The 288,358-nt window shown below is 36.1% G+C and overlaps 4 protein-coding genes and 3 pseudogenes across 7 annotated transcripts; 2 read left to right on the top strand and 5 right to left on the bottom strand.

The window, feature by feature from the left end:
* Positions 1–12,397: 12,397 nt before the first annotated feature.
* CFHR5 (complement factor H related 5) lies at positions 12,398–48,334 on the top strand. Of its 2 annotated transcripts, XM_003264498.2 has the most exons (10): positions 12,398–12,583; positions 18,053–18,247; positions 19,140–19,316; positions 32,699–32,875; positions 34,341–34,523; positions 34,646–34,825; positions 36,716–36,892; positions 41,156–41,338; positions 43,336–43,518; positions 47,169–48,334. In XM_003264498.2, exons 1-10 carry the CDS (start codon positions 12,454–12,456, stop codon positions 47,363–47,365), a joined length of 1,782 nt encoding a protein of 593 aa, XP_003264546.2. In that variant the 5' UTR covers positions 12,398–12,453; the 3' UTR covers positions 47,366–48,334. The 2 variants fall into 2 exon arrangements, with proteins under 2 accessions (XP_003264546.2, XP_030674564.1); XM_030818704.1 differs by lacking the exons at positions 32,699–32,875; positions 34,341–34,523; positions 34,646–34,825; positions 36,716–36,892; positions 41,156–41,338 and having other exon boundaries at positions 12,526–12,583; positions 47,169–47,365.
* A 27,946-nt stretch (positions 48,335–76,280) lies between these two features.
* On the bottom strand, positions 76,281–108,703 carry F13B (coagulation factor XIII B chain). Its single transcript, XM_003264503.1, has 12 exons — positions 108,595–108,703; positions 104,314–104,514; positions 103,265–103,450; positions 102,380–102,556; positions 101,847–102,023; positions 98,803–98,982; positions 98,530–98,715; positions 97,230–97,412; positions 94,170–94,370; positions 91,759–91,941; positions 77,621–77,834; positions 76,281–76,504 (listed from the first exon to the last, which is right to left on the bottom strand). The coding sequence occupies exons 1-12, from the start codon at positions 108,656–108,658 to the stop codon at positions 76,471–76,473; spliced, it is 1,986 nt and encodes a 661-aa protein (XP_003264551.1). The 5' UTR covers positions 108,659–108,703; the 3' UTR covers positions 76,281–76,470.
* Positions 108,704–125,503: 16,800 nt separating this feature from the next.
* On the bottom strand, positions 125,504–189,061 carry ASPM (abnormal spindle microtubule assembly). Of its 2 annotated transcripts, XM_030818703.1 has the most exons (28): positions 188,508–189,061; positions 186,412–186,555; positions 184,789–186,265; positions 182,249–182,353; positions 176,852–176,998; positions 175,105–175,350; positions 174,057–174,124; positions 171,672–171,813; positions 170,944–171,074; positions 170,247–170,422; positions 166,818–166,963; positions 166,642–166,727; positions 165,893–166,114; positions 163,812–164,019; positions 163,583–163,725; positions 163,338–163,466; positions 159,224–159,418; positions 141,819–146,573; positions 137,362–137,528; positions 135,467–135,563; positions 134,436–134,645; positions 133,290–133,439; positions 132,246–132,437; positions 131,592–131,784; positions 131,330–131,484; positions 129,652–129,828; positions 128,191–128,360; positions 125,504–125,800 (listed from the first exon to the last, which is right to left on the bottom strand). In XM_030818703.1, exons 1-28 carry the CDS (start codon positions 188,802–188,804, stop codon positions 125,698–125,700), a joined length of 10,431 nt encoding a protein of 3,476 aa, XP_030674563.1. In that variant the 5' UTR covers positions 188,805–189,061; the 3' UTR covers positions 125,504–125,697. The 2 variants fall into 2 exon arrangements, with proteins under 2 accessions (XP_030674563.1, XP_003264552.1); XM_003264504.2 differs by lacking the exon at positions 141,819–146,573.
* LOC115836746 lies at positions 180,902–181,783 on the bottom strand (annotated as a pseudogene).
* A 6,966-nt stretch (positions 189,062–196,027) lies between the features above and the next one.
* Positions 196,028–253,884, bottom strand: ZBTB41 (zinc finger and BTB domain containing 41). Its single transcript, XM_030818702.1, has 11 exons — positions 253,797–253,884; positions 251,928–253,164; positions 244,180–244,387; positions 243,196–243,265; positions 240,724–240,871; positions 233,167–233,296; positions 228,203–228,298; positions 226,347–226,453; positions 224,763–224,868; positions 219,638–219,726; positions 196,028–202,341 (listed from the first exon to the last, which is right to left on the bottom strand). The coding sequence occupies exons 2-11, from the start codon at positions 253,045–253,047 to the stop codon at positions 201,689–201,691; spliced, it is 2,727 nt and encodes a 908-aa protein (XP_030674562.1). The 5' UTR covers positions 253,048–253,164; positions 253,797–253,884; the 3' UTR covers positions 196,028–201,688.
* Positions 253,885–257,768: 3,884 nt separating this feature from the next.
* On the bottom strand, positions 257,769–259,448 carry LOC115836686 (annotated as a pseudogene). Its single transcript, XR_004031688.1, has one exon. The product of XR_004031688.1 is annotated as a TAR DNA-binding protein 43 pseudogene (transcript).
* Positions 259,449–268,433: 8,985 nt separating this feature from the next.
* LOC100602625 lies at positions 268,434–269,537 on the top strand (annotated as a pseudogene).
* The last annotated feature ends 18,821 nt before the right edge of the window (positions 269,538–288,358 follow it).

The raw sequence follows: 288,358 nt of genomic DNA, 5'->3' as shown, positions 1-288,358 counted from the left end.
TTGGTAGGGTTTTTCACCATTGGTCTGTACAGAGATTCAATCTAACTGCCCATCAATGGTAGACTGGACTTTAAAGATGTGGTACACATACACCATGGAATACTATGTAGCCACAAAAAAGAATGAGATTTTGTCCTTTGAAGGAACATGGATGGACCTGGAGGCCATTATCTAAGCAAACTAACACAGGAACAGAAAACCAAAAACCCCGTGTTCTCACTTATAAGTGGAAGCTAAACATCAAATACATATGGACACAAAGAAGAGAACAACAAATATTGGGGCTTTCCTGAGGGTGGAGGATGGGAGGGTGAAGACGGAAAAACCATCTATCAGGTGCTATGCTTATTACCTGGGTGACAAAATAATTTGTACATCAAACCCCCGCATGACATGCAATTTACCTACATAGCAAACCCGCACATATACTCCTGAATCTAAAACAAAAGTAAAACATAAAAATAAAATTAAAAAGGTAAACATGAGATAAATCAGATGGTTTACTATTAGATAAATTTCCTAGATACAGTGGTAGAGGAAACAACGATCTGGGGATGAAACCAGCACTTATCTACAAGTCTTTCCAAACACATCACAATTTCCTTCTTCTTTGCCTTATGCTATAACTTCTGAGTCCAGTTTAAAATGAACAGTTCTTGAAGCATCACTCATATTTAAACAGGAGTTACTGTCTATAGTTTTTAATTTAACTGAATTCAGAAGGGGTTGCTGGGCCAGATGAAGGACTGGCAAATGACAGTCATGGGGAACTGTGGCCTGCTGCCTATTTTTCTAGGGCTCTGACTACAATGGTTTTTACATTTTGACATCTTTTTAAATTTAAAATAAGAATAATATTTTTATAATTAAAATTATATTCATAAAATTTATATGAAATTCACATTTGTGTCCATAAAGTTTTATTGGAACACAACCATGTTCACTAGTTTACATATTCCCCATGGCTGTTTTCACACTATCAGGGCACAACAGAGTAGTTGCAACAGAGACCACAGAAGCTAGAATGTCCCGTCCTCTCACCTGGCCTAACTGGGCCTTCAGGGACAAATGCTTTGTTACCAAGTAGTAGTAGCAGGCCAATAAGTGTGTACATTTCTAATCCTACCCCATATGAATGAAAACAAATCATGAGAGAGGCACTGGCATGATTCTTATTTCCAGTGAAGGATTAGCTCGATGGTCAAGCCTGATGTTTCTTTTTGGAGAGGAAAGTTTGGGTTAAAATAAGTGATAGATAAAAAGAAAGTGGCATAATTACCTAAATAAGATATCTAACAAATATACTATTAAAAGGGAATATACTATTAAAATGGAATAGTTATGTAACCATTAAAAGGGAAAATCAAACATAGCTTTGTTTACCTCTAGACAGCCTTAGAGGAAGAAAATAATTTTCTCTGTTACCTTTTATTCAGACACCTGTAAGAGTGAAATACGTTGTCTCTCTAAGACCCTACCATTTCTAGAACAAAATGCCATGGATCTGGGAAGCAGCAGGCTTGAGCTACATCATTACTGGACTGGTGTACAGCGTATGCTTCAGTGAAACAAAGGAAATATAGGTTTCACACACACACATGCTGATGTGGTTTGTATCTGGAGATAAAATGCATCCTGTATGACCCAGTGGTGGTAGGACAAAGAAGTCTGTGTGTGAGTTCTACGGATGGATCTCTCAATGAACAACCCTCTCCTACTGTTGCTGGGCCCTTTGCCTGTGATACAGCCTTTTTATGAGCATAAGCTATTTGAGTCCTGTGAATTTCTTCAGCAGTCCAACACCTACATTCTTACCACCTGGTAAGACTAAAGAACTTAATATAAAAGCAAATAAAATACTTTTACGTGAAAACTATCTCCACAAATGTCTATGTCTTTCATTAAATACTGCTTCACTGATTAAATAATGTATAGGTGTAGGAAGCATGTTCCTATCTCTGAGTTTCATCTGCAAAATGGAGATAACATTTTTGAAATCAGATTTTAATTCATAAATGTATGTAAATAGTTTTCAGTGTAGTGAGTATTCAACAATATCTATAACCATATAGTAAGTATGCAATAAATCAATGAAGCTATTATTATCATTAATATTACTCAAAGGAAAAAAAACATGATTAGTAGAAACCTGCTTCTTCATTTTGTATCGGTCTGTGTAACAAAAATCTTTTCTCCAGCACATTGATCAACACAGGTAAGCAGCAGTGAGATGAAGGAACTTATAGGTATAGCAGATACAAAACCCCACAGGGTAGACATATAAAAATTATAGCAATATAATAAGCACATTAATAGTAAAAGATGGAAGACACTATACTAATGTAGAGAAGAAATAAACACTTTCTTGGAGGCCCGGAAATAGATCTGAAAGGAAATGACATTTCATGTGAGATTCGAACTTGAATATAACTTTGGTAGGTAGACATGGACAAAATCAACACTTAGGAGAAACAGAATGTGAAAGACCAACAAGAAAAAGAAAAAGCACAACTGCGAAGCTTCAAAAAATCAGCATGACTAGAACTCAGAAAATTCATTGTGATGGGTGATGTGAGGTAGGGAGGAATCAGAAAAGATTTTATAGACCTGACAAGGAGACTGGACTTTACTCAGAGAGTGATCAGGGAGCCACTGATAGATTTTAAGCAAGTGAGATGCATAGACAGATGGACCATGGTTTCATGAGTGTGGATCCTGGATTACAGTTGGGAGTTAACAATATATAATATTCAGGTAGAAGAGCTATTTCAGACATCAGTTTCTACTGTGTTTAATTTGTAATATCTAGTACAATAGCCATATGAAATGAATTTCACATTTATCAACACATAAGAACTACTTAAAGTATCAGGTTTGTTACTTCACAAATGTGAAATACTAAAATATTTGAGAATACAAAAATGGACATTTGTAGCCCAAATAAACATCAAATTCAAGAAAAATATTATCTGAAAATTTCATGCAAACCATGTACGATAGAAAAATTATAATGTTAAAAACTGATTAAATTATTGAGAAAAGCAATGATGTTCCAGTAGAAAAGTACAAGCATAAATAACTCACACAGTTAAAGCAAAATAGTCAACAAGTAAATGGAAAGTGTTCAAATAAATTTAAATAATTTTGAAAAGAACTGTAGAATGTTTAATTATACAATTAGTAAGATTAAATATTTAAGCCTATACAGTTATGGTAAAATCAGTTTACATATACATAGTTTGAGTCAGCATAAACAGAGACGTATAGATTTATAAACAAAATGCTAGGATTTAGCCAGAACCCTAAAAATGCACTAATATTTTGTCATTTCCTTTTTACTACTTAAAATTTATGTAATAAGTTTTTAAAATATCATGTACAATTAATTTTCCTGCAACTTCATTACAACCAGAAAAACTGAGAGAAGTTTCACTATCCAAAAAGATAATAAATTATATTATAGAAGTTATAAGTAATTAAGCATACATTAAAATAATCAAAATAATATTAATGATTTCAAATATAATATGAAATGTAAAATCTTCTATACAGTTCTTAAATGATTTTTAAAACTATCCACAAATATTCAAGAAAATAGAAAACTATTGAAAGTGATTGAGAGACAAAGAAAGAGAAAGTGTAAAGCTGGACTGTTTTGGAAACAAAAAGTTATCCTGATTGAGTTGAAAAAAGGCTGAAGAAGGAAATGAAAGTGTTTTCCATTAGCAACCATTCATAAATTAGTTTCAGGGCACAAAACGTGATATAAAACATCTGAGAGCATTTTTAGTAAACTTGCACAATTCTGCTATGAGACATATATTTCTAAAATGGTTTGGTCCTGAGCATTGGTAGGAAGAATATGTTCTGTAAGTAAAGATGGGATGTATAGCAGGGACTTTATGGAGTACAGCTGGAGAACGCTGGAGCTCGCAGCAAGGGAGGAGGCTATGGATTAGGTAAACTCTTACGTGATCATCTTACGTGATCCCTGGAGGAAAATAGTGTGAGTAGGGCATCACAACCTGTTCTTATTTCTTTGCTCAGTTAGGAGATAAAAGTCAAATAATTATCCATTAAAACTTATCACCTGCGATGGCTCAAATCTCTAAACCCAGCACTTTCGGAGGCCGAGGCAGGCAGATCATGAGGTCAGGAGATCAAGACCATCCTGGCCAACATGGTGAAGCCGTGTCTCTACTAAAAATACAAAAATTAGCTGGGCGTGGTGGTGCGTGCCTGTAGTCCCAGCTACTCAGGAGGTTGAGGCAGGAGAATCACTTGAACCTTGGAGGCAGAGGCTGCAGTGAGCCAAAAGCCCACCACTACTGCACTCCAGCTTGGGCAACAGAGCGAGACTCTGCCTCAAAAAAAACAAAACAAAACAAAACAAAAACCTTATTAACTGATGAAACACAGTGGGCACCAAAAACAGAGAACACAAAACAAACAAAAAAGATGAAAATAAAATGTGTTGTAGTTAGTAACATTGTATAGAATTTTAGAAATAATTTAATGTTTGTACTTAATATGTGCATAAATACATTAATTAAAAGATTCTGAAGGTTTTTTTTTAGACAGGGCCTCATTCTGTTGCCCAGGCTGGAGTGCAGTGGCACGATCTTGGTTCACTGCAGCCTCCACCTCCTGGGTCCAAGAGATTCTCGTGCCTCAGCATCCTAAGTAGATGGGATTACAGGAGTGTGCTACCAGTCCCGGCTAATTTTTTTATATTTTTAGTAGAGACAGGGATTCGTCATGTTGACCAAGCTGGTCTCAAACTCCTGGCCTCAAGTATTCTGCCCACCTTGGCCTCCCAAAGTATTGAGATTACAGGTGTGAGCCACTGCAACTGGCCTAATTAAAAGTTTAATAGGATTTAGCTTCCGGTCTTTGAAGATTGGTTTTTCTCTTTACTTAAGTAAATATTTCAGATTTGGTCTCTTTATTAGAAAACTTGTTGAAAAAATTTTCATCCTATCGAATGGTATCTTAAAACTGTGATAAACATTAATTGTGGAGTAATGTACGTAAACTATGTGTTTACATACAAATTATTTATAGTTCTTTACCATATATTACATTTTTCTTTATATATTAATATTTATTTATATGTTGCTTATATGATGTGTTATATCCACACAGATGATTCTGTTTCTCTAGAGACAATGCCAATTCTAAATTATTTTCATATTTTGCCACCACAATTTATGCAAATGTATACATATGTACATACCTATTTTCTATTCATAATCCGGTTGTAATTATATCTCGGATTTTTTGTTTGGGGTGAGCTTTTGCTTCTTTGTTTTATGATTCTTTGTTCATTCTAAATTTTCTTCACTGAAAGTATATTATGTTTACAGTCAGAAAAATAATAGCATAAAAAACTTATCCAGGTAGTATCTTAGCTGAACTAGCAGGGGACAGACACGGCTCGGCTTTCTGCTAAAAGATTTCATGACAGGCAAAGAAAAGAAAGGAGAATGGAATTGAATAGAGATTTAAAATCTGTACTCTTATCCCAAACAACGTAAATCTTAGGCATGAGAGGACTGCAGTATAAAGCTGCTCAGATCCTTTACCTTGATTTTTGTGTTGTTCTGTATTGTTATCTTCTTGGAGATACTTCAAAAGAGTTTACACTTGATTTGACTCCAAAAATGTTATAGTGTCTTCTTTAACGATGATGTTATTAAATGCTTTTGCATTCTGGGTTACATATAGTTCTCTGTTTCTTAATCACTAATGACAAGTGGTAATGACTTAAATGAATAAAATGCATCACTGACATCATTGAAATGTAAGTTGTGTATTCTTTAATGCAGGATATTTATTTGTTTTTTCTCCCAAGAGAAATTTGTAGATATGCAGAAATAAAACAAGGACGATTATATGAACAAGATAAATATAAACCAACTTTACTAGTTCACAAGAAAATAAAAACTATTCTATTACTCCTGTGAATATAGCTTTGTATCTCCTTCAAATCCCCTATAGACTCATCTAACATGCACAGAGAAAGAATGGGTATCAACAGTGAAGTGTCTTAGTAAGTAAATGCCCTGATCATTATCTCCATAAATCATTCGGTGAGTAGAGAGAGATGCCTCAAAAGGGATCTGTGTCTTGACAGGCGCAAGGTCTAAAAGAGCCAGAAGAGATGACAGATGTAGCCCTTATATTATTTGGGAGCGTTTTACAAAAATCAAGTGAGAAGGAAAGACATAAAGCTTTGAGGACTATCTATTCCCCAAATATAATATTTCTTTTCATAGAAATATTTGAATTATTTCTAAAATGGACAAAAACCTTAATAGTTGATACCTACTTTCTAAAATGTATTTTTGCCAACACGAAAAGAAGTATTCCCTAGGAAAATCAAGGAAGAATTAAATAGACAGCAACACCGTGTTCTTGGGCTAGAATACTCAACAGGATAAATAAATAAATTTTTCTCAAATTGTACTATAGGCTTAACATAATTCCTTATTAAAATTTCAACAGAATTCTTTGTAAATATAGATCATTTCATACTAAATTTATATTAAAATGCGCGGGAGTTAGAATGGCTGAAACATTTTTTTAAAATAATAAAGTTGAAAGGATCACACAAATCAAATTTGAGGCCTCAAAATATAGCTACCATATTAAAAACAGTATAGTATTGATGGAGGGATAGATATAAATCAATAGAACAGATACAGAATCCAGAAATAGACCCACACAAATATGCTCAACTAACTTTTAACAAAGATGCACAAATAATTCAATAGAGAAAAGATCCTTTTTTTTTTTTTTTTTTGTTAGTTCAGGGCTGCATGTGCAGGTTTGTTACATAGGTAAACTTGTTTCATGGGAGTTAGTTGTACAGGGTATTCTGTCACCCAGGTATTCAACCTAGCAGCCATTAGTTATTTTTCCTGATCCTTTCTCTCCTCCCACCCTTCACCCTCCATTAGGCCCCAGTGTGTGTTGTTCCCCTCTATGTGTTCATGTTTTCTCATGATTGAGCTCACACTTAGAAGTGAGAACGTGTGGTATGTGGTTGAGAAAAGTTTCTTTTCAACAAATTGTGTTGGGCACTAGCACTTTCTTAGCCAAAAAATTAATTTTGATTTAATCTCACATATTTTACAAAACGTAACTCCACATGGTTCCTATATCTAAATGTATAATGTAAAACAATCAAACTTGTAGAGGAAGAGAAAATCTTTGTGACCTGGGGTTTGATGGAAATGTTCTTAAACAGGACACCTAAAGGATGACCCATAAAAGAGTGAAATAATAATAATACTTTATCAACATTAAACACTTTTTCTCCATGAAAGACATTCTACGAGAGTGAAAAGATAAGCTACTTATTAGGAAAAAATATTTGCAAATAACATATCTGACAGAGGACTTATACACCGAATATATAAAGAATGCTCTAAACACAGGTAAAACAATCCAGTCAATAAAGGTGCAAAAGCCTTGAACAGATCTAACAAAAAAGATATTCAGATGGAAAATAAACATGTGAAAAGTTATTCAATGTCATTAACCATTAGGGAATACAAATTAAAACCACAATGAGATTTACTATGTATCTAATAAAATGCTTTAAAAAAATTAAATGAAACACATTGGTAATAGTAAGTGCAAGTGAAAATGCAATACAATGGATCTCTCATACATTGCTCATGGAAACGTAAAATGTCGTAGCCACTACGGAAAACAGATAATTTCTTATAGATTTCAATAGCACTTTTCATAAAACCCAGTAATCTCACCCCTGACTATTTACCATAGGGCAGGAGATGGCAAACTATATCTTAGGGACTAGCTATCTATTTTCTTAATAAAGATTTATTGGATGTGAGCCACACTTTTTTATTTATATATTGTCTATCATTATTTTGGCTCTATAACTACAAAGTTAGGTAGTTGTGGTAGGGGCCATATGGCTCTCAACCTTAAAATACTAAACATATGACCCTTTGAGAACAAGTTTGCTGTTCAAGTAAAACATTGCACAAAATTGTCCGTCATAGGTTTATGTGTAGTAGCCAAAAAGTAGAAGCAACTCAAAAGTCCTCAGAAGAGTGAAAGAATAAACAAACATGTTACATTACATCCATACAATGGAGTACTTCACAGCAATTAAAAGAAATGAATTATTTACAATGCAACAGCTTGGCTACACGTCAAGGACGTTACCCTGTGTGAAAAATATCCAAATCAAAAAGTTGACTTACTGTATAATCCAATTTCTATAACACTCAAAATGACTAAATTACAGTTATGTAGAACATACTAGCAATGGCTAGCAATGAGGGGTGGGGGAATGTGGGGACCATAAAATGACAGCATACGGGAGTTTTCTGGAGGTGATAGAATAGTTCTGTATACGACTGAGTAGTTCTACATATGACTGATTGTGGTGATGGTTACATGAGTGCATACATGTTGTAAAATTAATATACCACACACACACACATACACAAACTCAAAGGCAAGTTCATGGGAAAGATCATGAAATTCAGTACGGTTGGTAGTTGAGTTAGTAGTAGAGTACTAATGTCAATTTCCTGGTCTCAATTATTGTACTATAGATATAAGAGATGGACGAAGTTATAGTTATTGCAGGAAGCTGGGTAAAGGGTACATGGGCATTCTCTGTACTATTTTTGTAACTTATTATATGAATCTAAGATTATTTCAAAACAAAAATTATTTGGATTATATAGGCTGGGATGTTTTATTTTTATAGCACTTTTGGGGATGAGAATTTTCAATATTCAAGAGTTATAACCAATTTCAGTAATTTTTCTTTGAGATACTTATATCTATCTCAAATTTTATCAGTAATAACTTCTACAAGCCAGTTTCAAATGTATATGAATGCTGTAATTTGCCTTTTAACCCTTTCGTATTTTTGGTAACAACAAACAGTTTGACACTTAATTTACTTTCCCTGCACTAAACCTGGAATCCACAAAAAAAAGAGGTCCCAGTTTCCTAGATTTATAATGCTGTGTAAGAAACTTATTGGCATAAAACAGCAATCATTTTATTATACTTAAGGATACTGTTAGGAATTGACGCAGGGCACTGAGGTGATGACTTATAACCGTTCCACAATATTTGAGGCTCAGGTGAAAAGATTTAAATGGGTTAGGACTCAAATGTCACTCACATGTATGACACCTGGGCCGATTGTCTGGGCTAACTGGGACTATCAACCAGAAGACCTACATATGGCTTCTGCATACAGATTGAACTTCTTGCTGAGTGGTAAAAGGCTTCCAAGATACTGTCAGAGAGATAGTCTTCCAAAATATAAACCCATAACTCTCTAATATCTAGCAGAGTCACTAGCGCTGTATTGTATTGACAAAAGCATGCCACTAAAAGCTACAGATTTTCAAAATGAGGGAAATGTGATTCTAAATCTTGATAGGATCATGGCAAAATCACATGGCAGAAGAACAAGTGAGATGAGACACAGTGGAGTGAGCATCTTTCAAAATAAAATTGGCCACAAAATTGAAGACAAAGTTATTTTCTAACCTGCCTTTTTATTTCTTATCAAGTATAGTTTCCTTCTCCTTTTGTTTGTTGCTAATGTTTCCAAGAGGGCATAATCTCCTGAAATTACTCAGAACAAGAAACAAACAAAAAAGGGTAATCTAAGTTTCTAAATTAGAAGAAATATTCCGCAAATAAAAAGGACAATAATTGCTGAATACTGGGCTTCAAAAAAAAATAGACAAGAGAAGATAGTGTTAATTCAACTAAAAATCGGCACTAGCTCTGTGAAAATTAACTCTGTGCTTGCAAATAAATAACATCCCCTGGATTCAGACAAACCAATATTTAAAGGTCAGGGAGATTAGAAGAAGCCAATAAAAGACTGAGATGGTGAAGCCTTTGAGACAGAAGAGAAACCAGGAGAATGTGGTGTTCCATAGACCATGTGAAGCAGGTATTTCCGAATGGAAGGGGAAAGTCATGAAATTTTTCTGAGTATTCAGTTTTGACCAATGGATTTGATTAGATTGAAGAAGACATTGGTGACTGTTACAAGAGGGGTTTAAGTGTAGTGGTGGGAATGAAAAAATGAATTAAAGTAGAGATTGTAGATAACATATTGGAGTCATTGTATTGTAAAATGAGAAGTGAAGTAGATTACTAGAAAGAGATTTGGGTTCTATGAACAATTTTTTGAGCTTTTGTTGTTGCTCTTCATGATGAAAGATGTTTGGTATGTTTGCATATTGGTGGAAATAATTTGGAAAATGGAGAAATTAATGATACAGGTGATAAGGAATAATTGAAAGAGCAAAATCCTTGCATAGAAAAGATGGGATCAAATCTGGTAGAGACCATAACAGGATAGGAGTAAGGATCAACATCCAGTGAAGCAGGAGACAATGCAGAAAAGGATGTGTGTGAACAGCAGGTAGTTTTCTTCTGATTGATTCTATATCTAGATGAAAAAGTAAATGAAGTCATTAGCAAAGCACAAGATGAGGATTGGTGGTTAAGGAGGGAGATAATGAAAATAGGGGAGGGGAAAAGCAGTGTCAAAATTATTTAGGACCGTGATCATTAATTTAAAGCAAGGCAAGTCAGCACAGTTGCATTTGTTTTTCTTGTAGACACACTCTGCTGCTTCAATTCAGGGACAGAGCAGGAAGAGAATTTATTTGCAAAGGACTGAGGTTTTCTAAGACTTGGATTACAGATAGAAAGGAAGGAATGGGCAGGAGAGTGTATGCAAGGGACTGACTGACAGTGACGAGCCATGGAATCTAATTTAGATGTGGTGGGAAGAGAGAAAATGAAGGGAAGAGAATAGTGAAAGAGTGTCAGGGCCTTTGAATGTTTGGAACAAATTTAGTAGAGTAAGTGAGGTAAAAAGATTGTTGAAATGGTCTAGAGTGTGATGCTTAATATTTAGATATTTTAGGTAGTGTAGTAATTGGAAATGACAAGGTTTAGATAGACTAGAATCAATAGTGGAGAGTACTAATAGCTCACAGGGACTTCTCTGGTTTCTTAATTGGACGTAGCTATGTGCATTCCCATTGACTTCTGAACCACCGTCAGTAAGTTTCCTCTTAGTGAGATCATTAGGCTGTCTATTTCTCTAAATTTCCCCATTAAATGTTAAATTTCTCACAGGCTGGGCACTTTGTTGCTTGCTTTAGCTAGTATCCTCTAGACATACTAGTCTTCTCTGATTGTTTCCCACTGTAATCTTTTTGTATTCAATAGGATTCTCGGGCATGGACCTTTCCAAGCTATAAAGTCACTCTTCTCCAGCAGGGGAGCAGAGCTTCCAGTCCACATAGCCTGCCTGCCCATCCAGGGTTCAACTTCTGGGCCACGGAATTGGGCTGCGAGACAGAGGTGGATGAAAGCATCCACTCTCTTTTACTGAATTGTATGGAGACTTTCTGGAATAAATATTTCCCAACATTATGCTGTTTGGCCAATTTCCAGAGACAACCAATGGTTACTTTTAAAATTTTATCCAGTTTTATTGCTGCCTTTTGGTGGAGAGTGAATATAGCAAGACCCTCACATAGCCATTCTCAAAGTCCCACCTGAACAAAATGATTTTGAATTATAATTCTGTTCCTTCAAACATTTCAGGAAACGTTACTTGGCAAAAATTATTCTTTTTTTTGGAGACGGAGTCTCGCTCTGTTACCCAGGCTGGAGTGCAGTGGTGCGATCTCCACTTACTGCAAGCTCCGCCTCCCGGATTTACGCCATTCTCCTGCCTCAGCCTCCTGAGTAGCTGGGACTACAGGCGCCCGCCACCACGCCTGGCTAAAGTATTTTTGTATTTTTTAGTAGAGACGGGGTTTCACCGTGTTAGCCAGGATGGTCTCGATCTCCTGACCTTGTGATCCGCTCGCCTCGGCCTCCCAAAGTGCTGGGATTACAGGCGTGAGCCACGGCACCCGGCCGGCAAAAATAATTCTTGATTAGACCTTTTATAGTTTATGAAATATTAAAACTGTTAAGAAGGTACCTAATTCTTAGTGCCAGTTTTAAAAGGAATTTACAACTACAAAAGTGATATTGTTGTATTAAGATGAGGACTGATGACTTGCACTTGCTTGCCTTTTGAAACAGCTGAACCCTTGGCTAGAAAAAAAAAAAAAAAACCCGGGGGGGCAGCGGTGGGGAGCTTCCTCTCTCCTCTAAACAGTCCATTTCTGATTATGTCAAACTCAGAGACCCGGTGACTACAACAAGGAAATTGAACAGCAGTTATTTTGCTCAAATAAATATTACATAATGAGCTGAGAATATTATTGTGAAGACACTGATTAGACAGTATTTGCTTATTTCACACAACCCTCCATGAACTTTGATGTTTGCCACAAAGGGCTTTACTAAACTAGTTTCCCGTTAGCACACTGAAATTCAAAGTCATGCTCGTAACTGTTAATGAAAGCAGATTTAAAGCAACACCACCATCACTGGAGTATTTTTAGTTATATACGATTGAGACTACCAAGCATGTTGCTCTTATTCAGCGTAATCCTAATCTCATGGGTATCCACTGTTGGGGGAGAAGGTAAGTTGAAAACAGATCCGAATATTTTAGTTCCTTTTCAAATGTATTTATTGATTGTGTGTGTGTATGCATAAGAATATTTTTAAATGAATAAATAGCTGAGGATAATTTGAAGGGGTGTAATAATATTCATCTATTTTCTGGAAATATTTTCCAACATGCAATTAGCAGGAAAATAGAATGAAATTAATTCTCTCCGTTCTCTAGTTTGCAAAGGGTAAATGGTCACCAAATAGATAATGTAAAGAGAAATCAAAGGAGAGAAAATCTGCTATAATAAAGGTGACAAGGTGAAGTATTAGTGTAATTCCGCATAAACTCTGCAATGCCACTGACTAGAAAAATCAGCCCCAAAAAGATTTGGCCGCCTTCAATATGTTTTTAGAATTTTATTTTCATAGATTTGATAATTTAAATTTTAAATGTTATTAAAATGAAGGAATTCTCGTTTCAGTCTAATTATCATTCAACAGGGAAATATATTTTAATGAAACAATAGAAAATACTATTTTTATATGTAAATGAGTGAACTGCCAAAAAATTGTTTCTTCTGAGCTCTTCCACAAATTTCAAAAGTGAAATAATATATCACTTCTTTATTAATACTATAAACTGATTCTTATAACATTATAAACTATCCCATTTTATTTCATGTGGAAATTAAAGCCACCAAATCAAAAGAATTGCAAACAAAATCTCTAACAAGGTCTAGGATACTGATTAAACTATGTGTGTACATGGAGTTTCAATCATTGTGCTATACTCTTTGATTTCCAGAAACTTTTTATTTTACTGCTTTACTGCTTTCTAATGTTTACAGATCTTTAAATTTTTCGAACACTTTCTTCTCAGTCCTGACATAAGAGAAAAATATGAACAATAAAATGCTTTCTTTTTAAGATATGCCCTTACAAATGTTGCAAAACATTATTTCTGTGGGCCTAAAATTCATTTTATTTTGTTTTCACTTTTAGTACTGAGCTGTAATCACAAGAGTGCGATTGCATGAGTGTATTTGAATTTTCTTAAGTCTGTGTTTATGGTATTTATTAAGTGGCTTAAACATCTGTTACAAATGGCATTACACAAGGATTTCTAAATGGGGGTGGAAGCAGAGGAAGATAAGTGAAAATTATGAGAATAATATGTAGAATTTTGACAATTCCTAACCCCACAAAACTTTCAAGCTTCAGTCCAGTCCCAGGATAAACTTTAGTGAAATTCTATCTAAAAGTTGTCTAGGTGTTAAATGACCTGTAAGTGTGCGTTACACTTTTGGTGTCTACTTAGAAACTGGCCAAACAGCAGAAATAACACAAGAAAGCAACACTTTTGTACAAATAGAAAACTGCATGCTTCCAGTAGCAAAACGTTAATCAAGCAATATATTGTGCTTCATGCTGTAGCAAAGAAGCTGGAAAGAATATGACAACCCCACCCTCGCCTCACTACTACTTAGAGTGTCCTAAAAGAAAAGCAAAATGTAAATAGGCAAATAAATTGCAAGGTTTTATATATAGGTGTTTGTCTCTGTGTGTGTGTGTGTCTGTGTACACTCATGCATCACTTAATGATAGGAAAACGTTCTGAGAAGTGTGTCTTTAGGCAATTTCATCCTCCTGCAAACATAGAGTGTACTTACACAAACCTATATTGTATAGCCTACTACCTAACTAGGCTATATGGCCTGTCACTCCTAGACTGAAAACCTGCACAGCATGTTACTGTACTGAATACTGTGGGCAATTGTAGCACAAATGTAAGAATGTGTTTCTCTAAACATAGAAAATGTACAATAAAAACACAATATAAAATATTAAGAATGGCAGACTTGTATAGGGCTCTTACCATCAATAGGGTTTGCAGGACTGAAAGTTGTTCTGGGTAAGTCACTGAGTGAGTGGTGTGCAAATATGAAGGCTTAGCACATTACTATATACTACTGTAAACTTCATAAACACTGAATACTTGAGCTAGAGTAAATTTATTTTATTTATATATTTATTTCAATATTTTGGGGGGAGCAGGTGGTTTTTGGTTACATGGATAAGTTTTTTAGTACTAATTACTGAGCTTTTGGTGCACTCAGGATAGACTAAATTTATTTTTAAAACTTTTCTTCAATAATAAATTAATTTATGGTAAGCTTTTTACTTTATCAACTGAAAATTTTTTAACTTGTAACTCTTTTGTTTTAGCTTAAAACACACCTTGTATAGATGTACAAAATATTTTTTCTTTCTATCCTTATTCTGTAAGATTTTATCTTTTAAATATTTTATTTATTTATTGACCTTCTACACCTTTTTGTTAAAAACAGACACAAACACACACATTAACCTCGGCCTACAGAGGGTCAGGATCATCAGTATCACTGTCTTCCTCCTCCGCTCTTGTCCCACTAGAAGGTCTTCAGGGCAGTAACATGCACGAAGCTGTCCTCTCCCATGATAACAAAGGCTTCTTCTGGAATAGTTCCTGAAGGACCTGCCTGAGGATGTTTCACAGTTATTCTTTTTAAATGAGTAGAAGAAGTGGACTATAAAATAATGATAACAACGATAGTACATTAAATACGTTAACCAGTACCATGGTCATTTATTATCATTATCAAGTATTATGTACTATACATAATTGTGTGTGCTGTTGTTTATATGACTGGCAATGCTGTAGGTTTGTTTATACCAGCGTTGCCACAAACATGTGAGTAATACATTGGACTATGATGTTGTGGCGGTCATCAGTTGATAGGAATTTTTCAGCTACATTATAATCTTATGGGACCACTGTGATATAAGTGATCAGCCATTGACCAAAACGTCATTATGTGGTAAATGACTGTGTGTCTGTATATATGTGTGTGTGTGTGTGTGTGTGTGTGTGTGTGTGTGTGTTGTATATATATCCCAGAAGAAATATATTCACAGTATTCTATCAGAATGTTGAGACAAGGAAAATTATTTTCTGCTTTTGGAGTGGGTGGTTGTGTAATGGCAGGCTTGCAAAAGGACGGTAACACTCCTAGCACCACTGCGGATGTGCACAATGGTTATACGATGAATGTTGTAGAGCAAGTTCTGAAGAATAGGTAGAATACAACTGGGTGATGAGAACAAAGTTATTCTGGATAGCGAAGAATATAAAAGGAAATATGTATGAAAATCAAGTACTATAATTTTGCAATTTTCGAGGTACAAAGGATATTTAAAAGGAGTTATGATAGGTTAATACTATCAAGACACCAGGGAGTCTTTCCCTCAATATCTTCTCCAAAACTAACTAATGTCAATTTTTAAACAGTTAGATAATAAATTTAAGGTTTCACAAGGTTAAATACCACAGGAATTGTTTCAAATATTGTGCAACATGAAATATTACTTCTAGGTAGATAAAAAAGAGAAATTTCCCTTGATTTGTCAGCTGAATTTCTGCATGCTTTTTCTAAATAAGGTGAAAAACAAAACAATTTCTTATGCAGCAACGCTATATTGAGAAAATGCCTCGAGCTAAAAAGTGAGCACGTTATATTGAGGAAGTATCTAGAGCTAAAAAAGCATTCAAAGATAAATTACATCAAATCCATAGAATGTACAATATCAAGAGTAAACCCTAATGTAAACTATGGACTTTGAATGACAATAATATTGATGGCGAAGGGGGCTATTCATGTGGCAGGGAAGAGGAAGTGGTATATAGGAAATCTCTGTACCTTCCATTCAATTTTACTGTGAAAAAAACTGTAAATAAAAAATTAAGTCTAATAAAAAATACACATATATATGTATATAAAATATATATACACAAGAAAAAATAGAGTCAAAGTACGAAGATTTCACCCATTTTCTACATTGTTTTAATATATCTTGTACCATAGTGCGTATGGATGTATGTGTAAGTGTCTATGTACATATATCCAGCAGTATCCTCAGTATCCTTAGTATCCTCAAGGAATTGTTCCAGGACTCTTTTCACCCCCAGCAGATACCAAAATCCACAGATGCTCAAGTCTCTAAGAGAGAATGGTGTAGTATTTGCATATAACATATGCACATCCTCTCATATAATTTAAATTATCTCTAGATTATTTATAATATCTAATATATATAAATAATTGTTATATTGTATTTTTAATTGCATTATTTTTATTGTTTTATTATCTTTTTATTGCTTTTTTATTTTTCAGATGTTTTGGATCTGCAGTATAATAAACATTTATATATACAGCATTTACCAGAATTTAGCTCTAATTTTATCTTGGTTGAGTTGCTCTTAGTGATTTTCCTATACTCTCTAAATTCTTTCCACTGAAACTATATAAACTTTGTAACCAGAAAGTAATCAGAATATTAATAAACAAAAAATCAAATTACCTACCCAACATTTTTACTGCACCAGAAAAAAAAATAGAACAGATTTGTCTGGTGGAAATACCTATGACAGTTGATGAGAATAGAAAAAGAAAGAAATCTGAGAGCTGAGAACAATCCTATCACTCCTCTACTGTACACTACATAGATCAGGGAGATTTGCCACTTTTACAGTCTGCCTTCATTCTTAAGTTGTTGTGTGAGGATATTGTTCTTGAAGACGTTGCAGAAGAGTTCATATTTCATATCACTCCAAAATATACATTTTATATTCATTAACAATGACCTCCTCGGTCTGGCGTGGTGGCTTACGACTGTAATCCCAGAAGTTTGGGAGGCGGAGGCGCATGGATCACCTGAGGTCAGGAGTTCGAGACCAGCCTGGCCAAAATGGTGAAACCTTGTCTCTACTAAAAATACAAAAAATTAGTCAGGTGTGGTGGCAGGCACCTGTAATCTCAGGTACACAGGAGGCTGAGGTAGAAGAATCACTTGAACCCAGGAACTGGAGGCTGCAGTGAGCCAAGATTTGCGTGATTGCACTTCAGCCTGGGCAACAAGAGTAAAACCTGAAACTCCCTCTCAAAAAAACAAAAAAGACCTCCTCAAATACTCTTGTATTCTTATTTTTTTTTTTTGAGACGGAGTCTCACTCTGTTGCCCAGGCTGGAGTGCAGTGGCGGGATCTCAGCTCACTGCAAGCTCCGCTTCCTGGGTTCACGCCATTCTCCTGCCTCAGCCTCCCAAGTAGCTGGGACTACAGGCGCCCGCCACCAGGCCCGGCTAATTTTTTTTGTATTTTTGGTAGAGATGGGGTTTCACTGTGTTAGTCAGGATGGTCTCGATCTCCTGACCTCGTGATCTGCCCGCCTCGGCCTCCCAAAGTGCTGGGATTACAGGCGTGAGCCACCGCACCCGGCCTCTTGTATTCTTATTTAGTGATCTTTCTTCATTCCAAATTAGTACACTGGAAAGCATTTAAGCTAAAGGCATTTAAGCTGAAGGAAAAACAAAACTATAAATCAGATGATTAAAATATAATCTAGTGATTCAGTGATGTAGCTTTTTATTTAATTCTTCAGTTTTGTGTTATTTTTCCCAGCAACATTTTGTGATTTTCCAAAAATACACCATGGATTTCTGTATGATGAAGAAAATTATAAGCCATTTTCCCAAGTTCCTACAGGGGAAGTTTTCTATTACTCCTGTGAATATAATTTTGTGTCTCCTTCAAAATCCTTTTGGACTCGCATAACATGCACAGAAGAAGGATGGTCACCAACACCAAAGTGTCTCAGTGAGTAAATACCCTGTTCACTAAATGGATGTCATTCAGTGAATAGAGAAGGATATGCCAGACAAGATCATAAGGTCTTGATAATTACAGGGGCAGTGACCAGAGGAGCTGGAAAGATGGGAGATGTAGTCCTCCTATTGTGAGATGCCTCCTATGAGAATCAGTGAAGAATAAATATATCAACTGTCTTGCATTACCTGGAAATGCTCTACATGTTGAAATATATTAATTTTTTTAAACTGATGATTAATATATTTGACTGCTAATATTTCTTTACAGATATTCATTTGGCAGCAGCCTGATCATAGTTTTCCTTTAAAATAAGTCATTTTGTATAGATACTCTGTTTTGAATTTACCATTCTCTTGCATATTGCAAGGCAACATTTGGTATTTTAACTTTTATATTTTCAATAAATCATTTGTTTGGTCCTTCAAAGTGTAGCTATATTAATCCTTCAAAAAATGTGGAGGCCAGACTCCAATGACAACAGGTGTATTAAAAGAGAAAAACAATGGGAGAGAGAATAGATGAGGCAACAAAGGAGATAGTAATCATCTTTCTCCTTTTGTAAGAAACATTTATGAGAATTGGGAGAAATATTTATATGAAGATATTGTTTTTTCCTAGAAGAGTTTATAAACACAAGATATTTTATTATAAAAACCATACAGCAACAACATGAAATATTAACTTTCTTTTATATATATATATATATAGGAATAAAAATATATTTCATCATTTATACAGTAGCATGACCCAAATATTTTCTTTAGAAAGTATTTAGACATGATGTCAGTTTTCAAAGTTTTCCTTTCTTAATGAAATATTTTAAAATGCACTTTTTTTTTGCTACTTCCATCTTGTACATTAATCAATTTTTGTTCCTTAGGACAGTGTTTCTTTCCTTTTGTGGAAAATGGTCATTCTGAATCTTCAGGACGAATACATCTGGAAGGTGATACTGTACAAATTATTTGCAACACAGGATACAGCCTTCAAAACAATGAGAAAAACATTTCATGTGTAGAACGGGGCTGGTCCACTCCTCCCAAATGCAGCTTCACTAGTAAGCAAAATACTGCTCTCTCAGTTTTGCTAATTATTTAAAGAAATAAATCCATGGTTTATAGTTTAAATATAGGTTAAATATAGGTTTCACCACTAGTGGCTTCTATCATTATTTATTTGATTTTCAGTTCCAATTTTGTTTAAGTAGATGTGCAATAACATAGTTTGCCTACCTATATAAATCAAATGTATGTAATAAGAAATATTAGAGAATAATACACTTTGAAGATAATCCATTAATGTAACACCTGTTTGTTGTTTATATTATCAGGTTAGTTGACAATAAATGGTTACAAAACTGAGGTATTAAAGTGCAAATAAATCCAATTACAGTTAAAATGTCTTATAAGGAAGTTTTTAATATTTATCTTTATTTAAATTAATATGCTTGAGTCAATAAATCATTTTCTAAGTTGTAAAAAGTCCATACTTCTGAAAGGTATGTGTATTTGTGAGCGGCTTAGAATTTGGAAAACGATTCTTTCGGAAGCCTGTGGTATAAATCATGGCACTCACAGTCTGTGTGAACTCTTGTAATTCTTCATCTTTATACCTCTTCAGTAATTGTTCTTTTCCTAGCCCAATGCAATCCCATTCTATGCTTACACAGCTCAGTATTCAACCAAAAACTCAAGGAAACTTCCATAGTCTTTCTCTTCATAATACTTTCTCTCTGCTACTATGTCCAGTAACTTCTGGCCACCATAGTCACCAAGACTGACTTTTCTAGTCTCAACTAAAGAAGACCACTGAGTTCTTCCTGGGTTCTCCCTCCTTGCACAGTCTAGAAAAGGCTTCCCAACAAACAGCTGGGCTGTCATTGACTTTGTTTTATTATTTTGAAGTGTTGAGGGTCTTTTCCTTTTTTCAGTCATCACAGTCCTGTACTGGGTGATTTCCAGCATTCTGAAAATAAATTTTGTAAAATTTTCTAAATTTTTTTTCAGTGGGATGATATGTTGATAGCAGCTACTCCATCCTATCAAGAAATAGAATCTGCTTACTGGTTTAGTCTTGGGAGGGTGTATTTGTAGAGGAATTTATCCATTTCTTCTAGATTTTCTAGTTTATTTGCGTAGAGGTGTTTGTAGTATTCTCTGATGGTAGATTGTATTTCTGTGGGATCGGTGGTGATATCCCCTTTTTCATTTTTTATTGCATCTATTTGATTTTTCTCTCTTTTCTTCTTTATTAGTCTTGCTAGTGGTCTATCAATTTTGTTGATCTTTTCAAAAAACCAGCTCCTGGATTCATTAATTTTTTGAAGGGTTTTTTGTGTCTGTATTTCCTTCAGTTCTGCTCTGATTTTAGTTATTTCTAGCCTTCTGCTAGCTTTTGAATGTGCTTGCTCTTGCTTTTCTAGTTCTTTTAATTGTGATGTTAGGGTGTCAATTTTGGATCTTTCCTGCTTTCTCTTGTGGGCATTTAGTGCTATAAATTTCCCTCTACACACTGCTTTGAATGTGTCCCAGAGATTCTGGTATGTTGTGTCTTTGTTCTCGTTGGTTTCAAAGAACATCTTTATTTCTGCCTTCATTTCATTATGTACCCAGTAGTCATTCAGGAGCAGGTTGTTCAGTTTCCATGTAGTTGAGCGGTTTTGAGTGAGTTTCTTAATCCTGAGTTCTAGTTTGATTGCACTGTGGTCTGAGAGAGAGTTTGTTATAATTTCTGTTCTTTTACATTTGCTGAGGAGAGCTTTACTTCCAATTATGTGGTCAATTTTGGAATAGGTGTGGTGTGGTGCTGAAAAAAATGTATATTCTGTTGATTTGGGGTGAAGAGTTCTGTAGATGTCTATTAGGTCCACTTTGTGCAGAGCTGAGTTCAATTCCTGGATATCGTTGTTAACTTTCTGTCTCGTTGATCTGTCTAACGTTGACAGTGGGCTGTTAAAATCTCCCATTATTATTGTGTGGGAGTTTAAGTCCCTTTGTAAGTCACTCAGGACTTGCTTTATGAATCTGGGTGCTCCTGTGTTGGGTGCATAGAGGTACAAGGAGGAACTGGTACCATTCCTTCTGAAACTATTCCAATTGATAGAAAAAGAGGGAATCCTCCCTAACACATTTTATGAGGCCAGCATCGTCCTGATACCAAAGCCTGGTAGAGACATAACCAAAAAAGAGAATTTCAGACCAATATCCTTGATGAACATTGATGCAAAAATCCTCAATAAACTACTGGCAAACCGAATCCAGCAGCACGTCAAAAAGCTTATACACCATGATCAAGTGGGCTTCATCCCTGGGATGCAAGGCTGGTTCAACATATGCAAATCAATAAATGTAATCCAGCATATAAACAGAACCAAAGACAAAAACCACATGATTATCTCAATAGATGCAGAAAAGGCCTTTGACAAAATTCAACAACCCTTCATGCTAAAAACTCTCAATAAATTTAGGTATTGATGGGACATATCTTGAAATGATAAGAGCTATCTATGACAAACCCACAGCCAATATCATACTGAATGGGCAAAAACTGGAAGCATTCCCTTTGAAAACTGGCACAAGACAGGGATGCCCTCTCTCACCACTCCTATTCAACATAGTGCTGGAAGTTCTGGCCAGGGCAATCAGGCAGGAGAAGGAAATAAAGGGTATTCAATTAGGAAAAGAGGAAGGCAAATTGTCCCCGTTTGCAGATGACATGATTGTATATCTAGAAAACCCCATTGTCTCAGCCCAAAATCTCCTTAAGCTGATTAGCAACTTCAGCAAAGTCTCAGGATACAAAATCAATGTACAAAAATCACAAGCATTCTTGTACACCAATCACAGACAAACAGAGAGCCAAATCATGAGTGAACTCCCATTCACAATTGCTTCAAAGAGAATAAAATACCTAGGAATCCAACTTACAAGGGATGTGAAGGACCTCTTCAAGGAGAACTACAAACCACTGCTCAATGAAATAAAAGAAGATACAAACAAATGGGAGAACATTCCATGCTCATGGGTTGGAAAAATCAATATCGTGAAAATGGCCATACTGCCCAAGGTAATTTGTAGATTCAATGCCATCCCCTCAAGCTACCAATGACTTTCTTCACAGAATTGGAAAAAACTACTTTAAAGTTCATATGGAACCAAAAAAGAGCCCGCATCGCCAAGTCAATCCTAAGCCAAAAGAACAAAGCTGGAGGCATCATGCTACCTGACTTCAAACTATACTACAAGGCTACAGTAATCAAAACAGCATGGTACTGGTACCACAACAGAGACATAGATCAATGGAACAGAACAGAGCCCTCAGAAATAATGCCGCATATCTACAACTATCTGATCTTTGACAAACCTGATAAAAACAAGCAATGGGGAAAGGATTCCCTATTTAATAAATGGTGCTGGGAAAACTGGCTAGCCATATGTAGAAAGCTGAAACTGGATCCCTTCCTTATACCTTATACAAAAATTAATTCAAGATGGATTAAAGACTTACATGTTAGACCTAAAACCATAAGAACCCTAGAAGAAAGCCTAGGCAATACCATTCAGGACATAGGCATGGGCAAGGGCTTCATGTCTCAAATACCAAAAGCAATGGCAACAAAAGCCAAAATTGACAAATGGGATCTAATTAAATTAAAGAGCTTCCACACAGCAAAAGAAACTACCATCAGAGTGAACAGGCAACCTACAGAATGGGAGAAAATTTTTGCAACCTACTCACCTGACAAAGGGCTAATATCCAGAATCTACAATGAACTCAAACAAATTTACAAGAACAAAGCAACCCCATCAAAAAGTGGGCGAAGGACATGAACAGACACTTCTCAAAAGAAGACATTTATGCAGCCAAAAAACACATGAAAAAATGCTCATCATCACTGGCCATCAGAGAAATGCAAATCAAAACCACAGTGAGATACCATCTCACACCAGTTAGAATGGCGATCATTAAAAAGTCAGGAAACAACAGGTGCTGGAGAGGATGTGGAGAAATAGGAACACTTTTACACTGTTGGTGGGACTGTAAACTAGTTCAACCATTGTGGAAGTCAGTGTGGCGATTCCTCAGGGATCTAGAACTAGAAATACCATTTGACCCAGCCATCCCATTACTGGGTATATACCCAAAGGACTATAAATCATGTTGCTATAAAGACACATGCACACGTATGTTTACTGCGGCACTATTCACAGTAGCAAAGACTTGGGACCAACCCAAATGTCCAACAACGATAGACTGGATTAAGAAAATGTGGCACATATACACCATGGAATACTATGCAGCCATAAAAAATGATGAGTTCATGTCTTTTGTAGGGACATGTCTGAAACTGGAAAATATCATTCTCAGTAAACTATCACAAGGACAAAAAACCAAACACCACATGTTCTCACTCATAGGTGGGAATTGAACAACGAGAACTCATGGACACAGGAAGGGGAACATCACACTCTGGGGACTGTTGTGGGTTGGGGGGAGGGGGGAGGGACAGCATTAGGAGATATACCTAATGCTAAATGACGAGTTAATGGGTGCAGCAAACCAACATGGCACATGGATACATATGTAACAAACCTGCTCATTGTGCACATGTACCCTAAAACCTAAAGTATAATAATAAAATAAAAGAAAAAAAAAGAAATAGAATCTGTGGTATGTTTTTCAAAAGATGTTATGTTATCAAATATTATTCCACATCTTCAACTCTTAAATTTAAACCTCTAGAGCCAGGCACAGTGATGTGCACCTGTAGTCCCCACCACTGGCAAGGCTGAAACAGGAGTTCAACACTGCAGTGTGTTATGACTGTACCAGTGCACTCCAACCTGGGCAACAAAGTGAGACCCTTCCCCACTAGAAAAACAAAACAAAGTAAAACAAAATGAAATTTAAACCTCTAGAAACGGAGTCTTTTTTAAACAGCTGGAACTGCGATAGTTTTTCAGTAAGCAGTTACGTCATGGTCTCTTTCAATTACAAGGGGTTAAAACATTATTAACACTTGCAAAAAAAAAAATAAAATAACAGATGTTACTAACACTAGAAAATTCCAGTGATTGAAAACGGTTCAAAATTTATAGGCTTCAATTATAGTATAAATATTTCCATGCTTTCTCTTATCCATACCTGTTCATGTCATGAACAAGCTCTCTTCATTTTGAGAGATGATGGCTAATGTCAGCCCAACAATTATATTTTAGAAGCTTGACAAATTAAGTTTGGCCAGCTGTAACCCATACAAGCTAGCTCTGTGTACAGTCTGTAACATTTTGTTAGTCTTTGAACAATTTGGTTGCTTTCTGACACAAAAAATGTCCCAGGCTTAACTCATGTTTCCACTGCCCTGGAACTGGAATCAGCCATACCTCCAATAAGCCCTGGTTCCATTTAGTGGGCAATGACATTTAGAAACTAAGTTGTCAAAATAAACTTGTTTCAAAATTTAGCACATTTTATTTAATCAGAAAAAGCACATATCTTATTGTTCAAGTTCTCAGAATATTGCTACCTTTCCCTTTTTGCCTGTTGCTTATTCCAAAAGCAGAAGACAACGTATTGAGGTTATCAGAGTAGATGGATGAAGTCAGAGTCTCCAAAGTGGAAGAATTCAGCAGAACACTCTATGTCCAAGGTTGAATGGTAGCTCACGAACACTGTGGAAAGTTAATAAAGTTTCAGGGCAACTAGACTCCTAATGATAGCTGCACAGTCTGTTTTTTCATGTAATGTAACATCTTGCAAGTTATGGTAATCCATGTTGCAGGGATTAGTACAGCGCCATCTCTGGGGGCCGTTATTCCATTTACAACACCATGCAATAACCGTATATGAATAAAGCAGCTGGAAAACCCTACATTGGCCAAGATCAATTTTTTTTTTTAATATATATATAAACTTTAAGTTCTAGGGTACATGTGCACAACGTGCAGGTTTGTTACCTAGGTATACATGTGCCATATTGGTTTGCTGCACCCATTAACTCATGATTTACATTAGGTATTTTGCCTAATGCTACCCCTCCCTTACCTCCCACCCTAACAGGTCCCAGTGTGTGATGTTCCTCACCCTATGTCCAAGTGTTCCCATTGATTAATTCCCACCTGTGAGTGAGAACATGCAGTGTTTGGTTTTCTGTCCTTGTGATAGTTTGCTCAGAATGATGGTTTCCAGGTTCATCCATGATGCTGCAAAGGACAAGAACTCATTCTTTTTTATGGTTGCATAGTATTCCATGGTGTCTATGTGCCACATTTTCTTAATCTAGTCTACAACTGATGGACATTTGGGCTAGTTCCAAGTCTTTGCTATTGTGAATACTGCTGCAATAAACATATGTGTGCATGTGTCTTTATAACAGCATGATTTATAATCTTATGGGTATATACCCAGTAATGAGATCACTGGGTCAAATGGTATTTCTAGTTCTAGATCCTTGAGGAAATGCCACACTGTCTACCACAATGGTTGAACTAGTTTACACTCCCAGTGACAGTGTAAAAGCATTCCTATTTCTCCACATCCTCTCTAGCATTTGTTGTTACCTGACTTTTTAATGATCACCATTCTAACTGGTGTGAGATGGTATCTCATTGTGGTTTCGATTTGCATTTCTCTGATGACAGTGATGATGAACATTTTTTCATGTGTCTGTTGGCTGAATAAATGTCTTCTTTTAAGAAGTGTCTATTCATATCCTTTGCCCACTTTTTGATGGGTTTGTTTTTTTCTTGTAGATTTGTTCAAGTTCTTTGTAGATTCTGGCTATTAGTCCTTTGTCAGATTGGTAGATTGCAAAAATTTTCTTCCATTCTATAGGATGCTTGTTCACTCTGATGGTAGTTTCTTTTGCTGTGCAGAAGCTCTTTAGTTTAATTAGATCCCATTTGTCAATTTTGGCTTTTGTTGCCATTGCTTTTGGTGTTTTAGACATGAAGTCCTTGCCCACGCCTATGTCCTGAATGGTGTTGCCTAGGTTTTCTTCTAGGGTTTTTATGGTTTTTACGTCTAACATTTAAGTCTTTAATCCATCTTGAATTAATTTTTGTATAAGGTATAAGGAAGGGATCCAGTTTCAGCTTTCTACATATGGCTAGCCAGTTTTCTCAGCACCATTTATTAAATAGGGAATTGTTTCCCCATTTCTTGTTTTTGTCAGATTTGTCAAAGATCAGATGGTTGTAGATGTGTGGTATTATTTCTGAGGCCTCTGTTCTGTTCCATTGATCTATATCTCTGTTTTGGTACCAGTACCATGCTGTTTTGGTTACTGTAGCCTTGTAGTGTAGTTTGAAGTCAGGTAGCCTGATGCCTCCAGCTTTGTTCTTTTTGCTTAGGATTGTCTTGGAAATGTAGGCTCTTTTTTGATTCCATATGAACTTTAACGTTCATATGAAGAAAGTTAGTGGTAACTTGATGGGGGTGACATTGAATCTATAAATTACCTTGAGCAGTATGGCCATTTTCATATTGATTCTTCCTATCCATGAGCATGGAATGTTCTTCCATTTGTTTGTGTTCTCTTTCATTTCGTTGAGCAGTGGTTTGTAGTTCTCCTTGAAGAGATTCTTCACATCCCTTGTAAGTTGGATTCCTAGGTATTTTATTCACTTTGAAGTAATTCAGAAGGGGAGTTCACTCATGATTTGGCTCTCTGTGTGTTATTTGTGTATAGGAATGCTTGTGATTTTTGCACATTGATTTTGTATCCTGAGACTTTGCTGAAGTTGCTTATCAGCTTAAGGAGATTTTGGGCTGAGACGATGGGGTTTTCTAAATATAAAATCATGTCATCTGCAAACAGGGACAATTTCACTTCCTCTTTTCCTAATTGAATACCCTTTATTTCTTTCTCTTGATGGATTGCCCTGGCCAGAACTTCCAACACTATGTTGAATAGGAGTGGTGAGAGAGGGCATCCCTGTCTTGTGCTGATTTTCAAAGGGATTGCTTCCAGGTTTACCCATTCAGTATGATATTGGCTGTGGGTTTGTCATGAATAGCTCTTACTATTTTGAGATATGTTCCATCAGTACCTAGTTTACTGAGAGTTTTTAGCATGAAGGGCTGTTGAATTTTGTTGAAGGCCTTTTCTGCATCTATTGAGATAATTTTGTGGTTTTTGTCTTTGGTTCTGTTTATATGATGGATTATGTTTATTGATTTGCATTTGTTGAACCAGCCTTGCATCCCCGGGATGAAGCCCACTTGATCATGGTGGATAAGCTTTTTGATGTGCTGCTGGATTCGGTTTGCCAGTATTTTATTGAGGATTTTTGCATCAATGTTCATCAGGGATATTGGTCTAAAATTCTCTTTTTTTGTTGTGTCTCTGCCAGGCTTTGGTATCAGGATGATGCTGCCCTCATAAAATGAGTTAGGGAGGAGTCCCTCTTTTTCTATCAATTGGAATAGTTTCAGAAGGAATGGTACCAGCTCCTCTTTGTACCTCTGGAAAAATTCGGCTGTGAATCCACCTGGTCCTGGACTTTTTTGGGTGGTAGGCAATTAATTATTGCCTCAACTTCAGAGCCTGTTATTGGTTTATTCAGATATTCAACTTCTTCTTGGTTTAGTCTTGGGAGGGTGTATGTGTCCAGGAATTTATCCATTTCTTCTAGATTTTCTAGTTTATTTGCATAGAGGTGATTATAGTATTCTCTGATGGTAGTTTGTATTTCTGTGGGATCAGTTGCGATATCCCCTTTATCATTTTTTATTGCGTCTATTTGATTCATCTCTCTTTTCTTCTTTATTAGTCTTGCTAGCGGTCTGTCTATTTTGTTAATCTTTTCAACAAACCAGCTCCTGTATTCACTGATTTTCTGAAGGGTTTTTTATGTCTCTATCTCCTTCAGTTCTGCTCTGATCTTAGTTATTTCTTGCCTTCTGCTAGCTTTTGAATATGTTTGCTCTTGCTTCTTTAGTTCTTTTGTGATTGTAGAGTGTTGATTTTAGATCTTTCCTTCTTTCTCTTGTGGGCATTTAGTGCAATAAATTTCCCTCTACACACTGCTGTAAATGTGTCCCAGAGAGTCTGGTAAGTTGTGTCTTTGTTCTCATTGGTTTCAAAGAACATATTTATTTCTGCCTTCATTTCGTTATTTACCCAGTAGTCATTCAGGAGCAGGTTGTTCAGTTTCCACGAAGTTGTGCAGTTTTGAGTGAGTTTCTTAATCCTGGATTCTAACTTGATTGCACTGTGGTCTGAGAGACAGTTTGTTGTGATTTCTGTTCTTTTACATTTGCTGAGGAGTGCTTTACTTCCAACTATGTGGTCAATTTTGGAATAAGTGTGATGTGATGCTGAGAAGAATGTATATTCTGTTGATTTGAGGTAGAGAGTTCTGTAGATGTCTATTAGGTCTGCTTGGTGCACAGCTGATTTCAAATCCTGGATATCCTGGTTAACCTTTTGTCTCATTGATCTGTCTAATATTGGCAGTGGGGTGTTAAAGTCTCCCATTATTATTATGTGGGAGTCTAAGTATCTTTGTAGATCTCTAAGGACTTGCTTTATGAATCTGGGTGCTCCTGTATTGGGTGCATATATATTTAGGATAGTTAGCTCTTCTTGTTGAATTGATCCCTTTACCATTATGTAATGGCCTTCTTTGTCTCTTTTCATCCTTGTTGGTATAAAGTCTGTTTTATCAGAGACTAGGATTACAACCACTGCTTTTTTTTGCTTTCCATTTGCTTGGTAGATCTTCCTCCATCCCTTTATTTTGAGCCTAGTGTGTCTCCACACGTGAGATGGGTCTCCTGAATACGGCACACTGATGGGTCTCGACTATCCAATTTGCCAGTTTGTGTCTTTTAATTGGGGCATTTAGCCCATTTACACTTAAGATTAATATTATTATGTGTGAATTTGATCCTGTTATTGTGATGTTAGCTGGTTATTTTGCCCATTAGTTGATGCAGTTTCTACCTAGCATAGATGGTCTTTACAATTTGGCATGTTTTTGCAGTGGTTGGTACTGGTTGTTCCTTTCCATTTTTAATGCTTCTTTCAGGAGCTCTTTTAAGGCAGGCCTGATGGTGACAAAATCTCTCAGCATTTGCTTGTCTGTAAAGGATTTTATTTCTCCTTCACTTATGAAGCTTAGGTTGGCTGGATATGAGATTCTGGGTTGAAAATTCTTTTCTTTAGGAATGCTGAATATTGGCCCCCACTCTCTTCTGGCTTGTAGAGTTTCTGCCGAGAGATCTACTGTTAGTCTGATGGGCTTCCCTTTGTGGGTAACCCAACCTTTCTCTCTGGCTGCCATTAACATTTTTTCCTTCATTTCAACCTTGGTGAGTCTGACAATTATATGTCTTGCTCTTCTCAAGGAGTATTTTTGTGGTGTTCTCTGCATTTCTTGAATTTGAATGTTGGCCTGCCTTGCTAGGTTAAGGAAATTCTCCTGGATAATATCCTGAAGATTGTTTCCCAACTTGATTCCATTATCCCCCTCACTTTCAGGTACACCAATCAAACATAGATTTGGTCTTTCACATAGTCCCATATTTCTTGGAGGCTTTGTTCATTTCTTTTTACTCTTTTTTCTCTAAACTTCTCTTCTCTCTTTATTTCATTAATTTGATTTTCAATCACTGATACCCTTTCTTCCACCTGATCAAATCAGCTATTGAAGCTTGTACATGCATCACGTAGTTCTTGTGCCATGGTTTTCAGCTCCATCAGGTCACTTAAGGTCTTCTCTACACTGTTTATTCTAGTTAGCCATTCATCTAATCTTTTTTCAAGGTTTTTAGCTTCCTTGCAATGGTTTCAAGCATCCTCCTTTAGCTCAGAGAATTTTGTTACTACCAATCTTCTGCAGCCTACTTCTGTCAGCTCATCAAAGTCATTCTCTGTCCAGCTTTCTTCTATTGCTGGTGAGGGGCTATGATCCTTTGGAGGAGAAGAAGCACTCTGGTTTTTAGAATTTTCAGTTTTTCTGCTCTGGTTTCTCCCCATCTTTGTGGTTTTATCTACCTTTGGTCTTTGATGTTGGTGACATACAGATGGGGTTTTGTTGTGGATTTCCTTTTTGTGGATGTTGATGCTATTTCTTTCTGTTTGTTAGTTTTCCTTCTAACAATCAGGTCACTCAGCTGCACATCTGTTGGATTTTGCTGGAGGTCTACTCCATATGCTGTTTTCCTGGGTATCACCAGCAGAGGCTGCAGAATAGCAAATATTGCAGAACAGCAAATATTGCTGCCTGATCCTTCCTCTGGAAGCTTCATCCCAGCGGGGCAACCACCTGTATGAGGTTTCAGTTGGTCCCTGCTGGGAGGTGTCTGCCAGTTAGGCTACACTTGGGACAGGAACCCACTTGAGGAGGCAGTGTGTCCATTCTCAGAGCTCAAACACCGTGCTGGGAGAACCACTGCTCTCTTCAGAGCTGTCAGACAGAGACATTTAAGCCTGCAGAAGTTTCTGCTGCCTTTTGTTCAGCTATGCCCTGCCCCCAGAAGTGGAGTTTACAGAAGCAACAGGCCTTGCTGAGCTGCAGTGGTCTCCACCCAGTTCGAGCTTCCCCAGCTGCTTTGTTTACCTACTCAAGCCTCAGCAATGGCGGATGCCCCTCACCCTGCCAGGCTGCTGCCTCACAGGTCAATCTTAGACTGCTACGCTAGCAGTGAGCAAGGCTCTGTGGGTGTGGTAACTGCCAAGCCAGGCACAGGATACAGTCTCCTGGTGTGCCATTTGCTAAGACCACTGGAAAAGCACAGTATTTGTTTGTGAGTGTCCCGATTTTCCAGATACAGTTGGTCATGGCCTCCCTTGGCTAGGAAAGGGAAATCTCTGGACCCCTTGCACTTTCCAGGGAGGCTATGCCCCGCTCTGCTTTGGCTCCCCCTCCATGGACTGCACCCACTGTCCAACCAGTCCCAGTGAGATGAACCAGGTACCTCAGTTGGAAATGTAGAAATCACCCATCTTCTGCATTATCACGCTGGGAGCTGCAGACTGGATCTGTTCCTATTCGGCCATCTTGGAATGGAATCAAGATCAATTATTTTCAATGGCATTTTGTTTTTAACAATTAGATAATAAAAGACTATAAACAACCAATAAAGAACTGTGGTGCAAAATACTGGAATACAAAACAGAGATTTAGGGATGCACATTTTATTTTAGTGAAATAAGGCACATTCTCTTGGGATTTGCTCAAGTAAACTGTGATCAATACATTAAAGTGCCAATAACAGTACATAAAACTTGCTAGTTTGAAAATATTTATGAGATTATTAGTTAGAACATATTTCAATTTTATTTTTGTGTATGCTTGATATATTCAGATTATTTCTTTTGTCTTGAATGTCAATTATTTATTTTACATAAGAATTAATATATAATTTTATAAACTAACCATTAATGAAAGATTATTAAATGAGAAAACTACACACATATTCATAAACATATCTATTTCTAATTGAATCAGAATATATTCATAATGAGTTAGTTTTTACAAACATATTAGTGATAGAGTTGAGTATAAGGGAAAGATTCAAAAAACCTAGATGGGTTTTTTAAAAGTCTTTGATATTTAGTTACCCTTTTGTAGAATTGGGAATAATCTGCTTTTTAATATTCCCTTCAACTTAACATTTATTAGTTGTATCCTGTTTGGGTGTTTCACATATCTACTTTTTCTTGAGACAGGGTCTCACTCTGTCACCCAGGCTGGAGTGTAGTGGTGCAATCTCGGCTCATTGCAACCTCCACCTCCTGGGTTCAAGTGATTCTCCTGCCTCAGCCTCCCTAGTAGTTGGGACTATAGGCGCCCACCACCGTGCCTGGCTAATTTTTGTGTTTTCAGTAAAGGCAGGGTTTCACCATGTTGGCCAGGCTAGTCTCCAACTCCTGACCTCAGGTGATCCACCCACGTTGGCTTCCCAAAATGCTGGGATTACAGACATGACCCACCACATCAGGCCCACATATCTACTTTTTATACATCATTTTTTTTTATTTTATAAAAAGTAATTAAATATGTTGCAATTTTATTTTGTTACTTAAAGGAACTTTTTGTGATTTAAGTGTGAAAAAAAACTTCCTATTCTGTATTATAAACAAATAATGTTATTAAACGTATTTATTAAACAACAAAATTAAAACTCATATTGCTAATTAAACAAGTTAAATAATTTACTGTATGAAAAACTTCACAGGACTTTCCTATTACAATCCTGAAGAGATTCTCGTAGAAAATGTTACCTTGCTGCACAGTTTCCCAATTTGCCTGAGGGGTCTTAGATATACTTGTTGGGTATAAATAATTAGTTTATATGTTTTCTCATAGGCAAGAATATATTTTATACTCCTCTGTATATGAAGCCCCTTGCATCTTATTTTTATATAGCACACATTAAATTTGTTTCTGCAGTGAAAATTCACATATGTTCATTTAACTTTATTTTTAGAAAAAGAATGTCATGTTCCAATTTTAGAAGCAAATGTAGATGTTCAGCCAAAAAAAGAAAGCTACGAAGTTGGAGATGTGTTGAAATTCTCCTGCAAAAAAAAAAATACAAGAGTTGGACCAGATTCAGTTCAATGTTACCAATTTGGGTGGTCACCTAACTTTCCAACGTGCAAAGGTCAGTATTTATTTTAGAAGTGATGAAACAAGAATTTGATTTTTATAATAATGCCTATATATTTTTATTGGAGCTTATATTACATCTATAATCTGACAAAGTGGTAAAATGGCAAAGGAGAAAGGGTGCAGTTCCATAGTAACTGAGTTGCATAGATTATTTAGGTGTTCTTAATCAAGGAGTAATTCTACTTCTGTGTTTTAAAATACACAATGGGATTTTGTAGGTCATAATATAGTAGTTGGAATTGAGACATCTTAGGATTTTTCCATCTAGCTCAATAAAAAATTTATACTTTTTAAAAATATTGTATGAACAATGTTATATTTTAGTAAGTAATTATTAAGTCACTGCATATATGAATTATTTATTAGAAAACAATGATGATTTGTACCTGCTTCAGATGGCACTATTTTTATCAAAAATGGCTTATCACATTACTTTAAGTATGTATTAGTCCATTGTCACAATGCTGATAAAGACATTCTTACCTAAGACTGGGCAATTTACAAAAGAAAGAGTTTTAATGGACTCACAGTTTCACGTGGCTGGAGAGACCTCACAATCATGGCAGAAGGTGAAAGGCACATCTCGAATGATGGCAAAGAAGAGAAGAGAGCTTGTGCAGGGAAACCTCCCTTTAAAAAACCATCAGATCTCGTGAGACTTATTCACTATCACGAGAATAGCACAGGAAAGATCCACGCCCATAATTCAATTACCTCCCACCAGGTTCTTCCCACAACACATAGGAATTGTGGGAGCTATAATTCAAGATGAGATTTGGGTGAGGACACAGCCAAACCATATCAAAGTATTTATAGATATTAATAAAAGTTATAACTACACATTGCATATGTATATTATATCACATATTTGATAACTATTTACTTTTATATAACATTCAGATTATTGACCTACTTAAAAATCTTCAAGGGTACAGCTTAATATCCTGATTGTAATAAACAGCTTACAAAATATTGGGAAAAGTGGACAATCAGGATGTTTAAATATAGAGAGGATATAAGGCTGTACTAAGAAAGTATTATTTATTAATTTGGTGAAATGTAATAAGATATTTTGTATATGTAGGCAGATGTCTTTATGAGATAGCATTCTGAAGAATTTAGGACTAAAATCTCACCATCATTTACTTTCAATTACTTCACAAAAAATAAGTAAATAGGGCAAAGTGTAACATTTTTATATCTAGGTAATCAGTTTATAAATGTTCATTATGCATTCTTTCTCCTTTCATTTGCTCAAAATTGTTCATCATGAAAAGTGTCAATATTTGAGGAAATGAATGCAGTCAATACACTATGTACACTGCAAAAAACACACATCCCCAAAAATAGAAGTGCAGTATAAAGGAAATTAATTTCTAAGTCAAAAATATAGTAACTCCACATTTTGCTATACTTCTAAGACCATTTAAGCATTATTTATGGTTTCTTTATAATAGGACAAGTACGATCATGTGGTCCACCTCCTCATCTCTCCAATGGTGAAGTTAAGGAGATAAGAAAAGAGGAATATGGACACAATGAAGTAGTGGAATATGATTGCAATCCTAATTTTATAATAAACGGGCCTAAGAAAATACAATGTGTGGATGGAGAATGGACAACTTTACCCACTTGTGTTGGTAAATAAATATTAACATTTAAACAGAACAGTTACCATTACTTTGCACTTATATATAAATACACATGTAAATAGATTTAAAATATTTTCAGAGTAAGCACTCATTTTATTACATTTTCTTAGAACAAGTGAAAACGTGTGGATATATACCTGAACTCGAGTATGGTTATGTTCAGCCGTCTGTCCCTCCCTATCAACATGGAGTTTCAGTGGAGGTGAATTGCAGAAATGAATATACAATGATTGGAAATAACATGATTACCTGTATTAATGGAATATGGACAGAGCTTCCTGTGTGCGTTGGTGAGAAAACATTCCTAAACTTTATATTTGATTATTTATAATTTTGATTTGGATTGTATAAAGTGTATAAATCTGGCTAGAATTACAATTTTATTGATACTGACTCTTCCTTTCACAAGTAAAATATGTCAATCCATTTATTCAGGTCTTACATTAAACTTTGCCATATGGTTTTATGAATTTCTTGTTATTACTGCACAGATTTCTTCACCAGTTTATTTGGGATTTTTCTGGTATGATGAATGGAAACTTTTATTAACTTATATGCTTGAATAGTTATACTTTCTATATGCAAGAATGTGATTTAATCGCGTACATTAATTTTGTTTCCAGTAACCTTGTTGAATTTCTGTATTAGTTCTAATATTTAATTTGGATATTGTATTTCTACAAATGATGGCAATTTGATTTCTTTTATTTCATTGCTTTAACTCAGTCTTTACCTCAGCATGTTCCAGATAGAACAACCTAAAAAATAACAATGTAGCTTGAGTTCTACTAAATTCCAGAGTGTTTGGAGTCCCTCCATAGAAGAAGAGTAAGGAAATAGGACCCAGGAACTAGGCATGATCGTTGCTCTTTCTGTCCCCATAATTCTCTTATTTCTATTCCTAATTTTCTGGTTAGTTTGTCAGTTTCCTCCACAGAAGTAGTAAGTAGTCTATCAGCCTGTGTGCTCTACTCTTACCTTGCAGCCTCAGGACTTCCAGCCTTGACACTTAAGTACTTGCGGGTTTTTTTTCCCGACACCCTCAGATCCTGGCCTCTTTTGTCCTATCTCTAGCAACCTCGATACATTAAAGCCTCTAAATTTGAACTTTAAAGACAAGCAGACTTTCTGCTGCTGTTCTCCTCCTTACAGAAACTGAAACAGAACCATCTCTCTTTCCATCTCCTGGACTTTTGGATTATCAATTGGCCCACTCATTGCCGGGAAAAGTTACTGTAGGTGTTGCCACCCGTTGTCCCAGGCAAATACTTGGTCAGTGGCCATCCGTGTTGACCTATTGTGAGGGAATATTTTCCACTACCAGGAGCGAGAACGCTGTTATGGGAAGATGTAGATCGTATGTCTTCATGGTCATCAACTTTTATGCAAGGAGTACACAAATATCAACCTCTAGCCCCATGTGGGGTGAATTAAAAATAGAAACTATTGCAGAAAAACACCTGTAAGCATAGAAGTAGCAGAGCACACTCCATGTCTCATTATCCCATCCTTTTACACACTAAGGAAAAGGCTCCATAACTATCTACATGTTTATGGGAAACGGGAAAGAAATGTAACAATGAGAACTACTTAGGCAAGCAAGAGGCTTATTAGGAATGCATGTTCTGAAGCTCAGTTGTGTTATTATCAGTGAGTTCTTCCCCTGAGAATACTCTGACTTACTGAGTCAGAGTTTTTGCTGAGCTTTTGAAATGTGAGAGTCATTGAACCTCAAGGGGGACCCAGATCTATCTCTTACTGATGCTTTGCTTCCTACAGACTTACCCATGTATTGCCTCTTTTTATTATTTAAATGTTTTGAAGATATTTAAGATAGTTTAGTGCAAAACAATCGTACATGTGTACATTTTCGGAGCCTCTAACAATTCATTTGTAGCTTCCTAAGAACTAGCCTTCAGTCAAAACTCCCACCAGGAAAACTCATCTTGCACTTTCATTTCCCAGAAAACTTTCTGACCTACTTTCCTGTCATTCAAAGGTGGGATACAGTTTTTTGTTTTATTTTTTCTTTTTCCAACAGCATTGTCTATTTTATGCAATGAGATCAAGAATAAGTTTCGTGATGTTGCTTAAAAGCATCAAACATAGTTATGCTATTAATATTGCAGATATTTTATTGACATAATTGTTTAGTTTCTATTAAATATTATTTTTTATAGCAACACACCAACTTCAGAGGTGCAAAATAGCAGGAATTAATATAAAAACATTATTCAAGCCATCTGGGAATGAATTTAATCATAATGCTAGAATACGTTACAGATGTTTAGACATCTTCAGATACAGGCACTCAGTCTGCATAAACGGGAAATGGAATCCTAAACTAGACTGCACAGGTAAGATTTGTTTAAAGCATTTTGTTGATCCTGTTGCTTCTTTACAAGAGAACTTATTTTGAAATTAGAATGTTTTTAAATTAAATATTTATTGTGGCATATGATTTCTATGCTAATAGTAAAGTTAGAAACTAGTTATAATACTCTTTCCAGACAAATGTTGTTCTTTAAAAGCCTTGGCTTTCTGGTAAAGATGAGAGAGTAAAGCTGTTTTTACTCTGTTACAGTCTCACAAAATCTTGAAAGAAAAAAAGAAATAAAGAACTGTAAAAAAAGAACAAAGCTTAATCTTCAATGACATTAAGAAACAATTAAAACCCCAATTATGCACTGTGAAACAAAACTAACAGATATTGCCAATTCTGGACCAGATAGTAGGCTGAGTAAAAAGTAGGCTGAGAAAGAAAATATATTTGAGTAATCAATTATTTCCCTAAGAATAAGTCTCACATTCCTCAAAGGCTTATATTCAAATCATTTAATTTGAGTAATAGGATTATAAATTAAAGTAATTATAAAATGGGCACCATATTAAATTAAAATAAACCAGAACTAGAGAAAACAAAGTGCTTATAAAAGAATGACAATAAAAGAGAGAAGATAGGCTGCAGACTTCTCATCACCAGTATCAAAAGCCTAAGAAAATAGTGTAATCTCTTCAAAGTGCTTAGTGAAAGTAATTGGCAACCCGTCATTCTATATACCAATATAATTCACTAATGATTCCAAAATAAAGAAATTTTCAACCACAGGAAGGATAGGAGTTTACACACAAGGTCATAATTTGAAAGAAATCATATAAAATATACATTAATGAGATAAAATACTCTTTATAACAAAATACTCTTTATAACAAAATACACTTTATAACAAAAAGTGTGATGTCATTAGAAATTGTGAGGAAAAATACTGGAATATATTCTTAAACTTAAACACATAAGGATTTCAAAAAGATAACTACAATTTGTTTGTTTCACAAAGATAACTACAATTTGTTTAAAGCAACTGGAACATTTTTATGTTTATAAAATGTTTGATTTTATTATGTTTTTTCTATTTGAGGAAGAGAAATATTCTGATAGTTGAAAGAAGTTTGAAGCCTTTTATGTGTCCATGAAATGTTTACTTAAATTGGCCAGTCATTCTGTCCAAAATAATTCTCACAACTTCAAATATTAAAGCCCTATAGATCACTCTTTGTAACTACAAACAAATAACATTAAAAGTGGATAAAAAGTTATCCACTTCCTTACCCTTCATTTTGTGTAAGGAAATAATTTACTTCCAAATAACCTAGTGATGTAATGTTTAAAATATTAAGAACTATGTTATAATTACAAGGACACATAGTGAAACCTATAAGATGCAACCTAACCAAAATTTAGAATGGTGTGGCATTCATAGTCTTAAACTTATCTGTTTTAGGAAAAAGTATATACATATATTTATCTATTTTAGGAAAAAGTATATATATATATATTTATACACATATATACATATGTATATATGTGTATAAACTAACAGATATTGCCAATAATATAAACAATATATTTATATATGTATATATATATGTGTATATGTATATATATATGTGTGTGTGTGTGTGTGTGTGTATATATATATATGTATATCCTAAAAAGCTAGGGGGAAAAATGAATTCAGATATTAGGAGGAAAAGGAAATAATAAAAGTAAAAGCAGAAGAAAATGAAATAGAACCTTGTATTTCCAACTAATCCAAGACATGAAACTAATGTTTTGAAAAGATTAATAAGCAGAGCTGTCTAAATGAGTTGACTCTAATCGAGAATGGTGTGCATACACAAATAAACATTTCTACAACCAAAGAGTAGATGAAAACTGAAATACAGGGAATAATAATAATATGAGTTCAATTTTTTAAATAAATAAATTAGAAGCATAAAGAGAAGGAAAATACTGTGAGTCATAGGTATCAAAATAAGGAAGAAGCCTTATTTAAAGTTTTGAGAAGAGCTGGTAGCTAGTAGTCTGGAAATTAGGTAAGAACGTTATTAGGTGGCAAATATTTGTTACACACCTTGCTTGTTCTTGAGAAAGATAATAACATTTCTCATTTTATACATCAGAAGTACATGGCTTCAAGAAGTTATTTGGTCAAAATCAAGACTGGAACTTGTTTCCGGATTTTTATATCAGTGCTGTTTCAACTAGACTCTAGGCAGAAATTTCTAAACAGAATGTCCAATTCTAAAAGGAAAGTAAGGTGGGCAACTGAGATCATTATGTGTAATGTTCTTTTTACCTAAAATATAAAAACAATAGTATATGTGTGATATTTGAACATCTAACTCACTTAGTTGGGACTTTGTTGATGAAATTTGTACATTTGAGATTACAGACACCTTCAGCTTCCCTATTTCCCGGCACTGGGACATCTAGGAGGTTGATAGCAGGTAACTGCTGAGTCCCTAGGTTGGCAGCACAAGCCTTGATGCTCATTCAAAAGAGTCTTGATTGTACTCAATAAGTATTCATCTTTGTGACTATGTATTTAAATAAAACTACTTAAACCACCAAACAGAAATTCATAAACAACAAAAATATTTAGTTTCCAAAATGTTTATGAAATACCTAAACAAAGAGGTAATAAACAAAGAGGTAATAAAGACATCTAAGTAGAACTTCTAAATAATAAATAATATTGAAAACTGACCCATCTATCTATCAAATGTGCCTGATATCCTCTTTTCATGTGCTCCTCATAGACTTTCCTCAAGCTCATGACCAAACTTTGCTAATCAAAAATGTATACTAACAATAATAATATCAGGCTAATTTTATTTTCTTTTGCAGTTAATTACTGAAACAACACTGATCACAAAAGATTGGTCTTGTTAATGGTTGACTAGAATAAGATGCATCTGGAATTAAGTACTTTAAGTTCGCGCTTTTCTTAAACCAGTAAATAAGTAGGATGAGTCATATAAAACATAAAATATGCATCAGTGGGCCCCAGTCCCAGATAGCTATCTAGATTTCCACAGGAACAGTTTCTGTTTAGATTTGCACTATTTTGCCTTTCTGACCTCGAAAAAATAAGGAAAATCCAATATAAAATTCCTATTTTAGACAATATGTATGTTTTGACTTACTTTATACTGACTTTAGGTTCTGTTCAAATAATTTATTAAAGATCTGTTGTATATAATTATTATATTTTTTAATCTAGCTAAACCAGGAAAGAGTAGATATGCATTCTTCCATCTTGATTTTTAAATGAAAATAGTATAGCGAGGAAAAAAAATATCTATCACTTTCAATGTAATAACTTTTTTTTCACAGAATTTTTTTTATTATTATTATACTTTAAGTTTTAGGGTCCATGTGCACAACGTGCAGGTTTGTTACATATGTATACATGTGCCATGTTGGTGTGCTGCACCCATTAACTCATCATTTAGCATTAGATATACCTCCTAATGCTATCCCTCCCCCCTCCCACCACCCCACAACAGTCCCCAGTGTGTGATGTTCCCCTTCCTGTGTCCATGTGTTCTCATTGTTCAATTCCCACCATTTTGAAGGGAAGTGCCAGTAGACAGTAGCCACCACTCTGGAAAAACATGAGATGAAGGAGATCACTGTAAGGGCATGAGCCCAGGTCAGGAGGTTTAGAAAATGCTTTGGCATCCAAGTTGACCATTTAAAACTTTTCCCTAAGAATAAGCCAAGCAACCAAAAAAGAATTTAATTCCTAGTGCAACGGAGGCATTCCAGTTATGCTCATTACCAGCCATTCTCATCTTTACAAGAAAATGCAAGTCATGGAAATCCTTTATTGAGATCTAGGGCTCAGTTATTAGGGGAAGTCATAGTTATTTCTGATTGTTGTCATCTTTATTTTTAGTTTTAAATTGTTTAAATTCAATGTACATAACTTTTTGAATCATATGGGTTAGTTCGAAAAAATTAAAGGAATTTATTTGTAAATTATACAAGAGAATTGACAGGAATAATGAACAGGAGATACAAGAGAGCATCTGAAAAAATTTAAACTAATGCTTATAACGAAAAGAATCACTTTTTAAACTGTAAACTATAGTGACACAAAAAATATTTGTTATTATAACATTTATATATAGGGAGAGAGAAAGAGAAAGTGATAGATAGACATATTGTGTGTGTGTGTCATTGAATGTTCCATTTTCCTGAAACAGTACCCTATTGAGCTGTTTTTTCTTAACTTTTATTAATCATATAATTTAATTCCAGTATTTTGTAGAAAAAAGGGAAAAATTCTGCCCACCGCCACCTCAGATACCTAATGCTCAGAATATGACAACCACAGTGAATTATCAGGATGGAGAAAAAGTAGCTGTTCTCTGTAAAGAAAACTATCGACTTCCAGAAGCAAAAGAAATTGTATGTAAAAATGGACGATGGAAATCATTACCACGCTGTGTTGGTTAGTAGTTTATTTCTAAGTAATTTCACTTAAAAAGAGGTTATTAATTCCCTTTGCTTTATCTAAAGAAAGAAAAAAGAACTTATGACTAATCTATTGCACTGTACCCCAAAGCCTTAAATTGCTAAGTAACCAATTCTGTCATTTAAAAAAGTTTCTCTAAGAGTTATCTCCAACAGTGTTCATAGAAGAAACAAGTTTGAAATTTCTACATCTTCTTAAAAATCTTTTCTATCATATTTTTACTGTACCTTTTCTGTTTAAATATGTTTAGATATGCAAATACTTACCATCATGTCACAATGGCCTATAGTATTCAGTACAGTAGCACGCTGTACAGGTTTGTGGCCTAGGACAGCGATACCCAACCTTTTTAGCATCAGGGACCTGTTTTGTGGAAGACAATTTTTCCATGAACTGAGGAGGTTGGGGGATGGTTTCAGGATGAAACTCCTCTGCCTCAGATCATCAGGCATTAGCTTCTCATAATAAGCATGCAACCTAGATCCCTTGCATGTGCAGTTCACAATAGGGTTCAAGATCCTATGAGAATCTAGTGCCCTGGCTGATCTGACAGGAGGTAGTAATGCTGGCAGTAATGCTCGTTCGCCCGCCTCTCACTTCCTGTCATGCAGCCCAGTTCCTAAGAGGCCACAGAGGGTACTGGTCTGCAGCCAGGGGTTTGGGGACAATAGGAGCAATAGGCTGCACCATGTAGCCTAGGTGTGTAGTAGGCAACATTGTCTAGGTTTGTGTAGGCTCACTCCATGATGCTCACACAAGGAAAAAAAGAGCCTAATGACACATTTCTCAGAATATCTTCTTGTCATTAAGTGCTACATGGCTGCATTTCAAAAGCACGTATTTCAAAATATTACTTGACAATACATCAGATATGTCAAAGAGTGCTTAGAGCTGGACAAGGTGCCTGATAATTGAACAATCTATTTAGCTAAATAAAAACCATTGGTAATTTTGCCTAGAGATATTTCCATAGAGGGTGAGTAAGTAATTGCAGTATGTTCAAGAAAGAATGTGGGGTAATAAAGTAAGATCATGGAAGATGAGAAACAAGGAAATGTGTTCGAAAGGGAATAGAGAAATGAGGCAGTTACTGGATAGAAGATACAGATAAAGTGAAATTTTACCTTATTGAATTGTGACATTTTCAGCATGTTTGTAGGTTGGTGAATGATTAAGTGGAAAGGGAGACATTGATGTTACAGAAGAAAGGAGATAATTCATGAAGAACAGTCTTTTACTAGTTTAAAGGTGAAAGAATCTAGTGTCATCATGAAGAAGTCAATCTGAGAAAGCAAGGAGAGTAACTCAATGAAAGAGGAGGTACAAGCCATTTGGGATAGGATTACTTAGTGATTTCATATTTATGTTCTTGGAGATATATAAAGGGAGATCAGTCAGTACAATCGAATGTATTCCAGCCAATCTTAGCATGAAGTTGTTACTTTTTTTAGTTTTCCCCAAAATCTCTTCATTACCATGAAGTTGAAACATTTATTGATAGGGAAAGATGCCTACAATATTATTTGGTATCAAAAAAGTAAATGCAGAAGAGTATGTCTGTAATTCATTTTCAGTAAAACTACAAGTTTATGATCATATGCCAGTTGGCATATGCTATTTGCATAAGGTAATAATTACCCTGAGACTAGAAACGGTAAGAAAGTTATTTACTTTTACCTTTCCTCTTTAAGTAACAATTGAATATTAAAGGGTGGAGGAGGAACCTAGACCAGAAGTTTACTCACCTGTCTCTCCTGCCTTAAATAAAAAGTATTCACGGTATTTTGTATGAATTTCACTTTAACATGAAAGGAGCTACAATATGTTTTGAATCAGACTTTATGACAGAAATACTTTAATTAATTATTTAAATTTCCAGACACCTTATATTAAAGATATGATACATGGTGCTTTATTATATTATTTTGTTTAAATTAACATAATGTCTCAACAAATAAACGCTATTTTTCCAGAGTCTACTGCATATTGTGGGCCCCCTCCATCTATTAACAATGGAGATATCACCTCATTCCCATTATCAGTATATCCTCCAGGGTCAACAGTGATGTACCGTTGCCAGTCCTTCTATAAACTCCAGGGCTCTGTAAATGTAACATGCAGAAATAAACAGTGGTCAGAACCACCAAGATGCCTAGGTGAGTTCTTAATATTCTCTTGGAATCTGAAATTTAATATTTATAATGTAATTTTTATGGACTAATTTCATAGAATAACCCTTACTTAAGTTTCATTCAGTCAAAATCTTTCCTGTCAAATGTAAATACATACAAAGAAACATTTGAAAAATTTGCTTTAAGCAAAGTGAGAAAAATTTATTTAAAAACTATAAATAAAATTTTAAAGACCTACATGTGATAAGGTGCATTATGAAATTCTGTAGAGTCCAAAGCTATTTATGGGGCCTATTCCCGTACATTAAATCGTTTCATGTTATAAGCATCCACCTGAGAACTTCTCACAGAGACCATTTGAAAAACAACTGGTCTAGGAAAGCTGTCATTTAATACTATATAAGGTTCTACTTGTAAACCTGAAAGCTTTCCCTAGTAGAACACCTAGTTGACTAATACTGACATGGCTTTTTACTTGCATGTTGGCAGAATATCTAGCAGGAGAGATAGAAAATCTGGAAGAGTTACTGAGCCGCTTTCCAAATCTTCACTACCCCTTCTTTTCATCCTATTTTTTTCTACTACAAAATAATGCCAATATACATACTAAGTTTCCACAAATTCATGTGCACTTTGTGGCATTAAAAAATTAACATCGTAGACTCCTTATGAAAATTTGGAGATTCACCTTTATTCTTTTGTCAGTCATGACAAACTAAAAGGGACAAAATACAAAGATATGGGGCGAATTAATAACACCAATTATGGGAAAAGCATGAACATCAGTTTACTCTATAATAAGTGGAAGAAAACTGGAATTTCCATAAACCCCTCTGTTTTCTGGCGTCCAAAAGAGACACCATGATAATAAGGATGTGCTCCTGCAACAGTTCCCACTATCGCCCAATGACTCGATTCACAGGGCTAGACCAGAAGTTTGTTATAGTCTTGAAAATTCATCCTTCTGATGATGTCTCTTTCTTCCACCTTCTATAGTAACAAATTACCCCAATGCCACTATGGCCTATACAGTGCTTCAAACCACTATTCTGTGCGAGCCCCTCTCCCAGGATATCATTAAAATTGTCTGGGAACTGAACTCAGAAAGTGTTGAGTTAGCATAAGGCAGAAGTACCATCTGAACAATTTTGCTAGAATGAAGAAAAGCTAGGTTTCAAAGGTAACTTCTAGGATTTAACTTGGAGTGATTGATGGATAGATAAAAATGCCATTATCTAATATTTTAAGTACAGCAAAGTTTTAGATGGTCCAATAATTTAAAATACGCAGAAATTATCACGGCCAGTGATCATAAAATACATTTCCAAAAGAAAAGTAAGAACAAAATTTGTAACCTAAAAAGTGTGTACCATGTCGGCAATCAGAGTTTGTGAGAAGGGCATTCTAGCAAAAAGAAACAGTATTTTGAACAATAACAAACACAAACACACAATCACAAAAACAAACAAGCAAAAAAACCCATCATGGATATCTAGAAAATTCAAAGAAACATGATCTAACTATGAAATGTAAAATAATTTTATTTCCCATGAGATAGGAGATTAAGATTCGACAACTCTGAAGAAATAATTTTTTCCAGCCAGGCGTGGTGGCTCACACCTGTATGTACTCCCAGCACTTTGGGAAGCCAAGGCGGGAAGAATCACCTGAGGTTGGGAGTTCCAGACTAGCCTGACCAATATGGAGAAACCCTGTCTCTACTAAAAATACAAAATTAGACAGGTGTGGGTGGCACGTGCCTGTAATCTCAGCTACTCGGGAGGCTGAGGCAGGAGAATCGTTTGAACCTGGGAGATGGAGGATGCAGTGAGCCGAGATTGCACCATTGCACTCCAGCCTGGGCAACAAGAGTGAAACGCCATCAAAAAAAAAAAAAAGAAATAATTTTTTCCAAAACCAGACATAAATTTATTTGGATGGTTCATGGGTATTGAATGAAGTAGGGAGCCATTACATATTTTTAATGGCAGTTTTTTGACGTAGCATCTTTTTTTATTTTTATTTTTTCAAGACAAAGTCTTGCTTTGTCACCCAGGCTGGAGTGCAGTGGCATGATCCCAGCTCATTGCAACCTCCACCTCCTGGGTTCAAGCGATTCTCCTGCCTCAGCCCCCCGAGTAGTTGGGATTACAGGCACATGCCACTATGCCCGGCTAATTTTTGTATTCTTAGTAGAGACAGGGTTTCACCCTGTTGGCCAGGCTGGTCTCGAACTCTTGACCTCATGATCCACCCGCCTCACCCTCCCAAAGTTCTGGGATTACAGGCGTGAGCCACCACGCCCAGTGCAATGTAGTTTTAAATTATCAGTTGACTAAGAACATGTGGTTATTTTACACTGAGAAAACATGCAATATGGGGAAATTGTTTAAGGCCCTGGCAGAGATTAGATTAGAGCCTTGACTAGTAGGTAAAAAACAGGAACCAAATGAAAGAGGGGTTGAAGATAATTTCAAAATTTCTCAATTTATGGAAAATATTCTCAGGTGCTTAACACATAAGGATTTTTACAAATCAATCAAAATTCAGTATAAAAATTATGTAAGGTACATAAACAAAATGAAAAACGTATGGCAAACATGAAAAAATGCTTGTCTACACGAACATAAAATTTCAATGAAGTGTCAATGTTCAACTAGGAAATCGGCAAAAAGAAAAAAGTATGTAACAGAAAGACTTGGCAAGGATGTGGAGAGTTAAGCACTCTAATATACATACAAGTGTATAATTACATATACATGTGTGTATATGTAATATAAATATATTACATATTATATATATTAACATATATGTATACACATATAAATACATAACACATATACTTATATACACATGATACATATAATATATAATATACATATAATATATGTATACATATAATATATGTATACATATAATATATAATATACATATAATATATAATATACATATAATATATTATACATATAATATGTTATGTATAATATATTATATTATACATTATATATAATACATATATTATACATAATATACAAATATATATTTATACATTAGATATAAATTGATTACATTAGATATAAATTGTATGTAACATATGTATACAATTAATGTACATATATTACAATTAACATACATATAAATGTATGTTACATATACACATTATATTATTATATATTATATATTATATATAAGATATGTAGAAATATATATAATGCTGATTTTAAGAATGAGTGATAGCTGTGGTCAGGGAAGAAGATAACATTTTTTTTTTACAGAAATCAAGGTTTCACAAAAGTTAAGAGTCACAAATAATTACATTATAAAAAGGGATATCTAAACAAACAACATTCATGCTGGTAGAATTTTTAGTAAAGTATAACAATTAAGAGCTCAGGTTCTGAACTCATACTGGCAGGATCCATATTCTGGCTCAAAACACTCACTAAACTGTGTAGCCTTGAGAAAATCTCTTAACATTCATTTCCTCATATGTAGCCCATACACAGTGCTAAGAATAGTACCAAGAATAACTCAATAAATATTATTTTTTAAATAAATATTAATATTTTTCATCATTTTAATTCCAAAATATTCTTAAATGCAATTTCACTATTCTATGAAAGTTAAAGATGTATTATTATTTATTTATTTTATTTTACCATTTCTTCTTTCAGATCCATGTGTGGTATCTGAAGAAAACATGAACAAAAATAACATACAGTTAAAATGGAGAAACAATGGAAAACTCTATGCAAAAACAGGGGATGCTATTGAATTTCAGTGTAAATTCCTATATAAAGCGAAGATATCATCACCATCATTTCGAGCAATCTGTCAGGAAGGGAAATTTGAATATCCTATATGTGAATGAAGCACGCATAATTTTCCTGAATATATTCTTCAAACATCCATCTATGCTAAAAGTAGCCATTATGTAGCCAATTCTGTAGTTACTTCTTTTATTCTTTCAGGTGTTGTTTAACTCATCTTTATTTAGAACTCTGGATTTTTAGAGTTTCAGAAATTTGTAAGCTGAGAGAACAATGTTTCACTTAATAGGAGGGTGTCTTAATCCATTTTACATTGTTATAACAGAATATCACAGACTGGGTAACTTCTAACCAATAGTTTATTTGTTTCATAAATCTAAAAGATGAGAAGTCCAAGATTGAGGGGCTGCATCTGGTGAGGGTCTTCTCGAAGCATCACAACATGGTGGAAGGCATCACGTGGCAAAAGAGCATGTACATGGGAGTGAGAGAAAAAGAGAGAGAGACAGAGTGGCGGGGACGGGGAGGAGGGCAAAGTCATCCTTTATAAAGACACCACTCCTGAGATAACAATCCAATCCCATGATAATGGCATTAATCCATTCAAGAAGGTAGAGCTCTCGTGACTTAATCACCTTCTAAAGATCCCACCTGACAACACTGTTGCATTGGGAGTTAAGTTTCCACATAAACTTTCGAGGACACATTCAAACCACAGGAGAAACTTATATTGTTCCTGGGCAAATCACAATATGGGGAATTTTATTCATAAATGTCCACAGAAACAGTAAATGTTCTCGCTTCAGTACTTAATTCATCTAATCCCTCCTGTTTGTCTCAAATTATAGGATAACTTTGAAACTTTCTGAATTAACTTTATTTAAGAGGAAATGTAGATGTTATTTTAGTCACTATCTTCGTGTTATTATCACTTAAAAACCTGCAAAAGCTGTCAACTTTTGTGGTTGTAGCAAGTATTAATAAATATTTATAAATCCTCTAAGGTAAGTCTAGCTACCTATCCAATACTAAATACCCCTTAAAGTATTAAATGCACTATCTGCTATAAAAGAATAGACTTTGAATTTTTTTTTTTTTTTTTTTTTTTTTTTTTTTTTTTTTTTTTTTTTTGAGAAGAAGTCTCCCTCTCGCCCAGGCTGGAGCGCAGTTGCGCGATCTCGGCTCACTGCAAGCTCCGTCTCCCAGGTTCACGCCATTCTCCTGCCTCGGCCTCCCGAGTAGCTGGGACTACAGGCACCCGCTACCATGCTCGGCTAATTTTTCTGTATTTTTAGTAGAGACGGGGTTTCACCATGTTAGCCAGGATGGTCTCGATCTCCTGACCTCGTGATCCGCCCACCTCGGCCTCCCAAAGTGCTGGGATTACAGGCGTGAGCCACCGCTCCCAGCCGAAAGAATAGACTTTGAAGTTTTAACCAGTCCTTCTGTGGAGTTTCTAATCTAGTCAAGAGGTGATGTACACGTACAAAAAGGTGAAAATTATTAGGTTACAAAATTGCATATACAGAATTATCTGGATGTGTATAAATGATCATAGAAGAAAGAGTGAGAGAAATAAAAATGATGGCTTTAATAATTCTATGTGGTTTAGGTTTAAAAAATTAAAATAGGCTGGGCATAGTGGCTCAAACCTGTAATCCTAGAATTTTGGAAGGCCAAGGCAGGTGGATTGCTTGAGGCCAGGAGTTCAAGACCAGCCTGTCCAACATGGGAAAACCTTGTCTCTAATATAATACAAAAAAATAGCCAGACAGGGTAGTGCACACCTGTGATTCCAGCTACTTGGAAGGCTGAGGCATGAGAACCACTTGAACCTGGGAAGCGAAGGTTGCAGCGTGCCGAGATCATGCCACTGCACTCCATCCTGGGTGAAAGAGCAAGACTCTGTCTCTGAGAAAGAAAGAAAGGAAGGGAAAGAGAGAGAGAAGAAGAAGAAAAAAGAAAGAGAGAGAGGAATGAAGGAAGAAAGGAAGGAAGGAAGGAAGGGAGGGAGGGAGGGAGGGAGGGACATTTTCAAATTCTTCGTGTTTTCCCAAATTTTACAATTTTCATTTTGAACATATATTACTTTTATATTCAGAAGAGAGTGATCAAAACTGTCACTAAAGAACAATGCAATAGAAGATGGGTATAAAGACCATGTTGGTCATGATGCTGATTTCATGCAACAACTTTATTATTTTTTGATGTACCATAGTTTGGGAAAATACTACACAGGAAGTATTAGAAATACACTTTAGATATTCCTGTATTTCACACAGCATTTTTTAGTTAAAATATTTTTGGTCAGAAGGTTTTTTTAAGTAGCCTGGGGGACAGAGGTTGCAGTGAGCCAAGATGGTGCCACTGCACTCCAGCAGCCTGGACAACACAGTGAGACTCTGTCTCAAAAAAAAAAAAGTTTTTTTTAAAGTATCTATTAAAAATATGACTACTAACACAGGTAAAAATTAAGACTTAAAATATTCATCACCACAGATTTGACAATGGATTCTTAGATATCACACCAAAACCACAAGCAAGAAAATACAAAGTACAGAAATTGGATTTTCTCAAAATTTAAAATGTCATGCTTCAAAGGATACTATTAAAAAAGGAAAATAGAACTCACACAATGGGAAAAAATATTTGCAAAATTGCATAGGTCATAAAGGACTTGTACCTTGAATATATGTAAGGAACTTTTACAACACACAAAAAAAGAGAAATAAGACAATTTCAAAATAAGCCAATTTCAAAATAAGCAAAGGATTCAAATAGGTATTTCTCTAAAGAAGATATATAAATGGCCATTAGGCACATGAAAAGATGTATAACATCATTAATATTAAGTAAATATGAATCAAAACCACAGTGAGATAACACTTCACACCCTCAAAGATGGGTATAATCAAGAAGTCAGATAATAACAAATGATGTCAAGGAAATTGGAAGCAACATATACTTCTGGTGGGGAGAGTAAATGGTTTGGCCAATTTGGAAAACAACCTGCAGTTTTTTTAAAAGTTAAACAATAGGATTGCCATTAACTCAGCAGTCTACTCCTAGATACATACCCAAGATAAATTTTTAAAAATGTGTCCACAAAAACACTTGTACACATGTTTATAGCAGCATTAGTTGTGTTAGCCAAAAGGAGGAAACAATCTAAATGCTCATCAATTGATGAATGGGTAAACAAAATGTGGTATATCTAAACAATGGAATATTATTTGGGCATGAAAAGGGAATGAAGTAATAATAGATGCTATAACATGGATGAACCTTGAAAATATTCTGCTAAGTGTAGGAAGCCAGTCACAAATGACCACATATTATGATTCCATTTTTATGGCATGTCCAGACTATGGCAAACCTATGGAGATAGAAGGTAGATCTGTGGTTGGTTAGGGTTGGAGCTGAGGGAGAGAGGTTAGAAGCTGATAGCCAAAGTGTACAGGGTTTCTTTTTGAGGCGATATTCTAAAGTTGATTGTGGTAATTGTTGTAATACTCTGTGATTATACTAAAAAAAATTAAATTTTACCCATTAAGTGGGTGAATTGTATGGTATGTAAATTATATCTCAAAGACATTACAAAAAATAGTAGTCGATGTTTAAAATTCATGAGAAGGATACACCGGAAATTTAAAAACTAAAAATGATTTTAAAATTTAGGCTTAGTAGCAGAATGTAGAAAAAATTATCTGGGGTTGAATAAAAAAATAAGAATTTGTTACTTACACTTGCTATCTATTGAAACAGCTGGCTTCATGTCTAGGAAGAAGGCAGGTAACAGTTTTCAATTCTGAGGCGGAAATCTTGAATACAAATATTACCAAAAACTTTAAAAAAGCATAAAAGTGTTTTATTCCAAGTACAATCTTAACCTTATTTTATTTTATTTTTATTTTTATTTTTGTAGTGATGAGGCCTTACTATGTTACCCAGGGTGGTCTCAAAGTCCTGGCCTCAAGCCATCCTCCCACCTCATTCTCCCAAAGTGTTGGGATTACAGGCAAGTGCACCGCACTGCTCTTGTAACAGTATTTTAAACTTGAACATTCCCTCTCAGTTCCTGAGAATTTTTCTAAGTTTTTCAAGCTATTCTGTGACACATTCCAAATCAAGGTGTTTGAACAATATAGGGCTCGTTGATAATGTTTGCTACCCTTACCTTACTACTCCCCTGTACAAAGTATAAAGGAAGTCAGACAAGCAAAAGGACTAAAATTAGAAGCTATAGAAAATATTTCCTTACAGATATTTGTCAGGCATTGTGAGTACCACAGCCACTTTTCTTGGGGAAGATGGGTAGAGCTTCATTCCCCATTCCCTCCAGTCTAATAAGAAGGGCTTCAAAGAGATTACTTGGGTGGATTAATCAAGAAAACATTGACAAAGTACCCCTACTTGGCTCATCCCCCTACTGGAAATCTAAATCCTTTTTTACAAGAGAGTAAAATGATATGCGGGTGAAAAAAATGAATTCCTGGAACCAAAACATAAAATGCAAAGGTTGATAGGATTGTAAAATGAAAGTTGAAATGTTTAAGCAGGTTTTATGTAAAGTAGTTGTGTATCCTTTACCTAAATGTTTCGTGGGAATGGATATTATGTCTGACGGAGGAATGTCTCCCCTACCTAGTACCGTATAACAGGACATATAAATCCGCCCTATGAGCACTATTAACTGAACGTGCTAAATGGGAGCTAGTAAGATTGTCCAAGCCTAGAGTTTAGGGTGAAAGCTGAGAGTGCTGGTAGGGATGAATCCTCCACTTGATAGCCCTTTGTGGAATGTTCACTAGGACTGATGGCAAAAGCCTGTGAGTGCCTCCCAACAGCGACTACTAGCGCTTTAGAGGAGAGAATTGCCACTTTCGGGGCATTTACGGCATTGCTATGGGAAAATACCCCTCTGCAAATGAAAACAGCAGTGCACAGAAGACTTCCATGGTAAAATGGAAACGATTTGTATAGGATCTTGCTACTTGGGGAGCACAAGGAGGAGATTCTAAGAATCAGGGAGCTACTTTTTCCCCTAGGACTGACTTTTTCCCCTGTGATTCAATTCCCACTTGATTTATGGATGACAATTTAAAGGTGAACAAACGACATCCTGTTTGGAAGCTGCTACTCTGTTTGAAAAAGCGTCAAGAAAACCTTTTTCTTTTGAGCTATTTATAGCTTACTACGATTGAGCACAGTATCTTTTGCAAGCAAAATTTACCTTCTCTCTATCCAAGATCTCCAAAACTTGGAAACTACTCATCAGTATTCTTCTTTTAGAGAAATATAATTATTTGCATAAGTTCATTAAGAATCTGTTTTATTTTGTAACAGGATAAAACGAGACACTAGTTATTTTACCAAGACTTTGACTTAAATGGCATATTTTCAGATATGACCAGACTGAGGAATTGAGGCCAACTTTATAGAGCCAATAAAAAGCCCCTTGGAAAGGTTGGCCTAGTACCTTGTCTAAGTGATTCCCATGCAAGGTTTCTGACTTGTAGTAAGTAAAAGGAATGTCACTTTCAAAAAGGCCCAGGAGCCTCAGGATATTTGGGGACCCCAAGAGGCATGGAATTTGTACATGTATAAGAAGCACAGTCTAATGGTGAGTCCTTGGCTTGGCTTCTGGCCTTGAGGCTTTTAAAAAGTCAAATCTAGGCCGGGCACGGTGGCTCATGCCTGTAATCCCAGCTCTTTGGGAGGCCGAGGAGAGCAGATCACAAGGTCATGAGATCGAGACCATCCTGGCTGATGCAGTGAAACCTCGTCTCTACTAAAAATACAAAAAAATTAGCTGGACATGGTGGCGGGCGCCTGTAGTCCCAGCTACTCAGGAGGTGAGGTAGGAGAATGGTGTGAACCCAGGAGGCAGAGCATGCAGTGAGCTGAGATTGTGCCACTGCACTCCAGCCTGGGCAACAGAAGGAGACTCTATCTCACACACACACGCACACACAAAAGTCAAATCTAAAACTCCTTATAAAAGTTCCATCGGAACCAACTTAAAAGACTTCTAAATGGCTGATCACTATTCTTGCTGTACTTCATGCAAATGACCAGGGCAAATATAATGAGACCAAAATTTATTTTGCAAATAAATTGGCCTGCTTTCATTTATTATTGGTAGAAATGGGAAAACTGGAGAGAGAAAAATTTAGATTCTAGCCGTGACCACTGTTTCTGAATTTTTATTATCTGTCTACAATCTGGGCTAAATCCTGAATTATTTCCTGGCTGCAACAAGTCTCTAAAGAAGAACCAGGTTTTAATTTTCCTTGTAATGTTTTAAGTTGGCTCCTTAATGGAATGGGTTCCTTTTTGTTGTTATTCTGGCATACAAATTCTCTCTTTATTGTAATCCTCTGTGCATAGTATTTCTACCATTCAAATTATTATTGTTATGTATCTCTCATTGTTTTACTTCTTCCAAGAAAATGGAAGTCATGGTATCCTAGAGATGATTCAACAGAGCCTGTGAATCTCACCCATTTGGAATCTCACTGGGCCCCGATTCGTTTTTCATTGCCAACACGCTGCTGCTAAAGCTATATAGTATCAAACACCTTCCCTAAAGTTTCAGGGATCATCTTAGAAGAGGAGGGCGTGTGAGACTGTAAGAGCTGGACTAGATGGGTGGAATGTGGAGGCCAAAGTAACTCCGTCTTGGAAGCTAAACTGCCTTGTTGGCAGGAAGGCCTCTAAAATTTCTGGGTTATCTATTGCTCCTTGTGTAAGAGCAGGTACTTACCATCAATCCTGTCCTTAGGTTAAACAACCTTGAAGTTATTGTACTTCAACTGTCCTACACATCCCTTCTGAACCACCCCTCCTGTGGGGTATGTAAGCCCTGAGACTGAGGGATAATGGCTCAGAGATCTACCATCTTGTCTCTCTGCCACTTCTGACACAGACATGGCTCTGTTCATTAAATCTATATTAAATGTTTCTTTCTAAGAAAAAAAAAGAGATTACATGGAAGCCTTGATATTTATTTCACCAGACCTGTCTGGCTTATGACTAAGAGAAATTAAAGAAAAACATAAAGAGAAACAGGCAGAGAAAATAGTCAGAGACAAAGGAGAGATAAATTGTCTTGAAGCCCAACTAAAAAGTACATTGTCCAAAAGGCATCATATTCTAATTAGAAAAAGAAGAATCAGCAAGGCATTGGAATGCAGTGAAAGCACCAGGTTCAAAAGGGCTGAGTTGTTTTAATAACTATCCACAAATATATCACCCTAACTTTTCTTCTTCTACTATGGCCCCGAAGGAGTTGAGGGCCATAATAAGTTGGAGGGGACAGTGAGTGGGAAAAGCTGCCAGGGATAAAAGAAGAGTCCACCATATCCCCTATTCCCACTCCATCTTCCATTTCAGGAGATCAGTGTTGGAGGGAAAGAGAAACTTTACCTTGAACCAAGCTCAGATGTCTTATTATTATATTGAATTGGACTTACAAATATTTTTTGTCATAAAGGTCTAATAGGCAATGTTGCAGATTTCCTATGGTATCACACCACAAATTTCTGATGCAAAGATTGAGCCTGAATAAGGTTAAGGAAAGACTGAGTTGTACAGTCATGTTTTTTCTTCTGTCTATAAAAAAATAAACTGTGTGATGTTGCAAGTGAACAGAGCAAATGTCCGGTTCCTGTGATATATTTATGTATTAACCCACATTGGGTTCTAAAGAACAGCAAGATGGTAAAGCCTACTTTTCTATCTATTATACATTTTCCCACCAGCGTTCTGTTATGGTAAGTATTCATATAGAATATTTGAACAAACATCCCCATTTAACAATTGTTGAATCATCTAAATTCATCAATCATTAATGTTTTACCCTATTTGCTCTTTCAATGGCTTCAGTTATCTATCTAGCAATAGAAATCTGTCTATACTTTCATTGAACCAAATCAAACTAATATTCTGACAATTCATCATGTCATATTCCACATTTTCAAAAATGCATTATTTAAAATCATAAGAATAGGAGTTCCTCCATCAGTGGTGCACTGCATTATTTTGGCTTAACCCTCTTGTTGGCCGCACTACAAATATTTGAAAAATATTTGTAAAATTTGTTGGAAGGCAGCAGTGCACTACTGAGACATTTAAGCATTACAGGGCCAAGACATAATAGAGAAATTACCTCAGTATTTTGGGGGCACTTTTTCTCTCATAGCAATTGCTGATTTGAAAGTAGCAGTATAACCACTAAGAAGATGAACATCTATTTTTCCAAAATAGAGATCTTCTGCCTGAATCTTAAGCCATGGTATTTACAGAAGATGGAGTGGAATGCCAGTTTAACAGGATCATGGCTCTCTCTGCCTTTGTGGCCTAAACTGATGCCATAGGATTGCCTTTCCTTTTCCAGGAAGAGCTTCCTTCCTTCCTTTGGTCAAAGACAGAAACTTTTAAAATGTAGCCTTTCAACATCCTCATATTAGGTATTCTTTTGGAACTCAGATATTTTAGTTTAATTTAAAAATTCTAACATGGATTTATTTTCTCTCCTCTTTCCTCCTAGCGATTGTCTTCTCTCTACCAACAAAGGTTTTTCCGAGGTATTCCTTCAAACTCTGCGTCATTACCTAGTCCACTGTTATCAACAAAATCACAGTAATTTACTAGGGGCTGTGTCATTTCTGCACATTAGTTTTTTTTGTCACAGAATCACAGTATTTCCTCAAGATGTATTGTCAAAAATTAGTCAGTAATGAATCTCATCCCTCAATTTCAATGTATAAGTAATGCAGTTTCTCTTATAGAACTTTATTTACATCCTAAATCCTTATTCTTTTGAGAGAGAAACTAAATCTCAATCAAGTTGGGATTAACTACTATTTCAGAAGCTGCTAAAAATAATTCCCCAATATTTGCTCTCTATTTCTTCCTTTTATAAATAAAACCCTCCAAGTTCTGTCTAGGTATATGACACAATAGTGGAACACTACAGTTTCCTCCTTTTTTCTAGGTCCACACTTGTGTGAGTTCTGGCCAATGCCATATGAGTGGAAATAATTTGTTCACTTGTTTGTCACAGCATTAAAAGGAATCTCGTTGCTTGTCACTTCCTCTTCCCTTTTTCCCAAGGGGTAGAACACAGATGTCCTGGCGGTGAGCCATCTCGGATCATGTTGATAAAGCAGCCCACTGAAGAATAGTAAAGCAATAAGACAGAAGATACTTGAATCCCTAGCTGGTATGATCCAAGCTTGTGTGATCCAAACTATACCATGTCAGTTTCTGGGCCCAAATCTTAAAGACTGTGGCTGCTTCCACTTCCTGTCTCTTGGAATACTTCCTATCAGAGAAAGTCCAGACAGCCCTGTTGAGAGGCTCATGTGCAGTGGAACTGCAGCTCCTACTGTACAGCCTCATCTGATCTTCCAGCCAACAGCCAGCACCATCTTGCTAGCCATGTGAGTCAGCCAACTTAAAAATAGATATTCCGGTCCTAGTCAAGTCACCTCAACTGAAAGCTTGTGGATTAGAGAAGCACCATCCTGTCAATCCCTGCCCAAATCACAGGTTTGTGAGTAAATTTGCTTTTTGTTTTAGGCCAATCTTATAAGTTTGCAGCGATTTGTTATGCAGTAATAGATAGCTAGAATGCGATTAAATACATTATTAAATGCAAAGTGCATTGAATAATTCCCTGTAAATGTTAAGAATAATAAATACGTACTTGACAAAGAGCATCGGTAGCAACTTTTTAATCAAAGGACAGCTTACCCTTAGAACGATGAGAATTAAGAAAAATAAGGTTTAGTAAGGTCAGTTACTTAGGAATAATTGCAAACTCCACTTATGACATACGAGGCCCTTCTTGTTTGACTTCAAATTACTTATCCAACTCTACCTTCCATTAGTCTCCAAAAATATGTCATAAAATAATTAATATTGTTCTGCCAGTTCTCTATGCATTTTCACTTTGATCATGTTATTCTCTCTCAAGGCCTCCTCCTAAATTCCCACATGCAGACTGAATAATTCCTGTTGACATATGTTACACTGACAGTATAACTAAATCCAAACCTGTAAATCTCAGGAATTGATGTTATCTCTCCAAGCAATCAGAAAAAAAAAATCTGTTTAGTTGCATACCAAGCAGAAGACATGGTGATTATTTATTTGGTAATGATGATCTGAGAAAAATCAAATGATTGTTTTAGCCTTGGATTTTGTTTTATCCCCATTTATTAATATTTTGTTTTGCTTTCTAGATGAATGTATAGTTTAAAAGTCTTAGAGCAAAAATTATATATCAAAAAAATTTATCAAATAAAACTGTTGCAAGTATGCTTCATTGCAGAGCAAATGGTAACCTGTAATTTCAGGATATTGTTCATATCCATCAGTTTGGATTTTTGTTGTTTTATAAAAGGCACTCAATTTTTGTCATTCTTTTTTTTTTCCCCCACAAGACAGAGTCTCACTCTGTTGCCCAGGCTTGAGTGCAATGGCACGATCTTGGCTCACTGCAACCTCCACCTCCCACATTCAAGCAATTCTTCTATCTCAGCCTCCTGAGCAGCTGGAACCACAGGCATGCACCACCACACCTGGCTAATTTTTTGTATTTTTAGTAGAGATGGGGGTTTCACCATGTTGGCCAGGCTGGTCTTGAACTCCTGACCTCAGGTGATCTGCCCATGTCAGCCTCTCAAAATGCTAGGATTACAGGTGTGAGCCACAGTGCCCGGCCCAATTGTTGTCATTCTTTATTCCCTAAGAAATATTTCTTTTTAAAAGACACAGAAATAAAATGAGATAAAATACAAAATTTAAGTTGGTATTAGACAGAGATAATAATCTACCTTAAATATCCCTTGATTTAATTTTTTTAGATTTTTACATATATAATACAAAAGAGGAGACAAGATATTTTAGACTAGAAAGAACAAGATGACATATGATAAGTTATAAAATATTTTATATGGGGAAATATTATTGAATTTTATTAATTAGTAAAATACATATTTTTTCTCTAAATTATTTTATTGGCAGTGACTTAACCTCTTTTAACATTTGAACCTTTACTATAAACAAAGATGAAGGCAATATGTAAAATAAATTAAGATGTACTTGCTGAAGCTGGTGGGGAGGTGGGTTGCAAGGAAAAAAGCAAGGAAGAGGGAAGACAGGGCCTACTGACTTTCTTCCTGCAGTGTCATCCAAGGGGAGGCATGATATGCAATTGTATGTCATTTTTTGCAATCAGATCTTCCTAAAACTACAGTGTAAAAGTTAGGAATTAGGAGTTCAGGCCAAATAATTACTCTTTGTTCTCAAAAAAAAGAGTTTCTGCCATGCTGATTTCTTCAAAGCAGTGCCTCTACTAACTTCGAACTAGAACTGGAAAGCTTTGAAAATTATCATAAGAATATTATTTATTTGATTTACTATCTTCTCCATGTCCTAGCTAAGCTAGAATTGAACTGGACTTTAAAGCAATTTAAGAATAATAGAATGTGTCATCATTCTAAATGTAAATTTTAGGTGTTATGGTATCTAGCAGACTTATTTCTTCAGAAAATAAGAAGAATATGACCACAGAGTATTTGAGTACCAAAAGGACTTTCAGGTTATAACTGTTAAATTAGCAGTTCTAGCATTAAAGGCATAATTATAAAATTGGACATTCAGCATTTACTAATGTACTTTTGTCATTAGAAAGTCAAAAATAATTGGATTCTGGTCACATTTATTCCCAATTGGATCTTATGGGAATTAACATTTATTGATTTATGTCTAGATTTATCATTTCAGCTGAATTGCAAATACATCAAAGAAAGCACACTATGTTTATATTGTAGACATCCTACATGAGGCCCTGAAACAATATTTGTAGATCCATTATCTACCAGACATATAATACGAAAAAGTCATACATGATGACTGAATCAAGTCTGAAAAATGGTTTAATTACTAATTACGTAGTGAAAATTCTTTTAACACAATGTATAACATTTTCCTTCTTTATAAACAAAATTTGCTATCTGATTCTCATGCCACCCTTGCCAAACTAGTGGAATCCACCATCCAATCTAGCCAATCGCCTCATCAAGTCAGCCCTCACCCTTCCCCCTTCAAGCCCTGGGGTTTCTGGTAAGTAGAGTTCTACTATACTCCTACGTAGTCTACTATTTCTTTGCCTTAAATCTGAAGCCTGGCAGAGCTCCTGCTACAACTATTATCCAATAGATAGCAGAACATTGCCTTCAGTCACCTATACTCCTGCCACCACCCCTGAGCCTGGAGGGCTACGTTGCCAGACCCAAGATTCCATTCTAACACTTGACATTATTGGACCAACATCATTTGTATAACATTTCCCTGTTGATTTCAGTCACTAAAGGAAGTCCAAGATCTACTAGATCATACATTTCCAAGCTCTCATCCAATAATGCTTTATTTTATTTAGTATTACTATTATTATTACTTTGAAGCAAGGTCTCAATCTGTTAGCCAGACTGGAGAGCAGTGGTGTGATCATGGCTTACTTTAGCCTCAACCTCCCATGTTCAGGTGATCCTCTCACCTCCTACTCCCAAGTAGCTAAGACTACAGCTGCAAGCCACCATACCCAGCTAATTTTTGCACTTTTCGTAGAGATGGGGTCTCACTGCGTTGCCCAGGCTGGTCTCAAACTCCTGGGATCAAGTGCAGAAGGGAAACATGGGGTTGGAGCGTCCACACAGAGTCCCCACGAGGAGACTGCCTAGTGGAGCTGTGAGAATAGGGTCACCACCCTCTAGACCCCCAGAATGGTATATCCACCGACGGCTTGCATTGTGCACCAGAAAAGTCGCAGGCACTCAACACCAGCCTGTGAAATAAGCTGCGGGGGGCTGTACTCTGCAAAGCCACAGGGGCAGGCAGCCCAAGGCCTTGGGAGCCCACCTCTTGCATCATTGTGTTTTGGATGTGAGACATGGACTCAAAGGAGATTATTTTGGTGCTTTAAGATTTAATAAGTGCCCTGCCAGGTTTCAGATTTGCATGGGGCCTGCAGCCCCTTTGGTTTGGCCAAGTTCTCCCATTTGGAATGAGAATATTTACCCAATGCCTGTACCCCCATTGTATCTTGGAAGTAACTAACTTGTTTGATTTTAACAGCTCATGGTCAGAAGGGACTTGCTTTGTCAGAGGAGACTTTGGAATTGAACTTTCGAGTTAATGCTGGAATGTGTTAAGCCTTTGGGGGACTGTTGGGAAGGCATGATTGGTTTAGAAATGTGAAAAGGACGTGAGATTTGGAAGAGACCAGGGGTGGAATGATATCGTTTGACTCTGTGTCCCCACCCAAATCTCATCTCAAATTGTAATCCCTACATGTCAAGAGAGGGACCTGGTGAGAGGTGATTGGACCATGGGGGTGGTTTCCCACATGCTGTTCTCATGATAGTGAGTGAGTTTTCATGAGAGCTAATGGTTTTATAGTAGGGTACTTCCTTGCTGTCTCTCTGTCTCTGTCTCTGTCTCTCTCTCTCTGTCTCCCCCTGCTGCTATATGAAAAGGCCCTTGCTTCCCCTTTGCCTTCTGCCATGATTGTAAGTTCTGAGGCCTCCCCACCCATGCAGAATTGTGAATCAACTAAATCTTTTTCCTTTATAAATTACTCAGTCTCCAGTAGTTCTTTATAGCAGTGTGAAAAAAAGACTAATACTGGTGTCATCTCTAAACTTTCTGAACTTTCCCCCTCAGTCACTAATTACTAGTACCTCCTGGCCCAGTTTTCTGCCTCACTCCAAATCCTTTCATATCTGTTAGCATTGACATCTGCTTTGTTGTACCACTCAACAAATTTGTTTCTCAATCATTTATTGCCTCATCTCTGTTGCCACTTTTCTCGACTTTATGTTCCTATTGCCAAAGTACAGTCTTTCCCATCATCTGAAACTCCTCAATTTCCAAAGTCACAAATTCATATATTCTACTCATTAATTACCGTATTTATTTCTTCTGACTAACTCACACTTCCATGGAAATATCATTTTAACACATTGATACTTTTAACTTAATGCCCCTACTGCTTTCTCACATCTTTTAGTAGTCTCCAGTATTTACTCTTTCTTCATGTCTCTATTCAAATTAAATAGCTCATATTCCACATAACTCTTTTGCAAGCAATCTTAAATCTCTTGCCCCACTTTCCTTTTGATTGTACAGTCTAGCAAATACTCATGGCTGAATAAACTTACACATCTATCTTCTCCATTTATGTACATAAGCAGCCAAGTGTAAAGAATGGCAAAAAAAAAAAAAAAAAAAGATTAGTATCTCTAAAAATTCATGACTCAGCACTGCTAAACAATCCTACTCTATCTTATTTTTGTCTGCTTAGTACCCCACCACTTTGTTGTGATTAAGGCTCTACCCCCTTGGCAAAAGTACTGAACACGTCACGTAACTGTCCTGGGGATATTAACTGAGCACTTCCATTACTGTATCTTAATACCCCAGACTCTACTTTCATTTGGTGTGTTTGTGTACATTGAAAACTAAGAATCTGACAGAGTAGCGACTTTCATGATTTCTTTTTTTTTAATTTCAACTTTTATTTTAGATTTAGGGGGTACATGTGCAGATTTGTTACATGGGCATATTGTGTGATGCTGAAGTTTGCCATATGAATGATTCCATCATACAGGTAGTGAACATAGAACCCAATAGGTAGTTTTTCAGCCCTTTCCCTCTTCCCTTTCTCCCCTCCCTAGTAATCTGCAGTATTTATTGTTGCTCTTTGTGTGTCCATGAGTACTCGATATTTAGCTCCCACTTATAAGTAAGAATATATAGTGGATTGGTTTTCTGTTCCTGTGTTAATTCACTTAGGATAATGGCCTCTAGCTGCATCCATGTTGCTGCAAAGGACACAGTTTTTTTTTCTTTTTGTGGCTGCATAGTATTCCATGGTGTGTATGTATCACATTTTCTTTATCCAATCCACCATGGATGGGCACCTACATTGATTCCATATCTTTGCTATTGTGAATAGTTCTTTGATGAACATATGCATGCATTCGTCTTTATGGTAGGATGATTTATAGCTCTTCAAGTATATACCGAGTAATGAGGTTGCTGGGTCGAATGGTAGTCCTATTTTAAGTTCTTTGAGAAATTGCCAAACTGCTTTCCACAGTGGCTAGAGTAATTTACACTCCCACCAACAGGATATAAGTGTTCCGTTTTCTCCACAGACTCACCAGCCTCTGTTTTTTTTTTTACTTTTTAATAATAAGCATGCTTACTCATGTGAGATGTCATCCCATTGTGATTTTGATTTGCATTTCTCCGATGATTAGTAATGTTCGGAATTTTTTCATGTTTATGACTGATTGTGTATTTTCTTTTGAGAAGTATCTGTTCATGTCCTTTGCCCATTTTATAATGGGGTTACTTTGTTTGTTGAATTAAGTTTCTTACAGATTCTGATGTTAAACCTTTGGCAGATGCATAGCTTGTGAATATTTTCTTCCATTCTGTAGGTTGTCTGTTTGCCCTGTTGATGTGTTTGTTGTTGTTGCTGTTTTACTGTGAAGAAGCTTTTCAGTTTAACTAGGCCCCACTTGTCCATTTTTGGTATTGTTGCAGTTGCTTTTGAGGACCTAGTCATAAATTATTTGCCAAGGTTGATGTCCAAAATAGTATTTCCTAGGTTTTCTTCTAAGGTTTTTATAGTTTGAGGTCTTACATTTAAATCTTTACTCCATCTTGAGTTAATTTTTGTATATAGGGTAAGATTAGGGGTCTAGTTTCATTCTTCTGCATAGCTAGCCAGGTATCTCAGCATCATTTATTAAATAGGGCAACTTTTCCCCCACTGCTTATTTTTGTCAACTTTGTCAAAGATCAAATAGTTTGTAGGTGTACAGCTTCAGCTTCATTTCTGGGATCCTTCTGTTCAATTGGTCTATATGTCTGTCTTTGTACCAGTGACATGCAGTTTTGATTAATGTAGCCTTATAGTATGGTTTGAAGTCAGGTAATGTGATGCCTTTTTTTTGTTTTTTGTTTGTTTTCTGTTTTGTTTTTTTTCTCAGCATTGCTTTGGCTATTTGGGCTCTTTTTTTGTTTCTATAATTAAAATAATGTAACCAGAAATATAAGCAAATGTATGTTTAAAAATGAATGTAGTTAAAGGTTTAAATTGTGATTTAGAAATCTGTTAATTTTTCTTACTAAAATAGAGCTCCAAATATGTAATAAAACAAGTACTACTCATATTAACACTAAAATTATATTAATAAAACTTAAAGGCTCATCTTTCAAATGTACATTTTTATACAGACAAAAGCTAATGATAGATTAATAATAAATATAGGTTAAACAGAAGTAAAAAGTAGTGGAGGGAAAATTGTCTGAATAGATGTTTGACAAATTATTTTGAACTACTTTTCTTTTTATAAAGTCTGTAGATGGTTGTATCTCAGGCATGTCGTGGATCACATGTTGTGGATTTCAACAGTACTTTGAACAAAATTACTTCTAATACTATATGGAAAAGTGGGAAAATGTTTAGATTTGATTTTTTGAAATATCATTAATTTTTAGGAAAATTAAGAGTATATACATTCAATCACAAAAGGGAGAATTTATAAAGAAGTAAGTCTTCTTTATAGGAGTACAGAAACACTTCTAATAAAAGGTTTTGATCAAATGTTAAATACAGCTCCTATCTCAGCAATATTTGCTTATTTTTATTGAAGCAAAGAGTGATTGAGTATATACCCTTACATAAGGTGGCAGTGTTCATTTTCCAAAAAGGAAATACATTTTTTTTCTTTTTTCTTTTTCTTTCTTTTTTTTTTTTTTTTTTTTTTTGTGAGAGGGAGTCTCCCTCTGTCACCCAGGCTAAAGTACGGTGACACCATCTCTGCTCACTGCAACTTCCGCCTCCTGGGTTCAAGTGATTCTCGTGCCTCAGTCTCTTGAGTAGCTGGAATTACAGGCACACACTACCGTGCCTGGCTAATTTTTTGTATGTTTATTAGAGGTAGGGTTTTACCATGTTGGCCGGGCTGGTCTGGAACTCCTCAAGTGATCCGCCCATCTCGGCCTCCCAAAGTGTTGGGATTACAGGCATGAGTCACTGTGTCCAGACAGAAATCAATTTTTTATATCCTCTCAAGGTGTTAATGTTTACTCTGACAACTCTGGTGCTACAAGTTTACTGTGCACAATATATATTGAGGCAACCACAACTACTAGCTCAAACAATATTAAATTATTAACAGGCCTGATTATTCAGTATATGCAATCAAGTACTATTGTTTTCTTCAGCTTTATTGATATATAACTGACAAATAAAATTAAATATATTCAAGGTGTACAACGTGATGTTTTGATCTATGTGCACATGGTGAAATGACTACCACAATCAAACTAACTAACATACCTGTTACCTCGCATACTTAACTTTCGTTTGTGGTGAGAATATTTAGGATCTACTCTCTTGGTAAATATCAGGTATGCAATACATTATTATTAACTGTAGTCATCATGCTGTACAAAAGGTCTCCGAATTTAGTCATCTTATAACTGTAAGTTTGTACAGTTTGACCAACAGCTTCCCTTTTCTCCCACCTTCTGACTCCTGGTAACTACTCTTCAACTCTTGGCTTCTATGAGTTCATGTTTTTAAAATTCCACATGTAAGTGACATCATACAGTATTTTTCTTTCTGGTTTTTTTTTTCACTTTTTTTCTGTTTATTTCACTTAACATAATATCCTCTAGAATCATCAAATCATCATGTTGCAACTAACAGGATTTCCTTCTTTTTTAAGGCTGAATAATATTTAATTGTATGTATATGTTACATTTTTCTTTCTTTTTTATTTATTTATTTTTTTTTGAGACTGGATTTCACTCTGTTGCAGTGTAGTCGTGTGATCTTAGCTCACTGCAGCCTTGAATTCCCAGGCTCAATTGATCCTCCCTCAGCCTCCTGAGTAGCCAGGACTACAGACGAGCACCACCATACCCAGCTAATTTTTTTATTTTTTGTAGAGATGAGATCTCACGATGTTGCCCAAGCTAGCCTCGAACTCCTGGCTTCAAGCAACCCTCCTCCCTCAGACTCCCAAAGTGCTGGGATTACAGGTGTGGGCCACCAGACTGGCCACATTTTCTTTTTTCATTTATGGACAGACACTTAGGTTGTTTCTATATCTTGGCTATTGGGAGTAATGCTTAATATCAGTATTATAAAGAATTATTATGTATATATTCCTTGTTTTCTTTCCTTAAATATGGATAAATAAAAAAGAAAACATGGCCGACTTGGTGACTTATGCTTGTAATCCCAGCACTTTGGGAGGCTAAGGCAGACAGATTGCTTGAGCTCAGGAATTCAAGACCAGCTTGGGCAACATGGCAAAATCCCATCTTTACAAAGAACACAAAAATTAACCAGGTGTGGTGGCACACACGTGTGGTTCCAGCTACTCGGGAGGCTGAAGTGGGAGTATTACTTAAGCTCAGGAGATTGAGGCCGCAGAGTTGTGATGGCACCACTGCACTCCAGTCTGAGTGACAGAGCAAGACTTTGTCAAAAAAAAAAAGAAAAAAAAAAGGAAAAAGCAGAGTAAGGAGGCAACAGAGAAAGGAAAATGTTAGGTATCTAGTTAATAAAGAAAATGCTTAGTGACTATATAATCAGTGTTATAATTACATTAAAAGTTTTAAATATAAATACTTTTAAATAGAAATTTTAAGCCCATTGTGATGATTTTCAGTTTTACTCGGGAAACAATGTAGCTACTATATGCAATGGGCTGCATCAGCATTAGAGGATGAAAACGTAAAACACTCTTTCCTCTATCAAGGCACTAAGGTGCTTGTGGAGATAGACAGTCATAAGCAGAACTTTTCAATACACTGTGAGACACAGAAATACAAATACTGCATGATTCCACTTATATGAGATAACTAAAATAGTCAAAATCACAGAATCAAAAAGTAGAATGGTGGTTACTGGGGCAGGGGGAGGGGAAAATGAGGAGTTACTAGTCAATAGGCATAAAGTTTGAGATAAACTGGATTAATAAGCTCTAGAGATCTGCTGTACAACATTGTACCTATAGTCAAAAATACTATATTGTGCACTTAAAATTTTTTTATAGGGTAGATCTCATATAAGTTTTCTTACCACAATAACATTTTTGAAAATTAACCCAAGTTAAAAACAAAAGATTTTGTTCAAACAACTATATATATGTGTGTGTGTGTTTTATATATACATAGTACAAATATATATTAATATATGCACTATTAATTAATGTGCATTATTAAATGCATAATTAAAATTCGTTATTAATTAAATAATAATATATGCATATATAATATACATGCATGCATGTTATACACAACTGCATATATAATATATATAATGAGAAATGCCGCAATATAAATGTGTTCAAGGAGGGTCGATGAGCATATCACCCAATCTGGAGGAAAGAGAGTCGGGAATGGTTTCCTGAAGGAGATGACTGTGATCTGACTCTCAGTAGCTGAGTGAGAGTTGTTGGGGATGAGTATAACATTCTTGGCAGAAGAAATCAAACTATCAATATGCAGAGATGAAAAAGTACATTTTGTATGAAGAGAAATATTAAGTAAGCTTATACTGTTGAGAATAAACAGCACACTGTAATAAGAGCAATGCGATAGAAAAGAGACAATTTACAGAGGACCTACATGCTAGAATAAAAAGTCTAGGCTTGTCCTAAAGGGAATGCGGAGACTTTGCAGGGTTTTATGTAGAATAGAGATGAAGAAAGTTTGCATTTAGTAGATTATTCTGAAAGTAATGTGAAATATGATTCAGAGAAGAAGCAAGACTAGAGGCAGACAGATAAATTTGGAGTAGGCTATTTCATTAGTCCAAGAGTAAGACTATGAGAACCTGAACCACAGTCGTGGTAGTAAAAATGAAAGAAATTGTAAATTCAAGAATTATTTCAGAGGTAAAATTAGCTGGATTTAGTGATTGAATAAAAGTGGTATAGGAACCAAGTGGAGAAAGGAATCAGGACAAAAGCCAGGTTTATAACCTTCATGATTAGATGAATGATTATATCCATAGCAAGAGGAGGAAGAGAGAGAGAGAGACAGAGAGAGAAAGAAACAGAGACAGAGAGGGAGAGGTGGGGCGATATGGGGGAGTGGTAACATAAATTCAATGTTTATTACTTCACTTTCTTGAAGTTACATATGAGTCTGAACCTGTGAGAAGAGTTTTGGGAAAAGATGTGGATTGAGAAGGGCAAAAAGCAGATGATGAAACCCTAAGTAGTGCAAACTTTATTTAATGAGCAGAAGTAGGAGTAAAAAGACTACATACAAGGTCAAGAATAGTAATCAGAAGTGTAGAAGCATAATCAGGAGAAAGTGGAATGATAGAAGCCAAGATAAAGCAGTTTTCCAAGAAGGAGGGAATAGTGAATATTCACTGCCACAGAGGCACCTAGTGAAATAAAGGCTGAAACATACATGTGTTCCCAATACATGTTCCCAAACATATATGCATTTCAGATTAAAATAAATGAATAATAAGTGTAGAAGGCAATTTTCAGTTAGTTGAGAAGTTATTTACTCCGTATTATTTCTTGTTATTTATATTTGTTTCATCTATATCTTTCTATTTTATCTTTTTTAAAAATTCAGACTTTTATATACTACTTTTGTATTTCCTAGTTCATTAAGGTTTATATTTAGTTGTATTAATTTCTTCCTTTTTCCCTTTGGCTTTCTTTATTGTTCTTTCTCTAGTTTTCAGATTTATTTGTTTTGAATTATTTATTCTCATTTTTATATTGATTGATATATTTTAAGCTAATATTTTACTCTGAATACTGCTTTTGTTATGTCCTATAAATTCTGATATGCAATGTTTTCTTTATTGTTTTCCAGAAATTCTGTCATTTTAGTTTATATTTCTTTTTTGACCCCAGAGTTGCTTAATAGAAAGTTTGTATATTTCCAGGGAAAATAGCCTTTCTGTTTTGCTTAAGTTTTAAATGTGTTGCATTATGATCAGAGAATGTGACCTATATTTATTTATTTGGAATTTAATAAGATTTTCTTTATGACCTAACATATATGGCAAGTATTTATGTGTGCCTAAAAATAAGTGTATTCTTTATTATTAGGGAACACTGTTGATATAGATCCATAAGATATAAAGTATTGATTGTTAGAATCTTCTGTATCTTTGACTAATATTTTGTTCACTTGAAATATTTTAGATAATAAATTTTATTAAATTTTCTTCCTATTTCCTGTCTTATAAAGTTTCTGCTTTATGAAATTTACCATTACATTAATTTATTATAGATACTTAGAATTGTGTCTCCTTTTGCAATTAAGATTTTATAAAACGTCCTTCTTTGATTAATTTATTGTTTATGGCAGGATTTTCACTTTATCAAGCCTAGTATCCTTGATTTTTTCTGTTGTTGTTTACATTGGTTGTACTTTTAAATAATGCACTTTTTAAAAAAAGTACAGTTATGGTACAGTGCACTTAATTAAAATTTACCATCCTAACAATTTTTAAGTGTATGGTTTAGTGGCATTAACTACATTTGCACTGTTGTACAACTGTAACCAGCATCCATCTCCAAAATACTTTTCCTTTTGTAAGACTAAAGCTCCAAACCCACTAAACAACTTAGCATTTCCCTCTCCTTCCAGTTCTTGGCAACCACCATTCTACTTTCTGTCCCTATGAATTTGTCAGTGCTAGGTATCTCATATGAGTAAAATAATACTTTTAATGCAATACTATATAATATAATAATATTTATTGTAACTGGCTTATATAATTTAACATGATGACCTCAAGTTGATGTCTTACTGTGGTTTTGATACACATTTCCCTAATGATTAGTGTTGGGCATCTTTTCATGTGTTTGTTGGCCATTTGTATATCTTGGCTGAAGAAATACCTATTTATATTCTTCACTCTTTGTTTGTTTGTTTGTTTTTGAGATGGAGTTTCGCTCTTGTTTCCCAGGCTGGAGTGCAATGACACGATCTTGGGTCACTGCAACCTCCGCCTCCCAGGTTCAAGCCATTCCACTGCCTCAGCCTCCCAAGTAGCTGGTATTACAGGCATGTGCCACCATGCCCAGCTAATTTTTGTATTTTTAGTAGTGACGGGGTTTTGCCACATTGGTCAGGCTGGTCTCAAACTCCTGACCTCAGCTGATCCAAGCGCCTTGGCCTCTCAAAGTGCTGGGACTACAGGCGTGAGCCACCGTGCCTGGCCCCTCACTCATTTTTATGTTCTGTTGTTTGCCTTCTTATTTTGAGTTATGAGAGTTTTTTATATATTCTGGATAAAAATCACTTATGAAATATATGATTTTTAAATATTTTCTCTGCTTTTGTGGGTGGCTTTCTCACTTTGCTGATTCTGTCCTTTGATCCTTACTTAATGTACTTTTTTCTACCCCTTCTTTTCTTTTTAACTATTTTGAAGAAGTTAGTTTAGTTGTGCCTTTTGCACACAACATTGAACTGGGTTTTGCTTTGGAACCAAATAAGAAAATGCTTTTCTCTTCTAATAGAAGATTTAAGTTCTTTATAAGAATTTTATAGGTTTTTTTAAATATCTATAGTGTGTGCAGATACAGCTTTTTAAAACTTTTCACTATAGGGTCTGTTTTCATTGCTCATTATATTGCTGCTATTGCTGCTATTTCTGCTATTGCAGTAGTTTTTACATTTATTTTGCTGTTTAGGAAGAAGGGTATCTTTAGGTAGTTTATTTATGCTATTATTTTAAAATAATATCCTACTTCCACAGATTTTGGGCAATGTCTATTTGTTGTTATCATAAAAAAAAACAATAAAATTGGCTTACAACTTGTTTCTTTCCTCTCCTTTCCAACTCCATCATCTAAGTTTATTCAATGTTAAGATCTTTCTTGGTGTTTATATTGGTTCTTTTAAATATGTTTAGAATTCTACTATTCTATTTCAGCTTTATATTTTATTATTTGACTCCCACCTACAACCTATGAAGGAAGAAACGAAGGGAAGGAAGGACAGAAAAAAGAAAAGTAAAAGAAAGAATATAAGGAAGATACGACAATTGAAAAGTCCATCAATGAAAGACTAATTAAATAAATTATGTTACCCCCGGCTTATAAAATGCTATTCAGTTATTATAAAGCATAATGTCAACCTATATATGTTAACATTACAATTGCTTATTTTATTTTGGGTGAAAATATAAGTCCTACAACAATATATACAGCATGATATGTAATATATAGCCCACTTATATATAAAAAACAATGTATATATAAATACATATTTAAGTGTGTATATTTACATCTGGGAAGAAACAGAGCAAACTCTTTACACTGCTAATCTCAGGACCGAGGAAGTAGATCTGAGGTATTTGAGAGAATAAGGGAAATTATATCACTAGTATTATTTACATTTGTATTGTTTGAATTGTCTTACAGTGTCAAAGAGCCATTCCTTTATTTTAGGAAAATAATAAATTACTTTAAAATTGTAATTTTAAAAATATCTTGTCATAGAGTAATTTACTTGATGCTAAGTGTATACATTAACTGAATTTGTATTTTCTCATAAATTGTTTCTAAAGTACATAATGACAAATTAAAACGCCTGTCAAATTGAAACCTTGCATATTGTCTAAAAACCAGTCTTTCATTTAAATTTGAGAAGTGTATTAGGCAAACTACTTCTCAGTTTTGGTTAGACTTTTTACACTTCCCATTGCCTCCATTTTTTCTCAAAGGAATTACGCTCGGTTTCCCTGAATTTGGGTTTAATGTGTAATGCTCTCTAGCATTTTGATCTTTCTTTTTCTTGAAGAAAAAGACAGCTATCAATAAATTCTTAACTTCCCTTTGAGAAATTAAAGTTTCCCCGTGCAGAACCAGGTAGCATCCTTCTAAGCTTTGGAATACCCCGGGGCAATCACCATGTTAGTGATTCTTTGATCTTTGACTTAGTGTCCTATACTACAAGGATGGCACATCTTCTAAGCAAAGTTTGCTTTCATATTCATCAGAATAAAATTTATCTTACAAAATAAAATTATTTAAAAAGCAAAATGGTAATTATTGTAACATTATTTTCTACATCTCACAAATCTAATTGAAGTGATAATTCAATGAAACTATTACAATTTGCCAAATCACCTGGCTAGATTGTGCCTTTTCATCAAGCTATCTTTTACTTTTGCCATCATCTCACTTTCTACATGACTTTTTCAGACTTTCTCCCCTCTCCTCAATCCTTCAACTTGTCTCCCATGATAGCCCTCCACAGGGGAAATAAAAAACACATGACATTAATGTGCTTATTCCTGCCACAAATTCACTTTTCCCAGCCAAGGGCCATCCCTCTACTTATGGCACTGGTCGTATCTCTTCTTATTTTTTCAAGAATCTTCTATAATCTGTTATGCAATATTTTCTCAACATCTTCCACCTGGTTCTTCATTGCAATGTAATGTAAACATGCTCAAACTGTTCAAACTTCTTCCATTTTATTAAAACAGAAACCTTCTTTACGTATTTCTTTCTTTTTTTTTTTTTTTTTTTTTGAGACAGAATCTTGCTCTGTCACCCAGTCTGGAATGCAGCGACTCAATCTCGGCTCACTGCAACCTCTGCCTCCTAAGCTCAAGCAATTCTCCTGTCTCAGCCTCCTGAGTAGCTGGGATTACAGGCTCATACCATCACGCCCAATTTTTGTATTTTTAGTAGAGACAGGGTTTCACCATATTGGTCAGTCTGGTCTTGAACTCCTGACCTCAGGTGACCCACCTGCCTCAGCCTCCCAAAGTGCTGGGATTATAGGCGTGAGCCACAGTGCCCGGCAGACCTCCTTTATTTCTATCTCCCCATTCACTGTCACACATATTGGCAGGCTCACTACATTCATATTTCTGACTTTTTGTACCTTACATTTATTCCTCATCCTACTCTCGTCTCAATTTCATACTGGATGCTCTTTCTTTCAAGGTAATCAATAATAACCAAACAGCATTTTTAGTCCCCATCTCTTCTGCTTTTCATTCAAATAGTTTGGCCATTTCTTATCAGTTTCCTTTGTTGTATCTTGTCCTACTCCCAAACACTAAACTTTGGGTGCCTCAAAGCCCTGAAGTAGGCCTACATCTATCTTCACCCTGAAAAACTAATCTATTACCTTAGTTTTATTAAACACCTACTGACTTATGACTCCAAATTATGCCTAGTGCTCTGTTCTGATACCTAGGCTTATGTAACTGTTACAGATTGAGCTACCCAGATAAGCCAGCTTTGAGACGGAAATTAGCAGACAAGAGGACTTTCAGGGAGTATTCTTGGGCTTCACACCTGGGGAAGGGAAAGGAAGGAAGTCAAAAGGGAGAAGTTGAGTTGCAATGTCATTTCAACCAGAGGCCTCAGTCAATACTATGAGGAACTCAGAAGCTGAAATTACTCTTTAGAATTGTCCTGAGTTTGGGTGAGGAGCCTTTTCTTTATAAGTCCTGTTGATCAATCATTAGTGTAGGCCAACCTGGGAAGAAGCTATGACTTTAGGGAAAGAGGCTCCCTTCAGCTGAGGCAACCCCTTTTAGGGAACTGATAAGTGAGAGCACCCAGTAGCTGGAAAAGTAAGTCTTTGTGTTTCTGAAGGAAATCTAGGTGGTTCATCAAAGCATCAACCATAAGAATCAAGTGCTTCCTCAAGAATCACTTGAACCTGGGAAGAGAAGGTTACAGTGAGCTGAGACGGTGCCACTGCACTCCAGCTCCGTCTGGGTGACAGAGTGAGACTCTGACTACAAAAAAAAAAAAAAAAAAAATCAAGTGCTTACTTAATCTTTTCACTTGCCTATCTCACAGATACCTCAAAAGCGCATTTCCAAAATTACTAATAAAACTCTTCATGCTAATCCCCACTCCCTCCCATTGCTTCTCCTTCCCATTCTTCCTATCACATTTAGATAGCCACTTAGTCAAGCCAAAACCTAGGAGTCCTCCTGAACTCTTTTCTCTGCTTCACTGTCCCCCACATCTAATCAATTATCATTATAATGATGTCACATCCTAAATATCTTATTTCAGCCTAGTTTGTACCATCCTGCTGCTGCCACCGGTGTAAGTGACTATCTTATCTTTGCCAGATGACTGCCTTGTTTTCCTCTGTGATTTCTCTTTGCCCACACTTTTTGCCCTTCAGATCAGTCTCTCCATATTACAGTCAGTGATGTCTTTAAAAAATTCCCAGTAAGCATCGCATTCTATTTAGTGACTTCCAAAATCTTTAATTTGACCTACACAATCAGGGCTCCAACCTCTCCAAGTTTCAAGTACTCCTCTCTGTCCTTCACTCCTTTCCACTCAGTCCATACTGGATTTTTATTAGCTTCTTGGAAACATCGTGTTCTTTGCTGTGTTTCATGTTCTTTCTCTACATGAATTCTTAGCATTTCTCCCATCCAATCTCAGCTTATATGTCACTTATATATCATTTCCTCACTGAAGACTTTTTAAACACCCAGTACTAGGCAGTATCATCTGGTGTTTACTGACAAAGATGGTGTCTTTACTGCCATGCCTTATTTTGTAAGGATTTCCTTATATCTTTCTTCCACTCCGAGAGACAAGCTTCACAAGAGCAGAAACAGTCTGTGTCTTATTGTTTTATTTTCAGTGCTTAGTGTAATGCCTAGCATATAGTATGAGCTTTGACTTTGCAAATGCCATTCCTTCTACTTGAAGTGTCTTTTCTAGTCTTGTAAACCTCAGACTTACTTTTACTTTTTTCCAAGAAGCTTCCTATACCACACTCATACAAAAAAATGTTGGCCAGGCGCGGTGGCTCACGCTTGTAATCCCAGCACTTTGGGAGGCCGAGGTGGGCGGATCACGAGGTCAGGAGATCGAGACCACGGTGAAACCCCGTCTCTACTAAAAAATACAAAAAATTAGCCGGACATGGTGGCGGGCGCCTGTAGTCCCAGCTACTCGGAGAGGCTGAGGTAGGAGAATGGCGTGAACCCGGGAGGCAGAGCTTGCAGTGACCCGAGATTGCGCCACTGCACTCCAGCCTGGGCGACAGAGCGAGACTCCGTCTCAAAAAAAAAAAAAAAAAAGTTAAATACTACCTACTTTGCGCCACCACTTTACTTTGTACATGCTTCCACTGTTGCACTTTTCAAAATTTTTATTTCTTTAGCATGTGGAGTTTACTTTGAGCTGCACTGCCTAAAGAATTTTTTATCTCCTCTCAACATATAAAAATCAGTGCATTTCACAATTAACAAATCAGAACATATGGCAATACTGGATACAATATTTCCCCATGACAATTATTCACCTTGAGCGAAGTAGTTGTCCAGGTTAAACAGTGCATGCCATCTCCAGTTCACTAGAAATATCACTAGATAAGCCACAGTCATCACCCATTTTGAGTTTGCAATCACTAGTACAAATTTGTCTCTTTTACTAAGTAAGTAGTTCCTTACTTTGTGAGTTCTTTGAAACAAGGTGAATTTTAATCATTTTGAATCCTGCACTACCCAGCATGTTCCCTGGGATATAGTAGGCGCTCAATAATGTTATTTAATTGATAGATTGGTAAATTTATTTAAAAAGATTAATGCTTTTCTGTTGATACTTAATTTTAATTAAATTTCCATTTTTATGGGATCCACTGTGGGAACCTACTATAGGAGATTAATTAAAATAATGAATATGAACTCAAGGACAGTTCTGAAATACACATGTTTAACATTGAATGAATTAATACTTATTTAATCCACAGAGTTACGTCAGCTGTGGTGTCATTTCCAAAAGAAGCTATTTCATACCCAGCAGTAGAAAATTGTACTTTGGGCATTTGAGAATATCATCATAATGAGAAACGAAGATCTTGAGTTAGAAAAACTGAGTAGTTTCTAGAAAGGAAAACTTGTTCTATTACCAACAACCAATCCTAATCAGGGTCCTAGTATCTGGGTACTAGTGCTATTATATATGTTTATGAATGAGCTGAAATAATTAGAACTATAACTCTCACTTCAAATGAAAAAGTGACAGTGTTGCTGTTTCACGTCTCTAACAGACCTTGATAATACTGACACTCATATTTTGATGCTTATAGGACTCTCTTATTTCAGATTTTGTAGTCTGCATAATTCCAAAAATCATCTGATCTAAAAAAAGACTTGAAAGTGTAAAACGTAAAAATACCAAGAGTCTTGGGAGGCCGAGGCGGGTGGATCACATGAGGTCAGGAGTTCGAGGCCAGCCTGGCCAACATGGTGAAACCTCGTCTCTACTAAAAATACAAAAAATAAAAATAAAAAAAAGTAGCGGCGTGGTGGTGGCTGAGGAACGAGAATTGCTGGAACCCAGGAGGTGAAAATTGCAGTGAGCCAAGATCATGCCATTGCACTCTAGCCTGGGTGACAGAGCAAGACTCCGTCTCAAAAAATAAATAAATTAATAAATAAATAATTAAATTAATTAATTAAATAAAATAAAATTCCAAGAGTCATTCTTTCTTTAACTGTGTCTCTTTAACAATATTTGAGTACATGTTCAAATATGGTAGTACACTACCTCATAAACAATTTGGTTATTAATGTTTTAGCAAGTATTGCAGTTAATTTTAAAAGTTTTTTACATTTAGAAAGTCTGAAGGGCAGTCTCTTCTGCCTTTAATAAGGCAGATCCTCTAATACAGCACATAGTTTCTTATCTCTAGTGTGTTTGGCCCTTTAATATTGACATAAACTTTGAATTAAGGGTAACAAAACCCTTAATATTAATAAAGATGATGATGAATGTGAATGTGAAATTTTTGCACATACAGTATATTGAAAACAATTATATAGTCTAGTCAATGGGCATTAGGAAATGAAAATATGATGTGTAGATTAATTTGTAACAGATGGAAGACATACAAAAGAGATTAAGTTCTACATCAAATCATACAAACTAAAAATTAGACAACATTTATTGGTTTTTATTTATAAATAACGAAATGTTCAGCACAAACAATTTAGATTCAAATATTTAAGCAAGGAAAAACTCAGAAGTTTTTAACTTATTTCCTCAAAATTATGTTTTATAAGGAATTTCATGATGTATTGAAATATGACTCCTCTTTCTGCCATTCATTTCTATGTTCTTAAGGGTTCTTGATAAGACAGAGTCCTTGAGGGGAAAAAGAGAGATTTTTGAAATAAGCATCAATTGCAGTCAAGTGTTAATTACAATCTTAGCCTTTCAATTTTCTCATATAATGAGTCATTGTTTTTATTAAGTACTAATAAGAATAAATGATCTTACTTAGTAAATAATACCACCAGTTCCCTTTTAAAAACTCAATATTATTTGCTATACAAGTCACCATTTTTTAAATTTTTCTACATGTTTACCTTTTTCTCTTGAAAGTCAGAAATTCATACTGTACCAAAACATTTAAATAGCCTATAAAATTTTTTCCACCCTGATGTCACCGCAATTAGAAATAAAAATAAAAATTTTTCCCACTATTGTGTGTCTTTTTAATATTTTTTTACTAGAGTGATCAAAGCATCTAAAAAGCTGACTTTATGTAGTTCATACAGTTCATTGTTTGCATTTTTTAAAACAGGACCACATGCACTTTGCCACTACTTATATTTTTAATATTCTTAGTTGAACAAAAAATATAATTTCCATTTTCTATATAAAGTGTCTTCAAAAAGCATTAAAATTCTGATCCTACAAAATGGTTTACATCATTTTATTATACTTTTTTAAACATTTCTCTAAGAAAATAGTTAAATTATTTCCTGTAAGTAGCAGAGGATATATTTTTTAAACTGTCATATGAGGAAACATTTTAGTATGTAATTTCCAAAAGTTACACAAAAATGTGGTCCTGAAAATAAATACCATATTTTCCAACCTTTATTAGTAGTGCTTGAACTTATATGGAGAAGTAGCAGAAAGTGTGATTTTGTCCTTATCACAGAACATATAGGTTAATTTTTGCACATTTAAATACTGAACATATAAATTGATTTATTTTTTCATTTGCCAAAGTGTCACAAATATCAAATGGCAAAAGTTGCTTTCACTTCAGACAATTCAGAAGGCCTGTTGAATTTATTACCACTTCCAGTTGTTTGTTTGGTGTAAAAAAAAAAAATGAAGGAAATATTATTATTTTTTCTTTGCAATTGCCATAAAGTATGAGTGGTATAGAACATAACATTTCTGAAATGTTGAATAACAATCTGACCAAAAAAAAAAACATACCTATAGGTGAAAGCCTCTTCTCACCTTTGTCTTGGAATACATCTTGGATATTTTAACTGCCCTCTGTCACACTGCATTCTAAGTATAGATCCAGTATTATACAATTCAGCTGGATAAGTATCTCCTCTACAAAGAAACTCAATATATTCACCATGCAAGATATGTGGTCTATTGTCAAAATCCCATTTCAGAAGTAAATTGTTCTTTTCCATTTCAGCAGAAGATAATGTGCATGGCTCTGGGAACAACAATTTAAAAAAAAAAAGAAAGAAAAAGAAGAAAACTATCTTGTTACATCTTGATACGAACAGGAATCATTGTGTTGCCTACTCATGAGGACCTTAAAATTCTCAGACCTAAGAGCAGCAAGTCAGTTAATCAGAATTAATATTTGAGTCAGAAAGTATGTTCAAGTCTCACAGAAAACAGTGAGTCATTTCTCTCTGTGGTCCTGGATTTGGAGAAAAGGTATTTTCTGCCAGTCACTTAGTTTTATGTCATTAGCTTTTTCAAAGATAGCAAACAAACAAAAAGGTATTTTGGGGGAAGCATTGACAGTTACTAATAGTCATTGATACCATGCTCTTTTCCCTTTTCCTTCTTCAGAAAGTTCAAATAAAATTCTCATGAGACAAATTATTAATTGCTGTATAAATAACATTTTATGGAAATGTAGATTCTCAACACTGACCCAAGCTTTATAACCTCATGCCATCCAAAATGGTTGACAGTTACTTCTCTTTAAAATTTCTAGTTAAGAAATATCAAGACTGGATTAAAATGTTTTAAATTCTAAGCATACAAAGTATAATTGTGTCCTTTCCCATGTATAATAAGCAAAAGAGAACGGTAAAGTATGTATTAAAATACACAAAAAAACCTCTTCTTTTTTTTTTACAGAATAAAAACATTAATATTTCTAAAATATCAAATATCAAATTATTTCAGAAAATAGGATTTCTTATGTCCTTATTTGTCTCCTGGATGACCTAGAATTAAGGAATAACTTCTGAGACAGGTAAAAAGGTCCAGAGTTGCTAATATGGCATATCAATCGTATACCTGTAGTACATTAACAAACTTATTTACAGTATGCCCTCCCTGATTGCCTGCAGGGGATACGTTTCAAGAGCTCCAGTTCATGCCTGAAACCGCAGATAATGCCAAACCCTATTGTCATTCATTGGGAACACGTTTCTGTTCACGTCTTCTGCCCACAGATTTAATGCCTCTTCCACCTCAACTAAACATTTATTATGCACTGTGGCTTGTAACTTTTGCAGTTTGAGATGCAACAACAAAACTAGCATGGATTTCTTTTTCTTTCTTCACACTTTCATAGACAGAAGACTCATTGTTACCATGGATCTTAGCAACCTCAGCATACATTTATTTTTCCTTTCTTTTTAAGTTAAGAATTTCCACCCTTTCACTTTAAGGAAGCACTTTACAGCTTCTTTTTAGCATATCTGGGGCAGGAAGGATGGAATGGCATGAGATTTTATTATACTACTCAGTGCATAATTTAAAATTTATAAGTTGTTTATTTCTGAAATTTTCAATTTAACATTTTCAGATTGCAGTTTACAGCAGGTAACTGAAACCACAGAAAGTGAAACCGCAGCTCAGAAGTACTGTGTTCAGTTACTTTTTTCAACAACTACTTATTAAATGCCTATGTGTCAAACATTATGCTGGAAGTGCTACAGGTGATAAAAATGAACAAGAATTATTACACTCATTACAAAATAGTTGTGAAAATGAAGTCAAATAGAACTATAATTTAGGATGAACATGAAAAACCATGAGATTTAAATTATAAATGAAGTCAAATAGCACTATAATTTAGGATGAACATGAAAAAACATGAGATTTAAATTAGAATAAATTTAAAAGTTGATTCATGGACCTTTAACTTTCAGCTATGACAGAGTAGATTATATCAAATCAGCACTTCTATTAAGAACCAGAAAATCTGAAAAACAGGAAGCATTTCAAGGTATCAGAAAACCTCCAAGGAACTTAGTCAAGGAAGTAAGGTTCTGGAAAAAATGCATTCAGGTGAGTTCAACATCTATGTGAGGCTGGGTGCGGTGACTCACACCTGTAATCCCAGCACTCTGGGAGGCCAAGGAGGGTGGATCATCTGAGGTCAGGAGTTTGAGACCAGCCTGGCCAACATGGCGAAACCCCATCTCTACAAAAAAAAAAAAAAAAAAAAAGCCGGGCATGGTGGTATGCACCTGTAATCCTAGCTACTCGGGAAAGCTGAGGCAGAAGAATCTCTTGAACTTAGAAGGAGGAGGTTGCAGTGAGCAGGGATTGCGCCACTGCACTCCAGCCTGGGTGACAGAAGGAGACCATCTAAAAAAAAAAAAAAAAAAAAATTCTATGTGCCATTTTTTCTCTTGAGGTGTTTGTTGACTCTTAAGTCTGACCTGAGAGGTTAGATGACAGAGAATGGTCAGCATAGGCATAGAGCCAGCAGAACTTTTGAAAATCTCATGGAATTGAAGATAGAAAAATGAGAATTTCGGTAAACCAAAACAGCCAGGACTTGAAAAATAAAGAACTTAGAAGGATAGGAGGTGTAGAGATATGAGCTTGAGGCTCTGCACTAGCTTTTCCCTAAGTACTGCTTATCCTTGAGTTGTATAGAGGCATAGGATGAGAAGCTAAGCAGAAAGTAAATAAAAAGTTACAGTGGGCATTTGGCAGTCTCCCAGTAACATCAGAGACAGTCAAGAAGAAAAAGCTTTAATACACACAACAAACTCTCTGTGAAGAGCCCTGGAGAGTTATAGACTGTGAGAAAAGGCAAACAGAGGTCTGAAAACAAACATAGAGAAAGCTTTATTTCTAATTGTATTAAAACCAACTGCCTCTACCCTAATGATCAGCCAGAGGATGAGATGAGTCTTCTTTGGAGTAAGTTGACATCATCCAAACCTCCTGAAATTTTCCACGTATAATATTTGAAATTCAATCAACTGTTAACAAAAATATCAAGAATTTGGGGCTAGAAAATAGATCCAGATATTGGAGTTTGCAGACAAGCCTTAATAAAAAGTATGAATTATATGTTCAAGAAGTTGATGTTAAGCTAGGATCTTTCATCAGATAACTCAAATCTACAAAAAGAAAATATGAAATAGAAATGCAAAGATAACTGAAATTGAGAACTCAAAAGATGAGTTTAAAGCAGATTAGATACATCTAAAGAGAGGATTATTAAACTAGAAGAAAATTACCAAATTGAAACAAAGAAATGATACAATGAGAAAATTACCAAAAAATTACTACAGTGAAACAAGAAGAAAATGAGAGAAAATACAGATTTAAAGAGACAATGGCATAGCAAAAAGATGTAATATATGTAATATGGTATCACAGAAGAGGTGAGAAATGTACATTTTAAAAGATATTAGCCAAACATTTCTAAAACCCATGAAGGATATCAAGTACATCAAGATTCAAGGAATGCTACTAACTTGAAGACCAAAATATACAAAGAAGCCCACATCTAGGCCAACATAAATTATTTGCTGAGATTAAAAACAAAGAGAAATGTTAAAAAAACAGCAGAGAAAAAACGATACATTACCTTCAAAAAAGTACCATTAACAATGGCATTTGATTATTTAACAAAAACTATAAAAATCAGGAAGGATGAAATGACACTTGTTTTTTGTTTTTTGGTTGGTTTTTTTTTTTTTTTTTTTTTTGAGACAGAGTCTGGCTCTGTTGCCCAGGCTGGAGCGCAGTGGTGCGATCTCGGCTCACTGCAAGCTCTGCCTCCCAGGTTCACGCCATTCTCCTACCTCAGCCTCCTGAGTAGCTGGGACTACAGGCGCCCACCACCATGCCTGGCTAATTTTTTTGTATTTTTAGTAAAGACAGAGTTTCACCATGCTAGCCAGGATGGTTTCGATCTCCTGACCTCGTGATCTGCCTGCCTCGGCCTCCCAAAGTGCTGGGATTACAGGCGTGAGCCCCTGCACATGGCCAAAATGACACATTTTAAAGCACTGAAAGAAAATAAGGGCCAGGCTATAATTCTGTATCAGGCAAAAATATCCTTCAAAATTGAATGAAAATAAAGACATTTGGAGACTTAAAAAAAAAAAAACCTGAGAAAATAATAAAAAAAAATAGTTTTCAAGCAAAGTAAAATTATCCCAGTGAGAAACAGAGAAAAATAGGAAAAGACAAGGAGCAAATGCATTGATAAATATATAGGGAAATCTAAAAAATATTGTTGGACAAAACAATAATGTCAATCATATCTTTTGGATTTAAAATATATGTAGAATTAAAATATATGATATAGTAATACAAAAAGTTGGAAGAGTAAATAAACTGTTTTAAAGTCCTAGAGAAGTGGTAAAAGTTCTAATATATATTGGATTGAATTAATAAAGATTGTATGATATAATCTCTATGATAACAGTTAAGAAAAAAATGACAGGAAAGTATAATTAACAAGCTAAGGGAGGAAGAAATAGTTTAACAAAAAATAGATTTATCCATAAGAAAGTAAAAATATATTTAAAAAGAAAAAGTAATAGATTACAGGCCGGGCAACATGGCTTACTCCTATAATCCAGCACTTCGGAAGGCCAAAGAGGGAGGATCACTTGAGCCCAGGAGTTCAAGACCACCCTGGGCAACATAAGGTGACTCTATCTCCACTAAAAATAAAAATAAAAAAAAAGCTGGGTGTGGTGGCACACTCCCTGTCTCTATTAAAAAAAAAGTAAAAATCAGCTAGGCGTGGTAGTGCACAACTGTGGTCCCAGCCACTCAAGAGGCTGAGGTGAGAGGTCATTTAAGCCTGAGGTCAAGGCACTCCATCCTGGGCAACAAATGAGATCCTGTCTCTCTCTATATATCTGTCTATCTATCTATCAATAGACCAGCCAAGGCAACATGAGATTTTATCACCCTAAAAAAATGAAAATAAAAAAATAGCTGGGTGTGGTGGCACACACCCTGTCTCTATAAAAAATTATATATAAAATATATATACATTTCTAGATGTGTCTACATAGATACAGAGATATTAAGAAAGAGAGAGTCTCATTGTGTTGCCCAGGCTGGAGTTCCTTAGAAACAAATCTCTCCCTCTCACTCTCTCTCTTTCTCTCTCTCTGTCTCTCTCTCTCCACATATATATATATATATGAGTTAGTTCCAAGATGGCCGAATAGGAACGGCTCCGGTCTGCAACTCCCAGGGAGATCAATGTAGAAGACAGGTGATATATGCATTTCCAACTGAGGTACCTGGTTCATCTCACTGGGACTGGTTGCACAGTGGGTGCAGCCCATGGAGGGTGAGGTGAAGCAGGTCAGAGTGTTGCCTCCCCAGGAAGTGCAAGGGGTCAGGGGATTGCCCTTTCCTAGCCAAGGGATGCCATGACAGACTGTGCCTGGAGAAATGGTACACTCCTGACCAAATACTGTGCTTTTCCCAGGCTCTTAGCCACTGGCAGACCAGGAGATACCCTCCCTTGCCTGGCTCGGCAGGTTCCACGCCCATGGAGCCTTGCTCACTGCTAGCTCAGCAGTCTGAGATCAACCCGTGACACGACAGTGTTATGGGGGGAGGGTCGTCCACCATTGCTGAAGCTTGGGTAGCCCACAGTGTAAACGAAGTGGCCGGGAAGCTCGAACTGGGCAGAGCCCATCACAGCTCAGCAAGGCCTACTGCCTCTCTAGATTCCACCTCTGGTGGCAGGGCATAACAGAACAAAAGGCAGCAGACAGCTTCTGCAGACTTAAACGTCCCTGTCTGACAACTCTGAAGAGAGCAGTGGTTTTTTTCAGCACAGCATTCGAGCACTGAGAACATACAGACTGCCTCCTCAAGTGGGTCCCTGACCCTGTGTAGCCTGACTGGGAGACACCTCCCAGTAGGTGCTGACAGACACCTCAAACAGGTGGGAGCCCTTCTGAGATGAAGCTTCCAGAGGAAGGATCAGGCAGCAGTATTTCAATATTTGCTGTTCTGCAGCCTTTGCTGGTGATACCCAGGGAAACAAGGTCTGGAGTGGACCTCCAGCAAACTCCAACAGACCTGCAGCTGAGGGGTGTGACTGTTAGAAAGAAAACTAACAAACAAAAAGAAATAGCAACAACATCAACAAAAAGGACATCCACACCAAAACCCCATCTGTAGGTCAACAACCAAAGACCAAAGGTAGATAAAACCACAAGGATGGGGAGAAACCGGAGCAGAAAAGTGGAAAATTCCAAAAACCAGAATGCCTCTTCTCCTCCAAAAAATCGCAGCTCCTCGCCAGCAAGGGAACAAAACTGGATGGAGAATGAGTTTGACGAGTTGACGGAAGTAGTCTTCAGAAGGTCGGTAATAACAAACTTCTCCAAGCTAAAGGAGCATATTCTAACCCATAGCAAGGAAGCTGAAAACCTTAAGAAAAGGCTAGATGAATGGCTAACTAGAAAAACAGTGTAGAGAAGACTTTAAATGAACTGATGGAGCTGAAAACCACAGCAAGAGAACTTGGTGATGCATGCACAAGCTTCAACAGCCAATTCGATCAAGTGGAAGAAGGGATATCAGTGATTGAAGACCAAATTAATGAAATAAAGTGAGAAGACAAGATTAGAGAAAAAAGGGTGAAAATAAATGAGCAAAGCCTCCAAGAAATATGGGACGATGTGAAAAGACCAAATATACCAGAAAGTGACGGGGAGAATGGAACCAAGTTGGAAAACACTCTTCAGGATATTATCTAGGAGAACTTCCCTAACTTAGCAAGGCAGGCCAACATTCAAATTTAAGAAATACAGAGAACACCACAAAGATATTCCTCAAGAAGAGCAACCCCAAGATACATAATTGTCAGATTCACCAAGGTTGAAATGAAAGAAAAAATGTTAAGGGCAGCCAGAGAGAAAGGCCGGGTTACCCACAAAGGGAAGCCCATCAGACTAATAGTGGATCTCTCAGCAGAAACCCTACAAGCCAGAAGAGAGTGAGGGCCAACATTCAACATTCTTAAAGAAAATAATTTTCAACCCAGAATCTCATATTCAACCAATGTAAGCTTCATAAGTGAAGGAGAAATAAAGTCCTTTACAGACAAGCAAATGCTGAGAGATTTTGTCACCACCAGGCCTGCCTTACAAGAGCTCCTGAAGGAAGCACTAAACACAGAAAGGAACAACCGGTACTACCCACTGCAAAAACATGCCAAATTGTAAAGACCATCAACACTATGAGAAACTGCATCAATTAATGGGTAAAATAACCAGCTAACATTATAATGACAGGATCAAATTCACACATAACAATATTAACCTTAAATGTAAATGGGCTAAATGCCCCAATTAAAAGACACAAGCTGACAAATTGGATAAAGAGTCAAGACCCATTGGTGTGCTGTATTCTGGAGACCCATCTAACATGCAAAGACACACACAGGCTCAGAATAAAGGCACGGATGAAGATCTACCAAACAAATGGAAAGCAAAAAAAAAAAAAAAAGCAGGGGTTGCAATCTTTATCTCTGATAAAACAGACTTTAAACCAACAAAGATCAAAAGAGACAAAGACGCCACTACATAATGGTAAAGGGATCAATTCAACAAGAAGAGCTAACTATCCTAAATATATATGCACCCAATACAGGAGCACCCAGGTTCATAAAGCAAGTCCTTAGAGACCTGCAAAGAGATTTAGACTTCCACACAATAATAATGGGAGACTTTAACACCCCACTGTCAATATTAGACAGATCAACGAGACAGAAGGTTAATAAGAATATCCAGGACTTGAACTCAGCTCTGGACCATGCAGACCTAATGGACATCTGCATAACTCTCCACTCCAAATCAATGGAATATACATTCTTCTCAGCACCACACTGCGCTTATTCCAAAATTGACCACATAACTGGAAGCAAAACACTCTTTGGCAAATGAAAAAGAACAGAAATCACAACAAACTGTCTCTCAGACCACAGTGCAATCAAATTAGAACTCAGGATTAAGAAACTCACTCAAAACTGCACGACTACATGGAAACTGAACAGCCTACTCCTGAATGACTACTAGATAAATAACGAAATGAAAGCAGAAATAAAGATGTTCTTTGAACCCAGTGAGGACAAAGACACTACATACCAGAATCTCTGGGACACATTTAAAGCAGTGTGTAGAGGGAAATTTATAGCACTAAATGCCCACAAGAGAAAGCAGGAAAGATCTAAAATCAACCCCCTAACATCACAATTAAAGAACTAGAGAAGCAAGAGCAAACACATTCAAACGCTAGCAGAAGGCAAGAAATAACTAAGATCAGAGCAGAACTGAAGGAAATAGAGACACAAAAAATCCCTTCAAAAAAAATCAGTGAATCCAGGAAATGTTTTTTTTTTAAAGATCAACAAACTAGATAGACTGAGAGCAAGACTAATAAAGAAGAAAAGAGAGAAAAATCAAATAGATGCAATAAAATATAATAAAGGGAATATCACCACCAATCCCACAGAAATACAAACTATCATCAGAGAATACTATAAACATCTCCATGCAAATAAACTAGAAAATCTAGAAGAAATGGACAAATTCCTGGACACATACACCCTCCCAAAACTAAACAAGGAAGAAATTGAATGTCTGAATAGACCAATAACAGGGTCTGAAATTGAGGCAATAATTAATAGCCTACAAATCAAAAAAAGCCCAGGACCAGATGGATTCACAACCGAATTCTACCAAAGGTACAAAAAGGAGCTGGTACCATTCCTTCTGAAACTATTCCAATCAATAGAAAAAGAGGGAATCCTCCCTAATTCATTTAATGAAGTCAGCATCATCCTGATATCAAAGCCTGGCAGAGACACAATAAAAAAAGAGAATTTAGACCAATATTCCTGATGAACATCGATGTGAAAATCCTCAATAAAATACTGGCAAACCAAATCCAGCAGCACATCAAAAAGCTTATCCACGATCAAGATGGCTTCATCCCTGGGATGCAATGCTGGTTCAACATACACAAGTCAATCAACGTAATCCATGACATAAACAGGAACAATGACAAAAACCACATGATTATCTCAATAGATTCAGAAAAAGCCTTCGACAAAATTCAACAGCCCTTCATACTAAAAAGTCTCAATAAACAATGTATTGAGGGAATGTACCTCAAAATAATATGAGCTGTTCATGACAAACCCACAGCCAATATCATACTGAATGGGCAAAAACTGGAAGCATTCCCTTTGAAAACTGGCACAAGACAAGGATGCCCTCTCTCACCACTCCTATTCAACATAATGTTGGAAGTTCTGGCCAAGGCAATCCATCAAGAGAAAGAAATAAATGGTATTCAATTAGGAAAAGAGGAATTCAAATTGTCCCTGTTTGCAGATGACATGATTGTATATTTAGAAAACTCCATTGTCTCAGCCCAAAATCTCCTTAAGCTGATAAACAATTTCAGCAAATTCTCAGGATACAAAATCAATGTGCAAAAATCACAAGCATTCCTATACATCAATAATAGACAAACAGAGAGCCAAATTATGAGTGAACCCCCATTCACAATTACTTCAAAGAGAATAAAATACCTAGGAATCCAACTTACAAGGAATGTGAAGGACCTCTTCAAGAACTACAAACCACTGCTCAAGGAAATAAAAGAGGACACAAACAAATGGAAGAACATTCCATGCTCATGGATAGGAAGAATCAATATCGTGAAAACAGCCATACTGCCCAAGGTAATTTATAGATTCAGTGTTATCCCCATTAAGCTACCATTGACTTTCTTCACAGAATTGGACAAAACTACTTTAAAGTTCATATGGAACCAAAAAAGAGCCTGCATTGCCAAGATAATCCTAAGCAAAAAGAACAAAGCTGGAGGTATCGGGCTACCTGACTTCAAACTATACTACAAGTCTACAGTAACCAAAACAGCATGATACTGGTACCAAAACAGATATATAGACCAATGGAACAGAACAGAGGCCTCAGAAATAATGCCACACATCTACAACCATCTGATGTTTGACAAACCTGACAAAAACAAGAAATGGGAAATGATTTCCTATTTCATAAATGGTGTTGGGAGAACTGGCTAGCCGTATGTAGAAAGCTGAAACTGGATCACTTCCTTATACCTTATACAAAAATTAACTCAAGATGGATTAAAAGTTTAAATGTAAGACCTAACACCATACAAACCCTAGAAGAAAACCTAGGCAATATCATTCAGGACATAGGCATTGGCAAGTACTTCATGACTAAAACACCGAAGCAATGGCAACAAAAGCCAAAATAGACAAATGGAATTTAATTGAACTAAAGAGCTTCTGCACAGCAAAAGAAACTATCATCAGAGTGAACAGGCAACCTACAGAATGGGAGAAAATTTTTGCAATCTATCCATCTGACAAAGGGCTACCATCCAGAATCTACAAAGAGCTTAAAAAGTTTACAAGAAAAAAACAAACAACCCCATCAAAAAGTGGGCAAAGGATACGAACAGGCACTTCTCAAAAGAAGACATTTATGCAGCCAACAGACATATGAAAAAATGCTCATCATCACTGGTCATCAGAGAAATGCAAATCAAAACCACAATGAGAGACCATCTCACTCCAGTTACAATGGCGATCATTAAAATGTCAGGAAACAACAGATGCTGGAGAGGATATGGAGAAATAGGAGTGCTTTTACACTGTTGGTGGGAGTATGAACTAGTTCAATCATTGTGGAAGACAGTGTGGTGATTCCTCAAGGATCTAGAACTAGAAATACCATTTGACCTAGTGATCTCATTACTGGGTATATACCCAAAGGATTATAAGTCATTCTGCTATAAAGACAAATGCACAGATACGTTTTTTGCTTAACTATTCACAAAAGCAAAACTTGGAACCAACCCAAATGTCCATCAATGATAGACTGGATTAAGAAAATGTGGCACATACACACCATGGAATACTAAGCAGCCATTAAAAAGGATGAGTTCATGCCCTTTGCAGGGACATGGACAAAGCTGGAAACCATCATTGTAAGCAAACTATTACAAGGACAGAAAACCAAACACTGCATGTTCTCACTCGTAGGTGAGAGTTGAAGAATGAGAACACATGGACACAGGGCAGGGAATATCACACACCAGGGCCTGTCCGTAGGTGGGGGGCTGGGGGAGGGACAGCTTTAGGAGAAATACCTAATGTAAATGAAGAGTTGATGGGTGCAGCAAACCAACATGGCACATGTATACCTATGTAACAAACTTGCACATTGTGCACATGTACCCTAGAACTTAAAATATTATATATATACACACACACACACATATATGGAGAGAGAGAGAGAAAGAGGGAGATGACCAATAGGATATACATGGAGTATAGTAACATACATCTACTATAGAAAGTTGGTAGGTATAAACCGAAATATATTAGTAATTACATGAATATGTAAATAGACTATTCCATTACAAGGAAAAAATTATAAACTGCATAAGTATATTTTAAAATAAACTATATATTGCTTATAAGAGATGCACACTAAAAGTAAGAACCCAGAAGACTGAAAGTTAAGGGATGGAAAAATGTGTACTACATGAATGCTTGTCAAAAGCCATTTGGTGCAGCTAAAGGAGACTTCAAGGCAAAAAAAAAAAAAAAAAAAAAAGCAAAGAATTACTATATATGAAGGAGGTCTTTTAAAATTAGACAATGCCAATACACCAAGATTTAGTGTCTCAATTTGTGTGTGTCCCTAATGAAATAGTATCAAAATACAGAAGCAAAAATTGACAGAACTAAAATTAGTAATGTTTTAAAATGCCAAGTGAGACTTTTACATGCTTCTCTCAGTGATTGATAGAAATCAAACACACACAGATCAGTACAGCTTTGGATTAACTTAAACATCAAAAACAAAACTCAATCCAATTCGCATATATAAAACAGTGAACCCAACAATGACAAAGTTAACTTTTTTCAAGTACAAAAAGAACATTTACCTAAAGCAAATACATGCTTGTTATAAAGCAAATATTAACAAATTTTAAAGTGCAGATATAATTCAAAGTATGTCTTAGTTGAATTAAACTAGAAATCAGTAACCAAAAGAAAACTAGAAAATCCCCTAAATATTCAGAACTTTAAAAAGAAAATTCTAAATGATTCAGAGCACAGAGAATATATCAGAATGAATACTACAAAATTTTTGAGCTGAATGATAGTAAAAATTCAAGATATAAAAATGGGTTGGATGAAGTTAAAGTGCTCAGAGAGAAATTTCTATTTTTAAATTCATGTATTAGAAAAAAATATAAATGCTGAAAATCAGTAATCTATGTATTCATCTAAACAAGCCAGAAAAAGAGTAACAAAAGAAATCCAAGAACGTAGAAGGAAATAATAAAGATAATAGCATAATTAATAAAATAGCAAAATTTGATGAATCAACAAATGCAAATGTTGGTTTTTTGAAAACACTAATAAAATGTATAGACCCTTAGCAAGGCATGTCAAGGCAGATACGTATTTTTTTTTTTTTTTTGAGACGGAGTCTCGCTTTGTCATCCAGGCTGTAGTGCAGTGGCGCGATCTCGGCTCACTGCAAGCTCCACCTCCCGGGTTCCTGCCATTCTCCTGCCTCAGCCACCCGAGTAGCTGGGACCACAGGCGCCCACCACCACGCCCGGCTAGTTTTTTGTATTTTTAGTAGAGAAAGGGTTTCGCCGTATTAGCCAGGATGGGATGGTTTCGATCTCCTGACCTTGTGATCCGCCCGCCTCGGCCTCCCAAAGTGCTGGGATTACAGGCGTGAGCCACCGCGCCCGGCCAAGACAGATACATATTAATAGAAGTAATAACAAAAGATACAACAATAAAAACATCAAAAAGAGGATAGGAAGATGTCATAACTACTTTATGTTAGTAGATTTGACAATGTAGTTGTAATGAACCATCAAGAAACCACTCCCTACCAAAACTGACAGAAGAAGAAATAATTACCATTATTTGTTGAACAAATCGAAGCTGTCAATTTGTCTTTTCACAGAAAAACTCAAGTCCCAGATGGTTTCTCTGGTTAACTCTTAAAATTATAAAGGAAGAAATAGCATCAATCCAGAGAACCAGAAAAGACGGAACACTTCCCATTCCTGGGATAAGGTCAGCACAAATTTGATATAAAACCAGAAAGGAAAATAACCAACCAGTCTTTCTCATGAAAATAGATGAGTAAAATATTGATAAATAAAAATATAACATATAATATGCATAATTTATCACAACCTTGTGGAATTTCTCATGGGAATAGAATCGTGCTTTAACATTCAAAAGAAGCAATATAATTCATTAAATTTGCAAGGGAAAAAAGTAATAATCATGTAATTATTTCAACAGATATTGCTAAAATTAAACACAGATTGAAGATTCTTTAAAAATATTTTTGGCAAAATAGAAAGAAAGGTTTCTATACCTTTAACTTGATTTTTTAAAAAATATTTATAACAACACATAGAGGTGAATTATCAAAGGTTTTACTTATGAGAATGGGAAGCAAATAAAGATATCCACTACCTCTTCCATTCAACATTGTACTGAAGTCCTAGCCAGGAAAGAAGACAAGACAAGTAAATAAAAGTCAGAATTGGAAATAAAAAATATTTTCTTATTATTTACACATGTGCTATTTCATGCCTCTGAGGGCCTTAGTAAATGTTGTTAATCTTACTAGGATGCCTTGCTAATAAAACAATAACTTGCTTCATCTTTCCATACTGAGTTGTCCATTTCTTTATTTCCCCATTGTTTTCTATTATACATGTTTCCCTAATGTTTTCTATTATAGTACCAATCACAATGAACGATAATTATTAAAGTTTACTCACACCACTATGACTTATTCAACTTATAGCCCCATACCAACCTGATGTGTGGTTTGTCTTTAATAAATTTGTATTACAACAAACTGAACTATAGTTATTTATGATCTAGAGGAAAGAATAGAAACCAGTGATAAAATAAGCACATGAATAAAATAACACAAATGTAGCAAATTTAGCATTATATTAGTGTTATGTTAACTCAAAAATGACAGCAAATTAAAAATATATATTTTTACTTTGTTAGAGGCATATTTAGTAGTACATACCTAAACACAATGGTGGCGTAGTCCACATTCCTTCTAAACAATAGGCCTCCCTAGATCCTTGTAGGAAATGGTGATCAAAACATCTGTATTCTACTGAAGAGCCATTTTCATAGGTGTCTACTATTGAACTAATGATCACTCCATGTTTAATAAGAGGAGGAGATGTGCACATTCCTTTAGATTCTGCAAAAATGAGTTTTAAAGTATACAATGAATTGCTATAATGAACATCCAGGAAATAAATTCAGACATATAATATAAAGGCTTTTTTTTTTTTTTTTTTTTTCAGAGACAGAGTCTCGCTCTGTCGCCCAGGCTGGAGTATGGTGGTATGATCATGGCTCATTGCAACCTCTGCCTCCCAGGCTCAAGTGATCCTCCTGTCTTAGCCTCCCAACTAGTTGGGACTACAGGTGCATTTTTCTTTTGTAGAGACAGGGTCTCACTATGTTGCTCAGGTTGGTCTTGAATTCCTGGGCTCAAGAAATCTGCCCACCTTGGCCTCCCAAAGTGCTGGGATTACAGGCGTGAGCCACTACACCTAGCCATAAAGCCATTTTTTAGGCAGTTCTCAAATATTTTTAAAATATTGAAGATATTTTTGCAATAATATTATACCATACAATTTATTTTTATAATTAGAATCCCATGTTATAGTGTTTACATACATATTTAAAACTATGAGAGTATTAACAATCATGATTTTATTTCTCCCTAAGTGTATGGGATTTTTCTAGAAGCCATGCTTTCTGTATATATTATCTTCCTTTTCTTCCTTATTAAAAGTAATAGTCCCTATAGCCAGGGAGTACTGAGACAATGGGTCCCAAGAAAGCCCTAAGTAGAACAATGCTTTACAGTGTTTGTTGTTGAGTGCTCCCAAGAAGGTGATCAATTCTCTGACAGTCTGGCAACATTTATAAAACCTCTTGATTTTTTCCCTTCATAAAATTGACTTATTGGAATTAAAAGATGTCAGCATGGCCATCCTATATAGGTATATATGCTGATTGAAGTTTGGAAGTTGGATCACTCCTCTCAACTTTATAGATTAGAAGATGATGGTGGTGAATTGGGGTCATAGGTATAAATTTTCTCTAAAGATCAGCGATGTTGAGCTTTTTCTCATATGTTTGTTGGCCACATAAATGTCTTCTTTTGAGAAGTGACTGTTCATATCCTTTGCCTACTTTTTGATGGTGTTGTTTGTTTTTTTCTTGTAAATTTGTGTTAAGTTCCATGTAGATTCTGGATATTAGACCTTTGTCAGATGGGCAGATTGCAAAAATTTTCTCCCATTCTGTAAGTTTCCTGTTCACTCTGATGATAGTTTCTTTTGCTGTGCAGAAGTTCTTTAGTTTAATTAGATCTCATTTGTCAGTTTTGGCTCTCATTGCAATTACTTTTGGCATTTTCATCATGAAGTATTTGCCCATGCCTATGTCCTGAATGGTACTGCCTAGGTTTTCTTCTAGAGTTTTTATGGTTTGGGGTTTTTACATTTAAATCTTTAATACATCTTGAGTTAATTTTTGTATAAGGTGTAATCACAATGGGACACCATCTCACACCAGTCAGAATGGCAATTATTAAAAAGCCAAGAAACAATAGATGCTGGCAAGGCTGGGGAGAAATAGGAATGCTTTTACACTGTTAGTGGGAATGTAAATTAGTTCAACCATTGTGGAAGACAGTGTGGTGATTCCTCAGGGATCTAGAACCAGAAATACAATTTGACACAGCAATTCCATTACTGGATATATACTCAAAAGACTAAAAATCATTCTACTATAAAGACACATGCACACATATGTTTATTGCAGCACTATTTACAATATCAAAACATGGAACCAACTCAAATGCCCATCAATGACAGACTGGATAAAGAAAATGTGGTACATATACACCATGGAATACTATGCAGCTATAAAAAGGAATGAGATCATGTCCTTTGCAGGGACATGGATAAAGCTGGGATCCATTATCCTCAGCAGACTAACACAGAAACAGAAAACCAAACACCATATGTTCTCACTCATAAGTGGGAGTTGAACAATGAGAATATATGGACATAAAGATGGGAACAACACACACACTGGGGCCAGTCAGAGGGTGGGAAGCGAGGGGAGGGAGAACATTAGGACAAATAACTAATGCATGTGGGACTTAAAACCTAGATGAGAGGTTGATAGTTGCAGCAAACCGCCATGGCACACATATACCTATGTAACAAACCTGCACATTCTGCACTTGTATCTCAGAACTTAAAGTAAAATAAAAATAAAATAAAACAAAATTAAAAAGAATGATAATAATAAGAAGAAAAATAACAACAAAATATAAATACATTTTCAACCCAGGTAGCAGATACTGATCAAGTAAGATACTCGCAGAGAACATCATTATTTTACCTTTTCTAGTACATAAAGGATATTTCACTTCTCCTCTGTCGCACTGCACAGATAATTCAGACAATGGGGTTAGTGGAGATAAGTCATATCCCTGTTTACACACAAAATCTATCAAATCTCCATGTAAGACTTTCCCTTCATATTTCCACTTCATCTCTATGTTATTTCTGTTCATGTAATCCACATTAACAGTACATGGCTCTGAAAAACAAAATGCTCTTTTAAATTCTTTATTTGTCTGACAAATATAAAAGTGGTATTTTTTAAAACAAAAATTATGACAAGTATCAATAAATAAATAAAATAAATAAAAGCAATATTTTATAATTGAAATCATAATTAAGGCTTCTCACACACATATACACATATAAGAAAATACATACTTTATTACTATCAAATGAATCTATACATTACTTATTGTCATAAACTAAAACCACTTAATTTACAACATCAAAAATACTATTTAAGGGCATCGATCAGTTAGATTAATAATAATTTCTATAAAATAAAAACCTTGAGCTACCATGTAGAAAATAATAGAAAACCGGCTAATGAATAAAACCAAGACTCCTGCTCTCATGGAGCTTACCTTCTAACTGAGAGAAACACCTACAATATTTACTAAATATAATAAAGACATGAATTGTATAATTTGTGGCTGATACGGTTTGGCTGTGTGCCTACCCAAATCTCATCTTCAATTGTAGCTCCCATAATTCCCACATGTCATGGGAGGAACCTGGTCAGAGGTAATTGAATCCTGGGGTGGGTCTTTCCCATGCTGTTCTCATTATAGTGAATAAGTCTCACGAGATCTGATGGTTTTATAAGGGGAGTTTCCCTGCACATGCTCTCTTGCTTGCCACCGTGTAAGATGTTCCTTGCTTCTCCTTTGCCTTCCACCATGAGTGTGAGGCCTCCCCAGCCATGTGGAACTGTGAGTGCATTAAATCTCTTTCCTTTATAAATTACCCAGTCTCAGGTACGTCTTTATTAGCAGCATGAGAACAGACTAACACAGTGGCCATCTTTAAACTACAGCATAAGATAAATTGGATGGAAAAAAAGAGTACTGGAACAGGAGGGGGTAACAAAAGAGCTAGGTGAAGAGAAGTTGCACTTTTCAGTAAGGTGATTAGGGTAGGCCTAAATAAGAAGTAATATTTGCACAAAAGCTTGAAGGAGACTGAGTGAACCATGTCATTTTCTTATGAAAGAGTGTCCCAAGCAAAGGGAACAACCAGTGCAAAGGCCCTGAAGTGAGAGCATTCTTGGCTTGTTTGTGGAAGAGTAAGGAGACTGGAAAGACTGGAGTGATTAGAGCAGGGAAGAGAGCATGGAGAGGTTAGAGAGACTCTTAATGTCTGGAATAATAATTCCTACAGAGAAAATTCTACGCTTTATCATACCATTGTGAATTTGTACTGATAGCCTTTCCAGTTTCAATAGATAAGCAAGATATACAAAGCCCATTTCTCTTGCCCTGATAACAATGATTAATCTTCATTTGGTATTTGCTTTGATTCATTAGGACCAAACCTAACTCTCTTGAGGCAGTTGTTCCAGATATAGAATGATGTATTTCCTTAAATGTTGTTATTTCCTTATGAGCTTGTTTCATTACCAGCTTTGCCATAAATATTTTAATCTAGTCTTTGTCCTTAGAGATTACTATATCTCCACTCAATGCAATATCAATCAAATCATCAAAAACTTAATATCAAAAACATGTATAAAAATATGAGAGCAATAGCAAAATTCTATGTGAATATGTATCTGTATCTGAATTTGAATGGGAATAGCCTCCTAAGAATTACTTGAAAGGTGGAAACTACTAACAAAAGGTTGAAAGAGCTCAAGACTTAAAACATACACTTATAGATACTTAAAAACACTATAAATAAAAAGAAATTAAAAATAATTGCAATAAACATGATTCTCAATTGCATAAAATAATTTATATAGATATAGATCTTATAAGTATGAAAAATGGCTAAACTATGAATAATTAATTCATGAAAAAAACCTGTGGCTACTAGAAAGTTAAAAAATTCCAAATTAATTAATTCTTAAATAAATCAAATCAAAATAATTGTGCTTGCCTGCTTAACAAAAAATGCCAAGATTAAAACATTCAAAGTTAACAAAGATTAGGACAATTACTACTTTAATTCACTTATGGTAGGTTTAACAAAGCAGAACAAACTTTCTGATAGACAATTTGGCAATTAATAGAAAAAGAACTAAAATTCCTGATCTCATGATAATTATTTTTAACAAAAATAAATATGTTTTACATGTACAAAGATTTACTTGCAAGTGTACTGTTTGGAATATAAAAATGTTGAACACTAAGCATCCATCAATAAACTGGTTAAATTACATATGTACATCTGCATTATGGAATACTATGCAGCCATTAAAGTATATATTGTAGAAGTATGACAAACCATGTTTACAATATAGTTTGAGAGAAAAAATCTAAGATATATACCTCTGCATCATATCATAGCATTTTTGTGGAGTGTGTGTGCGTGTGTGTGTAAAACATTTAGAAGACCATTTATTATCTAAGTCATTAGCAAACACTTTTATATAATCAACAAGATGTAACAAATGTGTCCATTCAGATGAGGATGTGGTGGTAAAAAACTATTAGCAATATACTCTACCAAGGAAAGAATAGGACTAATTATTCTTCTCGAAACGACATTCTGAGGGCAATACAAGCAGAGATATTGAGGGCTGTATACCAGGGAGAGAATTTCAGCTAGGAGAAAGACAACCCAAAAAGTAATTGGTCGCAAAAATGTTAATATACTTAATGCCACTGAATTGTACACTTAAAAATAGCTACAGTGGTAAATTTTATGTTATGTATATTTTACCACAATAGAAAAAATACACTAATATTTTAGGGACTTTCTACTTAAAGAAATGAGAGGGAAAACACTTGTGAAAAAAAGATTTATACAGAATCATCATTTTCATGATATAAAACACTGTAAGAAAATCACATAAAAGTACAAACGTAGACATTCCATGTGTTCTCTTTCTTACCCAAGCAAACAGGTGGGGATGACCATTTTCCTTGTTCGCAACGAGATATTTTTGATCCCCTCAGTAAGTAATATTCATTGCATCTATATTCCACTGAGGATCCTGTTGCATAGCTTGCCAATAACCCATCTGCAACAGCCCCATTCATTACAACAGGAGGATGCTTACAATTCTCATTATTTTCTAAGAAAAGAGGTTGTTTTAAAATTAATATGAGCTCATAACAATATACTATAGTAACTCATACTATAGTGTCTCGATATTTGTATTATATAATTTAGGACAATTGTTTTATAAATTCATTACAAATATGAAAAATGTTTTTCAGCTCAAATATTTTTAAAATTTGCTAAGCAAGAGTTGACAGCAAATATGTTACCTAAAAACAACTATACGTATTTTTCTCTTTTCTTGATTGTGAAGGAATTATGATATAAACATTTCTTAAACCTATAGAATGAGAAACTGTTCTTCAACCTAAAGATTATGGTCAATTCTAAAATTGCTCTTTGGCATTACCCCACTTTTATTTTCTTCTTTTTCATTCCTCTTCATCTCAGGTCTCAATCGACCCATGAAGGAAATATCCATTTTTTTTCCTCTTTTTGGTATCTTTCTCTCAGTTTGTCTATTTCTTTAGCATCCTTCATCACTTTTGTCTTATTTAATACATATCCTAGATAAATGTGTGTGGAGATCTTGCTGTGATCTGATTAAGAAATGAGATAGATGACAGGAAGAGTAGCCCCCAGGAATGATAGTGTAGCCTGGTGGTGCCCTTCAGTAAAATGAAAGACCAGAGACATGTCTCAGAAGGGCATAAGGTTCAGAATGGCCAGATGCAAAATATCAGCAGGACTTACCCAAGGTCAAGAACAGAATGCACTACCCTAACTTTGCAGGACATATGGGGAGAAGAAGTAGATAATGCTTATGGCCAGTCACTCAATCCACCATGCCCTTATTTACTTATCTAATGAAGCACATTGTCATTTATGTGTTGTCATTTATAACTTACAGGTCATGGCATGACACAGATCAGATAACCGTGCTTAGCACTAGTGTTCAAAAAAATTTTTTTTTTTTTAGAATTCTTTACATTGACTTAAATTCTATAGGTGGCTACACATACACGCACACACACATGCACACATGCAAAGCAGAAGAGTAGTTGCTGTAGCAATGTGTTTCTAATTTGCTTAAGCAGTGGTCTTTTCCTAGGAACACGCAGATTAAAGTAACAGAATGGAAAATTTTACACCATAAGTTTAGCTACTGATGGTAAATGTAGCATACCTACCAACACACTCAGGAGGAAGTGTCCATTTTCCACGATTACAAGTTATCTCATTCAATCCATGGAGAAGGTAGCCGCTTTTACATGCATATGTCACTTTATCCCCATTGTAATAAATCTTAGAGTGTAAATTTGCTGCACCATTTTCAACGAAGGGTGGTTCCTCACAGGCTACCTTCTCCTGTCCTTCTGAAAAGGTACAGTTGAAAGAGAACTGACCATTTAGCTACACATGCAGATTTCATTTTAGCAAAGCTTCTTCAAGGTGTTACTAACCAATGCATTTTGGAGGTTCTGTCCATTTTCCATCTTCACAACGTATTTCTTCTGACCCATGGATCTCAAAATTAAGTTCACATTCTATATGAACTATTTCTCCATGACGATAAGTGGTTGAATGTGTTTGAATTTTGGAGTTTATGGGCAGAGGTGGAGGAGGACATCTGTTTCTTCTTCCTTATGGAAAAAAAAAAAAAATCAGCACTTTTAGTCATATAATTACAAAAAATAATAAAGATTAAATAAAAATGTTCATTGTGTCAAGCATCATGGAGAGGATGGCAGACTGATTCTAAGAGCATTCCTTTGATCCCCACCTCCTGATGTTAACTTCCTTGTGTGATATCCCTTTCCATGAGTAGGACCTGTGACTTGCTTCTAGCCCACAAAATACAGCAAAAGTGATGGATTAGTATGTGATTATGTACACATAATTATGTAACATCAGATTTTAACGCCATTCTTGCCAAGAGACTCTCTCTCCTTGCTGGTTTTGAAGAAACAAGAGGCTACATCACGAGCTTCCAAAGCAGAACGGCTGCAAGGCAAGGGGCAGAGGGCTGCCTTCAGTTAACAGCCACAAGAAACAGAGGCTCTCAGTTCAGCAGTCTGCAAAGCACTGAATGCTGCCAATAACTACAGTGAGTTTGGAAGAAGTCTTGCCCAATCAAGCCTCAGATGAGACTGCAATCCAGCTAACATCTTGATTGCAGCTTTGTTAGCCATGGATGCAAGGAGCCAGTTAAGCCACGCCCAGACTCCCAACCTACACACAATGGGAAATAATATCTTTGTGTTGTTTTAAGCTGCTGAGTTTGTGGTGACATTGTTATGCACCAATAGAATACTAAAGTAGCAGGCATTTTACATTCATTACCTCCTTTAGTCCTAAAATAACTTTATTAAGTAGGAACTATTATTTTTCCCATGTTATAGACAAACTAAAACTTAAGAATAAATTAATAGCATGCAGCAGATCTGTTCTTGAACCCACATCTGTCTAAATTAAAGTCTCCTGCTCTAAAATACTGACCACACTACTTTCCTATTGCTGCTTTGATGAATTATAATTTAGTGGCTTAAAACAGCACAAATTTATCCTCCTACAGTCCTAGAGGCCAGAAGTCTAGAGTTAGTTTCACTGGACTAAAATCGAGATATCAGGAGAGCTGCATTCCTGATGGAGGTTTTGGAGGAGAATCGGCTACTTTGCCTTTTCTAGCTTCTTGAAATTACCTATATTCCTTGGCTCATAACCCCTTCCTCAAAACATTTCATCCTGTGGCTTCCATTGTCATATCTCCTGCTTCCTCTTCTGTAGTCAATCTCCCTCTGCCTCCCTTTTATAAAAGCATTTGTGATTATATTTAGAGTCTGGATGGATAATTCCAGATAATATTCCTATCTTAAGATTGTTAACCTCAAAGTGTCTTTTACCATGTAAGGTAACGTTTAGTGGTTCCCAGTATTAGAATGTGGCTATATTTTGGGAGGAGTAAGAGAGATATAATTCAGCCCACAACACTGCCTATTGTATGCCTAATGACTATTTACCGGAAAAAAACAGGCATGTTGTCATGCTGGCTAATTTGGAAGAGGAGAAGGGTATAAAAGGCCTTAAGTAGGTCTGCCATTTATTTTTGAAATAGCACTTTGAGAGGCCGAGGCAGGCTGATCACCTGAGGTCAGGAGTTCAAGACCAGCCTGACCAACATGGCAAAACCCTGTCTCTACCAAAAACACAAAAAAATTAGCTGGGCATGGTGGCCGACACCTGTAGTCCCAGCTACTCAGGAGGCTGAGGCAGGAGAATCACTTGAACCCGGGAGGTGGAGGTTGCAGTGAGCTGAGATCGTGCCACTGCACTCTAGCTTAGGTGACACAGCAGGACTCCATCTCAAAAAAAAAAAAAAGGAATAATATGCTTTAAAAAAATTTGCTTAAAAAATCTTCTTCTCTACTACTATAGCAAGGATGTCAAGCGCGAATGAAAAATCATAAAATCTTTAAAGTTACTGTACGGTGCATTTAGGGAATTACGATAGTTCTGGCAATCCCATTGCATACCCATGGTCAGAGCCCTCATTTGTTTCCCCTAGCACCTGTTCCAAATCTTCACCACTCTCTTCCAAGTTCTACCTTCATGTCTTTCACCTGCCTGCCAATAGACATTATATCCCATATTACAGAAAATAAAAAATGACTATCAAACCCTTTGCCTCTCCCTATCCTCCCAATCCTCAAACTCCTACTTATCTCTTAAGACCCAATTTAAATATTATCCATCACTTCTGTGAATGCTATTCCACAGCATACCAATCAGAATCTCTAATGTTTATTCCTGCACTTTGTACCTGAGTTGATTGTACCATTTGTCACATTATAGCAATTATTTTTTTCATATCTGCAATTATTGTTTTCATATCTTCTGCTAGATAGGACCCTCTTCATATTAAATTGTAGGTGTGTTTAAATAACTATGGATGTCTTCTGACAGGTAATTGCATTACCTGTTTGGACACTTCCAGTAATAGAAGTGTGACCATAGATATTACATTTTTGGGCAACTTTTACTAGATAACCTCTTTTCCCATTTTCACTTCTGGGTATTATTCGTCTGCTTTTCCTGTTTTCTTTGCTTTCTACCTCACTATTTTGGAGATTAATTTTTACATCTGGAAATATGTGGCAAATTAAGAGAAAGTATCCTTGCAAAGCTGCCAGATTGGGGTAATTAGGTCTAATAATTCCCAATAAGAAAAGTTATTCATTATAATAAGGGATTTAAAATGTATAATAGATATTTTAAAATAATAAATTTAAAAGATATAGTCATTTACAAACTAATACAAAACAAGATTTATTCAGGTGGGATATATTAAAGATTGCTGAAAATAGCACTGATTTAAAAGATAATATTTATTTTTAAAATAGGACTCAGGAAAAAAAATAGATATGACCACAGGAATTTTGTCAGAGCTAATAGAGATTAAAGCTGATAAAGACATGGCATTTTGTGAGTATTAAAGTCAAAAATTTACCTTCGCATACAGGAGATTCTGGATACCAACCAAAGTTATAGCATTGAATTAAATCAGATCCACTTAGATAATAATTTTCATGACAGAAAAACTGAACGACATCTCCTTCTTCATAGGTGTGCTTTACAGGATGAAAATAACCATTTTCAATTAATCTTAAAGAAGAGCACTTTAATTCTGCAAATAAAAGAATGAATAAAATTACAAACGAATGTTTATTTTTTCTGCTACAACAAAATGCACTATTTACGTGACATATCTAGAATAGAAATCAAATTTGCCAAAAAGCTTATGAATTCATTGTACAAATTTGTTAAATATCATTAGGCTTATTCTAATTTAATTCTGTGAGCTAAAATGAATTTATTCTACTTGAGAGCTTTAATTATCAAAGACTGCTATCAACATAATTAAAAATAAAGGCAAAAATGTATGAAACGATGAAACATAATGAGCATGACAACTTATATACACTTCTCTATGAGAAAAAGCTTTCAGAGTGAGAGTAGATTTTATTCCAAATGAGAACCTACTGGTACATTTTGGTGTGAGAGACCATCCGTATGTGAGACATTCTACCTCCTCTGTCTTCTTTCCTCCAGCTGTGTAGTAGCCAGTAGCACATTCGTATTGTACTTTGTCATTCACTTTGAATGTTTTCTGTGTTGTGGAATAATTTCCATTATATAATTCAGGAGCCAAACATGTTTCTAAAATTATAAAAATTATTTATTTTATACACTTTTTTAATAATCTAGATTATAAAAAAATCTCAAAATGTGTTTTTACAAATCTGAAGAATATATGGTAAAATCAACTCTTAGCGAAATTGAAAAATAGCCCCAATTTTTCTTTGCCTCTATTCTCTTTCTTCATATACCTTGTGACCTAACCTTACCAGTTTTCTGTTTTTAAAATTCTGGTCTACGAGTGCTTGACCAAAGGCCAAAATTCAACTAAAGGCTTGTGCAGTAGCAATTGTGAAAGTATGTGCTGTCTATGCATTTTTACAATTTAAACAACTTACTATCAAAGTATACATATATTTAAATTATTGAACTATTTTTAAGTATATCTGACATTGGTTCACAATATAAAATAATGTACATGATCTTAAATTCTTCTGTAATAAAGGAAATAGTGACATATAAAGAAAAAGCTCCTTTCATTTTATTCCATTCCAATTCCTTTTATTGATGCAAAGTAGGAACTATTGGCGTAGGTGGGTTGTAGGGATTGAGAACATTTGGATTAAGTAATCACCTAGTACTTGAGAAAAGCAATGTAATATCAACTTCCTGCATTGTAGACATAATGAAAAATAAATTCTATTAAATAATAGATGTCAATATAAGCTTCAATATATTCAATATAAGCTTGACAAGCTCTTATCTTCAGTTTTAGGAAATGATTTATACCATGTTCTTTCCTACAGGTTGGTTGAGAAGACCATCCATCAGAGAGACATTGAACCACTTCTTCATCCTTCCCTCCAGTGGTTTTGTACCCTGAAGCGCAACCATAATGCATGTTCTCTTGAATTTTATACAATAACTTTACATCAGAGATATAACCATTACTCAGGTCAGGCTTAGTGCATTTTTCTATGGGAAAAAAAATTATTTGTTTAACTTAATGATGAAACTAAGCTTGTCTTTTACTAAATTGTAAAATTAAGCCAAAAGTATAATGTTATTATTAGCAATTTCATTTTGGAAATACCTGCATATTTTTTTTTTGAAAATGGATTCAATTTAACATTGACTCTCTTTGTATTTACTAATTTTAGTTCTTATAGTAATTTCTACCCCTACCACATCTACTTCTAGGTAGGTTTACTAGATATATCAACCGCAATAGCCATATTCAACATCCTCTTTTAAACGAAACTGGCTCAACCAAAGCCCCTTACTCTGGCTCACCTGCCCTAGTGGAAGATCATTGATAGTTTGATGATAGTGTAGCCTGATATAAAATAATGAAATGAGTCAATTAGATTACCTTCTCACAAATTTGAACTCAAACTTTCAATTCAAAATTGAAAAACACATTTTTCAATGGGTATCATGAGAGAAGTTGGCACACGAAGGAGAGATGAGTCTTACAAATGATAAAGCATTAGAGTAGCAATCTTGCCCTTCCAGAGGCCAGAGTTTCAAGCATTTTTCTGGCATCCTATGCTTAATTATCAAAATAAGTTTCTTGTTACTTAAAGTAAATTATCTCTCTTTGCCTGGCAATGTGATAAATAATTTCAGTTATTACCCTATTCCCTTCAACAGAGTATTATTAAAAACAGATAAAGAAAATAACATTTTAATGTAAAAGCATTATTTACCAGATTTCAAATTATGCCTTCATTTTGCAGAAAGAGATTGCTAGCTTTCCATTTTTATTGGATCCCTATTTTTATATACAAATTTCTTTTGAGTATTGAAACATTGAGTGACACATCCAGCTGACTTACTGAAGCACCTTGGCTCTGGAGACCAGCCTTCTGTTGTACACGTGGTTCGCTCTTCTTGTCTTCCGCTTTCGGTTGTATAACCAGCCAAGCAGAAAAATGACAATTTTTTGTCTATGCTCATTGGAAAGTAAAAGCTTTTAAAAGTATAGTAATATTGGGCAATTCTTCCATTTTCCACATGAGGAAAACCACAGGGTTTCTCTGAAATGAGTAAATGTCAAGCTGAAAATGGAAAAACAAATCTAAAAACATAAATTTGTAATCAGATGACAATACAAACTAAAAGTTTTTAGAGACGCAACTAGTACTTATTTTTCTTACTTAAATTTTTAAGATACTTTTGTGATAATTCAAGCAGTCCTTTTATCATAATTGATCTGCGAATGACTTTAAACATCCAACAGTCATGATAAAACTTAGCAGACCACTTTTTCAGGGAAGCTTTGCATAACTTCGTAGAACAGTACTTTTTTTTTTTCTTCCTAGAGACAGAGTCTTCCTCAGTTATCCAAGCTTCAGTGCAGTGCTGAAATATAGCTCACTGCCACCAGGAGCTCCTGGGCTTAAGCAAACCTCCTCTCCTGTAGCTAGGACTGCAGGCACATGCCACCACATCTGGCTAATTTTTGTTTTATTTTTTGTAGAGATGAGGGGTCTCACTCTGTTGCTCATGCTGGTCTCAAACTCCTGGACTCAAAGGATCCTTCTGCTTTGGCCTCCCAAAGCACTAGGATTACAAGACTTGAGCCCCTCCACCCTGCCTGCACTTTCTAATAGATATGTATTGCAAGTCACTTATGTAATTTAAAAATTTCTAATAGTCACATTCATAAAAATACTAAGGAACAATTGAAGTTAATTTTAATAATAGGTTTTTATTTAACCCGATATATTGAAAATATTTTACATTCTTTTTTTTCTTATAAAATCCACTATATATTTATACTTACAGAACATCTGATCTTGGACTAGTGACATTTTAAGTACTGTCTCCAATAGCTATATGTGGCTAATGGCCACTGTATTGGACAGTACAGTTCAGGAATAGATAAAGTTTCTCCTTAACATATGCTAACTCATAAAAAATTTTGAAATAAATAGCATTTTAAAGAAAAAACAGACAACCAAGTAAAACGAAGTAATACTTGGCAAGAGCTTTGCAAAATAGGATATTTAAATGGTTAGAGACCTGGTACTTAGCATTACTAGTCATCAGGGAAACGCAAATTTAAACCACCATGAGAAAGTACTGCATATCCAATAGAACTGCTGAAATGAAAAAGACAAGCTATCTCAATGATTGTGAAGAAGTGAAGAAACTGGAACTCGCATATTTCTACAACTGAAAGTATAAATCAGTCCGAACTCTATGAGAGAAAACCTTTGCAATATATATTGGGGTAAAACATGTACAAACCATATTACCCAATAAAAAAAGCATATATTTGTATACCAAAAGACATGTAAAAAAATGCTTATAGCAGCAGTATTCATATAGTCCCAAACTGAGAACAATCTAAATGCCCATAAATAATAGAAAAGATAAACATATTTTAGACTATGCATACAATGGAATATTATCCAACAACAGAAATGAACAAATGGTGAATCTCATAAACATAATATTGAGTGAAAGAAGCCAATCACATATGAATTAATGTATACATTTGCATAACTTTTTAAAAGAAGACAAACAAATCCATGATAATAGAAGTCAGAATGGTTACCTTTGGGGTTTAGTACCTTAGAGGGATCATTTATATTTCTGGGGTACTATCACTGTTCTATATCTTGATCAGGATGGTGTAAAATTTTGTAAAACCTATATAAGTGTATCCTATGATTTTTGCATTTTTCTGGATATGTTATACTCCAAATAAAACATATATTTTAAAAATATATCTTTATGTTGAAGATCTTAAAATCATAAAAACACTTAAAAGAAATAAATGCTTGAACAACCCTAGGAGCTGTGTTGGGAAGAAACATGGGCAGTCATGGATGGAAGAAGGCCTGGATCCAGTGTGATTACTCCGGCTTCAATGCCCTGGTTGATCACTGTGTACCTTAATGCTACTATGAGACATAAAATAGTAGTAGTGCTAGCCTAGGTTTGAAGGAAATGGATGTGGAATGATGAGTAACAAAACTTCCAGCATCTGATGGAGTAGACAGAAAAACATGGGCAGGATAGCCCCCATTCCCTGAGAATTATTCTCACCATTTTTTCACACCCAAGCACCAAAGGAATTTACAATAAAAAGAGTCTTCCAAAATAGCAGTGCAATGGTGAATACACAAGGAATTTCCCTGAGGGGCATGGTTGCTTGTCAGGGAGGGGCAGCAAAGTATTCTCTGCACAACAATCCTAGGCATCTCCCTCCACCACCAGGATAGGCACATTACTTGTTAAGGTAGCTGGAATGCCTTGGAGAATATGAATCCCTGAGAAAAAATTAATGAGAAATGTGGGGAATATACTAATCATATATAAACCAGAAAATCACAGATGTCTGAACATATAAAAAAAGTATATGAAGAGATGGACACACTTACTACTGATCAGGGAATGGTAAATAAATAAAAATGGGATATCACTTTATGAATAACCGTATAGCAACCAGTACAAAAATGGACAATATGAGGTGTTGCTGAGAATGATGAGAAGCAACAATTTACATCCTCTCTCAGAGATGATATACTTCGAAACTGCCATTCTGCAAAAGTAATCTCTCATTACTCACAGAAATCAAGTACAAGAATAGACTCAATAATGCTATCTGTGAGTGAATACAGACTGATGATATTCTCACAGAAAGATAAGTTGGTTATATTATAATACTCATTCCAGAGCTATTTGTGGTTGAGAGAGCTAGAGTAACATGTTAAAACATTGTAGTAGGTCCCAGGGAAAATGGACTTCAAGATTAGGAATAAAGGGATAAAATGTGTAAGTAAAGCAAGAGTGAGACCTTTCATAGGCCAATAATACTTGCATACCATGAAATGAGAAACACAATTAATTCAATTCTTGTCCCTGAAGTGCACAGTGGGAGTTGAGAGAAGCATGCAAAAATAAAATCATTGTCTCAGTCTTCAAGCAGCTTACTTTTTTTTTGTTGTGTAAAATAGCATTATAACCTTATAATAATTAGAAAATTAACTAGAATATTGCAATGTCTTTGCAAATGTCCGTTCCAATAATGGACAATTATATCTGCTGGTATTTCCCTATTTAGACAGAAAAATAAAATCAAAAGAAATTCATGCAAAAATCATCCTATTATAGAATTAAAAGTATAAAATAAGATTAATTCTGTGTCTTTCACTTTTATAATTTTAATTATAGATGTTTTGGTAGAAAATTTATAGTTAACTATTCAACTAAAACACAGTTAAAACTTATATGTTTAATTTCAACAAATTCCCTAAGATGTTTATTTTAGAAAAGCTTTATTGCTGTAGCTTCCTTCTTTGTATGTTCACTCTTGCTAATGCTAAGTGTCCTCCCTGGATTCTTCATCCTACAGCCTGATAATATTGCTAATGTTCCTAAACAACATACCCATGTACACTGCCTACCTTCCACTCGCACACTAATCTTACACATTGGGCAATCTCACTATAAAGCTTTCTAATAGGGAGTCCACAGGTATTGGTTTGTTTGGAAAGTCCTGATTTACATTGTTGTCCAAACAATTATTAATAGAGCCCCTCTTTTACTCTCTAAGTGTCCCTGTTTGCACAAGCAATTATATGGTTCACCTACTAATCAGTACTTAATGTCTCCAACAAATGAATAATTCATTGGGATAAAAATCAAAGTCTCAAAAGTAGAAAATATTTATGGCTATTTCCTTTTCAAATTTCCCACATTGAACTCTCACCTTATGAACAGAATTAAAATTGTACAAGTTTTGTCAGTATTAGGAATGGATTCTAGCATACATTTAGAATTAAAGTTAACATGTGACTTCAAAATGGACATATTGTTAGCCTGAAAACCTTTTCGAAGTATTTAGATCCTGGTCTCCTATGCCCCCTAGAGATACAAGGGTTTTTGTTTTGTTTTGTTTTTCTGACTTATGCTACTGTAAGAAGACTTTACTAATTTTGCTCAAAGGAAAAGGCCTAAATATTATAAAAAGTTATATTTATAAAATATATGTTATAAAACTGATATATGAAAATGAAAGAGTATATTAAAACTTGAGTTGTATAACTACTAGAATCTCCATTTATATGTTTTAGAGAATAAAGAATATTAAGAATTAATTTTACCTTCTGCATAGAGTTCTCCTGAGATTATCAATATGATGATAAAAGTCAGGTTTTTCAACCTCATCTTCAGTGGTGTGCTTCACAAAGATTTTAACAATTCTAAAGCACTAGGAACTTGTCATTAAGTACACAATACTTCTCTTGAGGAAAAAGTTAATAATTTGTAACCTCTGTCTAAGTCCTTTTGTAATGAGTCTTATATTTCACTTAAAATATTTTGAAATAATGTTAAAATAACACAACCATATTAATTGACATTACTTATTATGTCAGAGTCCAGTAAGAGCATTATAACTGATTAGGGCAACAATAGCAGCACAATAAATAATAAATTATAGCAGCAGAATAAATAATACTGGGTAAATTTTCAACCTAAGTTCCCGATTGTAAATTCACAGAGTAAAGTTCACTTGAGGCCATGGATCTTTACTAATATTGATCAGGTAAAAAGATGAACTTAGGAACATGAGATAACAGATACCTGATGTTGAAATATGTTGTTGCCTAGACTGCACTCCTTAAAGAGATACAGAACCATAGTTGTCTCAATGATAGAATAGTATTACTTATAATAGTAGTATTTGACATTTAGAGAGTTTTTACTTTGTGGCAGGTGATGAGATCAGCACTGTGCTATATCAACATTCATTCATGAGAAATGTTTAGAATGTCAATGATATGGCAGGACATGTAACAGTTTTGAGGTATTTAGCAGTGAAAAAACTGGATTAAAATTATTGCCCTTATGGAGTTTACATTCTAATGAGTTTTAATTTAAAATACGAAATAGGAAAAAATGGTGGATAGGAGGAAGGACTAACTTGCAGCTCCCACTTGTATGGACAGAGCAGGATGTGGAGACTCGCATTGTGAACTTTTGCTCCAAGAACTACTGCAGGGATATACCAGGAAAGCCAAGAGAATCCACAGGCCCTCTGAAGGAAGTATATTGCTCCTGCATGACCCAGAAGACAGCCCACATACTGTGAATGCCCAAATTGTGAAAAGTGTGAAAGGGGTATTGTCCACCCCTGAACACACACCCTTGGGGAAACTGAAGGTCTAGATCACAGGAGAAGGATTTGACCTTACCTGGAGCTGAGATAATTTAGACAGCTGAGCGAAATACACGGGTGGAGGAAGCAGGGGGTAAAGCCCCGTGGTCTCTGTGGGTCCCCAGAGAAGCCATTTCTGACTTGTCTCACAGGGGCTGCCAGAGGAACTGGGAAAAGACCACAGGGAGAAGGAAACCTCCAGCTGAACTTTGTAACAATTCCAACCGAACACAAACTTTCCTGTACAGAACTCAGGAAAGGGCCTGAATCTGGTGTGCAGACTTAACAGGTAGGGAGGCACAAAAGTCTGGCTTGCATTCTTGGCTAGGAGGCTGGTAACCTGGGGTAAGTTCTCAATCCTGCTCCCCTACTGCCCGGAAACAAATTCAGGGCTTTTGGGGGGAACACAGTAGAAGTGAGATTTGCTTGTTGGGTTGTGTGAGAACTGGGTGAGGTCTGTAACTGCCAGCTTTCCCCCACTTCCCTGACAACCTGCATGACACAGAAGAGGCAGCCATAATCCTCCTGGGAAGGTAACTCCATTAACCCGGGAGTCACACCCCCATTCCCCACAGAGCCACAACAAGCCCCACCCAAGAAGAGTCTGAGCTCAGACATGCCTAACCCTGCCGCCACCTGATGGTCCTTCCCTACCCACCTTGGTAGCTGAAGACAAAGGTCATATTCTCTTGGAAGTTCTAGTGTCCCACACACCACCTGATCCTCCCCTATATACCACAGCTGATGCTCTCTTGAAAGCACTACCTCACGGCAGTGTGTCCGGAATTGGTTCCTTCCAGTGGGTTCTTGGTCTTGCTGACTTCAAGAATGAAGCTGCGGACACTTGCGGTGAGTGTTACAGTTTTTAAAGATGGTGTGTCAGGAGTTTGTTCCTCTGATGTTCAGATGTGTCCAGAGTTTCTTCCTTCTGGTGGGTTCGTGGTCTTGCTGACTTCAGGAGTGAAGCCGCAGACATTCGCAGTGAGTGTTACAGCTCTTAAAGATGGCACGTCTGGAGTTGTTTCTTCCTCCTGGTGGGTTTGAGGTCTTGCTGACTTCAGGAGTGAAAACACAGACCTTTGCAGTGAGTGTTACAGCTCATAAAGGTAATGCAGACCCAAAGAGTGAGCAGCAGCAGGATTTATTGCAAAGAGCAAAAGAACGAAGCTTCCACAGCCTAGAAGGTGACCAGAGCAGGCTGCCGCCACTGGCTTGGGTGGCCAGCATTTATTCCCTTATTTGGCCCCTCCCACATCCTGCTGATTGACCCATTTTACAGAGTGCTGATTGGTCCGTTTTTACAAAGTGCTGATTGGTGCATTTACAAACCTTTAGCTAGACACAGAGCACTGATTGGTGTGTTTACAATCCTTTAGCTAGACAGAAAAGTTCTCCAAGTCCCCATTCAACCCAGGAAGTCTGGCTGGCTTCACCTCTCAGCAGGAGGCCAACCAGCACCAAACTAGTGCATTAAACAACTACACCTAAGGACCCTCACAGAGTTCATTTCACTCCCCTGCCACCTCTACTGGAACAGGTGCTGGTATCCATGACTGAGAGAACTGAAGACAGTTTACATCACAAGACTCTATGCAGACAACCCCCAGTACCAGCCCAGAGCCTGGTAGCCCTTCTGGTGGCTAGATCCAGAAAAGTAATAATAATCACTACAGTTTGGTTCTCAGGAAGTCACATCCCTAGGAAAAGGGGGAGAATACTACATCAAGGGAGCACCCTGTGGGACAAAAGAATCTGAACAGCAGCCTTGAGCCCCAGATCTCCCCTTTGACATAGCCTACCCCAAAGAGAAGGAACTAGAAAAACAATTTTGGTATTATGACAAAACAAGCTTCTTTAACACCTCCCAAAAATCACACTAGCTCATCAGCAATGAATCCAAACCAAGAAGAAATTTCTGAACTGCCAGAAAAAGAATTCAGAAGTTTGATTATTAAGCTAATCAAGGAGGCACCAGAGAAAGGTGAAATCCAACTTAAGGATATAAAAAAAATGACACATGAGTGGAGAAATCTTCAGTGAAATAGATAGCATAAATAAAAAACAGTCACAACTTCAAGAAATAAAAAACACACTTAGAGAAATGCAAAATGTACTGGAAAGTCTCAGCAATATAATAAAACAAGCAGAAGAAAGAACTTCAGACCTTGAAGACAAGGTTTTCAAAGTAATCCAATCCAAAAAAGACAAAGAAAAAAATTTAAGTGAACAAAGCCTCCAAGAAATTTGGGATTATGTTAAATGACTAAACCTAAGAATAATTGGTGTTCCTAAGCAAGAAGAAAAATCTGAAAATTTGGAAAACATATTTAGGGAAATAATTGAAAAAAAAAACAAAACTTCCCTGGCCTTGCTAGAAATCTAGCCATCCATATACAAGAAGCTCAAAGAACACTTGGGAAATCATCATAAAAATATCATTACTGCCGGGCGCAGTGGCTCATGCCTGTAATCCCAGCACTTTGGGAGGCCAAGGGAGGTGGATCACGAGGTCAGGAGATTGAGACCATCTTGGCCAAAATGGTGAAACTCCGTCTCTACTAAAATACAAAAAACAAAAATTAGCAGGGCATGGTGGCATATGCCTGTAACCCCAACTACTTGGGAGGCTGATGCAGGGCAATTGCTTGAACCCAGGAGGTGGAGGTTGCATTGAGCTGAGATCATGCCACTGCACTCCAGCCTGGCGACAGGGCAAGACTCCATCTCAAAAAAAAAAAAAAAAAAGATTATTGCAGCTGAGTGTGGTGGCTCACGCCTGTAATCTCAACACTTTGGAAGGGTGAGGTGGGCGGATCACGAGGTCAAGAGATCAAGACCATCTTGGCCAACATGGTGAAACCCCATCTTTACTAAAAATACAAAAATTAGCTGGGCGTGGTGCCATGCCTGTAGTCCTAGCTACTCGGGAGGCTGAGGCAGGAGAATCATTTGAACCCAGGAGGCAGAGGTGGCAGTGAGCTGAGATCGCGCCGCTGCATTCCAGCCTGGCAGCAGAGCGAGACACCGTCTCAAAATAAATAAATAAATACATCTTCACCTAGGCACATAGTCATCAGGTTATCTGAAGTCAAGACGAAAGAATCTTAAGAGCTGTGAGGCAAAAGCACCAGGTCACATACAAAAGAAAACCTATCAGATTCACAGCAGATTTCTAAGCAGAAATCCTATAAGCTAGAAGGGATTGGGGACCTATCTTCAGCCTCCTTAAAAAAAAAAAAATTGTCAGCTAAGAATTTTGTATCCAGAAAAGCTAGGCTTCATAAATGAAAGAAAGATACAGCCTTTTTTAGACAAACAAATGCTGAGAGAATTTGCCACTACCAAGCCAGCACTACAAGAACTGCTGAAAAGAGCTCTAAATCTTGAAACAAATCCTGGAAACACAACAAAACAGATCTTCATTAAAGCATGAATCTCACAGGACCTATAAAACAAAAATACAGTAAATAAATAAATACTTAAATAAAATCAAGGTATTCAGGCAACAAATAGCATGATGAATGGAATGGTACCTCACATCTCAATACGAATGTTGAATGTAAAAGGTACAGAATTGCAGAATGGATAAGAATTCACCAACCAACTATCTGCTGTCTTTAAGAGACTCACCTAACACATATGGACTCACATAAACTTAAGGTAAAGGGGTGAAAAAAGACACCCCATGCAAATGGACACCAAAAGTGAGCAGGAGTAGCTATTCTTACATCAGACAAAACAAACTTTAAAGCAACAGCAGTTAAGAAAGACAAAGATGGACATTATATAATGACAAAAGGCCTTGTCCAACAGGAAAATGTCACAATCCTAATTATACATGTACCTAACACTGGAACTCCCAAATTTATAAAACAATTACTACTAGACCTAAGAAATGAGAAGACAACACAATACTAGTGGGGGACTTCAATACTCCACTCACTGGACATGTCACCAAGACAGAAAGTCAACAACAACAACGACAACAAAATGGATTTAAACTATACCCTGGGACAAATGGACTTAGCAGATATATACAGACGATTCTACCCAACAACCACAGAATATACATTCTATTCATCAGCACATGGAACTTTCCACAAGATAGACCATATGATAGACCACAAAATGAGCCTCAGTAAATTAAAAAAATAAAATTATGTCAAATGCTCTCTCAGACCACAGTGGAAAAAGGTGAAAATTAACTCCAAAAGGAATCTTCAAAACCATGCAAATACATGGAAATTAAATAACCTGCTCCTGAATGATCATTGGGCCAACAATGAAAGATGGAAATTAAAAAATTATTTGAACTGAATGATAATAGTGACATAACCTATCAAAACCTCTGGGATACAGCAAAAGGTAGTGCTAAGAGAAAAGTTCATTGTCCTAAAGGCCTACATCAAAAAATCTGAAAGAGCACCAACAGATAATTTAAGGTCACACCTCAAGGAACTAGAGAAATAAGAACAAACCAAATCTAAGCCCAGCAGAAGAAAGGAAATAACCAAGATCAGAGCAGAACTAAATGAAATTGAAACAAAAAAAAATTGTTTTAAATATGAATGAAACAAGAAGCTGGTTCTTTGAAAAGATAAATAAAATTGATAGACCATTATATAAACCAAGAATAACCAAGAAAAGAAGGAATAAAATCCAAATAAGTTCAATTAGAAATGAAACAGGAGATATTACAACTGACACCACAGAAAAAGATCAGTCAAATCTACTATGAACAGCATTACATGCATAAACTAGAAAACCTAGAAGAGATGGGCCGGGAGCGGTGGCTCACGCCTGTAATCCCAGCACTTTGGGAGGCCGAGGCAGGAGGATCATGAGGTCAGGAGATCGAGACCATCCTGGTTAACACAGTGAAACACTGTCTCCACTAAAAATACAAAAAAAAAAAATTACCCGGGCATGGTGGTGGGCACCTGTAACAGCTCCCAGCTACTAGGGAGGCTGAGGCAGGAGAATGGTGTGAACCTGGGAGGCAGAGCTTGCAGTGAGCCGAGATCCCGCCACTGCACTCCAGCCTGGGCAACAGAGTGAGACTCCATCTCAAAAAAAAAAAAAAAAAAGAAAAAGAAAAAAGAAAGAAAAAGAAAAAGAAAACCTAGAAGAGATGAATAAATTCCTTGAAAAATACAACCCTCCCAGCTTAAATCAGGAAGAATTAGATACCCTGAACAGACCAATAACAAGCAGTGAGATTGAAGTGTAATAAAAAAAATTACCAACAACAATTCCAGGGCCAGGGATTCACAACAGAATTCTACCAGACACTCAAAGAAAAATTGGTGCCACTCCTATTGACACCATTTCACAAGACAGAGAAAGAGGGAATCCTCCCAAATTCATTCTATGAAGCCAGTATCACCCTAACACCAAAACCAGGAAAGGACATGACAAAAAAAAGAAAACTAAGACCAACATCCCTGGTGAACACAGAAATAAAAATCCTTAACAAAATACTAGCTAACTGAATCCAATAACATATCAAAAAGATAATCCACAATGATCAAGTGGGTTTCATACCTGGGATGCAGGGATTGTTTAACATACCCAAGTCAGTAAATGCGATACACCACATAAACAGAATTAAAAACAAAATCACATGATCATCTCAGTAAACACAGTAAAATCATTTGACAAAATCCAGCATCGCTTTATGATTAAAACGCTTAGTGAAACTGGCATGCAAGGGACACACCTCAATGTAATAAAAGCCATCTATGATGAATCCACAACAAACATAATACCGAATGAGGAAAAGCCGAAAGCATTCCCTCTGAAAACTGGAAGAAGATAAGGATGCCCACTCTCACCAGTTCTCTTCAACATAGGGCTGGAAGTCCTAGCTAGAAAAATCAGACAAGAGAAAGAAATAAAGGACAACCAAATCAGTAAGGAGGAAGTTAAACTGTCACTGTTTGCTGACGATATGATTGTATACCTCGAAAACCCTAAGGACTCCTCCACAAAGCTCCTGGAACTGATGAAAGAATTAAGCAAAGTTTCTGGATACAAAATTAATGTACACAAGTCAGTAGCTCTCCTATACACCAACAGCAACCAAGCTGAGGATCAAATCAAGAACTCAACTCTTTTACAATAGGTGCAAAAAAAAAAAAAATACTTAGGAATATACCTAACCAAAAAGTGAAAGGCCTCTACAAGGAGAACTACAAAACATAGCTGAAAGAAATCATCGATGACACAAATGGAAACACATCCCATGCTCATGGATGGGTAGAATCAATATTGTGAAAATGACCATACTGCCAAAAGCAGCTTACAAATTCAATGCAATTCCTATCAAAATACCATCATCATTCTTCGCAGAACTAGAAAAAACGATACTAAAGTGTATATGAAACCAAAAAGAGAGCCCACACGCCCAAAGCAAGACTAAGCAAAAAGAACAAATCATTTGGAGGCATCACATTACCTAACTTCACACTATACGATAAGGCCATAGGCACCAAAACAGCATGGTACTGGCATAAAAATAGGGACATAGACCAATGGAACAGAATGGAGAACCCAGAAATAAACCCAAATAGTTACAGCCAACTGATCTTCAACAAGGCAAACAAAAACATAAAGTGGGGAAAGGACACCCTATTCAACAAGTGGTGCTGGGATAATTGTCAAGCCATATGTAGGAGAATGAAACTGTATACTCATCTCTCACACACAAAAAAATCAACTCAAGATGGATCAAGGACTTAAATCTAAGACCTGAAACTATAAAAATTCTAGAAGATAACATTGGAAAAACCCTTCTAGACATTGTCTTAGGCAAAGACTTCATGACCAAGAACCCAAAAGCAAATGCAACAAAAACAAAGATTAATAGATGGGACTCAATTAAACTAAAGAGCTTCTGCATGGCAAAAGGAACAGTCAGCAGAATAAACAGGGAGAAAGTCTTCACAATCTATGCATTTGGCAAAGGACTAATATCTAGAATCTACAAAGAACTTAAACAGATTAGCAATAAAAAATAGACAATCCCATCAAAAAGTAGTCTAAGGACATAAATAGACAATTCTCAAAAGAAGATATACAAATGGCCAACAAATGTGTGAAAAAATGCTCAACATCACTCATGATCAGGAAATCCAAATCTAATACCACGTTACTCCTGCAATGGCCATAATCAAAAAATAATAATAATAGATGTTGGTGTGGATTCAGTGAAAAGGGAACACTTCTACACTGCTGCTGGGAATGTAAACTAGTACAACTACTGTGGAAAACAGTGTGGAGATTCCTTAAAGAACTAAAAGTAGAACTACCATTTGATCCAGCAATCCCATTACTGGGTATCTACCCAGAGGAAAATAAGTCATTATACAAAAAAGATACTTGCACAAGCATGTTAATAGCATCACAATTCACAATTGCAAAAATATGGAACCAGCCCAAATGTCCATCAACATCAATCAACGAGTGGATAAAAAATTGTGGTGTATATACAGGATGGAATACTACTCAGCCATAAAAAGGAATGAGTTAATGGCATTCACAGCAACATGAATGGAACTGGAGACTATTATTCTAAGTGAAGTAACTCAGAAATGGAAAGCCAAATATCGTATGTTCTCACTTATAATTGGGAGCTAAGCTATGAGGATGCAAAGGCATAAGAATGATACAATGGATTTTGGGGATTCTGGGGAAAGGTGGAAGGGGGCTGAGGGATAAAACACTACAAATTGGGTTCAGCGTATACTGGTTGGGTGATGGGTGCACCAAAATCTCACAGATCACTGCTAAAGAACTTACTCATGTAACCAAATACTGCCTGTTCCCCCAATAACCTATGGAATAAAAAATAAAATAAAATAGAGTACAAAATAATTCTGCAAGGCAGAAGCTATTATTATTTCAATTTTGTAATTTTTATTAAAAGATAATATATTAACAGAAAAGTGTACATGTTAAGAATTCTCACAAATTTAACACATCCATGAATCCACAACCCAGAACAAAGAAGGAAAATACCAGTACCCCAAAATCACCCTACCAAGTTACTGCCTACATCTATCCTAGTGTTAAACATTATCTTGACTTCTAATAACATAGATCAATCAGTAGTTTTATACTATATAAATGGAATCATATGGGAAATACATGTATATTTTTATGTCTGGTTCCTTTTGTTTAACATTTTGGTTCTGAGATTCATCCATTTGAGGATACAATAGATAGCACCTTTTCTAAATAGTATTGCATTCTGTAAATATGCCATAATTTATCCATTCAACTATTTATGTAAATTTGGGTTACTCACAATTTATAAAAATCATTGACATCTGCTTATTTTCAAATTTTTCACACAAAACCTCTACCTAGATGCTATCATTAACATTTTACTATCGTTTTCTTATTAATTTTTAAATGCTTCAATTAACCTAATTTTTAAACAATAGGTCTCCAGAATGTATTCATTTTGCATAACTGAAACTTTGTTGCCTTTGACCAAAACCTCTTTATTTTCTTTTCCCTGCAATCCCCTAGCAACCACCATTTTACTCTCTGTTTCCACTTGTTTGACTGTTTTAAATTCCACATATAAATGAGAGTATGGAGTATTTGTCTTTCTGTGTCTGGTTATTTCTCTCCACATAATGTCCTCCAGGTCCATCCTTGTTGCTGTCAGTGGCAGGATTTTCTTCTTTTTTTAAGACTGTATAATATGTCATTGTATGCATATAAAGTTGACCCTTAAACAATGTGGGGGTTAGGGCTGCTGACTCTCTGCACAGGCAAAATTCTACATATAACTTGACTCTCCCAAAACTTAACTACTAATACCATGTTGTGAACTGAAAGCCTTACCAATAACACAAATAGATGATTAACACATATTTTTTGTTATATGTTATAGACCATATTCTTACAATAGAGTAAGCTAGAAGAAAGAAAATGTAACTAATAAAATCATAAAAAGAGGAAATATATTTACTAAGTGAAAGTGGATCATCACAAAGGCCTTATCCTTGTCATCTTCATTTTGAAAAAAAGGAGGAGTTGTTCTTGGTGTCTCAGGAGTGGCAGAGGCAAAAGAGGTGGAAGAAGTGGAAGTGGAAGCAGGAGAGGCAGGCAAACTTTGTGTAACTTTATGGAAATGCATTGTAATCTCTGATGTTTTCTTTTTTCATTTCTCTAAAAATGTTTCTACACAGTACCAATCTTTCTTTCCCCATTTGCTTTAGTTTCTCTGCCCGTATCATAGAAGGGTCCACGTCATAAACAAAGACAAAAGCAGTCTTGAATAATCAGAACCCTCCTGCCAGATTGTCTAATGTAAATTTGCTTTCTGGCACTGCTTCTTTTATATCTTCTTCCTCATCATTTGGCACTGGTTCAGAAGCACTCTTCTCCATCAAGTCTTCTATTAATTTCTCTGCTGTGGTGTCTATTACCTCTTGAATTTCTACAAAATTCTTATCTTTAAACCTTTCACTCCTTACCTTTTTTTTTTTCTTTTGCCATATCCACACTCTTCCTTGATTGGCTCCATTGTAAATCTTGTGAAGGCATGCACATCTGGACAGTTCTCTGCAGCAGGAATTTATTGTTTTATGATCGATGGCATTCACAGCTATTTATATAACAACAAATGACATCTTCAGTAGTGTAATTCTTCCAGACTTTAATGATGCTCTTTCTTTCAGGGGTTCTCTATCTAGATTCTCTTCCTGAGCATTGACAATCTTTTCCATATGGTAATGTGTGTAATGAGCCTTAAAGATCCTTATAACTCCTGATCTAGAGGCCAAATTGAGTTGTATTCGGGGGAAAGAAGATGACTTCTACCTCTTCATCGTTGAACTCATGCGATTTTGCATGGCTGGGGCATTGTCCAATATCAAAAGAATATTAACAGGCAGTTCCTTACTGGCAAGGTACTTCCTAGCTTCAGGGACAAAGCATCCATGGAACCAATCCAGAAAAAGAGTTCTCCTTGTTCAACTATGGTTCTCTTGTCGTACAACCAAGAGACTGGCAACAGGTGTTTCTCTTTTCCTTTCAAGGCTCAGGAGTTACCAACTTTATAGATAAGGGCAGTCCTGATCATAAACCCGACTGCATTTACACTAAATGGTAGAGTTAGCATACCCCTTCCTGACTTAAATCTTGGTACTTGCTTGTCTTCCTTACTAATGAATGTCCTTTGTGTCAGTTTCTTCTATTTAGGACATCTTGCCTAAAATGCATTCAGGCAGATATCCTTTCTTCTCAATGATTTTCTTAATGGCACCTGGGAATTCATCTGCTGCTTCTAGGTTGGCAGAAGCTACTTCTGTTTCCTGAGATATTTTTAAAACCAAAACTTTTTCTAAAATTATCAAACTATCTTTTGCTGTCATTAAATTTTCCAGCTTTAACTCCTTTACTTCCCTTTGGCTGTAAGTTGTCATATAATGACTTTGTTTTTTTTACGAATTATATTATAGTCTATAAGGGTGCCTTTCCTATAACAATCTTGCACCTACATAAAAGCTACATTCTCAATACAGAAAGATATTTTGCAAAACCTGCAAGGTTTTTGTGCCTGTTGGCATAGATGCAGTGATGGCTATCCAAATTTCCTTTTCTTTCTTTACAATGTTCCTTATCCTAGATTCATTTACCTTGAAATTGTGGGCAATTTCATCTGCAGACCTCAATCTGCAGTACATATCAAGCAATTCAACCCTTTCTTTTAGTATCATGACTTTTCTTTGCTTCTTGGGAGCCCCTGCAGTATCACTAGTAGCACTTGGTGTGTGTTTCCTATTGTTATTCAAGGTTTACAGTATCGCACTAAATACAATGAAGAATACACAAAAACCGTGAGAGATCTCTTTTTACTGCAATACACAATTAACTAGAGTGATGAACTGCTCACATGGAAATGATTAGCATCACATGGCATTTGAAGCAGATACAACACTGGAGCTCACTACATAATAACAGGAGGCGGCTATGAAATTATTACAGTAGTACAGTATATACTACAATTAATTTTATGTGGTTATGATTTAATACTGCATATTTATGCTTATTTACATTTATCTCAGCTGTGAATGGTCTCATGTATGGTCTGCAAGTGTTTGTGGGTGTAAATATTAATACATTTTGGCTTCTTTCAATAGATTTGTGTATATTTTATGGTAGTATATAATAAGACTATTATCTACATATATTTATGCATGCATGGTATATTTAACTTCTTCTTAATGTTTTTAATGTTTCTAGGTTACACAGTTTACCTGCATGTTTTTTCAAATTATCAAAAATCTCCAAAGTTTTCCAACATATATATTGAAAAAAAAAATCTGCATAGGAGTGCACTTACATGGTTTAAACCCATGTTATTAAAGAGTCAACTGTACTGCTTTTGAAAATTCATTCATCTATCAGTGAACACTTAAGTTGTTTCCATATCTTGACTATTGTAAATAATCCTGCAATGAATATTGGAGTACAGACACCTCTTTGAGGTACTGAGTTTAACTCCTTTAGACATATATTCAGAAGTGAGATTTCTCGATCAAATGGTGATTCTACTTTTAATTTTTTAAAGAAACCTCCATATTGTTTTCTATAGTAGCTGCATCTTTTTACATTTCCACTAACCATGTATAAAATTTTCCTTTTCTGCACTTTCTGACCAATACCAGGTCTGAGCTGACATCTCATCGTAGTTTTGATTTGCATTTTCCTAGTGATTAGTGATGTTGGACACGTTTTCATATACCTGTTAGCAATTTGTATGTCTTCTTTGTCAGTTTTAAAATCAGGTAATTTATTTTCCTATTAAGTTATAGGAGTTACTCATATATTTTGGATATTAATGTCTGCTATGATTTGCAAGTGTTCCCCAAAGTTCATGTTGGAAATGTAATCTCCAATGTAAAGGTGTTGGGAGGTGGGACATTTAAGATATAATTAGGTCGTGAGATCTCTACCCTCATGGAAGGATTAATGCTATTTTCAAGGGGGGTAGGTTACTTATTGTGGGTGTGAGTTCCTAATAAAAGGAAGCATTTGGCTCCCATGATGGTTAATATTAGATGGTATGATTTGGCTGTGTCTCCACTCAAATCTCATCTTGAATTCCCACATTTCATGGGAGGGACCCAGTGGGAGGTGATTGAATCATGGGGGCAGGTATTTCCTGTGCTGTTCTCCTGATAGCGAATAAGGCTCATGAGATCTGATGGCTTTAAAAGGCAGAGTTTCCCTGCACAAGCTCTCTCTTTTTCCCTGACATCCTTGTAAGATGTGACTTGCTCCTCCTTGCCTTCTGCCATGATTGTGAGGCTTCCCCAGCCACATGGAACTGTAAGTCCATTAAACCCCTTTTCCTGTATAAATTACCCAGTCTTGAATACGCCCTTATCAGGAGCCTGAAAATGGAATAATACAGTAAATTGATACCAGGAATAGGGTACTGCTGAAAAAATACCTGAAAATGTGGAAGCGACTTTGAAACTGGTTAACAGGCAGAGTTTGGAACAGTTTGGAGGGCTCAAAGACAGAAAAATGTGAGAAAGTATGGAACTTCCTAGAGACTTGTTGAATGGCTTTGTCCAAAGTGCTGATAGTGACATGGACAATAAAATCCAGGATGAGGTGGTCTCAGATGGAGATGAGGAACTTGTTGGGAACTGGGGTAAAGGTGACCCCTGTTATGTTTTAGCAAAGAGACTGGTGGCATTTTGCCTCTGCCCCAGATATTTGTGGATCTTTGAACTTGAGAGAGATGATTTAGGGTATCTGGTGGAAGAAATGTCTAAGCAGCAAAGCATTCAAGAGGTGACTTGAGTGCTGTTAAAGGCATTCAGTTTCGTAAGGGAAGCAGAGCACAAAAGTTAGGAAAATTTGTAGCCTAAAATGTGATAGAAAAGAAAATCCCATTTCCTGAGAAGTTTAAGCCAGCTGCAGAAATCTGCATAAGTAATGAGGACCCAAATGTTAATCTCCAAAACAATGGGGAAAATGTCTCCAGGGCATGTTAGAGGTCTTCACAGCAGCCACTCCCATTACAGGCCTGGAGGATTAGGAGGAAAAAGTGGTTTCGTGGGCTGGGCCCAGGGTCTTCATGTTGTGTGCAACCTAGGAACTTGCTGACCTGCATCCCAGCCACTCGAGCCAAGGTGGAAAGGGGTCAATGTAGATCTCGGACCATGGCTTTAGAGGGTGCAAACCTCAAGCCTTGGCAGCTTCCATGTGGTATTGAGCCTGCTAGTGCACAGAAGTCAATAATTGGGGTTTGGGGACCTCCACCTAGATTTCAGAGGATGTATGGGAATGCCTGGATGCCCAGGCAGAAGTTTGCTGGAGGGGGGGGCCCTCATGGAGAATCCCTGCTAGGGCAGTGAGAAATGTGGGGTGAGAGCCCCCACACAGAGTCCTTACTGGGGTACCACCTAGTGGAGCTGTGAGAGGAAGGCCACCTTCTTTCCGCAACCCAGAATGGTAGATCCACCAGCAGCTTGCACGTGTACTTGGAAAAGCTGTAGACATTCAACCCCAGCCCATGAAAGCAGCTGGAAGAGAGGCTGTTCCCTGAAAAGCCACAGTGGGAGAGCTGCCCAAGACCATGGGAACCTACCTCTTGCATCAGTGTGACCTGGATGTGAGACATGGATTCAAAGGAGATCATTTTAGAGCTTTAAGATTTGACTGCCTTGCTGGATTTCAGACTTGCGTGGGGCCTGTAGCTCTTTGTTTTGGTCAATTTCTCCCATTTGGAATGGCTGTGTTTACCTAATGCTTATACCCCCACTGCATCTAGGAAGTAACTAGCCTGCTTTTGATTTTCCAGGCTCATACATAAAAGAAACTTGCCTTGTCTTGGATGAGACTTTTGACTGTGAACTTTTGAGTTAATGCTGAAATGGGTTAAGACTTAGGGGACAGTTGGGAAGGTATGATTGGTTTAGAAACATGAGGATATGAGATTTGGTATGGTCCAGGGACAGAATGATATGTTTTGGCTGTTTCTCCACCCAAATGTCATCTTGAATTCCCATGTATTGTGGGAGGGACCCAGTAAGAGGTAACTGAATCATGGGGGTAGTTTTCCCTATGCTGTTCTTGTGATATTAAATAAGTCTCACAAGATCTGTTGTCTTTATAAGGTGGAGCTTCCCTGCACAAGTTCTTTTTGCCTGCTGCCATCCACATAAGACGTGACTTGCTCCTTCTTGCCTTTTGCCATGACTGCGAGGCATCCCCAGCCACCTGTAACTGTAAGTCCCTTAAACCCTTTTACCTGTATAAATTAACTGGTCTCAGGTATGTCTTTATCAGCAGTGTGAAAATGGACTAATACATTAGATATCAACTTGATTGCATTTAAGGATGCCTGGATAGCTGGTAAAGTATTGTTTCTTGATGTGTCTGTGAGGGTGTTGCCAGAGGAGACTGAAATTTTAGTCAGTGGACTGAGAGATAGAGACCTGAGATTGACATTTGAGTCAGTGGACTGGGAGAGGGAGACCCATCCTCAATGTGGGTGGGCACCATCCAATCAGCTGCCAGCACAACTGGAACAAAGTAGGTGAAAGAAGGTGGGAAAAACTGCCTTGCTGAGTCTTCTGGCTTCCATCTTTCTCCCACGCTGAATGCTTTCTTCTGTTCCTCCTGCCTTTGGACATCAGACTCCAGGTTCTTTGGCCTTTGGACTCTTGGAATCACACCAGTGGTTTGCTGGGGGCTCTCAGGCCTTTAGACACAGGCTCAAGGCTGAACTGTTGGCTTCCTTGCTTTTGAGACTGTTGGATTCAAACTGAGCCACTACTGGCTTATTTATTCCCCGGCTTGCAGACAGCTTATCCTAAGACTTCTCCATTTGGTCACGTGAGCCAATCCTCCCTAATGAATTTCCTTTTGTGTATACATATATACTATTAGTTCTTTCCCTCTGGAGAACCCTGACTAATACAGATTTTGGTACCAGTAGTTGTTCTAGAGGAACAGAGTTTTAAGGACGGATTTCTTTAATCGGTTTTGGAGTTTTTGGAGTTGGCTGTTTAATCTGATTAGATCCAAAAATGCTAAGGACGCTATTTCTAATAGTATGGAGAACACTGATAGTTTTTGATGTGAATTGTTTAGAGAGTTATGCAAAATAAATGCATTTGATACTCCTTATTAACTGCTCCGGAGAAGCAAGGAGTTTAGCGTCTCTATAAATAATACCTTTGACCATATGTGGAGAACCAAGGAATATAATGAAGTTAGTTGATTACTCCTAAGTTTGCTGAACAAAGTGATGAAAGAAAAGGATGAGCTCAGGGATTCTAACTCCCAGGGCAGACTTTGAGACTCTATCAGATTTCAGCCATGAGAATTAGACATCTGTGGCCCTGAAACCACAGATACTAGTAACAGTGACTCAAAGCATAGAAAAAAAATTACATTTCAATACTGAATCATCTTCAGGTCTGTGGTGTATAACTACACAACAAGATTCTATTATAAGCAATAGCATGTTCCTTCCACTTCAAATTATAACCCCCATCGGTTCAATGGTAAGAATTTTTAGTAAATACAGTGGTGGGTGTATTCTTTTTGTGAGCCTAGAAGGGCTCACTTGCTTATCTGGATGCTTTAGTCAGTCAAGGATATGGATAAGAATGCCACTGATATGAATTTGTGAGATTATTTTATCCTAGTCTCACTTCTTAGTGAGTAGACAGATCTTCAATTTCTAACATTTGTTTTATAAAAATTCCTCAACTTACCTATAAAAAAGGTATAATCAGCTATTATTTCCTTTTAGGAATAAGATTACATTGAAACTACTATAATACTTTAAGATAATAGGAATAATATAATCATCTTATGACATATTAGTTTATTACATGCATAAAACTATAAATAAAAACTGAAGAATGAAATGAACAGTTTATTTTTTTTAAAACAAAGTCAGATTTTAAAAGTTGTACACAGAGAGCAAAAATCACTTTACATACTCACGATTGGCTTTAATATTTCTTTACACTATACATACTGAAAATGTTTACATTTACTAATAAGGAATGCCAAGTGTATCCATCACCATTTGAATAGCTTGCAGGGGATTTGTGATTTCTTCCATGTTATCTCTTCTCAAAACCCAATCTGGCTTAAGTCTGTTTAAAAAAAAAAAAAAAAAAAAAGTCTGGCGTTAATAAAGTTCTTCTCTTAAGAGTTACCTTCACCTTTTTTGTCTTAACTAAATTGTAGCTACTCCTGAACACATCATTTCCCTTGCAAACTGCTCAAAGAGGTGGGAGAACTTCATATTATTGCCCATCACTAGTTTCAGACTATTTCTCTCCATCCTTTCTAAAAAATAATGCTGGCTTCTTTGAAGCTTATGCTATTTAGCTTGACCACTGCCATTGGTCATCAGCCAAACTCTCAGTGTCTTATTCCTTGTAAACCTGGTTCTTGGTCTCCTCTTACCTGCTGTCACCATTCTCAACCACAGCAACATCTATGTGGCCAAAAAGCCAACAACCTAGTCCGTTTCTGCCCCACTTTCCTTCAATTCTACCTCAACCAATCCTTTTTAATATGATCACATACTAGACTTTGTCATCATCAGAAAGTGTGTGGCCACTGAAATCTTAATTTGAGACTTCCGTTCTCCATCCACCATTTCTGATTCATCCATGTCATATGCTCTAATACAGTCACTGAACCAGTTCTTCTACCCCACTGAGATCTCCACTTCATTTGGCCTCAACACATACCCAACATCCACCAGAATGCTGTCCTTACTTTCCTGTGCATCTAGCTCAGGTGCATCAGTATTACCAAAACCTTTGCAAATGCCATTAACTGTTGTCTCTCTCTCCTACCAAACTAGCCTGAAGAATTCTACTTGGATTTCAAATTGAGTCAAAATATCTGCCTTCTCCATTCCTATACAGCTGCATACTACTAAAAAAGTTCACACAACCAAGCTGACTTTATTTTTTGCCAATTGCAAATCTAAAATGAGCATTTGAAATTGCCAGCATGCTCCCTTTCTCTCCAAGATGACTATCTTGGTCCTTTCCTCTTTTCAAACTTCCCCTCCATACCCTCTGAACTGCTTCTGAGTTGTTGAGTTTATAATCTCAAACTTATTGAGAAAATAGTATCAAACCAAGGGAGTTCATGCATCTTCTCACATAATTCCCTACTATATGCATTTCCATCATCTTATTTTGTCCTGTTAAAAATCCAAAGATATATCAATTGGTGAGTGAACAAAGTGTGGTACAACCATACAATGGAATAGTACTAAGTGATAAAAAGGAATGAAATTCAAATCCATGCATAAACATGAACAAATTTCAAAAGCATTATGCTAAGGAAAAGAATCCAGTCACAAAAAGCTATCTACTATGATTCCATATATGTGACAGCATAGAAATGGCAAAACTAAAGGTACAAAAACCAGATCAGCAGTTCCCCAAATCGAGGGAATAAAGAAAGAGAACTGACAACAAAGGGGCATAAGGAAACTTTGTGTTATAGAAATATTTTGTATCTCAGTGGTGGTAGTTTCCTAACCGTATACATTTGTCAAAACGAATTGAATTGCATACATTTAAAGGATGCATATATACTGTCAGTAAATTTTACCTCAAAAGCCCGACCTACATCAAAATTTTAAGAGAATCTATTCATATGTTAGTATGAGCTTTTAAAACATAATGAATATTAAATTCTACCAAGTCCTTAAAAAACATGTAGAAATGGTCCCATTAATATATTTCAAGCAAATGAACTTTACATTATGCTGTGAAATATGCATGCATAAAACCAATTTATAACTACATTATACAATTTATAATTATGAGTATAATTATAAAGCTAATGGCTGTGTAACCACTCAGGTCAAGAAATAGTGTGTTGTCAATAATGTAGGATTTGTACCTAGTATAGAGAATTGCTAAGCCTCAAGAAAGAAAGAAGGAAGGAAGGGAGGGAGGGAGAGAGGGAGAAGGGGGAAGTAAAAAAGGAAGAGGGAGAAAGAAGGAAGGGAGGAAAAACACTAATTAAATGCCATGACAATTCACCAAAATAAATTAAATCTTTTTGCCAATAAAATCAGAAAATGTCAATCTAAATTTCCAGAAGGAGAAATTTCAAGAATCAGGATGATTATGGGAGGAGTGGAGGTTGATATTTTGGCTAAGAAGGACTTTTGGCACTTCTTAAACAGTGTAGTTTGTCTTTCATGCAAAATAAAATAAATAAAATAAAATAAATAACAAAACTTATAACAAGCTTCTTAGCCTTAGCTCTTAACTATTTAATACAAGAAGTTTGTTGAAAAACTACTAAATGTCCAAAGCTACAGTATAATGTTATTTCATTATTTACCAAGATTGCCTCTTTTAAATTTACCAAACATTCCATTCTTATTCATATGTTGTTTCTCCACTGAAAAGCACATCTTGTTTATGGTAAGTGCTCAATAAATATTTGTTAAATGAATGAATGAACAGTGACACAAATTTATGGACTATATTTAACTGCTTACCTTGAAACTATTCTGGTCCTTACAGGTGTTTCTGGGATAAAAGGAATGCTTATAGAAGAATTCTTCTTCTGCTTGTAAAGTATTCTTTCAGTATTCATTTTATGTTTATGAGCTGTAAGTTTGTAGAGACTGTAAATACGGTCAACAACTTTGGACCTACTTCGTACATCCTACAAAATAAAATGCACAGTTACTAAAAAGTAATAAGAATTAAAATGTTATCTCTTTTAGACTAGCAAAATCAAACATAATAAATAAAAACTATGCAGTAAACCTTTTTTTATTTTTTTTATTTTTTGAGAGAGTCTCTCTTGCCCTGTCACCCAGGCTGAAGTGCAGTGGTGCAATCTTAGCTCACTGCAAGCTCCGCCTCCCGGGTTCACGCCATTCTCCTGCCTCAGCCTCCTGAGTAGCTGGGATTACAGGCACCCACCACCACACCTGGCCAATTTCTTTTTTGTATTTTTAGTAGAGATGGAGTTTCACCGTGTGAGCCAGGATGGTCTCAATCTCCTGACCTCGTGATCTGCCCGCCTCAGCCTCCCAAAGTGCTGGGATTACAGGCGGGAGCCACCACGCCCAGCCTGCAGTAAACTTTTAAGCTTTGAATAATCAAAGAAACCTCACCAAGTTTGGCAAGTAGATTGATTTAAATTACGAGCTAATTTGCAAGGCAATTATAAAGAAGATAAATATTCAAAAGTTGCATACTTAACTCCACACTGAATACAAGAAGGAATTATTATAGTCAACATAGGAATTATAGTCAACATACCTATCATATCCAGTTACCAAGTCTTGAAAAGTTTACCTCTGCAGTTTCCAAAGTCTTCTACTCATCTCTCAGTGACACAATCCTAAGACAGGCACAATCTCTTGCCTAGATCACTACATATCAACACTTGCCACCTTCTTTGATGGTCTCCCTATATCCACACATGCTCTCCGAAATTCATTCTTCAATCAGAAGCCACAGTGTTCTTAAAACTTAAATTGGAAAATATAATTCCCTTGCTTTACCCTGCAGTGGTTCCCACTTATCAGGATAAGGGCCACAGTCCAATTATGGCCTATGGTTTCCCCATGTTAACTGTGACACTTAAAAAGAATGACTCAGAGGTCTCATCGTAGAAAAGCTTGAAATACAATTATGGTTACAATAGGAGGATAAGAAGTTATACCTATCTGGTTTTCTATCTTGCTAGGATACTTTTCTCTCTAGTAAATGGGATATGGTTACTTATATGGCTGTAATAAATTTATTTTCAGAATTCAGTCTCTTTAATATGTCAGAAAGAAACAACTCATAGATACATCCTGAACTCATTTTATCAGTGCAAAAAGCAGGTTTGAACACACGTAAAACCCTAGAGTGATAATTACTAAAGGAAAACTATAAAAGTCATAGACTTAAGACCACAGAAAAATAATCTTAACGAAAGGCAACTGACTAATACTTACAGAGGCTCTATTTGTTGTCTTCAGTAAAATAGCCAACAAACAACAAGTTTTTGTAAAAATGCTTCCGCCTTTGTCTGCAACTTTATTACCAGGCTTTTCTCGGTATATCTGCAAAAGCTCCAATAGTATATCTATACAATTTTCTACATCATAAACTGCTGAAGTAGTTTTCTCATACTTGAAGAGAACAGAATGAAATTAAAAGTTGTAATAAACACATACATTTACAAACAACCCAACTAAAAAAACAAAATACAAAAGTCCATACTTTGTATAGCCAAATTTTTGGACCACCTGCAACAAGTGCAAAGGACTTTGTGAAATAGTTTTGATATTATCATCATTTATGGATCTATCATATATGTGTATTCACATTTTAATCTTAATCTTTCCCCCCAATTCTAAAGTTTCACATAAAATAAATCAAAATTAAAACCTCTGAAAATAAACATCTTGAAGTCAATAAAAGCAAACTTTTAAAGATAAGACCACTTTAGTAAGAATCTCTAAGGAAAAAGATAACTTATCTGTGGTATTATTAATCATAGGTAAGATAATGATAAAGGCAGGATCTAATTAGTTACACTATTACATGCTCCTTGAGAGGAAGAAGAGCTTGCTTGAAAATAAAACAAAATACATTTGATACTAATAAGTCTAGGATATATTTTCCATGCCTCATTTTTCTAATTGTATGATTAGATTCACAGTGAAATTTGCATGGTAACAAATAATGATACTAAGATAAAAATAACAAAACAACATAGCTGACACTTTGTACGGCATGTTTATGTATTAATGTGTATTAACTCAATCCTCACAATAACGTTTTGAGTACTGTTACTATACTCATTTTATAGTTGCAGAAAGTAAAGTACAGAGAAGCTAAGTAACCCATAATAAGCTACTGAGCTGGGATTCAAACTCAAGCAGTTTGGCCTCAGATCTGTGTTCTTAACCACTACCTCTCAAAATAAAAATATTGGGTAAAGTGCTTTAAATTGTCACTGAAAGGTTGAGTAGGAAAGAGAAATCTTTCAACCTTTGGTTGCATACAATATAGTTTGGAATAGTCCAAGGCCAAAAGACAAATTCTGATACACAGATTAACAGTTACAGAGTAACTAAGTTATAGCAATATTTTTCTTTCACACGCTTTGCTAGACATGATTATAATGTGGTAATACTACTTTGATATAATGCAGTAGATAACACCACCACCTCCAAAGGCAGACAGAAATGAATCCAAATTCAACTCTACCACTTATCATACTCAGGTTCTTACGGGAGGAACCTAATTTCTATAATTATTATTATTTCTTCTCTATAAAATGGGAATAATAATATGAACTATTTTAGAGGATTATTATGAGGATTAAACAATGCATAAAAAATACTAGCATGTAGTAAGTACTTAATAACTTTTAATCATCATTGTTTTTAATATTATTAATCATCATTGTTTTTAATATTATAAAGACTGAGGAAATAAAATAATACAAAAATTGGTATTTAAATCTACATTTATGTTAATAAACATTTTTTCACCCTAAGACTCTTGCACATAAATGAACTTTAACTTAGAGATTTAAGCCCTAGTGATGAGTAAACACAAACTTAATTTGTAGGGGCATATTTGTTGACCAGTGAATATCTCATTAATAAAATGAAAAACTACCTTAGATACATTAAGCAAGACTTGCACAGCATATCTGATGACTTCCATACAAGGAACACTGCGATTACAACTTCGGATCAAAACAAATATTTTAGAAATTGCTCCACTCTGGGTCATGTTCTCACAACAAAGTGGAGACAATCTAGTAACTACCTCTGAAAGAAAAAAAAAAAACACACAGGTAAATTTACAGCAACAAAATGAAGTTTTAGCTAATAATGTAGTATTACATCATTCTTTAAACATGTTAACACAAACTAACCTAGGTGTTTTAAGGCCTCAAGAATGGCAGAAAGGTGCTTATATGTCAAAAGGTAATGAAGTGCAAGTGCAGTTCTTTTGTAGAGTTTGTTTTCTTCTCGAATCTCCCTATTAACAACTTGAAGACTTAGTCGTATAGCTTTAATTTTTGTACAGTCATTTTTCTTCCTCCAAGAATAGCCTCTCCATAATGCCTTAAAGAGATAAAACAGAGTAATTTTAAGATTATAGCCAATGTTTTCTATTTATATCTACATTTGTTTTCACAATGTAAACATTTTCAGTAAATTTATTTGACATGATCACATACATTCCAATTAAAATCTCAAGTTCAAATAAATAGCAAAATCAATTTTCAAAAAAAGAAATACAGATAATATTCCTGTATGGAAACTGGACAGCATTTATTGACCAAAGATGTCTAAATTTATTCAAAATGTTAAAATATTTTTACTTCTTAATTACAAACCTCCTCTAGAGCATTTGAAAATAAAGAGCTTAGCAATGAAATTATGGTAGTGTAGTGCTTATGAGTTATTCTACTGGCTAATGTGTTAGCTTTTTAAAATGGTAACTATGCTTTTATAGTGTTAGATATCGTGTAGATGAATTGCAAACTAAAGTTTTGAACTAAAACTATACAAGTTTCAATTACCTGAATTTTAATGATTCCATTAGTGAATTTTTCCTGCTTTTTACGGAGGAGAAAATGGCGCACTGCTTTCTGTATTACTGATGCAGCCCTATTTCGCTGGCTCAGACATTCTTGACCTTCATGCTCAATCTTTTTGATGCTATGATATTTCTGAATAAATCTCTTTTGTTGTAATCTTGCTCGAAACCATCTCTGTTTAAAACACAGACTTTTGTTTTTCATTTCTACTTCAGGTTTTTTTTAAAAAAATATACAAATATACATTTATACATAAATGAAAGAAATAGAACAGTATATCAAGAAATCTTTCAGCTTTCCGCAGAGGCATTACTTCCCCACTCCACTTGGTGCAAAAACCTTTCCAGTCCATGTTGGGTGCTTCTGTGTGTGTGTGTGTACACACATGCACAGGAGTATATTTAATCCTGGACAACAATGTCTTCATTTTACAATTCTACCAAACTGCATGTATCATTCTGCATTTTTTTTACTAAATATTTTATATGTTAATGTATATAAACAAACAGAATTCTTTTTCAAAATATATAAAGAACTCCTATAAATCATAATAAAAAAGAACAGCCAATGGAAAAATGGGCAAAGTGTATGAAAAAAGATGTTAAAAAAAGTACACAGATAAGAACTTGAATAACCAACATATAGAATATAATTTTAGAATCATTAGCCATCAAGTAAATCCAAAACAAAAATGAGATGCTATTTCCCATTCATTAGAATGGCAAAAATCAGAAAGTCTTCTGATACTTTATGTTGGCAAGCATGTAGAGAAACAGAGTACCCTCAAGACTTTGCTGGCAGGAATGTAAATGAGTACAATTACATCAGACAATAATTCACAACTTTATTACCGTGCCATAAAACATCAATCTATTTCTAACCCTCAAATCATTCTAACAGCTATATGGTGAAAGGCTAAATGTTGTACGACCTTGGCATAAAATATTTGGAAATTGTTTATTACATATCAAAAATTTCTAACAGAAAAATTGTATCATATAGTTTTACTGCAAAGAAGAAGCAAACCTGAATACAGATGACTGAATTAATCTGCTTGTTAGCATTCTTCACAACCAGGTAAAGTTTATAGGCTCTTTGAATTCTAAGAGCATTCAGGTGATAATATGCAGCTGCAGTGAAGTGAAGAAGTCGAATTTTGGCTCTCTGTTCTAAAATCTAAAGGTGAAACAACAAAGCACATTCAAGTATCTGCCCCTAAGTTAATCAATGAGGGTTTATTTTTTTGTATAACCTCAACATCAAATTATATAAACTAGCAAGAATAAACGAATTTTTAATCATTACAATTACTTATATTGTAATTCAAAGTAATTACAGTATTGTACTATACAATATTTCCAATAGTGTAACTCATAACTCAGAGTGTAGAAAGCAAAATTATATTTTGGGTACTTTACTAAACAACCATAGCTTCTAATTCAACCAGACTGCCCTATTAGAGAAGGGTATAAATATTAAACTCAAAAAATGTTACAGAATTCTAAGCAGAACTCTTGGAAATGGTGATATTAAATCAGAAAAAATTATGTGAATTAATTTCTCTACTATTAAATAGTACATTGCAACTCCAGCATAAGACTCTGCAGAAGGAGCTTTCTACAGTTGCTGCTGGGCTTCAGACTTTCACCTGATGTTTAATGAACAAAATACAAACATTCCTCCTATTTAACTTCAAATCAAATTATTTTGTCTATGCCAGTACTTCACATATTGTAAGCTTAAATATCATAACCTCCCTAAAAATAATTCTCTCTTGATGAAGATGTGGAAGCTGCCACAGGAATGCTGGTTGCAACACCTCAAAAGTTGCTTGGTGGTGGCAAAAAGCTACTAGAATAACATTTAACCTCTTTCACATATGGAGCCTCTCTCTCATATTTTCAGTTCCTTTGTTAAGATTCATTACAAAAGAGAAATTTTATTTTGCGTCTTTGGTGGTGAACACCTGCGAGAAATAGTAGGACTAGGATCAGAGAAAAAAATCTGACAGTCAGTGCTCTTGTCACTTACGTTTCTAGCAGCTGAATTAATTCAAGTTAATGGCCATATTAGTTCTGAAATTATTCTCTAAAATCCAAAGTTTCTTAACACTATTTAACATCAAGTGCTTTCATTGTATAAGAATGAGATATGCTACTTGAAAATACTTACTCTTTTTCGTACTAGCCAACCACGCACCAGTGCTTGTAGGATAACTGTAGATTTTTTAAATTCAATATATTTTATTCTTTCACGCTTTCCAGCCTCCCTGGCTCGTATATATTTTTGTATGATCAAAGCAGCAGATTTCTGCCGAAGAAAGACCTGCCTTCCTTTATATCCTCTATAATGTGCTTGGATCAAACAAGCAGCTCGATGTCTCTATAAGGAAAAATTTACAAGTAACATTAATGGGTAGAAATAAAAAGATTTCCAACCCACTAGAAGTTCTTGAATTTCTCAATGAGATGGCATAATTATGATTTATAGTTTAAGAATGTTTCATAGATATGAAATGATGATGAAGCATTATTTCTAAACTCACATAGGTCTATAGCCAAGATGAAGGTGTATGCCAAGGGTCAAGGGTCAATAGATACCTGGTGCTCTTTCCCTCTCATCCTCTTGATACTTTTCATTGTGAGAGGGAAAAGGACTAGCATTACAGGACAAATACATTTAATAAAAATGCTAGCTATAATAGAAAGAGCACGGTGATCATAAATAGCTGTGACAGAAGCTGTCTGTAGCTTGAAAAAACATAGCATACCACCAGCACACCTTAGATTCCTCAATTACATAACATCCTGTGAGAATTACCAAAATGAGACAGAGCCACAAAGTGAGCACATGATGTTGGAAATATGGCACCAACAGACTTGCTCAACATAGGGTTGACAGAAACCTTCAATTTATAAAAAATGCAATATCTGCAAAGCACCATAAAGCAAAGTACAATAAAACAAGGTATGCCTGTACAGTTATATATTTTTAAAAACTAGCAAATAGTATTTTTATGGGAGAATATAATTTTTAATTGACTGAAATAGATGTGTGCGAAATAAATGCATACTTAGGTCTTAAAAACACTTTTTTTTTCCAGCGAAGGATTTATTTTTAAAACTTAAAAAAAACAAAACATTCTTTCTGTTTTCTATTTCCTAAAGTAGTTATTTGCAATTGAATTAATTTTTAATACCTACTTTTATCATTAAGAAGTGTTCATGAGCTATTTTTGCAGAAAGTATAGCTCTCCATTTTCTCTGAATGGTAATTGCTGATGCTCTCACATTCAAAAACCTAAAAAGTAGTTATTGGAAAGCAATGTCAAACTACTTTAACTTATTCAACAAGTATTTATTGCCTCCCCCCTTTAAAATATTAGAAGAGCATAAAATATAAGAAAGGCAATGACAGAATTTTAAAAAGTGGGCAAGTATAATTCATAGTTAAGTTCTAACAATTAGAATTTACACATGCACACAAAAGAAGTTTTACAATTGGCAATATTCCAGTGGGTAAGAAATATGAAGTTCTACGATTCTAATATGGCACAGAATTTTGAACAGGATCAAAAGAAAGTATGGTTACCCAGATCTAGACAAAAACTAGATAAAGGGGGAATGGTAGAATTAATGGTAAAATATAAGATTGGAGTCTGCATTGCAAGTGAGTCTTTGAGCAGACGGGAGGTGGTTAAGAAGAGAATGTGATTACAAGCAGCATCAGGTACTTCCTTTCATTTGAAAGGAAAAATATCTAAGTAGAGATATTTCGTAAACAGAACTGGAAAAAATTTTTAAAAAATCTGAGCGCTAGAGATTAAATTTTAGGGATCAACATAATACTAAGAGATAAAATGTGAGAATGGACAGGTTTTCTACTCTGTTCTTGATAATGTGGAAAAAGTAGAATGATTAGCTTGTTTTGTTGCCACGTTTCTTAGAAAATAGGACCAAACACCGCTGAGAAAAATTCAGCATCTGTTACAGGAAAATTAGATACTGGTCCTTAATAGCTGATAGTAGCAACTGTATCTTTATATGCTTTTTAATTTTTATTTTATGGATATATAATAGTTGTAAATATTTACGGGGTACATGTGATATTTTGATTCAAGCACACAATGAGTAATGATCAAACCAGAGTAAATGGGATATCCATCACCTCAAACATTTATCATTTCCTTCTATTAGGAAACTTCTAATTCTATTCCTCTAGTTATTTTGAAATATACAATAAATTATTGTTAACTATAGTTGCCCTATTGTGCTACTAAACAGTAATTCTTATTCTTTCTCACTGTATTTTTGTACCCATTAACCAGCCTGTCTTTATCCACCCCTCCCCTCTCCCTATCCTAGCCTCTGGTAACCAACATTCTACTTCTATCTTCATGGGATCAATTGTATATGTTAAGCCCTGCTTCTACCATGGGCTTCATCCAAAAATTCCTCTCACACTAGTGTGCTTACCTAAACCGTCTTTAAAACCGTCATTGATTCAATAATTCATCAACTCTGGGAGCTGAAGAAAGATTCTTATACTATGAACTTAAAAAAAGATGATCTGGTAACAGCTTCTGAAAATGTGTGTGTGAGAAATGAGCTAGGAAGAGTGAAATACAATTAGCACAGACAGGTTGGTAATTAGGGTCCTCATCATTAATGACAAAGAGTATGAGGAATAATACAAAGTTCAAAGAAAAAAAGAATGAGTAAGAAAACAAATTTTGCCAGTAGTTAAGTCACCCAACAAAATGGACCAAAGCACTAATAAGAAAACCAAGTCTTAACTAAATGATTTTATTCACTTCCTACCTCTCTGTCCTTACTCTAATCCTTATGAACCTGAATTAATCAAGTATATGTAAATATTTTTAGATTATATTAATTAAAGGCTATGCTCTATCTCAAAAAAGCAAGACAGTACAAGAGATACATTTTGTTTCCTTAATAAAGAAAATATCAACAAAACCAACCATATAAATTAAGCATAACAAATATTTAAAATAAAAATCAGCAGTGTTATTTTATGTAAGGACTTAGCTATCACACAAAAATACTTTTACACTCTCCACAGAACTATGATACATTACCGTGTTCTCTCTAGTTTGGTATAGAAGCAACCTTGAATAATTTTAACAGCTTTTAATATAGCTAGATATTCTTTGTGTGCTCTCCAACACCTATACCAGGCTTGAATCTTGCAGGCAGCTTTCACTTTACATAAATACTTCTTGGCTCTATATCTCCTCCACATAGCCTATTAAATACATAAATATAACAAGTATGCAATGAGTTGTCTCTTTTTTTTTTGTAAATAAGACAAATCAGTATAAAGACAGTTAAAATAACATTAGTGCAGACAAAAATAAATTGCATAGTCATATCATGACTCTATTAGACTCTGACACATAGTGAGTCTTCTGTGAACAGTGGTGCTTACTATAGTGAACATCTATTATGTGCTTTATCACACATACCTTATGGCTGGCTGCCAGCCCAGCCTAACAAAACCCTAACCAGTATTTATAAATTGTAAGATACATGTCTGAAAAGCCCCAGATTATGTAAATTATCCTCATCACCTCAATCCATTTGGAAGAAAAGAAAATGAACACATTGACCTACTGCAAGTTCTGAGGAGAAAGAGGAATTCTTCCCAATCCATATTCACTTTGGGTTGTGTTCAGCCTGCAGGAGAATCCTGACAGCTCCTGTGACAGGACTGTCAGACTTTCTGATTTTGACAACCTTCTGGCAGACTAAAGGTTTACAGGACAGCTACAACTTATTGAACTAAGCACTAAGAAGATTAGTCCTTAATAATCACATGGGTAGATAATACTATTATTTCTAATTTAGAGATGAGGAAATCAAGGCCTAGAGAAATTGACTAACTTGTTGATGTCACACAGGTTAATAAGTGGCAGAGTTGTCTTACTTAATATTTATAAATATCTTATAAAATGTTTAAGATCATTATTTTATAAAAAAGGAAAAAAATCCAAAATTGAAATTAAGAAGGACTTGTTAGCACATAGCTGTTAAGTGATAGAGTCAAGATTTGAACCCAAGTCTATTTGACTCCAACATCCCTACTGGAAGAGGAATTAAAAGAAATTAAAGACTGTGTAAGCAAAAACTCAGTTGTATGTAAGAAAACCCAATTCCCCTTGGGAAGAGAAAGGGCTGGAGTCCTTTAAAATTAACTGCCTGTTTTTCTCTCTGTGGCTAGTGAGCCTTATCTCTCCCTTTCCCAGGCATTGTGAAGACTGTTTCTCTAGCTGTGCAGCTGCAAGGACACTAGACAGATAATCTCAAGTCGTAAAACATGTTGTTCCTTAAAAAGTAAGAAATAATGTAATGCATCTCTTAATTGAATAACTGTCTTTGTTTCTCTCTTCTGTAATATGCCTCCCCCTGCACAGATCTCTCCATGCCCCACGAAATGCTTAAAAGGTAGCTTGACTCTTTGTTCAGGGCTCAGTCCTTTGGATGTTAAGCCGACTGGGTCGGTGCACCTAAATAATTAAATAATTCCTCCTCAAATCCCTCGGTCTCTCTGATTCCTTAATTATCCCACAGCACAATAAATACTATAGGCACAACTTATATTTAGATTAGGTTCTAAATTCAGTTGATAATGCAATAATTATATATGGCCAAAATTACTGAGATGACCTTAACTCATTCAGACTATATTGTATATGGTTTTTATGTAAACCTGCATACATTATTTATGTATATCCCCAGTACCTGCCACCTCAGTCTTAATCAGTGGTAGAAGAATGGTCTCAGAACTGTTTGTTTCAACTGGCCATTTAACTGTAACAGTAAAAGACTGGTTAATGGTAACACTGCATCATAAAACCTTCAGGAGGAAAGGAGAATGTTTTGTGGACCACTTTGGTGTTTTTGTTTTTGTTTTGCTTGTGGCAGTTTTAAGTTACTAGTTTTTAAAATCAGTACTTTTTAATGAAAACAACTTGACCGAAAATCTGTCACAGAATTTTGAGACCCATTAAAACAAAGTTTTAATCAGAAAATTATATATATGTATATATATGTATAGATATATGTGTGTGTGCATATATATATTTGTAAATATATATATATTAGGAGCAAATACTTACACACACACACATCACACCTGAAGAACATCAAAATTTACAGACATTGACAAGAGAAGCCAAAATGGCGTTAAGAGGTAAATAAGACAGCTAAGAGATTATGGTATCAAGAAACCAAGGGTTGAGAGAAGAAACAAAGTGTGCTTAAATTCCAAATGCTACAGAGAAGTTCATATATATATATATGAATAAATATATATTTTTTTTCTTTTTTTCATACATATTTACATATATATGTAAGTATTTAGTAATGTATACTATATCCCAGTGGCTCCCAAACTTTGTTGCTCATTAGTCACCTGGGAGCTTTGAAAAAAAATCCCACGCTTGTGTTGCTTCCCATACCAATTAGAATATCTAAAGGTAGGAGCATTTTTTAAAATTCCAGGTGATTCCAATGTGCAGTAAAGTTTTAGACCACTGGCATATGCTAAAAATTACATGTGTAAAATACAATTTTATTATGTAATTATGTAAGAGAAAAAATAAATTTTTATAAGATTGTTATTTTGGCTATTTAATCATTTCAAGTGAATAAAACCATAACTAATACATCCAATGAACACCTTTCAATTATGAACTTCTCAGTAGTGTTTGGAATTTGAGAACTCCTTCTCTCCTCTTTCAAACCTTGGTTTCTTGATACCATAATCTCTTACCTTTCTTCTTTCTCTCTTAACACCTTGTTGGCTTCTCTTGTCAATGTCTGTGAATTTTGATGTTCTTCAGGGCTCAAGTCCCAGGCCCTCTTTGTTCACTCATTTTATGTATTGTTCCTTGGTGATCTCATTATTCCCAGAACTTTAATTATCAGCGTAAGCCAATAATGTACAAATCAAATTCTAATACTCACACTACTCTCCTGAACTCCAGACAAACATAGTCAATTGCCTTACTAGATATTTCAAGGGGGTTACCTGCTAGGTACTTCAGACCTTATGTACTCCAAACTGAATTCATCATCAATCTCAAAACCTGCTCTTCCCTCTTTATTCCCTATGTCAGGGTGTGAGGGAGTAACTCTGCAGAGTTACTTAAGCCATCAACATGGCTTGTCTCCTTGTTCATGCTCTATATAATGCCAACTTACAATCCCATTGTCACAAACCTATACTGAACTGTAACCCTTTCTCACCTGGCTTACTGCCTATCTTTCATTTGGTCTACCTGCTTCTAGTCTTGCTCCTTTTCCAGTCCATCTTCCACATTCCTGCCAGAGTAATTTTTTTTTTAAATAAAAATGACTGTGGTCTTCTCCTGCTTAAACTCCTCTAGAATTTGTTTTGTCTGGAGCATAAAGACTAAATTTTTTCTGTCTTAAAAATCTATCCACAATCTTACTCCCTCTATTGCCAACCTGGTCCCATATCACTTTTTATCGTTTCTAGTTTTTTGATTTTTCCATGTTATCTCTTGCAATTGGAATATTCTTCTATATATTTTACTTTGCTATTTCTAATTCATGCTTCAGCGTAACATTTCAACTTAAATGTTACTCACTCTGGGATGTCTCTGACCATGGAGACTAGCTTGATTTCCAATTCTGTGTTTCCTGAAACATACACTTCTCATGTTGTATTATAATTATACTTCCTTGTTCAATTAAGTTCCTTGAGGACAGCAACTAAGTATATCTTACTCATTGTCTATTTATAACACCCACTACAGCATTTGGCACATTTCTAGCACTTGACATTTCTTGAATTAAAACATTATTTCTAAATTTAACAGTAATCCAGCAAGCTATGAACATATCACATCTGGGTTAAAGCCTGGGTTATTGCAGGTAAAAAGAAATAGCTGAAGTACTTAGATTCAGTTCCTGGATCTGCCTCTCTGTGCAACATTGGCAAAATTACTTAAACTTTATCACTTCCTTCATATTTTAAAAGAGATAATACTGTACATTCCTCACACGTTTGGCAAATAGACGAAACAAAATAATACAAAAGTGATTTGGAAGCTAAAGTACTAAACACTCAGAATAAAGTATGTCTACTAGGCTAAGCAGCAAACAGCTCTGTTTAGTAGATGGTTAGAGGAACAAAGTTACTCTATTTTGCCTATATTATGCCAAATAATACTTTATCTTAGCTTATATGTTCCACTTAAAGAAATAACTTTGCCAAATACAGGGCTCCTATTTTCTCAAAATTCTTCTAAGAGTGCTACAATTAACCCATACTGAAACGCACCACACACAGGGTGACCATGGCCAGAACAATCCCCGTTCTGTGCTGTCTTGGCTGACTTACTAGTGCCCTTTCCCACTTTCAACAATGTTCCACTTTGGAAGATAAATGCTCACCTCAACTAAGTACTATTCTTTATGACCTGCTTAAGCTCATTTTATATATTCTAACAAATATTGGTCAAAACAAAGACTCACAGTTTTATATTTAAATTAAATATAGGAATACCTGAATTTTTATGGTGCTATTTTTAATTTGCTGAAACTTCCGTTTCTGTATAAATCCTTTACTTCTAGCTTGAATAATGATAACACTGCTTCTGATCTGTAAATAAACTTGTCTTTGATGTTTTGCTGACAGAAATGCTCTGTAGTGATTTTGTAAAACCACTGCTGCTTTTCTATATAGTAAAAACTGTTTTCTGGTTTGCCACGTCCTAAAATAATGCTGCAAAGTGATAGCAGCTCTTTTCTGCTGAACAAATCTTCTCCGATACACAGCCATCTGAAAGAAGAACTGAATCCGTAGGGCAGCACATTTCTGTGTTTCCAGTTTTCTTGTGGCCATTCTACAAAAAGCTTTTTGAATTGTTACTGCAGCCCTACTTTGAGAATGATACTCTGCTTCCTGTGAACAAGCAAGGCCAGAAGCTTTATACCACTCTTGAATCATAACACCTTCACTTGGAACAGCTTCATAATGAGTTTTACTTCTGTAACAGCAGAGTGCAGATTGGTTAACAACGGCTGCCATCCTTTCCTCTGATACATTTTTCAATTTTTGTCTAACTTTCATGCCTCTAAAAGCAGCCTGAATAGTTCGTACAGATTTCTGAACTGCTAAAAAGCTTTTTCTTTCTGTTTTTACTCTAACATACAACCTATAATAATTCTGTATAACCACAATTGCAGTTTTCTTTGTTTGATAATCAACTTTGGCCTTGTGCATTCGATAGAATGACTGAATTAGTGTGGCAGCCCGGTGCATATTTTGAATATCTCTTCGTACTTTAAAGCCTCTATAATAAGACTGTATACAAATAACTGCTTGGGTACGCACTGCAGCTAGTTTTCTGTGTCTTCTTTGAATAGAAACTACTGTTGCTCTAAGGTGGAGATAATGCTTCCTTATTTTAAAGGCTTTACAATGCTTCTGAATAATAATGGCAGCCTGGTGCTGTTCCTGAATCTGTTTTTTTATGTTCATGTCCTGAAAACTTGCCTGAACACAAGTCTCTTTCTTAAGTTCATTGTGTTGAAATGCTTTCTGTTGCTTTTTATTTGCTCTATATTTTTCTTGTATGATTTTTGTAGCCCACTGAAGCTTTTGGTAGAAATAATACTGCCTATACATTCTGTAGGTGCTTTGTATTATGATAGCAGCTTTGTGTTTTTCTCTTAAAAGTTGTCTTGCTTTCATTCCTTTATATGCAGCCTGAATAACCACAGCAGAATGCCATTGTCTGATATAATTTTCTCTTCGCAATTTTGCAGCTCTATATGTTCGATAATGTTGCTGAATTAGAATTGAGGCATGTTTCCAAGTCCGAAATGTAATATATGTTCTGTGCATCCTGAAAGTAGCCTGAATGAGAACTGCAGCCCTTTGCATTTCTTGTAACTTCTTCTTTACCATCAGTCTTCTGTAAGATGACTGTATTGTAATGGCTGCTTTTCGTAAGTGCAAGAATTGGTGCAATTTATGCTTGGCATAAATGGTGGCTCGATATTTCCTCTGAACAAAAATAGTAGCTTTTTTGAGGGAAATGAATCTTCTCCTCACCAGTAATGATCTAAACCTACTCTGAATAAGGGTTGCAGAGAAATGCATACTCATCAAATGTCTTCTAGTTTTCATACCCCTGAATGCAGCCTGAAGGATCACAGCAGAGTGTCTTTGTCTGAGATAATGCTGCCTCTGCAGTTTTGCAGCTCTATTTGCTTGGTATTGCTGTTGGATCACAACGGAGGCCTGTTTCAAAGCCTGATATCTCATATGTAATCTGTGCATTCTGAAAGTAGCCTGGATGAAAGTAGCAGCCCTGTGCATCTCTCGCATCATTTTCCTTATCATCCATCTTCTGTATGATGACTGAATTTTAATAACTGCATTTTGTACCTGAAGGAACTGTAAGTGATGCTTTGTACAAAGATGTGCCCGATATTTTCTCTGAATCCAAATAGCAGTTTTCTTGAGAGACAGGAATCTTCTTCTCATCATTAGAGTTCTAAATCTCCTCTGAATGACAGTTGCAGCTATATGCATCATTTTTAAATGTCTTCTAGCTTTCTTTCCCCTAAAAATAGCCTGAATGTATATTACAGAATGCCTCAGTTTGTTATACCTTTGAAATTGTATGTTTCTTTCCTTCATTGCCCGGTATCTTTGCTGTACTGTTTTTGTTATTTTCTTTAACTTATTAAAATATGTTTGCTGTCTGTATCTTCTATAGTTTGACTGAATGAGTGTTGCTGCAATCTGCATCTTTCTAAGAGTCCATCTAACTCTTACTCCTCTAAAACTTGCCTGAAGGATTTTAACAGCTTTCAAAATTGTCAGGTACTTTTCACGTTGCATTTTACCTTGATAATATGCTCTAAATCTTACTTGAATAACAATAGCTGCTTTTCTCATTGTATGGTAACTTATTCTTGACTGATGCATTTTAAACATGGCTTTAATAAAAGTGGCTGCCCTGTGCATGTGTTGAATATGTCTTCTAACTCTAATACCTCTATAAACAGATTGGATTTTAATTGCTGTCTTCTTCAAATTAAGATACTTCTTATGTTGATGGTTTGTAATTTTAATACCTCGATACCATCTCTGAATTATAATAGCTGAAGCTCTATAGGTTGCATATTTCTTTTTGGTTTTGTAAGCTCTGTATTTAGACTGTATAGTGACTGCTGCTTTGTTGCAATCCTTTATTCTTTTTCTCACTTTCATACCACGATAAGCTGACTGTAAAGTTACTACAGCTACTTTTGTTTTCAAATATAAGTGATTCTGTTCTCTTCCAATACTGTAAGCCCTATAATACTTTTGAATCAGAAGAGCAGCTTTTTTCATGGTTTTCCACTTCTTTTGTTGCACATGCATTCTATAGTATGACTGTATGATGATAGCATATTTATGTTGCCTTTGAAGCTGTCTTCTCAGTGTTTTTCCCTTCCACATAGATTGAAGCATCAGCACCGCATGACGGAGTTCAATATACTCCATACGTTGCTTCCTTCCTGCAGTCCATGCTCTGAAATTTTGCTGGATGACTAATGCTGCTGTTTTAAACAATCTAAACTGTTTCTGGGCCTTGGCCATTCTAAATGCAGACTGAATCGTCAAGGCAGCTTGATGTTCCCTTCTAATCTGTTTCCGAACCTTCCAGCCACGATAAGCAGACTGGAGGGAAATCACAGCTGCCTTTGTCTTCAAAAAATGTGTTCTTGTATCATGAAGAGTCTTGTACGCCCTGTACCATCTCTGAATCTTTATAATAGATTGAAGCATAGATTGATATTTTACCCTTTTATTATAGCCTCTAAAAGCAGACTGAATTTTAAGAGCAGCTATAGATTGTTGTTTGATTAGCTGGCGTACTTTATAACCTCTGTAAGCTGCTTGCAAGCAAGTAGCTGCTTTTTTGACTTGCAAGAAGTTCTTCCTCTGATTGACCTGTGCTTTGTATGCATGATAGTAATTCTGAATGACAATAATTGCTTTATACATTTTCAGATAATACTGCCGAGCCTTTCTCATTCTGAAATAAGACTGTAGTGAAATAACAGCTTTTCTTTGTAACCTCATCTGCTTTCGGACAAGGTATCCTCTAACAAATGCTTGCAGTTTGATACAAGATTCCCGCATCTGCATATACTCTTCTCTCTTTTGTGCAGCTATTTTTTTGGAACGGTAACATTGCTGGATAAATAGTGCAGCTGCTCTTAAATGCAAATATTGTTTATGTGTTTGTTTCATCTTAACAATTGACTGCAATTTTATGGTAGCATTTTTTAGGCTCAAAAATTCCTTTTTAGAAACATAAGCACGATAATATGATTGAATCTTTATAACAGATGTGAGGATGTGAATATACATTTTCCTGGCTTGCATCCCTCTATATGCAGACTGTAGCACAATGACAGCGGAGCGTGTTTTCTGGTAAGATGCTAGAACTTTCCTGGCAAAAATATAAGCTCGAAAATGAGTCTGAATTATAACAGCTGCTTTCTTCATCTTCTTATATTTCTGTAATTGTTGATGTTTTCTTACATGTGCCTGCAATTTGATAATAGTCTTCTTAAGGTTTAAAAATCGAACTCTGTCTTGTCTCATTCTCCAATATGACTGAATAACACAAGCAGCTCTAATTTGTCTACATAAATTATGAGCTTTCAGTCTCCTAAAAGCAGCTTGTAATCGAATGGCTGCAGCTCGCTTCTGCAAATAGTTGGTGCGCTCAATCTTTCCTTTCAGATATGCTTTGTAGTACTTCTGGATAGTTAGTATGGACTCTTTTTTTCTTTTATATAACTTTTGGGCTTGAAAGCACCGAAATCTTTTCTGAATGATAACAACACAAGATCTAATATAAATATATTTCCGTAATTCTTTATGCATTCTATACCATGATTGTATGACAATAGCAGAATTTTCTTCTTTAGCTTGTTTTCTTAAATGCCATTCTCTAAAAGCTCTTTGCAATATTATTGTAGCTTTTACTTGTGATTGCATTTTACGTTGCTTCCATTTTCTGAACATAGATTGGATTATAAGAGTTGATGATTTTAGCATTTCATATCTTTGTTGATCTTGTTTTCTTCTTAAATAAGCACGCCAATGCCTCTGAATTGTAACTGTAGCCCAAAGATATCGTTTATAAGATGTAACAGCAATTATCATTCTTATCCTAGATTGCAGGATGATTGAATAATATTTCAATTTCAGAAATCTTTTTCTAGTGGAATATCTTCTCCAATATCCCTGGAAAAGGTAAGAAAGGACATAAAGTAAAATAGGCATAGTTTTCTATACTTAACACTTTTCAAAATACTAATTCTTCTAACATTCTGCTTAAAAATAAACACATGGAATTAGAAAACTAATTATTTTTGTGAGATATTTGTCTCTTTTGTTTTTAGTTTAGTTTTTACATTGATATAGCTGTAGCCAATTCAGAAATCCATCCAAATCCTCATTATATTTATATACTGCATTTGTATTCCAGGATCATAAGAAACATAAGCAAGTTTATGTTATATTACAAGCAAAAGAGTCAAAATAAAACTATAGTAATATTCTTTGCTATCTATTGATTCTAAGGAATTTCCTATGAGTTTATTTCTGGGCCTTATATGGTCCACTTATTTCAATGTTTCTAAGCTACCTTATAATGACTAGAAACTGTTTATGTGAAGGATCCTGCATTATCACATTACCGGCCTGATAATATAAATATAGAAGTTCAGGAATAAATGAACCAGATCACTCTCAGAGTCATTATTTTCATTAAGAATAAAATTACTTCCTTTTCCCAAATTTAGGAACTATAAATACATGGCTTAAAAGTAGAATTCTAGAAAGACTTGAGAAATGACAAAACTTTTGTCTTTTGAAAAGCCATGGTTACAATGGCTAATCCAACAGTATGTTGGCTCAACAAAAAGAGCTACAAACTCTCAAGTTAATGCCAGTTGCTGGTATCTAAAATGGTCCCAGGCTAATGGTAGTCAAGTTCTAGATGTTTTAGCAATAAGACCATTCCTTTGTACAAACACTCCAAACATTGCTAAGATTGGGGGTGGCATGGAGAGGTTGTTCTCTACTACATCTTACTTTTTCTCACATATAAGTAGAGTAATACACAGACTGGGTACCTCACTCTCCTATAGAAGTATCGAGTTTGCTTGCAGCTATGACTGGCCTAAGCATACCTATCCATGGGTGAGGAAGCTTAAGGAGAACATGCACATCCCTTTTCCTGACCCTTTTCCTATAAGTTTTACTGCCTTCTTCCTCTACTAAACGTTACCTGAGGTTTTGTTTGTACTCTTCAACCTGACAGGAAATGATTGTATACATATTATTTCTCTTACCAAGAAGAGATGCACAAGTTATTAAAATATTTATCCAACAACAGTCAAACTTATTTGTACAAAAGTATTTTGAAAACAATAAACTCTGCATAAAGTATTAAGTTGCTTTAAATTAGGGTGAAGTAAAGCAGTAATAGTACTCAGAAATTCAGATATTATTTTTCTTTTGAGCACCCACCCCCAACAGATATTTCTATGTAAAATCCTCAAACTAAGAAATTGAAGAATCAGTGTGTACAGACTGTTTTATACCTTAATAATCACTTTTTCTAAATTACTATTACTACTCCATTACTGAAATCTTAATCAATGTTGATATATAACATGGAAGATAAGATCATCTCCTCTTCTAACAGTTTTGCTTATTACAATAGCAATTTTTCACCATTGTCATACAGTTCTTAAAAATAAATAGTTTTTACTAAGGAACACATGGCAAACAATTTTCTCACTTAGTTATCACAAAAATACATTAAGTTGGCATTCTTTCTTCACTTAAAGAAAGGAACACTAATGTTACAAAACTTTTGCAAAGTCCCACAGCAAATAAAAATAATTGATCTTAAGATCTAGATTATCACATCAAAATCAAGTGCTCTTTCTACTCTACCACAGATATCTATAGCAGGTTGATTGCATTAACAGCCCAATTCTTCATCTCTCCCAGGAACTATAACCTGTGCCATACTTTGTTTTTCCTCATACAAAAGTTTCTCTGCTTGAGATATGGGCACAGTCATGGAAAGAATGCAGTAGAGCAGTGTAACTCAATCTTCAGTTTTCTGGTCAGATGATGAAACATGGCAGCCTAGAGGAACTAGAGGGTACCAGGGAGATGGCAGAGACTGGGGAGCTCAGGGAAGCAATCTGGTAATGTTGTTTATGAATTTCTAGGTTCACCACCAAGCTGTGCACAATGTGAATCTAGACCACAGTAGGCTATAGACTTTAAGAACTGAATAAGATACAGATCACAATCTAGATCCCAGACTGGCTACTGGGTGTTACATAATGAAACTGATATGATACAAATATCGCTCGCTGTAAAGGCTTTCAAAAAGGAACTGTCATTGAAGCTACACCCATGGAAGGCTGATGAGAACAGGTGGCCTGAACCCAATCAAGTGAATTAGCTGCTAAAACTAAAATATCAACATTCTCCAAAGGATTTAAACAAAACATAGAGTCTGATAACATAACATTAAATTTCCAGAATGCAATTAAAAATTATTTGACATACAACATAACAGAAAAATTTCTTTTCTCACAGGGAAAGACAATCAATAGACACCAATGATGAGATGACAAAGATATCCGGAATTGGAATTAACTGACAATGACTTTAGAGCAGATAAAGTAAAAATGCTACAACAAGTTGAAACTAATGGAAAGATAAAAAGTCTCAGTAAAGACATCAAAGATATGAGTAAGAACCAAGTGAGAACAGTAGAACTGAAAAACACACTAACCAAAATAAAAATTCACTGGTATGGCACAATAGCAGAATGGAGATGACAGCCAAGATGGCAAATATCTCAGCTTTGTGGGCCAATTCTGTTGCAACAAGTCAATTATGCTATTGTAGTACAAAAGCAGTTCCAAATAATACATAAACAAATAGTTGTGACCATATTCTAAAAAACTCTATTTATAAAAACACACAGTAGGCCAAATTTGGCCTGTAGATATGCCAACCTCTGACCATGATAGACCATACTGTGGGTCATAAACTAAACGTTATCAAATAGGAAAGAATTGAAATCACAGTATGTGCTCTGGTCATAATGGAATTGAACAAAAAGTCACTAACAGAAGAATAATAGGAAAGTCTCCAAACATTTAGAAAGTAAATAACATATTCTGAAACTTTAAATCATAGAAAAAGCCTCAAGAGAAATTAAAAACTATTTGAACTGAATGAAAAAAAAATACCATATCAAAATTTGTAGTATGTGGCTAAACCTGTACTTAGAAGAAAATTTATACCATTAATGGGTTACGTTAAAAGTGGAAGGACTCAAATCAGTTACTCAAGATTATACTTAAAGAAACTATAGAAAGAAAAGCAAAATTATTCAAAACAAGAAATAACAAAGACTGAGCAGAGACCAATGAAGCCAAAGGGTTGTCCACTGAAAAGATCAAGAGAGTTAAAACTCTAGCAAGACTGACAAAGAAGAAAAGAGAAGATACAAATTATCAGTATCAGGAATGAAAAAGGGAGTATCACTACAGACTACCCAGGCATCAAAAGGATATTAAAGATATACTTTGTATATACATATGGTAAATTCAACAACTTGGATGAAATGGACCAATTCTTTGAAAATTAGAAACTGCCAAAACTCATCAAAGATAAATAGTCCCATACAAATTTAAAAAACAGAATCTGGCAAGGTGTAGTAGCTCACATCTGTATTCCTAGCAATTTAGGAGGCCAAGGCAGGAGGATCACTAGAGCCCAGGAGTTCAAGACCAGCCTGGGCAATTTAGTGAGACCCTATCTCCACAAAAAATATAAAAATTAGTTGAGTGTGGTGGTACATGCCTGTAGTCTCAGCTACTTGGGAGGCTGAGGTGGGATGATGGCTTGAGCCTAGGAGATTGAGGCTGCAGTGAGCCGTGTTTGCACCACTGCACTCTAGCCTAGGTGACAGAGCAAGACCCTGTCTCCAAAAAAAAAAAAACAAAAAAAAAAGTCCAGAGAAGAATGTTTGAGATGATGAATATGCTAATTGTCCTAATGTGATCACTATACAGTATATGTATCAAAACATCACTATGGGCTTTATGAATATGCACAATTATGTCAAGTAAAAAAAGAGGAAAAAAATAAAATAAAATAGAAATTTCCACTCTAAGATGGTATCACTGGTGAGTTCTATAAAATAATTAAAGACAAAATAATACTAAATGTCAACAATCTCTTCCAGAAAACATAAAAGAATGCTGAAACTTGTCAACTCATTACACAGATGCAAAACTCTTCAATAAAATACTAGCAAGTGGAATTAACAAAATATCAATGCATATGAAAAATACATAACTAATATTTGAATTTTATCCTTGGAATATAAGTTCACTGCAAGATTAGAAATCCAATAAATGTTAATATATCCATTGAAGCAGAAAAAGTTATTTAATGAAACCCAAATCTATATGTGATAAAACTCTCAGTAAGCTAAGAAACAGAGACTCCTTCAACCTGATAAAGGGCATCTACAAGAAAACGACAGCTTATATAATACTTAATGCGTGAACAAGGCAAAGATATTTAGCATCATACTGGAATTCTTAGAACAAGGCACTCCTATTTAGCATCATACTGGAATTCTTAGCCAATAAAATAAGTGGGAGAAATAAAAAATAGAAAGAATATTTAGATTGGAAAGAAAGGCAGACAACATGACTGTCTATGTAGAAAATCTCAAAGAATCTAAAACAAAAACAAACATAAAAACTTCATAGAAATAAGTGAGTTTTTTTTAACAGGATTAATAGTTAACCCTTTTATATGTTAAAGGGTTAACACATAAGGATGAATGTTTATAAAAAAGAAACAAATGGGAACTGAAATTAAAAAGCAATACTATTTATAATAGCTCCAAAATAAAATAAGATACTGAGGTATGAATCTAACAAAAAGCTGATGGTGAACAACTGAAAGATCTAAATAAATGGAGATATATATCACCTTTATGAATCAGAATAATCAACATAGTAAAGTTGTCAGCGCACCTCAAAATATCTGTAAATGTGATGCAATTTCAATCAAAATTTGACAGTATTTTTTGAGGACATAGAAAAACTAACCTAAAACTTAAATGGAAAGACAAAGCAGCTAGAAAATTCCAACTCATTTTGAAAAAAGAAAAAAATTGGAAGAATCACAATATCCATTAAGGCTTACTATAAAGCTGCAGTAATCAAGAAACTGTGGTATTGATGAAGGTATAGACACATGTATTAATGAAACTGAATACAGTCCAGAAGATCAACACACATATGACCAACTGATTTATGACAAAGGTGCAAAGATATTTCAATGTGGAAAGAATAGTTTTTTACAGCAAATAGTGCTGGAATAACTGGACATGTATATATAAAAAAAGTGAACACTGACCTAACCCTTACCTTCGAGGAGAACTAACACAAAATCATCATAGGTCAAAATTTAGAATGAAAAATTATAAAACTTTTAGAGTACTTTGATATGACGCTAAAAGCATAATCCATAAAAGAAGAAAAATGATAACTGGATTCCATCAAAATGAAATACTTCTGCTGAACAAAAAGCCCTGTTACAAGAATAAAAAGACAAGCGGCAGATTGGGAGAAATTATGTGCAAATCACTAACAAAGAAGGAGGATTTACCTACTAGATATCCAGATTTCACCTACTGCTACACTGCGAGGCTCAAAGATAGACAAATGGACCAATTGAATAGAAAGAAATACTAGAAACAGAATCACACATATAAGAATAGTTGATGTCTACTACACAAATAGAACAGGGTAGAGAACCCAGAAATAAAGCCACATACCTAAAACCACCTGATCTTTGACATAGTTGACAATAACAAACAATGGGGAAAGGATATGCTATTCAATAAACGGTCAGTGCAGAAGATTAAAATTGGACCCTTTCCTTTCACCACATACAAAAAATTAACTCAAGATGGATTAAAGACTTAAATGTAAGACCCAAACCAATAAAAACCCTAGAAGAAAACCTAGGAAATACCACTCCAGATATCAGGCTTGGGAAAGAATTTATAACAAAGTCCCCAAAAGCAATTGCAACGAAAACCATAATTGACAAATGGGACCTAATTAAACTAAAGAGATTCTGTGCAGCAAAATAAACTATCAACAGAATAAACCGATAACCTACAGAACGGGAGAAAATATTTGTGAACAATGTATCTAACAAAGGTCTAATATCCAGTATCTATAAGGAACTTAATTCAAAAAACAAAAAACAAATAACCCCATGAAAAAATGGGCAAAGGACATACACACCTCTTAAAGGAAGACACACATGCGGCCCACAAATCTATGAAAAAATGCCCATCATCACTAAACATCAGAAAAATGCAAATCAGAACCACAGTGATACCATCTTACCCGTCAAGATGGCTGTTTTTAAAAAGTCAAAAAACAGATGCTGGCAAGGTTAGAGAGAAAAGAGAACACTTATATACTCCTGGTGGAAATGTAAATTAGTTCAGCTACTGTGAAAATCAATTTGGAGATTTCTCAAAGAACTTAAAACAGAACTTCCATTTGATCCAGCAAACCCACTATGGGGTATATACCCAAAGGAAAATAAATCATTCTACCAAAAAGACACATGGATTCATATGTTCATCGCAGAACTAATTCACAATAGCAAAGAATGGAATCAACCAAGACGTCCATCAACAGTGGACTGGATAAAGAAAATGTGGTACACACACACTGGAGACATACATGCAGCCAACAATCATATGGAAAAAGGTCAACATCACTGAAAGAGAAATGCAAATCAAAACCACAATAAGATACTATCTCACATCAATCATAATGGTTATTACTAAAAAGTCAAAAAGTCAGATGCTGGTGAGGTTGTAGAAAAAAAGCAATGCTTATACACTGTTGGTGGCAGTATAAATTAGCTCAACAATTGTGGAAGACAGTGTGGTGATTCCTCAAAGACCTAAAAGCAGAAATACCATTCAACCCAGCAATCCCATTAATGGGTATTTACCCAAAGGAATATAAATTGTTCAATCATAAAGAAGCATGCATGATGTTCACTGCAGCAATATTCACAATAGCAAAGACATGGAATCAACATAAATGTCCATCAATGACAGTCTGGATAAAGAAAATGAGGTACATACATACCATGGAATACTATGCAGCCACAAGAAAGAATGAAATCATGTCCTTTGCAGGGACATGGATGGAGCTGGAGGCCATTATCCTTAGCAAACTAACATGAGAACAGAAAACCAAATACTGCATGTTCTCACTTATGAGTGGGAGCTAAATGATGAGAAAACATGGACACACAGAGGGAAACAACACACACTGGGGCCTATTGGAGGGTGAGGGGTGGGAGGAGGGAAAGGATCAGGAAAAATAACTAATGGCTACTAGGCTTAACACTTGAGTGACAAAATAATCTGTACAACAAACCCCCATGACACAAGTCTACCTATATAACTGTGAAAGAAAAATAAATTGGGCCCCCGAAATCACTAAGCTTAAAGAAAAACTCAAGCTGGAAACTGTTTAGGGCAAACTTGTCTTCCATTCTATTCAGCTATCCCTGTGCTCACTGAGGTAAATGCATATCTGATGCCTCCTTTGGAAAGGCTAATCAGAAATTTGAAAGAATGCAACTGTTTGTCTCTCACCTAGCTGACCTGGAAGCCCCCTCCCTGCTTTGGGTCTTCCTGCCTTTGTTTCAAGTTATCCTGACTTTCGAGATTAAACCAATATACTTCTCACATATATTGATGTCTCATGTCTCCCTAAAATGTATAAAACCAAGCTGTGCCCCGACTGCCTTGGGCACATGTCAGGACTTCCTGATGCAGTGTAATGGGTGCACATCCTCAACTCTGGCAAAATAAACTTTCTAAATTAACTGAGACTTGACTCAAATTTTGGGGATTCATATAACAAACCTGCACATGTACCCCTAAACCTAAAATAAAAGGTAATTTTCAAAAAAAAGAAATGTAACACATAAGCACCATGGAATACTATGCAGCCATAAAAAAATTATGTCTTTTGCAGTAATGTGCATGTAGCTGGAGGCCGTTATCCTAAGTGAAGTAACACAGGAACAGAAAACCAAATATCACATATTCTCACTTATAAGTGGGAGCTAAACACTGAATACATACGGACACAAAGATGGGAACAACAGACACTGGGACTGCTTGATGAGGGCGAGCCAGAGGGAAGTGTGGGTTGGAAGGTTATCAGGTACTATGCTCAATACATGGGTGACAGGATCATTTGTACACTAAGGCTTAGTGACATGTAATTTACCCATGTAACATATCTGCTCATATATCCCCAGAACCTAAAATAGAAGTAGAAGAAACAAAAAAAGAATATACAATGTATACTGAAGGTAGCATGGCAACAGGACAAGGATGGTCATTTCAGCAAAACATGCTGAAACAACTGGATATCCATATATTTTTTAAATGTCCTCTAAAACAAATCATCTAAAAATTAATTTTAGGTGAGATCAAACTGAGGAAGACAAAACATTAGTGCTTGTAGAGTATAACATAGGCATACATCTACAAGGCCTTAAGATAAAGAAGATAAAGAAACACATTATATAACACACAAAAAATACTAACAATAAAAGAGAAACAAGAAATTTCATTAGTAAGATATAAAACAGTAAGTTATAGCTTGGGAGAAGATACAACACACACATCAAATAGAGGCCTAATAACAATCATAGTATAAAGCTCTTTTATAAATCCACAAGAAGGCAACAGTTTTAAAAGATGCTCAAAATAATACTTCACAAAAGATTTCCAAAATGGAAAAGTTGTTCAACATCATTAATGAAGAAAAATCAAATTAAAACTACTCTGAATACTACTACACAATCACCAGAATGGCTAAAATTAAAAAGACAATTTCCAAAAGTTAATGTAGACATGGAGTCATGTGAATGGTCATAAACACCTGGTGGGTTTTAAATCTTTACAAGTACTTTAAAAAACTCTTGGACAGTGTCTACTAAAGTTGAAATATATACAGGCATATCTCAAAGATATTGCAGGTTCAGTTCCAGACCACCACAATAAAGCAAATATTACAATAAAGTGAGTCACACAATTTTTTTGGTTTCCCAATACATACCGAAGTCATCTTTACACTATACCGCAGTCTATTAAGTGTGCAAAAGCATTATGTCTAAAAAATTACAATGTACATACCTAAATTTAAAAATACTAAACTGCTAAAAAATGCTAAGAACCATGTGAGCCTTCAGCAAATTGTCATCTTTTTGCTAGTGGAGGGTCTTACCCTAATGTTGGTGGCTGCTGACTGATCAGAATGGTAGTTATTGTAGGTAGCTTTGGCAATCTTTTAAAAATAAGACAATGAAGTTTACCGCATTGATTGACTCCTTATTCAGAAAAGATTGCTCCATAGCATACAATGCCACTTATTAGCATTTTACCCAAAGTAGAGATTCTTTTAAAACTGGGGTCAATCCTCTCAAAGCCTGCTGCTGCTTTGTCAACTAAATTTATATACTGTTTTAAATTTTACAAAAAGTAGATTTTTTTTTTTTAAACAGTTAGGGTCTCACTGTGTCACCCAGGCTGGAGTGCAGTGGTGCAATAATGGCTCACTGCTGCCTTGAATTTCCAGGCTCAAGGGATCCTCCCACCTCAGCCTCCTGGGCAGCTGGGACTATGGATGTGTGCCACAACACTTGGCTAGTTATTTTTTTATTTTTTTTATTTTTGAGATGGAGTCTCGCTCTGTCACCCAGGCTGAAGTGCAATGACGTGATCTCGGCTCACTGCAACCCCCGCCTCCCAGGTTCAAGGGATTCTCCTGCCTCAGCCTCCCAAGTAGCTGGGATTACAGGCATGCACCTCCATGCCTGGCTAATTTCTGTATTTTTAGTGGAGATGGGGTTTCTCCACGTTGGCCAGCCTGGTCTCGAACTTCTGACGTCATGTGATCTGCCTGCCTCAGCCTCCCAAAGCGCTTGGGATTACAGGCATGAGCCATCATGCCCAACTTGTTTTTATTTTTAAATGGGGTCTCACTTTGTTGCCCAGGCTGATCTCGAACTCCTAGTCTCAAGCCATCCTCCCACCTCAGCCTCCCAAGTTGTTGAGATTATAGGAATGAGCTACCACACTTGGCTACCAGGAGTAGATCCCATTTCAAGAAACTACTTTGTTTGCTTATCTGTAAGAAGCAACTCCTCATCTGTTCAACTTATATCATGAGATTGCTGCAATTCAGCACACCTTCAGGCACCACTTCTAATTCTAGTTCTCTTGATATTTCTACCACAGCTGTAGTTACTTCCTCCAATGAAATCTTTAACCCATCAAAGACATCCATAAAAGTTGGTTGGAATCAACTTGTTCCAAACTCCTGTTAATGTTGATATTTTAACCTCCTCCTATGATCATGAATGTTTACGATGGCACCTAAAATGATGAATCCTTTCCAGAAGGTTTTCAATTTACTTTACCCGGATCCATCAAAGGAATCACTATATATTGCAGCCATAGCCTTACAAAAATGTGTTTCTTAAATAATACAACTTAAAACTCAAATTTTTATCCATGGACTACAGAATGGATGTTGTGTTAGCAGGCATGAAGACAACATTCCTCTCCTTGTCCATGTCCATGACCAGGTGCACTGTCAATTAACAGTAATATTTTAAAAGGAATCTTCTGTGTAGTAGGTCTCAAGAACAGACTTAGAATAATCAGTAAACCCTGCTATAAACAAATGTGCTGTTATCCAGACTTTGTTGTTCCATTTATAGTGTACAGTCAGAGTATATTTAGCATAATTCTTAAGGGTCCTAGGATTTTCAGAAGGATAAATAAGCATTGGCTTCAACTTAAAGTCACCAGTTGCATTAGCCCCTAATAAGAGAGTAAAACTCTCCTTTGACTCTTTGAAGCTAGAAATTGATTTCCCCTTTCTAGATGCAAAAGTCCTAGATGGCATCTTCTTTTAATAGAAGTCTGTTTTGTCTAGATTGAAAACTTTTGTTTAGTGTAGCCACTTTTATTAATGATCTTAGCTAGATCTTCTGGATAACTTGCTGCAGCTTCTACATCAGCACTTGCTGCTTTATCTTGTACTTTTATGTTATGGGAACAGCTTATTTCCTTAAATCTCATGAACCATTCTCTGCTAGCTTCAAAATTTTTGCAGCTTCCTTATTTCTGTCAGCCTTTGTAGAACTGAATAGAGTTTGGGCCTTCTCTGGATTAGGCTTTGGCTTATGGGAATGTTGTGGCTGGTTTCATCTTCTATCTAGACCACTCACACTTCCTATCAAAGATCATTAATCTCACATTACCATAATAGATGTAGTACTAATTGAAAAAGTTTGAAATATTGTGAGAATTACCAAAATATGACACAAACACAAAGTGAGCATATCCTGTTGGAAAAAGTGTTGCAGACTTGCTTAACACAGGGTTGCCACAAACTTTCAGTTCGTAAAACACCCCATAGCTGCAAAGCACAATAATGCAAAGAGCAATAAAACGAGGTCTGCCTATATGCCTTAAGAACAATTGTACTTCTGGTACAATTGAAGAGAATGAATACATTTCACACCAAAAGACATGTTCATAATACCTTTAATCATAATAGCTCAAAACTGGAAAGCCAAATGTTCATCAAAAATAGAACAGATTAAGTATAGTGCAGAATACGAAATAAAAAAATTAAACCACGGCTATACTCAACGCTGATAAATCTCAAAAAATGTAGTAATATCAAATCAAAGAATTTATATGGTTTGAACTCACCTGTAACAATTCAAAAAGTAAGCAAAACTAAATTATTGTGTTTAAAGAAAACACTTAGGAAAATGGCATGATTAGCATAATGGTTAGCTTGAGCTGGGACGGGAGAGTTAATTGAAAAATGCCTTTTGCTACACTGTCAATATTCTATTTCTTGGCCTAGATGGTTTTACATTGGTATTTATTTTGTGAAAAATCATTAGGCTCTATATTTTTATTTTGGGTAATTTTCTATGTGTAATATTTTACATGTTAAAAAAAGGTTAAAAAAGACAATTATTAAAAAAAAAACAACAGACAATTATTTAAGTCAGAGAACCCCTCATTTATCAATAATGGTAGCCAGACACAAAAACTTTCAAATTCATAAATCAGATACATGGATGGGGTGAAGCTTCAATGGCATTTACAAATAGTAAATTTAAATAATGCACATCTCTCATGTTATTAAAATATAATTTAATATAAAAAACTAATTTACATAGATGTAAAGACTATATTAAGTCAATATTATATATTTTTTCCTAAAAAGAAAAATAATATAGGTATTCTATAGACCAATTATAAGTACTATTTCCGTTACATGCCAACTGAGTGGAGTAGAGAGAAAAATGTGTACAGCTGTCCCAAAGAGAAGTTTCCAGGACTCAAAGCAAAGATAAAAAAGAACCTGGTTGGTTATGTGGATCTACAAAGTAGAATGGTTCAGTAGGCCAGCATGTCCCACAGAGCAGAAGACGCAACAAGGAAGATAGCAACAGGTACAGAATTAGAATGTTTGCTTTTTCAGAGCAAATGCATTTCAATTATGTTCCAGCCTTCTGCTGAACACCGTAACGAGCTTTTCAGGTAGTAAATATTTGTTAAATTAAGTATTAGATAAAGAATCCTAAAATATAATCATTGAAAACTTCATCACATTTTGCCTTCTTACTTAAAAAGGTCATTAAAATTTTTTAAATTCAAAAATTAGTCCAGGATACTATACCTGAATAAGTGATGCTGCTTTATTTTGAACTTTTTCCAGCTTTTCCTTTTTTAACATTAATAATTTTCTCTGTGCTAAGACTCTTCGCCAATGTTTCTGAATGACGAGTGCTGCATTAACTCTTTTTCTCAATCTTTGTTTTGCTAGGAAATTGATTACAGCTGATTGAATAATTCTTGCAGCTTTATCTGTCTCCTAAAATAAAAAAGTCAGCAAATGTAAATTAAACACTCACTTAAGACCTTAAATTATTCTTTGTAAGATAATCATGTTAAACACCAATCAAATTGATACTGGAAATAAAACACCCCTATACTTCTTGTGTTCATCTTTGGAATACTGATAATTCCAGGCATGTCGAAGTGCTGATAGGTGGGCTTGCAGATATATTTGTATGATGAAACAAAGATTCCTAAGAAATAGTCTAAGATAAAGATCAGACATGTTTGATCTATCACAGATCCTCAGTAATCAAGATAAAGGCCATTTGAAGCGTAATGTGGTATGTTTCTCAGATTCAGGTTCACTGAATTCATGATTAACTTTTAGGAAAGGAGAGCATTGTATGAAAAAAACAATGTGTTAGAGAATTGTAACAATTTGAACAAAGCAAAACACTAAAGGGGAGAAACAAAATACCTCCTACTTTAGCACAGAATACATTGTGGCCTTAGGTCATACAAGCTCAAGAGAAAGAGTATAGTTTGGGTTATGAGAAGTGGTATCTGAGATGCCCAACACTTGTGGTCAAAGAGGAGCCAGCTCCCTAGTTATGTCAGAGGACAATACCCCCCATATCTCTATTTGTTACTTCTGATAATAAATTGCTGTAAATAATAACATATTCTGTGTCCAGCACCATTCTGAACACTTCATGAACAATCCATTTAAATCTCACAACCACCACCATAAGAACAAATGAGCAAATACTACTCTTATGATCAGTAGAAAACTGAGGCATTGAGGTCAAGTAGCTTGTTAGTTTATTGGCAATATAGCCAGGATACGAACCAGGCAGTTTGGCTTTAAAGTAACTTTGCTATACTGTCCAACACTAGATTTCTCAATTTACTTCACTGGAATTGGAGACTAGAAAATGAACTATTTCCTCTGGTGGGAAGGAATAACTTATGGCAGGGATGTCTGGCAGCTTTTTGTGTTGCTGTCTGGGACAGTCCTCCATGCAAGGGTAGGCTCTACACAGAGATTAGCTATAATTCCAATTATTAATTAATAACAATCAGTGGTTGGTATCTGTGCATGAAAATTGTGCAATAGGGGAAACAACTATGGAAATAATCAAACTGTTATTTTTACGTATAAAAAAGGTGACCAATAGATTGAAACATAAATGCTAAGGAATGGTAAGGGCTATATATTGGATCATTCCTCTGGGGAGAAAGAGTAAGCAATTCTAAAATCGGGCTAGGGGAATTATGTATATCACAAGTTGATTAAGTCATCTAACACCATTATCAATGCCCTTGTGAAACCTATGGCCTTTAGGACTGTAGAGGCTCAAGTTAAAAGCACACCCCTGTTAGAGTAAATACATAAATACACAAATAAAATTTTCAAATGTTGCAGTTTAGAAGTATATTGCATTTGAGACAAAAGTTGTAAGGGTCAGGGCATTCATGGACAAAATAGACTAAAGTAAATTGTAACTTATCTCAGTTTTTAGATCATCTCTATAGAACTAAAATACAACTTTACATGCCATTAGAGAATTTAAAGATGGAAAGTAAATAAATTAGAAGAGGCAAATATATTACCAAATTTCACAAGTATTTGAAAATTACATATACTGATGATAAAAGTTTCCATGCCTATGGTCACTGGCCCTTTTTAATCAGACTGTTGTTGAGTCAGCCAGGTACCAGCTTATTTCTTTTATCTTGCCTCATATATATAGGGCCAAATTCTAGGACTTCTTTTGCTTTGGAGTTTATGTCTATTTGTTGACAGGAAGAACTGAGAGCTGTAATGTACCAGGGGATGCTTCAATAGTTCATCAGGTAATTTTAGCTACTTGACAAAGTTTCTTTGTCACTATAAAAGTTTGAGCCACTCCATTATTAATAGATTTATATGAATTATAACATAAAAGCAAAATATAAAACCTGAAAAACAGCTATCTCAAGTTAATATGTTTAGTAGCTTGCAATCACATAGGGAGCCTGCTGCTTAATGTTCTAAATAGAAAATGGAAAGATATAATTGGATGTGAGGTAACTGTATAAAAGAGGGAGTATGGGCACCAAGAAAAAGGAGAGAAGCAGTGGTCTGACTGGGTCCAAGAAGTTTAACCATTAAGTATAGAAATTTCTCTTAATTTAGTCCTTCAAAAAAATGGAAACTTCTATTTGCATTAAGGAAGTAAATCAAGAAAAGGGATCTCACTAGCAAAAAGCTAAGAAAATTGTACAGTTAATATCAGACTAAGGCCAGGTGCAGTGGCTCATGCATGTAATCCCAGCACTGTGGGAGACAGAGTCAGGCAGATCACTTGAGGCCAGGAGTTTAAGACCAGCCTAGGCAATGGGGTGAAATCCTGTCTCTACAAAAAATACAAAAATTAGCTGGGCGTGGTGGCATGCACCTATAATCCCAACTACTCAGGAGGCTGAGGCACAAGAATGGCTTGAACCCAAGAGGAAAAATCTGAAGTGAGCCAAGATCGCGCTATTGCACTCCTGCCTGGGTGACACAGTGAGACCTTGTCTCCAAAAGAAAAAAAAAGCTGATTAATACAAGGCTATCTTGAGCAGAAAATAAAAGCAGAATACATATATATCTATCTCTTATAATTCTAAAACTCTCATTTAATGCAATATACAATGGGTGAATCAAATAGCTTAAGGACTGGCCAGGGGAGACACTTTCCTGAACTCTTCCAATTACCCTAGAAGTACTGGAAGCTTCTAGGGGAATTGCTTTGGGAAAGTTTTCAGGAAGTTATTCCCCAAGTGATATGCAGGCAGGGAGGCAGATCCTGAATTTAGGGGCACTATATGGCACAGAGCATATATAGTAGCAGAAAAGACCATTTGTGAGTGTGAAGACCCTGCCTATTTCCCAAACTTTACTATGAAGAGTTTGAGTAGGGGAAAAGAAAATTATTTCAATTAGTCTTATTTCCAAGTCTGGTGTGAAATGAAAAAACACATATTGTGTTTGAAAGTTGTCAAAATTTAGCTGTTTTACACAGCTACCAAGAACTTTATCATAGATGCATTATATTTCAAAGTTGAGAAGGAATATTGGGTGGAATGTATTTCTGAAATATTTATGATAAATTTTACTAGGCATGGATGCTTGTTTTTTTTTTTTTTTTTTTGGTTTTCCAAATAAATAAATACAATATTAGTTAGTAGATGGAATAGGGAGACAAAAAGATTGAAACAGTTTGTTCAACTTGATCAAGGAGATCATTTCTTAGATTATTAAAAATAACAATTTTCTCAGAACTTAAGAAAAAAATTTTTTACATTAATGTAATTTTTGTACTGTTGGGGTCACAAAGGGAAACAATAAATAACATCTCTATTCTCATGCCCAGATCCTAACATTTTGAAAAATTAATAGCAGAAACCAAAATACCACTTTTAAAACTAATAAAGGATAAAGTAGAAGACAGCTTCATGGCAAACAAACTAAGCTTACTAGTTAAATCACAAAATCAGACACTTGATGCCCAGGCCCAGGCAGCACTAGTTGAGGTCAAGCCTCATACAGCACAGAATAAAAAATTAATGGAAAGCTCCTGCTCTCCAGAGGCAGGTTAGATTCCAATAGGAGGAAAGGAAGAGCTGAGTCAAGCATCCCTATGTATTCCTCATAAATTTAAAAAGCAGATGAAGTTATTCCTCTTCCCCTGGAACAGACTAAGTGAAGGGGTGGACAGAGACTGGAAGATACATCAAATGAAGGGAATATTAGCAATTAGGGAGAAATACTTATACCTCCCCAACCCAAAATACATATACACAATTATTAAATTTATCTTAATAATGCTATACATCCGTAAAATGTAAAATCATATCAAAAATCAATCAACTGATATCTGCTAAAGTATAATTCACACTATAGTAGTTTCATATTCTAGGAGTACCTGATGGCGTTTGAGATCTGTTTTTAGTTTATATTTTCTCCATGTTGTTTGTATGAGTCGAGCAGCTCTTATTTCTTTACGAAGATCCAAAAGCCTTGCACAAAGAAATGACAAATAGGTAATAACCACCTAAAAAAAACCCACAAAAGATAAAAACAGAATATCAACAGAGAATACAGTACTTACTATCATCTTCTGAGACTTTATTATTGAATTAATAATTAAGAAACTCTTCTTTTACTTACCTTTTCATCTGGAATTGTATTTGACATATCTGAATGATTAATCATAGCAGGTATTCCACCAAGGTCTCTAACTGCAGACCTGACCAAGTGAAAATTTTTCTTTTCATTTTCTAGGAGCTCTTTGTATAGCTCTGAAGTATTTTCTATTATGCAGGAGGAAAGGAGAAATTAGCCGTAGCTTCAAATCAGACATGGCAAAAAACTGGAAAAGTAACAAAAAGGGACTAACCATGATCAAATGCTTTAAGTGACATATCCAGAGAACTGTCATCAGATTCAGATGATGAATTTAATACCACTGAACCAGTTTGCGTACATTCCACAGTTTGAGTAGTACGCTGACATATAGCGTCAAATGGCACATAGCAAGGATGGTAATGGTGGATCAGGTAACATAACACACGGCCGTCTGAGAAAGACACTGTAAAATTCTCCACCTGATTGAAAATGCCAGAAAAACAACCGCATTTAGAAAGTAATATAGACATCATGGTTTGCAGAATACCTGTGAATGATAAAGGCAGAGACTGGAGTGACAAATCTACAAGGCAAGTAATGGCAAGTTTGACTGGTAAACTCTAAAATTTAAAAGAAAAAAATTAAACAGAGTATCCCCTAGAACCTTATGTGAGAGCATGGCACATCCAACACCTTGATTTCGGACTTCTAACCTCTGGAACTGTGAGAGAATAAATTTCTACTTTAAGCCACCTAGCTTGTTGTAATTTGCTATGGTAGTCTTAGGAAACTACAACAACAAGCAATGAGTGGATTCTCGTTATTTGTGAAAACTATATTTGTGAATATTGAACCATTGCATAGAGGAGAAATATAAGGTTAGTGTCCTGTGAGCCTCTGGTTATAATATGTTTATCAACCAATCCACACAAAACCTTGTTTTACAGGTGTTTCTGATTCAATAACACTAACTCATGGCCAACAGCATTATAATTCATGCCTGCATTAAAATTAGTTAACGCATATATTTTCTGTATATGGCACATCACAGTGTTCTCCTAAGAACACTAGACAGGGCTTCATTACTACACTTGAATAGGGCTTCATTACTACACTTTAAAGCCATTTTAAACAGGGAACTCACCAACAAACAGCACAAAAATGCAAAAAAGCACAATGCTAAATGGGTCCTGAAAAGGATGCTTGTTTACAGTATAAGAGCTGAAACAAAAAGAGCACCACCTTGTTTGACATCAGCTGGCAATGAGGGCCTAGGCATTCACACACGTCAATAAATGACCACAAAATACTGCAACTACTAATTTTGGCATTAAAAAGAAATTTTAGCTAGTATGCAAATTCCAAATATGGAATTAATTAATACCGATGATCAACTTTGGCTCTCTAGTATTTAGTTAAAACATAGAAGATTATCCATATGTTTAACAATTTTTGTACTAATAACTTCTTGGTATAACCATATTGCAAGGCTTACCATATTTAGCTACACATGCCGTGTATCACTGTTTCTGTCTTATATTTGTTACCAGATAGTTTATCCACATGTTTAGGGGAAATTTTTTTCATATATTTACACTAAGAAGTATACTTCATACAGAAATTCAGTGTCAACCTAACAAATGATTATAGAGAGACTCAAATTTTGTTCTTCTTCCTCTATCTAGTGGTAAGTTCTTAGTTGTCCCTTTCTGAATGTGGGCTTATTTGAATTGACCTTTATAATAATGATATGATTCTTTTATGTCCCAGTTCTACACAAGCATCTTCTACTAAGACTTCCATCTAGGGCATATTTTTCTTTTCTTAGTGATAAAATTATCATGTATCACACAATTGGTGACAGATTAGATGAAATACAGTGTATGATAATACATTCACTCATTTGAGGGAAAGTTTGCTTACACAGATGAACTAAGAAATTCAAGAAAAGGGCCTGGCGCAGTGGCTCACGCCTGTAATCCCAGCACTTTAGGAGGCCGAGGCGGGCGGATCACGAGGTCAGGAGATCGAGACCATCCTGGCTAACACAGTGAAACCCTGTCTCTACTAAAAATACAAAAAATTAGCCGGGCAAGGTGGCGGGCGCCTGTAGTCCCAGCTACTCAGGAGGCTGAGGCAGGAGAATGGCGTGAACCCCAGGAGGCGGAGCCTACAGTGAGCCAAGATCGCGCAACTGCACTCCAGCGACAGCGAGACTCCATTTCAAAAAAAAAAAAACAAAAAACAAACAAAAAAGAAATTCAAGAAAAGACTTCAGGCATTAAGTTTAAGTGACTTGCATCAAAAGTTATTAAAATATATTGGGTTAAAACAAAAAACAAAGAAACTTACCTTTTTATTATAGAAGGAACAAACAGCATTTACCCAATCCATCAATAACTTTATGTTTTCACTATATTGTTCAAAGGAACCACTATCCCTTTTGCCTTTTTTCTTATTAATAAGATCATCATAATGGCATGATAGTAGAGATATTGTTTTCTTTATACCCTTTGTGTGTTTTAGAAAGGCAATTTCTTCCTTTAATTGATCTAAGTTAAGGGAAATATCCACCTAAAACAAACACAAAAAAAGATAAATACCTTCATATTTTCCATAGATTATTTTTAACCCACAGAAATCAAAGTAATTGTCTTCTATTTAAGAGAAACTGTAGAAGATTTTTTAAACCAGAAAGTTAAAAAAATCAAAGAAAATAAAGTGCTTGAAATGGATATTTTAGTACAAAACAGTCGCTTTTTTTTTCCCCAAAGGCAAACACCATCTACACTGAAGTGATAAAATGTTCAGTGGTTAAGAACATGGGATTTGGGGCTACATGGGATTTATCAATGATGTAAACTGTAGTTTCAGTTTCCTCATCTGAGAGGTAGACATAACACCTACTTTGCAGGTGTGATGAAGATTAGATTGAAAAAAAAATAATAATATATATATATAGCATTTATCACAGTTACTGGGGCAAAATAAACCTTATTAAATGATGGTTGTTGCTGTTATTCTTTATTAGATTCAAATTGTTTTTATAAATCAGTAATCAAAATTGATAAAAAGTACAAGATGTACCAAATGTATAATACCTGAAAAGCAAACGCTATTTTCCAAAGCAACCTGAGAGTTTTTTCTCTGTGCCTATCCACAATATCCTTAGATAGAATTGTATTTCCTATAAAAGAAAAGGTTGTCCATTAGCATAATGTACGCACATATCAATATTCAGTGAGGAGAATAAGTTTTACCTCTACTCAGTTTTTACCATGCTCATCACTTAATTCAATTCCTCGTGATTTAAGAACTTGAAGAACAATGTCAACATTGTGCATCTTTTGAAGACGACTTATTGCTGGAATCCTGAGTTTCTTTGAGAGGTCCCAGTTCTGTGTGAGAAGTTCCACGGTTCGCCTGGCAGTAATAAAATGTTCAGATGAACTTATTATAAAAACGTATATGAAAAAACCCTTCACTGAAATATAGTTATTTCCCACATAAATCCCAACAGTTACAGGGCTTTATGATCAGAAAGACTTCAAAAAACTATCTCAAAACTCTGTTGTTTCATAGTCGGCAAGTAGAGTTCTTATTTTAAGTTTGGAATTGAAGTGTGTGAACAGATAATAAGAAAATAAGACATACATACATAAATGCACATATGAACAAAATAATAGGGCTCTACAGAGAAGAGAAAGAAGAAAGGAAAGGACAGAAAAGAGAGGAGAGGGATGTAGAGCAGAGAGGAAGCACATTTATTGGGATGTACTATATTGTACACATCAAGCAAGTGCTTTATTTTCTTATTTCAGTTATCATGGTAAAGCCCACAATTACTTATTGTTAGATGAAGAAACTAAGGCCCATAGAGCTTAAATGAACTGCCTATGGTCATAGAGCTGGTAATGGCAAAACTAAGATGAGAACTAAAATCCAGTTTTGCTAGTTTCCACAGTAATTCCTATATATATATATGTATGTATATATACACACACAAATATTTGAGTATCTACCTAACAGACAGAAAAAGCAAGCCCCAACTGATTTCTGTCTTCAACAAAAAGCTGGTAGATTTAGACAACCATAGTCTCTAAAGGCTAGAAAGAGACTTAAGATAATTCTAGGCCAACCATCCAATCAATTGTAGACCAACCCATCTTCCATGGCATTAATAGAGTAATCATCCCAAAGCATTCTCAAGTGACTTCAAAGATTTATAAAACAGTCATTTTGCTGACACTTGTCAAAACAGAAATTTGGTTATACAAGATCGATCTCTTAACTACTTAGAATTCCTAACCGACTAAATAACATCAACATCCAACAGTGCTGAATCCTCAGTAACTCCTGTAAAAGCATAAAAATGGGCTTTCTGGCCAGCACGGTGGCTCACGCCTGTAATCCCAGAACTTTGGGAGGCCAAGCGGGGGGGTGGATCACCTGAGGTCAGGAGTTCAAGACCAGCCTGGCCAACATGCTGAAACCCCATCTCCACTGAAAATACAAAAATTAAATAGGTGTGGTGGTGCACGCCTACAGTCCCAGCTACTCATGGAGCTGAGGCAGGAGAATTGCTTGAACACGGAGGCAGAAGCTGCAGTGAGCCGAGATCGTGCCACTGCACACCAGCCTGGGTGACAGAGTGAGACTCTGTCTCAAAAAAAAAAAAAAAGGAGGGGGGCTTTCTTTGTGGAAATATAGCACTGAACATTAAACCAATCCTTGTTCCTCCTAGAAAGTGGAAAAAGTATAAAAACAATTCCTATTGGCCAGAATATTGATGTGGTAGCTTGAATTTATTAAATAAACAAATTAACCAACTAAAAAAAAATATGTGAAATATTTTAAGCAAAATGATCTTAGCTCGTATGGAACTGCTAAAGTGAGACAAAGCTGCAGTAAAAAGACTATTAACTTGTGAGAATACTGATCAGAAAGGAAAGAATGGTCATGGAAATTTAGCCTTAAAGAAGGCAAGGGACATGTAAATTGTTTTTCAAAAACCAGGGATTCATAAAAATCTAGGATCTCATCCTCATAAATGTCAAAGAATTCCTCCATTCTGGCCAAGCGGTCCTCTGACCTCTGCTTGAACCTTCCAACACTGTGAACTGGTTGTTTGCTAAAGACACGTCTGAATATTGGCAAGTTTTTATGCCAAACCCACATTCATCTTCCTGAAACTTTCATTGTTCATGCATACTTATTTTGCTTGGCAATAAACAATTTAATCACCTTTTATTATAAGACAGTTCTTCAAATATCTTAAAACATTTATGCCCCAGAGTTTTCTCTTCTGTTCTATTTCTCTAAATATTCACAGTTCTTTCAATTGGTCTCCAGGAAACATGGATATAAGGTTTTTTAGTTTATACTCTAAAGTTATCTCTAGTCAAAACAAAGAAATTAAAAAGTATATCCAAATAGCTTCTTTCCTATTCAGTTGAGTTTTTAGACAACATGAATTTTAACATGAAGACTGCCTGCAATTAATTTTAGCTACAATATAAGCAATTTAAAATCTGACAAAAATGTACCAGTGTCAGCTAAAGAGTTTGGTAAGTTTTACCGTAGCAGAGATATTTTATAAAGACCATTAAATCTGTGCTTCCCATAAGTCAACATTTAACTAGCTGTTTTGAGGCATAACAACTTCCTAAATACACAGAGAAAAAAACTTTCATTGCTTTAAAGAAATCTCTTGCCTTAACCCCAAAAGTTCTTCCTTGATAAGGATGTAACATATATTTTGGAGAGTTCCCTAGAAATAAAATGAGTATCTCCAACCCAGATACCCTAAAGAGGCCAGTCATGGCAAAACGCTAAAGGCCATTTCTTCTAAGCAAAACTGTCTATCCATCATACATACCAAAGCCAATTTTGAGCATTCCAGTTTGTTATTGAGGAAATACTGTGTAATTTGAAGTCAGATTTCATGAGTTTATGTCTCAATTCCACTGTGGAAAACTTGGGCAATCTATTCTACCACTTCATCTTATTTTCCTCATATGTAAAACAAGGTTCATACTACTAAAAATGGTCTCAAATGATATAAAATTCATGAAACCACTGTCAATAAAAAGTGTCATTTCGGCCAGGCGCGGTGGCTCATGCCTGTAATCCCAGAACTTTGGGAGGCCGAGGCAGGCGGATCACGAGGTCAGGAGATCGAGACCATCTTGGCTAACACGGTGAAACCCTGTCTCTACTAAAAATACAAAAAATTAGCTGGGCGTGGTGGCGGGCACCTGCGGTCCCAGCTACTCCAGAGGCTGAGGCAGCAGAATGGCGTGAACCCAGGAGGCAGGCGTGCAGTGAGTGGAGACCTTGCCAGTGCCCTCCATACTGGGCAACAGAGCGAGACTCCGTCTCAAAAAAAATAAAAGCGCTATTTCAATGTTTGATATTTTAATTAGTTTAATGGTCTTCCCAACTCCTATTCTGAGACATCAGTAATTATTATCCATGAGCCCTAGTCACATGCCATCAGGAAAAAAGGTATGGGTAGGAGACAAGGTTTCTGGACATAACATTGATGTACCACTTCCCTGAAAAAAAAAAAAAAATCTCAATTTTTTTCAATACTACATTTATTGTACTACATGAAAGAGCAAGATTGGATAATTACAAAACAAGTATTTTCCAGAAAATGTTAGTCTATTCCATTAAGCAAAATAATTCTATTTCTTATACGTACACAAGGCGCACTCCACATTGCAAGTCTACAGCAAGATTTGTAACGGCAAAATCAAATTCATCAAATGGTGTCTGAACATGGTTAACAGGTAATCCCAATAAGCCAAGGTGACGGGAAAGGTCACCTTCACCACTTAGGAAATCTCGTGAAAAAGCCAAAAGGATTTCTTTACTAGCCTATAAAGAAATAAGTTCCAGGTATTATATTCCAATATTATAATTTTGCTTACAATAAAAACAAATCCTCTAAATCATTCTGTACATATAAAAATAAAATAAATAGTATAAAAAGTTTCATATTATACATTAATAATGCAAATTTCATATATATTTCCAACTTAAGATCTGTCTAAAAGTTGCTCATAATACATTATAAAAACTAGCATTAACTTGATTATATACTACATCAAAATTAGGAAAGAAATTTTCTCAAAAATTAAATCTTCAGAAGCATAGTTTAATCCATTTTCAAGTCAAAATTAAGAGTAATGATAATGTGCTGATGAAAGGTAAACCAATAAAAATCAGGGATGGTTAGAATTACTGATGGGACTCACTAGACAGGCATTCCTATTTTACTCCCCTGAGTATTATTCTTTGGAAAACTAATTTTTTTCTAAAGAGAAAACATACCATAAAAGCAAGCAAAAGTCGTAAATAGGAAATATAAAATATAAAGCATAAAATGAAAAGCATACCTTGAATTCGGCATCTTTACAGAAGAGACAAGGATCATGATCAATGAGTCTGGAAATTTTAGCATAATCAAGAAAACAGACCAACAACAATAACTTTTTCAGTGTAAACTTGGACAAAGCTTCTTCATGACCTTAAATAAAGTACAAAAAAGCACAGCAAGTTAATCTATGAAAGGTAGGTTTCATCTTAAAATATGATAACGGTAATGATAATGTGTTAGTAAAACAAAAAGTGTGGGGTAGCAAGCACAAATAAAACACTATGTGCCTTTTTTAGTGCTTTATGTGTATAAATCCATTTAATCCTCCCAATAACTCTATGGGACAAGTATGCACCACTGAATATTTTCAATTCACAGATGAGGAAACAGGCACAGAGGCATCAAGAGATTTAGTTGGTCTTACTCAACAAATATTTAATGAACACCTACTACGTGCAGGCATCATCGTAGGTGTTAGATATACAGTACCAAACTACAACAAACATGACCCCCATAGGACTTACAACCTACTGGGGGGAGAGGATGGGTAGAGACAACAGATAGAATTATAAATAGTGATGGAGGAATTAATGGGGAATGAGGGTCTAGGAAGGGAGAGTACTAGAAGCAGAGACTTATTTAGATTGGTTTCTTTGAGAAAGGAAAATGTAAACAGAAACAGGAAGAATGACAATAAGCCATTCATGTATAGTGTGGAGAGAATGTAGGAGAGGCAGAGATACTTACCATCTCTATACAGATGAGGAACAGTGGGGTGTCTATACTCCGCTGCTATATCAGGATTCCAAAGTAAGCGATTCAGAATAAACATAGCCAACCCTGTGACATCACTGTTATCTTCCAAAGATATGAGTTCTCCATAAGTTGTCTGAAAATAAATTAAAGCCAAAGTCAGAATTACGCTATCTCTAAGAAACAAAGGGAAGTGACTGAGGGATGGCAGACCATACATAACCTAAGGAACTGGCAATGTTCTACTTTCTAAATGACATGGTTATTTGCTAAATAACTTCTTTAAACTATGCATATATGATTTATTTATATCTTATTGTATATGGTATAATTTGCAATGCAAAAAGACAAAGCTCAGGACTAAGATAAGTCTTAATCATCTGACAAGCAACATTCCCATTTTAATTTTTTCATTTAAGTTAAAGAACTATCAAATATAGGCATGTTGTTCAAATTTATTTATAACTGTCCCATTAAGTACATCATGAAGTTATAACAGAAACCTAAATATTCAAATTTTTATGATAGTTATCAATGTAGAAAACATCTGCAATTCATCCAAGATAATTTGAAAAGTACAGGTCTGTTTATAATCAATGATTTAAATATAAAATTAGTTTAACATTAGCATGCTTATTATTAATAATTTTTAAAGCAATTAGAAAAAACTTAAAAAAAATCAAATTCTGCAACCCTACATTGACAAAATATAAAGATTAAAGCATGGAAAAGTATTAATTATTACCTACCAAAATAGAGGAATTTATCTTTATTTACTTTTTTTGGCCTTTGAAATTTTTTTAAAATCCTCACGTACATTTATTTAAAGAATCCTAGGGTGTAGTAATAAGGTACCTGTAAAAAGATTATACATCCCCACCACCTGCCATAAATTTGCTGTGACTTGTGGGAGGTTAATACATTCCTAACTAGTTTGTGCTTAGCTACATAACGTGCTTTGGCCAATGGAATGTGGGTGGAGATGATACAAATTACATCCAAGAAGTTTTAAAAAGCATTGCAAGGTTCCACACAAAGTTCTTGATTTTATTTTTGCCACAAAAAAGCTATGTCCCAAATATGGGGGGCTCTATTTCAATTGAGGTTCCAGAATTCTTTCATATGTGAAGCAGAGCTAGTTGATCTGTAACTTGCCAACCATTTAAAGGGAAAGGACACTGGAATTGAAATAAGAAATCCCAGCAATGACACCATAATGCTGTGTAACCACAGTAAGCTTATTATTTATTCTCTCTGGGCCTCAATTTATTGGTATATAAAAGCCAGATTATTACAAAGATCCTGTTCGGTCCCAAAGACTCTTCTACTCCAAAACCTGGAATAAATTGAAATAGTAATGGGAGACCCCACATTGAGAAGGTAAGAAACCTAGAAAAAATGTGAAAGCATACTAGCAAAAGACTAAAGAATACGGACGCACAAAAGATACTTTTAATAAAAATGTCTTTAAACAGCCAATTATTAATAGTATCTTTCTAATTCAGTTGGTTTCAACATTCTAGATATTACAGAGCCAAGTACTATGTAAAGAATGCAAATCCTGATGACATTTTTATGAGTACTATTTCATCAGATTGGTATAGGTTCAACTCCTGACCAAATAATTGGCACAGGGCAAGTCACTTTTTTTTTTTTTTTTTTTCTGAGAAGGAGTCTCGCTGTGTCACCCAGGCCCAGGCTGGAGCGCAGTGGCGCGATCTCAGCTAACTGCAAGCTCCACCTCCCGGGTTCCCGTCATTCTCCTGCCTCAGCCTCCCAAGTAGCTGGGACTACAGGCGCCCGCCACCAAGCCCGGCTAATTTTTTTGTATTTTTAGTAGAGACAGGGTTTCACCATGTTAGCCAGGATGGTCTCGATCTCCTGACCTCGTGATCAGCTCACCTCAGTGTCCCAAAGTGCTGGGATTACAGCGTGAGCCACCATGCCCGGCCAGGGCAAGTCACTTTAACATCTAAGCTTCCGTTTCGTTAGTGATGTGGAAATAATAATACATACCTCACTGGGTTTTAAGAAATTTAAATTAGAAAATGTATACACAGCAGCCTTGTCTTTGCATTTGTAAATTTTCAAAAATGAGTTTACTATAGTTGTCATTACGTGCAGCACCAAATTATGTTTAAAGAGACTGTACAGTAAAATGTTGTATTATAATATGGTGTAATAATATATAATGGCATAGTCTATTTACCTAATAAGCATTTATTAATGGGTCTTACATTTTATACTAAAAGATGAATCAAACTAACCTAATGACTTTAAACTTTTATAAGTAAAACCACATTGTAATAAAATGAGTCTATTCTACAAAAAGTGTATAATAAAAAAATATTATTTTAGAAACCTGAAATGTATGCTTACCTCTAGACCAATTCGAAGCCACAAAGGATTGTAGGACAACAGCCAATTCAGGACTTTTTGACGTTCTCCTGAAATGCATGTCAAAGACACATAAGTTCAAATCGATAATCAAATAGAGACAAGAAATAAAACTTCATGGAGAGTATATCAGTGGGAAAAAAAAAATTGCTTATATGAAATAATTTAAATAAAATACACTTCTAGTCTTAAATATACATGATCATATTCAAGTATGTGGGATTTTTGGCAGCAAAGCTAAAGCATGTATACCTAGTTTTGAAATACAAAATCTTTTGGGGACATCAGTATCTGGAAGAGATACCTGCATTCTTATGTTCATTGCAGCATTATCCATAATATCCAAGATACGGAATCAATCTAAGTGTCCATTAGTGAATAAGTGGATAAAGAAAATGTGGGGTATGTGTATGTATATATACAAATAAATCTATATGATAAATATATATGTATTTATATATAATGAAGTACTATTCAGTCTTAAAAATGAAAATCCTGTCACTTGTGATAACATGGATCAATCTGGAGGATATTATGCAAAGTGAAATAGCCTAAGCATAGAAAAACAAATACTGTATGATCTCATTTATATGTGAAATCTAAACACGTTGAATTTATAGAAGCAGAGAATGGTGGCTGCCAGAGAATGGGGTAGAGGGACTGGGGCGATGTTGTCAAAGGGGTATAAAGTTTCAGTTACGCAGGATGAATAAATTCTGGAGATCGAATGTACACCATGATGACTATAGTTAATAACAGTGACTTGTATACTTGAAATTTGCTGAGAGTACTTCTTAAATGTTTTCACCACACATACACACAAGAAGGTAACTATGTGAGTAGATACATTAATTAGCTTGATTGTTATAATCATTTAATAATGTATACATATATCAACATCATGTTGTATACCTTAAATATATGCCATTTTTACTTGTCAATTATATGTCAATAAAGCTGGGGGAAAAAAACACAGAATCTCTTGAATGTTTTTAAAGAATTAATGTCAAGATTTCTGCAATCTTCTTACCCACATCTTTCCATAGGTGTCTATCTTTTCGAACAATTAACCGCCTAGCTTCAATTTCAATTTCAAGCTTTTTAATAGCTTTAACCATTTTTTCAGAAGTAAACAAACGGCATGCTGCACGACGTAGTCTGTTTAACCTACACCGAGCAGTATAAGCTCTGAGAGACATTTCCTCTTTTGTAGGTGCTCTAGGAACGCTTATTTTATGTTGATTCTCTATTCCCAAAAGAAGAGTAGCAGCATTTACTGGGTAAAAAACAAAAGAAAGAATGTTTCTGGTTAAACAATATCTCTACATATTCTTAAATCCAGCAATAAAATGTAATTTCAGACGGTAAAAACATAATCTATTCCTCACCCCCTCCAAGCTTACTCCTTAGGCCAGTCTATCATTGCAACCTGTTAGCTCTACCTGCAAAATGTATTCCAAGTCTAGCCACTTTTCACCGCCTCTACTATCACAAATTCAAACATGATTATCTCTAATTCAGACTAATGAATTAACCTCCTAACTGGTTTATCTGTTCCCATCCTTTTTATAAATTAATAAAAGTCAAGTTTCTAAGGAACATAATTTTAAAAAATCAACTGAATTTTGAAATGTAATTTAATCTTTTATAAAACACATTTTCTTTTAAGAAAAGAACTAAAAATGGGGCTTTGCTTCCTTTTGGAAAAAAAACAACTTTTTTTTTTTTTTCAAGTGATCTCTAAGATCACTGCTTAGAGAGCATCTAATTCAAAGACCCTTTTAATACAAAAATCCAGCCAGGTAAAATTGCTCACACCTGTAATCCCCAGCCCTTTGGGAAGCCAAGGCAGGTGAATTACTCGAGCCTAGGAGTTCAAGACCAACTCTGGCAACATAGCAAGAACTCTTCTATTCAAAAATAAAAAATAATAAAAAAAAAAACTAACCAGGCATGGTGGCGTGCACTTGTAGTCACAACTACTCAGGAGGTTGAGGGAGCAAGATTGCTTGAGCCTGGGAAGCGGAGGCCACAGTGAGCTGTGATCATGCTAATGCACTCCAGACTGGGTGAGGGAGTGAGACCTTGTCTCCAATAGCAAAAAAGAAAAAAAAATCCTATACAAGTGTTTCTCTGACAAAAATAAATCAGTGTCTGTCTGAACACCAGAACAATAGGAAAATCGTCACTTTAAAAGTTAGTCTATATGATGATTTGACAATTTAAACATTTAAGAATTTTTCCTTATCTTCAGCTGAAATTGATCCCTATAACTTCTATGCAAGAGCTGCACAAAAGTTAAGTTTCCTTCTCTTTCACAAGAAAACATTTCAAATGTTTGAAAGGCACATCTCTACCTGGTCCCTTTCCCAAGTTTTCTCTTTTCCAGAACAAACACTGAAATGTTTAAAAATTCCTCATATGAATTGGTGTTTAGTTTCCTCATAATCCTATAGCTTTCCAACATACTTCTTAAACTAAGGTATTGAACAGTGGGGACAATATGCCCAAAGTGGGCAGGCCACACAGGACTGATTGCAATGACTGATGAGGGAGAATAGAGAACAAAAAGTATATTTCAGTACTTTTGGTAAAGAAAATCTACATATATAAATTTATGTAAGTAAAAATTCTTACCTATACAAGCATTTAGGCTAATGAACAGGGAATTATGCCATTAATTATAATAACTATGTATAATTAAAGAATGACAAACGATGTTAAAAATTTTATCTGTTAAAAGTATTATTAAATTTAAACATTAACTTAACGTTTACCTTCAGAAATATTTGTTTTTACAGTGAAGTCATCAGGGGTTAATATAAAATTTAACCACCAAGTGAAGCCCTGTTCCTGCTTTTCCTTCCAGCGTTCATCATAAAACATGTTTTTTGCAGCAAATGGCAAAGGGTGTCTGGGAATATCTAAGAATACAATTAGGTTACTGCATAACAAAATTTCCTTTAACTTATTGTACAATACATAGCAAAAGTCATTTTAACTAGCAATACCATCTTTAAAACACTGAACAATATTTGCTTTTCTACTACTTGCAGGAAAGAGCTGAAAGCATTTTGGGTATGAAATGTAATCAGAGCAAAATGGGGGAAAAGTAAAGCGATATTTCCTGGTTATTTAATACTAAACCACCATGAGTCAACTACATTAAAGTCTGATAGAATACCTTTTTTATAATTGATGCATAATAGATGTACATATTTTTGAGGTACATGTGATAATATATTCATAGAATTTATACAAATCAGGTCAGTGTACTTGGGATATCCATCACCTTAAATATCTGTTGGCTTTTTTTTTTTTTTTTTTGGCCTTTTTGGTAGAATGATTTATTTTCTTTTGGGTCTTTACCAAGTAATGAGATTGCTGGGTAAATGGTAGTCCTGGGCAGATTGCTTGTGGCCAGGAGTTTGTAACCAGCCTGGGCAACATGGCAAAACTCCGTCTCTACCAAAAACACAAATAAACTAGCTGGGCATGGTGGCACATGCCTGTAGCCCCAGCTACCTGGGAGGCCCAGACGGAAGAATCACCTGAACCCAAGAGATGGAGGTCTCAGTGAGCCGAGATCACACCACTGCACTCCAGCCTGGGCGACAGAGCAGGACTCTGTCCCAAAAAACAAAACAAAAAATGACAATGTGAAAATCTTGAAAGCTCAGAGAGAAGAGCAACTCTCACAGACAAGGGATCTGGATAACATTAGCAGCTGATTTCTCAGCAGAAAACTTGAACGCCAGTAGGCAGTGGATTATATATTTAATATAATGAAGAAACCTGTCAATTGAGAAATTGATAGCTGGAAAACCTGTCCTTCAAAAATAAGGGAGAAATTAAGACATTTCTAGATTTTTTTTAAAGCTGAAAAAAATCCGTTTATCTCTAAATTTGCCATACAAGAAGCATTAAAGTCCTTCAGGTTGAAATAAATGAACTCTACGCAGTAACTATGTAAGTAAATAAGCGAGCTATATGAATATATAAAGCTCTCTGGTAAAGGTAAATACATAAACAAGCATAAAAACAGTATTATTGTAATTTTGGTTTGTAACTCCGCTTTTTATTTTCTACAGGATTTAAAAGGCAAATGCATAAAATGTAATTGTAAATCTGTTAGGTGGTGTACAATGAATAAAGATATAATTTGTGACATCAATAACCTAAAAAGAGTAGAGCTATATAGCAGTAGAACTTTGGTATGTGATTGAAGTTAAGTTGAAATAAATTCACATTAGAATGTTATAACTCTAGGATGTTATATGTAATTTTCATAGTAAACAAAAACAAAATATACATAGAATATACACAAAAGGAAATGAGAATAGAAACAAAACTTATCACTGCAAAAAAAATCAACTAAAGATAAAAGAAGTTAATAATTGAGAAAATGACTGGCAAAAATCAGTAACTCTGACTTATTAAAACTTTCCATGCAATACTATGCAGCCATAAAAAATGATGAGTTCATGTCCTTTGTAGGGACATGGATGAAACTGGAAACCATCATTCTCAGTAAACTATCGCAAGGACAAAAAAACCAAACACAGCATGTTCTCACTCATAGGTGGGAACTGAACAATGAGAACACATGGACACAGGAAGGGGAACACCACACTCCAGGGACTGTTGTGGGGTGGGGGGAGGGGGGAGGGACAGCATTAGGAGATATACCTAATGCTAAATGACGAGTTAATGGGTGCAGCACACCAACATGGCACATGGATACATATGTAACAAACCTGCACATTGTGCACATGTACCCTAAAACTTAAAGTATAATAATAAAAAAAATTAAAAAAACTTTCCATGCTACATAAATCTGGAAACTCTATTTCACATAAAACTGGAGCTGAAAGAGACAAATATTTACTTATAAAATTAAAAGTTATATGGGAAACAAATACTAATTTTTTTTTAGAAAAAACTATGAACAGAGTAAAAATATGCCTTATAGTATCATATAATATCAGGTTTTATAGCTCTGGGAAAATAGAAAATAAAATGTTCTGTTAGCATGAATCCTTCTGTGCCCTAAAAAAACCCTATGGATCATACTATTATTACCTAAAATGTCTATTCTCACATGCAGCAGAGTGATAATTTTTATAAGGTAGATATTATTTTTAGATATGGAATAATATTGGTGATTTCAATTTTAATAACATTGGATTAAGATGAAAGAATGAGAAGATAAAGGTCCCTCAGCAATATAACTCACAAACATGTTCAGGAGCAGTAAGAAGTCACATTAATTATTTTTTGAAAGTCAATAGTCTACATTTTTAATGTATGCGTATAGCATAGCTAATATACTATTGCTGGGTCGATTTAGTCAAGGAATAATTGCTGCTTTGTGTCAGGCATGGTTCTAGGCCTAGGAACGGATACGTAAGTGAACAAAGCAAAGATTCTGGTTCTTGTAGAGTTCCCATTAAAAGACCATTTAGTAAAATTTTTCTTCCCCAAAATTACAAAATCTGTAAGATGATTTAACAACATGTGTAAAAGTCACTGTGGGCTGGGCATGGTGGCTCATACCAGGTGTAGTGACTCATAGTGCTCTGTCACTCATGCTGGAGTGCAGTGGCACAATCTCTGTTCACTGCACCTCTGCCTCCTGGGTACAAGCGACTCTCCTGCCTCAGCCTTCTGAGTAGCAGGGACTACAGGTGCACGCCACCATGCCCAGCCGACTTCTGCATTATCAGTAGGGACGGGGTTTCACCATGCCAGCCGGGCAGGTCAAAAACTCCAGACCTCAAGTGATCCGCCCACTTCGGCCTCCCAAAGTGCTGGGACCACAGGCGTGAGCCACTGCACCCAGCCTTGTTTTTACAACTTTGATAACTTCAGTGTATACCCCAAATCTGTAAGACATAGTATTATCATTCAAATGCAACTCATGGCTTCTCATTGTACTCTGATTTTCTCTAGCTTTTGAATTCTTTATTCTAATATCAGTTTTAAGTCTGAAATAAAAGCATGAGAGTTCTAATGAAAATCCAATCTTTTATCATAATAAAAACTATCAAGAAATTATTAGAATTTAAAAAGGAAAATAGGCCTATTAATTAGATTTGTATAACATAATATTTTATGCCTATGAGTCCCCAACAAAGCCTCAAGCTTCTATTTAGATATAAAATGTTAAAGTCACTACTGGATCCACAAGCAGGACTATGGTAAAGAAATTTTTCCACCTAAACACCTAAACTGCTCCTTTAACATGATGTTACATGTTTGTTTTTTTCATTTTGGCAAATATTGATTGAATGTCATCTTCGTGTTAGTCTACGTCCTAAGTGCCAGGATACAGAATCTGAAAAGATGGACACAGGACCTGTCCTCAGGGAGTTCACACCTTTTTATTTCTTAAGACGGAGTCCCGCCCTTGTCGCCCAGGCTAGAGTGCAATGGCAAGATCCCGGCTCACTGCAACCTCCACCTCCGGGGCCCAAGTGACTCTCCCGCCTCAGCCTCCCAAGCAGCTGGGACCACAGGTACGGCCACCACGCCCAGCCAACTCTTCTATTCCCAGCAGAGACAAGGCCTCATCATCCTGGTCAGGCTGGTCTTGAACTCCTGACCTCAGGTGGTCCATCCGCCTCAGCCTCCCAAAGTGCTGGGATCACAGACATAAGCCACCACGCCCCGCTAGGAGTTCACACTTTAGTTAGGGAAAATATACAATAAGCAAGCCAATTTTTAAAATGAGGACTTCAATCAGAGTTAAATGCTACAAATACAATCTCACAGGAAGTTGGGATGTAGAATGATAGGGCTCTCAAACAGAAAATTAAGAGAAACTATTATTTCTTACGTTTGTCTTTCTTTGTATTGGTGCTCAGCTGAGTCTGCAGTGCTTCAGAGGCAGCCTTCATTTTATAAAAATCTATTATTTCTCCTTCCAGTTGTTTTTTCTCTTCTTCGAGCTTCCTTATCTCCTCCTGTTGAATCATTTTAAGATGCTCGAACTTGTCCTGCAGCTCTTTTTCAGCTTCTTTCTCCTTGACTCGCTGCATAAATCTCTGTTTCAACTCTTCTTCTTCCCTCTGACATTGATCATAGAACTCTTGTCTTTTGCGGCCAGGCGCGGTGGCTCACGCCTGTAATCTCAGCACTTTGGGAGGCCGAGGCGGGCGGATCACAAGGTCAGGAGATCGAGACCATCCTGGCTAACACAGTGAAACCCTGTCCCTACTAAAAATACAAAAAAATTAGCCAGGCGCGGTGGCGGGCGCCTGTAGTCCCAGCTATCCGGGAGGCTGAGGCAGGAAAATGGCGTGAACCCGGGAGGCGGAGCTTGCAGTGAGCTGACATCGCGCCACTGCACTCCAGCCTGGGCGACAGAGCCAGACTTCGTCTCAAAAAAAAAAAAAAAAAAAAAAAAAAAAGAACTCTTGTCTTTTGGCTTCAAAGATTTCGTGAAAACTAACTGGCTGGTTGTCTGGGCCCACATCTGTAAAGCCCATTTTCTGCAGTTTTTTGTACCTATAGCATTCATAGTGCCGAGTGTGGGTTTTTTCTTTTAGATTTTCCATATTGGCACAAAGAAGCATATCTTGGAGCTTAATGAAGTCACGGTGATTTTCATTTTCCACTTGGAAAACTCCCCAAGGCTAGTGACGGCCTCTGACCATCCTTTTTCCAACTTTCACTTCATCCATACTCCCTACCACAGCAAAGGGTAACAGCCTATGTTTTTGGCCAGGCGCGGTGGCTCACGCCTGCAATCCCAGCACCCTGGGAGGCAAGGGGAGGGGATCACGAAGTCAGGAGATTGCCCGACCACCCCGGCCAACACGGTGAAACCCCGTCTCCACTAAAAATACAAAAAAATTAGCTGGGCGTGGTGGCGGGCATCTGCAGTCCAAATACCTGTCTTTTCTTTATGCTAGAAACATCAGTTATTCTCCTCTAGCTATTTTGAAATATACAATAGATTACTATAGCGACCCTACTGATCCATTGAACATTTGGTCTTTATTCCTTTTATCAAACAGAAAGTTGACACAATATCCTGTCATTTTAATACACACTTTAACTTCTTCCAGGCTGTTATTCAACAACAAAAATCAATTCATTTCCATGTGAAATGCAATTAATGCTTCACTCGATGTCATGTTTTCAGAAGTTTAAGTATAATAAATACTTGCCTGTTTTTAATGGTTTTATGAAGGTCAAATTGGACTGTGCCGCAGCGATAATGGGTTTTGTCCTTTTGTTTGTTTTAGAAATTGGAGTTTTGAACATTAATAAATCTAAAATAAATTAGAAAACAAAATTAAGAGCATTAAAATATAAATTCCCTAAATAGGTCAGTGATTTGAAAGTTAAAGTTCGGGTTCTTCATAATCACATTCATTTAGCAAACACTTAATAACCACTGTACTCCAGGCACTAATGCTATTAATTCAGTGGTTCATCAAACCAACATCCAGAAGTTACAGACCATAAATCACAATTTATTTTGTGTTTACAGAGGCGAAGGTCTAGATTCAACCACAACTTATTGTGTCTGTATATTCCAGACTCTCTGTGAGGTGCTGAGAATATGCAGAATTGAAAAATATGGTCCCAGCCCTGAAGTAGTTCTCAGTCTGGTAAAAAAAGAAGTTTAAAAATGGTAGAAGAGCCTTCCCAGATGGGAATCTACTTGAGTTAACTTATGAAATTAAAATGAGGCATGAGGAATGTGGCCTATTGCCAGAACTGCAATAAGGACGAAGCAAAGAATACACGTAGGAAATGACATGCAAGAGGTTGGAAGAGGTAGGGAGGAGTTCAGTAATATTCAAAATAATAGTGGCAGCTAATAAATACTTTGTGCCAGGCACTATCATAATCTTTTTCTCACACAGTTATGAGAACAAATTTATGAGACGTGTACTATTATTACCACAATGTATATAATTAGGATACTGAGGCTTCGAGCAATTAAGCCACATGGTCTAAGGTCACATAAGCTAGTAAGTAGCAAAGATTTGAACAAAGGCAGTATAGTTACAGAACCTCCACTATTAATCACTTTGAAGCACCTTCTATGCTAGTGAAGAATTTTAATCAAGGAAGTAAAAACCCTCATTTATATTTAAGAAAACAGTATGGACAATGGAATGAACAGTTACAAAGCAGTTATTACAATGACCCAAGGTGGATGTGGTGAGACAAATTAAAACAGAGTCAATGGAGACAAATCAGAGGAGATTTATTTTAATAGTGGAAGCAACAACCCTTAATACCAACTTATTAGAAAAGTGATAGAGAATAACAGACTGATTCCCAAATATGTAACCAAGATGGTTGATATAATGCCAGGTGGCTACCAAAGAAAATGCAATACAAATTACAGTAGCAAATAACCTATTGGAATAGCAGTTCACTCTTTCAAAAACAGGTTTCACAACAAAATATACTGCTACTAAATATAAGCAAAGACCTAATAAGAGCAGGGGTCAGCAAACTACATCCATCCCCCGTGCAAAACCCTTCCGACTGTTTTTGTATGTTCCAAGAGCTAAATATAGCTTTTACATTTGTAAAGAGTTAAAAAAAAATCAAAAGAATAACATTTCATAAAACATAAAACTTACATAAAATTCAAATTTTGGTGTTTATGAATAAAATTTTACTGAAACACAGCCATACTCCTTGATTTGCACATTGTCTATGGCTGTTTTCCCACAAGTGCAGCAGAGTTGAGTAATTGCAGTGCAGATCTATATGGCCTGCAAAGCCTAAAATGTTTACTATCTGGACCAATAGAGGAACAGTTTGCTTACCCTTGTTTTAAAGCAATCTCAAACGTATATCAATTGTGAAAATAAGGAACATGACTAAACTGCAACATAATACTTATTAGATTGTAAGATTCTATGAATTGAACATTTAAAAAGTAAATTTCTAAGGAGAAATTCCTCATTCTGAAACCTTACAGAAATTAGTCCCTCTCCCTGCAACCATTTTCTTCTTTAGGAAGTCTTTCTTGGAACCATCTCATACTTCCTTACAATTTACACACAAACCCTCTGCTTCTGTGCTTTCTTAATTTCCTGAGCATAGCATAATCACAGGACTGAATGCAACTTGAGGACAGGAATTATCCCTTTCCCCCGTGTACACAGTGCCTAGAAAAATGCACATCACATAGTAAGTACCTTATCAGTCAAATAAATATATCTAGAAAAATTGCCTTCTCTGTTCCCTTAGATTTGTCAGAGGTAGAAAGAGCCACTCTTGGTGACTTACTTGCCTCTCACATAGGCTCATAAATCAGATACCCAATATGTACAATTCTAATTCTAGACTAGAGGCTCAACCAGCTGGCTGCCTCAAACAAACAGTAGGTGTGAGTGTCGACCCTTCAGTGGCTTATTTGTTCACTTATTCACTTATCCATTCATTCAATTCATCTTTTATTGTACACCTTGTAGAAGATTAAAATAGGTATGTTCCTTATTATCAAAGAATATGTTATCTGATCAGAACATATCTACAAGAAACAGCAAAAGCAAAGAGAAATAGTTATCAGACAGATACAAGATGTCACATAAGCTGTATTCACATTTGCTAAGGAAATGTACCTGGCAAATAAGTAAAAAGTATAATACAAGCTTATCAACAGCAGATTTACTAAACCAAAAGGAAATATGCCCTTTACAGGTATACTTCAGTAGATTTTATAAACAAGACTCACCAGTTTTCTTCTTCAGGTTTAATTTCTCTCTGTTGCTAATACGTTTTGAGATGGGTGTTATCACATTTTTTGTTTTCTTAACAGCTGATGTTTTAGGCTCTGAGGGAGAAAAATGGATTCTTTTGATTTCTCGCACTTCTGTATGTTCTGTAACTGCAACTCTCACATTTGCATCTTCCATGCTTCCATCGCTCTTTCTTTTCCGAGCAACCGAAGCTGTTGTCGAAGAGGACGTTATTTTGTTTTTATAACTCTTAGATTTACTTAATATTGGATCTATAATTGGAAGATAAGAATGAAAATCTTTTTCCTTTTGATTATTTATTACTTTTTCATGTTCACCCACTGCACTGTTGAGACATCTTTTTGCTTTTGGTTTATTAATCTCAGTTTGGTTTTCTCTGGTACAGGTGGCCTTCCTTTTAGTAACAGTGGCAGAAAGTATTGGGCGTCTCTTAGGTTGTTGATTGTGGCTATGACTAGAAATATCCTGAACTGCAGAAAATTTACGATTATTTTGGTTTATAAAACTGTAGTAATTTGACTTCATTTCTACTAGTTCTTCAAAAATAGCTTTGGGAGATTTTGAACCCTGACATTCAGGAATACGTGGTGAAACTTCACTTTTTCTCCAATCTTGAGGAGACTGTGGGACTTGAGAATTTTCATTTGATAATGGTACTTTACATGTTTGCTGAGATGTACACATATATGCCATGTTATCTTTTAAAAATTGATTAGGGGATAAAATAGGATTAACTGACTCAGATTCTAGATCCTGATTTAGTCCATAATTATCTTTTATGAAAGAATCTGGACTTAAAATTTTCTGATAAATTTCATGTGCAATTGTTGATTCCAAATGCACAGGCTTTGAATTATCTTTCATAAACATATCTGATGAAAGACATGTTACTAATTCTGGTCCATTATTAGCTCCATGACTATTATTTACAAAAGAATCTGGACATAGAAAATGTATTTGGCTTTGTGTAATGTTCAAAGTTGAAGAATAGTTGGGGGTAAGACTAAGTTTACTATTCTCTCCACTTTGGCCATTAACATTTATGGAATTAAAGGAAGTTTCAGTTACAGCTTTCTCATTAAAAGAAACTTTTGAAACGTTGGCACTGTCTACATTTAATAGTTCCCTATTTTCTGATGCATGAAGAGATGAGTAGGTAGTAGATCGACGTACAGAGAGTGGCAAACAAGTTGCACCATGGCATTCACTGAAAGCAGGGCTAATAGGTGATATGGGTATTTTATTTTCTTCAAGTGTTAAAGAATTGTTTTCTGTTGGGGGACCGCCTTCATTCATAGCCAAGTTTTCACAAGCTTGTAGTGGGCTCCTAACTCTGCCAACTTTTTGGGAAACACTAAATGTTTTATTAACATTTTGAATATTTGAAACCCTTCTGTTGTGACTTGTAGAGGCTGAAATTTTCTTCTTTTTAGTGGTATCCCAAAGACTCCTCTGCAAAAATAAGGAAAATATACCAATTAAGTTTGTAGCTATTGAATATTAAATAAGCAGTATTACTTCAAGCCTGTTATCAAAATAAGTTTTATTTATTATTAAACAATTTCTTAGAGTAAATAACAGAATGGTTAAAACATTACCTTTTTCTTTTTCTGCTCTTCTGCATTTCCTAGTAATATAGCTTGGTGTTTCAGAACATCATTTACAAGAAATGTCATAATCTCTCTTACTCGGCCTTCTTTGAATGGTGTCCAGTTAACAGAAATAACAATTTTCTCTTTAGGCTATAATCAAAACAATACATTATATAATTACAATAGTAATTACATAATAACCAAAACACCTTATATACAACTTACAATATAGTAGGGCTTAATAATTGTTAACCAACACTCTATACACTAAACATTTAATAAATCAAATATATTTCTCCTACCCTATCTGCTTAATTATAAGAAAAAAAAGCCACTAAAAATAACAAGGTTCACAACAAAATAAATAATAAAATCTTAACTGTATTAAAGCAATAGAACAGATAGTCTCTAAATCATTTTGAGTGGTTTCAAAAGATTTAATTGTACATTTCTAATTTTTAGATGTGTAGAGTACTTCTGTTTCAAACATAATGACCCTGCATTATGAAGACTTTATTTAAAAAGAAATATAAAGAGGATCAACTAAATTCCTTCTTCCTCACAAATTCCTCTAAGGTCCACACCATCATACTGAGATTTTTTAAACAGTTATAATTGTTCCAGGCATAAGTGCAGGTATCCTATAAAACTCATTTAATGCTAACATCCCTAGGAAGCAGGTATTATGATTGTGCACATTTTACAGATGAAGTAACATCCAGAAAAGTCTGCCAAAGTCACGCAGGTACCTATTAGAACCCAGGCAGTCTAATGCCAGAGTTTGGACTTTAACATCTACACCCTACACCCTGGCAGGTACGTAGAATCTGCCAAATTTAAACGCTGACATGACAAAACAAATTTTGTTTTTCAGGAGAAACAGACAAGTTTTTGTTTTAAAGGAGAAATAATATAACATCATAAACAACTGATTTAAAAAAATAAGAATGGTGCATTTTTACTCTATAAAATAGTTTATTCTAAAAATACCACAAAATTTAGTTCCACATTATAACAAAAAAGAGTAAGTTGAAATATTACGTGGATAGAAAAGAAATCTGTCTTTCCAAAGAAAGGAAAGCAGGCAGTGATTCATGAAACAGAGGGGCGGGGTGGGCACGTTCTGAAGTGTAGATAGATGAACTTGGTGACACACAAGTTAAGGGACCTCAGATTAGAATCTCTTTTTTCTGCCTAATGAAGTGGTTATTAGCCTACTAGTTCAGACCTCCTGGGCTAACGGTTTTCATACTTTTGGTGGTTCTACTCAATGGAAAGGTCACAGGAGTCAAAATAAAAACAAATTCTCCGGTCTTTGGTGAAGGGGATTGGAGCATTACTCTTGCAAATGCAATGCAGTAAAAGAAAGCTACAGGAGTTCTTGAAACAACATTTATAAAATTAAATTTGATGCAACATTAAAATTACACTTACAGCAAAGAAAAAAGACTAAAATACTAAAGTGTGCATACATACTACACATACATACTGAAAACAACTCTGAATAGGTTTTTTTGGTTTTTATTGTAGGCATTTAGCCAAAACAAAGCTCACTATTTCACCGGAAAAAAAACAGTTACCTCGACTCTAAGGGTACATATGGAAACTAAAATGCATATTAGGATGGCTGATACAAAGTAATAAAAAAAAAAAAGCTGCTTTAACCAACCAAGGTACTCCTGTCAATCTTAAAAAAGTGTTTAAAAAAGTGCATTGCCTATTAATTTAGAACGGCAAGACTATTTCCCAACGCCTTAAGTCTAGTAAAAGTGCTTGTCAATTTAACAGAGAAGTCTATATAACTTGCTCCTAAAGATGCTAAGTGCGCGCGCGTTGATGTGTTGTCCCCGCCCAAGTTAGCGTCTATCCTAGCCTTCAATTAGAGAATATATACATATATAAAATATTGACACATATATACTCACACACTTGTGTATGCGTCAAGGGCCCACCCACAGTTATTGAGTGAAAGGGAACTGACTTTACTGTCTAAGGGTCTTTTCTGATTTCTTCTCCAAGCGTCAACCTTCCTGAGGAGGGTGGCAGGAAAGATAGCGGAGAAGCAGAACACTGGCCTGGAGCACGCTCCTCCTAAGACCTACCTGCAACACGAAACAGCGCTGCGACACGCTGAAGCCCAGGTCCGCGGCCGGGAAGCGGGAGATCTTCACTTCTGCTACCTCCTCGTTAGGGTTGTCTAGGGCCAGAGACAGCGTCCGTGAGGCTCCCAGGAGAACGTCCCCGAAGCAGAGGAAAGGAGACCTGCAGAAGTGGCTGAGAGACAGGACCGGCGGGGAAGACGCCTCCTCCTCGGCCGCGGGGCCCCGCAGCCCCGCGGGCGGCCTCCGCTCGGTCGGGCTCACTTCCCAGCAGTCTCGCCCCACTCGCCGGTTCGCCATGGCCGATTCGAGACCCCTCCTGGATCTCCTTGCCCCGCTCCTACGAGGCTGCTCCGGAGCGGGGATCCGGGACTTACGCTGACCGTTTCCCCTCAGGGGCGGCTGTAGAGGTCGTGGGAGTGAATTCGGCCCTTTTTCTTTTCCACTAACCTACACCCTAGAGAACAGAAAACAAGCCCAACAGACTCGCAAATTCAAAAGAGGAGCCAAACAAGTATGGCGTTTTGACTCTGTTTAAACTTCCCGCCTGCACCAATGAAGACCTCCGGGCACCGCCCTCCTCATCACCGGGCCAATCGGTGAGCAGCACCCCCTGGCCAATGAGACGGCGGCGCTTCATTTGAATGATTGCATCCGGCCGCCAATCGCTGTCTGGGGAGGAGGTGAGACCGGTAGCGGAATCCTGGCCACCGTCTAAAACCCGGGGCTTAGAATTGAAATTCGTCTTTAGATTTTGTTTGTGCTGAAGGTAAGGGAGTCACAGCATTTCCACAATACATGTAGTAATCATTGCGGTTTCCAGGAACAATCATAGATAAAACTGTTAAGTAGGCAAAAATTGGTTTATGCCATTCCTCTCGTATGCATTCCCCGCCCAGAATTATATTAACTTTACTGTCGCGGTTTCCAGGGCTGAATGGTAGAGATGTAAAGATAATTAGTTTGTGTGAACATGCTTATTTTAGTGACAACATAGCAGGGACTCAGTACATTTACATGCTGTTAATTACCTCGGGACGCTGGGAGCAAAACCAGGTAAACAAATGAAACCTGAGATTACCAGTAATTCATAAATGATCGTTTTGACTGGCAATGCCCTTCACAAATAACTTATTAGTTTTTATTTCAATTGTAGGGATCTAATAATAATTATAGCTTACATATTAGGGATTTTTTAAATTATTTATTTATTTTGAGATGGAGTCTCGCTCTGTCTCCCAGGCTGGAGTGCAGTGACATGATCTTGGTTCACTGCAACCTCCGCCTCCCGGGTTCAAGCGATTCTCCTGCCTCAGCCTCCCAAGTAGCTGGAATTAGAGGCGCGCCTCATCACGACTGGCTAATTTTTGTATTTTTGGTAGAGGGGGAGTTCGCCATGTTGGCCAGGCTGGTCTCGAACTCCTGGCCTCAAGTGATCGGCCCGCCTCCGCCTCGGCCTCCCAAAGTGCTGGGATTACAGGCCTGAGCGGCGCCCGACCCTAGGCTGGGGATTTTTAAAAAACCTTTATCTATTTATCTCAACCTAAGAGATACGAGGTATCTCTTAGGGTATAGGTACCATTATTTGTATCTTACAGATGAGGAATACAGGTCATACACCTAAGTAGGAAGTGGCATAACCCAGATAGATACCCATGCCTGTAATCCCAGCAGTTTGGCCCTAGTCTTGCTCTTACCCACTACACTATATTGCCTCTAAAGGCAGTAGAAAACTTAAAAAATAAAAATAATGTCTGGATGTATGTATGGTTACACAAAACATGTAAAAAGAGAAGGCAATGAAAAATCAAAATAAGGAAGATGAGACATGAAGTTATATTCAGTGGTGTCCAATTTCACCTGAAGTTGGACCTTAACAATATTTAAACGAAATTTTTCCACTGGGCACAGTGGCTCAAGCCTGTAACCCAGCACTTAGGGAGGCTGAGGCAGGCGGATTCTTGAGGTCAGGAGTTTTAGACCAGCCTGGCCAACATGGCGAAATGCCGTCTCCACTAAAAATAAAAAAATCAGCCAGGCGTGGTGGAGCATGCCTATAATTCCACCTACTCCGGAGGCTGAGGCAAGAGAATCACTTGAACCTGGGGTGGGGGTGGGGGCAAGGCTGCAGTGAGCCGAGATCATGGCACTGAACTCCGGCTTGGGCAAGAGAGCAAGATGCTGTCAAAAAAAAAAAAAAAAAAAAAAAATTCTTTCATAGAGGCTTAAAAAAAAACAAAACCCTGGAGCAGAGCCTCACAAGTCACTTCCAGTTCTCCTCAGCATCCACCTCCCATGACCTCTCCATTAGCTTAGGCTCCAAAAAATTAAACTTGGTTGGAGGAGAGTGCAAGATATGCTGTGGGAGGGAGGAAACAGCCTATACAGCAAAGAGTTGCAAGATTTTGACAGTCTAAGGTGGAATGTAATGGTGTTAGACCAAGAGGACAAATCATAAGGAACAATAAGGCCAAATTTATTGTCATGGGTGCGCTTTACCCATTTAATTAATACAATGTCCAAAGTACCTGGGAATGGCTTTAATAGTTCAATAGGTTCACTAATTGAAAACTGAACTCAGTAGTGGTTTACAGTCAGGTGGGTCAAGGCCAGGCACGGTAGCTCACGCCTGTAATCCCAGCACTTTGGGAGGCTGAGACAGGAAGATCGCTTGAGCCCAGGAGTTAAAAACCAGCAACAAAGTGAGACATGGTCTTTATAAAAACAAAAACAAAACAGGCAGTTAGGTCAAAATGCTCAAACTACCTGGCATTCTGTAGACGAAGAAGTCCAAAAGCTCAGGAAGATAGGAATGTTGGAGAAAATCTACATGTGCAACCTGCTTAGCCAAGTCACCTCTAAACATGCACACCCTCCACCCATTCTCCTTTTACCAAGGTGTTGATAAATGCATTAATAAAAAGGATTCCATCATCCATGAAAAGACCTGGGTGACTATTTTTTATAGGCCAGAAATGATGATAGAGGATCAATAATGAAAATAGGTTCTCTGATCTCCATGTGAATTATATGATCCACAAGTGGTCAAAGCTGATTGGCACTTAATAGACAAGGTGGTATAGTTCTTACCACAATATGCTAATGGCAGAATTGTAATTAGAGGCAGGGATCTGTGGCAATGGCCAGTTTCTCAAGGGCCCTATAAATAAGATGAGCTGTATACTATGGTGCTGCCTAACATATATAGGCAGAGAAATACCACATATGCAAAGCAAAAAACCTAACTGAAGCCAATGTTGTGGCAATTATGCCTTTTACCCACTTTCCAAACTTAAGACAGTTCATACACCCAAAGCTCCTTGACTAAAAAGAACCCTGCAACATGAATACCATAAATCTTCTCTCAACAATTCCCCAGAGGGAACTGCAGTCATTTACCAACATGAATATGGATTGGGGGCAGTCACGTGACTTCCTAAGGGTTATTAGATAATGAGATAATAGCTCTGCCTTTCTGCTATACTCCAGAATCCTAAAATGTCACTGTGGACCACCAGACATAGTGAGAGCTTCTCGAAAACCGGTGACAGATGGCATCTAAATCAGAATCTGTCTTACCAAGTGTCCTTTGGATCCACCCATTTCCAGAATATAAAACAGGAATACTTACCACATTCTCACACTGGTTCCTAGATCCAAGGAATGAGGGCAGTTATTGGAGAAAGGGCCAAGTGGAAGCCCCTGAAAATGACCATTTTCCCACCACTCCAATTCAGAGATTATTCTGAATACCTGAGAGATGTTGGGATAGTGATTTTGTCCATATACCCACTTTCTCCACTTATTTGGCCAGTGCAAAAGTCAGATAGGTTCTGGAAAATGATAGATTATAGCAATTATGCCAATCATAGCAATTGTAGATTATAGCAATTATGCCAATTATTACACTATTATTTCAGATGTGTTATTTTTATACACAAATCAACATACCTTTGTCAGCTGGTTTGCAGCTATGAATCAAGCAAAATGCATTTTTCTTGTTTTTCCCCATTCATCCAGCATTGAAAAACCGAAGCACTTTGTACTTAAGTAGTAGTACAATGCTATAGCATTACTGTCCTGCCTCAGGGCTAGTCAAATTTCCTACCTATACTGTAATATTGTTCAGAGGGACCTGGATCTTAGTATCACACTGGTCCATTATATTGATGACATTTGCTAATTAAACCTGGTGAGCAAGAAGTACTTGTCAAGAATTGTGTGAGTCTGAGATTTTATCCCTCTTGCAAGCTAAAGAGTTAGCGTGCCAGTTTCATAAAGGCCAGCAGAAAATATGACAGTTTTGGGTTAGAGACAAGACTTTATTATTCACAGAAAAAACAGTAGCTAGAGTGTCAGCATGTTCATTCACATTGATTCCTCCTGCTTCCTAAGTCTCACGGGACCATACAAAGGGCCCATGATGGATGCCTGCACACACAGTGGGTTGTATTACAGGAAAGGAAGAGCGAATTGGAGATTTGACTGTTTTTATACTACTATGCCTGGGCAGGGAGACATCCTTTCATCCTTCGAGATTTCTACAAACACAATCCTGAGAAATGGCCTACGTAAAAATTAATAAGGGCTTCACATTCTTAGCGTAGCCAGCAAGAATGTGTAGGCCTGCTCAGAGCCCATGGTAAGTTGCATCTCTCAACAGGAGCAAGCACTCTAGATGCCAATAATAAAACAAATGTAACCCAGATGGGACAAAGTTCAGGGTCCTGTCACATCTGTAAAGTTTTTAGGGATCCAGTGGTCTGAGACATGTCAGGCTATCTCTTCTAAAATAAGAGGCAACTTGTACTTTGTATCATTTGTAAAGCCTCTTTAGATTTTGGAGGCAATGCATGCATTATTAACACACATCTCACCAAACCATTTACCTAGTAAATTCTAAGACTGACATTTTTGAGTGAGGCTTGGAACAAGTAAGATCTCTGCAGTAGGTCTGGGCTGCAATGGCCCAAAACACTCATTCCATGACAATCCAAGATGTGGAATAGAAGCTCTGGCAAGTTTCCAGAGAAGTATCACAGTACAAAATTCCAGGTTTGGAGAATAAGACTATGCCTTCCTCTGCAGAAAATCATCTATCATTTGAAAAGCAGATCCTAATTATGCTATTAGGTATGGTAGAGACTGAATGCCTCATCAAAGGACTATAAGTGACTGTGATACAAACTGTTTATTATCAACTATTACCTAATCCAGGGATCAGCAAACTATGGCCTAAGGGCTGAATCTGACCCATTGGCTTTTTTTTTTTTTTTTTGTAAATAAAGTTTCATTGGAGCAAGGCCACACGCATTTATTTACATATTGTCTATGCCTTCACACTGCAATGGCAGAATAGCTGTGATAGAAAACATATAGCCTGTATAGCCTAAAATATTTAGTGTCTGGCCCTTTACAGAATATTTGCTGACCTGGGATCTAATCTCAAGGACCATAAAATTTGATGTGAAGAGCAACATTGCACTATCAAACAAAAGCAGAATCTACAAGCCCAGGGCTAAGCAGGCCCCAAATATACAAGTAAGTGATACAAACAGGTGACTCAGATTTTAGTAAGTATCTTTTACTACTTCTACTACTTTGCCACTTCCCTCTCTCTCAAACTACACAGGAAAAACTGGGTATCTCCTAATGATAATTTCACAAGAAAAAGGCCTGATTTACGGATGAAGCTGTATGGTAGGTCAGACATAAACAGACTTGCACTACAGCTTCTCCTTAGGGGTGGATGGGAATACTCTCAGTGAGAATTCTGGATGGTATGTCTGGTAGTCCACTTCATAAGGAAGAGAACATGGCCTAAGGTAAAGCTCTGTGCTGATTCATGGACAATGGCTGACAGGTTGGCCAGCTGGTCAAACCTTTGGAGAAAACAAAATGGAAAATCGGTGACAGCTTGGTCTAGGGAGGAGCGGTATATAAAAGGGTCTCTCAAAATAAGTATAGGAAGTTAAATTTGTGTTCCATGTAAATGCCCATCAGAGAATATCCATGGCTGAGAAGGAGCTCAAAAATCAGGTAAAAAGGACAATCTATCCTGTGGAGGTCAGCTTCTTCCCCCAGGGATCCATTTGCTTGCGCATTGAACCCATTTAGAAAGTGGCTATGGCAGCAGTGGTGGAGGATAAGAATGGGCTCAAGGTGATTTCCCTTGCCAAAGCTGATGTGCTAAGCCCCTGTGGAGTGCTTAACCTACTGAAAGAGGCTGATGCTGAACATCCAATCTAATTCCATTCTCCAATGGGACCAGCTAACTACCTGTGGCATGTTGTTACATTGAACACTTTCTATTATGGAAGGAGCAATATTTTGCCTCTCTGGGATAAATGTATTTTTCTGAGTATAGATTACTATACCTGCCCCCATTATCTATATATTTATAGAAAGCTTTATGTATAAACCAATGAATATGTGATGGTTTTCACATACGTCCAAAAATTTGTTGCTATCCTCTCTTCAAGAGAGGGAGTTTAATTTGTGTCCCTTGCATGTGGACTAGAATTAGTGACAATACAGAAGTGGTACTATATCACTTCCAAGATTAGGTTATAAAAAGACAACAACTTAAATCCTGGGTACACTCTCTTTTTTGGATTACTTTCAGGTAAGTGGTGTGTGTGTGGAGGGGTGGGGGGAAGGCGGGGCAGGCAGTTGCCATATCACTAGGCAGCCCTGTGGAGAGGCCATGTGATGAACTAAGGCCAAAGACCACATGAGTGAGCTTGGAAGTAAAGCCATCCCCAGTGAAGCCTCTAGAGATGGCAACTGACATAACAGCTTGATTTCAATCTCATGAAAGACCCTGAGCTAAAACCACCCATCTAAACCCGGCCTAGATTCCTTACCCACAGAAACTTGGAGGTAATAAATGTTTGTTGTTTTAAGCCACTAAGTTCGGTATAATTTATTAGACAGCAATAGTAAACCAAGTATCACACACGACATTGGCTATAATCAGAAGACTCATCTTGCAGAAATGTGCTCATGCCTATAGAATTTACTGGTCTTCTAACACTCAGAAGCAGCTGCTGAGATAAAATAGAGAAAGTCTACTGGAGGCTCAGTTATGGTGCCAGATAGGGATAACAACTTGCAAGTTTGGGGGTACCATCCTATAGCCTACACTTTATGCTTTCAACCAACAACCATTTCTCCCATAGCCAGAATGTATGTTTCTGGGAGTGAGGGGGATTAGAGGTAAGAGTGGCCCCTCTCAATATTATACAGAATAACTCATTTCACTAATGAATTTTACTATACTTCAGACTTCTCTCTAAAAAACAGCATAATATGACTACTTCAAGCATAAAAGTCATCACTAATATTTGAATTTATATTATACTTAAAATTAGTTTAATGGTTTATACATTTAATATATAAAATATTTCAAAATATATAGCTTATGAGAAAATGTTTTAAAATGTGCTGCAAGTTACTTGGTTTCAGAATACTGCATTCCCATCCTGTGAAAATGTGATTCAATAAAACCTAGATATGCTGTATTAGGACCAAAGAACTTTATATTTATTTTAAATATCAAAATAACACAAAGAACTAGTTCAATATACAGTACACTTCCTACTCTTCACAGAGAACTGAAATTTTCTATAAAGACATTTATACTTAGGAAACATCAGACAACCAAAGTATGTATAAAACTCACAAGATATTTTACACACAGTTCACAATAATTAATTCTGATATTTTAGATTTTTCTGTCATTGCTTTTAAAGTATCCTTAATTAAAAAGAAAAATTATTATTTGAGACTGAAAACAAGTTCAAAAGCATTTCTACTTTAATGTACACTGTAAATCCCCATAATCAAAACATTTACTACACAATGTGGAACAGCTAAATGCCCAGTTTTGTATTATTTTCTGGCAGCCACACTCATCAATTGTAATACAGTTTTATCAATAGGGATAAGAAGAGTCCAATCGTTGGAAAGAATAAAAATTTTGTAATTACATCACAGTACATTGTCCAGCTTTAACGCAAGCAGGAATGCCAAGCAAAAAAATGTGCAGTAACAATGAGATGTGTACATCCTCTTCATTCAGTACATCTTTTAGAATCTCCAACAGCAATGCAAGCACTGATTACTTTTCTTTACCTAAGAATTTGACCAAACAAGGTTATATTCTTTGTATAACCTCTATGCTCTAAATATAATCCTTAATTTCTCCTCTGAATATAATCCTTAATTTCTCTTTATGTAATTGGCTGCATAGGCTAAATTTAAATTGTTTTAGGATTTTTCTCAAGATCATAGATTTATGATCATACACAGCAAGTTGAAACATGAAGAGTAAACAAAACATAAGCACTCTCTCTACAAAAACCTTCTTTTTCTCATCTTCCTCACATCTTAATCCTATTACATCTATCTTATTAATGCTACTTCCAAAGAGAAAGAGCAGAAAGCATGCTAAGATTATAGGGAAAAGGTATCTTAAGTAAAAACAATTTTAGAGGAAATAAGGAGGGGATTCCCTCTACCCTCAAAACAAACAAACAAACAAAAAACCCCACATTAAAGAAATGTGGAAAAGGGTAGGATATAAGGAAGAACTGTCTAGTTTCTAGAAGTTGTTTAGAAAATTATTCTCACATTATCCATTATTCACTCTTAACAGCAAGTAGCATTTACTATAACACTACTTAAAGTTTTAGAAATGCTACTTGTAGAATACATTTCTAGGCATTTTAAATTTGGCACTGAATCTTAGAATATCCAAATACAACCTTCTTTAAAGTCCTGATTTTTCCTGAGTTGATCAACTCGTTATGTATTGGTTGGGATGTTGCTGCTCCTAATGAGAAACTCATCTCAAACCATCACCTCTTGTTCAGTTTTAGGCAAACTGAAATAAGGTCATTCACTGCAGAACTGTGTAGTTATGGTTACTGGTTATTTAAAAGACAGAGAAACAGAGACACAGATGCAGACACACTACTCATTTTATTTTACTTGTCAGATTCCTCTAATAAGCATATAGAGACAGGCCCAAGAGTGGCTTCACAGTAACTATAAAGGCCACAACAGAGATTTTTTAAATGATATATAAATCATAAAAACAAATATTCACACTAACAGTGCCAATTTGCCTATATAAACATAAAGCAACCTAAAAAAAAAACAGTTGCCCAACCAGCAGGCAACACAATCATAACACCCATAACCAAAAAAAAAAAAAAAAAAATCTATTAATCAGTACAATCTAGCCAGCAGAATCAACTCTAAGCAACTACGACACATCGAAAAGGCACAAAGCATTCAATGCAGAAAAGACTGGGTATAAAAGGACACTGTCAAAGAGCTACTGCTCAAAATCTGACGTTTCATCACTGATATATGAGAGTGATATGGTAGGAAGAAAACTCAAGCTTACAAACATCAGTTTAACTGGGTTTTAATTTGTTTGCAATTACATTGAAAAGCAGCCAATGATAATTACTTATCAACCCTTAATTAGCAGTTTAGAGTCACCCTACAAAGATGCTTTGACACTTTTTAAGGTTGATAGAAAATTATTAGTGTACCTATTTCATGACCTGCCATCGCCTAAAAGGAAGTCACCTAATAAAGCACCAATTTAAAACCATATTTTTGTTACTCCTATTCTCCCAGCAATAAATGCCTTAATTACTTAAATGTATGCGAAGACTACTACCTTTACAGTTGGTTAAATCTTGCTGGCACAAGGACCAACCCCTAACCTTAAATGGGATTTTAGGCTGCAAAAAAAATAGGTTGGGTTTCTTACAAAAATAACCTCAACTTGACTTAAAAAAATTCGAAGGCAAAAATTATTTTGATAGTGTAGTGTAAAAAATAGGCTTATTTAGCATTTAGTAGTGTTCTCTAAAAAACATAACATTGTATTAATTAAACTAAGGAAAACAGTATTCTCACTTATAATTGGTTTGTCAGTATGACTATTCCCAGAGTATTTTCTTTTGCTCCTATTTTTATACATATAAACACCATAATCAATCTCAGTATTCAAACTAACAACTTTTTTTTTAAAAAAAAATCCATTATTCTAGGACTTCAACTGTGCTTCTTTGGACAAATAGTTATTCAAGCAAGAAAGAATTTAAAGTCTTTTAAACTATTTAATACCTACTAAAAATCTTTGGTGCATTTAAGTCAAAACCCATTAGATTAACACATTCCTGCACTTTATAAATTACTCAATTTACAGATTAAGTGCTAACTGCTATCTGCTAAAAAATTAATTTAAAACAATAAATTATGCTCACAAAATAAAAAAATTCTGAATGAGGCTAAACTTAGTTGCAAGATTCAAAATTTTAAGTACAGTTACAACATAAATGGATTAGTTATAGAGCATTTGTCCAAAATACTCTAAATCAAATATTACAAAAGGTCAACTGAAAAGAATAGGCCTCCTTTTATACTTTTTGTGCCAACTTTTGTCAAAAGCCTATATACATTCAGTTTGCCCAAATCCATGAGGTTTTCACAACTGTAAAATTTCTTACATTTTTGTAAATTAGAGGCAGCAGATTAGTTTCATTTTGTTTTTGTTGTTGTTGTTTTCAATCATCCACTGAAACTATTACTTCATCAGAATTATATTATGCATCTCCCAGACTAGGTTAAGATTAAATGACAGGATGTAGTACCTGGCACATAGTAAGCATTCATTAATGCTAGCTTTCTTCTTTCCCTACTAGTAGCTCTGCCACTTACTGACCATGTGAGCTTAAATGAGTCCTTTTATCTTAACCTCAAATTCTTTATAAAGTGGGAATATAGCTTGTTCTTAATATTTCAGGGCTGGTTATGAGGTTCAAATGAGATAACGTATATGAAAGCATTTTATAAAACAGTAAATCACTACTCAAGTTTAAGTTATCTACAATAGTAACTAAATACAATTATATTATTATATTTCACTTTACTAAGAGATGTATTCCAAAAACGTTCTATGTAAACCAATTCCTACAATTAAATCATATATTTAAAGCATTAGGACGGACATTATTATTAAAAGAACCCTAAAGTAAATACCTTCAAAAATCAAAGTATTCTTTTCAATGTGAAAATGCTGTATCTTCTTTTTCTGCCACCAAATGTATAATATACCATATACATACATGTATATAAACATATATATACTATCTGCCTTTTTATAAGTCTAAACTTTTCTACATTAGCTTATATGTAAGGCAGGCTACACTTTTATGTATGATTTCTTTCATTATAGTAAGATTTTTAGTTATAATATTATCAGTCTTTATGATTAAAATCATAAAGATATGTATTTTTAAAAGTCAATTTGAAAGACTAACAGACTAACAGTACCTCATATAGTCAACCTCAATCATGTAAGTACCCCAGATATAACATTTCCACACAAAGAAATAAGAATACTTTAAAAAGGAGAACATAGTAAGTAAGTCCACTAGTCTTAAGACAATTACAGTCAAACCTTGACAAATGAGGCTAAACTCAGATTGGTTTTATTATTTATATGAGCTACTTTGGTTAACTGCCTCAATTTTCAGTATTTCTTTTGTTTTACCTCTGCTAGTATGGCGAACGTTGCTGTAAAGTACCTTTATTTCTTAAGTGCTTCAGCAACAGTTTCCACCATTACTAATTGGTTAAACTTTATTCATTAAAACTTCATTATTTTATTTGTGATTTTTTTTCACAAGGGCTGGGCTAGACTTTACAGTTTACACACACAAAAAAGTGCTTAAAGCAATTAGGAGTGTAAACAAAACTGAAATAGAAAACTTTTAAAACTGCTATTTTCTAGTAGTTTATGTACAAATGACATGCTAATAATAAATCAACCCTGTCTAGTCTAATCTTCAAGCAACTCTACTAGGAAACATTATCTTAGTTTTTAGTTAAAATTGACTTGAAAATATGGAAAGTGCATGTCTTTAAAGGTATTTTATAATTTTGACTTTGTCCTCAATTTTAATCACTGAGGTTTTGCTGTAACTGCTATTTCCTTTCACCAAGTCCTCAACTTTTGTCTCATACAGAAATAAAAATTAAAGGTTAATTAGACATTAGGCTTTTGTGAAGGCAAAATTAAAGGTCTGGATTGCATGTAAATCTGTATATAAGTAGTGGTTCCATTTAATTAAACAATGTTAAGTTAAATTAGGCACAAATTTCATAATCTGTTTGGCAGCTTTTCTAACAATTGAACACAAAATATCTAGTTCCTGTTTCCCAGAGTTTCTATCAGCCAAGTAAATGAAATCAAAAGTAGCATGTTTAATTAAATTTCATTGAGTTACAACGGCTCTTTTCTTAGTGAGATGAAGACATATGCTATGTTGTATTGTCAACATTTCTGAAATAAATAGCAAAGTACAAAAGGTGAACTTACCTTGAAAAACATCTAGTTAAAACTCTCATATTTTTCTTGTAACACATTTTCAGTTTGTATAATTTAATGCCTAGACCTATGTTTGCCTTTCTTATTCATAACAATTGAAGTATAGGCAAAAACCAATTATCTGGATTATTATTTCAGTCCTACATTTAACAGCTAATCTTACATTAGTTAAGCTTTCTGGCTTTGAGTATATCAAAAGTCCAAAGGATAATGATAAAATTATGTATGAATGGAAAGACAACACAGAAATATCCAAGGCATTCTTGTAAATTCAAATTCCTAATTTCAATTTTAAAAATTTGTATAATAATGAATCTTAAGTTAGGATAAGAAACAGTTGCAATTATCAGTATACTCTTAATTCCTTCTTAAAGGCTACATGGTCCTCAAACTTGTTTGTAAGAGGGGCTAGGAAGAAGAAGGAGAGGAATGAGACTAAAGAAGAATGAAAATTTCCACTGATGATTAAAAAAATACTTCCATAATATCAGCAGCTAATAATTGCAAAAAATTTAAGAAACCATTAAAAGTTAGCACTAAATAATCTTTAAAAAATCACAAAAATGTGTACTTCAAATATTATGCCAGAAATTTTGTCGAAATATTCATGTTCAGTAAACAGAGACACATAGTTTTCTTGATTTCAAACTGTTCTGAGGACTTGAGAAACTAGAAAAAACAAGAAAATAGCAGCCCCACAAATTTAAAAGCTATCAGCTCTACCATTAGCATATAACCATCCAAAAATCTGTGGAATGTTTAGATTTACTCATGAATGATGCTCATTAGTAGAAATATTTTGAACACCAGTAGTGCTATCAAGGCCCAGTAATGTTCCAAGATAAGATTGTTCTCTAGGATCTAGCATTTGTTCAGGTCGAACTGGGTGAACTATATTTGCAGGTTGAGGAGTAAGAGTATATTTTTCCAGAAAAGCTAAATCCGCTGCTCGTGGATAATCAGTCGACTGTGGCTGTGGTGACAAAATCTCATGAGAAGATGGTGGGAGTGTGGTAGTATGACGCACTAGGTCACTCGGAGTCTCAGGCATCTGAACTGGAACCAGAGTTACTGGAACACATACTTCAGCAGATACATTCTGTAACATCGTCTTGGCTTCCGATTGATAAATTTTGGGCTGGTCCATATATTTTGTTTCTGTTTGAAAGATTTTGTCATCAGATGAGTACTCAACTGGCAAGGATACAAGTTTTTCCTCAGAAGTACTGAGAGGATCATCAGGAGATTTTATTTCATGAACGTGGTCAATGTGGTATTTCAGCTTGTCTTTCCGCTTAAATGTTGCATTACAGTGCTGACAGTTGAAAGGTCGGGCATCAGAATGAATAACCAGGTGTTTTGTTAATGTTTTCTTAATTCTAAAAGACTGATTGCAAATTTGACACTTGTATGGTTTTTCACCTGTATGAATGAACAAGAATATAATTAGATGTAAAATGTACTCAACTTGATAAGACAATGACTTCAAGTAGCAAACTTCCAATGTGAATACTTGCAAGAACTTGATAATAGCAATAATACTGTATACTATCACAAAATGCAGACAGTACAGTAAACTGGTAAAAATAAGAAGCTTAAACATTAAAAAGCTCTGGGTTTGAATTCTGGCTATAACACTTACTAGCCAAACATTGAGCAAGCTACCCAACTTCTATGCCTAGTTTTCTCCTCTGTAATGTGGAATAATAACCAACCTCACAGAGTTGGTAAATGGAATAAAATAGAAAGTGGAGTAATAGGGCTTAGCACTGCACCTAGTACATAATAAGTGCTTGTAAACTATTGTTATTGCTTATTTTTATTCCGATAGCCCTCAAAAAGGTTAAACCAAAACATTTGATTTTCTCCCCCAGTCAAGGAGGATAAAAACTAAAACAGCAATTCTAATTAACATGGCTCCTTGGGTTAGATAAGAAGTAGCTATCTCTAGCCTGAGGTCAAAATAAGAAGAGTTGTTCAGCGGAAAGAACAAAGAAGCTGGACCTGTTTTTAGTTCCCCCTGAGTCAGGTTCTCACACTGTAGTTTTGTTTTGTTTTGTTTTATATAAAACATTATAAATTCCTAGGTTAGCCAGTGTGGTAGGCAGAATGATGGCCTATCAAAGATGTACACACTCTAGTCCCAGGAAGCTGTAGATACTTATATGGTAAAAGAGACTTTGCAGATCGGATTAAGATAAGACCTTGAAATAGGCAGGCCAACAAGCATACACAGGTGAGTCAAATCTAATCATAGGCATCGTAGAAGATGGCCAATAACTGAGAAAGAATGGGTCAGACAGATGTAACATGAGAACTCAATCACAAATTGTTAGCTTTGAAAATGGAAGGAGGAAGAAGCTAGAACATAAGGAATACTGCGGCCACTATAAGCTGTGAAAGGCTCTCAGTTTACAATAGGCAAGAAAACGAGACTCTCAGTCCTGGTCCTACAACTCCAATAACTGACTCCTGTCAGTAACCTGGATGAGCAAGAAACTCATTATTCCCTATAGCCCCTGGAAAGAAATACAGCCCTACCAAACACTTAGATTTCAGCTTGGTGTCAGACTTCTGACCTAAAGAACTATACGGTAATAAATTTATATTGTTTAAACCACCAAATTTGTGGTGGTTTGTTAACAGCAGCAATAGAAAACTTATATTTCCAGTACTGCAGTAGACACAAAAGCATTATTTTAAAGCCATCTTAGAAAATTACATATTGTCACATGAGCTTGTTGATATTTTTTTCTCATCTCTCCATTTGAAACATCATCCATTCTCCTAGTAAATTAAAAGATAATTACATCTTCAAGTTGAATCACTAATATCAAACTATTATTTGTTAGATATTATTGTTAAATATTTTGTAGCCCATTGGAACCTTCAAATCTCACTACCAGAAAATTTAGACAGACTGTGAGGCTGATTACCTAGTACTATTGAATTTCTACTTGTTTCTGGACTAACGGTATTACTAATGTCATTAGAGAGGTAGTGAGACATGAAGTAATACATTATGTAGATAATTAACTTTTCAGAAAAAGTATTTTTAACTGTGTATAGAACACACAGCATCTAACATTTGATTTTACAAGTGAATGCCTATAATCAGAGATAATATGGAAAAGCTCAGAGGACAGTGCTTTGAAAACAAAACGTACACTTCCAAAATGCAAGAACTCTTAAGTGCTTTCTATAAATCCCCAGCATCAATACTTGTCATGCAAGGAACATTCTATAATTTTTTTTTTAAAATAAGAACACGACCACAGCAATACTAACACCACCAAGAGGCACAGAGTTTACTTTTAAAGACAGAAGTTTAAGTTTTGAGTGTTCTCTGGCACAGGACCAGCATGATGGTCCTTGAGCATTTTCATTAAAAAAGTTGTATAAGTGCAACGATGTTTTTAAACTTAGAATAATCTTCAATCAGTTCTAGTGTGTAACAAACACTTTTAGAAAACTGTAATCCAGATGGGCATATTCCTTTGCGTAGTTTCCATTATCATTTTAAACAACTGTCATTTTCAATAGAAAAATCAATTTAGGTTTCTAAAAAGATAAAAATTCATAAAGAAAATGTTAACATTATTAAATGTAAAAAGCAAACTTAGATTGCTTAAAGATACATAGCAGAAAAGGTGAAAACTATCAACTTGATGAAAAAATACAGATTAAAGAAATAAACTTTCTACAGTGAGAGTTTCTATAGTAAGATTATGTATTTAACAACAATAATGCAAGTAGAGTGCATCTCAAGATCATAAATCAGAGACATAAGGCAACCAAAAGCTCCCTTTAATGACATACAGAAAGGAGCATTAACAGTAGAAGGAAATAAACAATACTCAAAGAGATGTAAACTAATAGCTAAAATCGTAGAATCTATGAGCCTTTAGAATTTAAAAATGTCATCCACAGAATCACCTTTCTTTAGATATTAAAAATTGGTATGTGAAAAATGTACATTAAGAGACTTATTTCAGACTTATTTCAAACTTACATCATATCATGCCTCTTACTGATGAGAGGGGAAAGATAAAAGATTCTTAAAAAATAACCCCCACACCCAAATTACTCTTTGCAGGCATCAAAGCACAGCCAAGTCAGAACCTAAGGGGGCAAGGTCTGGTGACATAGGAAGTATAGAGGTGCTTTGTTTTTTCCTCAGTGCACTTTCAGATTCAGTCTATGAGGAAATAGAGGCCAAGCTGCAGCCCAGCACTTGAGGAAATCTCATTGGCATGGGAAGATAAAAGTTGGATTTTGGGACTACCAAAGAATTGAAGGGTTAGGAGCCTGAAAAAGAAGGAACAACAGAGAAATGAACAAAAATATCTATATTTGCCAACTATTAAAAGAAACATTTGCTGGGTGAGACAGCTGGAAACCAAGAGTCAGAAGGCTAGAGGGTTGACCAATATTTCAGCAATACTGGCAAGACGGAGGTTAGAGTTCAGGACTCACCAAAACGAGGAACTCTGGTAAAAACACCATGCTGTCAGTAGAGACCCCAATGCAATGATGAACTAGGAGAAAGGCAGATCAGAAGTAGCCAGAAACAAAACAAAGTCCTCTCATATTCTATTTGCTTGTGAGAAAAAATTTAAATCTAACTGGAAGGAACACATCTTCAACAGCTTCTGTAATTTTTAACTCACAAAATCTAAAGTTCAATACAAAGTGACCCAAATGATCAAATGCCAAGAGGGGAAAAAATACAATACATACACCCAAAGCAAATACTATACATATAAGACTGGGACATCAAAATCAATACGATTAATATGTACAGGACAATATAGGAACAGTAAATTTTACCAGAGATTGGAATCTATGTGAAAAAAAGGAAACTCTAAAGAAGATAAGTGAAGATGTCTAATGTACATGCAATCGAAGTCTCAGGAGGAGGGGAGCGAATAGGCAACAGCAATATTTAAAAAGAAAATGGCTAAGAATCTTCCTAAATAAAAGAAAGACATCAAGTCACAGATTCAATCAACACTATAAACCTCGCAAAATACAAAACACACACACACACACAAACACTCAAATCAAGGCACACTATAGTAAAACTTCTGAAAACCAAAAACAGAAAAATCTAAAAAAGTAGCCAATTAAAATGAGACATTTCCTTCAAATGAGCAACAATAAGACTGATAGTATATTTTTTCTTTTTTTTTTTTACTATTATTATTTGTTTTTTTTGTTTTTTTTTTTTATTATTATACTTTAGGTTTTAGGGTACATGTGCACAATGTGCAGGTTTGTTACATAAGTATCCATGTGCCATGCTGTTTTGCTGCACCCATTAACTCGTCATTTAGCATTAGGTATATCTCCTAATGCTGTCCCTCCCCACTCCCCCCACCTCATAACAGTCCCTGGAGTGTGATGTTCCCCTTCCTGTGTCCATGAGTTCTCATTGTTCAATTCCCACCTATGAGTGAGAACATGCAGTGTTTGGTTTTTTGTCCTTGCGATAGTTTACTGAGAATGATGGTTTCCAGTTTCATCCACATCCCTACAAAGGACATGAACTCATCATTTTTTATGGCTGCATAGTATTCCATGGTGTATATGTGCCACATTTTTTTTTTTTTTTTTTTTTTTGAGACGGAGTCTCGCTCTTTCACCCAGGCTGGAGTGCGGTGGCGCGATCTGGGCTCACTGCAGGCTCCGCCCCCCGGGATTCATGCCGTTCTCCTGCCTCAGCCTCCCGCGTAGCTGGGACTACAGGCGCCTGCCACCTCGCCCAGCTAATTTTTTGTATTTTTAGTAGAGATGGGGTTTCACCGTGTTAGCCAGGATGCTCTCGATCTCCTGACCTCGTGATCCGCCCGCCTCGGCCTCCCAAAGTGCTGGGATTACAGGCGTGAGCCACCGCGCCTGGCCTGTGCCACATTTTCTTAATCCAGTCTATCGTTGTTGGACATTTGGGTTGGTTCCAAGTCTTTGCTATTGTGAATAGTGCCGCAATAAACATACGTGTGCATGTGTCTTTATAGCAGCCTGATTTATAGTCCTTTGGGTATATACCCAGTAATGGGATGGCTGGGTCAAATGGTATTTCTAGTTCGAGATCCCTGAGGAATCGCCACACTGACTTCCACAATGGTTGAACTAGTTTACAGTCCCACCAACAGTGTAAAAGTGTTCCTATTTCTCCACATCCTCTCCAGCACCTGTTGTTTCCTGACTTTTTAATAATGGCCATTCTAACTGGTGTGAGATGGTATCTCATTGTGGTTTTGATTTGCATTTCTCTGATGGCCAGTGATGATGAGCATTTTTTCATGTGTTTTTTGGCTGCATAAATGTCTTCTTTTGAGAAGTGTCTGTTCATGTCCTTCACCCACTTTTTGATGGGGTTGTTTGTTTCTTTCTTGTAAATTTGTTTCAGTTCATTGTAGATTCTGGATATTAGCCCTTTGTCAGATGAGTAGGTTGCAAAAATTTTCTCCCATTCTGTAGGTTGCCTGTTCACTCTGATGGTAGTTTCTTTTGCTGTGCAGAAGCTCTTTAGTTTAATTAGATCCCATTTGTCAATTTTGGCTTTTGTTGCCATTGCTTTTGGTGTTTTAGACATGAAGTCCTTGCCCATGCCTATGTCCTGGATGGTATGGCCTAGGTTTTCTTGTAGGGTTTTAATGGTTTTGGGTCTAACATTTAAGTCTTTAATCCATCTTGAATTAATTTTTGTATAAGGTGTAAGGAAGGGATCCAGTTTCAGCTTTCTACATATGGCTAGCCAGTTTTCCCAGCACCATTTATTAAATAGGGAATCCTTTCCCCATTTCTTGTTTTTGTCAGGTTTGTCAAAGATCAGATAGTTGTAGATATGCGGCATTATTTCTGAGGGCTCTGTTCTGTTCCATTGATCTATGTCTCTGTTGTGGTACCAGTACCATGCTGTTTTGGTTACTGTAGCCTTGTAGTATAGTTTGAAGTCAGGTAGCTGATGCCTCCAGCTTTGTTCTTTTGGCTTAGGATTGACTTGGCGATGCGGGCTCTTTTTTGGTTCCATATGAACTTTAAAGTAGTTTTTTCCAATTCTGTGAAGAAAGTCATTGGTAGCTTGATGGGGTTGGCATTGAATCTATAAATTACCTTGAGCAGTATGGCCATTTTCACAATATTGATTCTTCCAACCCATGAGCATGGAATGTTCTTCCATTTGTTTGTATGCTCTTTTATTTCATTGAGCAGTGGTTTGTAGTTCTCCTTGAAGAGGTCCTTCACATCCCTTGTAAGTTGGATTCCTAGGTATTTTATTCTCTTTGAGGCAATTGTGAATGGGAGTTCACTCATGATTTGGCTCTCTGTCTGTGATTGGTGTACAAGAATGCTTGTGATTTTTGTACATTGATTTTGTATCCTGAGACTTTGCTGAAGTTGCTTATCAGCTGAAGGAGATTTTGGGCTGAGACAATGGGGTTTTCTAAATATACAATCATGTCATCTGCAAACAGGGACAATTTGACTTCCTCTTTTCCTAATTGAATACCCTTTATTTCCTTCTCCTGCCTGATTGCCCTGGCCAGAACTTCCAGCACTATGTTGAATAGGAGTGGTGAGAGAGGGCATCCCTGTCTTGTGCCAGTTTTCAAAGGGAATGCTTCCAGTTTTTGCCCATTCAGTATGACATTGGCTGTGGGTTTGTCATAGATAGCTCTTATTATTTTGAGATACGTCCCATCAATACCTAATTTATTGAGAGTTTTTACCATGAAGGGTTGCTGAATTTTGTCAAAGGCCTTCTCTGCATCTATTGAGATAATAATGTGGTTTTTGTCTTTCGTTCTGTTTATATGCTGGATTACATTTATTGATTTGCGTATGTTGAACCAGCCTTGCATCCCAGGGATGAAGCCCACTTGATCATGGTGTATAAGCTTTTTGATGTGCTGCTGGATTCGGTTTGCCAGTATTTTATTGAGGATTTTTGCATCAATGTTCATCAAGGATATTGGTCTGAAATTCTCTTTTTTGGTATGTCTCTGCCAGGCTTTGGTATCAGGACAATGCTGGCCTCATAAAATGTGTTAGGGAGGATTCCCTCTTTTTCTATCGCTTGGAATAGTTTCAGAAGGAATGGTACCAGTTCTTCCTTGTACCTCTGGTAGAATTTGGCTGTGAGTCCATCAGGTCCTGGACTCTTTTTGGTTGGTAGGCTATTGATTATTGCCACAACTTCAGAGCCTGTTATTGGTCTATTCAGAGATTCAACTTCTTCCTGGTTTAGTCTTGGGAGGGTGTATTTGTCGAGGAATTTATCCATTTCTTCTAGATTCTCTAGTTTATTTGCGTAGAGGTGTTTGTAGTATTCTCTGATGGTAGATTGTATTTCTGTAGGATCGGTGGTGATATCCCCTTTTACATTTTTTATTGCATCTCTTTGATTCTTCTCTCTTTTCTTATTAGTCTTGCTAGCGGTCTATCAATTTTGTTGATCTTTTCAAAAAACCAGCTCCTGGATTCATTAATTTTTTGAAGGGTTTTTTGTGTCTCTATTTCCTTCAGTTCTGCTCTGATTTTAGTTATTTCTAGCCTTCTGCTAGCTTTTGAATGTGTTTGCTCTTGCTTCTCTAGTTCTTTTAATTGTGATGTTAGGGTGTTGATTTTAGATTTTTCCTGCTTTCTCTTGTGGGCATTTAGTGCTATAAATTTCCCTCTACACACTGCTTTGAATGTGTCCCAGAGATTCTGGTATGTTGTGTCTTTGTTCTTGTTGGTTTCAAAGAACATCTTTATTTCTGCCTTCATTTCATTATGTACCCAATAGTCATTCAGGAGCAGGTTGTTCAGTTTCCATGAAGTTGAGCGGTTTTGAGTTGAGTTTCTTAATCCTGAGTTCTAGTTTGATTGCACTGTGGTCTGAGAGACAGTTTGTTATAATTTCTGTTCTTTTACATTTGCTGAGGAGAGCTTTACTTCCAACTATGTGGTCAATTTTGGAATAGGTGTGGTGTGGTGCTGAAAAAAATGTATATTCTGTTGATTTGGGGTGGAGAGTTCTGTAGATGTCTATTAGGTCCACTTTGCGCAGAGCTGAGTTCAATTCCTGGATATCCTTGTTAACTTTCTGTCTTGTTGATCTGTCTAATGTTGACAGTGGGGTGTTAAAATCTCCCATTATTATTGTGTGGGAGTTTAAGTCCCTTTGTAGGTCACTCAGGACTTGCTTTATGAATCTGGGTGCTCCTGTGTTGGGTGCATATATATTTAGGATAGTTAGCCCTTCTTGTTGAATTGATCCCTTTACCATTATGTAATGGCCTTCTTTGTCTCTTTTGATCTTTGTTGGTTTAAAGTCTATTTTATCAGAGACTAGGATTGCAACCCCTGCCTTTTTTTGCTTTCCATTTGCTTGATAGATCTTTCTCCATCCCTTTATTTTGAGTCTATGTGTGTCTCTGCACGTGAGATTGGTTTCCTGAATAAAGCACACTGATGGGTCTTGACTACTTATCCAGTTTGCCAGTCTGTGTCTTTTAATTGGAGGATTTAGCCCATTTACATTTAAAGTTAATATTGTTATGTGTGAATTTGATCCTGTCATTATGATGTTAGTTGGTTATTTTGCTCATTAGTTGATGCAGTTTCTTCCTAGCCTCGATGGTCTTTACAATTTGGCATGTTTTTGCAGTGGCTGGTACTGGTTGTTCCTTTCCATGTTTAGTGCTTCCTTCAGGAGCTCTTTTAGGGCAGGCCTGGTGGTGACAAAATCTCTCAGCATTTGCTTGTCTGTAAAGGACTTTGTTTCTCCTTCACTTATGAAGCTTACTTTGGTAGAATATGAGATTCTGGGTTGAAAATTCTTTTCTTTAAGAATGTTGAATATCAGCCCCCACTCTCTTCTGGCTTGTAGAGTTTCTGCCGAGAGATCCGCTGTTAGTCTGATGGGCTTCCCTTTGTGGGTAACCCGACCTTTCTCTCTGGCTGCCCTTAACATTTTTTTCTTCATTTCAACTTTGGTGAATCTGACAATTATGTGTCTTGGAGTTGCTCTTCTCGAGGAGTATCTTTGTGGCGTTCTCTGTATTTCCTGAATCTGAATGTTGGCCTGCCTTGCTAGATTGGGGAAGTTCTCCTGGATAATATCTTGCAGAGTGTTTTCCAACTTGGTTCCATTCTCCCCATCATTTTCAGGTACACCAATCAGACGTAGGTTTGGTCTTTTCACATAGTCCGAAATTTCTTGGAGGCTTTGTTCGTTTCTTTTTATTCTTTTTTCTCTAAACTTCCCTTCTCGCTTCATTTCATTCATTTCATCTTCCATCACCGATACCCTTTCTTCCAGTTGATCGCATTGGCTGCCGAGACTTCTGCAATCTTCGTGTAGTTCTTGATACTTGGCTTTCAGCTCCATCAGCTCCTTTAAGCCCTTCTCTCCATTGGTTATGCTAGTTATCCATTCGTCTAATTTTTTTTCAAAGTTTTTAACTTCTTTGCTATTGTTTTGAATTTCCTTCTGTAGCTCGTAGTAGTTTGATCGTCTGAAGCCTTCTCTCAACTCGTCAAAGTCATTCTCCGTCCAGCTTTGTTCCATTGCTGGTGAGGAACTGCGTTCCTTTGGAGGAAGAGAGGTGCTCTGCTTTTTAGAGTTTCCAGTTTTTCTGCTCTGTTTTTTCCCCATCTTTGTGGTTTTATCTACTTTTGGTCTTTGATGATGGTGATGTACAGACGGGTTTTTGGTGTGGATGTCCTTTCTGTTTGTTAGTTTTCCTTCTACCAGACAGGACCCTCAGCTGCAGGTCTGTTGGGGTTTGCTAGAGGTCCACTCCAGACCCTGTTTGGCTGGGTATCAGCAGCGGTGGCTGCAGAACAGATTTTCGTGAGACCACAAATTCAGCTGTCTGATAGTTCCTCTGGAAGTTTTGTCTCAGAGGAGTACCTGGCCGAGTGAGGTGTCAGTCTGTCCCTACTGGGGGGTGCCTCCCAGTTAGGCTGCTCGGGGGTCAGGGACCCACTTTAGGAGGCAGTCTGTCTGTTCTCAGATCTCCAGCTGCATGCTGGGAGAACCAATACTCTCTTCAAAGCTGTCAGTCAGACAGGGACATTTAAGTCTGCAGAGGTTCCTGCTGAATTTTTGTTTGTCTGTGCCCTGCCCCCAGAGGTGGAGCCTATAGAGGCAGGCAGGTCTCCTTGAGCTGTGGTGGTCTCCACCCAGTTCAAGCTTCCTGGCTGCTTTGTTTACCTAAGCAAGCCTGGGCAATGGCGGGTGCCCCTCCCCCAGCCTCGCTGCCGCCTTGCAGTTTGATCTCAGACTGCTGTGCTAGCAATCAGCGAGACTCCGTGGGCATAGGACCCTCCGAGCCAGGTGCGGGACACAATCTCCTGGTGTGCCGTTTTCCAGGCCCGTTGGAAAAGCGCAGTATTAGGGTGGGACTGACCCGATTTTCCAGGTGCCGTCTGTTACCCCTTTCTTTGACTAGGAAAGGGAACTCCCCAACCCCCTGTGCTTCTGAGTGAGGCAATGCACCGACTGTCCTGCACCCACTGTTTGGCACTCCATAGTGAGATGAACCTGGTACCTCAAACGGAAATGCAGAAATCACCCGTCTTTTGTGTCACTCAGGCTGGGAGCTGTAGACCGGAGCTGTTCCTATTCGGCCATCTTGGCTCCACCCACTGATAGTATATTTTTTTCAACAAGAGCAAAACAAGCTCCAAAACCAAAAATAACCTATCTGAAGTGCCAAATGAAAAAAGCTGCTAACGTAAATTCTACAGTCAGAAAAACAATTACCTATGAGGTAAAATAAAAACATTTTCAGACAAATAATATGGTGCCAGCAGACTGTGTGAAAGAAAACTTTTCATGCATAAGGAAAATGACTGCAGGTGGAAGAACAGTAAACAGTAAAGAATAAATACATGGTTAAATTGAAATAATATTAAATATTTAAAACAAAAAAGCGATGTCTTTGGGTTTTAAGAGACATGAAGAATTAAAATACATACAATACATAATAGATAAGAAAGATAAGGGTGTTATAAGGTATTTGCAGTTTCTGGAAAGTGACGAATAATTTCAACTATTTTATTTATCTTTTCTAGAAGGTAAGGTAGACTGTAACAATTTCAGAATGCACATTGTTATCCTGGGTAACCACTAAAAATATAATGAAAGAACACATAATTAAGAAGCTAATTGAGGGAAAAATTACAACAACAATCCTTAATGATTATATACAAAGTGAAGACATGAGGAGAAAAAAGCATCACGGAATCAATTGTGTAAACAGCATGATGATACATTCAAGCCCAAATAAGTGAGAAATCACATATAATTTAAATGAACTAAACATAAAAATTAAAGAACAAAGATGATCAAAATAGATCATTAAACAATACCAAAAGATGCATATCATAAATATAAGTCCAAAGAAGGCTTGGAAGTAAAAAAAAGAAAAAATATTTAATATAAAAGTATCCAAAAGAGTGCTGGTAATCTTTATCCCATAATAAAGAGCAACATTTTATAATGATATAAAAGACCATTCAACAGAAAGATATGACTAATATATATCTAATACATATATATTAGATATATCTAATAATAGAACCTCAAAATACATAAAGCAAAAAATGAAAAAATCAAAAGAAATAAACAATTTACAATCATGGTTACAGTAGAGATTTTCAAATAAATATCTCAGTAACTTACAAAATAAGTGGTAAAAAATGAAGAATGTAGAATATTTGAATGGAATATCTTCTCTGACAAGAGTAGAATTACACTAGGTATCAGTAACATAAACTTGCTTAGAAAATCCCCAGATATTTAGGAATTGGGTAATACCATTTGAAGTAAACCATTAATGAAAGAATAATTTAGAACAGACATTAGGAAATATTTTTAACTGAATTATAATGGAAATATGAAATTAAAAATGAGGTATGGGCCCGGGCGTGGTGGCTCACGCCTGTAATGCCAGCACTTTGGAAGGCCGAGGTGGGTGGATCACGAGGTCAGGAGATCGAGATCAGCCTGGCCAAGATGGTGAAACCCCATCTCTACTAAAAAAAAAAAAATTAGCCGGGTGTGGTGGTGGGTACCTGTAATCCCAGCTACTCAGGAGGCTGAGGCAGGAGAATCGCTTGAACCCAGGAGGTGGAGGTTGCGGTGAGCCAAGATCGTGCTATTGCACTCCAGCCTGGGTGACAGAGTGAGACTCGGTCTCAAAAACAACAACAACAACAACAAAATTTAATTAAAACCTTTCCCTACAGAAAACAAAGTCGGGAATTTATTCTGTCAATTCTTGCAAACACTAATGAGGAAATGATGCCAATTTTACACAAACTCCTTCAGATAACTGAAAAAGATAAATTATTTCCCAAATCATCTTTTGAGACCAGCATAGTTATGATAACACAGCCTGTCAGGGACATTACAAGGGAAAAGATACAGGCAATATGTCTCGTGAACCAAAAAAGTGTATAAAATATAAGCAAATTGAATTCAATTATACAGGATAATATATCATGAACAGGATATATGTATGTATATGTCTGTATATTTGTGTGTTTGAATGTTTGTTTATTTTTGAGACAAGTTCTCACTCCATCACCCGGGCTGGAGTGCAGTGGTGCCATCCCAGCTCACTGCAGCCTCAATCTCCCAGGCTAGGCGATCCTCCCGCCTCTGCCTTTAGAGTAGCTCAGACTACAGGCATGCACCACCACACTTGGCTAATTTTTGGATTTTTTGTAGAGAAGGGGTTTTGCCATGTTTCCCAGGCTGGTCTTGAACTCCTGGGCTCATGCAAATCATCCACCTCGACTTCCCAAAGCACTGGGATTACAGGGGCTTGTGAGCCATCGCACCAAACGTGAACAGGATATATTATATCTTCAATACACCATGAACAGGATGAACAAGATAATATATCATTAGCAAGATACTATATCAAACCAGTCTGGGTTTATTCCAGAAATGAGGTTTAATATTCAAAAATCAATTAGTATAATTTACCACATAAATAAAAAAATATGATCACCTCAATCAATATAGAAAAAACATAAAATTCAACAACTATTCATGACAAAAACTCTAAATAAACTAGGGATAGTAATTTCCTTATCTATTTACAAAAAACCTATAAAAAATATCATACTTAATTGTGAATTATTGAAAGCTTTTCCCTTGAAGATGAGAATAAGAAAATAATGTCTACTTCAATGTTTCTACTGGAGATGTGACCAAAGCAATAATGTGACCAAGCAATAAGGTTTACTTCCCAACCCCGAAAGACAGAGAGAGAGAGACAGAGTGTGTGTTATAAAGACTAAAAAGGGGAAAATGAACCTGTCATTATTCACAGATGACTTGTTTCCATGATTTGAAAATTCAAAAAAAAGCTAGAGTTAAACTATAAAATTTAATAGAAATTTAGCAAGGTCACTGGATAAAAAGTCAATAAACAAACTCAATTCTATTCCTGTATACCAGAAACAAATAAAAAATAAAAAAGGTCAAAATTTGATACAAAAATATCAAATACCTAGGCATAAATCTAATGCAAAATGTGTAAGATAGCTACACTAAAAACCACAAAACGTCTTTGAAAAAAATCTAAACAAATTAATGGAGGTGTTCACAGACTGGATGATACGATGTTGTAAAGAAAATCAGTTAAGGAAAAGTTGACCACAGGTTCAATGAAATTCCAATAATTCCCAGCAAGTATTTTTGTGTGTGGAAATTAACAAACTATTGCTAAATTTATGTAAAAATACAAAGGGACAAAAATAATAAACACATCTGAAAATAAAAAGTTGACAAACAAAGCACACATATATGACCACTGAATTTACAACAATATGCCAATGAAATGCAGTGAGAAAGGATCGTCTTTCCAAAAAATAGCGCTAAAGCAACTGGATAACCATATGTTAAAAAAAGAACTTTCACCTTTACCTAATAACAAACACAAAAACAAATTATAGAAAGTTCATGGATCTAGATACGAAAGTTAAAATAAATCTTCTAGAAGGTAACAGCCAAAAACATTAATGACCTTGGGTTGAGCAAAAGTTTCTTAAAGAGGACACAAAAGAACTATAAAGATTAGCCGGGCGTGGTGGCGGGCGCCTGTAGTCCCAGCTACTCGGAGAGGCTGAGGCAGGAGAATGGCATGAACCCGGGAGGCGGAGCTTGCAGTGAGCCGAGATCGCGCCACTGTACTCCAGCCTGGGTGACAGAGCGAGACTCCGTCTCAAAAAAAAAAAAAAAAAAAAAAAAAAAAAAAAGAACTATAAAGAAAAAAATGGTACACGACGTCTTTAAAATTCAAAACCTTTGTTCATCAAAAGACATCATTAAGAGTGAAAAGGTAAGTCACAGAGGAGAAGATATCTGTAATATATATATCCAGAATATAGAAAGAATACCTACAAATCCATTAGAAAAAGACAGACACTCCAATTTTTAAAAATGAGTACAAGAATTAATCTAGTATTCCACAAAAGTAGATATCCAAATGGCCAATGAGCAGAAGAACAGGTACTCAACATCAGTACTTATCACAGAGGTGCAAATCGAGGCCACTCTCAGATAGTGCTACGTATCTATCAGATGGATTAAAAAAAAAAAGTATCAAATGTTGATGAAAATGTGAAGCAACCGAGGTTCTCATATGTGGCTGCTGGTGATGTAAATTGACACAATTACTTTGAAAAAACTACTTAGTAGTACCTACTAAAGTAGAACATATGAATATCCTATGAGCCAGGAATCCTAGGGCCATGAATATATGCAAGAGAAAAGAATGCATATGTGTATGAAAAGACATGGACAAGGATGTTCACAGCAGCTTTATTCCTAAGAGAACCAAGCAAATATAAACCAAGTATCCATAAAAGTAGAATGAATAAATTGTAACAGTCATATGAAGATGAAAATGAAAAGAAACAAATTACTGTCATAAGGAAATCCACATTGAGTATTTATTAAGTAAAAGAATCCAGATAAAAAAGATTACATACTACATGATTCCACTTATATGAAGTTCAAATAGACAAAATTAATTTTTGGTGCTATTAATATAAGTCAAAATAGTCATTATCTTTGCAAGGAGGTTACTGACTGGGAGGAGCCATAGAAAATCCTTCTGAAATCTTGGTAGTGTTTTAATATCTTGATCTGAGTCATGGCTACACTGATGGATTCATTCATAAAAATTAATTGAGCTGTTTGAGATTTGTGCACTTTGTGTGCTATACTTCAATTAAAAAAAACTTACAAAGAAAATTCACCTTGAATAAAAAAATCAGTCAACATTAAAATCAAGTCCTAAATTTGTGATCATCTTTATGCCAATTTAATGAATATGTTTCAACAAGGCAACTGTTAAAGAATAGATGTAATCACTACATTCTGAGGACTGAGCAAACAAAACTCATGATTAGAAAAAGCCATCTGTACAAGAAAATCTTATATACATTTTCCAACTAATTTATCTAACTGTGTGGTTTAAAAAAAATCAAAAAAATTAGAGAAGAGTCATAGGAGAACATAATAAATTTATTTACTCAGCAAATATTTATTGAGTGCCAAACTCTTCACAAGCCCTAGGATATGCATTGATTTACATACTCATTTGAAGCAATTAGGTGTACTGAACTGGCCAAAACTGAAACAAACACATTTTATTGTTTCTCCAGATGAGGATATGGAGAAAAGACATACTAACAGAAGAAAAAAAGTTATAGAGGAAATCTAGTTAAGGAAATTCTAAAAAACAAAAATTTAGCAATATATACATAATGAACTAAGGGTATCCCAACTAAGGAAAAAAAAATCTGAAGAACAAAATTTTTCTGGTCACCTGCTATGAGGGTAAGGATGGTTCAAAATCCTTCACCATTTCCTGGATAAACTATTCCATAAAATTACTATCTAATTTTACTCTACCTCTACATTTGGCAATTTTCCTTCTGATTAATAAACTCAGCAATTCTGCTTCCTTGATAAAGATACCCTAGCTAGTAAACATTAATATCTCATTTTCTAGAATGTAAATTAATGACATTCTGGCTAATCTATTCCCAGTGTTTACTGTGAAGAATTACTCACAATACTTATAACTCTCAATGCACAGATAAAATTGAGTTTCTGAACCTATAAATCTCAAAAATAGACTTGGGAACATGGTGACCATTTCTTGCAAAAGCCACTCTGTGAAATCCTGTCTGGGTAGACTGTCAGTCACTTTAGATTGAGAGTTGGTAAATAAAGTTTTATTGGAACACAGGCATGCTTCATCTGTTTACACATTGTCTATAGCTGCTTTCACATCACAACAGCAGAGCTGAATGATTGTGACAGACTATTAGCTTGCAAAGCCTAAAACATTTACTATCTAGCCCTCAACAAGTATTTGCTGACTCTTGCCTTCTATTATTTTTCCCTCTCATTTCGTAATAGCCATAGTCTTTGTCTTATTCCATCATAGAGCTAATGTCCTCAATTTTCAAAGGGCAGAGAGACTTGTCTTCTAATTCCAATTAACTGTGAAATATCCAGAGATTGATGTTCCACATTGTCACTGGCCACCAACCAATCACTATAAATCAGTGTTTTTAAAAATTTTGATGCAATGTAGCCAGCACTAAATTTCTACTCAAGTTGTACAGTTCTTAAATCATCAATGGTTTGAAATTAACTTTCTGTAAGTTCACCATCTCTTTCAAGTCATGAGTTCTATTAGGTTAATTATTTACAAAAGATATGGAAGATACCATCAAGTTCGTTTCCTTGATGGTACGAACCTTGAGGAAATACACACTTTTATTTATGCTCCCACAAATTATGCCTTTTTTTCATTTGGAGAGGGGTGTAACTTTGCTTTTAACAGCAGCACTGTATCAGTAGTAAATCCTTTACTGCAACTATTTGCTACTAATATTGCCAAATTCAGTTATTTCCCATTCTAATATTTATGAAATCACTTATTTTTCTCTTCCAGAATAGCAGCTTGACAAAATCCGAACTGAATATAAAACAAAGCAGCCACAAATACATAAATGGGCTTGTTTCTTAAGGAAAACAAGGTTTTAAAAATGTTAATTTATATGGAAAGGCAAACAAGGATTCAGACAATATATAAGAAAGAATCTAACATATTCTGTATTTCAAAATGTAGTAACATTCCCAAGGCAGAAAAAAGAAAGATTTTGCAAATGACAACTTCTGGAAAGCAGCTGAGGCAAAGCCTTTTACTATAACTACCTATAAATCATGACTGACTATGTAAAAAGGAAAATGAAACGATGGTAACTTGGCAAACAAGACAATGAGGTCATATTTGAATTACTCTTTTAAAAGAGAAGAAAATAAAAGATAACGAGGAATTTAATCTGAAGGCTTAAGAAAAGCCTTCAGAAAGTGAAATAAAGAAGAATCATAAAACAATCAGAAAAGGGAAAATTACAACTAAAAGTTGAGTAAATATCTTATGGAAAAAGTTTTCTCGAGTTTTATAAAATATTTAAAAGTATTAAAACTTACATAACAGAGAATAGAAGATGAGAATATTGTTCAGTCATGGCATGAACTTCAATATAATAAGTAAAAATCTTAATGGAGAAAACCAAAGAAATTTAACCAAGAACAACAAAGTTTAAATGCCTATATTTTACTTCTGATTACACTATATATACCTATATATATATCTATGAACTACTCGTTAAATTTTACCTGAATGTGTTCGAAAATGCATTTCCAGACTTGATTTGCCTTTAAAAATTTTCTTACAAACATCACATTGATGAAATGTTGCTTTATATCTAAGAAAATAAAAAGATTTGAGTTTTTCAATATAATTTTAATAACTAATATGACAATAATATTAATAATTATATTAATAACTAACATAATGAAAATAAGTTGCAACTTCATTTACAACTGTGTATATAATTCTCACATTAACAAAGTATAGAACTCCAAAGAAACATGGAAATACTTTTAATGTGTTGAGCTTGCCTCTGGTTCTTCCTCTTCCAGTTACATCCAACAAATGAATCTATAAAAAGAGGTCCATAGATTTTCAACTGCTTTAAGTCACTGAACTTTTATTATTACTAGCTATCCAAATATACAAAAAGAAAAATTATAAGGATAGAAACAGATCAAGAGTGGCCTAAAGGGGAAATGAAGAGTTGTCTAGAAAGGGACAAGGCAGAAATTTTGTGGTGATGAAACTATTCCATATCTTAATTGTGGTGATGATTACATGACTTGCAGAATTATACACTAAAAAGAATGAATTTCACTTTCTGTAAATTACACCTTAACTAAATTTAAAAAATAGATGCTCAGGCTGATTAAAAAGAATCTGCAGCCATTTCAAAACCCACATTTATCAAAAAGGTGAAATTGCTCTCATCAGTTCATGTCCTAACAAAAAAATTGTAAATTTGAACTTATAAATAAAATAAATTTTATACCTAAATTTAAAAATGAAATATTAGTCGTTTATTTTTACTACAAAATAATAGACAGAAATAAAGCAATAAGTTATCGAAAAGTTAACTTAGTAAGCACCACAGCATAGTGCCTAAGAAGTGTCTTTGAGTTAAACAGTTCTCAACTGAAAATTTTATTGTGAGAATTGAGATATTTATAAAATTATCATTTAAGTGGCAGTTATTGAGAAAGCCATATCATCTCACCTCAGAAGCAATTCATATGGAATGAATACATGACAAAATAATTAAATTAAACCTGGGCTACTTAATCTGTAAAACAGTTTGCTCTTAACATATCCATTGAGTTTTACTGGAAATGTTTAGAACATTGTTACCAATACGACATAGCAACATACTATGCCTAGGATTTTAAATGTCCCTCATTTTTCAATTCATCCAACCCAACATTTATAAGACAACATGCAAAGCACTGTCCTAGATGAACTTAATTCTACTTGATGAAACAGATGGTTGTTTTTATTTTCGTTAGAGACAGGGTCTTGTTCTGTCACCCATACTAGAGTGCAGCAGCATCATAATAGCTCACTGCAGCCTTGAACTCCTGGGCTCAAGCTATCCTTCTGCCTCAGCCTCCTGAGTAGCTGAGACTACAGGTACATGCCACCACACCCAGATAATTTATTTTCTTTTATTGTTTTGTAGAGACAGGGTCTCACTTTGTTGCCCAGGCTGGTGTCAAACTCCTGAAACAAACATTTACACAGATAATTTGGATTTTGTGAATTGAGATTGTCAATAATAACCCTGGCAAAAGGCTCCTAACCAGTATGCTTGGTTTACCTTATTCCATTCATATCCATGGTAAATATAAACAGAGATACAAACAGGGTCACCGTGAGCACATAGAGAAAGAGAGGAAGTAGTACTCGACTGGGGGCAATTTTGCCCCCCATAAAACATGTGGCAATGCCTGAAAACATTTTTGTTTTTCACATCTGGGGATAGGAGAATAAGTGCTACTGGCATATAATGGGTAGAAGCCATGAATGTTGAGAAATGTCCTACAATACACAAGAAAAGAATTACTTGGTCCAAAATGTCAACAGTGTTTGGGCTGAGAAACCTTGCTCTATACTATGAACAAAGTGATATTTTCAACACAAATATGTACAAAACACTTTAACTTCCTCACAGTGGACTTAAGATAAATCCTGTAGGGCCTTGCATGGCTAAGACCCTATGAAAATATGCCTTGTCATTATCACATTGGATGCTAAGCCATATAGATTTTCAAGGAAGGAGAGGATAAACAATTCCAACTGAAGCAGAGATGTCAGTAAAAAAAGAACTTAAAAATGCCTATTGGATCTGGCAACAAGGAAGTCATACTGATCACTGTTTGAGCAGAATAAGATTAGAGGTCAGATTGCAACAGTGGCTGGAATGTGAAGAAGTGGTTACTGAGGTAGTCACCATAAAAGAGTTTAGAAGCAAAGATTGGAAAAATAATTGGTGGTTGGAGGGGTGTTAATCCTTAGCACTGTTTGATATGCTCACAACCTTTAATCTTCATCCATAGCCCAAACTTCATTCCTGATATTTAGAGTACTATCTATCAAATTTTATGTTGAGAATTTATATTGAACACCTCAAAGTCAATAAACGCCAAACAATTCATCATTTCCCTCTATAAATTAACCATCTCTTCTATTCTCTTACCTCAGTGGCTGGAATCACCCACCCAGGCTTAAAAATAGAAATCATCCATGACTGCCCTTATTCCCTTACTCCCCAAAGCCAATCATGAAGTATTGCTAACAAGGGCCTAAATATTTTTCAAATAAATATAACTTTTCATTACTAATGCAACTCCTGAGTTTAGTCCCTCATTATCTTTTTCTCAGATTATAACAGCTGTCTAACTGGTTGATATACTTGCCTCCAGACTTATCCATTACAAATCCAACCTCTATACATCAGTAAAAGTGATATACCTAAAATACAAATTCAACGGCGTCACTCTTTTGTTTAAAATTTTCATTGGCTTGTTATCACATAGAATGAAGTATAAGTTCCACAAAAATGATACATAGGGCTCCATATTCTGGATCTACCACCATTAGCCCCCCCCTTGCAAAAAAAGTAGAGTCTACAGATTCTAGTTCCTCAATTATCTAAGCCAACAGATAGGTCCACAGGCCTGTTAAATAAAAGGTGATGGTAGGTCCCAAAACTCCTTTCACAGGGTCCACAAGATCAACATTTTTTTCAAAATAATAAGACATTATCTGCCTTTTTTACTATGTTGGCATTGACACTATGATGCAAAAGGAACAGTGGGTAAACTGCTGGTACACTGCTAGTATCTTACTTAGTTCTAAATAAAGCAGTAGTATTAAAGTTTACTAATAATTGTATTCTTTACTACCATATACTCACAGAAAGAAAAAAATGTAATGAAAGAGTAAGATTACTAATTCTATTATATTTTGACCTTTCAGGCCTCGGCCTTTTAAATATTCTCTGATAAAATGAGAAGTACACTACTCATTTATTTGGTATGAAGTAGAAGCACTTCTACTACATACCAAAACATGATGGTTGTCTCAAGGAAAAGCACCTCTCAAAAATTAAATGAAGTGAGCTGGTCACTTCAAGACAAACAACCAACAGTGCTTGCTATCAATGATAAAATCTGAGCTTTCAAGCTAATGTAAGAACTTCGGAATACTTGTATTTACCACTGTGATCTTGACAGCTTTCCAGTACTCCTTTCTGAGAGACTGGAGGCAGTATTAACAAATGTGATCTGTTAATAGTATGCTGTGAAATGTGCTAACATTTGGAAAATCTGCATAACTCAGTGAGCCCATATTTTCTCAGTAACAAACACATGATCTTACAAAATTATGCTTGGTAAAAAAAAAAATCCATTCAATGTACAAGAGGCCAAGAGATTGAATGTAATAGATTGTGAAAACCTCATTAATCTTGTTTCACATTCCACCTTACAACTACCTTTAGGAAACTACCACTTGTTTAGTTTTAGTGTAGTAATAAAGAGGAAGATCTACAATTACCTGAGAAGACTATTAACAATATTCCTCTTTATTCCAACTACATATTTATTAAGGCTGGGTTTTCTTCATTGCTTCAACCAAAATAACATATCACAACAGATATGACAATGCTGCAGTCTTCTATTAAGCCATGAGAGATTTATAAAAATGTAAAAAAATGTTGCTCTTTTAATATTTTGTTTTGTAGTTATTTTTCAAAAAATTGCTATTTATGTTAGCATATGATAGCAAATGAATATTTGAAAATGTTTTATTTCTAATGATTCAAATAATTTATTTAAACAATAATTTATATTTTTATATTATCTTATATTATAATTTATATTACGATATATCAATACATTAAAATATATTCATATTATATTATTAATTTATATTTTTAAAAGCTCCTGTGCCAAATAATTTGTAAGGTTATAAAGAAATCATGAAGAAAAAAAAGGTATAGGACCTTTGGAGTAAGTGAACCTGTAGTTTTAAGTCTATTCGCACAATGAATTGAAGTTACTATTTCCTTTTTAAACAGCATATCTTTATATCCCAGCACTTACTAGCATTCCTTACATAAACAAAATACAAGAGTCCAATGAATACATTGATTCAATGAGTGAATCACTGAACAAAATTAATGAAATAATAAACCAACACATGGAAATGTAAAAAATGATTACAAATCAACACTTTCTACTATTCTTTAAATTGGTCTTTGATTTACTACATTTATATACACTATGTATATTTTGCTAATTATGCTCAGGACTATTAAGTCTCTTGGCACTTTAGAACATGTCTGTTATTTATCATTTGCCCAAATGCCTAATCCAAAAACATGAATTACTTGAATGTTTCACACTTAGCAACTAACCTCAGTTAAACTTTGATATCTAAATTATACTAAAAAGCTGATGTTCAAGATAGCACATAGTGCCTTCAAATAATATAATATTTTAAATGCTTAGTATGATTAGAAACAAGTTTAAATTCTGACTGCAAACATTTCCTAACAATTGCTATCTTATTAAGTATAATATATAGGCAGTATATTTAGCTCTCAAAGAGCCTCAGCAACCAAATGCCAAGATTTTTCATTAATTATTGTTAACTTGCATGTCACCTCCCTGGCCTTTGAATTAACCAAAAACAAGGAGGAAAATATAGCCTTGCTGAATTCTTTTAGGTCTATAGAGATGCTATAGAATGTAGAGAAAGAGAACTGGTTAACCTAACTTCAATTAAACAAAGTAAACAAAAAAAGTTACAACTTTCCTCAGAGACTTAGCCAATGTAAATTATGAGACATTTTGCTTTTTCACTTACTTTTGCCACACTTTCTCTCCAAGGTGTACACTTTTATAATGAACAGTGAGATGATCCCTACGACCAAAACATTTTCCACATTCTTCACACTGATGAGCTTTTTCACCTTAAAATAAAGACCCAAATATTTTGATGATAATATACATCTCAAGTTTTTATCCCCAGAAACCAACTATCAAACAGTAAGATCACATGATGTCAAATATAACAGGAAAGTAAAGCCACATTTTATTCTGCACTATTTGCTTTATATTCCTTACTCAAATAACTTTCTTCAAAAAATTTATGCTTAATTTCATGGATGTGAATCTTTTCCCCGCTTGGAAAAGGAATCAATAGCCTTTTGCTGTACACTTCAAATCATACCTTTCAATGTAACAGAGCAAGATAAATGAAACTACTTCAAAACTTAGGAATTAAAAAAAAAATATATATATATATATATATATATATATATATATATTTATGTCTGTGTATCAAACACCTCAAATTGATATACATTAAACTAAGATGAGGCTGTCTTACTGTTTATAAAAAGGACCCAAACATTTTCAGATCTTTGTACTTTACTTTTAAAAGATTTTTCATCTGTGAGGATTTCTTATGTTTGCAATGAGCCAAAATACAAATATAATGAAAAATTCTACATAAGTCCAATTTCTCATCTCTATTCTTACATTTATTTACAAAGGCTTCGTTTTAAAAAACAGTCACTGTCTCAATACCAGTGTGCAATTAAAGCATGTGGCCTCTAGACTTAGAAATTAAGAATTCTCCTCATAAAAATAAAAAGGCATAATTCCAATGGAAAAAGTCATCAGATTTTTAGTATCTGTTAGAAGTGGTGATAACAACTGCAACCTACCTCACTGAGATCATCTCAGAAAATAATTACTATCTGTTGCATACTTTATATTCAAAAATTATGTTTAAAATAATAATAATAATCACCTGTTCTACTGTGCTCATAGAGATGGCTCTTTCCCATTATTGTGCTCACAGAGTTGGCTCTCTTAGCACTTCCTGAACATCAATCTGAGAGGAAAATATGAAAGAAATCCCCAGAATATAAAAATTATACAGTATAAAGATCTGAAATTGGTCAGGATTATTAAGGTGCTCTTCTCCAAAGACAGGGTTTCAAAATTCACTATAATATACACTTTTAACACCCAATTTTAATCATTTCCCTTTTAACGTGTAAGTTTCACCAACTTCTTCTCAAATCCAACCAAAATGAGAAAAATTATCATGGCTTCTCCCTTTAGGGAAGTGTCAATAGCAATTATTAGATATATCCATGTAATATGCAAAATGCAAATTTTGAGAATTTATTTAAAATTAAACTTTACACTTTATAGTCACAAAGGGTGACCAAATAATTAAAATTACAATGAATATGTCATAAAATTATGTCCCTTTTGGATGCTTTTTTAAAAATGTTTTTAGAACCAGAATTACAAAGAAGTGACGAGCATAAACCAAATTATTAAACTAACAGCCAACATAGACATAACATCATATTATGTTCCTTTCAGGTATTTAAAAAGGATTTTAGAACTAGTATTACAAAATATGGTATACCTGAATGTATTTTTTTGTGCTTTGTAAGGTGATCATGACGGATAAATGTTTTTCCACATTCATCGCACTCATATCTTTTATCATCATGATGTACTCGTAAGTGAAGTCTATAAAGAAAAAAATTGAACACCATTAAAACTGGTGACATAGAAGGAAAAAGCTCAATAATGAATAAATGATGAATAAACAATGAAAACTGGGCTGTCTACTCAACCACTCATACATTATTGGCTTTATTTCTATACTTTCAGAGTCCTTTTCAGTCTTTTACCAGCTGAACCCAGGTCCCTACTCATCTTTTTCAAGAAAGCATTTCAACATTTGTATACGCTCAAACCACTTCTCAACATTATTCCTTCCCATCATATTAGATCCTATATCTAGTTCACTGAATCTATCAAATGTCTAAGGTTATTATCTAGCTGACTGGCCAAGACTCAAAAATATCAAAAGTAGGAGTAATCAGAAAGGAATTAGAATCAGACAAATGAAGTAAGTGTACAAGTGACTAGGCATATCATGATGATAGCAAATGATACAGTAAATGGTATGGTTTGGCTCTGTGTTCCCACCGAAATCTCATCTCAAATTGTAATCCCCACATATTGAAGGAGGGACCTGGTGACAGGTAACTGGATCATGGGGGCAGTTTCCCCATGCTGTTCTTGTAACAGTCAGTGAGTCCTCACAAGATCTGATGCTTTAAAAGTGTTCAGCAGTTGCCCCTACTCTTTCTCTTGCTTCGCCTAGGTAAGACGTGCCTTGCTTGCACCTTCACATTCCGCCATGATTGTAAGTTTCCTGAGGCCTCCCCAGCCATGCGGAACTGTGAGTCAATCAAACCTTTTTTCTTTGTAAGTTACCCGGTCTCAGGTATGTCTTTATAGCAGTGTGAAAACAGACTAATAGAGCAAATAATTGAGAATCTGTCCTATTCTGGATAATTGTTATCAACTACAAACTGATATTTAAGAATTTTCTATCTTTTATAAGAACTCAACTTTATGAAAATTACATTTTACTGCTTTTCTTCACACCAACAGAACAAAATGGGGCTCATTTTATAGTCACCCAAAGACAGTATAAAAGGCTTAGATTATTAAGATTAGTTTAACTTGAATTAATTTTATCTCCAGAGCCTCTCTCTCTATATTTATTCTAATGAAAGGAACAGCTTTCCCTTGCAAATTGCCAAAATAAGTGTTGATTTTACCAAGACCAACTGACTAGACTACCTCTAAAGGGGAAATATTCAATTTAAACTTAAAGCAAGATAAATAATATATGAAAGTGTATACACTAAAGCCATATATATAACATTTTAATAAAAATTAAAATTGTACACACATTTCAGAAGTAGTTATATATTATTTATTTAGAAAAAAACTTTTCATAAACTGCAAATATGGTCAAGGATTCAACCACAAAAATAACTAAATAAGTTATAATCACTATTAATGCACAGAAGACTTTTGAAAATTGAGAATGGGGAGTTTTTTATTTTGTCTTACTTTCATATTAAAATATTCTTTGATAGTAAAGAGTGGAGAAATACACTAAGTTTAACTGAATTTTCATTCAGAGAAAAGTAAGGAAAGAAATATTTAAATAATGCCTCAGTAAAGCCTTCTGCAAATTTGGTGTGAGAAAATATTTAATAATATTTTATACCACAGAATAAAGTTAATAAAACGTTTAGTAAAAAAAAAAAAATCTATGCAGTAAAGTTTTTGCACAACTTTGCGTATCATAAGGACTAAGAAATGTTTCAATCCAACAAAGTAATAAGAAAATAGAACTAAAATAGAGATATAATTCTATCTTGCTTAATAAAGGGAAAAAATGGTTTTACTTACCTATATGAACTTCCATGACGAAAACTTTGCCCACAAATACTACAAAGGTGAGGCTTTTCTCCACTATGGATTCTCAAATGTTCTTTCAAAGTAGTTCTGCGTTAAAATATGTATATTCAAAGATTTTTAAAATGCCAATGTATATAGTAAATAGATTTCTGGAAAACTTGCTAGAAAGGTATTCAAGCTAACTGATATTATGGCAATTCTCTCCTCTTTCTTAGAATAATTTTGTTCTTTTCTATTCTCACTAGTATACAAACATGCTTGTTATAACTCTCTCTCCTTAAAAACAAAAAATACTTCGGCCTCATTTGCCATTGGTTTGCTCAGAGATTTAATTACACAACTTAAGCAAACTTTCAAGAAGTATAATTTTAAAAATGTTCATTATGTCACTGAATTAAGTTGATCTGAATTTTGATAGAGAGGGTTTAATAATATTTAAGTAATCCAGTTTATCAGTACTATTTCTTCCAAATATATGCTTAGTATTTGTTGAAAAAATGTTTTAAAGCAAAGAAAATGTTGTAGGTATTTCTAACTTCCAGGTGCTGATGTGAAAAAAGAACCTACATACAGAAAATAATTATTGCTATTCCTAGGTCTTCCAGCCCCACTGGCCCTGGATGGGCTACTATGAAACCATTACTCCTCAAAGTACATCACTAGCAATTCCTACGGTTCTAACCTTGAGCTTCCCCACATATCTAAAGTGCTGAGTAATAATGGACAAAGTTATTTTAAGGAGAAATAAAGCGAAAGGGAAATATGACTGACCTCTGCAGGCTTTTAGCTATCACTACTACGGTCATATACTGCATAATGACATTTCAATCAATGACAGACCACATAAACAATGTTGTCCCATAAGATTACAACGGAGCTACACAATTCCTATAACCTAGTGGCATCATAGCACAATACATTACTTACATGTTTGCGGTGATGCTGTTGTAGACAAACCTACTACACTGCCAATTATATATAAGCATAGCACATACAGTTGTGTCCAGTACATAATTCTTGATAATGATAAGCAACTATGTTACTGGCATGTATTTACTATACTTTTTATCATTATTTAGAGTGTACTTCTTCTACTTACTAAAAAAAAAAGAAAGCTAACTGTAAAACAGCCTCAGGCAAGTCCTTGGAGAGGTATTCTCTAAGAAGGCATTGTTACCATAGGACATGACAGCTCTATGCATGTACTGCCCCTGAAGATCTAACAGTGGGACAACATGCGCAGGTGGAAGACAGTGATATTGATGATCCTGACCCTGTGTAGGCCTAGGCTAATGTTTGTGTTTGTGTCTTTTGTTTTTAGCCAAAAAAAAGTTTAAAAAGTAAAACAAATAAAAAATTAAAAAATATAAAAAAGCTTACAGAAAATATCTATGCAGCTGTACAATGTGTGTTTTAAGCTAAGTGTTACTATAAATGAGTAAGAAAGTTGAAAAAAATCAAAAGTTTATAAAATAAAAATGTTACAGTAAGCTGCTGTTAATTTGAGGGAAAAAATTTTAATACATTTAGTGAAACCTAAATGTACAGTGTTTATAAAGTCTACATTAGTGTACAGTAATGTCTGAGGCCTTCACATTCACTCACCACTCACTCACTGACTCCCCTAGAGAAACTTCTAGTCCTACAAGCTCTACTCATGGTCGGTAACCTACACAAATACATATATTCTTTTTTATATTTTATACCATTTTTACAGTACTTTTTCTATGCTTAAGTATGTTTAAATATATCAATACTTACCACTGTGTTACAATTATCTACAGTATTCAGTACATGCTACACAGGTTTGTAGCCTGGGAGCAATAGGCTGGCTAAACCACATAGCCTACATGTGTAGTAGGCTATACCATCTAGGTTTGCATTAAGTACACTCTATATTTGCGTGATGACAAAACTGCTTAACAATGCATTTCTCCGAACATAGCACTATCATTAAGCGGCGCATGACTGTACTTGGTTTTTATTTCAATCCCATACCTAGCAAGTTTAAAGGATGAATCTGAAATAAAAGTAGAGTTTTGCCAGTAGATGGTGCTCTTCTACAAGGCCCACCAATATGACAGTCTGTAGATACACCCAGCTTTGTGAAAAATATCTCTAAAGATATTCCCAGATCCCTACCTATTAAATAGTTGTAGTAAAAGATGGAAAGGTTATCTCTGGGATTCTTGTTTTGCCTTGTTTGCTTTTTCTTTTTACAGAAAGATGTTTAAGGGGAAAAATGAATGTATAATATATATAATAAACTTTATAATTTATCAATGTATAAACGTTTTCATATAGTGTACTGATTTTCCTATTTGACCATAATAGCTGCTATTTTAAGAAAATGGCACTTCTCATTTTTTAATTACAAAACTCTTATATACTGAAGAGTAAAAAATTTATAAGTACTGTTTAAAGAATAGTAAACACTTATATGCAGAATAAGAACATTACTAGTACCTTAGAATGTCTACCCCTACTCCTCCCTGATCTCATCCTCCTTACCACCCCCCTCAGAAATAGTATATAGAGAGAGAATAAAAAAACTAAACGAGATGTCATAGGCTTTTGAAAACCTGAGTAACAAGCACAAACCTAATAATATTGCCACTATTTAGATAAAGGGCCCAGAAGATAGTATGAACAGGATCTCCAGATCAGAGTCTAGCTCCTTCTGGCATGTCAGTAATTAATGTGATGAAAAGTACTGGAAAACAAAGGTTCACCATAGATGGAGTATCCGGCAGAGCTAGAATAGACCAGCTATTGAAAGTCTGGCAGAAATAGAGTCAAAGTAAGTAGGCTGCTCCACACATTTTCCTTCTAAGTTTACCATGACCTACCTCTAATTCTCATGGATAACTAAAAAAAAACCACATTTCTATGAAATGAGTATCCTCAGTTAAATTAAAGAAAAGGGCATAAAGTATAAGAGTAGGAACCTCATTAGCACACAGAGGTACTAGACAGAGGCACAGTACAGATAAGAAATCAGACCTTTCTAACATTCTGTTCCCTAGTTAAAAGAAGATACATGCTAGCAGGGATGGTGGCAATAATCCCCATAATGTCTTGGGTCATACTACTAACGGTATGGTCTACCCATTACATATGCTGCACACCTGACATACTGGGATCTTCTCTCACCATCCTCCTGTGTTCTGTCTTTGCTTCTCTCCCATGTTACAACTATTTCCCTTGTCTTCCTCATTATGAGTTTATTCCCTCATTTTGGTGGAGCACACCCTTCAGTAGCTTTATGAGAAAGAGTATATTAAAAGCTTATTTTTTGACACCATGAAAATATCTTTATTCTATCTTGAGATTTGATTGGTTAGTTTGAGAACAGAGCTCTAGGTTGGAGATTATTTTCGTTTAGAATTTTAAAGGCACTACTTTATGGTCCTACTTCTAGTGTTGATGTTGTTAAAAGTAAAAGTAGTTCTAATCAATGTATGTGACTTTTCTCCCTCTCTAGAAGCATAGAAAAGCTTCCCTTTGTTCCCCATGTCTGAAATATCATAGTGATGTATGTACCTTGGTACAGGTCTGTTTTCATCTAAGCATATGATGTGTCATTTCTATCTGGCAAACTCAAACTTTTACCTTTCAGTTCTGGAAATAATCTTGAAGTATTTCAATGGTGATTTTTCCCCCTCTATTTTCTCTGTTCTTTCTAAAACTCCTATTATTCAGATGCTAGACTTGCCTGATCCTCTAATGTTCTAAGCCTTATTTTATATTGCTGGCTTTTGCTCTACTTTTTGTCGCTTAACCCTTCCATTGAGACTATACTTTGGACATCATGCTTTGAATTTCTAAGAGCTCTAAATTATTCCTTGAGTGATCCTTTTATATATCATCCTATTCTCATTTAATGGATTCTGTATCTTCAACTGGGGCAAAAAAGTAATAATTGTTTACTTCTTCTGAAATTTTCTTCTTCGTTAATAATCTGTTTCCTTAAATTTTTTTTCTGTTTATCTGTGTGGAATCTGTTTTCTTTGTTAAAGGTTTTCCTCTTATGTATTGTGATCCTTGACTATCTGCTCTTGATTAAGTATGATAGGCTAAAAAGTTGATGAGAAGGGCAAAGGACATGGGGGGTCTTGATGACTCAGCCTTCACTGTAGGTGATCTGGGTGTACCACTCATTAGGGAATATATTTGCCCTTAGGTTGCTCAGATTTTCAGGAAACAGACTTCGGATCTGCTGCCTGGAGAATAAAATCTAAAAGCCAAGATATTTGCAGAGATAAGGCCTAAGGATCACTGCTTTCAGCATGCAGAATATATCCCATCATGTAGCTACGTGGCATACTTTGGTCTAGCAGTACTCTTGGGAGAGGGACAGGTGTCTAGTAGCAATGGCATGAGTAGATGGTGGAAGAGAATCCAATGACACTACTTATAAAACTTCTAAAGTTTTTAATCTAGTGCTCCTTGTTCTGCCTCTCCTTCAACCCAGTTCCGAGGTACCTAATACTGCCATTCCCTACACATTTATAGATTCTGTGATGTAAACTACATTCTCACATCTCTCCATTTCCACTTTGGGGTTTGTCTTTCTTAGATCTGCTAAGTCAATTACCACTGATCCATCTGTTTTATAGCTTCCAAACCTATGTCATTTGTGTTACATTTCTGTTCTCCCTATCTTTGTAGCTTATTCTTTTTAAAAAACAAACAAAAACCCTTAATCTAGTTTTAGTGGGGTTTCAGAAAGACATAAAATATGTACATTAAATCATCCATCTAAAACCTGCAAATCTTGAATCCATGTCATCTTCCATAACATTTGTGTAATTCCTTTTTTCCTTATATTTCAAACTAAAGCACAATTCATGCATTTTGTGTCTTATGTTACCCTAACTCTTATAAATCATATTCATTGATTATTTCTACATAATAGTACTAGGATTTTTGAGGGTGTGCAGATAACTCTTCACCTTTCTCGTACTGATTTTCCACAGATAAAGCAAGTCCATTTTCTCTTTCCACCATGAGTACATTCTATATGACGTTTCAAATTTCCAGTGTCATTAAACTGGCGACCACATATATCACATGGAAAAGGACCTAAAAAGGAAAAAAAACAGTGTGCATTTAAAGTTTAAAGAGGAGATACTAAGTTAAATTTAATAGGTATGCTGTAAGTTCATGCCTATCCTATTGGTGCATATGTCATAACACACTGCAATTTCTCTTCTAGGCTATTTATTCCTAGAATAACATTTCCATATCCCTACAACCAAGTATAGGGCTCAGCATCTAACAGACAGTATGAATGCTGAACAAACTAATGAGTTAACAAATTGAAATGGCCAATTCCTGGTTTGAAATCAGACTGGAACAAAGTAGAAATGGCTGCATACTAAAGTTTTTGGGAAAGCGGGTAATAAAAAACTTTGGAAGAACGAATGGAGGACTTAAGAGAGTTTATAGTTTGGAAATATTTCTATTTGTTGGTATAAAATTAAGCCCAGGCCTCTCATAGTAATACTGAAATTAGTTGGATTCTGAATTTCACTATGATTTTACCAAATAAAAAACTGGAGACAAGACAGTGTTCTACTGACTGACAAAATATAAGAAAGACAAAGAATGTGTAAAAAAGAAGTTTAGTAAATACAGCTTAAAGAAGCTATATATTTGCAAGAAGATGTCTCAGTATATGGAAGGACAAACTGAAGAAAGAATTCTAATGAATTAATCATAATAGCACAATGGAAAGAAAATAGAATTAAGACACTGAAATTCAGAAACATAACTATAAGCAAAATTGCTTGGTAGCCACAGTAGCTCTGGGTAAATTTCAATGTGTTTTACACATTAGAAATGAGAGATGACCTCAGAATGTACATTGTATTAAGTATCTTTAACGTATTCTCACTTAAAATCTCTAATATTTCATTTTGCATGTGATCTAAATATTTCACTCATTTATTAACTCATTCAACAAGTATTTATTGATTCTTAATTCACATCAAGCACTGTGTTAAGTATTATGAAAAATCTCTCCACCTCCTCTGAACCAAAAAAGGGCTCTAAGAAATTGAGAAAAGGAAAGTCAGTATTTGCATAGCTGAAAAAAAAAAAGGTGAAGTAAATACAAGTGCCAAAATAAGGTTATTATGCAAAATGTGTGGTTAGTCAAAGAATGAAACATCTACTAGTAAAACTTTTTATAAAATATGACTATATGTATAGCTGGAGGCTTCAGCTGGGCAAAGGAAGAAATGAAGCATTCTCTTTAATGTTCAGTTACTTATCAGGATTCTTCAGAGAAAATAACAACTACATTTTTTTCCTATACTGGATATCCAGTTTTGCATGCAGCTAAACCTATTTAAACAACCTCCTGGGCTTGAGCAATCCTTCCACTTCAGCCTCCCCTCTTTTATTTATTTATTTATTTTTATAGACGGCATCTCACTAGGTTGCCCGGGCTGGTCTCGAACTCCTGGGCTCAAGTGATCCTCCCACCTCTGTCTCCCAAAGTGCTGGGATTACAGACGTGAGTCACCATGCTGGACCAAGATCTGACTTTTAAAAGCCAAACTACAACTTTTACACATATATATTCATATATATTAAAAATTCTTCTCCTTTAACTGTTCAGATTGCATTACATACATATCTTTCCCTCTGATTTAACAGAATATATATTCCTAATGTAGACAGTATGAGTATTGCTTTGAATAATCTAAAGCAGTCGTTATCAAAATGTGATATCTAGACCATTTGCACCAGCACTACCTGGGAACTTGTACAAATTGCAAATTGTACAAGTTGCAAATGCAAATACAAATTTGGGGCCATACTCCAGGCCTATCTCAGTCAGACACTCTGGGAAATCCATTTTAACAAGGTCTCCAGGTGCTTGTGATATATACCAAATTGCATGAAGCACTTATCTGAAGTATACAGTGATTCAAGGGAACAGAAGCATAGAGATGGAATGCAAAAGAAGCTCTCTCTGTATATATATAATATTGCTTTGAGTATTTTATATATGCATGCATACATATATATGTATACATATGTACACGCACACAAACACAGAAAATACTCATAACAATACTCTATTTGGTTTATTAATAATAGTGGCCCAAAATGCAAAGCTACTATGTCACAAGCCATATTTCTCAAAGGTCTTGGAAAGACTAAAAATTATAATACTAGAAATGACAACATATTCAGAGAAAGAGAATGAAAACTATGCCTGGCTCTACATTTGGCACTTAATACAGTACCTCATTTAATCCTCACAACAGTATCTAAGAAGTACGTATTAACTTCATTTTAACAAATGAGGAAGCTGGAAGTCTGAGAGGCTCTTCCAGATCACATAGTAAGTGGCTAAGTCAGAGTCAGAAAACAAGGCTGGCTAGAAAGTCTTCTACTTCCACTTCTACATCATGCCACACCTATTAAACTTTTTCTTCTAGTAAATGTCAACCTAACCCAGTAAATGTCAACTCTTATTAAAAATTATACAAATTACCTAATCAGTTGTAAAATATTTGTGTGTATACAGTACTAAAATGTAATGATTGTGCCGGGTGTGGTGGCTCACGCCTGTAATCCCAGCACTTTGGGAGGCTGAGGCGGGTGGATCACGAGGTCAGGAGATTGAGACCATCCTGGCTAACACAGTGAAACCCTGTCTCTACTAAAAATACAAAAAATTAGCCAGGCGTGATGGCAGGTGCCTGTAGTCCCAGCTACTCAGGAGGCTGAGGCAGGAGAATGGCGTGAACCCGGAAGGTGGAGCTTGCAGTGCACCGAGATCGCGCCACTGCACTCCAGCATGGGCGACAGAACAAGACTCCATCTCAAAAAATAATAATAATAATAATAATGATTTATTTACTAGTTAGATTACTTATTGCACCGTAATTTAATTTGGCAGAAATAGTATCCCCAGATCCTAACACAGAGCTGATCATACAGTTAGCAGTTGTACCAAAAATATTTACTATTTTGAATGTTGAATGTACTTTCCTTGTATATTTTCCGCCATGAACATTATATAGCAGGGTAGCTAAGCCTTACTGCCTAACATTTCTGGAACACCTCTCATTATTGGTATGCTGCAGCATGACAGAAGAATCTCTTAACAAGTCATAAAAATCTTCCAGTTCAACCACTTCTAAAGAATGGCCTCTTCACCAACTCTAAGAGTTAGTAAGGTAAGTTCAGCATATGCCTGTATACTTGTAGAATTTCACTGATGGGAAAGTAACTATTGTGTAAAGACAAGTTACTTTAGTTTGTAAGTTCCAACACTTAAAAACTTATTATAGTTCCCTCTGATGTTTCTACAAGGTGGGACCAAAAAGATTACCTAAAATTTTCATGTCAAAAAGAAAGAAGTGCACCAATTCTCCAATAAAAAATACTTTTTCTGGAACTAAACTCTAAAGAAATTTCTCCCATGAAACAGAATCATGAACATGTCAACTACAGTGTGGTAACTATAAAAACTGTTTCTACATGATGGCTTCTTAGAAGTGCTGAAACTGAATACTATGAAAGAACAACTTAGTCAAGGCAATTTGGAGAGATTAAGCTTCAGGTAAATAATCTTCCAGCATATACTAGTCTTATATACTAGACTCACAAAGAGTAAGAATCCCTTGTTGCACAATAGTGCCTTGAAAGTATTTGAAGACAGCTGCTCTATCTTCCTTTCCCAGACAAAAAATTTCAAGGACCATGTTTTTGACATGATATGATTTCAAGACTCTACATCACCAAAATTACCCATCTCTAAAATATATATTTGTCAATATCCATCTTAAATGTGGTATACAGAAATGAATGCAATTTTCCAGATCAATTCAAAATCAGACTATTATTTCCCTAATTCTGAAAAATACACTTTTATTAATATAGTTTAAAACTACATTCGTTTTGTAAATCATATCACATTATTGGTTCACAGTGTCCAAAAAGCCTCTGCCTTTAAGATCATCTGTAAAGTGAGTAGTTTGGATGATAAACTATTTTATAGTTCGTAAAGACTTAATGACTAAAAGATCACTTCCTTAAGTTTACAACTATTTATTTATTTATTTATTTATTTATATTTTTGAGACAGAATTTCGCTCTTGTTGCCCAGGCTGGAGTGCAATAGCGCGATCTCAGCTCACCACAACCTCCGCCTCTTGGGTTCAAGCGATTCTCCTGCCTCAGCCTCCTGAGTAGCTGGGATTACAGGCATCCGCCACCACGCCCAGCTAATTTTGTATTTTCAGTAGAGTCAAGGTTTCTCCATGTTGGTCAGGCTCGTCTAGAACTCCCGACCTCAGGTGATCTGCCAGCTTTGGCCTCCCAAAGTGCTGGCATTACAGGCGTGAGTCACCGCGCACAGACTAACTTTGTATTTATTCTTAATTATTTTTAACTTAATTTGTTTTGACCTATTGTACAGCATACAGATTTTTTTAAATATGTTTATTTTCTAGTATATTAAATACTCTTGATAGCTTTATGACATCTATAAATTTCATAAGCAATGAAGTGTATATTTTTATCTAAGTTGTTAACAAAAGTAATGAATTGAACATGGAGAGGACCTCTACCTGTAATGACAAAATTCATTAGTGGGATTAACAATCATAAATTTACCAAAGTATACCACCATCTAGACCACAACTCTCCACCTTGGCCATAAGCATTAGGGAGGTAATTCATTAAATACTATAGTGCATTCCAAATATACTAATTTTATTCTACTCCTTGAAAAATTATCTTTTTCGAAAACCAGAATGTCTCATCCTAAGCACTCACAAACTTATGCAACATCAACTACGAATAAATGCACAGTTTATGCCCACTGGTACCTTTGTCACCAAAAAAATGAACCAAAAAACCCCCCAACACACATATAAAAACACATTTACACATCTCCAAGAACTGTAACATACAGAGTACTCCTTTCAATTTATATGACTCTCTTTGCCTAAGCCAATACTCAAGGTTCACCAAGGGTAGTTCAACAATCCCCCAAAATGAAATATTTAGGTATAAATCTAACAACATAGGTACGAGATCTATATGAGAAAACTACAAAACTCAGATGAAAGAAATCAAAGAAAAACTAAATAAATGAAGAGATATCCCATGTTCATGGAAAGAAAGACTCAACTTCACAACATGATCTATACGTTCAGTGCAATCCCAATCAAAATCCCAGAAGGTCATTTTGTGGATATCAACAAACTGATTCTAAAGTTTAATATGGAAAGGCAAAAGATCCAGAAAAGCCAGCACAACATTGAAGGAGAAAAATAAGGTTGGAGGGCTGACATTACTTGGCTTTAAAACTTACTATAAACTTACAGTAATCAAGACAGTGTATTATTGGCAAAAATAAAAAATAAAAAAATAGACCAACAGAACAGAATACAAAGCCCAGAAACAAACCTACATAAATATGGTCAACTAATCTTTCACAAAGAAGCAAAGCCAATACAATATAGTAAAGATAGTCTTTTTAAGAAATGGTCCTAGTACAAATGGATATCCACAGACAAAAAAAAAAATAAATCTAGACACAGACCTTACATCCTTTGCAAAAGTGAACTCAAAATGAATCACAAAAATGTAGATGACCTTAGGTTTGGCAATGACTTTGCACAATCCATGAAAGAAACAATAGATAAGTTGGACTTAATTAAAATTTTCCTCTGTCACAGAAACTGTCAAGTTGATGAAAAGTCACAGATTGAAAGGAAATACTTGAAAAGAAATGTCTGATATACAAAGAACTCTCAAAACTCAACAATAAGTAGGCAACTTGATTAAAAAATGGGCCAGCCAGGCGTGGTGGCTCACGCCTGTAATCCCAGCACTTTGGGAGGCCAAGGAGGGTGTCACCTGAGGTCAGGAGTTCGAGACCAGCCTGGGTAACCTGGTGAAACCCCATCTCTATTAAAAATACAAAACACTTAGCTGGGCGTGGTGGCGGGCACCTGTAATCCCAGCTACTCCAGATGCTGAAGCAGGAGAATCACTTGAACCTGGGAGGCAGAGGTTTCAGTAAGCCAAGATTGCACCATTACACTCAAGCCTGGGTGACAGAGCGAGACTCTGTCACCAAAAAAAAAAAAAAAAAAAATTGGGCCAAAGACCTAACAGACACCACACCAAAGAAGATATATAGATGGTAAATAAACATAGGAAAAGATGCTCCACATTATATACATCAGGAAAATGCAAATTAATGCAATGAGATACCACTACAAACCTATTACAATGGCCAAAATTTGGAACACAGAAAACACCAAATGCTGGCAAGTTTTGGCAATTATAAATAAAATTGCTATAAACATCTTTGTGTAGGCTTTTATGTAGACTTAGGTTTTCAATTCCTTTGGTTAAATACCTAGGAGAAAAGGGGCTGGATCAGATGGTAAGAGTATAATTAGTTTGTAAGAAACTGTCAAATTGTCTTCCAAAGTAGCTGTATCATTTTGCATTCCCATGAGAATGTCTGTCACTTCATGTTCTTGCCAGCATTCAGTGAGTGAATGGATAAACTGTGGTATACCCAGACAATGGAATAAAGTCCTCCCTAGGTATCCATGAGGGACTGGTTCCACGATGGCGCAGGATACCAAAATCCATGGATGCTCCAGTCCGTTATCTAAGGTGGTGTAGTATTTACATGGAAACTATGCACATCTTCCCATATACTTTAAATCATCTCTTGATTACTTAATACTAATACAATGGAAATGTGATATAAATCATTGTTATACTATATTTTAAAATGTGTATTTTTTTATTGTTGTATTGTTATGTTTTGTTTTGTTTTTTAATATCTCTGATCCACAGTTGGTTGAATCCACAGACATGGCACTCATAGATATGGAGGGCCAATTATATCATTTAGCACTATACTAAGTGGAAGAAGGCAACCTGAAAAGGCAACACAGTATATGATTCCAACCATATGACATTCTGGAAAAGGTAAAACTATAGAGACAGTAAAAAGATCATCAAATAGTAGATGAGGTATCTAAAAAAAATGAACCGATGAACAAAGTACAAAGGTCAGTGGTTGCCAGGGGTTGGTGTGGGAGACAGATGGAGAAGCACAGGGAAATTTCAGGGCAGTGAAACTATTCCATATGACACTATAATGATACATGTCATTACAGATTTGTCTAAAACAACAGAAAATACAATACTAAGCGTGAACCCTAGTCTAAACTAGTCTTTGGGCGACTATGATGTGTCAGTGTAGGTTCTTCGATTATAACAAACGTACCACTCTGGTGAAGAACTGCTGATAATGGGGGAGGCTGTGCATATGTGGAGGCAGAGGGTATATAGGAACTATCTATCCCTTCCTCTCAATTTTGCTGTGAACTAAAACCACTCTTAAAAAGTCTTTTAGAAGAAAAAGAGTAATTCGGCTATAGAAGGCTCATCCAGCATGATGTGATAATTAAAATTGTCATGGCTGCCTTAAGAAAAAGTAACTTGCTTACCCAGATGGAACTTTTCTTGATGCTTTAACCGAGCAAATCGTGATTTAAAATGTTCTTCACAATAAGTACACTTAAACGGTTTATCTTGAGAATGTAGAATCATATGTTCCTCCAAGTGTGGTCTTCGAGTAAAAGATTTCTTACAAATCTAAATTAAAATGCAAACAAAATGTTAAGAGGACCTGAATTAAAAATTGTAATACTAAGCTTGTAATGAGAAAAAAAACATATAAATTCAATAAAGAGACTTTTCTCCCAACAGAAAACTTACAAAAAGTAAAACTAAATTCTGATTGTGCAGAAAAAAATTCTCTAGAGGAAGTAAGGAATGATTTCAAATTAGTACTAAAGGTAGCTGAATTTCAACTCTTTACATTTCTAGTAGGGATACAGAATAATCATACTATCTTAATTCTAGTCAGAATTTCTAAATCCATGAAATATTTTTTAGTCACTTATGTCAGGAATAAAAGGTTTTTTCAGTGTTGCCATATATTTGAATAAGAATCTGAATAAGAGGCCACAGAAAAATTATTTTAAAATGTATCTCTTGAAGTGGTCAGTCTTTAAAAATTTGACATTCATCAGGTTTTTTAAAAGAGAGGTAGGCTGCTATAGTAACAGCACCAACAATAATGACATAACACATACTATATATACCAAGCACAATGCTAAGTAATTCATGGATTATTTTTCTTGATTCTCACAATAATCCTGTGAGATAGATACAATTGGCATTATTGACGTTTTATAGCCAAGGATGATGAAACTTAGTAAGGGGAAGATACTATCTTATGCAGACTCAAATACTGTAATTAATAATTAACTTCAATTTCCAGAAGCTGAAATCAGAGAAATTGTGAGAATTTTGCTGTATATATAAATTGAATCTTGGATTAAAGAAGGCAAAAGTCTAGGGATGCCTTTAAAAAAGATTCACCTAGGCTGGGCACAGCAGCTCACACCTGTAATCAGGGGAAGCACTTTGGGAGGCCGAGACTTGTGGATCACTTGGGGTCAGAAGTTTAAGATCAGCCTGGCCAACATGGTGAAACCCCATCACTACTAAAAATACAAAAATTAGCTGGGCATGGTGGTGTGCACCTGTAGTCCCAGCTACTCGGGAGGCTGAGGCACAAGAATCACCTGAACCCAGGAGGAGGAGGTTGCCGCAAACCAAGATTATGCCACTGCACTCCAGCCTGGGTGACAAAGCGAGACTCCATCTCAAAAAAAAAAAAAAAAGATTAATGTAAATACTGAAAAAATACTTAGAGGTACTGTAGAATAAAGATGTCCATAAGTACGATGGTACTCCTCCTGTTAAAAAATGGAATCTAATTCCCTTCTCTTTAAATCTACCCAGGTTGGAGTGATTTGTTTGGCCAACAAAATGTGGTAGAAGTGATTTTCAGAGACTTCTGAGGCTATGCCATAAAGTCTAATAGTTTTTATCTAGGTTTCTTGGAACACATAATCACTCTCGGAACTTAGCTGCTATGCTAGAAAGAAGTTCAAGAAGCCTCAAAAAAAGACCAAAGTAAAGAAGAACTAAGGTTCCTGGTAAACAGTCCTTGCTGAGATTCTCGTCAGAACAAACACCAAGTTACCTGTCACATGGGTGGGTCACTTTGTTTTTTTTGTTTGAGATGGAGTCTGGCTGTGTCGCCCAGGCTGGAGTGCAGTAGTGTGATCTTGGCTCACTGCAACCTCTGCCTCCCAAGTTCAAGTGATTCTCTTGCCTCAGTCTCCTGAGCAACTGGGATTACAGGCATGTGCCACCATGCCTGGCTAATTTTTTTTTTATTTTTAGTAGAGATGGGGTTTTGCCATGTTGGCCAGATTGGTCTCGAACTCCTGACCTCAGGTGATCCACTCACCTGGGCCTCCCAAAGTGCTGGGATTACAGGCATGAGCCACCATACCCGGCCTTGAGTGAGCCACTTTGGAAGTGTTCCCAGACCAGACCAGACCATGCACTAGTTGAAAACAGCTGAGTGACTTCAGCTGACAACAAGCAGAACAGAAGAATTAACCTAGCAAATCCCTGCCCCAAATTTGGATTCCTAACACACAAGAGGGTGAGACATATCAAAATATTTATTTAAGGCCACTAAGTTTTGAGACAGTTTATTATGTTAACACCACATACCCAGAAATGGGGGAGAAAGTCTAACATTTTATACTCTGTGCAACAGTAATGTCACAGTTTATATACATAACCATAAATACATGGTATGGTGATTACGATGAAAATAAAAACTAGGATTTCCACTTTTTAGGTCCATCATCTAAAAACTAACCTATACCAGGCTTAATTTACAAAATATATTAGAATAATTTTATATAAAAGGAAAATTCTAAAAGTGAGATAAGCTAAGTCACATTACTTTAAAACCTAATTACTTCACTTCCCCAAAAGACATTGCTTTTACTTTGGTTTTCTAATTTGTTTTAATTAAAAACTCTTACATCACATTTCCAACTTTCACTCTTAGTCTTCTTAATGGAAATAAATTCTTGTGCATTTTCAGGATGAAATCTATCAGAGGAAAAGAAAAAGATTATTAGGAAAAGGTTATATTAGTTAAATCAATATTCCATGTGAATATGTTGACAGTAATTACCAGGATCAAGTACCGATTCCTTTCATAATGAGACAAGTAGGCATAGATGAGCTCTTTAAGGAGGTATCATTATCATTTTAATAAATATATATGTATACCTAAGTTTATGCAGAAAAATCAAATAAAAGTATAATCATCTTTTAAATACATTCAGGAACCTAGCTCTTTATAGATAAACTTCAAGGTAATATACCTGATTTTTTTTAGTCCAGATTTCAGGAAAATTTAATTTTTAGAGTTAAATATATAATACTCTATTAAATATTATTTATCTCACAAATTGTTACACATTAAAGACAATGTTGAGTATAAGAATAAATTTCTTGACCAGGCATGGTGGCTCACACCTGTAATCCCAGCACTTCAGGAGGTCAAGGCAGGCAGATCACTTGAGCCTAGGAGTTTCAGACCAGCCTGGGCAATATAGCGAAACCCAGTCTCTACAAAAAATACAAAAATTAGCTGGGCATGGTGTGCACCTGTAGTTCCAGCTACTCAGGAGGCTGAAATGGGAGGATTGATTGAACCCAGGAGGTAGAGGTTGCAGTGAGCTGAGATTGTACCACTGCACTCCAGCCTGGGTGACACAATGAAGCCCTAACTCAAAAAAAAAAAAGAGAAAGCAATTTATCAGAGTATAAAAACCACATATTTCTGAAGACAGACTTGCCAAAACCCAAGAAAGAAAACAGGATAATCAAAATACTATATCTCAATGAATCTCCAATGAAAGAATTGGAGATAAGCACTTTATAGATGTTCTTAGCTTTCCACATATTTAAATTAAAAGGCACAATAAAGTATACTATGGAAGCAAGATAATACTTGCCTCTTAACGTGCTTGGCTAAAGTCTTCTTGCTTGCATGAAGTTTATTACAATAAGGGCACTTGTGCTCCTTCTTATGAAATTCTGTTTCATTACTGTGCTTCTTTCTGTGAACAGTTAGGTTAGACTTTGTTGAATAGCGCTGGTGACAAATATCACACTCAAAGGGCTTCTCACCTGTGTGAACACGGGTGTGGCTCTCATATTTTCCTATAAAAAAAAGAAAAATTAAAATTAAATTTAGTACATTTGCTATACTGTGATTGGAATTTGAGAGTGGAATAAAATCTCATGGTTTGGCAAACTTATATACACACCCAAATGCACACACAAAACTAGAAAAAAGTTTACATAAATTTCTACCTCTGATAAACCTAATGAATTACTATTTTGGGTTCACTGTTCAAAGTATACTTTTCCTCAAAAACTTGAGTCATTAAAAAAAATTATTCATGATCACACATTTTAAAAATTAAGAGGTTTGATATATTTTCTGAAAATTGTTGGCAAATTCTCTGAACCTTAAATTTTTAAATGTATTTTTGAACTTAAAATTAACTTTTAGCAAAAGATCAATTTATCATTTAAGATTTATTATGTCATATTTTCAGTATCTCTGTGGGTCCATACACCTGGATATGGATACTGGCTCTCTAAATAGAGGGTTATGTGATCTTGGACAAGTAACCTCTATATGCCTCAAATCTTCCTCATCTGAAAAATTGCGATAATAACAGAATTTATCTAATAGAACTGTTGTAATAATAAACAAATTCATACACATAACACACAACAGTGTCGAACACATAAGTTATCAATTACTGTTGTCTATTATTATTACTGGGTAATCTGTGTACTGTGAATGTGCACATCTAGTAATTTGAATTAGAAATTTTGAAATATATTTCCAAGCAAAAGACAATAAAAATAGGAAAAAAAATCAACATGAAAGGTAACTCTTAATTAAAAACTTAGCTTTGCTCTCTCCTGAAAAATAAATGTATAAATACATTTTTCTTTGGGTAAAAACTAATGTGAAAGTATAGCATTTCAGCCATATACTTTAAAAAGGATACATCCTATGTATAACATGAAAATTATGAAAAATCCAAAATATTCCAAGGTCACTGAGGAAAGATATAATCATAATTATGTGTCTACCCAATAAAATACAATAAATTCACTAATTTAGCAAATATATCTATATACAACTGATTTTATTAAGCAAGTAATATTATTTTTTCTAAAAAATAATTATATTACACTTATCACAATAAAAAAACTGAGGAAAGGAAACCAATGTATTTCCTTAAGGTAAGGGGAAGGATGTTAATCACAAGCAAAGAAAACAGAAGTATAATGAAAAATTAGGTATTTAGGTGTAGAACATAGTAATGGTATGTGCATATCTGATATGCATATAGTCAGAAAACTCAGTCAATATTTAGGCATCTCCTAAATTAGCTGCGCGATTTTAATCAAGCTAATAATTTAACCTCTCTTTACTTGAGTTAGTAACACTTCATGGGGTTGTGAGAAGTAAATATGTTGACAAATACACACAACAACACTTAAAACATCCTGGCACAGCCAGACACGGTGGCTTATGCCTGTAATCTCAGCACTTTGGGAGGCCGAGGTGGGAGAACACTTGAGGTCATGAGTTTGAGACCAGCCTGGCCAGGATGGCAAAACCCCAACTCTACAAAAAAAAAAAAAAAAAATCCCAGCACATGGTAAGCACTAATAAATATTAACTGTCATCATTATTACCACACAGGTTACTAGTCATAATATGGACATGTAGGTATACCTCAAATATAAACATGGATTCATCTGATTTATGAATATCTGTTATAACAAATCAAACTAGGGTTTCAGCTCTCTGATAACGCTGGATACACTTGGTTCTTTCCCCTTGACACTGCTAAAATTGCTTAGTATCTCAGTTCCCTCTCTGCTACTGCCAGAGTATACTCAACCATTTACACATACATGTACACATCCTACCACCACCACCTCCCCCGCTGTGTTCAAGGAATCAGATCAAATACTGGGAAAAGACAGAGGTCACTATATTGGTTTTTTTTTTTAAGTATTCCTTTATTGTGAAAGTTTTCACATTTCAGTTTTAACTCACCTTTTAAATTATGTAAATAATCATACTGATATTTAAAAAACTGTAAACAAATCAAACGTATACAGTCTGAATTTTTAATAACTAAACTTGTAAGTGATTTTTGGAACAGGTCCATTTTTAACTGGGGACTGACTATGCATGTTTAGCACAGATTCTCAAGATTGAGAGACAACTTATCAACCTCCTAATGCTTAAATCTTCTCACTTTTATTTCTTTTTTTTTTTTTTTTTTTTTTGAGACGGAGTTTTGCTCTTGTTGTCCACGCTGGAGTGCACTGGCGCGATCTTGGCTCACTGCAACCTCTGCCTCCCGCGTTCAAGCTATTCTCCTGTCAGCCTCCTGAGTAGCAGGGATTACAGGCACATGATACACACCCAGCTAATTTTTTGTATTTTTCATAGAGACGGGGTTTCATCATATTGGTCAGGCTGGTCTCGAACTCCTGACCTCAAGTGATCCGCCCACCTCGGCCTCTCAAAGTGCTGGGATTACAGGCAGGAGAAACTGCACCCGGCCCTCATTTTTATTTCTAACAAAAGTAGCAGCATAATAAAAATCTTAAAGTATGAAAAATTTTTCAACAAATCATTTACTTGCTATGAAAATGTCTTTGCTGAAAAGATGTTAAATTAACAATTAGCAGCATTTTCCCTCTATTTAAAATTGAGAATTTCTTCTATGCATGCAAATAAAAATTAAGTTACTTATAGCTAAATACTGAAGTCATTGAAATGGCAGTTAAATCAAAAACTAAAATCACTTTGACTAGTAAGCTTCCATTACCCTACAGACCAGGAGAGAGAAAGATTTAAGCAAGAAAAAAAAAAAAAGAAGAAGAAGAAGAAAGTTTGGGAGTTTAAACTGAAGTAGCTAAATTTAGATAAATCTCATGATTTTTTAAAAAAACATTTCAAATAAATTCAGCAAAATCAAGCAGACCAATGATAATACAGAAATTTGAGTGAGTAAAATAATTTTTTAGTTATTAATTCAAATTTTATGCACACAGGCTTTGCATGTCCTGTTATCGCCATGGATTTGAATTTCTGAACAACAGGAGAGACAACTTTTGAGGGAATGCTGGACCCAGAAGAGCCAGGTAGATCTCTAGAGACTAGTGGGAAAATATATGTTAATCTTCGATTTTCATGTTTAAATAATTTGGTAGGGTTTTTTCTTTGTTTTTTTTTGTTTGTTTGTTTGTTTGTTTTTTGTTGTTGTTTTTCTTGCCAGGGGGAGGGCACTCCTTAGCACAAACAGTAAACATCTACAAGTGTTTCTCTACTTTTATGGAGTGGGGCATTCAATAATAATGTATAAATCAAAATGTTCACCTCAAACTTATCAAAGTTTCAATTTAAAAAACAGTATTCCTTCACAGAATATTAAACTACACCCAAGCATTCCTGATCCTGAACAGAAAATACATAACATTTTATAACATAAGAAATTTTATCCACAGCATTTTTCTGAACTGAATCCCAATATGAATCATGTCTCAAATCAGAAGTCATAAATTAAAGATATTTTCACATGAACAAATTTGACCTTACACAGAATTTATTCCCACATGGGTCATATAAAATTGCCAATGTTAGATTTTGTATGCAGTTTTTACAAAGAGAAATATCACCAGATGAGTTCATTATATATCTGATATTGCTACATCTTAAAATGTACCTTGAAATATTCATATGAGTTACTCCAAAGAATATGTAATTAAAATACTTAGCCTTAGAGAGTTGTGCCATGTTATAACCCTTTTCTATTAAGAACTAAGTGGAATATCTGCAGGATGGACTAGTCACATTTTTTTTTAAGGTATAAAACATGTTCTACCTCTAGAAGAGATTGTGAATTTAATCTAAGGAAAGATTTTAGTTCTCTGTGGAAACAATAAAAAAGATGAATTATCCAAATTTTCTCTCTCACCCCATCTGTCATCTCCCTATTTTTGCCTGTTTATCCACTAGGTTTTTGGTATAAGGGGAAAGGTCAAAGGACTGTCATTTGCATGATAATTTGCTGAGAAGAAGACAGCCCAGTCGGTAGCCTAAGGAAAAATGTTAACTGGAAGAAAGGATAAAAGATGCAAAGTAATGGAATCAAATTAGTAGATTACATATTGTGGAACTAATGGTTCCAGCAGAAGGTCTCAAAGCTTATGCATCTCTCATAAACCCACCCCAAAGAAGCCAAGTTAGAAGCTTAAAGAAGGCTAATTGGCTTCTTACAAGCCCAAAGTCAAGCCAGATACCAACTTTTCAACTTAGTTCAAATAAACAAGTGCTTACTAAAAATTTGTTTGAAATGACCTGAGATGTTACAAAGAATACTAGCCAAGAGTAAGATACATAACCCCCAGGCTCACAATCTAAGACAGATAAATACCCCAAAATCTGGGTGGCATTTTAAAATTCTACAAAAGGAATGTGGATGATATGAGAATAATGGGAAGGTGGCGCACGAACTCCTGTGTTGTTATTTTTTTAAATAAACTGTACTTCTAATAATAAAGATGGTAAGAGAGGACACTTAAGACACATGGATCTTCTGCTACATATTCTTTTCATTCTACCCATCACCAGTCCACTTAGTCTACATTCAGTGTATTGTAACTCTTTGCTTTACTCTCATTCTACATCCCACTCCCAACGCCACTCATCTTCCAAGTCTAAGCAACATTATCATTCTGGTCCTTTGTTATATGCTCCTTCTTGTCTCCCTGACTCTTTTTTCATCCCTTTTTCCAATTTCCTTCTCCACACTGAAGCCACCATGATCTTTCTAAAATTCTTATAGGCCATGGTTTCCTTTGTAAAATTCTTTTCAACAGTCCCTATCACCTACTGAATAAAGTCCAGTCTAGTTAAATTAGATTGTCCAGAGTATACGCCTCTATAGAGCATACAAGACATACAAAATCTGACCACCACTTTCTTGCCCACCTTCATCTCCTGTTATTTTCACTATGTCTCCCTGACCACCTTGAAACCACTCACACTTGAGCAATTTCCAGAATACAACATACCTCAATGCCTTTGCACATGCTGGTTCTTCTGTCTTGTAAACTGTTCCCTATTCTTTGAGTCTCAACTCAAATACTACCTGCTCTGAGACACTTCTCCTGATTTCCTTAGTCTTCTATACTTATCCTGATAAAATTATCTTTATTGTAACATGATTGTGTCCTTTTCATGTACCCATTAAACTCTAAGGTTCTTGATGACAGAGAATATATCATTTCATATTTGTTTAATAATGTTTGGCAGCTTAGAGACAATAAATATGCTAGAACACCTACATTTTGTGCAATATTTTAAGTGATTCCCTAGAATTACCCCATTTAATCCTCATAATAACCTTTCCCTATCCCATGAGAAGGTACTATTAGCATCACATTAGCATCATCTCACTTTACTTATGAGGAAACAAAAACACAGACAGGTTAAGTAACTCACCCAAGAACAGGATTCCAAAAAACCCAAGCAGTCTTATATTACTATAACTCAGGCTTTTTAACTAGCGATATATGAATAAGATATAGATAGACATAGATATCGATATACTAAGGTAATAGAGATGAGAAACTACTGGTGAAAAGCAAGCAGCAGGGCTAAATAAAAGAGAGGAATGGATAAAAGAGTGGCATAATGTAAAATATATTCAGAAAGGTCAGTTGGAAATAAACCTACAGTGTGACCTATTGATTCCCACAATTATCTGGGCTGAACTTGGAAAAAAAGGAAGGGGAAGGGGAAGGGGACAGGAGGGAGAGAGGGAGGGAAGGAGGGAGGGAGGGAAGGAGGAAGGAAGGAAGGAAAGAAGGAAGGAAGGAAGGAAGGAAGGAAGGAAGGAAGGAAGGAAGGAAGGAGCAAAATGTCCTCCTCTTAGTAAATCAGCACCTCAATCTTGAGCAGTGTTTTCCCAAATTGTGCAGAAAACTCTAGTTTCCTAGGATGCTCAAAGAAGTACCTCCAAAGTATCTTGTGGTAAAACGATTTAAGGAAATACTGGGTTAAGCAAAATCAACAGGTTTCTTTACTAGAGAATCGGACAGTTAAAACAGATTGTGAATTATATAGTTCCCAATCTTACTTGAACACAGAAGCCTTCTCTTATATAGCATGTCACGGGAATAGTGTTCAGTGGGACAGTTTGAGATATTTGCATTGCACCTACAATACCATTTGTGAACTCATCCCTATTCACTCATCTCCAAGTCAAATTAAGACAATTAAGGCAGAATACAGGAAGCATGCACTAAGAGTACAAAGTCTAAGAAGTCCATTGGAAAGATGCAATGTTCTCAGGTACTTCAGCCCAAAAGCTGTTCTCACCTCTATACATATCTTCACAGTATTTGTTTACAGTTCTACAACAGCATTTTATCCAGTCTAACTTTAACAACTTACTTGTATACATATGCTCTTGGAATTGTTACTGAAGAAGTTATTTTATTCATGTTTACACACAGCCTCAGTTAAAATATTAATAATTATTAAATTAGATTGTCCAAAGTATTCTGATTCAGAGAAAATTATTCCAAAAAACATTATAAAAAACAAAAAAGTAGATACCACTGTTATGTCAGCGTATAATGCAACATTTTTTTACAGCAAATGATCACCAATTCCTTATAAAACCAATTTCCGCCTATATCAATAACATAAGTAAGTTAACACTGTAAGACATATGGGGATATATTAAACTGGGTAAGTAATTTTACCAGGTCAGATTGCACTAATGTTTTTTTTATCATTATATGTGGTAGACTATATTTCACAATTTCATAACTTCAATTTACCTCGAAGCTTAATTGTTGCAGTTGAAAAGTTCACATTAGAACAGTTCATCTAAGACGCTTCCAAGAATTATCTTACCTAGCAAATATTAGACAACTTGAAATTAAACATGTACTGACATAAAACTTAAAGTGACAGACTACATTTCCTACAAATTCTTTTCTAATAGAAAAAAATGGATGTATTCATTATTATAACAACCAAAGCTTCTTGGCCTTTTGGCTAAGGTCACATGTATAATATAACTAGAGTGCTACTAACTAGGATACTTCCTAAAGTCTCTATCTACAGTATTAAATTACATTCATTTCAATTTTATCCTTCACCATAGTTTAATATAAAACATCCCTTTCTATTAAATAGTGCTAGATACTGGAAAAGTGACAACATTTATAACTCATATATTACCATGCACGGGGAAAACAGTATACACATTATTAAATCTAATATAATCTACTTTTTTTAATGAGTTAAAAATAGTACTTATCACTGGAATTAAACCGGCATATAAATCAAAGCTCTACATGATAATTATTGACACTCTGGAGTCTTTCATAGCAAATACATGATCTAATGATGTGTCACTGGGACATGAAGAAAAGTAAAGGCTAATATAAATACTTAAATTAATTCCTGAATCACAACAAATTTAAAGTAACAGGATAAACACTATTGAAAACCAAGGTATTCTCCCTACTTAAGCAGTCTTTTTAGAAGTTACTTTCCAAGTTTAGTTTTTATTTATCACCTTTAAAATATCCATGAAAAGTGATTAGAGATAGAGAACAAGTTTTCTTTTCTTACCTATTCGGTCAAACGTTTTATCACATTTAGGACACTGCAATATTTTTTTGTTGCTGTTCTGAATGACCACTGGAGTTAACCCCTCATGAATATTTCCTACAGAATCACCAGGCTCAGGTTCTTCTTCTGCATCATTATGATCCTTTTCACTTTGTTCTTCAATGTCAGAGTATTCATCTGACATCTCCTCCTCTAGCTCATCTTCTTCAGCATTATATTCACTACCAGGGTCCTCAGAATCATTTCTATCTGACTTCTCCTTATCAAAATTTTCTTGATTCAAATTGTCTGACCCATCTCCACTTTCCTGTTCATCATCACTGGTGTCATCAAACTTAACAGGGCACTTCCGATTCCTTTTTGATCTTCTTGCGGAGAAACTTCTCTCCAGCATTTTTAACCCATGTTTTTTCCCTAATAAAAGGGACCTATGGGTTTTAGCCAAATGATTCTCTAAAGACTTTTTATAACAAAAATGTCTACTACAGAATTTGCACTGATGATTATTTGATAGTCTTCCAGTTAATTCATTTAGTGTTTCTTCTGGTGATGACTTTTCAGTTAGCTCTGAATGAAAAGGGGCAACATTTTCGTTATTTAACAACTTCACTGCATCTATAATGTCCAAAAATTTTGCAGCCTCTAAAACAAGAGGTATTTCATATTTGTACACAAAAAATTCTGATGTATAAAGAAATTCAAGCAAATGCTGAAAAACTGAATGTGTTACGTGATCCAGTGTGACAACATCAGTGCTTGGATTTTTGCTCAAACACGCATGAAAATAACTACTGCCGACAGCAACGACTACTTTATGTGCACTAAATTCTTTTCCTTCCACTATGATAAGTAAATCACAAAAAGATGGTTGCTTCTGCCTATCATCATTTAAATATTTTAGCAAATTCTTATTATACTGCAAAGAACTTAAAAGCTTTCTCTGATCTGGAGAGGGAGGAAGTTCCTGATAACAGTGAAGAGCTTCAGGAGTTGGTCTTTCTGCAGAATGAGTATAGGTCACTTGGTCACACTCCACTGCAACATTTCCTTCTGAAGAATCTTTATGATAGCCTAGATGGATCTTCTCAAGATTTGAAGTAACCTTTCTCCTCTTCTTCATTGCAGTACAGCAATTTCAGAACAAGAAACTTCATAAGTGTCTTAAGTGATTTATAAAGGAAAACTAGATTGTCTTGGATAACAGCTTCTGAAGGGGCGTGCCCAAGGGTTTCATGGTCTGCAAAAGAGTGAGAACCACGTAAAATAACTCCATGGCAAAGCAATGCTAAATCAGCCAACGGCAATCATCAACGAATTCTTTCTAATTATAACTAAATGATGATAAAATCACAGCTTACACTCATTCGTGGCAAAGATTTTGGGGCGGAGAACAAGGAGGGCCGGGTTTAGAAAAGGCAGCCAACAAAAGAATAATTTTAAAGGAACCCAGGCACACCTTCCAGGCCTGATTCACGAACAGGGTGAAAATACCCGGGCAGAAATGGGAGAGATCTTCCAAGATCGTTGACGGTGCGGGTTGAGGAGGCTGAAGTCGTGGTTTAGGGGTGCTGGGATGGTGACAATAAGGCCGTGGCAGCCGCGAGATCCGACTCTCTCCATTAACATGCTTTTCTCGGGCAGGCAAGGCACAGCTCTTCAGGAATAGAGAGCGTCCCTCAGCCAAAGCCACCCGGTGAGAGACGGCCCCAGGAGGGGCGCAGAGCACAAGTGGGGTCAACCAGAGGAACGACTAAAGGAAGCAGAAGAGCTTTCCCAGGCCCTGGCGAGGCGGAGAATGCGCTTGTAGTCGGCGATCCCGCTACCCTTCCCACCCAGTTTCCCTGGGAAAACGCCCCACAGATCCATTACCGGGAACCCAAGGCTCCCCCGCTGGCTCCCAGCAGCTGAGCTCCACTCTGGGCGCGCTCGCTCCTGCGCCTACCCACTTCCGGGTTCAGCCCCCCACCTCACCACCCCCTCCCCTCCCTCCGCTCCTTCCCCTCCCAGAGCTCCGCCGCCTCCGCAACCACCGAACACGTCAACCGCTCGCGCAGCCTCCAAGCCCTCCTGAGAGACCGGCGCGCGGCCCTGCGCGAACGAGTGCGCATGTGCGCGCACCCCGCTTTACGCATGCTCTTTAAGTTCCCCGTGCTCCCTCGGAGACCTTAGCTACACCCCTAATCCGTTACTCCGGGTTTTCGCAGTGGCTCGGTGGCCTACCCCGATCGAAACCGTGAGGCTTTGCTGAGGGAGGGCAATGGGAGAGGGGAGGATTGACGCAGTTTAGAAGTAGTTTGCCGAGGTGCAGTAGCACGAATGGATTTCATCCTCACTAGTGTATTTAATAGTTTGTAATCTACCAAACAGCAACTGCCAGAAGCCAGTTCCAGCTAACCTACTGGCGTGCACGAAAGAACTCAGCGATGCTGATCTCGTTTCGTTATTTTTCTGACTTAAACGGCTAAATCTAAACGCGATTACTAAGAAAAAAAATTATACCTATCATTGTACACAGAAAAAAAAATAGAAAAATGTATATATAAGCGTAAAGCTGGTAGGACAGGAAAGGAAGCCGAAACAAAAAGTAAAGAAAAATCCACAAGGACAACTTTTGGAGCTAGTGCCTGAGATTTTGGATTTCTGAGTCCCAGGAGGTGCTGATATCATTGATCTGAGGACTGGTATTATGAAGAGCAAGGTCCTAGAGCGTGTGATTTTACAGGCATAAGGAATATAAGATGAAGGCTGAGACAAAATAGAATGGGTGGCCTAATTTTCTTCCCCCCACCCACTCGTCCCTCCCATACACATATAACCTGACATCTAGAAGGGCCGCACTCCATGGAAGAACTCCTGCAGAGGTGGACTCCCCACCGGCAAACAGGAGGAGGCTATGAAGAAACTTGTCTGTCTCCGATTTTCTTGGGAATTGAAAAAATAAAATTTTTAAGCCTTTCATGAAAATTCCTAGCAAAAACTCACATTCACATGGATTTGCACAAAGATTTATATCACCTGTGAGACTCATCCCACAAAAACTAGCCACACTGAAGAGAAAAATGTAAAACCAAGATAGAAAAAGGATGGTAGTCTGCAGATACTGCAATTATCAGAAACAAGTATATTTAAAGAAATAAAGGAAAATGAAAAAATTATCAAAAATAACTAAGCAGATTAAAAGAATAATTTAGAAGTGAAAGCTATCATTATCTTAGTACTTAGAACATTGATGGATATGTGTTTTTATTAAAACAGAAGGGCTGATCCAAGATAGAAAAATATAAATCCAAAGAAATAGAAAAAAATTCTGATAAGAGCAAATAATGAAATAGTGAAATATACAAGAAAGAGAACCAATAGAACAAAAATTTGGGTGTTGGGATATGTAAAAGGTTTAGAAACTTTTGGAAAGATTTGATATTGCCAGTTTTACCCAACTCTTCAAAAAATTTAAAATGGGTGGCAGGGGCAGGTCACATCTCATTTTATGAGACAAGCATAATGATTATACCCAAAGTTGAAAATACGTTGCAGGAAATGAACATTATAGGTGAAACTCATAAAATTAGGTGCAAAAATCGTAGACCTACAAGGGATGTGTTTGTGGTGCGTGTCTGTGTGTGTGTGTGTCTGTGTGTGTGTGTGACAGAGAGAGATACAACTGAATTGGATTTAATAAAGGAATGAAAGATTTAGTTAGCATTTAAAAATAAACGTGTAATTCTTCATATTAACAGAATGAAAGATGTAAACCATTGATCACCTCAATAGATGCATAAAAATATTTGATAAATTTAACACATGATTTTTTAAAAATCTCAAACAAGGAATAGAAAATGGCTTAATATAAATAGAAGCTACTGAAAAATTTTTAAATATAGCAAATATCACACTTAATGAAAGATTGAAAACATCCACAGAATTTGAGAATAAACCAAGTATGCCTTCTATCATTACTTGACTTTTTTTTTCTTTTTTGAGACAGTCTCGCTCTGTCGCCCAGGCTGGAGTGCAGTGGCGCTATCTTGGCTCACTGCAACCTCCGCCTCCCAGGTTTAAGCAATTCTCCTGCCTCAGCCTCCTGAGTAGTGTGACTACATGCACATGCCACCACACCGGGCTAATTTTTGTATTTTCAGTAGAGAGGGGTTTTCGTTATGTTGGCCAGGCTGGTCTTGAACTGTGATCCACCCGCCTTGGCCTCCCAAAGAGCTGGGCTTATAGGTGTGAGCCATGGCGCCTGGCCTACTTGACATTTTAATAGAGGCCTTACCTAGGAGAAATAAGCATAAGTAAGAAATAGAACGTATAAGTTTTGGAAAGGAAGACTAAAATTATCATTATTTAAGTATGTTGGTGACATATTTAGATATTTAGAAAAAATGGTTTTAAATCCTATGGATTATTTTTGACTTTTTAATTTCAATATGTTTGGGGGAACAGGTGGTATTTGGTTACATGAATAAGTTCTTTAGTGGTGATTTCTGAGATTTTGGTGCACCCATCATCCAAGTAGTATACACTATACCCAATGTGTAGCCTTTTATCCCTCACCCCCCTCCCACCCTTTCCCTGAATCCCCAGAGTCCATTGTATCATTCTTATGCCTTTGCATCCTCATAGTTTAGCTCCCACTTATGAGTGAGAACATAACGATATTTGGTTTTCCATTCCCGAGTAACTTCACCTAGAATAATTGTCTCCAATCCATGTTGCTGCGAATGCCATTATTTCGTTCCTTTTTATAGCTGAGTAGTAATCCATAATATATATGTATACCACAATTTCTTTTTTTTTATTTAAATCAGTTTTATTTAAGAATTTCCAACAATAACAACTCTTATAAAAAGCATCCAAGCAAGACACAGAACTGCAGCAAACAGATTCTTATGGTAGCTAACAGAATTAGAACTTCCACCTTCTTTGAACACCTGAGCTCACTGTGAACTCTGCTCAATCCTCCTGCAAAGCACACCACAAGCTCAGTCCATGTCTCAGCCCATCAGTTCAGTTCACATTGCCACACTTACATATCAGTAACAGAAGAGAACACACACCATACAGCATTCACAGCAGTTGACAAAGGGGTAGGGGGAGTACAAGTATCATTTCACTTAACACATTCAACTAATGTGGGTTATCTAAGAACAAAAACTCACTTAAAAGTCTTCCAACAGATGTGGATGTCCTTTGAATGCAAAAAACATTCGTACATTATTTGCTATCATTGCTCTCTGCACACTCTCTCACCAAAGCCACAGGATTGAGAGACACATCTCGCCAAGTTAAAAAATATCCATTATGCACCACCAAGTCTCTGCACGTGCTCTCTCCTTTTCTCGCTCATACTAGCCTTTCATGCCTCGACACCACAATCAATCCCACACAAGGTTTCAAAAGTTCAGACAGCCTTCTGGTTCCATATCACAGCCTTGCGTTCATAGTGTTGATACGACTCCATGAAATAAAGAGTAGCGGATAAAAATGGGACACCCACTGTCAAAGACGCGGCCTGTGATGCGTGATGACGAATTCTTGAATGAGAAAGCATGTAGACAGAAGTATTCCTATGGCAGAATATTTACAGCACTACTTTCAATGAAGTGCTTCTTCCATAAACATTTGAAATGAGATGAACTGCAGAGATTAAATGAAGGCTTCATATTGTACTTTTGCATATGAGGGGAGACAAGTGTTAAAAAACAAAACAAAAGAACCAAACACTGTGACACCATGATCTCCTAAAAGGAGATTTCTTGAGGAAAAAAATCCATATGGTGGGGTTCAAATTAAAACAAGGGGTAAAGAATGTAGTTCTAATCAATGGTTTCCATTTTGAACATGCAAAGAATTCACTTGACAAGTCCAGGGATAAAATATTACAGGAGAAACCTTTTGATATCAATTGTAGTATGTTGGTTTACCAATCAGGCAAACAGCAGTTCACTTTCAACCACTCAATATTTCAACCTTTCATGTAACAAAACTTATAAAATTCCTTTAGCTCTTCCTTTTTCTAAAGAAAAATGTCAAAAATACTGCTGAATATACTCCACACTGAACAAAACAATTTTGAAAATTCTTAGTACATATGTATTTTACAATATACTTACCATGAGTTTAGAAAAATTTGAATTCCCACCATTCTATACCAACCAACCACAACCCTACTGTCTACATTCCCCAGCCAGAAGACTTAGAATCCATGCTTGAGCCAAAGCCTCCATTAAAACCACTGCCCGACCCTGCATTTGATGCTGATCCCCAACCAATTGCTGCACCAGAATTAGAACCACTATAAGAGTTATTTCCAGAACCGAAGGCCTGGTTTGGCTCCCTCTGCATGTTGCCTTGGCTTTGGTTATTACCCGATGGGCCTGACTGGTTCTGCTGGCTGGCTAACATGCCCATCATACCCCAACTGCTCTGTAGTGCTGCCTGGGCGGCAGCCATCATGGCTGGATTAATGCTGAACGCACCAAAGTTCATCCCACCACCCATATTACTACCTTGATTGTTTCCCAAACCAGCTGCACCCCCTCTGCTATTACCAAATCCACCCTGATTCCCAAAGCCACCTGGATTACCACCAAATCTTCCACTTCTTTCTAACTGTCTATTGCTATTGTGCTTAGGTTCGGCATTGGATATATGAACGCTGATTCCTTTAATGATCAAGTCCTCTCCACAAAGAGACTGCGCAATCTGATCATCTGCAAATGTAACAAAGGCAAAGGCCCTGAATGGCTTGGGGATGAAGACATCCATCACATCCCTGTACTGAGAGAAGAACTCCCGCAGCTCATCCTCAGTCATGTCCTCTGTACAGCGCCCCACAAACACTTTTCTGCTTCTCAAAGGCTCATCTTGGCTTTGCTTAGAATTAGGAAGTTTACAGTCACACCATCGTCCATCTATCATATGTCGCTGTGACATTACTTTCACCTGTGTTTCATATTCCGTAAAACGAACAAAGCCAAATCCCTTCGAATGACCAGTCTTAAGATCTTTCTTGACCTGAACCATAAGAACTTCTCCAAAGGTACTAAAATACTCTTTCAGGTCCTGTTCAGTTGTTTTCCATGGGAGACCCAACACTATTAAATCGGATGTTTTCTGGACTGCTCTTTTCACTTTCACTGCTGATGAAGCATCTGTCTCATCCATTTTTCTTTTGTTATCTTTCGGATAGTTGACAACATACACCAGATTTCCCCAGCCAGCATCTGGGGCATGCAGGATTCCTTCTACCAGCCGGACACCTCTCATACACTGAGACACTGGATTCCTGTAGCGAAGCCCACACGCCCCTGGAAACTGGGCTGTAACCGTGGACAGCAGCACTGTCCCATTGTCTTCCGATGGTATTTCAATGGGCTCATCGTTCTCATCTTCGGTTACCTGAATATATTCAGACATCTTTTACTTTTCCCGCTAGGCCGCTGCTGGGAAGCCCGACAGGAACACCGAGGCAACGACGAACACAAGCACAGCCCAGCCACCGCTTTGCTCCCCCACAATTTCTTTATCTACTCGTTGATTGATGGGCACTTGGGCTGGTTCCATATTTTTGCATTTGCGAATTATGCTGCTACAAGCCTGCGTGTGCAAATATATTTTTCGTATAATGACTTCTTTTCCTCTGGGTAGATACCCAGGAGTGGGATTGCTGGATTAACTGGTAGTTCTTTAAGGAATCTCCTCCGCTTTTCCATAGCGGTTGTACTAGTTTACATTCCCACCAGTAGTGTAAAAGTGTTCCCTTTTCACCATGTCCCCGCCAACATCTATTTTTTTTTATTTTTTGATTATGGCCATTCTTGCAGGATTAAGGTGGTATCACATTGTGCTTTTGATTTGTATTTCGCTGATCATTAGTGATGTTGAGCATTTTTTCATATGTTTGTTGGCCATTTGTATATCTTCTTTTGAGGATTATCTATTGATGTCTGTAGCCCACTTTTTGATGGAATTTTTTTTTCTTACCAATTTGTTTGAGTTCCTTGTAGATTCTGGATATTAGTCCTTCATCAGATGTAGAGATTTCGAAGATTTTCTCCCACTCTGTGTGTTGTCTGTATACTCTGCTGATTGTTTCTTTTGCTGTGCAGAAACTTTTAGTTTAATTAAGCCCCATCTATTTATCTTTGTTTTTGTTGCATTTGCTTTTGGGTTCTTGGTCATGAAGTCTTTGCCTAAGCCAATGTCTATAAGAGTTTTTCCAATGTTATCTTCTAGAATTTTTATGGTTTCATGTCTTAGATTTAAGTCTTTGATCCATCTTGAGTTAGTTTTTTTATAAGGTGAGAGATGAGGATCACCTCCTTGGTTAGGTGTATTCCCAAGAATTTTATTTTATTTTTTTGCAGCTATTGTAAAAGGGGTTGAGTTACTGATTTGATTCTCAGCTTGGACGCTGTTGGTGTATAGCAAAGCTACTGATTTGTGTACATTAATTTTGTATCCTAAAACTTTGCTTAATTCATTTATCAATTCTAGGAGCTTTTTGGAGTAGTGTGTAGGGTTTTCTAGGTATCATATCATCAGCAAGCAGCAACAGTTTGACTTCTTCACTGATTTGGATGTCCTTTATTTATTTCTTGTCTGATTGCTCTGGCTCAGACTTGCAGTACTGTGTTGAATAGAAGTGGTGAGAGCGGGCATCGTTATTTTGTTCCAGTTCTCAGGGGGAATGCTTTCAGCTTTTCCCCATTCAGTATAATGTTGGCTGTGAATTTGTCATAGATAGCTTTTATTATGTTAAGGTATGTCCCTTCTATGCCAATTTTGCTGAAGGTTTTAATCATAAAGGGATGCTGGATTTTGTAAAATGCATTTTCTGCGTCTATTAAGATGATTATGTGACTTTTGTTTTGAATTCTGTTTACATGGTGTATCGCATTTATTGACTTGCGTATGTTAAACCATCCCTGCATCTCTGGTATGAAACCCATTGGATCATGGTGGATTATCTTTTCCATATGCTGTTGGATTTGGTTAACTAGTATTTTGTTGAGGATTTTTGCATCTGTTTTCATCAGGGATATTGATCTGTAGTGTTCTTTTTTGTTATATCCTTTCCTGGTTTTGGTATTAGGGTGATACTGGCTTCATAGAATTATTTAGGGAGGATTCCCTCTTTCTCTGTCTTGTGGAATAATGTCAGTAGGATTGGTACCAATTTCTCATTCAATGTCTGATAGAATTCAGCTGCAAATCCATCTGGTCCTGGACTTTTTTTTTTTTTTTTTTTTTGTAGGCAGTTTTTAAATTACCATTTCAATTTCACTGCTTGTTATTGGTCCCTTCAGAGTTTCTAATTCTTCCTGGTTTAAGCTGGGAGGGTTGTACATTTCCAGGTATTTATCCATCTCCTCTAGGTTTTCTAGTTTATGCACATAAAGATGTACACAGTAGCCTTCAATGATCTTTTGTATTTCTGTGGTGTCCGTTGTAATATCTCCCATTTCATTTCTAATTGTGCTTAATTTGATCTTCTCCTTTTTCTTGTTTAACCTCTTCACTAGTGGTCTATCAATTTTATTTATCTTTTCAAAAAATGAGGTTTTGTTTTATTTATCTTTCGTATTTTTTTTGTTTCAATATCATTTAGTTCTGCTCTGATCTTTGTTACTTGTTTTCTTCTGCTGGGTTTAGGTTTGGTTTGTTCTTGTTTCTTTAGTTCCTTGAGGTGTGACCTTAGATTGTCTATTTGTGCTCTTTCAGACTTTATTATGTAGGTATTTAAGGCTATGAACTTTCCTCTTAGCACTGCTTTTGCTGTATCCCAGAGGTTTTGATAGCTTGTGTCACTATTATTGTTCAGTTCAGAAAATTTTTAAATTTCCATCTTGATTTCATTGTTGACCCAGTGATCATTCAGGAGTGAGTTATTTAATTTCCATGGTTTTGAGGGTTTCTTTTGGAGTTGATTTCTAATTTTATTTCACTGTGATCTGAAAGAGTACTTTCATAATTTCAGTTTTCTTAAATTTATTGAGACTCATTTTGTGGCCTATCATATGGTCTATCTTGGAGAATGTACCATGTGCTGATGATACATTCTGTAGTTGTTGGGTAGAATGTTCTGTAAATATCTTTTAAGTCCATTTGTTCTAAAGTATAGTTTAAATCCATTTTTTCTTTGTTTAATTTCTGTCTTGATAACCTGTCTAGTGCTGTCAATGGAGTATTGAAGTCCCCCAATATTACTGTGTTGCCATCTATCTCATTTCTTAGGTCTAGTAGTAATTGCTTTGTAAATGTAGAAGCTCCAGTATTAGGTGTATGTATATTTAGGACTGTAATATTTTCCTGTTGGACAAGGCCTTTTATCATTATATAATTTCCCTCTTTGTCTTTTTTAACTGCTGTTGCTTTAAAGTTTGTTTTGTCTGATATATGAATAGCTATTCCTCCTTGCTTTTGGTGTCCATTTGCATGGAATATCTTTTTCCTGCCCTTCCTTATATGTTGAATCTCTTGAAGACAGCAGACACTTGGTTGATGAATTCTTATCCATTCTGCCATTCTGTATCTTTCAAGTGGAGCATTTTGGCCATTTACATTCAACATTACTATTGAGATGTGAGGTACTATTCTATTCATTGTGCTGTTTGTTGCCTGAATACCTTGCTTTTTTTTTCTCATTGTGTTTTTATTTTATAGATACTGTGAGATTTATGCTTTAAGGAGGTTTTATTTTGGCGTATTTTGAGGATTTGTTCCAAGATTTAGAGCTCTTTTTAGCAGTTCTTGTAGTGCTTGGTAGTGGTGAATTCTCTCAGCATTTGTTTGCCTAAAAAAAGACTGTATGAATCTTCAGTTATGAATCTTAAAAAAGACTAAAAAAAGACTGTATGAATCTTCAGTTATGAATCTTAGTTTTGCTGGATACAAAATTCTTGGCTGATAATTATTTCGTTTAAGGAGGGTAAAGATAGGACCCCAATCCCTTCTAGCTTGTAGGGTTTCTGCTGAGAAATCTGCTCTTTTTCTGATAGGTTTTCCTTCAAGGGTTACCTGATACTTTTGCCTCATGGCTCTTAAGATTCTTTCCTTCATCTAGACTTTAGATAACCTTATGACTATGTGCCCAGGTGATTATCTTTTTGCAATAAATTTCCCAGGTGTTCTTTGAGCTTCTTGTATTTGGATGTCTATGTCTCTAGCAAGACTGGGGAAATTTTTTTTTGATTAGTCCCTTAAGTGTGTTTTCCAAAATTTTATATTTCTCTAGATTTCTCTTCTTCCTTAGGAACACCAGTTATTCCTAGGTTTGGTCATTTAACATAATCCCAAAATTCTTAGAAGGTATGTTCTTTTTTTAAATTACTTTTTCTTTGTCTTGGTTGGATTGAGTTAATTCAAAAGCCTTGTCTTTGAGCTCTGAATTTCTTTCTTCTACCTGTTCAATTCTATTGCTGGGATTTTCCAGTGTATTTTGCATTTCTCTAAGTATGTCCTTCATTTCCAGCAGTTGTGATTGTTTTTTTATTTATACTATCTATTTCACTGAAGATTGTTCCCTTCATATCTTGTATCTGTTTTTATATTTCACTAAGTTGGACTTCACCTTTCTCTGGTACCCCCTTAATTACTTAATAATCAACTTTCTGAATTCTTTTTCTGGCAATTCAGAGTTTTCTTCTTGGTTTGGATCCATTGATGTTGAGCTAGTGTGATCTTTTTGTGTTGTTAAAGAACCTTGTTTTGCCATATTACCAGAATTGTTTTTCTGGTTACTTCTCTTTTGGGTAGACTATGTTAGAGAGAAGATCTGGGGCTCAAGGGCTGCTGTTCAGATTCCTCTATCCCATGGAGTGCTCCCTTATTGTGGTGCTCTTCCCCTTCCCCTAGGTATGTGGTTTCCTCAGAGCCAAACTGCAATGATTTTTATCTTTCTTCTGGATGTAGCCACCCAGTGGAGCTACCAGGCTCCAGAAGTGTCTGCGCAGAGTCCCGTGATGTGAACTGTCTTCAGGTTTCTCAGCTGTGGATACCAGCATCTGCTCTGGTGTAGGTAGCAGGGGAGTGAAGTGGACTCTGTGAGGGTACTTGGTTGTATTTTTGTTAAATATGTTGATTTTCTGTTGGTTGGCCTCTAGCCAGGAGGTGATGCTTTCAAGACCACATCACCTCCGGTTGTGTAGGAAGGATACAAACTTGCCCTAGGCTCAGGCATTAGACGAGCCATAGAGCTCCCAAAGAACTATGTGCATTGTCTTTGGCTACCAGGGCAGGTAGAGAAAGACCATCAGATGGGGGTAGGGTTAGGTGTGTCTGAGCTCAGACTCTCCTTGGTCAGGGTTTGCTGTGGCTGCGGTAGGGATGGGGGTGTGGTTCTCAGGCCAATGGAGTTACGTTCCCAGGGCAATTATGGCTGCTTCTGCTGCATGTAGGTCACCAAGAAAGTGAGGGAAAGCCGGCACTTACAGACCTCACCCAGCTCCCACACAGCCCAAAAGTCCAGTCTCACTTCCACCATGCCCCGCCAACAGCACCAAGTTTATTTCCAGACGGCATGTGAGCAGGGCTGAGAACTTACCCTAGGCTACTAGCCTCCCAACTGAGAAAGCAAGCAGAGCTTTCAGGGTTTATGCCTCCCCACATGCCTCAGCTTCTGTGCTGTGTCTGCACTCCCAATTTGCTCCTTCTCCCAGGTTCTGTCCAGAAACTTTGCATTCAATCAAAATTGTTCAGCTGGAAGTTTCCTTCTCTTGCCGTTTTTGTTTTGTTTTGTTTTTTTGAGATGGAGTCTCGCTCTGTCGCCGAGGCTGGAGTGCAGTGGTGGCGATCTTGGCTCACTGCAACCTCTACCTCCCAGGCTCAAGCAGTTCTCCTGCCTCAGCCTCCTGAGTAGTTGGGACTACAGGCGAGTGCCACCATGCCTGGCTAATTTTTTGTATTTTTAGTAGGGACAGGGTTTCCCCATGTTGGCCAGGCTGGTCTTGAACTCCTTACCTCAGGTTATCTGCCTGCTTCAGCCTCCCAAAGTGCTGGGATTACAGGTGTGAGCCACAACACCTGGCCTCTCCTGCGGTCTTTTCCCAGTTCCCCTGGCAACCCTTTCCAAAAACCCCTGTGAGACAAAGTCAGAAATGGCTTCCCCGGGGACCAAGAATGCTCATAGGGCTCTTCTTGCTGCGTCTTCTACTCCCGTATTTCGCTCAGCTCTCTAAATTTGTCTCAGCTCCAGGTAAGTTCAAATCCTTCTGTGATCTGGACCTTCAGGTTCCCCAGTGGGAGTATGTATTTGGAGGCAGATGATCCCCCTTTTACACATTCACACTTTGGGCATTCACAGTTTTTCCACTGTATCCCAGGGCAGCTATCTGCTTCTTTCAAAGGGTCTGTGAATTATCTCAGCTTTCCTGGTATGTTCCTATGGTAGTTCTTGGAGCAAAAGTTCACAGTGTGAGCCTCCACACACTGCTCTGTCCATCCAAGTGGGAGCTGGAAATTAGTCCTGCCCCCTATTCACCATATTTTCCCTATGGAGAAATTATTAGTTAATGAAGTTGCAGGATGTAACATTGAAGTACAAAATAAAATAGTATTTACCAGTAACAACTGGGATGGTTCATTTTATTTGTCAACTTGGCTAGGCTGTGGTGCCCAATTATGTGGTCAAACATCCTGAGGATGTTGCTGTGGATGGGTGTTTTATATGTGATTAACAGGCAAATAAGGAGACTTTGAGTAAAGAAAATTACCCTCCATAATGTGGTAGGCCTCATTCAATCAATTGAAGGCCTTAAGAGCAAGGACAGTTTTCATGAAGAAAAAGAAATTCTCTCCAGGAATTCAAGGTAGAAACCCTAACTGAGTTTTCAGCTTGCTGTCCTGCGGAATTCACTCTCAAGACTGGAACATCAACTCTTACCAGGATTTCCCATCTGTGGACCTGTCCCATGGATTTTAGACTGGCCAACCCCCACAATCATGTGAGCCAATTCCTTCCAGTCAATCAAACAATCAGTCTACCTATCTAAGAGCCTATTGCTTCTGCTTCTCTGGAAAACCATGACTAATACACCAGCAATGAAAATTAAGAAAATAGAACTTGAAAACAATGTCATATGATTTCTTCATTCATGTAGTACCAACATCCATGTCTCTAAGATGCCAGAAGTTTTTGTCAGAGAAAGTAACAGGTGGGACAAGGGCCCATAGGAGAGAGTATAGTCTGCAGAAGGCCAAGAAAGAAAGGGGAGCTACACACTCTAGAATCTCTTTCCAGTGTCTTCCTTTTGCTGATCTCTCATGGCCTTAACATCTTTAACAAGCTGTTTCACAAGTTTATTTCTAAAGATGAAAATGTTTTTCTTCATTTATTCAATAGAATATATATTGAGCAAATACTTTGTACCAGAAATATAACATTTTAAATAAGCTTAATCATAAACAGATGTTTTTCAGTAGCATCACAAACGTAAAATACCTGGAAGTGAATCTAATGAATTATGTTCAACATTTATACACAATTCTCTATGACAGGGGCTGGAAAACATTTTTATAAGAAGCAAATATGAAATATTTTAGTGTTTATCTCACTTTCTTCTGCATTCTAACAACATGTTAAAACTGTAAAAATTATTTTGTGAACCACACCAAATAAATCACAGGTTGGATTTGGCATACCAACAGCCATTGTTTCCTAACCACCACCCAGAGAAATTAAAGAAGACTTAATAATTGAAGAAATGTGCTTCCTTAGTCTGTGCCACTGTAACAAGACACCACAGATTGGGTAACTTACATACAATAGAAATTTATTTCTCACAGTTCTGAAGTCTGGGAAGTCCAAGATCAAGGGGCCAGCAATCAGTGTCTGGTGAGTGTTTTCTTGCTGTGTCCTCACATGGCAGAAGAGGTGAACACTGTGTGCTCATGTGGCAGAAGGCAGGAGGGCTAAGCTAGTTACCTCTGGTCCTTTTATTATAAGGTGGAGCTCTCATGAAAATCACTTTCCAAAATGCCTTGCCTCTTAATGCCACCACAAAGGGGATTAGGTTTCAGCTTATAAAATTTGGGGGTTATTTCAGACAATAGTATGCCATATTCATAGATTGGAAAAATCCATATTATGAATATGTTAATTGTTATCAAATTAATCTATAGAATTAAAGACATCAACAAATTGAAATTCATCAATATTAAAATTTGTTTTTCAAAAGACAATGTTAAGAAAATAAAAAAGCAGGCCACACATTGGTAAAAGACATTTGACAAGCATGTATCTAGCAAAGAACTTATATCTAGAATTTAAAAAGAACTCTTAACTAATCAATGAGACAAAACACATATACTAATATAAAATGAACAAAATATTTAAATAGATAATTCATGAAAGAAGATGAGCACAGGGAAAGATCTCTTTTATCTTTAATTTGCATTTTAAGGAAGATGCAAATTAAAACCACAATGAGATACCACTATACATCCATTAGAATAACTGAAAGTATAAAGTATAAAGACAAACAATATCAAGTGTTTATGAGGAAATAGATTTTTAGAGGCCATGTTGTGGTAGAGAGAAGAGAGCCAATGAGGAATAAAGCCAGCTTCTAGCAGAAATGACAGTTAAGGGCCTCAGTTTTAGGTGATAACTGCCTGATAGTATGCCACTGATTCACAAGAAACAGGGGAAGATAAAACAAGGGGTGAGCAAAGATTTTGGTTGGAAAGATTCAATAACTATAGAATTAGTGTAGGATATTGTAGGATGAGTTCAGTTTTAGAGTCAAGACCCTCTGTGTTCAAACCATACCTCATCACATTCTGTTAGTATTAGCTTTTATGCTCCTCAGACTGGAGTGAAAAATGGAGAGATGTGCTCAGTGTTTCAATTCTTTCTGAAAAATAATTTTACTAGCAGTAATAAACATTTTTTACACTGACAAAAAGCACATATATTTTGAAGTAGGATGAAACATTTGCCTGACAAATTTAAAAAATAAAGACATTTCTCACTGATTAGTAGTAGCTGTGGGATATGCCTTCATACTTCTTGCAGCCCATATTCAATTTCCTTTGTCATTAAGAGGACTTTAGTTAAAAAAAAAGAATAAAGAGGCTGTATGAACCTGTTTTGAATCACTATAAAATTGGGGTTGGGTGGTAGTGGAATGACTTTGTGTATCTAACCACCTAGCCCTGATCCTGACATATGATCAGTGCCTGGAAGTACTATTTTCCTTGCCCTGCTCCTCCTCTCTTCCATTTATGACAAGAATAGGTGAAGCTTCAATTTTTATTTAACCATTTTTTAAAATTCCTCTTCCAATATTGGGCAACTATAGTTCTTTCCAACCAAAATCTTTGCTCACAGGAATATCTATAAAATATTTCTATATCAAATACATAGTGGAGGATATTCTTTAAGAAAATATTCAATATATACAGGTATAATTTTATTTTTTACTTTTTAAAAAAAATATTCCTTTAGGCAATGAAAGGACAAGACCCAGGAGTCAGGATGAGTCCTAATGCCATCACCCAGTCACACCGCAGTGCTTGCCCGTGTCCCGCTGGCCCGCTCCTTGTTGCCCTGCACTGCGCGGCTGCAGCGGCACCATGACTGTGTTTGTCGTGCTCCTGCCGTTGGTGGCGGGTGTTTGAGGGAACGAGTTTAGTTCCTGGTCTGTTATTTTCAGAAATGGAAATTGGTTTATACCAGGAGAGTGAATCCCGGACGTGGCTGCATTGTCCATGGCCTTCTCTGTGAAGGAAAACCTTTCTTGGCCAAGACTTGCAGTAGGTGACCTATTTCATCGTCCTCGGGCTACCGTCATGGTGATGGTGAAGGGAGTGGACAAACTGGCTCTACCACCAGGCAGTGTCATTTCATACCCTTTGGAGAATGCAGTTCCTTTTGGTCTTGACAGTGTTGCAAATTCCATTCGCTCTTTATTGTCTGAGGAAACTCCTGTTGTTTTGCAGTTGGCTCGTAGTGAGGAAAGAGTGTATTTGGTAGAGAAGGCAAACTCAGTGTTTGAAGACCTTTCAGTCACCTTAGGACAGCTCCATAATTACTTGTTTCAGGAAAACTCCATTCTCAGTTCACTTCCCCTGAATTCTCTGAGTAGGAACAATGGAGTTGACCTGCTCTTTCTTTCTGAACTCCAAGTGCTACATGATATTTAAAGCTTGGTGTCTTGTCGTAAGCATCTAGCCAAGGATCATTCTCCTAATTTATATTCACTGGAGCTGGCAGGTTTGGATGAAATTGGGAAGCATTACGGGGAAGACTGAACAATTCAGAGTTGCTTCTAAAATCCTGTTGACGCTCTGCAAAAGTTTGCAGATAACATGTACAATATTTATGGCGGGAATGCAGTGGTAGAGTTAGTCACTATTAAGTCATTTGACACCTCCCTTATGAAGAACACAAGGACTATCTTTGAGGCAAAATAAGTGAAGGACCCAGCAAGTCCCTATAACCTTGCATATAATTTTGAATATTCAGTGATTTTCAAGATGATACTTTGGATAATGATTGCCTTGGCCCTGGCTGTGATTATCACTTCTTACAATATTTGGAACATGGATCCTGGATATGATAGCATCATTTACAGGATTACAAACTGGAAGACTCGAATAGATTGAATATTCCTTGTGCCAGAATTAGAAAAGGGGTTTGGAAATTGGCTGTTTTGTTAAAACATATCATACATTGTGGTTTAAAGTAGATAGTATACTTTAAATTTATTAAAAGCTCACATTTGTTCTCTATTTTGTGTGTGCCTGTGGTTTTTTTTTTTAGAGTGAATTATAGTATTCATATGAATCAAACTGTACGGCGTAGATTCCATAATATACTGAAATATATCATAGCCATTTAATAACATGATTTCATTCCCTTTAATGCGTTTGGAAATACACACTGAAAGAAATTAAAACATTTAAAATAACTTGTGTTATTTATTATGGAAAAATGCACTGAATTTATTAGAGAAACTTATGATGTTTAACTTCTTTACACAGCATATGATGTTTAACTTCTTTACACATTCTTTACACACAGTTAACTTCTTTACACAGTGAAAATCATATTTGGGCTGTTGTATGTATACTATGAACAATTTGTAAATGTCTTCATTTGATGTAAGTATCTCTGAAACAAAAGAAAAGGTTTTTAACTTTGAATAGCCCTAAAATATGGATGTGCTTATACAGTCACTTAGTTTTGGAACTTTTTCTGATTGACAAAGGATGGCTGTTTTTTAAACTTCTTCTTCAAGTTTGGTGACCCATACGTTCTAGTATGGATACTAAAAATATTACATTTATCTAAGAAGAAACTAGCCTTGTGGAGTATAGATGCTTTTAATTATACACACAAAAGTCATTGAGGCATGAATATAAAATATTTTTAGTTCAGTAACTTGTCCCCCCGTGTAAGTTACTATGGTTTGTGGTCCAACTTCATCCTATAGAATATTAAGTGGAAGTGGATGAGTTCTGCTTTTTGGAGTGGACTCATGTCTATAAAGACTGACACGTTAATAATAATTCCGAAAAAATTTTTCTTTAAAGCTCTTGTACTTAGCCAATATTTAATGTCCTATTTACATGATGGAGTCTGAAAGTCAGAGGAAATTCCTGGGGACCCAAAAAGTATAATGTATATCTAATAGAGTGAGATGTATATTCATTCTGTATATTCAGGTCATAAAACACAATTACATTTAAAAGAATTTTAGACAGAAGCAACTTTGAATATATTACAGCTGCAATGCAGAAACACATTAAAGTTTTATGATAAACATTTTTTCCACTGGAGGGTGCAATTTGTCAGTATATCAAAATATTCACAGTTCCTTTAATGAGCATACTTTATAAATAATATCAGAGAGCTGATTATTTCCAAGACACTAACATAGAATGCTGGGCAGATTTCATGAAACTTTAAATAAATGAAATTTCACCAATAGGAATCTGGGCTTTATTCCACAATATCCTTATGTGGAATATACTTACAATTAGGATCAAGTAAGCTGAACATAATTTTATTATTTTATTACCTTTTTTGAATACCGTATATGACTTTCTTGGCTATTAATACTGCAAAAATATATACTAATAATTCATGCTGAAGATACAATCCTACTTGTAATATCAAGTTTTATAGTTGTTTTCTTTAGCAGTCTATGCATTTATTTACAATCTTTATGAAATATGGATTTATTTTATTAGACTTTATACTCAGTAATAATGGGTAGTCTAAGATTAAATGTAAATTAAATAAGCATAAAACTAGCATACATTTAACAAACTTCTTTCTTTTATTATATACATCATATAGCATGAAGGCTATTAGACAATATGTGCTTGAGATATAATACTAATGAAACAAATTATAATAAAAGCTAGTATTTATTAAGCACTGGCTACGTGTTAGGCACAGTTCTATATTTATTAACTTTGCATTTGTAATTTACTTACTCATCACAACAACCTCAACAAATAGGTATCATTTTCTCCATTTCACAGATGAACTGAATGTGCCAAGTTTCTTGTCCAAGTCCATACGATTAATACCAGAACTCCACCAAGATGGCCTGGCTCCAGGGCCCAGACTTAATCACTATTCAACAGCTATGTTAACCTCGTTGATGCCAACCACTGCTACTCAAATACAAACGTGTTGATTTTTATTTTAGACACTTGAAGACAGGCACTTTCTGTTATGAGTTAATGTTTCAAAGATATCCATCAAATATGTATTTGTGTTTTCTATTCAGCCTAAATTAATAGAACTTCTTTAATTATGACTTAGATAAATGAACTTGTGGCAGAGCATCTTAATTGCCTACCCCAGCAGCTCTTTCCATCCCTCTCAGTAACAGAAAACCAATATTTTGCTGGCACATTGCCACAGTATAAGGCTACATCTTCCAGCCTCCCTCTCAGATATTAATGGCCACATAAATGAATGGGCAATGAAATGTTAAGTGTAAGTGTTGTGTGGAACTTCCAGGGAGTCTCCTCAAAAGCTAAGGTCTGTGATCTTGCTACACTTACTCTTAGTTACTCTTTTCCACTACCTGCAATGTGGGCATGAAGAACAGCTGGAGCTTAACAGCCATTTTGGATCTTGGAGCAGGATAACAGAATAACAGCCAGACAGGGAAGGAACTGCTGTCTCCTTTAAGCCCATATTTTGAGTCTTTCTCGCATACACAGCTGTATCTAATCCTACTAACAAGTTTGATAGGTTTTAAGAGTTCATTTTGTCTATCTTTTGAGCCTCGGTCCACCCCAGACCACAGCCTGCCTGCCTTTCTCTCTTTCTTTCTTTCTTTCTTTCTTTCTTTCTTTCTTTCTTTCTTTCTTTCTTTCTTTCCTTTCTTCTTCCTTTCTTTCTTTTTCTTTCTTTCTTTCTTCTCTCTCTCTCTCCCTCTCTTTCTTTCTTTCTTTTTCTTTCTCTCTCTCTCTCCCTCTCTCTCTCTCTCTTCTTTCTTTCTTTCTTTCTTTCTTTCTTTCTTTCTTTCTTTCTTTCTTTCTTTCTTTTTCTTTTTTTCAGATGGTAATCACACTCTGTCACCCAGGCTGGAGTGCAGTGGTGCCATCCCTGCTTACTGCAACCCCGCCTCCCGGGTTCAAGCTATTCTCATGCCTCAGTCTCCTGAGGAGCTAGGAGCACACCATTATGCCCGACTAATTTTTGTATCTTTTGTGGAGATGTGGAGATGGGGTTTCGCCATGTTGCCCAGGCTGGTTTTGAACTCCTGAACTCAAGCCATCCACCTGCCTCAGCCTCCCAAAGTGCAGGGATTACAGGCATGAGTCACTGCACCCAATTGATACGATTCTACCATGAGGTCATCAAATATCCTTACAGGCTACATGAACTTTGAATATGTTATTAAGCTACTAATATATTTTATGCTTATTTTTTTACATCATAATTTTTTAAAGATCATTTCTACCTGAAGTCCCAAATTAATTACTTAAGTTATTCTACAAGTAGTAGTAACTTGTGTAGTAGTGATTTGTGATTGACTTTTAAATTGTCAATTATTAAAATACTTCAGTTTTTGCAGATTATATTTCCCCTTTTGTAACCAGGAAGGTACTTGTTTTAGACTGTGTGTTTGTGCCCTGTCCCCTGCCATCCATCTGTTGAAATCCTAACCCCCAGTGGGATAATATTAGGAGGAGGTCAGGCCTCTGGGCAGTAATTAGGTTTAGATGAAGTCATGAGGGTAGAGCCCTCATGATGGGATTAGCATCCATAGAAGAAGAGAGAGACAAGATTCTCTCTTTCAGTGTGTGTGCTCGCACCAAGGAAGGCCATGTGAGGTTGTTTTCAGGAAGAGGACTGTTTCCATGCTGCTGTTAAAGATAAACTCAAGACTGGAAGAAAAAGAGGTTTAATTGGACTTACAGTTCCACATGGCTGCAGAGGCCTCAATCATGGCGGGAGGCAAAAGGCACTTCTTACATGGTGACGACAAGAGAAAATGAGGAGATGCAAGAGCAGAAACCCCTGATAAAACCATTGGATCTTGTGAGACTTATTCACTACCATAGGAACAGTATGGGGGGAAACTGCCCTGATGATTCAAATTATCTCCCACCAGGTTCCTCCCACAACATGTGGGAATTATAGGAGTACAATTCAAGATGAGCTTTGGGTGGGGACACAGAGCCAAACCATATCATTCCATCCTTGACCCCTCCAAATCTCATGTCCTCATATTTCAAAACCAATCATGCCTTCCCAGCAGTCTCCCAAAGTCTTATCTCATTTCAGCATTAAGCCAAAAGTCCACAGTCCAAAGTGTCATCTTAGACAAGGCAAGTTCCTTCTGCCTATGAGCCTGTAAAATCAAAAGCAAGCTAGTTACTTTCTAGATACAATGGGGGTACATGTATTTTGTAAGTACAGCCATTCCAAATGAGAGAAATTGGCCAATATAAAGGGGTTACAGAGCCCATGCAAGTTCGAAATCCAGCGGGGTAGTCAAATTCTTTTTTTTTTTTTTTTTTTCGAGACGGAGTCTCGCTCGTTGCCCAGGCCGGAATGCAGTGGCACGAAGGGCAGTCAAATTCTAAACCTCCAAAATGATCTCCTTTGACTCCATGTCTCACATCCAGGTCATGCTGATGCAAGAGGTAGGTTCCCATAGTCTTGGGCAGTTCTGCCACTGTGGTTTTGCAGGGTATAGCCCCACTCCTGGCTGCTTTCACAGGCTGGCATTCAGTGTCTGTGGCTTTTCCAGGCTCATGGTACAAGCTGTTGGTGGATCTAAAATTCTGGCGTCTGGGGGACAGTGGCCTGCTTCTCGCAGCTCCACTAGGTGGTGTCCCAGTAGTGACTCTGTGTGGGGGCTTCAACCCCACATTTCCCTTCTGCACTGCCCTAGCAGAGGTTCTCCATGAGGGCCCCGCTCCTGCAGCAAACTTTTGCCTGGGAATCCAGGCATTTCCATACATCTTCTGAAATGTAGACGGAGGTTCCCAAACCTCAATTCTTGACTTCTGTGCACCCACAAGCTCAACACCATGTGGAAGCTGCCAAGGTTTGGGGCTTACGTCCTCTGAAACCATGGGCTGAGCTGTACCTCGGCCCCTTTTAGCAATGGTTGGGACACAGGGCACCAAGTCCCTAGGCTGCACGCAGCACAGGGACCTGGGGCCTGGCCCACGAAACCATTCTTTCCTCCTAGGCTTCTGGGTCTGTGATAGGAGGTGCTGCCATGAAGAGCTATGACATTCCCTGGAGACATTTTCCCCCTTGTTTTGGGGATTGACATTTGGCTCCTTGTTACTTATGCAAATTTCTGCAGCCAGCTTGAATTTCTCCTCAAAAACTGGGTTTTTCTTTTCTACTGCATCGTCAGGCTGCAAATTTTCTGAACTTTTATGGTCTTTTTCCCTTTTGAAATGAAATGCTTTAACAGCACCCAAGTCACCTTTTGAATGCTGTGCTGCTTAGAAATTTCTTCCACCAGATACCTTAAATCATCTCTCTCAAGTTCAAAGTTCCACAGCTCTCTAGGGCAGAGGCAAAATGCCATCAGTCTCTTTGCTAAAACATAACAAGAGTCACCTTTACTCCAGTTTCCCAACAAGTTCCTCATCTCCGTCTGAGACCACCTCAGCCTGGACCTTATAGTCCAATATTGCTATCAGCATTTTGGGCAAAGCCATTCAACAAGTCTCTAGGAAGTTCCAAACTTTCCCACATTTTCCCGGCTTCTTCTGAGCCCTCCAAACTGTTCCAACCTCTGCCTGATACCCAGTTCCAAAGTGGCTTCCACGTTTTTGGATATCTTTTCAGCAACGCCCCGCTCTACTGGTACCAATTTACTGTATTAGTTCGTTTTCATGCTGCTGATAAAGACATACCCCAGACTGGGAAGAAAAAGATTTTTAATTGGATTTACAGTTCCACATGACTGGGGAGGTCTCAGAATCAAGGCAAGAAGTGAAAGGCACTTTTTACATGGTGGCAGCAAGAGAAAATGAGGAGGTGCAAAGGCGGAAACCCCTGATAGAACCATCAGATCTTGTGAGACTTATTCACTACCATGAGAACAGTATGAGGGAAATTGCCCCATTGATTCAAATTATCTCCCACCACGTTCCTCCCACAGAATGTGGGAATTATGGGAGTACAATTCAAGATGAGAGTTGGGTGGAGACACAGAGGCAAACCATATCAAGGACCCTCTCCGAGAACCTGACCATGCTGACACCCTGATCTTGGACTTCCAGCCTCCAGAAATAAATGAGAAATACATATGTGGTATGTGTGCCACCCAGTCTATGATATTCTGTCATAGTAGCTCAAACTGACAGAGACAGGCACTATGGTGTACTCTTCTTGAGTTCAAATACATTTAAAAGTATTTTATGAGATTAGTAACATGATATGGTAGTAAAGAATAAGTATGACACAGCCATTTTCTATAAAGGAACTTGCAAACTTCCTACTTCTTGGCATTTCCTCTTTGCTCAGACACAGGCTTAGAGTCTTCTGATTTGTCTTTTCCCTCCCCCGAATCTTAATTAATTATTTATTAATACAGTTTCAACTTTTAGATTCGGGGGTACATTTGCAGATTTGTTCCATGGGCATATTGCATGACACTGAGGTTTGGGGTATGAATGATCCCGTCACCCAAGTAGTGAGCATAGTGGCCAATAGGTGGTTTTTCAGCCCTTGTTCCCCTCCTTCTCTCCCTTCTCTAGTGGTTCCCAGTGTCTATTGTTCTCGTCCCATGTCTACGTGCACTCAATATTTAGCTTTCACTTATAAGTGAGAACATGGGGTATTTGGTTTTCTGTTTCTGCATTAATTCGATTAGGATAATGGTCTCCCTGCTGATTTTAAACTTGGCCTCTGCCTCTCATTTCAAAGAAAAAGAATAATGAGCCTTGTTTTAAGGTCTTTTCCTCGTGATTTAAGCAGGGTTTGGGGCAAAAAAAAAAAAAGACCTACAGTTTCACTCTAGATTAGAAGATAGCCAAAAGTCTATGAGAGATATGGAAATCATACAGGTTTTAAGATTCTGCCATATGTAATAACAGTAGCAACATAATATGGTTTTAATAATGCTATCTTTTATAGCATTTATAATACATTCAGCACTATACTAAGTGCATTATATGTATTAAGTCATTTCATCCTCACAACACTCTAAAATAAGTACTAATGTTTTACAGCTGAGAGAACTCAGTCACTGTGGTATTAACTTGCTTAAGATCACTTAGCTGAAGTGGAAATACCGAGACTTCAACTCATGCTTTTTGGCCTTACAATATTACTATAAAGTCTTAATCCATTCAGATAATTGTTAGAATTATTGCATTAAATTAGCTCAATGAAAAATACAATTAGAGAAATATAAAAAGCTATACTAAATATTTTTTGATCTGTACTATCAGATTCTCTTTCTTGGCTCGAAGTGTAAATTTGTGTAAATCACTGTTAGAATATGTGTTGCATTAATAATATAAGATTTTTATTTTTTTAACCACCTTAGATAAGTTCCACAAAAATTTATAGTAGTTACCTCAAATTCTTCATTTTTTTTCTATTTTATGGGATTTCACCATATATAGGTCTTAAGATAAATATGACAACTCAAGTTTAGATTCAGTCTTGGGAAATAATCACTATGTGGCAAATTTACTATCTGATAAGTTATTGATTATATCTAGTTCTCTTCACTTCTGGTTGCTCTTGCAGGTTAATAAAATTATCCACTTCCATGTCTACTAGCGGTATGTGAAAGGAAATAATAGGACTAGAAAGATCCTTTAAAATCAATCAATTATTCCTTGTATTTTTCAGAGAAAAAGAAGTCCCAGGCTGATAAAATAATTTTGACCAACATAATTTACCCAAAGAAAGGGTAGAGGTGAATATAGAGCATGCACTCTAGTATCAGAAGTTCTAGGCTAAATCTTGGCTTTGCAATTGATTAATCAAAAATCTTAGACATGTTATTTAGTCTCTTGGAGGATCAAGTTTTTAACAGGTAAAATTAGAGATATTAAAGATAATAGTATCTCTCATGAAATTGTCATGATTAAATGCTCAAATATAAGGCACAGTGTTTTGCAAACTATTAAATGTTATACAAATGTTTAGCTGTAATTAATACACTTTGCTTCCCAATTTGGAGAGAAATGCTATAAAATGTGTACACCATCAACAATTTGGAAGTGGTTCTTGTACGAAGACAAGAGCAGAAGAAATTATAACTTCTTTATTACATGTTTTATAAACAGTTACAGGCATTACCTTAAATACTAAATAATTAGACTACAATTCCTGCTTCATTTTAAAATCATATGTTTATAATCTCATAAAATTATTTTTAGGGTTGCCCAGTGCAAGTAGAACAGGACTACCCCCTCATCATCTTATTTTTGATATTTTTCATAAATCACATTTAAAATTTGAAAGGAATGTCTACCATTTGCCCATTGCCAGACTCCTCTTATAAGGTATTCCACATGCCTGTTGCCAGGTGAGTAGACTTGAAACTGGATTCTGGGAGAGCTGGAATCAAAGAGGGATGTATGCTAAAGTCAGATAAAGTACAATAGGGGAACACTCTCCCATGATACAGGATTTGATACCCTGGCAAGGACCCTAGGAAACAGTGCAAGCATGCTGATAGAATGAAATTTGTAGTACGAAGAAAGTGATGAGCCACAATAAGCAATGTAGAAAATGCCAGAATTGACATCCCAGAGGGTGAAATAAGGGATTAAAAGACTAGGCAAAGTGGGCATGCTAAAGTGGATATACCATGTATATAGAAAGACCACCAGATACCTAGTTTCCATGGAAGGCCTAGAACCATCACTGTTTACAATCAGGAACATTTTGGTGAGAGGAGCACCAATATCAGAGTCTTAGCAGCAGTAGCTCTCTTCTGTAGACCAGGGCTGATGATAGCAGACGCTATTTGTAGTAGGCTGAATAGTGCCTACCCCACCTCGACCAAAGATGTCTATGTCCTAATTCTCGGAACCTGTGAATGTGTAACCTTCATAGTTTAAGGGACTTTGCAGATTTAATTAAATTAAGGATTCTGAGATGAGGAGATTATCCTGGATACATAGGTGGGCCCACAGTAATTACAGGGGGTCCTTATAAGAGAAAGGTAGGAGGGTCAGTTAGGGAATGCAATGTGACAATGGAAGTAGGGGCTGGAATGATGCAGCCATGAACTAAGGAATGCAGGCAGCCTGCAGAAGCCGGAAAATGCAAGTAAATGGATTATTCTCTAGAGGCTCCAAAGGGAATGCAGTTCAGGTAACACTGATTTTAGCCTAGTGGACATATTTTGGATTTTGACATTCAAATCTGCAAGAGAATAAATTTTGTGTTGCTTTAGGCTACTGTATGTGGTAATTTGTTACAGTAGTAATGGGAAACCAATACACTTAAAGAACTGGGCCAACTGGTGGAAATGACACTCTAAGACAACCGAGATAAAATGGTAATGCTTAACAGTAAGGAGTCAGGTCAATGCAGTTACAGTAAAGAAGAGCAAGGTTTGAGTGGTAGTCAGCAGACGTGAGACACAGAGGGTTATAAGAGATGATGACCAGAACGTGGTGTCCTTAGGGGCAAGATAGATGGGCAGCCAACACAGATACTACTCAGTCTACACAATGAAAAGAAATCAAGAATTGATGTCCAGAAGGCTGAGGCCAGTTGCTTCAGTTAAAAATTCATGATTCCTCTTCTAAATTTTTGCTTTTCAAACCCCAAATTCATTGACTGAAGGAGAGGCCAGGTCTCTAACAAAAAGGGCTCTTAGAAAGTGTATACGGTAACAATTCATCTAATACTATCACAGTAGTACTCTCCTATATTTGGGTAACTATATTCTGGGGAAAGATAAATATACAAACATTTTAAGGACTGCTTAAACTCAGAATCTGAGTTGATGTTGTTACTCAGAGAACCAAGAATCTCATCACAGCCCCTCTATTGGAGTGAAGACATATGAGGGTCAAGTAATAGGATCCTGGCTCATATACTGCTCACAGGGTCCACTGGTTCCAAAGATATACTTCGGATTTATTTTCCTAGTCTTTGAAGGTATCATTTAAATGTGTATACTTGATAGTTGACACAACTCCCACTTTGGTTTTTTGGCCTGGGAAGAAAGGGTAATCATAGCAAGGAAGTTTAAGTGGAAGTTTTTGAAACTGCATCCCCATGTGGCCAAGATAGTAAATCAAAAAACAATATTCCATGTCAAGAAGAATGGTAGAAATTAATGCAGTTTTTAAAAATTGCAGAATTGGTGATACTATATTTTCATTTGATCCACTGGTCTGATCTCTACAAAAGTGAGATAGTTCCTGGAGGAATGACAATAGATACTATAAACTCTGTCAAGTAGTTGCCCTAATTGCAACTGCCATACCAAATAAGGTACCTTTTCTAGAGCCAATTCCAAAGAAATTAGGTACATGTATCTGGGAAATGTATTTAAGTAGAATGTAAGTGGCACTAACCACAGTTCTCTACACTGCACCTGATCTCAAGGATGTAAATGATCGTCCTTATCTCTCTCCTCTACCGTGAAGTCCAGAAGACCCTCACCCTCAGCTGTTCAAGGTGACTTACTAGATAGCATGACCCAGGCTCCCATCTGTGAGGGGTCTAAGCCCTTGGCTCACCAAGCCCTTCTTAGGGCACAGCTTTTATACTTGCCCATTTACATCGAGATTTGTCAAGGATGTATCAAGAGTCACGTAGGTGGGAGCCAAACATGTTCCTCCCGCCATACTACTAGAATGTGGTTAACTGACAACCTATAGCTGTTGACTTATTCAAGGTTCACCTCAACTTTAGAGCCACGACCATGCTGTTCTCAGGGCAGCCAATGACTGAGTAAAATGGCAGTACATGGGCCTAATCATTTCTGCCTAAAGTAAGATCCCTCTCATGGGTTCTTCTAATAAGTTCTCTGCTCCAGAACTCCCCCATTGACCTGGAGAGAAATTTATCAGTCCCACATTGTGATTTGCTTAATCCCTTGCCAAATGCTGTCTCCTCCTTTTGTGTTTCACAGGTGTTACCTCCCCTCCCCCAATACCTTGTTTTTACTCCTAACTCCATCTCTGTGTCTGCTTCCTAAAGAACCTGAGTGACCAGCACAGGGAGGTAGTGTAGGGTAGAGGCATGTGGATGCACCTATGGGAATGAGCATATGGTATGAAGATATTTTTATTACTTGTTGTAGTGGTTTTAAAAATTCATTGATAATCTTCTCTGGTTCCTGGTTCCCCTCATCTTGAGTTTAGGCTGAACCTAGTGACTCAATTATAATGAATACAATAAAGGGAAAGTGGTGATGTACAACACTAGAGACTAGTTTATAAAAGGCACTGTGGTTTCCTGACTCTTCTCTCTCATATAGCTTTCTCTGGGGGAAGCAAACTAGCATGTCATGAGGACACTCAGGTATCACTGGAACAGCCTGTGTAGTGGGGAACAGAAGCCTTCTTCCAACAGCCTGAGTGAGCTTGGAGATAGATCCTTCAGTCCCCAGACTGCAACCTCAGGCAACGACTACAACCTCTTGAAAGATTATAAACTAGAAACAGCTGTTTTTAGTTGCCAAGAGTTGGAGGAATTTGTTAAACAGCAATAGTTAACAAATATAGACCCCCAGAAATAATCCACAGTTGAAGAGGCACTGAAAAAACAGAGAAAATGACTTGCTCAGTTATCATCAGTCAGCCTCTGGCATCAGCCACTTCAGTGATAGTATAATGGTTCCAAAGATAGAGAAGCCATGTGGGCAAGGACAGAAGCTATTCATGGTTCCAATAACATAGGCTCCCATTCACCAAGGCTTATCTAGCTACTGCTGCTCCTAGAAGTCCAATCTGGCAAAAACAGAGCACAACACTGAAACATCCTTTGAGGAAAGCAGTCAATTAGGCCAGATAATTACATTAGATCCTTTCTTCTATAGTGCAGAAATGGGCACATGCTCTTAGAATTCAGTTATGTCAGTCACATCTTATCCCATACCACTGAGCAGCTGCTGGCCTGACAGAATGATGGAAGCATTTGTTGAAAGTACAACTGAGATAGCAGCTCAGAGATGATTCCTTGTAAGAGTGGGGCATCATCTTTCAGGAGATAGTGTGCATTTTAAATCTATGAAATACATGGCACTATGTCCCTAGTAGGCAAATATATGGGAACCAAAGGGTAAAAATAGGAGTAGCCCTATTTGCCCTCCTGTCAGAGACTCAGTAGGGGAACTTATGTTTACTGTTCCTGCCATTTTGATGCACAGATGTCATCATGTTTTGAAGACCTTCTTTCAAAGGGGGAATGCTTCCACTTGGGTCCCATTAATTAAGCTACAACTGTCACCTGTGCACTTCAGGTTGCTCATGCTAAGAGATAGCAGTCAGAGAGAGAAGTCAACATTCTGAAAGAGGTAATTGAGCCAGATCATTAAGCAAAGGTAGGACCACAGAAGCTTCAAATATGTTAGTGCATTGTAGCTTGCTCATGTACTGCTTCTGGAATCCTGTGATTACCATGTGATAAAGTCTGTGTTAACCTGCTAGATGATGACAGACACATGGTCCCGTTGTCCATGTGCCTCAGTGGATAGGCTGCCAGATATCAGTCATATGAATGAGACTATCCTAGATTAACCAGCTATCAGCCAAACCACCCACTGAGTGTAGCAGAGGCTTGAGCAACCCAACAAAGATCAGCTGAGATGATTTAGATCACAAACTCATAAGTTAAGTAAATGGTTGTTGTGTTAAGTACCTAAGTTTTAGAGTGGTTTGTTAAGGAGCAAGAGTGAGCTGATATAAGAAACAGCTTGCCAAGAGAAGGGTTTTAGAAACTAGAATACTGTGGCTTTTTTCTTAAAAGCTCTATGATCCAAGGATCATTTTGAGAAAACGGGTATTCGTGCTTCTGAATCAAATACTTTATCATCTACCATGATCCCATCTTGGTGACTTGACTGCAACCACACGTGAATCTTGAGGATTTCTTTATTTTACATTAGGTTTAACCTGAAGTAATGACCTAGTAGCCTGCTATATGTTATCCTTTCCTCTGCTTCTACTTGGACCCAGCTTGGAATTCTTAATCTTATGGTTGTGTTATTAATAGGCTCCACTACAAACACATTTTAGACAGAAAATAGACTGTATTATTATTAATCATACATGTTGTGGGGTGAACTTGAGAAGTAGCCCTGTACCCACCATGTAGTTATGATCTGTATGGCTTTTATTTCCTTTTTTTTTTTTTTTTTTGAGACAGAGGAGTCTCGCTCTGTCACCCAGGCTGGAGTGCAGTGGCACAATCTCGGCTCACTGCAACCTCCACCTCCCAGGTTCAAGCGATTCTCCTGCCTCAGCCTCCCAAATAGCTGGTATTACAGGCATGTGCCACCATGCCCAGCTAATTTTTTGTATTTTTAGTACAGATGGGGTTTCACCACATTGGCCAGGCTGGTCTCAAACTCCTGACCTCATGATCCAACTGCCTCGGCCTCCCAAAGTGCTGGGATTATAGATGTGAGCCACTGCGCCCGGCTGGCTTTTATTTCCTTTTATTCACTTACTGCACTGGCTAACACTTTCAGCAGCATGTTGAATAAGAGAGGTGAGGAGTGCACATTCTTGATATTTCCCTAATCTTAGGATGAAAATATTCTGTCTGTCACCATTAAAAATAATGCTAGCTGTGGGGTTTGCTTGTAATGCTCTTTATCAAGTTAAAGAAGTTCCCCTCTGAAGGGCGACAGGCTAGTCAGAGACGACACTGGTGGCAGCCAAGAGATCTTTATTGGAGAGGTAGAGGTCAGGTCGCGCGGGGGAGAGGGGAGGGGAGGGGAGGGAGGGAGGGGAGGGGAGGGGAGGGAGAGGGGAGGGGAGGGCAGAGGAGGGGAGGGGAGGGGAGGGGAGGGGAGGGGAGGGGAGGGGAAGAGGAAGAGGAGAGCTGCTGGTGTGCTGGGTTTTATATCCCTTGGGCCTACGTGGGGCGGGCCCAAGGGAAGGGGGAGATGCTTCTTTCTGATTGGCCCTCCTTTGGCGGGTTCAGACAGTGCCCGGTCAAGGAGGGGAGAAGAACCCGGAACCGGCGCCATTAAGGTACCCCTGTTACCTAACATTCCTCCCTTTTTTGTTTTTTAAGAAGTGGGGAAATGGGCATTGTAGTTCGTCTGGCTGCTTCCTGCTGAACAGGGGCGTTGTGGGGGAGGGGTAAGGGAGGACTGTGAGGGTTGTAGACAGGGGGTGCAGTATTTAATTAGACGTTTTGGTTTGAGGTGGGCTGCTAAGCCTAGGGCTGACAAATTGTTTAGGAGGCATCATAGGGGAGAGTCGGCCGGCAGGGATGCGGAGCCTCCCATTGCGGGGCTACGAGAGGCTATGCAGTGAGGGCTAAGTAGGGCGTCCCCTAATAGCCGAACACTGCGACGTGACTCAGAGCTTCCGGTTCGGTCGTCACCAAAGCGAAAGGACTGAGGGGCCGACTATGGCTGAGGACCGTGGGCCACCTGGTACCAGGATTTTTGAGACGAGAAAGGGAGGGGGGCCCAGGCCGGAGACGCGAGGAGGAGAGGGAGAAAACTCCATTCCCTGCAGGCCGAGTCTAGAGTAAGATTTACGGCGGCCGAGAGCAGGCGGCTGAGACGGGAGTTGGTCGGCAGGTGTTGGACACCAGGAGGGGAGACTTACCGAGATGAGGCTGGTGTTGGGTGGAGAGGTCGGCGAACAGGAAAATGGGCGAAGAGCTCGGCGAAGAGGAAAATGGGTGAAGGCTGGCCGGAGGTCTAGACTGAGCCTGGGAAGGGGATCAGGGTCCCACCTAAAGGTGGGGAATCCCGATCCGAGTCACGGCACCAAAATGAAGGGCAACAGGCTAGTCAGAGACGACACCGGTGGCAGCCAAGAGATCTTTATTGGAGAGGTAGAGGTCAGGTCGCGCGGGGGAGAGAGAGAAGAGAAGAGAGAGAGGAGAAGAGGAGAAGGGAGAAGAGGAGAAGAGGAGAGAGGAGAGAGGAGAGGAGAGGAGAGGAGAGGAGAGGAGAGGAGAGGAGAGGAGAGGAGAGGAGAGGAGAGGAATGGAATGGAGAGGAGAGCTGCTGGTGTGCTGGGTTTTATATCCCTTGGGCCTACGTGGGGCGGGCCCAAGGGAAGGCGGGAGATGCTTCTTTCTGACTGGCCCTCCTTTGGCGGGTTCAGACAGTGCCCGGTCAAGGAGGGGAGAAGAACCCGGAACCGATGCCATTAAGGTAGCCCTGTTACCTAACACCCTCTATCCCTGTTTTTCTAAGAATTTCTATCATATATGGGAGTTAACTTTTTTCAAAGGGTTTTTCTGCATTTAACAATATGATTTTTCTTCTGTAAGCCTGTTGATATGGTGGATTACATTGATTTTCTAATGTTGAACCAGGCTTGCATACCTGAAATCTCATTTTGTTGTGGTATATAATTCTCTTTAAGCTTTTTTAAAATAATTTTTAAGAATTAAACTTGCTAGTATTTTATTGATATTTTTTGCATTTATGTTAAGGAGAAATATTGGCCCGTAGTTTTTCTTTTTTATAATTTCTTTACCTGTTTTAGGCATTAGGGTAATGCTAACCTAGGAATGAGTCTGAAAGTATTCTCTTTGCTTCTATTTCTGGCAGACATTGTAGAGAGTTTGGATCATTTCTGCCTCAAATGTTTGGTAGAAATTACCAGAAAAAAAACCAGAACATGGTGCTTTTATTTCAGAAGATTATTAATTATATTGATTACTAATTATTGATTCAATTTCTTTATTACATATTACCTTTCTCAGACCATTCTGACTGTCATAACAAAATACTTTAACCTGGGTAATGTATAAACAATAGAAATCTATTTCTTACAGTTCTTGAGGCTGAGAAATCCAAGATCAAGGCACCAGCAAATCTGATATCTGGTGAGAGCCTCTTTCTCAAAGATGGCATCTTCTTGCAGCATCCTCACATGGTGAAAGGGGCAAGGTGGCTCCCTTCAACCTCTTTTTATAAGATCACTAATCCCATTCACAAAGGCCCTACCTCTTAATATTCTTACTGTAGGTATTTGGTTTGAATATATGAATTTTGGGGGAGGGACACAAACATTCAGACAATAGACATATTCCAGTTATTTATTATTTCTTTTGTAAATTTTGTAGTTGGTGTCGCTAAAGGAATTGGTCCATTTCATTTAAGTTATCATATTTGTAGACACAGTTGTTCATAGTATTCCTTTTTGTTGTCCATGGGATCAGTAGTGATGACTTGTCTCTCATCTCTGATATTTGCAATTCGTTTTTTCTCTCTCTTTAAATACATGTCATTTTGGCAGAGGGTCATCAATTTGATTGATTATTTGAAAGGATCAGCTCTTCTTTCACTGATTTTCTCTATTTTGTTTTCAATTTTATTGATTTCTGCTCTTTATTATTTTCTTCTTTCTGATAACTTTGTATTTTTTTGGTCCTCTTTTTCTAGGTTCTTGAGGCAGTAGCTTCAATTATGGATTTGAGACTTATCTTCTCTAATGAATGCATTTAGTGCTATGAATTTTCCTCTCAGCACTACTTTCACTGTGTCCTACAAAACTTGATATGTTGTATTTTCACTTTTCACTGAGTTTAATGTGCTTTTAAAAATTTTTGAGACTTCCTTTTTCATCCAATCGTTATTTAGAAGCATGTTTTTGAAATGTCCAAGGGTTTGGACATTTTTCTGTTATCTTTCTATTATTGATTTATAGTTTGATTTTATTATTGTCAGAGAACAAACTCTGTATAGTTTTTTAAATAAGTTTACATTCCAATTCCATAAGAATGTGGAAACACAGAAACAAATGAGGACAAATAAAATGATCCCCAATTTCCCAACAGATGTCAGCTAATATTAATGTTAATCAATTGATATTTCCATAATATGCTTATTTATATAGATATCATTATACTTATCTCAATATTGTAGACAATATTGCTTTGATCTTATTATTCTGCTTTTTTCCCTTTACATTTCTCTTGCCTTAAATATTTTTGAAAGTACGATCTTCTTTTCTTAAATGTGAAATCTCTTCACAATTAAGTACATTATTGTATATGTTTATCCTACATGTCAGTAAATCACCAACTAGGCTGGGTGCGGTGGCTCATGCCTGTTATTTCAGCACTTTGGGAGGCCTAAGCAGGCAGAACACTTGACATCAGGAGTTTGAGACCAGCCTGACCAACATGGAGAAATCCCATCTCTACCAAAAATACAAAATTAGCCAGCATGGGGGAGCATGCCTATAATCCCAGCTACCTGGGAGGCTGAGGCAGGAGAATCGTTTGAACCCAGGAGGCAGAGGTTGCAGTGAGCTGAGATCACACCACTGCACTCCAGCCTGGGCAACAAGAGCGAAACTCTGTCTCAAAAAAAAAAAAAAAAAAAAAAAAAAAAAAAAAAAAAAAAAAAAAAAAAAAACACTAGCTATTATAAAAACAGGACAAATTATATCACAAAAGAACAAAAACATAGAAAGAAATCATAAGAAATATATAGACCTGTGAAAAGTATCTTTCTTTTGGTGTCTTCACATCCTAGTCTTCTGTGTACTTATGTATAGAACAGTATTGCCTTGGATAGGTGCATCCCTTACTTACTCTTCGGTTGTCCATTTGCATATTATGTCAGCTCCAGGGATATCAAGCTCTATATAATTTTAATTCTTTTAAATTTATTAAGATTTTTTTATGGCTCAGGTTATAGTCTATCTGGGTATATCTTCCATGAAAGCTTGAGAATAATGTGTATTCTGCTGTTAGGTGGAGTGTTCTAGAAAAGTCAATTAGATTATATTGCCATATCATGTTGTTGAGTTTATTCTAGATTATTTCTGAATTTTTTGTCTAATATTTGTATCAAATTTTGACATTAAAATATCAAAAATTAAAATTCCCAACTGTAATTACACACTTGTCTATTTGTCTTTTAAGTTCTATCAATTTTTGCTTCATATATTTTGCAGTTCTGATTTTGGGGACATACCAATTTAGGAATGCAATATATTCTTGCTTTGTGTAATGTTTCTTTCTGTCTGGTAATTTTCTTTGTTGTAAAGTTGACTATACCTACCATTAATATTAGTCAATGTTTAAATGATATATCTTTTAGTATCATTTTACTTTCAATCTATATTGTCAAGTTTGTGTGGGTTTCTTAATAGACAGCATAGTTAGGTCATGTTTTAAAATCTACTTTGTAAATCTGTCTTTTAATTGACATATTTTACCCACTTGCAAATAATATAATTATTGATACGTTAGGGATAACATCTGCAGTTTTTTTGTTTTCTGTTTGTTTTCTCTATTTTAACTTCCCTATTTTTTTCTGAATTGTAGTTTTGATATATCCATTTTAATATCTCTATAGTATTTTCGAGTGTATCCCTTTGTATAGCTTTTTGATAGTTGCTCTACATAACATTATTTATAAAAATTATAAATAATTATAATTTACAATTATTATATATACATGTCTATCATAGTCTATTTGCGTCGTAATTTTACCAATCAGAATGAAGTGTATAAACCTTACCTTCCTTTATGCCCCTTTACTTTCCCCCATTTATGATTTAATTATCTCAAATATCTCCTCTACATTCACATAGAACAACATCAGTGTTATAATTTTTGCTTCAATGATTAAAAATAATTTAGGAAACTCAAGAGGAGAAGAAAAATCTATTGTCTTCACTTGTATTTTTGCTTACCATGTCTTTCTTTATTTGATGTTCCAAAGGTCCTTTCTTTATAGCTTCCTTTATGTTTAGAGAACTTTTTTTAAATTATACTTTAAGTTCTGGGATACATGTGCAGAGCGTTCAGGTTTCCTACATAAGTATACACGTGCCATGGT

The sequence above is a fragment of the Nomascus leucogenys genome, chromosome 9, assembly GCF_006542625.1.
Source record: "Nomascus leucogenys isolate Asia chromosome 9, Asia_NLE_v1, whole genome shotgun sequence".
In the NCBI taxonomy this organism is placed as follows: domain Eukaryota; kingdom Metazoa; phylum Chordata; class Mammalia; order Primates; family Hylobatidae; genus Nomascus; species Nomascus leucogenys.
The sequence above is the reverse complement of the archived record's forward strand: the minus strand, read 5'-3'. Positions and strand labels throughout refer to the sequence as shown.

Excerpts from the sequence above, each read along its gene's own strand:
- CFHR5 (XM_003264498.2), top strand. The coding sequence starts at position 12,454 with ATGAAAGCAGATTTAAAGCAACACCACCATCACTGGAGTATTTTTAGT. Across the intron at positions 12,584-18,052 it reads ATCCACTGTTGGGGGAGAAG|CAACATTTTGTGATTTTCCA; the intron begins GTAAGTTGAAAA and ends TATTTTTCCCAG. Across the intron at positions 34,826-36,715 it reads AGAGCTTCCTGTGTGCGTTG|CAACACACCAACTTCAGAGG; the intron begins GTGAGAAAACAT and ends TATTTTTTATAG.
- F13B (XM_003264503.1), bottom strand. The coding sequence starts at position 108,658 with ATGAGGTTGAAAAACCTGACTTTTATCATCATATTGATAATCTCAGGA. Across the intron at positions 98,983-101,846 it reads AGAATCTCCTGTATGCGAAG|GAAGAAGAAACAGATGTCCT; the intron begins GTAAATTTTTGA and ends TTTTTCCATAAG. Across the intron at positions 76,505-77,620 it reads AGATGTATTCCAAGACAAAG|GACTCTGTCTTATCAAGAAC; the intron begins GTGAGAAGAGGC and ends TTTCCCCTCAAG.
- ASPM (XM_030818703.1), bottom strand. The coding sequence starts at position 188,804 with ATGGCGAACCGGCGAGTGGGGCGAGACTGCTGGGAAGTGAGCCCGACC. Across the intron at positions 166,728-166,817 it reads TGAATTAAGTGATGAGCATG|GAAATACAATTCTATCTAAG; the intron begins GTAAAAACTGAG and ends TTTCTTTTATAG. Across the intron at positions 133,440-134,435 it reads GTTGGCTAGTACGAAAAAGA|ATTTTAGAACAGAGAGCCAA; the intron begins GTAAGTATTTTC and ends TTTCACCTTTAG.
- ZBTB41 (XM_030818702.1), bottom strand. The coding sequence starts at position 253,047 with ATGAAGAAGAGGAGAAAGGTTACTTCAAATCTTGAGAAGATCCATCTA. Across the intron at positions 244,388-251,927 it reads TAAAACGTTTGACCGAATAG|GAAAATATGAGAGCCACACC; the intron begins GTAAGAAAAGAA and ends TTTTTTTTATAG. Across the intron at positions 219,727-224,762 it reads GGAGAGAAAGTGTGGCAAAA|ATATAAAGCAACATTTCATC; the intron begins GTAAGTGAAAAA and ends TTATTTTCTTAG.